The sequence below is a fragment of the Podarcis muralis genome, chromosome 8 (assembly GCF_964188315.1).
Source record: "Podarcis muralis chromosome 8, rPodMur119.hap1.1, whole genome shotgun sequence".
NCBI classification, from domain to species: domain Eukaryota; kingdom Metazoa; phylum Chordata; class Lepidosauria; order Squamata; family Lacertidae; genus Podarcis; species Podarcis muralis.
Window position 1 is genome coordinate 88,674,983 of NC_135662.1, and position 261,905 is coordinate 88,936,887.

Here is a 261,905-nt window from a genome sequence, read left to right on the forward strand (position 1 = left end):
TGTATTCAGCCGCATTGCCTGGAACTTTGCCTTTCCTGGCTGGTGAAAGCTAACTGAAGAGAAGTTGGACCGAGAGTGGTGAACCCATCATCACATGGACAGGTGCCAGCCGTCTTTAAAGAGGGACACCCCCCCTCCAGCCTTCTGGATGGCCTGCTCATAGAAACCAGGGCAAACTGAATGTGACTGGGCACCAGCTAGGGTGGCCAGGTATCCTGTATTGCAGAGGACAGAGCTCTGTTTTGAGGGAATTCTCCCCCCCCACAAAGATTTTTATTAGTTTTCACAATACAATAAAATATTATCTAGAACAAATAGAATCAAAGAGATGAGAGGGAAGAACAAGAAAAGACACATAATAAAGCACAGAATTATGTGTATATAGTCCTCCATCATAATTATAGCTGAATCTTCAATCCACAGACAAAGAAGTGAGTTTTCCCAGCTCTCAGCAGGGAGCGCTTCCCCCTTCCTTAGCCTCACACCCTGAGGAAAATTCATTCTGGTCTGTCTCTCACACAGGTCCCTCTATTCGACCTCTCTGTATGTATATCTTCATTTATCCCAAAAATAAATCTTCAGAAATCAAAACATATAAGAACCAAGTTAATAGAGTGCTATCAAATATTAACAATCGTAAAACAAAGTAAAGGAGAGGGAGGGAGGAAATTAAAAGAAAAAAATAGGCTTCCACTTTTCCATCTGCCAATTATTTGTATATCAATTATTCAAAATATTTAACGTATGCACTCTAGAAATATCCAGCTTTTTTCCATTCTGCTAATCCAAAATTTTCAAAAGAGTATGAGGAAATAAAAGATCATTTTCAGAGTTGGTTACATTATAGGCAATTACATGAGATGTATAAAGAAGATAACAAGAAAGGATTTAGTTACACCACTTCTAGATTTCAAAAGGAAGTAATAGAAGGGAAAGTGAAGTTGCTGAAGGGTGCATATAGTATTCTGCTAGAATGGGAAACAAATGATGAGGAGGTGAGATGGTCATGATCAAATGGGCACAAGATATAGGACATAACATACAATTTGAAGATTGGGAAAAACGGTGGCAAACAGATTTAAAATTTACAGATTGTTCTCTTCTGAAAGAAAATTATATGAAAATGATGTATAGATGGTATATAACACCAGTACAGATAGCAAAAATGTATAAAACTGGGTCAAACATGTTGGAAATGTAAAGAAAAGGAAGGGACCTTCTACCATATGAGGAGGGACTGCAGAGAAATTTTTAAAAATTGGGAAATGATATACAATGAGTTGAAGAAAATGTTTAAAATGACATTTATAAAAAAAACCAGAAGCATTTCTGTTAGGGATTGTAGGACAAGAACTGCCAAGGAAAATAAAAAAATATATTTATGTATGCTACAACAGCGGCAAGAGTCTTGATTGCACAAGGATGGAACAATGAGGAAACCCCGACAAAAGAACAGTCGCAAGAGAAATTGATGAACTATGCAGAAATGGCAAAATTGACATGCAAATTGCAAGACAATGACAACTGTGACTTTAAAGAAGAATGGGAGCCTTTTATAAATTATTTAAGAAGACAACAAAATGAACTGGACTCCTTGGCAGGTTTTGAATAAACACAGAAATTTATTGAGGATTAACATAGTAGACAGATATAAGGATGTATACAATTTTACAATATGCAGAGGTTAACGTGTTTAGAAATCAGAGAGGAGCTGAGGGAAGTCTTAGGGGGGAGGGAGGGTTTGCTGGGGAGGTGGGAGGGGGGAAATAATGAAGATTATTTGTTTTGATAATTTGTTATGTTGAAGTTGTTAATATTTTTTTAAAAAAGATGGTAATCCCAAATTTTCATCTCAGGCATCCAAAATTCTTCTTTTCTCAATGTAGCTCTTCATTAACTACTGTTACCTTCAAATGTCCAAAATAATATTTTTCCAGTTCCTTGTGGCAAGTTTCTCTTCATTGGTTCCAACGAAGCTCAGAAACATAGTAATCCATATTTGTTTGGCTGTAAAATTATTAAAGCATTGTCATTTTTCTTTTTTTCAATCTTTTGATCATTTTAGTCTCTACCAGATGGGAGACTTTTTCTGTTTGTATGTTCATTATTCCACAAATCTCATCAGACACAGCTTTGAAAGCACATTCAATGTAAAAAACAACTATGGGTTGATCTGTCTTGTGCTCTTCTTGCTGCAGATTCCATCATCAGCTCCCACCTTTCCAGAAGCCATAAATCTGTTTCCTCAGCTACTTCCTGTTCACCGTCTGCAGGTTCTGCATCTCCCATTCTTATCTGTAGCCCAGTCTCCTTAACCATCTCCTTTTAAGTCCATTAACTGCATTTTAAACAGGTCTTGCATGAGTTCAAAGATCAGGGGTGTTTTTTGTGTAGCCATGATTTAAGGCTGTCTTCGCTTCCCTGCATCATGTGAGACTGTAAGAAATTCCCACTTTCGTTTTTCATCAGCTCAGCACAAGGAAACAAAGATTTACAAAAGACGTAAAAAATAAGTTATATGCAATTCCAGTCCATTTTAATCTTTCCCAGTAATAAATTATTTAAGCTTGAAAGGGCTCTGCCTGTTATCTGATACTTCTTTTGACCACCTGCAGCCTTTTCACCTCTGTGTGTTATTTACCGTATTTTTCGCTCTATAACATGCACCCGACCATAACACGCACATAGTTTTTAGAGGAGGAAAACAAGAAAAAATATATTCTACACGAAACAGTGGATGTATGATTGTTGTGGTTCATGCTATGGCCACAGACATGTGATCTGACAGTGCGTTTGGAGTAGCCCAATGCAAAAATCCTGAGGATCCATGTGGATCCATGCTTTGTAACCACGTTTTTGCACCACTGCGGCCCCAGGCAACAGTGGGTGCGTGATTTTTTTGGTGCAAGATGTAGCCATGGACATGCTATGTGATCTGATGGTGAATTTGGGGTGACCCAGTGCAAAAATCCTGAGGATCCATGTGGATCCGTGCTTTGTAACCACGTTTTAAGTGGGGAGGGAAGGAAAAGCACTCAAGGGACAAGGAGCACGCGTGGGGTGTGTGGAGAAGGATGCTGCTAATAATGCAGGTGAGGGGTTTAAGGGGAGAAGAAGCACGCGTGGGGTGGGTGGAGAAGGATGCTGCTAATAATGAAGAAGAGGGGTATAAGGGGAGAAGGCTCCTCTCCTCTCCCGCTTTGCTCCTTTAAAGCAAGCAGGCTCTGCTTTTCTCCCTCCTCCCCACTCATCCCCGGCTTAGCGAGCTGAAAAACTTTGCTGCTATGTAGCGAGCTGAGTGGGGAGGAGAGAGGGACAGAGAGCCTGCTTGCTTTAAAGGAACCAACTGGACAGGAGCCGCTTACACTCATGTAAGTGGCTCCTCTCCTCTCCCGCTTTGCTCCTTTAAAGAAGCAGGCTCTCTGTCCCACTCAGCGGCTCTTCTCCCGCTTTGCTGTTTCAAAGCGAGCCACGAAGGAGGGAAGGAAGGGGAACCATGGATCCTCTGCTCATGACTGCAGCAGATCCCCCCGCCACCCGTAGGCATTCCCTCCATAACACGCACAGACATTTCCCCTTACTTTCTGGGAGAAAAAAGTGAGTGTTATGGTGCAAAAAATACGGTAATTGGCAACTAGAAAATCCAGTTTCTTTCCAGTTGGTGCTCGAGCCAGTATATTTGCCTCGCTGTAGACGTTCTTTCCTCCCCAGAGATTTTTCTCCCTCCCCATGATGATTGTCTTCTTCAGAACATCTAAGGCTGTGCCCTTCAACACCCCATTTAGTTCAAAGGGGACTTGTCTCCTGACCACCTCTCATTACTACTTAATTATCTCTGCTAGCGGGAGCGCTAGCAGACGATATCTCAATTTGGCATATTTCCAATTGGAATTTTGTTTTTGTTTTGAGGGAATTCTTGGTTCAAAAGAAGGAACTGTAAGAAAGGGAGAGCAGGGGCCTTGTTGCTGGTTTGGAGTTTATCTGCTAAATCTCATGCATCACCAAAATGAGCAAGGTTTATATGTGCTAATTTTTATATATTTAGAAATAATTTACTGTTAATAAAACTGGAAATTCATCTCAAACCAGTTGCTGGCATAAGACTGTCCTGAGAGACAATGGAGTGTGCCTCCAGGGGTGAGGTGAGCTGGAGAATCACAGTGCCAGCTGTGGCTGCAGAGACCGATAACTTTGCTGTGTCAGCAGTAGCAAAAAGTACCAATTATGAACCTCATGTAAATTAGATTAGAGGCTGGACTGAAGCAGGTGTCCACCCACCCTGTCCCCATACAAAAAAAAATTCTCAGTAGCAGAGCTCAATCTGCGGAAACTGCCCCCTGCATACAGAAGCCTTCTACACCATTCACATGCCGGCAGACCTGCCACACTTTTTTAGTGTTTCAGTTTTGAAATGATGTATCCCCCCCCCCCCCCATGAAATAAGATATAAGTTAGAAAAAGCAGGAAAACATGCTGCTCACTTTTTCCCCTTTTCCTTTGGGGTCGGGTTAGAGACTGCTAGGATTATTTATTTGTTATTTTTTCCCTGATGGGGACTCAGTGCAGTTTACAAATAAAAATAAGGAAAACGAGAGAACAAATGCAAGTAAATATTGAAAGAATATTTCATATATGTATATTTCATATATGTATATATGAAAGAATATTTCATATATGAAAGAATATTTCATATATGAAAGAATATTTCATATATTGAAGGTACATTCTTTCACCTTTGGTGGACATGCCCAAAGATTAAGGCTTTCTGGGAGATGATCTATAACGAAATGAAAAAGGTATTTAAATATATCTTCCTGAAGAAAGTGGGCATGGTCGGCCAATTGGTGCCAAAGAAGGACAGAACTTCCTTTATGTATGCTACTACAGCAGCAAGAATACTTATTGCAAAGTATTGGAAGACACAAGATCTACCCACCCTGGAAGAATGGCAGATGAAGGTGATGGACTATATGGAATTGGTGGAAATGACCGGCAGAATCCGAGACCAGGGAAAAGAGTCGGTGGAAGAAGATTGGAAGAAATTTAAAGACTATTTACAGAAACACTGCAAAATTAATGAATGTTAGAATGATGTTGGATTGAAGTTAAGCGGTTTTTAGTAGCAATGTTATAAAGGAATATGTAAAATGCTTTGTTAACAGGTGATAATATACAGCTATAATATATTAAGATAAAAGATTAAGACAAAATCAAAGAGGGAAAGGATTTGCAGAATTAACTAATTGAACTGGAATACAAAAAAAGGAGGTGTGAGGAGGTCAGGGAAACAAGCAAATGAAAGATAAGATTTGGAAAAGCTGATCTGTTTTTAACTGTTTTTACTTTGTATTTTCTTTTTTCTTCTTATTTTTGTGAAACGTTGAAACTGTAATAAATATCTTATTAAAAAAAAGAAAGAATATTTCATATATGTATATATATTTCATACATACACATAAACATATCATACAATCACAGAGTTGTAAGGGGACCCAAGGATCATCTAGTCCAACCCACACAATGCAGGAATCTCCACCTGCAGTCCCTGATCCAAAGGCTCTTCTTGAGCCGGCGGAAGGACGGCTCGGAGGGGCGAATCCTGGCGACGCCTCCCGGGTCTCCTTTGGTCCGCTCCTTCCGTCCGAGGCGACCCGGAAGTTGGCGAGGCTGCCTCCCTCTGCACTTTGCCGTCGCTCGCAGCACCAAGTCCGCCGCGGCTCTGCGAAGGGCGCTTCCTGCCTCTCCCGGAAGTGGCCTGACGCCACTTCCTGCTCCGCCGGCCGACTCTCCTGAGGGCCCGGAGCCATGAAGGCCATCATCCAGCGCGTCGCCCGGGCCAGCGTGACAGGTGCCCCGCGTCCCCCGCTCCCCTCCGGGTCTCCGCGCGGGCAGAGCCGCCCTCGGGCTTGCCGGCTGAATCAGGCTGGCCAAGAGGATTCGCCTGGCCGGGGGGGGGGGGAGTGGGGAAGCGGGGCAGAGTCCCTGCCTGGAACCCTCCAGGGCTGCTGGCACTCAGGGTAGAGAAGCCCTTCTCAACTGGATCCCCCCCACCCGATGCTGCTGAACTACAACTCCCATCATCCCTAGCTAGCAGGGCCGGTGGTCAGGGATGATGGGAGTTGTAGTCCCACAACATCTGGGCACCCCTCCCCCAGCCAAGGTTGAGAAAGGCTGAGGAACGCAAGACTAAGCTAAAGGATCAGACTCAGTATCACGTAGCTTTCCATGTTAATAAGAAGTTTAATTTTCTTCATTTGGGCCTTAGTAGAGACAACAATTTCCTATTCTGCCACAGATGTTAAAATGTTTAGTTTAGCTGTTGCAAGGATCACTTACCACTCTAGTCTTAAAGGGCTGCTGTGCTCTCTACATTTCATTTCCCATCTGTGTTCCTAATAGTGTAGGAAGTTCCTTGAGGACATGCCGTGCCTTTTAATCCCTGTGGTTGTGTCTGCATTGCTTTGGCAACAGGGAGCTGGCATGGAAGAGTTAATTAATTAATTAATTAATTAATTAATTAATTGCATTTGTATATCGCCCTTCATCCATAGATCTCAGAGTGGTTCACAACATAAAATTACAATATATAAAAAAAGACAAAATCAGACCAATAACAACCCACCCGCTCCCAATTTCCCCCCTGTTTTTCTCCTTGTGTGAATAGGGCAAGCTGCTGGATAGCAGTTAGAGACTTGATAAGCACAGGGTTGCATCCATATCATCTAAGCAGACAGTGTCCTAGAAGTCGTCATGTAAGGAGCATCCCAAGGTGCCATAACGCTTAAGGGAGCAATCTTTAAATCCCAGCTTGGGCTTGGTGGGCCTGAACTGAATGGTGGAGCTGTAGCCATGGTTGAAGCTGGGAGAAAGGCAATAAAGCTGCCTTTTTTTTTTGCTGTGTGAGCTACAGGCTTTTGCAGCAGAATGGCCAGAATTTGCCCAGTAGCTGGACTGGCTTAGGATCCCTTGGGTTCTTGGCCCAGCTCCCACCCTGGGGGCACTGGTGTACCCCACCTTTTAGGACAAGCCCTCACAACACATTTGAGCATATTGACAACTAAATGCATCAAACTAAAAAAAAACCCTTCCAACTCTTATGATCCTGTTATCTTTTTGCCCATGCCTGTACTGACCTCATAAGTTGTAGTTTTGTTTATATTATGTTTTTATGCTATGTTTTACTGCATACTACATATATATTAATGTTAGGCCTATAGACAATTTAAAAATAAATAAAACATAGCAGGCCAACAACAAAAAAGCTATAAAGTCTCTAAGGCCTCTTATGAATTCAAGAGTTATAATCATGAAATTGATTAATTGGTTGTACAGTGGGGTTCACCCACAGCATTGGCTTTGAGCCTGTTAGGTTAGGCAGGGTATAAATGTAAGAGAATAAACAAATATGCACTATGTATTGTTGCCAGATTGATAAAGTATGAATCCTGTGCATAAAATACCTCATGCAGAAGGAGAATTTTGATAGATGTATTTTTTCTTGCCATTCTAAGCACTGTGAGAACTTTATTAATAAAATGTCTCCCTTTGTTTAGCTGTAAGAGTACTCTGCTTCTGTATTGAATGAAGCAAAAAACCCCACAAGAATGTGCACGAAAAAGCTGATTCATAAATTGAATTATATATGTGAATTATATATTCAGCATAAAATGCTGATAAGCAAATAACAGACAGAGTAGCTAGCATAAAGCACCCATTTCCAAATACATCCTTCATCAGTGTATATACATATTGTTGTAAAGCCAAACACATAAAACAAGAATTAATATCTGTTCAGTATACCATCTATAAACATTTTAAAACCATAGGACTATGCTGATATAAATAAAGCAACTATTACATACCAATCTTGGGCCAGATCACATAGCCATTTGGCAAAGTAAAAAAATAAGTGTTTCCAATAGTGTATGTATGCTTGTTCTTTGGGTCTTGGGGAGGAACACAATGACTGTTTTCTACTTACACTGTCGGACGCAGTATGGCTCTGAATAGCAGTTCTGGGAATCAAAACTGGGAAGAATGCTGATGTGCTCAGGTTTGGCTGGCACGACTCCTATAAGCATTTCGTTAGTCACTGTGAGAGCAGGATCCTGGACTAGATGGGTCTTTCACTAGTACTTAAGGGACAACAAACCACTGGCAGTAAGTTGGTTTCTTAGAATCAGAAACTTTTAAAACTGCCTATAGTTTGCTAGGATATATAATTGCATGTGGCAAGTTTAACCTATTTTTTAAAATTCCCCTACAGTTGGTGGGGAGCAAATAAGCTCCATTGGACAAGGCATTTGTGTCCTGCTGGGTATCTCAGTGGAAGACACTCAGAAAGAGCTTGAGCACATGTAAGTCAATCTAAAGTATAAAACTTTTCCTTTGTATTGTGCTTATATAAATTTTACTTAATTTTTAACAATTTTGCATACAAATGCTAATTTTGTTTGTTTGTTCACTCATATGAAATAGCCAGTCAGGCTTCTGAATTAACTAGCAGTACGCTTCCTGATGATGTTAGTTACTGAGCTAGGATATAAGGGCTCAGGCAGTCCTTAGAACAGCCTTTCTCAACTTTGTATCCCTAGCTATTGTTGGACTACAACTCCCACCATCCCTTGTCACTAATCCTGCTAGCTAGGGACGATGGGAGTTGTAGTCTGACAGCACCTGGGGACCCAAGGTTCAGAAAGACTTCCTTAGGGTATCCTGGACCCAAGTTGTTCAGAGCTTTGTATATTAATACAATGACTTTGAATTTGGCCTGGTAACGTGTGTGCAGCCAGTGCAGATGTTTTAGTAGAGGTGCATGCTATCAGCTATTTGTGTCTCATCAATCTAGCTGCTGCATTCTGCATAACCTGGAGCTTCTGGACCAGGCCCAAAGGCAAACCCACATAGAGCACATTGCCGTAATCTAGTCTTCAGTTTACTAATGCATGGACTACAATGGCCAGGCTATCCCAATATGACTAGCTGGCAAACCGGATGAAGCTGGGAAAAAGGAGCTTGTGGTGGACTTCAGGAGACAGAAGAGCAATGTCCAGCCACTTTTGATTGATTGGGTCTGTGTGGAGAGGGTAACAACGTTCAGATTTTTGGGCATTGAATTACAAGAGGATCTGTCCTGGAGTGTCAACACAAGGGGGCTTGTGAAGAAGGCGCAGCAGAGACTGTACTTTTTGAGAATTCTAAGGAAAAACCATCTTCCGCAGAAACTGCTGCTTGCCTTCTATCACTGTGCCATTGAGAGCGTGCTCACTTATGGCTTATGTGTGTGGTACGGAAGCTGTACTACTCAGGACAGGTTGGGGTTGTGCAGAGTTGTTAAGGCAGCAGAGAGCATTGTTGGCTGCCCACTCTCCACCTTAGAGCAGATTTATGCCACAAGGTGCCATAGGAAGGCACTGGACATAGTAAAAGATCCATCGCATCCTGGTCACTGTCTCTTCGAGCTCCTGCCGTCGGGACGGAGATACAGGACGATGAAGACAAGAACGAGCCGTCTTAAGAACAGCTTCTTCTCCAGAGCGATCTCGGCCCTGAATGGGAAGCCTGGACTTTGAAAGCCATCTAATCTTCCTTGCTGTATTATACTGTATTGTTTTAATTAGTGTTTTTATAGTTGTTTTGATTTTGTGTGGAGTGCCCTACCCGGGTGGATGGAGCAGCCAAGTAATTTCGTTGTCCCCGAGAGGGGGCAATGACAATAAAGATATTATTATTATTATTATTATTATTATTATTATTATTATTATTATTATTTATTATTATTATTATTATTATTATTTATTATTATTATTATTATTATTAAAAGATACTACTGGTCACACAGATCACTTGGGTTTCTAATTACACAGGAATACCCTCTTGCTATATATCTGCTCCTTCAGCAGGAATGCAACTCCATGCGGAACAGGCAGTTGTGGCTAGTCCCTGCATTAAAGCACCTAGTCCATGATTTTCACAGCCATTCCCAGTTCAGCTGGTAAGGAGAAATAGAACTGCGTGCCATTGGCATATTTATTACATCATGCTCCAGCCTAATAACCACTCACAGTGGCTCATGTAGGGGTTAAATATTACTGGGAATGAAAGAATGTCTGTGAAACTCCATAGTAGAAGTGCTGGGGGATGAAGAGCAGTCCTTGACTGCTACTCTCTGGACCCAACCATGCAGGTAGGAACAAAGCCACTGTAATGCAGTGATTCCAAAACCCATTCTGCACAGTTGGTCTAGGACGATGCCATGGTCAATGGTACCAAATGCTGTTAGGCAGTAAGAGTAGCCGGGCCACACTCCCCCCACATCACTCTCTTGATAAAAGTCATCCATCAGGCGACCAAGGCCAATTTCATTTCTGAAACCAGGCCTGAACTCAGGTTGAAATGGATCCAGATAAACCTTTAATTTTCTAGATATGATGACAAAATAGGGAATCTTCAAGGTCTATGAATCTTTTCTTTATTCCATATTTTAAGGCTCTGGTTCCCCAACCCTGCTTCATATTTATGTGGAATTGTAAGAATGATCTTATTTTGAGACAGAGACCTTTCTTGTCTTTTGGTTTTCAACTTAGGGTTAGAAAGATTTTAAACCTGCGTGTGTTTGAAGATGAAAGTGGCAAACACTGGTCTAAAAGTGTAATGGACAAGCAGTACGAAGTGCTCTGTGTCAGCCAGTTTACTCTTCAGTGTATCCTGAAAGGAAACAAGCCAGACTATCATATGGCAATGCCTACAGATCAAGCAGAGACTTTCTACAACAGTTTCCTAGAACACCTTCGCAAATCATACAAGCCAGAGCTCATTAAAGGTAAGGCCAAATTAAAGAGTTGGATAAATGGGAAAAGCTTCCTACAGCACAATCCTATACATTTCTATTCAGAAGTGAGTCCCACGGAGTTCAATGAGTCTTACTCCGAGGTGAATATGTGAAGAATCTAAATATACAATAAAACATGTTTGCCTTTTGGTAGCTGCTACTTTTATTTTGCCTTTTCCTATCAGTTAATGGGATAATTATTTCCTTAAATATGTGGATAAGGACCAGGAAACGTACAATGGCTCCAGAACAAAAACAAAAACAAGTAGCCTTTTTGGTCTGTTAAAACAAAATTCACAGGAACACTTGAATAACATTGCTTTGTTAATAAAGTAGAGTATCTGCATATGCCGTATTTTTCACTCCATTAAGACGCACCAGACCATAAGACGCACCTAGTTTTTGGAGGAGGAAAACAAGGAAAAACATATTCTGAATCTCAGAAGCCAGAACAACAAGAGGGATCACTGCGCAGTGAAAACAGTGATCCCTCTTGCTGACCTGGCTTCTGGGATAGCTGCGCAGCCTGCATTTGCTCCATAAGACGCACACACATTTCCCCTTACATTTTAGGAGGCAAAAAGTGAGTCTTATAGAGCAAAAAATATGGTAGATGTGCTGGATGGGAAAATGAGTGGAGAGACAAGACAGAAGCAAGTCACTGCAGATTGCAAGAGGGGGAGGTCAGAAAAGTGTTGCAGGAAAAACTGAACTTGTGAAATGACAAGCCTGCTTGAATTGAGAGCTCAGTGTGTGCTCTGCCATAATATTGCCTTGGAACCCTGGCATCTGAGAGCAACACATAGGCATGAACCCTTAGCTGACTAGGGCTAGCAGTAAGGCTGAAGGAAAGTAACTAGACTGTTGCTTGATTTCCATCAGCTTCACATATGTCATCTGCACCCAATTCCTCTCCCTCACAGAGTAAAGGACTGGTGTGTGTGTATGAGCTTGGCTCCAGAGAATGCGTTTCCTGAGGCAATTCCCTGCTTTAGCTATGACCTCCCCCCACCTCGATCTTCTTCTTGTCTTCATGAGAACTACCAATGTTTGCAATCACTTTTAAGTTACTCAAAACTTTCAGGCTTCATGTTCTCTCTCTCTCTCTCTCTCTCTCTCTCTCTCTCTCTCTGAAATTAAAATATGAGAAAAAGATTTTTCCAGGTCCAAGCTTTTGGTCTTAAAACGGTAATGGAGGGAAGCTTTTGTGTTGTTTAGAATGGTGCCCCCAGATTATACAGAGGCCCACTGGAACACAGGACAAGATTCAGTCTTGCACCAGTGGCTGTGATGGACCTTCCTCTCCCTCTCCAGCAGTCCTGTGTTGCCCAGTCTGCATCAGAAGTTCCCCCAACCTCTGGGGGCACATGGGAGACTGCTGTGATGGAGAAGAGCAAAGGACATTCCTGTTTGTGTGTGCAGTAGTCTGTTGCATAAGTGGGACATAACAGTTGGATATCACTCAGCAAAGCGAAGATATTGCCTTAGATATACTAAAAACAAGTGACCCATGCAGTTAATAAATTAATTTATTAAAAGAATTTACATATACAGTATTGTCTTTCATTTCATAATGAAAGTAGTTATCTGGAAATTTATGTAGGTATCTTTGTACTAGAGTCTTTGCAATTTTGGAAGTGTTTTCTCCAACCCTTCGTTCCTGAAAAACTAACTTCCAAATTAATTTGCTTATAGATATTGGGGGGAAAGCAAATGTTGAAAGAATCCCTGTATCTCTTCCCCATCTCATTAGAAAAGAAGCAGTTGGAGATTTGGAATGGCAGTTGGTTGGCTGGGAAAGCTTCAAGTCACAAGAAAACCTTGCTCAATAGTTAGGAAAAGGGGACAGCTCAGTCGGTAAAGCACGAGACTCTTCATCTCAGGGTTTAGGTTTCAAGCCTCACGTTGGGCAAACGATTCCTGCATTGCAGGGGGTTGGACTAGATGGCCCTCATGGTGATTTCCAACTCTGCAGTTCTATGAAACATGTAGCTTGGCCCTGAGATCTCTTGTGCCTTTTGGAGACTTCTGCCTTATAAAAAAGGCATCACTTAATCTCTTGACAATGCTCTATACCTTTCTTTAGAAGTAGCATATTACCACCATGCCATTCTGTTTAATATTGTCCTGTTTTATAGGAAGCATTTGTGCTTGAATGGGAGGAAATAAATCAGTAGATAGAGAAAAATGTTATGATTCAAAATCCTGATTGGCAGTGCAAAGATATAATCACTTACCATTTTTCCTTTAGAAAGGAGCAGTGCCTGGTAGGGTTTAAATCAATTTCTAAAATGTCAGCTTCTTGTGACCTACTTTGTATTCAATGCAGTGTAGTTACAATTGAGATAATGATCTGCTGAATACGTGGATTGAAGCTTTTAGACATAAACATGTTAAAATAAAAGTTTTTGTACACTGTCAAGTCTGAAAACTAAAGCATCAAATGGAACTCTTCTGATTCACTTCAGATTCTGTTATGATTAAGAACTAATCTTTAAAAAGTTGTGGAGGAATTATATTCTTAGTTTACTTACTAAAATCTTTGCCAAGACACCAGCATCTTCAGCTTTTTTTATTACTGTTAAAAGATTTGTAGCTCTTAAAGTCAAAAAGAAAGGGGGAGTAGTAGTATATGAGAAATATAAATACAATGCATAAACTTTTAATTGAAGGAGCAATATTGTAAGTTTGGCAGAAGGAAAACTGTACTGCCACCTAGTGGTCACTTGGCTAACAGCATAGCATCTTAAGCTACCGGTAAGTGAAAAAATATTTCCTTGGAAAGAAACCTCAGCCTGCAACTTTACTGTTTTATCAATGGTTACATTAGACAAGGTTTCAAGGGCTATGGATGTATTCAGGCAAAAATTGGCAAGAAGATGGATATCCCTGTAATTCTTTGCCACCCCTACGGATGGGGAAAATGCTCTTTCAAACAGCGTCCCATACCTACAAAAAATGTAAAGAAAAAGAAGGTACCTTTTATCATATGTGGTGGTCATGTAAGGCAATAAAGGCTTTCTGGGAAATTATATATAATGAACTGAAAAAAATGTTTCAAATAACTTTTGTTAAAAAAAAACACAGAAGCCTTTTTATTAGGAATTGTAGGTACTGACATCCCAAAGGAACAGAAAAGACTTTTTATGTATGCAGCAACAGCAGCATGGATGTTGCTAGCCCAGATAAGGAAAGAAGAGTCCCTATCAGAGAGGAATGGCAAACCAAGCTGTTAGACTATGCCGAAATGTCAAAACTGACTGGAAAGCTCAGGGACCAAGAAGACAAAAACTTCAAGAAAGAATGGGGGGGGGATTATAATTTATTTAGGAGACCACTGTAAGCAGGTGAAAACATTAGCAGGATTTAATCTCACTTGTAATGTAACAAATACTATGAACAATATGGATAGATGTAAAATATAGATTATGAAATAATATGCACTTGAAAATGACGGTGGAAGTCTCAAGGTTCAGAGAAATCTCTTTATATGGCTATGTATTTGGCATTGTTATAAATTTATATTTGTAAAATCAAATAAACACAATTTTTTAAAAAAGGGACGGAGGGGAAACTGAAAGGGAAGGAGGCAGGTATTTGAAGCTGTTATTGCGAAGGCAGACACCACTGTTACAGAGAAGCTAGCGGAGGGAGTGTTCTGCTATTGGAGGGGAAACTGAAGGGGAAGGCAGGCAGGCAGGCAGCAATGATATTGTCCCTCACAGTTTGAAGGCTGTGACTTGCCTGCTCAATTTATTTGAAACTGTTATCACGATGTGGATTTAATATTGATTTTGGATTATAGATAGCCGCCCAGAGTGGCTGGGGAAACCCAGCCAGATCGGTGGGGTATAAATAATAAATTATTATATATATCAATATTTCACCCAGCCCAACTGCTATAATCTTAGGCTAAAAGGATATAGAAAAGATAGTTACAAAACAGGTCCTTTGGCACACTCTTCCAACCGCGGGAGATTCTTTAGGCTGGTAGGTGGCTGCCTGGGCTCCCATGCCCACAACACATCCAGGTGGTAAACGACCCTTTCCTTTGAAGTCTGTTTTTTTATACAGTCCCAGGCAGCGAAATGCCAGTCTCTAGCCATCAGTGTGCCTCCCTTCTATGTTCTCAGCAGTGAGCCAAAGTCTACGTCCAGGTGCCGGCTCCATGCCTGGGTCAAGGCAGACCTGTCCTCCCGTTGACTCCATTATCAAGGCCACCTGGAAGAACCCCTGTCTTATAATGGGCTAAATATATAGCTTATAATGGGGCTAAATATATAGCTAAGAAGCATTGGAAGCAGGTGCACCATGCAGTGACTGCCACTATAAAAACCAAAGGTGGTTCTTAGGTAAATGTCCTCTTCTTCCCACTCAACTCTAATTTAATTTTTCAGATGGCAAATTTGGTGAATATATGCAGGTACATATTCAGAACGATGGACCTGTGACTATAGAACTTGAGTCTCCTGCCCCTCCCATTGACCCTAAGCAGGTAAGTTACATTGATGCTTTCCTTCATCTGACGTGTATCTTCTTCTAAAAACAAGACTGTGATCTTGTGTATATATTACTGGTGTCATTTTCCAGTTTTTGCTTTATATGCTAATATAGAAAATCATAGATTCCCACCCACTCATACTTATGTATCAATACAGTTTATGATATGTTTGTAAGTGGGTCCATATGTGAAATGCCCTTGATAGAACCTGAGTTGCATGTGAAGATAATTGGAAAGAAAATGCCATGAGAAATTGAGAAGATCAAACTATTAAATTGTTGTTTAATGGTAATAGTTGTTGTAGTAAAGGACCTGGTATTTAATGGATGCCCATAACATCTACAATGTGGATTGGGATTGTTTCTAAAAATTAGTACCACTTTTGTTTTTATTAGTACTACTTTTGGGGCATCTGAGAACAGAAATATTTGACATGTAGCCATATATTTCAAAAGAGATGCAATTCATCAGCTTCAGATTTTATAAAACTTTCCCAAAGCTGTTAATCATATTTTGTGAAATTAAAATATTTATCCAGTAGATCCAAAGACAGCAGGTGTCATTATGTTTCATTTCATTAGTTCACCCACTTTTACCTCATTTTTTTTTTACATGCAGTAAAAAGAAATGCTTGTGTGGTCTCTGTACCTAAGTCTCTCTGTCACCATATGCTTCTTTTTGTTCTATTTTTATTTCTCATTGCTGCTTTATGTTCCTCTTATACTGTTTGCATATCTGTAACACATTGCACACAAATCAGTACTCTTTTCCCGTAGGAAAAGAGAACAAATAAGGGAATAATGTACAGGTCTCACAAGCAAGCTGAGCGTTTTTACTCAGATTTTCTTGAAATGGCATATTGTCCCCTATCTTTTTGAAAGCGACTACATTCCTTGTAAAAGAGAACTGACTTAGTGTGGCAAGATGAGCCAGGAAGTTCAATTGAAATCTCAGGTCAGCTGTGGTTTCACTGAGTAGTTTGCCCAAGGTTACTTGGCAAAATGAAAATGAAAACAATGGCCTGCCTTACAGGGGTTGGGGCTTTGGGTATAGGTTACTGACATAATGTGTGCAAAGCAATTAAGAACACTATATGCATACAAAGGCTGTAAATCTACAGTTAGTTCTGTTGAATTTGTTGGCACTTACTTCCAAGTAAACATGCTTAGTATCAGTAAGTATTAAGGCCAGAAGTGGACCCTTTCAGAATTGTAGATGATGATAGTATATAGGGACACCAATTGGCTTTCTTAGGACTAAAGATTCCTGACCCAAGCCTTCCATTATGCAATCTTTATTAAAACAGATACAGGAGCAGTATAACACCAAACAGTGGTTTGAAGTTGCATGAATAAGCAATTCAGAACATTCAGGCTCTCCTACTCCCCCTCCTTCTTCCATTGCATGCAATAATTCTCTTCCTTCTATCCTGGTGTGGGGGAAACCATGCCTTGCTGTTTGATGTGAACTGGTAATTTGTGATCTGCTTCAAAGGCAGTGGACATCTGTTTGTGAGGTTGAAGAGGGAGTTTGTGAATCTAAAGTTCCCAGCTGGCCTGATCTGCCCTATACAAAGACAGAGCAACAAGGAGCCTCTTAGCATAGGTGTGTGATCCATATAGGCACAGGTAATTGCCACCCTCAGTAGGACCTACTGAATTACAATTAAAAGGTAAGGTCCAAGCTATCCATATTGATACTCTGCTGCTAGGGGCCCATGGATACATTTGCAACCTGGAAAAACTAGTGGGCACCACAGTCTTGTATGCACTCACACCACTGCTCTTTCACCAGCAATAAGGCTTGGAGAAATATCATTTTTCAAGCCTAATGCGGGGAGAAATTCTCCTGGAGAATGTAGCACTGATCTTCCTCCCCAGTGGCAATATCCAGGAAAAGCACCTCCCTCTACAATCACAGAATTAGGCTAGAAAAAAGCTTTAATTGGATCCAATTATTGGAACCAATAAAAAGGCTTTTTTTCAACTCTTAATTGCAGCAATAAGGGCAATTCTAGATGGGAGTAGTAGCTGGGGAAAGAAAGAGTAATCCTTTACGTCCTAGCTCTGTCTCCACCTGTAAGTATCCTCCTCAGATGTAAGTTGGCTTCAAACAAGCCTTGTGTTGGCTAATTGCAGCATGTAGCTGTTTTCAGTGAGGTTGGGGGTCACAGAATTGTAGAGTTGGAAGCAACCCCAAGGGTCATCTAGTCCAACCCCCTGCAATCCAGGAATCTCAACTAGATCATACTTGACAGATGGCCATCCCATCTCTGCTGTAAAACCTCCAAGGAAGGAGAGTCAGCACCTCCTGAGGGTGTCTGTTCCACCGTCGAACAACTCTTGCCGTCAGAAAGCTCTTCCTGATGTTGAGTCAGAATCCCATTTCTTGTGACTTGAAGCCTTTGGTTCAGGTCCTAGCCTCCAGAGCAGGAAAAAACATGCTGGCTTCATCTTCCATGTGACAGCCCTTTAGATATTTGAAATTGGCTCTCATACCTCCTCTTTACCAGGCTGAACATAACCAGTTCCCTCAATTGTTCCTTATAAGGATCATCTTGGTTGCCCTCCTCTGCACGCGTCCCAGCTTGTCAACACCCTTCTTAAATTGTGGTGCCCAGAACTAGACACGGACATTCCAGGTGTGGTCTGACCAAGGCAGAATAGAGTGGGAGTTGTATTTTTATTTAAATTGTAGTAATTGGGCGGAATTCAACATTGTTCTGTGGTGAACGTCACATTAGTGTGAAAATTGCAGCTTGCCAGACAGAATGACCCCCCCTCCCTCCCCCCATGCACTCTTCTGGAGGTTCTTCTCACTCCCCACAAGCCAATTTTGGGGAGCTCCTGGGATGAAAGGGGGGAAAAACCTCGTTGTGCAAGTAGAAGTCCTCATGCAGTTGGATTTGTTCTAAAGTCACTTCAATGGCTCTATGTTCTTTTTGTAAAGTGTTTTGACTTTGAGGTGTTTTACAATCAAGTGGGATATAAATTGTTTGAAATAAAATAAATAACTATAATTCAGTTTTAGTTCATGCTTTCTGATTCTGCTTTTTTGGCTAATTGAAAACTATGGTTTAACAATTCAAATATACCACAGTTAAGTTTCCTTAACCATGGTTCATTGCAATGCGAGAATGAGCCCAAGTGTTTCTTCTTTACTACTTAATATGATGGCACTGAGCACACGATTGATTTTACAGCATATTGCGAAGGTGTGATGTTGTGGCAAAGCCTCGGAATTGCAGGCTGCTAGAGTGAGTGAAATTGTGGACACAGTGGCAGTCATTGTTCATATCCAGTGAATGCATCTGACTTGATTTAAGAGCATTAAGCAGCACCACAGCCTTATTCATACTTGGGAGGAAGCCTCCTTGAACAATACATCTGAGCGCAAGGGTGTGGTTTAGAGGGTGGAGTGTTGGACTAGGATCTGGGAGGCCAGGGTTTGAATCCCTACTACTCAGCCACCAAGTTCACTGGGCGCCCTTGGGCAGTCACTTCTTCTCAGCCTAACCTACCTCACAGGGTTCTTGTGGGGATTAAATGGGGGGGGCATGTACATCACCCAGAGTTCCTTGGAGGAAAAGGTGGGATATAAATGCAACAAACAAACAAATATGCCTAGGCTTGAATCGTCCCACACATTCTCGCCCCTTCAATGGCGGGGAAATTCTCTTCAAGTCCACCCAAAGAAATTAGATTGGGGGGGGGGGGGAGGCTGGTCTGCTGCTTTAAAGAGATCCATCTTGAATGAACATTTTGAACTCATTGAAGCTTATGTGATTTACGTTCTCTGTGATTGGGCCTTACCTTGGTAACTGTTGCCAAGGGAGCCATGTACACAAAGAACAGTCATTCTCCATGTTTTAGGAGGCTCTTTTAATTTTTCTCTTTCAAAGCAACCCAAACTCTCTCATTCTGATGAGATTCTTTTAATCTATTCTACTGTGTTACTGTGTTTCAAAGACATAATTTGCTTCCCTGTGAAGTTCACACCAATTGAAATAGATTTGAAAGAAAAAACTCATCATGGTCCTTCTGAAGGACTTTATATCTAACTGGAAATGCTTCATTGTGACAAAGAGACTTAAATGATGATACCTGGGGGCAGAGGAACCTCAAGGAGGACTGCATGTACTGAAAATGTACCACACTCACTTAATGCTCCTAGAAGAGGAATATTAGTTTGAATTTTTAATGCCCATTCTGCAATAGAAGTCTTAAACTGATCCCGTTTGTTCTTATTGTCGGTACTGAAATCAATCCTCTACTATTTCTGACCCATATTTTGGAGGTGCAGCCTGAGATAAGGAAGCAGGGAGGTGCTGAACTGTCAATGAGTCTGTTGTGCTTTTAAACATCACACATCGTTATGCAGCTAAATAGGTGATAATAACATCATTTTAATTATGTGTGATCATTGCCAGTTAAATTGTGCTTTGAGTAGGGGTTTATGTTATCAGTTCACAGGAACATCTTGACTGGAGTAAATTTTGAAGTTAGTTTAAATCATTTTTAGTTTCTTGACAGGGCACCTGGGGGTGGATTTGTCCACTGAGAACATAGATAGGCAAATAATGTCTTGGTGTAATGACTCCACAGTAATGTCAGCTGCCTGTTACACTAATTGAAATCATTTTGCATGGTGATGTCTTAATGTATTCAAGGACAAGGTGAACTCAAAAGAGAAGGGAATTCATACTTTCCTTATGTCTCTGTATTGGTATCCTGACACCCTTCACAGTCATCTCAAGCTTCCAGTCTCTGCTATTAAACTTCTTTGCTTCTTACCTGACTGTAGCTCCTTGCTTGTCTATTGTTGCACACCTTTTTGCATTTATTTTTTACAAAAACAGAAAACCTTTTACTCTGGTACCCTGATGTAGGCAAAATGTGAAGTTCCTTTCTCTGTCCTATTTTGAATAGTCTCTGGGGATAAAATGGACCTCAGCACAGATGTTTGGCAGATTCAGCGTTCATTTCAGCAAAAGTAAATTGCACCCTTGTAGCTAAGTAAGTAAAGCATAACTTTTTAGAAAATTGAAAAGGTGGGGCAGAGGAAGGAAACATCACAGGACAACTGGCCCCTTAATTGTTGAGGAATATAAAGAGTATGATGTGACTCAAGTTTGCTTTTAAAAAAATGCTAATAAAGTTTTACAAATATTTCAAACAGATGCCGGAAGGGTTAACACCTGTTACTTAAGATGAATGTCCATGTTACATGGTAATTTCATTATATCATGCCGTAATTAGTGTTTGTAATTCATTTTTTAAAAGACAAAATATGTCTCGTTTGCACAAATCCCAAGTTTCCGTAGCAGTAGGTGATTCTCGGCAGAAAATTAGATTTGATGCATAATCTTCCTAAGAAATGCCAAAGTTTTTTGTTCTCTGTTTTTTTAATGCAATGGTCTGTTCAAAATATTTTCAGTGCTGCTGAGCTGCTTCAGTCTCTAGTGTGCATTCATGAAACTTCTTGTTTTGCTTTTCTTTGCAAACAGCTGGCAAAACTTGAGAAACAGCAGCAGAGGAAAGAGAAGACCCGGATGAAGGCACCCTCTGAATCAAGCAGAGAGAGAAATGTTCCCAGAAGTAAAAATGATCCTAGTGCAAGCAGTGGGGCGGAGGGGGATGTGTCTTCAGAAAGGGAACCATAACCTATGAAAAGCAGGTTCAGGTATGGACTCTTGTTTCCCAGCTAATATCTTGAACTCACTCTTTGCATGCTTCCGTTCAGGGTGAAGGGGAATTCATAGGAATGCATAGTTCCTAATATTTTCAATTATTTCCTTGGTGCTTAAAAACACTGAGCTACATCATGATCAACTCTCATATAATCCAGGGATGAGAAGAGGGTAAGTTGGTCTTCTGCAGAGATGTGGGATCTGTGGCTCTCCAGGTGTTGCTGGTCTACAACTTCCATCCTCCCCGACCACTGGCCACTTTCACTGTAGTTGATGGGAGTCTGGCAATATCTAGAGGGCAACAGGTTCCCAATCCCTGGTCTATTAGTTTGCCAACTGGCAGCTGCTAGTTGCTGAGATTCTTACAAACAGTGCTTGACTAGGTTGACTTCTCCAGCAAACTTCTTGCATTTTTAAGCAAAACTGTATATGACTTAGCACTAATTACTTATGCCATAACAGTTAAGAGAACTTGAGTGTATATTGTTGTTTTGTGAATTTAAAGCAAGTTAACAGATCATGGCAGATAATGAAGACTAGACCATGCAAGACCGAAGGCAGCCTGTTCCTGGCCTACTCAGCTCTATTCATGCTGGCCTCCCATTCTTCCATTATCTTCTCTCAGTCAAAACAAAAAAAATTCCTTCCAGTAGCACCTTAAAGACCAACTAAGTTAGTTCTTGGTATGAGCTTTCGTGTGCATGCACACTTCTTCAGATACACATATTGGAAGGATTTTTTTTTGTTTTGACTATGGCAGACCAACACGGCTACCTATCTGTAACTTCTCTCAGTCAGTTTGATATGTCTCTGCTAAATTTTGTCGACTGCTGTTGAGATAATTTCTCTCCTGCCACTCTTTGCATGCACTTCAAGCTTTGGGTCCTTTTAATATTCTCTTTCCAAATGACTTAAAATTTCTTCCTCCTCTTTCCTTATGCTTAGCTTTTGCTCTTTTGGCACATAATACCTGTTACAAGGTCTAAAGGCTGGTAGGCAACCAAAAATCAGCCCTAGCACACGACCAGTTCTGTTTGCATTACAGATAGTCACGTGGCAAATCTGTTGTTTAACTTTTCCGTTGGGTTTCTTGACCCACTGCTGCACAGCTTTTTCTGGAAAAGTAAAAATCAGAGTCTCTGGATCATCTGGATGTAGCTCAGACTGTGGCTTCTGCACATTGATAGCGTCACCCCTCTTGCAAATGGAGACAACAGTGGCTTGTACCACTTCCATGTGACCTATGGCTTCCTTGGGGAGTTGTGATGCCAATAGTAGTATAAAAATAAGACTGTTGCTACTCCTTTGGGCATTCCTAATTTGAGATTAACATAGCATGTCATCCAGAAATGAAACAGGCTATTTTGAATGGGATGCATCATGATGCACAAAAGATTTATTGGGGCAGAAGGTGAAAACAATGAACCCTTATGATAAGCAGGGTGTGATCCCACTGGCCAGTCATACCACAAGCAGCTCATGCTCAATAGTGACAAAGGATGCATCATTTAGGTTGCAATTATCCGAGTCCATCTCTAGGTGGAGTTGGTCAGCCAAGGCCACAGGAACATTGTTTTTGCCATGCAGAGGCTGGAAGCCAGACTGGCAGGAATCCAGAAAGCTGATGGAATCCAGGTGTGCCTGAAGTGATCAGGCTACTCCTCACTCAGAAACCTTCCCCAAAAAGGGAAGGTTCAAAACAAGGTAGTAGCTGTTTGGAGAATCTGCATCCTGGTTTGTGTTTGTTTTTCTTCAGAGCAGAAACTAAGCAACCACAGATTTGATGCCATAAAATAGTATCTAACAAATCCTTCTCGCTTTTTGTGGCTGGATTTTATTAACTTTGAGTGGACATTGGTCCCATTTTAAAGTGATTACTTGGGAGGAATGAATCATAGAATCATAGAGTTGGAATAGACCACAAGGGCCATCGAGTCCAACCCCCTGCCAAGCAGGAAACACCATCAGAGCACTCCTGACATATGGTTGTCAAGCCTCTGCTTAAAGACCTCCAAAGACGGAGACTCCACCACACTCCTTGGCAGCAAATTCCACTGTCAAACAGCTCTTACTGTCAGGAAGTAAGTATATTTGAACATGGCTATCATATCACCCCTTAACCTCCTCTTCTCCAGGCTAAACATGCCCAGCTCCCTTAGCCGTTCCTCATAAGGCATCGTTTCCAGGCCTTTGACCATTTTGGTTGCCCTCCTTTGGACACGTTCCAGTTTGTCAGTGTCCTTCTTGAACTGTGGTGCCCAGAACTGGACACAGTACTCCAGGTGAGGTCTGACCAGAGCAGAATACAGTGGCACTATTACTTCCCTTGATCTAGATGCTATACTCCTATTGATGCAGCCCAGAATTGCATTGGCTTTTTTAGCTGCCGCGTCACACTGTTGGCTCATGTCAAGTTTGTGGTCAACCAAGACTCCTAGATCCTTTTCACATGTACTGCTCTCAAGCCAGGTGTCCCCCATCTTGTATTTGTGCCTCTCATTCTTTTTTGCCCAAGTGCAATACTTTACATTTCTCCCTGTTAAAGTTCATCTTGTTCATTTTGAAGTTGAAGGAGATTTAAAAGTTGTAACAGTTACTTGGAAAATGGGGGGGGGGTGGAATAAGATAATAAAATGAAGGGCCCCCACTGTTATGTTGAACAGGTTTCTGTTTAACTAACATTAAAGTTATCTGACACAATCTCTTTCACCCACTTTCACATGCCACCTCCCTTAATCCTTTCCCCCTTAGGCTGATGAGATGGCTACTCTACTCTGACCACTCCACATGTCCCTTGACCTCCTGACTCCCAGTTGCCTTCTCCCCCATTTTTATTGCCTTTCAACCACTATGTCATCAGCCAGTTTTTCTCTGTCCCTTTCCTTATTGAATGCAAACATGCCATCACCTTTCCTATTCTAAAAGACAACAACCCACAACTGAGAACGGGTTTTACTTTGCTAACCAGCAGCCAATTCACCATCTGTGAAAGAACTTCATTTGCAAATCCAAAGGTTGGTACTCTGGCATTCATCCATGTGCCAGAAGTGGTTTAGTCCTGCTGGCCACATGACCTGGAAAAGCTGTCTGTGGGACAAACGCCGGCTCCCTTGGCCTGAAGCAAGATGAGTGCCACACCCCATAGTCAAATTTGACTGGACTTAACCATTCAGGGGTCCTTTACCTGGGCTACCTTTGATAGAGTTGGTCATCCTCCTCAGCTTGACTTCATCTGTGTTGTAGATATCCATGACTATTCTTAACTGTTTCTTCCCCTTCCTGTCTGATCACTGATTTGTTCCCACTGGGCGAAGCTCCTCTTTAGCCTTTCCCTTCTCTGATTGATTCCTCAAGGTTCTTTTCTTGGTTTTCTTCTATTCCTATTCCACTCTTTTCTTTGTGGGGGGGACTCCATAAAGGCAAATTATTTTCAGTATCCTATGACAACATCTAGCTATAGATCACCATTTCCTCCCCTCTGTCTAGTGCCCCTCTCTCTGCCTCCTCGTTGTGTGTTTCCTCTCACTTGTTATGGCTAAATCTCTTGTTCATGCCTTGGTCTTTCTTACCCCTCCAGATATCATTCTTATTTCTATCCCAGACTCTTCTGTGAGAATCTGTCACTTCTGTCTCCCATACTTTTCTGTTTAATTTTGTATAGGAAAATTAACCTTTTGTAAAAGGTAAGAGTGGAGGGGATAAATGGGCCAATTTCAGATTGGAAAGAAGTAGAAGCCGGTGATAGTTTGGCTGTGTGCTGTTCATGCCTTGGATTAAGGATGAGGTGTGGCTTGGCAGGGTTGCACACTTTACGCAAAATGTGGACCATTAGACATTGGTGTGCTTTGAGAGGGACTGAAATCATGAAAAATCAAGCTACTGTGTTGGGTGCATCCTCAGTTCCCTCTCTTTCTACCAGTACATGGGTTGTGATATCCTGGTAGAACGAGTAAGAAAGCACCAGGTATTTCTTGCTGCTGCCCATGTGACAGCTGCCAGTCATGCAGGAATCCTGGAAGCATCACAGTTGCTAGAAAGTACAGTTTTAATCAAGGAAAACTTTGCCCCAGGTATCAGAAGTGTGGGAAATCCTGCTAATGAGTAATATATAAATAATATTTCAAAAGATTAACAGTTTTCAAACTGATGTTTAAAATGAAGCTGTCTCCTTGTTTATTAAGGTGAGGAAAAGCAATGGCAATATAAAATAATACTGTGTGTTTGGTGAATATCAGCTCTCCCTCCATGTCTTGTGATACTCCACTTCTTGCTTTGACAGAAGAAAAACTCCATCAGAAGCTCCTGGCAACCTTTTCTATTCATTAGCTGACAGCACTCAATTCCTACACGAACAAATTGGGACAGAAAGAGCATTTGGAACAGAGAAGTAAGATGTTACGGACCTGCACCATGTTGCATTCAGGAACAACCAAAGGGATGTTACCTGTCTCCATTGCTAAAGTGCTTCAAAGTGGGGGTAGTAAAGGACATTTTTCTGGTTTTCTGGTTCTTATGTTGTTGTTACTGAAGTGTGCCTGCCATATCTGTCTGGTTGGTTCCCATGTAAATGGGAAGTGATCAGATATTCCACATGGTTCTTGGCACACACCTACAAATGCTTTTGTCATGGCAAGTGTCTCTACCTACTTCTTGCAGTGAAAATGGCAAGCCCACTTGTAGTGGGGGAGGGGGGTTGGAGGATTGGGGGCAGAGGACGACCCTGCAGCTGTCCTGTGTTCTGGATAGGCTCCTAGCACATTGGAAAAATAGCTTCCCTCCCCCAATCTCAATTATTGGAGGGAGCCTGGGGCTCTTGAGTGTTGCGCTGCTCTTTTGGAGCCACACTTAGTGCAGCATTCTCCAGGCCACTTCTTGAACTTGGAACTGGGGAAGGGAACAGGGGCTTGTCTGTAACCTCATGTTGAGCTCCAGAGGCACTTGGAACCCCTTCCAAACTCAGAATGATGTTAGAGCCATCTGACATTCTTCTGGTGGTGTGGGTAGTGGACTCCTTTCCATGCCACCAGGAAGTGTGAGAAGATGCAGGCCATGCAGAAGGGGCCTTCCAGAAACCGGAACAATGTTGTTCTGAGAGGGCCTGCAGCACAGGCTCCTCCCATGTGGCACAAGGCTTTTCCTGCTGCCTTGGTGATAGAGGAAGGAACTCTCTGCAGCAGCTCTTTCATCAGCATCATGTAAGAAGAGGGTCATTGTTACTGAATGAGGAATGGTGGTTTTTTTCTGTGCAGGTTGTAGCAGTCCTGCTTGTGTGAGCTATTGAACGTATGCTTTGGTTTTATAAAATCAGGTTTTTCCCCCTTACATTTTCACTTGGAATCTCAAGAGTAAGCTTATATTTTGATTCTGTTGGTGTGATGTCACTAGTGTCTCTTTTCATAGCCCTGTATATGCCTATTGTATTGTCTATGTGTGTCTGGCTGTACAATTTGTGGGAAATAATTGAATTTAAATGAGACTGATTTGCCTGTTATTTATTTATTGTGAACAGTGTGTGTCTCTGTGTGTGTGTCTTTTAAACTTTTTGACAGAGAGAAAAACTTTAATAAAGTGTGCCTCCTGAGTACTTCTTCTGTAGGAGTCTGTTCTTTTAGGAAATTCAGTGAGGCTTATCCATGCGAACGGCATGGCGTATCAAAATTATGTCTTAAATCGGTATTTATACATAAGTGTGTCACAATCAGCCTTCTCAAAAAAGCTTTGCCACATTTCTTTCATGAGGTACATTCAGTATGTCACATTGTTCTGGCCACTGACTGCCAAATTACACACTGAATGCAAACGTACGTAACTGTAGCTCTTAGACCTCCTCCGCCCCACAGTATTTCTGCACTTGAAACCCAGTGGGGAGGAAAGCTGCAGTGGGGGTGGATTTGGAACAGGAGAAAGGTTGACCACTCTCTCACCACCTGCTACTTCTGTGCTCCCAGAAGCCTTTTTCTCCTCAAAAAGGGCGGATGAACTATGATTATTTGTGTTTGTGTTCTGTGTCTGATGGCATTTCTACCTGAGCCAGCAAAGGTCTTACCAAGCAGCGTTGTGCAAAGAGAGCAGAGACAGCAGATTGCAAATTGCTGTTGTTTGTGCTGGTAAGTCAGGGAATTTCAGCCCCCTCTAATCCACAGCTTGGCGGATGCCATCTGCTTGGCCAAATATGCCATTCTGTATCTTTGTTTTTATACCAGAGTCTGTGGCACAGGACTTCTAGGAAAGAACAGCAATTTCTATTGTAGTCAGATAGCTTGTCAGGTCAAGCAGCTCTGCTATATATGTGCTTTTAGGGGTTCTATGTGTTTGGATTCATTACCGCATTTTTCGCCCTATAGGACGCACCGGCCCATAGGACGCACCTAGTTTTTTTGGGGGGAAATCAAGGAAATTTTTTTTTATTCCCCCCCCCCCAGGTTTATGCAGCCATCCCCAAGCTAGAAGAGGGAGACGGAGCGATCCGTCTCCCTCTTCTGCCTTCAGGGACAGCCTCTCTAGCCTCTAGCTTACCCCGCTGCCCCCGAGCTTGTGGGGCTGGCAATGGGGAGAAGCAAGCTTGCTTCTCCCCACCCCCGCCAGCCTCCAGACCAGGTCGGGGAATAGCGGGGTGGCGGCGATGCGCCTCCCCGCTGTCCCCTGAGCTTTTGGGCTGCAGGCTGCTGCCCACAAGCCTTGCGAGCCCGCGGGACCTCCCGCCGGGCTTGCAAGGCTTGCGGATAGCTTCCTGAAGCCTGGAGAGCGAGAGGCGTCGGTGCGCACCGACGCCTCTCGCTCTCCAGGCTTCAGCGAAAGCCTGCATTCGCCCCATAGGACGCACACACATTTCCCCTTCATTTTTGGATGGGAAAAAGTGCATCCTATAGGGCGAAAAATATGGTATATATAACTATAGATTAGATCTTCATTCCAATTGTTACTTGCCTTGACCTTTCAGGCTATGTTAGGCTGCAGATCTGAATAGTCAGCATACTGAAGCATTGAAGACCCTGAAACTTGGTTTTTAGGCTTATTGCTAAGGAATGTGGAATTGGTAAGGAATCTGGAAAACTACATTTCAGATACACATGTCAGTGAACATATCTGAAGCTACCTGGTGAGTGTATACTTGGTGGCCCATAGAGATTTCCTGGCCAGTATGGAATGGCCTAAAGGTCAAAAAGAATTCAAGCTTCCCAAAGTTCTTTTCGCTTTCTGAGTGACTCAAAGAATCCATATCCCAACACTGATGTAGACTCTCTCTTTCAATATCATGGGATCAGCCACTTGTATTTTTTCCAGTGTTGTTATGGAAGTTATTATTATCATTCAAATCTATTTACTCTGTATTATTTCTGGAGAAGATTTAGGGGAAGGGTCCACCCACCTGAAATTGTATTGGACAGAGGTAACAGTTGTTCCATTGCAGGCTAACAAAGCTATTGTTATAAGTTGTGGTGGCTCACCGCTTGTCTTGAGGACCAGATTCAAATATGGTCAACCAGAGTTGACCCGGGCAAAAGACAATGGAAATTTCCCTCCAGTGTAATAAACCAAAACACAAATTAAAAACATCCATCTGAACGACACAAACAACGCTGACATCAAACTCTACACACATTAAACATAATAGAAACACCGCCACCTGACCCCACCCCCATCCATCTTCCCTCTCTCCACCCCCCCTTTTCTTCTCTCTTTCTTTTTTCTTCTCCCCCTAATGCCTCAACAAATGAAATGGATTTGTAAAAATGTTAAAGGAAAAAAACAAACAAAAAACGAGGCACTACACTTCTGTAAAACAAGAAAATCCTTAATAAAATATTTATTTAAAAAAAAAAAAAAACATCCACCCAAGCGGCCTCTCTCTCCATTAATTGTTATCAGAACACCTTTCTTCCAAAACAAAGTATCATCTGTCTCCCCAAAAGAGTGGTTTTCACACACATCTCCTTTGCAGTTTGATGCATGAAGTAAGACTGTTTGAGAAGTAAATAACAACAGAGTGGCAGCAATGTTATCCAGGCACTAAAGCAAAGGGTCCTCAAACGCAGCCATGAAAACTCATGGTAGGAGCAGTTGAGAACCCGGTTTGCAAAGCGCTTTTTGCTCCCAGCAGTCCAAGTAGCTTCCTCTGAAAGGGAGTGGGCAACATTCCGCTGTAAGCCAGGAGCTGTCTCTAGAGCAACCGCTGAGCTGCTAATAAAATGTACCACATTCAGGCTCTGCATTTCAGGAGGAGAAAGGAGGGACAGGGTTGCACTACAGTGTACCAGCAAAAGTAGGAAGGCACAAAAGGTGCAAAGTTCACGCAGTGCACCAGCAGCTGACCTGTGGAAGCAAGTGGCAGTTTGCAGTAGTGCTGCAGAGCACCAGTAGCAACCACTGGCCCATTCCCCCTGAATACGGTGGGCGGGGGCTCGGACTGACTCCAGCTACGAAAACTGAGGCTGCCAAACAAACACTTGGGCTGGGGTATTGTTTGAGGAGTTTTGTTGCTGTCATTAATACTTATTTTTTGCATCTTTATTTTTAGATCTTATGGAAACTGTTTTTGTGTACTTTTTGGTGTATTTTTCATGTTTATGACTACTTTTGTAATTACGTAAATCTTTTCATGTGAGCCGCCTTGAGCCTGGTTTTAACTACAGCATACAAATAAAATGGCTGTGGTGATGTTTAAAGATGCCCCTCTAGATTAATGGAAGCTGCAGCAAAGAATTCGCAGCTGAGGCCCCCAAGGAAAACATGGAAATAAAGCTATGGAGTGTGCAGTAATTGACATATTGACAAGTGAGCAGGAAATGGCCTAATGGGCAACTTTAGACCTATGGACTGGAAGCTCTGCACTGCTGGTATAAACCATGATGTATCGTGTTCAAAAGTAAGCGCTGTGGAGTATATTCACCAATGAGATAACAGCATGCAAATTAACCAAAATTTGATGCTGACTGGCATCACCCAACAGGCAAATGATGCCTGTGAAACCCAAACCCTACTCAGCCAGACATACAAGTAACACAGGTAACACAGCTGTTGTGTCATAGAATCATAGAGTTGGAAGAGACCACAAGGGCCATCGAGTCCAACCTCCTGCCAAGCAGGAAACACCATCAGAGCACTCCTGACATATGGTTGTCAAGCCTCTGCTGCTTAAAGACCTCCAAAGAAGGAGACTCCACCACACTCCTTGGCAGCAAATTCCACTGTCAAACAGCTCTTACTGTCAGGAAGTTCTTCCTAATGTTTAGATGGAATCTTCTTTCTTGTAGTTTGGATCCATTGCTCCGTGTCCGCTTCTCTGGAGCAGCAGAAAACAACCTTTCTCCCTCCTCTATATGACATCCTTTTATATATTTGAACATGGCTATCATATCACCCCTTAACCTCCTCTTCTCCAGGCTAAACATGCCCAGCTCCCTTAGCCGTTCCTCATAAGGCATCGTTTCCAGACCTTTGACCATTTTGGTTACCCTCCTCTGGACACGTTCCAGTTTGTCAGTGTCCTTCTTGAACTGTGGTGCCCAGAACTGGACACAGTACTCCAGGTGAGGTCTGACCAGAGCAGAATACAGTGGCACTATTACTTCCCTGGATCTAGATGCTATACTCCTATTGATGCAGCCCAGAATTGCATTGGCTTTTTTAGCTGCCGCATCACACTGTTGGCTCATGTCAAGTTTGTGGTCAACCAAGACTCCTAGATCCTTTTCACATGTACTGCTCTCAAGCCAGGTGTCCCCCATCTTGTATTTGTGCCTCTCATTTTTTTAGCCCAAGTGCAATACTTTACATTTCTCCCTGTTAAAGTTCATCTTGTTTGTTTTGGCCCAGTTCTCTAATCTGTCAAGGTCGTTTTGAAGTGTGATCACTGCACTGTGTCCGCACTGAGGTAAGTCTGAAAGGTACCCTACTATCTGGAATCCTACTGTTACCCTACTATCTGGGTAATAATTGGTAATTCTATTCTTATTCTGTTTTGTGAAGTCTGTTTTATTGCTTGAAATTTTAATAAATATCTTTAAAAAATAATAATAATTGGTAATTCTAACACACACACACAGTTGTGGAAGGGGAAAGAAAGAAAAAATTATTCAGATGAAGATCAACACATCTGAGGAAGCTGCTGTCTCAGAGGTGTACATGTCTGGTATCAGCCTCCAAAAATTATTTGGCAAACGCCACCAGGCTTCAAAGTGGCCTAGTCTTTGAAGAATTTGACTGCCACATCAAAGAGATTGACAGTACCTTGTGATAAAGGTGAATGCCATCTTTCAGTGGGACGTCATGAATGGAGGGAAGATAGTGGACTCAAGTCTTGAAGACTGGCTCTGGCGAGGTCTACCGTGGTGCTTCCTGCAAGCCTGCAAACACTCTTCATTCTCTCTGACCAAGACTTCATGGAGCTTGCACTGGGCAAGATAAAGCCACAGAGAGCTTTCCTGGTTGGGAAGGTGAAGGTGAGGGGCAATATCCTGCTCAGTCATAAACTGGAGGCTATTCTTGGCTCCATCAGCAAGAAAACTGATCAAATCCCTTATTCTCTTTAGTCAACATCTTGGTCATAAGAGAAAGAAATTAAAATGCAGAGTATTTTAATGGAAAGGGGTACTGTTCAAATTTGGTTTTTTATTCATGGTTGCTATTATAATGTTTTATTGTGTCAGATTCATTAATATCTATTAGCTACCATGCCTTTGTTATCTATTCACTATGTCATGGATTTGTGCCATCACTTCAGCAGTGTGAGTAATCATGATGTGTTGCAGCTGAAGCTCCAAATAGGTTCTCTATTCTATTGTTCCCATACCTGTGTGCACTCTGTGTGCGCTCATAGTAGTCGGTGGTGAATGTAGGAAGAAATAACAGCCGAAAAAGATCTAAAACAAAGACCTCTCCTCCGAAGGCCCAAACAAGACATTTTGAATATATATCAGGATTTGGAGCATCGTTCCTCAATAAAGGGAAAAATTCCCCATTGGGCATCTTCAAAAAAACACAAGTAATTACCGGTACTCTTTAAATTAGGGAATAATGGGGATTGTGCTTTTTAAAAGCAAGGTATAGGGAATCTCATCTGACAGAGTGTATTCATCAGTGTATTCATTTCTATATCCTGCTTCTTTATGATCAGTAGATACATATATTGGTTATATAAAACTCTCTGAGGGCGGCTTCCTTCTCTTGCATTATTTTGCATTGAGTGCAGATACCCAGTTACTGAACATACGTGCATTACATTTATTGTGAAGACATACATGTATATTATTTGACAGTTATTCGTTTGAAACACGTGGAAGCCCTAGTGCTTTCCTGTACACAGTTTCTGGGACAAGCAGAAAATAATGCAAATACATTCCCTTCACAACAGGCATGCCTCGTACATATCAGCTATATTTGTATCCAAAAACAAAATGTATGCAAAGCCATCCTGAATTTCCAAGGTCCTTTGGGAACTTGGCTGTTATTTTTATCATGGAGCGATGGTGGGGTGGGGTGCAGGGAGCAAAGCACTCTTCTGGCCTTGTTAGAAAAAGTCCTGTCTTTTAACAGCAGCCTGATGTGCAGAAGTCAACCAGTGAACCTTTTCAAAGCATGGCGAGAAGCACTATCACCTGCTAATATCTGTACATAAAGCTCTGCTCTTAGCGGCAAAGCTATGGTGGCTAGTTAAAAAGTTTTTAACCTTCTAAATGCTCTACCCAGTCAGTAACTGCCAAATTAAATGGAAGTATAACATCCTGAACATGGAAACTGCAGCCCAACACAGAATTGGATTTCAGTGGATTTAAACACCTCTAGCTCTGCAGCTTGGCAATTCTGCTCTTCAATTACCTGTTTTAAGTTTTGCCTTTACTTTTTAAGGAATAAACTAAATAAATAGTGAATTCAGTTTAAATCATATATCATTGCCTTGATGTCTGCCTCCAATCTTAGTTCTTTTCAATGGTTCCAGGATCAGTATGGGTTAGAATCACAGGACACTGGCAAAAATGTCATAGGAACCTATGACACTAGCATGTACAGATCCCTGTCTGCACTGACTAGCCACAGCTTTCCAAAGTCATGTGCAGAGACCTTTCCAATCCTCTCGTATAGCAGTGAGAGATTGCAGAGACCGGACCTGGGACAGAGGTGGTTTTAGGGTGGCACAACCAGTGCAGTGGCACTGGGCACCATGCTGCAGGGGGTGCCACAACAATGCTGTAGAATGCTGCGGGGGGGTGTCACCAAATTTTAGTGTCGCAAAGGTCACCACTGAAATTTGAGAGCCCAAAGTCCTGCCACTGCCTGAGAGCTTCTGGACTTAAAGGCAAGTGAGGAAAGAGAGGTTCCCTGTTGTTCACCTGTTCATATATATATGATTTTCTTAGTTTGCAAAAGTACGTGCATTGTCTCATTTTTCAGGTTGTGTTTTCTACAGATCAGTTACATTTGCTGTGAGACATTAGCATTAGATACAGTATAAAGTTGGGAAGAAAAGAGGTGGGAGAAGGTGGTCATTGTCACTTGTGTGGGTTCTCTTTCTATTCACTCGTTATATTTCCTTGGTGGTGAGAGAGGGTGGAGGTGGCCTAGGGCATCGTTGGTTGTATTTGGTGAGATTTGGGGTTTTTTTGGGGGGGGGGGTTGGATCAGGTTAGCCATATTGATTTCTATGCTGTCGATGGATTCTTGTTGGGCTGTGTATGTGATAAAGGGAAGCCACGCCAGAGTGAAGGCGTTATCTTCAATTTCTCCCATGTTTCAGTCTATTGGTTAGCTTTTCTAGTAAGGCTGTTTCCCATACAATTTGATACAGTGGTCCATGTTTACTCCTGACAGGTCTCCAATGTCTGGCTATGATGCTTCTAGCTGCTGAGAGTAGGTGGGTTATGAGCTCTTTATATAGTGTGAGAGGGCATTATTATCTTGGAAGATGTTCAGTAGGGCCAGTTCTAGGCTGAATTCTAATACAGTGGTACCTCGGGTTACATACGCTTCAGGTTACATACACTTTAGGTTACAGACTCCGCTAACCTAGAAATAGTACCTCGGGTTAAGAACTTTGCTTCAGGATGAGAACAGAAATCGTGCAGCGGCGGCACAGCAGCAGCAGGAGGCCCCATTAGCTAAAGTGGTGCTTCAGGTTAAGAACAGTTTCAGGTTAAGAACAGACCTCTAGAACGAATTAAGTTCTTAACCCAAGGTACCACTCTACTTGTTTAGTTATTTTGAATATTTCTGGTATGACTGTTGTCCAGAAGGGTTCGACTTTGGGGCATTCCCACCAAATGTGGAGGTATGTGCCTGTGGTGAGGTTCCTGGGCGTATCAGCTCTAGTTTCTGTGGGTACCATGTGTAGGTGAGTTTCAGAGTGAGTGCTTTTCTTTTGGCAGAGATGGATTTAAAGGGAGTTTTAGACCACATTCTAGTCCATTGGGTGGGGTTAATTTTGTAGCACATGTCACCCTCCCATTTTTTTTATTGAGTCAAGGGGGTTTGTGGGGTTCACATGTTGTTTCTAAGCTCCAGACACTTTTCTTAAAAAGTGGAAAAACTGGAACACTGTTTTGCTAAAGTCAAACAGTTTGGAAAGAAGTCTTTAAAGAGATGTTTTGTATTACAGCTCAGGCAATCCCAATTACCCCAGCATTAGTCTTACTTAATTTATATATTTTAGATATAGACCAATTAAGAAGTAGGGAATTAACACATTAATTAACAGCAGCTAGAACGGTAATAGCCAGAAATTCTAAAACCTTCCAATTAATGAATATTGACCATTTGTATAATATAGTCTGGCCAACAGTTTTCACAAAAAATGATGGTGGCAAGGGGGGGAGAGGAAAAAATTACACTATATACTATGATTTTATTAAATATTTAAATGAAAACACATGGATGAGAAGTACCTACAACATATAATGCAATATTACAATAAATACAGCATTGCAATAAATAGCTCACTCCTGTTCTGTTTTCCAAGTTGATTTACTGAATAATCTATTGAACTGCTGTCCTGTAATCATCTCATTATTATGTCTTGTAAAATAATGTTTAGTATTTTACCCCGTGACCTATATTTTGCCAGTCATGTCATGTTTTATGATTTTATGTTTTATGTTTTATGATTTTATGTTTTATGTTATGTTTGTACAATTTTGTAACAAAAGAGAGAGAAGGGAGGGAGAGAAGGAGAAGGAAAAGATAAGAAAAACAAACCAGGTGGTTCTTCCCCCTCAATTCTATCATCACAACAACCCTGTGAGGAAGTTAGACTGGGAGATAGCGACTAGCTTGAGGTGACCAAATGGGGAATTGATCTTGACTCTAGTCCTGATGTAACCATGGGCCCTAACTCTTGGGGGACAAAAAAATTCAAACCCAGTGTAAAATAACATTTTGTACGCTGTCTGTATTATTTTCCTACTATGTCACGTTTTCAAAAGCACCAGATGGTGTCTTGGCTTTTTGTGCAATTCAAAGCTACTAATATTTCATAAAAAGGCAAACACCAGTGGTTTAAGTGTTCCTGGTTTCACACAGTATTAGAGATTTTCAGGAAAACGCTTGATGGGTTTGTTTCTCTAAATACAGAACTTGAGCATATGGTACATCAAAACCAGAAGGCTTAGTAATATGAGGCAAGCAGATGAACAGTTTGGCGGGCAGGATGTGTGCGACTGCAATCACAAAGAAAGGGAAATGGTGAATGAAGGGAAATAAGCCTGATGTTGCCATGGAACTCATTTGCCCCAACAGCTTCAGTATGGGTGGTTTCTTATTGGTGCTATTAAAAATTGAATTAATTCCTCAAAACCCTACCTTCCTGATTCCTATAGCTCTCTCACACGAGGTTAGACATTCCCCAAGTGTGGGTCTGGACACAATAATGCACCACATATATTAACTGGAGGAAATAGTACCCTGAGACCAAAGTATGTATCTATGGAGGAAGCTGCCCAATGCATCTCTAGATGAGTCACTAGGCTTACCCTTTGGTGCCTTTCAATTGGTTTTTGCTGGAAGATGGGTGTCTTGCAACTTTGCTTGTGGCTGCATCATTCAATCAGTTCTGATACTGAAAAGTTGTAGAATTACAACCCTCCTTTAGAGGAGGGTGCCTGTTGCATATTGTTACACAACACCCCAATCTACGAACCGTGTGAGATTCCAGAGGTTCCAGGCGCTTATCCAGGGTTCATGTTTCCTTTGGGAAATGAGGCCCAGCAGAGACTGGTTTCAATATGATAAATGGTGACTTGAGCTGGAGGGGCCCACAGCATTACCCACCAAGAGGTTATTGCTCCCCCATGACTTGGCAGGGGGTTGGACTTGATGGCCCTTGTGGTCTATTCCAACTCTATGATTCTATGACTTCAGTTTCATGACTCACTGATCCAGACCTACCCCTCTGCTATTTGACCACTGTGTCCAGAACAATGATGCACACAAGCACAGAAGGATTAGGGTTGGGTTAGGGTTAGGGTTAGGGTTAGGGTTGGATTAGGGATAGGGTTAGGGTTAGGGTTAGCGTTAGCGTTTGGAATAGGATTAGGGTTAGGGTTAGCGTTTGGAATAGGGTTAGGGTTGGGGATGGGATTAGAGTTGGGGTTGGATTAGGATTAGGGTTAGGTAAGGTTTGGTTTAGGGTTAGGGTTAGGGTTAGGGTTAGGGTTGGTTAGGGTTAGGGTTAGCGTTTGGAATAGGGTTAGGGTTAGGGTTGGGGATGGGATTAGAGTTGGGGTTGGGTTAGGATTAGGGTTAGGTAAGGTTTGGTTTAGGGTTAGGGTTAAGGTTAGGGTTAGGGTTGGGGTTGGGGTTGGGGTTGGGGTTGGGGTTGGGGTTGGGGTTGGGGTTAGGGTTGGTTAGGGTTAGGGTTAGGGTTGGGGATGGGATTAGAGTTCGGGTTGGGGTTTGTCAGGGGCTCAGGGGCAGAGCCACGGGGGAAAGAGGCGTTGGAGAGCGAAGGGGAGGAATCTGAGGGGAGCTTAGGAGGATATGACAGTGACTCGAGAGATTCCATGAGTCTCTCCAGCGAATCAGAAGATTCTCAGAAAGAGGCGCCCAGGGTCAGGGCAAGGGGGGCCAGCGGTGAGTCCCCAAGCGGCAGCTGGAGATCAGGGCCAGCTTCCCTGCCAGAGCGTAGCGGGGGGGAAGAAGCCCACAGATCAGGACCGGCGTCCACTCCAGCAGGGAGAGAGAGAGAGTCAGAACTGACCACGCCTCCGTCGGAGAGTGGAGGGGCGGAGTGGAGGTCAGTTCCAGCCAGCCCCTCCGAAGGAGGAAGCAGTGACAGGAGCAGTGTAGCCGTTAGGAGGAAAGTGGCCGGCTGGGCGCGCGCGCCAAGTTCAAATGTGCAGGCGCGCGGGTCAGCAGAAAATCCGGATTGGGAGCCAGGTCCCAAAGCCCGCCGGAGAAAGGGGGAGGAGTCAGAGGAATCCGCCTCCGAAGAGTCCAGGAGGAGTGGAACCCCAGGGGGCAGGAGGACCCAGAGGAGAAAAGAGCATAGGAAGAGGTGGAGCAAAGCTTGGGTGTTAAACTGGTGTAGGGGAGGGGAAGAATCAGACGGAGCTTCAACGGTCTAAGGTTACAGACGTAGGGATGCGCGCCACGGATGTAAAACCAACAATGAACTTTAATAAAGACTTTTGTATATAAAGAGACACTGGCGTTGGTCCTTTGTGAGCTGGGACCTGAGGCACCCCTGACAGGGTTGATTTAGGGTTGGGATTAGGTTGATTTAGGGTTAGGGTTAGGGATGGGGTTAGGATTAGGGTTGAGTTAGGGTTGGTTAAGGATAGGTTTGGATTAGGGTTAAAGTTGGTTTAGGATTAAGGTTAGGTTTGGGGTTGGGTAAGGGTTGGTTTAGGGTTAGGGATACGGTTTGGGTTTGAGTTAAGGATGAATTAGGGTTTGGATTAGGGTTAGGGTTATGGGTTTCGATTAGGGTTAGGGTTAGGGTTTAGGATAGGTTTGGATTAGGGTTAGATTTGGGAAAGGGTTGGGTTAGTGTTAGGGTTAAGGTTAGGGTTAGGGTGAACAAAGGTCCACCCCTTGTTGGCTGTAGGAAGGTTTGTTTCAGATTTTGCACCCCTTGGATGGGTTGTGTATTTCTTGTAATTGGGTAATGTGGCTTTTCATGGTACTCACATATGAGGTGATGCACTTTCTTTTCAAAAGGTTCCCTAGCCATTCCGCCTTGTTTTTCTTATAGAGTGTTTCTTTGTCAACCTGACTGGGTTGCTCTGACCTGTATGGGAAACCGCCCTATTAGAGGAGTTACAGTTAGGGAAGGGTTGGAGGGTGAAAAATGCATAGTGGAAGATAGCAGTGTTTAGGGTAGTCTGGCCCACATGGCTTTCAGCCGATTAGTCCTGTGTCTTGGCTGCTCAAGAGCAGGCCACCCCACCCCCGTCACTTAAGGTCAGTGGGACAATGTCAGGCACCTTAAACAATGTTTTCAATAGTAATGGCAACATTGTGGGTTCTTTTGAGCATAGGTTGGTTGTGTATTTGTATTTGCTTTTAGCCTGTTAGTGACTTGTCTTGATGGGATGAAGGGTATGATGGTGTATAAGTGTAGCTGCCTTGTGTTGCTGAAGGTGAGTGCAGAAAATGGGACAATGACCTGAGTCAATGGTGGATCATGGGCATTCCTTAGTCTCTGTTGTCACATGGTCTGCGGGTGCTGGGGGTGCCCATTGGAGTGAACATTGGCCAACGGGGCCACGGTGTGTCTGTTGGGCTCTTATACCCAAGGTCCAGGCAGTGGGGAGGGAGGAATCATCGGAAATATTGCTGCGGTTGAATCTGACTGCTTAACTCATTTTTCATATCCTCAAGTTGTTATATTTAATAAATATAACAACTTTATATTTAATATATTTAATGTTATATTTAATAAATATAACCTTGTTATCTACATTGGGTTGTCTTGTCTTCCTGCTGTGCTGACAACTACTTCATTTGTGGGGAACGGCAAGACATGTGGTTTTCGCTACAAAACTTTGGGCAGACTTTGGCACCAATTTGGAGTGAATCGGACATTGGGTTTTGGATGTTAATTACGAACCCTGCTTTGATATATCCATTACTCTATTTGTGGGGTGCTGCAAAATGTGGGGGTTTTGCTGCAAAATGCTGCAAATGTTTGTCAAACTTTGACACCAGTTTCAGTGGGATCCCAGATTTGGGGATTCGTAGTTAATGCAGCTCAGGCTAGATTCAACTAAGCAATTGCACGTGTGGGAGCCAGCGCAATGGGGCTTTGTCCCCCACTCCTCTCCTGTGCCCTGGAGGAATCAGAAGAACCCCCAAAATAGTGTGCAGGGGAGGATAGGGGGAGGGTCCCAGCAGAAGTGCTTGTGCCAATGGAGCCAGATCCTTAGCACTACAGTGGATGCTCAGGTTGTGAACGTAATCCGTGCGGGAAGCATGTTTGCAACCCGCAGCGCTGCATGTGCGGGTTGCGATTTAGCGCTTCTGTACATGTGCAAGCGCCAAAACCTGGAAGTAACCAGTTCTGGTACTTCCGGGTTCGGCGTGGTGCGCAACCTGAAATCGCGCGGCCTGAAGTGTCTGTAACCCAAGGTATGACTGTACTTTGAATTCCACCTTCTGGCTTCTGGCAATGCTAGCAGCACAGGGACAGCCCCTCCTCCCTCCCCTTCTTGGTGCTACTTTGACCTGGGATGATAACAACAAAAACAAAAATGTTGCTTGCCCAGGGGAAGGTATCAACAAAAGAAGAATAGATAACTAAGATGGTGGACTATGCCGAAATGGCAAAGATGACCGCAAAGATCAGAGATCAAGATGAGAAAAAGTTTGAGCAGGAATGGAAGAAATTTATAGACTGTAAATATATTAAAATGTTAGCAGGTTCGATATAACATCCATGTGACTATATAATCAGAAATCAAGATAAATAAGAGGGAAAACAATGAGTCTGGAGATGAAGTGCAATGCAATAAATTATGGGGGGGCGGGAGATTGGAATCTAGGGGAGGGGGAAGTCTATATTGTATCTTATGGAAAAATATTGAATTTATGAATTATTGTGACTATAAAATTTTGAAAATAAAATATATATATTTTTAAACACACACTTGCCTGGCACCTATAGTGAGCAAGAGGCAACCAGCTGAAGAAGCTGGCCAAGACCTCCTCCCCTCCCCCCACTCCAGGCCCTTCCTGACGGGCCACAGGGGAGTGAGGCAGGCAGTCATGAGCAGGTTGGCTAGTCAAAATGTTTGTGGCCTTACTTGCCAGGCTGCTTTAAACTGTAAAAGCACTGTGTGTGCATCTGTGTGTGCATGCATGTACCTGAGAGAGTTGCATATGAGCCTATGGGACTGTGGTATGATTGCTAATGCTCATGCATATGTCTCTGTGCCCATCTCTGAAATAAAAAAAATGAAAACCAAGAGGAAGAACAAAGAGAATAGTATATCAGGCAGTTTTACACATGTTTGTAACTCTGTGCAACAAGACTTTGACTAGTTAAAGCAGGTGGAGGCTTGGTGCAGCGGCAGCGTGTAGGGGCCAGACGCAGCAGCTCAGCAAAAGAGCCCCCTCACTCCACCCTTTTTGTCAGATGCTTGAAGAGGCAGTTTGGAAATGCAAATGTTGGCCCCTGCAGCCTTCCTCTAGTGCTTGTCCTTAGCTTCTCTGCCACTGGGCTCTCCAAGGGTCAGCATCCTAAGCATTAAAGAGTAAAGAAGCTGCCAACTGGGGCTGGATCTACACTGAGCTAAAAAAATATGCAATATTCCATTGACTGCTGTACAGCGCCCCCTGGTGTCACATTTTAATAACACCTTTATAATGTTATAACTCACCAGTCCCTCTGCCTGCTTTTGACTAGGCAGCTTGCCTCTGACTCTCACCTGGGACTAATTTAGAGGCAAGCTGCCTAGTCAAAGGCAGGCAGAGGGACACAATTCAGGGAGGAGTGAGTAAGGAGGATTTTCCTACACATGGGGTGCAGGTGTGTGAGCAAATGTGCGGTCCATGTGGTAAAATAATATGCTTCCAATATGTAAGAGGAATTGATTGATAGATTTCTAATCCATTCTTCAAGGAAATTCTTCACAAAAGCAGCTTACAAAATGAACCCAAAATGCAACAGATAAAATCTGTTTTGGCACAATTTAACACATCTACTCCACCTCACCTTTCACTGTTTCACTTCTCCATAATTTTCACACGTTTATAATAAACATATAATGTCCCCTCTTAAAATGTATTTCTTCTGTTCAAAATGTGCATTTTGATGCAACTAACAAAACCACCCAAAACATAATCAAAATCAACTATGATATAATACAAGATTCATATTACTCAGTAGCTTAATTGTGAGAGCAAATAATTGTGATATTCAGTAACTAAGGCTGGTTGGTAGGTCCAGAGGGAGGAATCGAGTATTTTTATTTGTAGAGGAAACATGCAATCTTCATATTCAAAAATGCAAAAACATTTTAACAGCTTTAACACATGGAAGCTCATTAAGTTTAAAATTAAGTTTATTTCATTACAGGAGTTAGACATATGCTTAAATCTTGCCCATTGAAATCAATGGGACTTAAAATGCTTACATTTAGTTGGACACTGCTCTGTGCAGTTTGCTTTTTGGGGAAGCTGAATCCCATGTACAGTATGTTTATTTGGAGGCCAGTCGTATGGAATGCAGTGGTGACTTACTCCTAAGTAAATGTGTGTTGTAACCCAACCTTAATCTCTTGAGTTGGAGGAATGCGGCTTGTTACATTTACACTCTCCTTCCAAACCGTATCACTTTAATCTCCTCCATAGACCTTTCCAGTAATGCCTACTGGCAATGGAAAAACAAATTAGCTGAAGTTCATTTATTTCCTCCATAACACTTTAACTCTTGGGGAACTTAACACCAAAAGCAAATCAATGGGGGTCAGTCACTGCAGCATATTCAGAAAGGCTGCAGAGTCTTCTGGGAATGGAGGTGTTAACAGCAAGGTTTAGTTGCAGTCACTGCTAAAATACAGAAACAAAAGTTGTCACTGGCCCAGGCATTAATCTTGCTAGTACTGGGCCATTGGAAGGTTGTAGCTAGGAGGGCATGTTTTAGGATAGGAGAATAAAAACATTTCTCCAAGCATGTAGACAGTTTGTGTTATTTTCATGTTACTTTTTTAATGCTTTCAAACTTCAGGGTTAGTTCTGCTGCAGGAATGAGAACTTTTAGAGCTCCTGAACTGCTCAATGTGTTCCTCCCAATCTTGTTGCAGCCCCCCCACCCCGCCCGAGTAATGCAAGAATCCAGGGGCTTCAAGGGCTTGCCCAGGGTTTATGCTTCCTTTGGAACAAGGGACAGCGGTGCTTTTATGATATATGGTTTATTTACACATATATACAACCTGAGCGTACGATGCAGGGGTTCACAGCATTAGCACCCCATGAGGGTCTTGCTTCTCCCATAGTCACAGCCTTGGATTCAAACAGAAACCAGGCCCCTCTCCCCCCCCCCCCCAGCTTCCCAGTCTGCTGCTTTTTCAGCTTCTAGCCTGTAGCTGGCATTACTCAACCCTCTGTTCTCAGCTCTGCCATTGTCCTTCTAACTACCCACGAGTTGAGGAAGGGGCCACACACATATTTGTCCTCCTGCACAGATCCACTTCCTTTGTTCCCTTTAATGACCCACCACTTCACCAGGAAGCTAGCTTGGCTAGTCCAAGAATTAGAAGGGGATTCAGGCATTGAGTCTACCCTCCTACCTCCCCGCTCAAAACCCCCCACAAGTAATAATATTTTGGAGTCACTGGAAAGTGAATATCAGGTCATTTCAGAGATAATATTTCAATTGTGGCTCAATAGATTTGAATAGCTGAGCAATTCCAAAATATATGTAAAAAATCTACAGCGTACCTACTGCATCTCCTACCCTGAGCTACTGAATATAGGCAACTCTCAACTTATGTGGGGGATACATTCCGGGAATAGAACATAAAGCCAAAATCATGTATAGTCAAAACACACAGGGTTCAATGGTGGGAGGGATAGCCAAAAAAATTGCCATGTGCATAAAGCTACATGCATGCAAGTTAATGTATGTAAGTTGCACCTTACCCATGTATCTTAGTGAATGGGGTCAAATACTACTGATATCCGATCATTTTTTTAAAAAAAACACCTTTAAATCTATTGACATAATTTGTGGTGCAATTTCAGGCCAAATCTATTTTCACTCTACTTTATTCACATCCTGTTGTAACTCTGTATCTCATTTCATCATAAGCCTTTCAGTTTTATTATCCAGATTTGTGATTGTAGAATAATTTTTGCCAATTAAACTCTTTTTGTTTTCTAATACCAATAAGATTTCAAATTCAGATTCATCCCCAAGAACTCTGGTTTCTTTATTAAATGTAATAGTGCACCTCTTAGTGGTGTACATAATAAAACTGTAGATAAAGCACAACTAAAACCTACACAACCATTACAAAACAAATATACATGAAACGATTATCATTAAAATACATACCAAATCAGAAAACAGTTTAAAACGAATATATGTAACTATTATATGCCGAAGTGGGCATATAATTTTTATCAGCTGAGTTTTCATCACTTGCCTAAAATCTGAGAGACCTTGGCAGCTGTGTGTGAAAGAAAAACTATTTGTGGAATTCTGAAGTAAAATCTACTTTAGAAAGGCACCTGGTTTCATAGCCTTATGCATAGGTTGTTCTATATATATTAATGGAAGAGAGAGAGAGAGAGAGAGAGAGAGAGAGAGAGAGGTTTGCACTGCTGCTGCAACCAACTTCAAAGCTCTCTCACTGCATTTCAGTGCCTCTCCTGTGGTCACCCAGGCTATGAACCTTCTTCACCATCAAAGCTGAAGAGAGGCTCAAGAGATCATTCAAACATCACAAAACAAATGGTCCCCATCCCAACACAAAGAGTGATGTTTCTGCTGCAAAATTTAATAAGTGAAATGGCCTGAAGCTGACCTGATTTCTTTGGGTATCTGTACCTGCATATTTAGCTAGAACTGGATTCTCCCAGATCTTTAGAGAACTGCAGAATTGAATAGCCAAGCCACTTCAGTGACAGCTTCATAGTTCCCTTAGATGGGCCACAGGTGGCGCTATGGTCTAAACCAGGGGTAGGCAACCTAAGGCCCGGGGGCCAGATGCGGTCCAACCGCCTTCTGACTCCGGCCCACAGATGGTCTGGGAATCAGCGTGTTTTTACATGAGTAGAATGTGTCCTTTTATTTAAGATGCATCTCTAGGTTATTTGTGGGGCATAGGAATTCATTCATCCCCACCCAAATATAGTTTGGCCCCCCACATGGTCTGAGGGATGGTGGACTGGCCCCCCGCTGAAAAAGGTTGCTGACCCCTGGTCTAAACCACTGAGCCTCTTGGGCAGGGGTTGACAACCTAAGGCCCCTGGGCCACAAGCGGCCCACAGAGGTCGTTTAACCAGCCCACGAGCCGCCCCCCAACCGAGCCACCCGCTCGGCGAGTCCCCACACACTGCGCTAAACCGGTGCAGCGCAGCACAGGGACTTGCTTCCGCAGCACTGGAAATCACGTCTGCGCAGACGCAGGCGCCAGAAATCAGGTGCGCGATCCAACCAATGGAGGGATGTCCGCTGGAGTGAACTGGAACAGGCGAGGTAAACCTGCTCTTGGGCTTGCTGATCAGAAGGTTGGCAGTTCAAATCCGCACGATGGAGCGAGTTCCTGTTGCTCTGTCCCAGCTTCTGCCAACCTAGCGGTTTAAAAGCACACCAGCGCAAGTAGATAAATACTTGCTGCAGCGGGAAGGTAAACGGTGTTTCCGTGCGATCTGGCACTCGTCATGGCCCTCTGTGCACCAAGTAGCAATTTAGTCCTGCTGGCCACATGACCCCAGAAAGCTGTCTATGGACAAATGCCGGCTCCCTCGACCTTAAAAGCGAGATGAGCGTCGCACCCTGTAGTCGTCTTTGACTGGACTTAACCATCCAGGGGTCCTTTACTGTATTACCTAGTTCCCTTAAATATTTTCTTTGAGGTGGGTTGTCTTCCCTTGCTAACACTGACCAGAAATCTAAGTGTCAAGATGGAGTTGTGGTGCTGTACAGAAAATACAGTTTACATTCTGAAAATCAGAAAAGGAATTCACCAGTGACCAATTCACCAATGACCATGAGCTTCTTAGCTACTCACGAGTAACCTGAAGGGTGATGGATCTTTATGACATTTCTGGTTAACCTGACCCAGAGAGTGCTTCTGCTAATGTCACTAGCTGTTCTGTCAAAGCCATGGTGACCTTCTGGCTTGTATGCATTTTCCTTCACTTACCAGAGCTCAGGCATCTCTCTGGTTTACAGGGAGTCTGTTTGGGCAACAGCTAGAGAACAAGTAGAAGAACATACTCATTTTGGCCAAATATCATCATTTGGTGATATTGCAGAGCCATTGTACCTTTCTGTAATCTCTGTTTTATCTCTAATCCTACATTAGGCAGGGACTTGGACCTGCATTCCCCTCTTCCTCTAAGATTGATATCCCTTGATTGTAAAAAAACAAAACAATTGGATAAAACAATAAATTTAGCAAAAAATCACCACCATACTTAAAAACATAGAAAGATTTAAATTGCCTAAATGACCTCCAAAGTCCTTTCCAAGTTCGGTAGTTCCACGAGAAGAGGGAGATACCTTAGGGCTAGAGCACCTCACATGTGTGTGCATATTGCTCACTGATTGTAATTAATGTCAATAAGCAATGTTTTTGTGTGTGTGAATGAGCTGATACAGATGAATGACCACAGGCAGAGTTTTCATATTTTCCACTGTCTCTTCAAACCATGTTTTTTCTGCCCCAAGGGAGTCTGTTAACGCGTTCCTTTTTTCAGACATTCTAAGACTGTGTTGAATCAATGTGTTAGCTGATACTAATTGTGTTTTTTGTAAAAAAACAACAACACAAAAAACCTGCATGTAAGATTCAAAGACCCAGCTTACCTTTATGACTAGTTTGGCCCCAAATTACCTCAAAGTAGGAAATTCTATACTGTAAATGTTGCCTGTAAGAGTTAGCTGACAGCAGTCTAGTTACTTGAGTACAGGACACAGAACAGTATTCTTTCCACTTGCTCAATGTGATCTGCTTTCAGATTAATTTCTTGCTAAAAAAGAGGACCCTTTGCAGGTAAGCAGAGGGCATTAAAATGGTGCTTCAAAAGAATAGGCCTTGTTCTCTTCCCAACTCAAGTACCCATAACTGATTATATTTGATGAATGAATGAAAATTGTACACATGAGTCTGCAATCCCTGTGACAAGCCTAATTTTTCTGGTTGTAAAAATAGCCACCTTGGCTTTATGAGGCTCTACAAATCTGCGCTCTCTTCTCCCCATCAACATTACCCTGAGAGATCTGGGTTGTTCAACTATTTGGTTTATGTCCACACTTAACACTCAAAAGTTCTGCACATCCACAATCTTACAAGGCAAAGGAGCTGCCTGAGGCATCAGATTTTGGATTTGTGTAGATTTGATCCTGAAAAAATAATCTAGTAAAATATTATTTAGGGCTTAGGCAGGACAATGTCTTACTGTGTCCTGTGTTAAAATATGGGAGGGGAAGACACCATTTTCATTTCATTTTTTACTTCAAGCACAACTGTGTTCTAGGCCAGCTGGCCTTGGCTTCACGTTGGCACCTATATAATTATAAACTTTTCAGTGAAATCTTCATGTTCCCATTTTTCTTGAAACAGTTTTGTGCTTTTAAAGAAATTCTTGATAATGTGGAGTTTTTAATAGCTTTTAATTCATTGGTTCATAATGTGCAAATTGTCTTTGATTACAAAACCCAATGTGATGAAAACCAACTTGGTTTTATGTCATTTATTTTAAACTGCATCTGGGTAAAATGTGAGAACAACAAGAGTTATATTTGAAAGAACTAAAGAAATGGAAAACAACCAGGGCTGTTTATTAGTAAGAAGGACTGCATTCTGAGCCTAAACAGTTTCCCCATCATGCTTCCTACTATTCATAATGTATTTAGGCCATTAAATTGTTAAAGATGCACCACACTTATTCTACTCAGCTGTTGGTTTAAACTGAAGCAAGCAAATGCAAACATGCAAGAAATCAAAGAAAGTACTGTACAACTTGGGGCAGCGGCGGGCGGGCGATAGTAGTAAGCACATTAGACCGGTTCATGCAATGCATGTTAATGACTCAACATCAAGTGTTTTGTTTTACATTTTAGTCTCACCCTTTCTCCAAGGCCAGAGTAGCATGCAAGGTTCTTCTCGTACCCATTTTATCCCCACAACAATCCTGTGAGGTAAGTTAGGCTAGGAGATAGTGGCCAAGATTACCCAGTAAAATTGACATCTGTGTGGGGATTTGAACCTGAGTCTCCCCAGTGCTTGGAATGGAAACCTACAGGAGGGATGGATGGACCTGCTTACTTGCCCAAACACCTGGGCTGCACTGATTGGCCGTTAAGTCAAACCCTACAAAAACACACACCCAAACACATCAGTGTTCCTCAGCCTAAGTGCTTAGCTTGAAAACTTTAGCAGTCCCACCACCTTTCTCAAACCCACACTATTTCCTCCTCTGTCCACCTTGTCAGTTTCCCTGTTCCTCAAGACAAAAGCAACAGTACCTGCAGGAGGGGGCAAGAGAGGAAAGCAGGCGAGGAAAGGCCGGGGGGGGGGGGCTTTTTCCAGGGGCAAATGATGTTGTCTGCTGCCAAAAATCAGGGGGCCTGCAGTCAAATTCTATGGTTGGTAGGAAGTAATACCTGGAGTATGCCACTTGCTGCCAGTGAGAGGCCCTTTGCAGATCCTCTGGACTAATTTTACGCCACGCACAGCCTACTCCCCCCCCCCCCCCGCTCCCATATAAGGAATACTTTTCCCTTGGATATGCCGAGGTTTGTGGAGCAGATGAGGTGGGGTGTGAGCCTATTTTCAGTGTGGCTCAGCTCAAAGGTAAAAGACTGGGCTAAACTCAAAAAGGGTTTGTGCCTTTGAGCAGAGGGGAATTGCAGTTTTGAGGCCCCGCCTTTTCAAATATGTTAAAAGTCACCCAATATAAGTATTAAATCCATTACAAACGGATTCATACAAAGGGAAGACTGTTGCTGCTTTGAAAGTGGTTTCAAAAATGCATAATTAGAGAAGTCAGCCTGAAAGCAAAGTAGTGCAGATTATAATACAGCAGCAATTTTCATTTTAATAAATATGTATAATGTAAATAAGATATCTGCTCCATAAAGTCAATGGAAGTGCAGTCCATCATTTTGGAAGAGCATTGTTAGCAGCAATAATTCACAAGGCTTAATGGCATAGTAATGAGTTGTGTGGACAATCGCTCATAATGATACACTCCTAAGAGTACAAAGAACAGTTAATCAGTCACAATACATTTATCCATTCATTTGCCTTGAAATGAGTACAAATCTATAAACCTGAGCAGTGCATGTCCAGATGCTGCCCCAATGTCAGAGCAGCTGAAAACCCAGTAAATTATGGAGACATTTTGCATGCTTTCATGTACACTAATAATTGCAAATCTTTTCACTCTAAAGGATAAATTTAAGAAGGGCTTAACTCTGTTTCTCTTTTGGCAGATGCCACAATCCAGTGGAAAAATCTCTCATGGAAGCTCCACCAAAACGAATGGGAGAAATGCAAGAGGGTGGTAGTAACTCACATATAGACAGCATATTGGTCACTATTGCTGTCATCACTTGTCAAACCACGTCACTTGCACTTCATTGCAGACAAGTTCATTGTCCAGAAAGTGGGAGAAGCAACAAGAGGAACAGCCATTTTAGATCTGGTCCTAACCAATGTTGATGACCTGGTTAGTGGAGTAGAAGTGGAAGGATCATTAGGCGCGAGTGATCATGCTCTTCTGAAGTTTACTATACAGCGGAAAGGAGCAGCCAAGCATACTAGGACTCAATTTCTTGACTTTAAGAAAGCCGACTTCATAAAACTTAGGGAAGTGCTGGGTGAGATCCCATGGACAGTAATACTGAAAGGAAAGGGAGTTCATGATGGCTGGGAGTTTGTTAAGAGGGAGATAGTAAAAGCACAACTTCAGGCAATACCAATGAGACGGAAACATGGAAGGTGCCTAAAGAAGCCAGGGTGGCTATCTAAAGAACTTTTAACTGAGTTAAGATTAAAAAAGGATGTGTACAAAAAATGGAAAAGGGGGGAAACCACCAAAGAGGAATTCAAACAAATAGCCAGCACGTGTAGACACAAAGTCAGAAAAGCTAAAGCACAGAATGAACTCAGGCTTGCTAGAGAGGTTAAAAGCAACAAAAAAGGCTTTTATGGGTATGTTCGTAGCAAAAGGAAGAACAAAGAAACAGTGGGGTCACTCAGAGGAGAAGATGGTGAAATGCAAACAGGGGACACAGAAAGGGCTGAACTCCTCAATGCCTTCTTTGCCTCAGTCTTCTCCGATAAAGAAAACAATGCCCGACCTGAAGAATTTGGAGCAAATGATTCAGCAGAGGAAACACAGCCCAGAATAACTAAGGAGATAGTACAAGAATACTTGGCTAGTCTAGATGTATTCAAGTCTCCAGGGCCAGATGAACTGCATCCAAGAGTATTAAAAGAACTGGCAGATGTGATTTCAGAACCACTGGCAGTCATCTTTGAGAATTCCTGGAGAACAGGCGAAGTCCCCGCAGACTGGAGGAGGGCAAATGTTGTCCCTATTTTCAAAAAGGGGAAAAGAGAGGACCCAAATAATTACCGCCCAGTCAGTCTGACATCAATACCAGGGAAGATTCTGGAGCAGATAATTAAGCAAACAGTCTGTGAGCACCTAGAAAGGAATGCTGTGATCACCAATAGTCAGCATGGATTTCTGAAAAATAAGTCATGTCAGACTAACCTGATCTCGTTTTTTGACAGAATTACAAGCCTGGTAGATGAAGGGAACGCAGTGGATGTAGCCTACCTTGATTTCAGCAAGGCATTTGACAAGGTGCCCCATGATATTCTTGTAAAGAAGCTGGTAAAATGCGGTCTTGACTATGCTACCACTCAGTGGATTTGTAACTGGCTGACTGACCGAACCCAAAGGGTGCTCATCAATGGTTCCTCTTCATCCTGGAGAAGAGTGACTAGTGGGGTGCCACAGGGTTTATCAACGACTTGGATGATGGACTCAAGGGCATCCTGATCAAATTTGCAGATGACACCAAACTGGGAGGGGTGGCTAACACCCCAGAGGACAGGATCACACTTCAAAACGACCTTGACAGATTAGAGAACTGGGCCAAAACAAACAAGATGAACTTTAACAGGGAGAAATGTAAAGTATTGCACTTGGGCAAAAAAAATGAGAGGCACTAATACAAGATGGGTGACACCTGGCTTGAGAGCAGTACATGTGAAAAGGATCTAGGAGTCTTGGTTGACCACAAACTTGACATGAGCCAACAGTGTGACGCGGCAGCTAAAAAAGCCAATGCAACTCAAGATTTGCCCACGCTGGAAGAATGGCAGACGCAACTGATAGACTATATGGAACTGGCAGAAATGACCGACAGAATCCGCGACCTGGGAGAAGAAGCAACCGAAGAGGATTGGAAGAAATTTAAGGACTATTTACAAAAACATTGTAAATTGTATGAGTGTTAAGAAGGATGCAAGATTGAGAACAACAGGGCATCAGCAAACTAGTTCAAGGGAATATGAGAATAAGTGAAATTTAAGAAGAAGATAAACATCGGATTAATATTATGTCTAAATTAAGCATCTAAGCGTATGATAAAGAAATTTAAAGTCAGAGACATAAGATTGGAAAAACACAAAATAAGATTTGAAACAAGGTGATAATTTGCTGTTTAAAACTTTAGAAATTGGGAACGCAAGAATGAGAGATGTGAGGAAGTCCAAAAACAAAGAAAATATGGTGACATACTATTTGATTTTGCTATTGTATCTTTTCTGTATTATGTGTTATCTTTTTTTTATTATGTGTTATTTTTATGTGCTCATTTTTGTTTATTGTATTATGGTGATGGTTTTATATGTGTTTGGTGATTATAAATGTCAAAAATCTTTAATAAATATTTATAAATAAATAAATAAATAAAAAAGCCAATGCAATTCTGGGCTGCATCAATAGGAGTATAGCATCTAGATCAAGGGAAGTAATAGTGCCACTGTATTCTGCTCTGGTCAGACCTCACCTGGAGTACTGTGTCCAGTTCTGGGCACCACAGTTCAAGAAGGACACTGACAAACTGGAACGTGTCCAGAGAAGGGCAACCAAAATGTTCAAAGGTCTGGAAACGATACCTTATGAGGAATGGCTAAGGGAGCTGGGCATGTTTAGCCTGGAGAACAGGAGGTTAAGGGGTGATATGATAGCCATGTTCAAATATATAAAAGGATGTCATATAGAGGAGGGAGAAAGGTTGTTTTCTGCTGTTCCAGAGAAGCAGACACGGAGCAATGGATTCAAACTACAAGAAAGAAGATTCCACCTAAACATTAGGAAGAACTTCCTGACAGTAAGAGCTGTTCGACAGTGGAATTTGCTGCCAAGGAGTGTGGTGGAGTCTCCTTCTTTGGAGGTCTTTAAGCAGAGGCTTGACAGCCATATGTCAGGAGTGCTCTGATGGTGTTTCCTGCTTGGCAGGGGGTTGGACTCGATGGCCTTTGTGGTCTCTTCCAACTCTATGATTCTATGATTCTATGACCACAGGCGGTCAGTTTCATTTGGTGTACATACATGCTGTTGATAATTAGCTGTGGCTAATGGATTTTGATGATGCTCATTATGTACCAGGAAACACCTTCTGATTTGATATAAAGAGAATGGGGCCTAATGTTTCCTATTACTGTCCGTAGTCACAAAAAGAACAGCTCAGCGTAGCCTTTCAGGCACTGTTGTCTACAGAGTTTTGGCCTTTTAAATTAAAAGTTGAGTGTACCTGCGGGTGGTTGTTGGTGAATGATAGCAATCTTTGTGTCTGTTTGGAGGTAGTTAAAAGTGGTATCTGTTGTTCACCTGATTACACCCCCCTCTTGCTCTAGGGTGTATATGTACATGCTAGCTTGGATCTGGATGTTACTATCTACGCATTTTTCTGCACACAAAACATGCTTATCAGGTAGGAAATTGCTAATTATGAAGGAGTGCTTAGTTTAATATGGCAGCCCTTTTTAGGGAAGCTTTTAATGTTTGATGCATTACGGTATTTTAATATTTTGTTGAAAGCCACCCAGAGTGGCTGGGGAAGCCCATCCAGATGGGCGGGGTATAAATAATAAATTATTTAATAATAATAATAATAATAATAATAATAATAATAATAATAATAATTACCCTTCTGGTGTAGTTCCATCTGTGATGGGACTGCAGTAAGAATATGTGATGGAAATGGATGTGTGGCATCATTTGGGGGGGGGGGGGGGAGATAGGAAGCTGCATTCTACTGAGTCGGTTCATGTTGCACTGAGCTTAGTCTGGGCTGTCCTGAGAGACAGGCTTCCCCCAGGCTTTCAGACTCCTCCCAGCCATGTCTGCAGATGTCAGAGACTGGACATGCATGCTGAATATGTGTTCATATTCAATTTTTTTCTTACGTGCACAGATGATAGTCATTGTTTGTATGGTGTGTGTTTTTTTAAATTCATTTCTGCAGTCACACCATTAATCAGCTGCTGAACTGGGCTCCACACAGTCACAAAAACAAAGTCACAAGTCACAGTCACAAAAATGAAAAAGCCACACAAACAAAAACACAAAAAATAGCAAAAACAAAAGCTCCAAATATCACATCTGTGTTGCCTGGGTGCTCCGGACTCAGGACTCAGCCTCTGATTAGCAGTGGGGGACTCAATTTACAAATGAATATATTCGACAGGAAGCTGAACAAGGCAAAGCTCACAAAAAGGGACACCTACTTCCGGGTTTGCAGCGTTCTATTTCCAAGTTGTTCATAAACTAAGCTGTTCAAAAAACCAAGGTACCACTGTGCTCTCCTTCCTGTTAAAACCCACCACACACAGTGACATGATCCTGAAACTTTGGGAAGTTCTCTTTAAAATGATCAACAACATGTTAAGGAACGATGAGCCTGTAGGTTGACATTTTAATGGAATGACCCTGTGATTTCAAGGTGTGATGTTTACGCAGCCTTAGAATTAAGAGAATAGAGGCATGGAAAGGTCATATGGCTCAACCTTGTAACCAGCCAGATATTCACAACAGAAAATATAATCTGGGGACCACAGCTGAGGACCTGCCAAGCTGTCAACATCTGTGGACAAGTCAAGCAAGGGAACCACACATGCACCAGTGACAGGCGACGCTAGTTGTTGTTATTATTATTATTATTATTATTATTATTATTATTATTATTTCCATGCCCCCTCGTCTCCTCTGGGCCTTGCAGCTCCTCCTACCTTCAGAGTTCCTTTTCATCATAACTGTTGGGCACATTTGTCTCAGCAAGTCTCTCACCATCATCTGACAGGCATCCCTCTTGCAAGCCACTATAAGGCTTGCTTGCAAAGCAGCACTTTGTGACATCAGCTGGCAAACAGGGGCCAGGCTGCTGGGTTGCCAGGCAGCTGAATTCAGAAAAAAAAATAATCGGGGTGTGTGAGTCAAAGTGTGCTGGGATGAGGCCACCACTGTGAGTCAGGCCAGAGGGTGCTGTTAGGGTATGTGGTTGTGCCTCCCCTTGTTCTGCATCTTGCTCCCCCACCCATTCCTTTAGCTGCTTGGTAGAATCATAGCATGGTAGAGTTGGAAGGGATGCCAAGGATCATCTAGTCCAACAACCCTCAGCAATGCCAGGATCCTGCCCACAGTCAGCCCTGGCTGGGCTCCAAACTCTGGCCATTTTCTTACCAGCCAGATGCACTGACCCCCTTGCAATTCTGCATGGGGTGGAGAAAGGGGAGAGGAATTTTTTTTGCTTTCTCTCTCAGGACATTGATATGAGAGCTACACCATCCAGCCCTGTCAATATCTCAAGGGCCATCACAGGGAGGAGGGAGCAAGCTTGGCTTCAAGTTACAAGAAAGGACATTCCGACTAAACTTCAGGAAGACCTTTCTGACAGTAAACGCTGTTTGACAGTGGGAAGGAATCCCTCGGAAAGTGGTAGACTCTCCTTCCTTGGAGGTTTTTCAGCAGAGCAGGGCCATCTTACCCATAGGCTGAAGGGGTGCGGGGCACCCAGGTGCCAGGCTCTCAGGGAGAGTTGAATCCAGGCAAAGCCTGCCCATCAGTTGGAGCGCGGTGGCAGGCTCTTCTGCTGTGGGCGGCTCTGTGGCGTGAGTTTGGGGGCAAGCGAGACAGTGAGACGCTGAGGCAGCCTGCCAGCTCTGTGAGAGCCCATACAATATCCTGCTTCCTCCACAGATTCATGCCTCCAGGGATCAGGCTCCAGCTCCAGCTCCCGGGATGAAGAACCAGAGGACATCCTGGTGATTCCTGGCTGCCATTCCATGCGCCTCTTTCCCACTGCCCCTTCTCCGTGTGAGTATGGCTTCTTTCTCTGGCCTTGTTGGCACAGAAGCAGCAGCCAAAGTTTCCTCTGATTAAGACCACATCTCAGCTAATTTCTGAGAAAGTGGCAAAGTGGGGAAAGGTTCAGGTAGGTGGAAATGCCACTTGAGTGCCCTATATGATAGGGATGCTTCCTTCCTGTGTCCTGTTAGCATGGCTGGGAGCCAGGCGCCTGCTGATGTTTCCATTTTCTTTGCAAGGACCGAGCCTTTCCCCAGTGTTTAACTTGTTCTGGCCAAATCCCTGGAGAGACGTGACAAGCCTCAAGTACCGGGGCAGAGGGAAGGAAGGGGTCTTTGGGAAACACATTTGGAAGTCATAGGAACACACTTCCCACCTGTGGTTGTGAAAGCTGAATGGGCGTCTGAGGTGACTTTCTGTCCCTGGCGTTCAGTCTGTGATAGCCCTTTCACATGTTCAGGGATTCTTCTTTCAAAGCAGCCCATAGCGCAGAGTTGTCTCATGCTTCAAAGATACCTTCTTTCTTGCAGGAACAGCTTTGTGCACCACTGTGGCTCCTGCAGAAGCGCTTTGTGTAAAAAGTTGAGCATAAACAGAGAATGGAATAATAATAATAATAATAATAATAATAATAATAATAATAATGTCACCTGTCACTGATGCATGTGGCTTGGCTCCCTGGCTAGACTTGTCTACAGATGTTGATAGCTTGGCAGGTCCTCAGCTGTGGTCCCAATATTATATCTTCTGTTGTTAATATCTGGTTGGTTACAAGGTTGAGCCATATGGTCTTTCCATGCCTCCATTCTCTGAACTCTAAGGCTGCTTACACATCACACCTTGAAGTCACAGGGTAATTCCATTAAATGTCAGCCCAGAGACTCATCATTCCTAAACATGTTGTAGATCATTTCCCAAAGTTTCAGGATCATGCCACTGTGTGGGATGAGTTTAACAGGAAGGAGAGTATACGTTAATTGAAATTTATCCCTCCAGATACCCACGAATGTGAGATGAACAGAGTTTTAAAATCCCCTCCTTGACAGCAGAACTAAAAACTTGGGAATTAGGCTGCGAAACCTTGTTTTGAGCAATTCCCGCTATGAAGTCAGCTGTCCACTTCAGAAAGAATCAGGCAGCAAGCTGAGAAGTTTAAAAATAAGCCTTCCTTGTTTTATTATCATTCATTTTTTCATAGCAACAGTAGCAGTAAAACCTATGCAGGCAAGAGAGTGTTGTGGATTTGCAGGGGACACCCCTAAGCCCTAGAGATTAATAAATGGTAGGATTTTGATAGTTTGGAGTATTGAAGGAAAGCCTGGAAGTCAGTGGGAAAGTACAGGCTCAGATTTGTTTTTAAGCCAGGACCTCACCTGGGACAGAGACAGGAACATGCCCAAAGGGGTTGATGGCCCATCGGAGAGCCAGGGAGAGATGCCTGGGACCCCAGGGCTGCCCTGCTGTGGGGGACAAGCCCCTCTGGACAGGACCAGGCAGTCAGATCCGGGCTCCCTCCACACAGATGGAAAGAGCCAATGGGGAACAAAGCGTATTTTTAAGTGGTACGGCAGTCTCTGCCGTGTCTCCGTTCTCCCAAGGAACACGTACCCTGGGTGAGTGCCAGGACCCCCCTGGCACCTTGCAGAGTGTGGGGGTGGCAACCAGCTTTTGCAACAAACCTGACATTTACGTAACCAACGCCAGGCACATGCGGAAGAGGCATGTCTGCATCCAACACGGGCCCAAGGAAGAGAGAGAGGGAAACGAAGCACAATATGCTCCTTTCTCTCCATGAGATCAGGGGAAAGGACATCACACAGAGCCCTCTCTGCCAGAGTCCCTGCTTATCAGCAATGCAGCTCTGCAGACTTAGCTCCTTTTCATGCTGCAGGTTTTAAGGGAAAGGCGTCTAGCGGGGTTCATCTTGCACAGGGCAGGAGCGTAGTGTGATTTCTTTTGTATTATTTCTTTGCACCATAGCTGCGTGTGACCCTTGAGAAAGAGGTTCCTGCCCCAAGGGGCTTACAGTCTTTAATAAGACACAGGGAGGGGACAGAGAAAGGCTGAGGTCCAGAGTGGATCCTAAGTCCTCCTGTGAGACATAAGCCAGGGTCTCTGAGTTTAGACTTTGGGATTCCTGGACATTTCCCATCTGTAACCTGTCCCTCTATTTGTATTTTCCTTTCTGTCTCATACTGAGAGGCTGCTGTGGCGCCATGAAGTGAGGCAAGAAGGGGAAGCCGCCATGGAAGTAGTGGTATGTTAATTCCATGGGGAATCCATCCCCCCCCCCCGTGCCAGGAGGTCATGGTGCCAACCTGAGTGAAACACGGCTGGGGTGGGAGCAGGCCTGACTCCCCCCAGCTGCTCACCCCCCTCCTTCTGAGCCAGGGGTTGGGCCGTCATGTGCCCAGGCAGGAGCAGTGAGGTCGACAGCCAGTGGTGACGTGGGCATGGGCAGCATGGCAGGGAAGCTTGTTCTGTCCCCCTCCTTCCCTGGGTCAGCTGGCCAGGCATGCTTGCCAGTGCTCAAGCTGTCCCTGCCATAGTTTGGGGGCTGCCCTCCCATGGGGCCCTATGTCCCCACCGCAGGAAGGCCCTGCCTCCGCTGGCTCGCCTTCCCCTGCGCTGCTGCTGAACTGCTCTGTGCCAGCAGGAGGAGGAGGGAAGTGGCTGGAGGGAGGCAGCAGACTGAGGACAGGAGGGAGCTGGGAAGGCGGGGGGGGGGGAAGAGAAAATATTGAGGGCGATGTGCCCCAGAAGAACATTATTGGGGAGGGACCACGGGATCCCTGTCCCCTAGAGTGGATTCCTGTGCCAGGAGAATACGATGTCCTTCTTCCTTCACAGGGCCGTGGTTTGGGAAAGGCTCTGGCCAGCAGCAGCAGCAGCAGCAGCCCAGCGGTGCCGTGGGGAAACCCAGAATTTGTAGGTGTGCTGAACTAGGCTGGCCGGGATGGAGCCGAGACGCCCGTACGGAGGCCAAGTGGGAGAAGTTAGTAAGATCAGGTGGGGAGAAATGCCCCCTTCCCAGACCCCCCACCCTCCTGCCCCAGACTGGGAGCCAGGCGCCTGCTGACCTCTTCTTTTGCTTTGCAGCGAGGGAAAGATGTAGCCTGGGAGGGACAAAGGACACCTGCCTCAGAGGTAGGGGGCGGGGGAAGGAGGGGGCCTTAGGAAACACACCAGAAGGGTCTGCAGGATCAGGCCAAGGGCCCACTTGGTCCAGCCTCCTCTTCTCCCAGGGGCCACCCAGATGCCTGTGGGAAAGCCCCAAGCAGGATTTGAGCCCCAGAGCCCTCTGCCCACCTGGCACTTCCTGCAAGTGCTTTTCCGAAGCATTGTTTCCTGCATCAGGACTAGTAGCCTTTCACTGCCCTCTCCGCTGTTCAGTTGCCTATGCAGTCAGAGATGCTCTTCTGCTGCATCTCATGGTCATCTGTTGGCTCCTTCAAAAAGGCGGCTCTTGTGAGCTCAGCAGTGGGCTCTGCTTTAAGTCCCTGGGGTGGGTGTGACAGGTGAATGGGCATCTGAGGGGACGTACTATCATTGTGTCCTGAGACCTTCCAGAGCAATTGCTGGTCTCTCTCTCTCTCTCTCTCTCTCTCTCTCTCACACACACACACACACACACACACACACACAGAGTAATGTGTAAGGTAGATTTCATGCTGCTGTCTTGTAAAACACAAGCATTCATCAGAGTTTAATGTCAGTGTTTTGCTTAAAATAGCATTCAGTGTGGTCTGAGGAGTAATTTTGATGTTGCAGTTATCTAATATTAATATTTAACATTAAAACATTGAGATATTTTCTAATGAGCTGGTTGTATACCCTCTCCAGAGTCTTTAGCCCATGTCTAAGACAGAAGCCTGGAAAGATTTCCCTGCCAAACTTGGCCTGCAAAGGCTGGGGGAGATAACAATCTGAGCCACAGAGCCAAGAAGGCTTCCCACCCTTGTGATAGGAAAACAAGCCACCAAAATACTTGGGTCATGTCAGGCATCCATTGTGGAAAAGAAGATTTCCGTTTGGGGAGTTAATTTTCGCTGACACAGAAGGTGAAAGGGCCTGCGGCTCAAAGATAGCTGTTGCTGAATCACTTGTTTCTTGCAATATAAGGCATTAATATATATATCTCATCATGTACACAAAAAGAGAGAAACCCCAAGAATGAAGGAAACAAGATGAAGGAAATCTTGAGGATACAGCTGAAGAACCTCTAGGATTCCCTGGCAGGACAATTAGTTCCAGTTGCTTTATTATTGCTGCCATTTGCTGGAGCCTCTAGAGCAGGATGGCTCAACTTTTCATACCAAGTGGGCCTTGCGACTACTTTGACACAGAAGCTATGGGCCACACACTGCCTTCCTGCATGGGATGTGAGGAGCAAGCCCAAAATTTGACACCCCACCCTCCAGCTTTGGTGCTGCCTTCCCAAGCCTGGCTAAGTAACATGCTGGGCTTTGGGAAGGTGTGAGGGCTCTGACAGGGTCCTAGAGTCCTCCCTTCTTCCCAAAGCCTAGTTAGCACTTTCACCTCTTCTCATACTCTTGGCCACCAAAACTGCCGTGTCACCTGGTATAAGGTCTTGTGCTGTCTGATGTGATCCACTGTAGGGTTATCATGACCTTGGCTCTAAGGTCACCCGCTAGAGCGTAAAGAGCTTCTCCTTTGTACAGTAGTCCCTCTTTCTCAGAGAAGCCCTCTGCCCCGTTGTTGTCTCCTTGCAACATTGTTAACTTGCCTCTGGCGAAGGCATCCTCTCGAGTTTGCCATTGGAAGTCTGCGTCATCCCCCACTGATCCTGCAGCCAACTGTAGTTGTGTCAGCTTCAAGATATGCCTATATACTGAGACTGGTTCATCCTCCTAGAAAGGGCATCCGTCCCCTGATTCTGACTGCCTGTCGCATCCTGGACTCTGAAATCAAACCTGGCAAAGGACTGTGCCCAGCGAATCTGTCTCCAATTCAAATGCCTTGTCGTCTGCCAATACTCTAGATTACAATGGTCAGTGCACACCTCTACCTGGTGGTGGGCCCCTTCCAGGAAGTGTCTCTGCACTTCAAAGGCTTCCTTGTTCTTCCAAATGGTGTAGTTAGTTCTGCTTGAAGTCAGCAGAACTAGAGTAGGAGTCAGCTTCCTAGAGTGGAAGGCGCACGGACAGAGGTTGCCATCTGGGTCTGCCTGCAACAACATCACACCTGTCAGAAGCATCCGTTTCCATGATCAGCGGCCGCTAAGGGTCTGCGTGTGCTAGGTACACCTCCGAAGAGAACATGGTTTTGACCTGCTCAAGTGCCTGTTGCGCCTCTGCCGTCCACTGGAAGGACTTCTTGCCCCTCAAACAATCTGTGAGAGGTGTAGCAAGCCTCGAATAGGCTGGCACGATCTTGCGGTAGTAGTTTGTGAACCCCAATAATATCTGAAGGTCGTTCTTTCTTTTGGGTTCCTGCCATGAAACCACACTCTGCACCTTAGTGGGGTCTATGTACACCCCCTCAGGCATGAGTCTGTAACCCAGGAAATCTACAGTTGAGATGTGGAATTGGCACTTTTCCAACTTAGCATAAAGCTGGTGTTCTCTCTATCACTGCAGCACCTCTGTCACATGCTGGATGTGTTGCTCTGGGTCCTCTGAATAAATCAGCACACCATCGAGGTGCACCACCATGAACCTATCCATTAGACTAGTGTTTCCCAACCTTGGGCCTCCAGCTGTTTTTGAACTACAATCCCCATCATCCCTGACCACTGGTCTTGCTAGCTAGGGATGATGGGAGTTGTAGTCCAAAAACAGCTGGAGGCCCAAGGTTGGGAAACACGGCATTAGACCACTGAGGACATAGTTGATGAAGGCTTGGAACGTTGCTGTCCCTGACTGAAGTCCAAAGGGCATGACCAGATATTTGAAGCTGCCGTTTCTGGGGCAGAACATCATTTTCCACTCATCTTCCTCATTCCTGACAGTGGGTGACATACTACAGGACTGGCAAGTTGCAATCCAGAAAAAAGCTTGGAACTTGATACTAATCCCTCAAAAATTTGTGTTTGTCAACTACCCAAAACCGAAGGGCTTCTTCTCACAGATAGATTGCATAATGCATTTCCTGAACATCCTGAATGATACGTTGCCAGGAGTAGTAAAGCCAAATGATATTGTTTCTATAGAGTACTTACATTATGATGGTTATTTGGTATGAGCAATGATCACCTTTCAAGATCAAAATTTGGCCAAACTTATCCACATATCAAGACATCTGTTCTTAAAGGAAAGGATAGCAATACTAAGATTCTTTGAAAATAGGGTACCATTGATGCCCAATGTGATAAGCCAATGGTAGAAGAGGATCAGGAAAAGCCCAAAAAGGAAAACCAACCCCAAAAGGTCTGGTCTGATAATCACAAACAAGAGACCCCAAAATTAGAAAGGAAAAGCACACCCTTACATGATTTGCAATGCCCTGTGAGCGAGCAAAAGGACAATTTCTTTACAGAAGAAAACACTGTCAATTCTGGTCATTTCCTTCCTCAATCCAAGCTGAAATTTTAGAAAGACTAGAAACACCAAGTGGGTGAACCTGTGACACACTGACAGATGCCAGCCATGCCAGCAGAAAACTCCTTCCATGAAATCTGAACACCATTTAGATCCATGAGTCTTCAGTACAAGCTTAACTGGTTCCTCTACTTTAAGGTAAGGTTGCTACAACTCTAAATCTCAGCACCCACAGGTCTTCATGCAATTGTCCAGCAGAAAATGCCAGGTCCAAAGTGTGACATGCAATTTATTTTAGGCTGATCATATGCTGGCATAGTCCTGTGGTTGCCATGGTGCCCATGATGTTCTAAGTGGCTTCTGCTGAGCTTCCCTCAACATGGGTGTTGGTCTTTCAGAACCAACAGCCCATGGGGACTCCTTAACATCTCCACCAGCTCAGGCAGGGTGATAGTTGGGCAGGCAGCAGCATAGTTGGTACATCTGCAGAGTCCACATCTTGTCCCCTGGACTCAAAGCTAGGTGCAAGAACACAAGACCAGGGCTGTGGAGAAGGAAACTGAACTAGCCATTAAGCCATTAAGTCTGTATTGGTGCTGCACCAATAATCTAGGATTACAGAACTGGGACAGACTGAGTCCCCATCCCCAGCTCATCCACCAAATTATTGATGATGCAAGCCGGGTTGGCTCCTCCCCACTTCAGCTGTCACCTGGCAGCAGCCATTCCATTGGCTTACAGCAAAGCGAGAGGTGGGAGGCAAAGCTACTCCACCAGTTCTGTTGAGACAACAGCAATTCTTTGATCCTCCTTTCCTCAAACTGTTTCCATTCCAGCTGATCATATTTAGCTAAAAACCAGTGCATGTTTGTTTTTTCCTCCTCCCTCCCAATCCCTTCTTCCTTTGTGTCATGCACTCTAGATATAAGCCTGAGGCAGGAACTCTCATCCCAGATGGGGTTTGCAAAGTCAAACAAACAATAATCCCGTATTAGAGTTGTTTTACCCTTGTATCAGCCTGGCATTTAGCAGCAGCGCCTCAAGATTTGGCAGCTTGTTGATAAAACAGCGAGGGTAATTGTGGATCAAAAGGGACCAGAAGCTGCAAGCAGGCTTTATTTACCCGACCTTTCTTCTTCACAACTGGCTTGCCCATTAATGAGATGAGTGGAACATTCCCCTCCCTAAGAAACGGGCATCATATGCTCTGAGCAGTTACTAAGCAGTAGTATGACATGTGCCATATGAAGATAATAAAGGCAAAAACACACCTCTCCCTCCCCAAGGTTCACAATAAGCCAATTTTTGCAATCCTCTCTCTTACCAGTGGTGGAATGGTCCCTCTTCCTTCCTCATCTGTCAGGCTGGGGCAGACTTCTACTATCTATTTCCTGCACCGTTAGATCCATTCTCATACTAGACCATACGTTTGTTAATGCCATAGGAATGGCCACTCCCATATTCCTTTTGCTCTGAAGGCACACACTGCGAAGCTGAAGGTTGTCAAAACACACATTCGGAGGTCATGAAAAACCACAGATTTAATTCTTGATGAGGAAGAAATGAAAGTATGAAAGAAACGAAGTATGAAAGTGTAGTGTGGAAATAATTGTCCCTTAGCCAATAAAACTTTCCTCTCTCCTGTGGACAGTAGTCTCTCACATGCCATGGTGGTTTCTTGCTGCTGTCACTGTCTGCCATTTCCCATCACTGTTTCCTCTCAGCAGCCCACGCAGAAGCAAAGGGGCACAAGAGAAATTGACACAAGGATGCCTGGTGCTCCCTGTTGGGCAGCTGGGCTCTTGAGATGTGGTTCAGCGCACAGGGGTCCCCCTCCTGTGGTGGCACTCTGACGGGCTTGCCATGTTGTGGACTGGTACATTTCTCTGGGAATCTAACTTAAGGGGAAAGGGAACTGTCACATCTTGCTCTGTGGAGAAACCTAATTAGACAGCTCTGTGGGGGCCTGAGAAGCAGAAGACAGTGTGTGGGAAAGGCAGACTTGTATCAAGAGGCCAGGGAGCCTCGTGGCGGACTATTCAGCGTAGGGTGAATGAAACAGTCTAAACTCTTCCCAAACAAAGTGGTAATAGAACTTCCATCAATGCAGGTTTGGAATTAAGTGGACAGTCATCAAACAATTATTTGTTGGTGGGCTGTTTTGATCCCAACTCTGGCACACTCTACTGCATGCTTCCCTCAATGTCTCTGCTGCTCACCAGCCTTCTCAGTTCATATGCTCAATATGTAAAAGGCTGGTTTGTAAATGGAAATACACACACACACACACACACACACACACACACACACACACACGTTCCTAGTTCCCTCTGCTGCCAATTTGCTTCCACTGCCTTCACTCTCCAAAGACAACTCTTTCCTCTTTGTGCCTAAAACCCATTAAGGGAAACAATTGACAGACTTGCCCCAGGGGCCCATGGGCAGGGGGGCCTGAACTCTTCTCCCATCTGGGACTTAATCCCCCACAGCCCCTCTTCTGAAGTGCTTTTCTGTCAACCAGGGTCACTTCCAGTATTGCGACCTTGTCTGGAAGAAAAGATACGGTTGTCAAGAGGCTTGACAACCATATGTCAGGAGTGCTCTGATGGTGTTTCCTGCTTGGCAGGGGGTTGGACTCGATGGCCCTTGTGGTCTCTTCCAACTCTATGATTCTATGATTCTATGATTCTATGATTCTATACCTGGAGAGAAGGTCTGTGTGGAGGCGACAGGGGGAGGGTTCTACCCTCCTCACCTAAACATGCCCTTTTTACTTTTAAAATTTCCAGGACTGGAGCTCTTCTGTGTCTATACACACTCTGTTCCTAGCACATTCTAGGTTAGAACCCCGTTCCACTATCATTTCTTGCCAGTCTTCCGCAAGGTCTTCCTGACTTAGTGGGCTGATTCACTCTATGCAAGTGACCCCTAGATGATTCAGTGCTGGTAGTTTGAACAGACCCAACGGAAAAGCATGGCCTTGACCTCTTGTGGGCTGCTCTCATTAATGCTCTTCTTTGATCAGTGAGGGCCCATTCACAGTTGGGAAGTGCCCTCCAAACCTTCAGTCCTGAAGTGATGTCCCTCCTCAGTTATCTCCAGTGAAATGCAAGGCCTAGAGAGGGAGCCATCTGGCAATGACAATAGTTGTGCATTGTGAACCAGTTCAAGGTCCCAGGAGGCGTAAAGTAGGTGAGTGACAAACCTAACTAATTGGCAGGACAGTTGCTATTGCCCTTTTTTGTTTCTTCTCTCAGAAGAGATATCCCCCACATTTCTTTCCTCCTCTTCTGCCCTTTAGCGTTTTGTGTGAAATTTGCAACCCCTTGGGATCCATTTCCATATTTGCTGTGCCAATTACTCCTATAGCAGGAAATGCCCCTTTAAGAGAAAGCCTGGCTAGGTTGACTCTCCAGTGCTTTGTCAACAAACTCATGCATGTAAGCTAATTAAATTACATGCCGTGCCAAATACTAAATCATGTGTCTGTCTGTTGGGGTGGGGGGAGTGTCTGCCACAGAACTAGCAGTTGTAGATGATTTTCAGAAGAAAAATAGAGAACTGAAAACCTGACATATCACTAGGGCAAACAAGGCAGTCTGTGGGAAATACTCACAGATGTTGTTTGTGTGGGTCTGTGCCCGTTGTGTATTTTTAATATGGAAGGGAGCTGAAGGGAGCTGCCAATTAGATCAAAGCTGTGTGTGTGTGTGTGATTACCCTGTAAACAATTTGCCCACTCAAAATTGCCCTGCATAAGCTGCTTTTCTTCCCATAATGACAGGGACTGGCAGGACACTGAGCAGTGTGCACTGGGGGAAGGGGGACTCGTGAGAGTGGGCCAGTGATTTGTGGGACCTGTACTGGCCAGAAGGCAAGTGTTGGAGGCAGGGGAGGCTTCAGAGCTGGAGGATGGAGGGCAGGATGGGTTGGAAGAAGGGCTGGAAGAGGCAGGTCAGGCAAATGAAGGGCTGGGTGCTCCCCCACCCTCTCCTGCACCACTATGTTATGGACTGGTTGGACGCAGAGGAATGGTGGGAGAAACCAGCTGGGGAATCACCAAGGGAAGAAGGTTCAGAGCCCAGGGACTGGTGGTGGCACAATGATGGGTGGTCAGAGGGAGAAAACTTGGAAGAGGAGGTGTCAGAAGCTGAAGAGGTAACAGGGAGCCGGGGAGTCTATGGCAGAGAGATGTCCGGAATCAGAGGCAGAAGCTGATGCAGGGGAGGAGGAAGACCAAGAGGCAGAGATGAGTCACAGGTGTCTCCCTCTCCTGCTGTGACAAGCTCCACTCTGCACTTATCTCCCAGAACCAGAAGAAGCATAAAAAGGGTGGCGGAGAGGTTGGCTTCATAGAGGCGCAGTCTCTGATTGCTTGGAAAAGGCCCTGGAGAGGAGGGGACTTAGACGGCTGTGAGTAGGAGGGGATCCCTGGGACAAGACCTAGCGGGAATTAGTTGCTGTGCTCATTGGGCCTGACACTTTGCCAAGTCTGTGCCGATTGTGTTCTTGCTAATAAAGAGTTAACGCCAATGTGCATGGTGTGATTTGCTGTTGGCTCGCTCCTGCGGAGGGTATTGAAGAGATAGCTTCCACACAGGCACAGTCTCTGGCTGTGTGTGTGCAGCCCATCAGGGGAAGGTACATAAACTGGGGGAGGGGGAGTGTCCTCCTGTTACTGCAACTGCTTCCTAGAGAGCAGACCTGGGAACAGCTACACAGATTCTAGACTCCTGTGTGTGGGTATTTGGAGCCATAGAAACTACTGTAAGTGTCTGCTTTTGACAATTATGAGTTAACCATGTGCCATGTGCATTTCTTTGGCTGGGAAGCCCCCGTGACACATAAGGACAGGATGAGAAACTCTCTCCATCTCTGACTTGGTCTGATGAGAATTGGAAGTCCAACAGCATCTGGAGAGGCATAGGCCCCCAGCCCTTCCGTATGGGGGTGGGAAAGGTGTAGCATAACCTTCTCCCTGCCATGCTACTTAACTGCATGTAAGAGCTAGTTTTTTTCCATGCGGCAGCATTCAAAATTATGATCCCCCTCAATCTGTATTCTGATGTAGTGAAGGGAGCAAAACTCTGCCTAGGTGCTCAACTTTCCCTCCTCCACTCTGCTGCCTCAGGCTGTTTTCTCCCAGCCCAACTCCAACAGCGATGTGAGGAAACCTGGGGAGATGAGGGGATGGGTTATAGCAGGGGTGGGTACAGTATGCGTCCCAATTTGGCTGGTGAGGTCATTTGCCTGATACCATGCCCACCTGCCCCACACATGATCAGGTGCAGGGCAGGTAGAGTAATGCTGCATTGACTGTGTGACTGCACTCCTCATGGTCTAATGGGCAACGAGTTAAAGCCTGCTGTATAATCCTCATAGTGAGGTGAGGGTTCCTCTCACCCACACCTCCCTTTTCATGTGAAAGTTAGACCTTCTCATCTCCACTTGAGACATGAATGATGCTGATAGATAAATAAGCAACAAACTGCCTCTGCCATCTCTAGGTTGGCTTTGAATGCTTACATAATTGTCATAGACATTAACCCCTCACATTATCTAACCCTGTCCTGGCAGCTGACTCTGAAGCATCTTATGTGCTTTCCTGTAAGTGTGGGCCCTGTGTCATGAATTCTGATGTGAATGGCAGAGCAGTTAGTGATGTCCCAGCCTCAAGATCCATGCACACTTTCTGCATTCCATTAGGAAAGCAGGACTTTTCATGAGTTAGAATCCATTCCATCCAAAACACACTTTCCTAAGAACCTATTAGATGAAACGATGTCAATTCTATGCAATCTAATTATAAATGTAGAGCAGCACACTGCAAATTTCCTATCCCATTCCAGCAAGTTGCCAAACACAGGCATAATCTCACATTTCCATTTGGTTGTGGTTTCTAATGTTTGTTTGTTTTGTTTAGTGTGCATTTTTTCAAATATTGGAGCAATTGAGTTGGCTAAATGTACAGAGCTTTGCAAATGTAACTTGGTTTCATTTCCACAAGAAATGAGAAGTCAGGAACATTTATTTTGGAATACCGAGAACTCTGTTGACTTTATGCACTTTTTTGGAGGGAGGGGGAAATGTCATAGAATTGTAGAGTTTGAAGGTACTCCCAACGATCATCTAGTCCAATGCCCTGCAATGAAGGAATCTCAAATAGATCATACATGACAGAGGACCATCCAACTTCTGCTTAAAAACCTCCAAGGAAGGAGAGTCCACAACCTTCCAAGGGAGTCAGTTCCTCTGGAACAGCTGTTACCACCAGAAAGTTCTTTCTGGTGGAGTCTGAATCTCCTTTCTTGTAACGTGAAAACATTGGTTTTGGTCCTGGCCTCCAAAGCAGGAGAAAACAAGTTTGCTCCATCCTCCAGCCCTTTAGATATTTGAAGATGGCTATCATCTCCTCTCAGGTTCCTCTACGAGGCTAAACATACCCAACTCCCTCAACCATCCCTCATAAGACTTGGTTTCCAGACCCTTGATCATCTTGGTTGCCCTCCTTTGCACACATTCCAGTTTGTCAATATATCTCCTCGTATCGTTTACAGGATGATACCGATGGCTCACCCTGGCATAGTTCAGTCATGTAGATGGGTTGGTATCATCCTGCCAAGCAGAGGCTTCTACACCTGATCAGAATTCTGGGGACACAGAGGAGAAGTCAAATTCTTTTTGGCTGGACAATACAGATGACTGAAATATACTGTCCACTTTCAGTATACTGTAATGGTTTACTTAGTGGAGAATTGCCTTTAATCACCTTTAGTCATTTGCATCTTTACTTTGTGGCTAAGATGGAAGTTGAACCCAGATCTCCACAGCAGAAGTTCATGACCACGCACAAATTAGGAGAGGATGCCCTGAACAACTCATTTCATATGGATGATTTGAGGAGTGGCAGGACCTCAAACTCTGTAACAATTGCCTCTACAAAAAAGCACTGCATAGCCACCTCCACAATCCTAGGCAGCCACACCTGAAATGGTACAAGCACTACAGGCTCTAAAAGCTATATAATGATGCTTTACGTGACTCAAAGGATTATAGACCAGGAGGTCACAAAGTCTTTTCAACGCCAAAAAGCAGGTTCCTCTACACCAGTAACCTAGAAATTAGTCTGCACAGCCCAAGCCCTTAGCGTGGAACAGGCAGAGGCACTGCCCCAAGGAGCCTACACAGTACTTAGCTCCTCATGACTAAAACAAATATTTGCATGTGAATGTGCTTAGTTTACCTTTTGGTTTCTGTTTTGTTGACGCTGTTAATATTGTTTTATATATTATAAATGGTGTATCGATTTGTTAATCATATAATATGACTTTTGCTTTAATTGTGATTCTTAGCTTATTTTTTAGTTGTTGCTTTGTTAACAGTGTTTTATAGATTGAAGATACATTTTATGCTATATTTGTGATGTATGTTCATCATGTTATTGTTATTTATTGTTTGTAAGCCACTTTGGGATTCATTTAAATGAAAAGTGCTTGCATTCATCCCCAGTATCTCCTGGCCCCATTCTTGTTTAATTCCTCTTCCCCCTCCTCCTCCCTAAATTGAAATGTGGATTAAAAGCTTATTGAGTCAGTTCTGTCTTTTGTTGCATTGCATTACTCTGTAAAGCAGCCTGTACTGATGGTGTATAACAGGATTGGGCCAAAGATACACAGGTGTCCACCAGTATGCCACTGCCCAATTTGCAGGAGACTCCCAGATGCTTGCTGGTTGCTGGATTTTATTTTATTTTTTTTAAAAAAAGAACATGTCCAAGGTGGGTTTTGTTCCTTGTAAGGCATTTATTATACGCTTAAGCAAGAGAGCATGTTCAGGATCACTGAACATGGATTAGTTTATGCCTAAATTGTTAAGAGATCCTGGAAAACAACAATATCCACCTATTTCCTTTTACTGCAATCTACTGTATGCCTTCTTGAGAATTATTCAATCAAACAGTGGGATACATAACATTTCAAAATGAATTAATTAAAATATTACTATAATTGTTACTATTCATGTGCTTAAAAAGAAGAGATTATTTTCTTTTTTAAAATTGTTTTTATTGAAATATTTTCAGTACATATAGAGTCTCTCTTTTCACTTCATAGAGTCCTGTCTACAGGTCTGTTAAATTTGGTGTGAGACACTGTTATCATGAGCACTGTGAGAGGAGAAGGATGTGGTGAGAGAGAGGTTGGAGAAAGAAGGGGGGGTAGAAGATGACCGTATTTTCAACACATAAAATGACAAGTTCTGCACAATCTAACTGAGATAGAATTGTAAAAACCAAAAATAAAATAGACTAAAAACTGGAAAAGACCAAGAACAATATGTTTTATGATGCAATTGTATGCACCTCAACTCAGAAATATAAATGAATCATGGTTGTTTTAAATTGACAGGTTATTGTACTGTGCTCTGCCCTTAGATTTGCTCATTTCATGAAATTGTCAAGGTACAAAGAGCCTGAAAAACACAGAAACCAAGGAGGAGAAATGTAGAGAGGTCAGAGCTCAAATACTAGTAAAAGCTAAAGAGAATGAATACATTTGAAGGTAAGTCACTGATTCTTACATAGGAAAAGTAACCAGTGGAGTGAATTTGTTTTGAAACATGCAGAAACATCGCCACATCTGCGTGCAGAAGACAATCAGGTGAGTGGTACAGTTCAAAGCAAAAACAAGAAACTTAAGCTGGAAATAGGGGAGACTGACTAAGACTGTAATCCAAGGCACATTTACCTGGGAGCAAGTCCCACTGAATTTACGTCTATGTTAACATGTATAGGATTATACTCTACAGAGATTACAGTAATCCTTTCAGGACAAAATTAGGGAGGAACTAAAATATAAGCAGAATCAATAGCAAGGGGATTTTTTTATTTTTATTTTTTAGCAATATTTGATCACTGAAAAAGTAAGTAAAGGTGACATCTGATATGATCAAAAATAACACCAAGCTCTCTAGCCCCAAGAAAAATAAACAAAAGGAAAAGGAAAGGAAGAGTCTGAATGATAAAAGAATAAAATCCTCTCTTTGAAAGAAGTGCAGAGCAATTATTCATAAGTTTTAACTAGAAGTGGAAGTCCTGGAGCACCTCCAGACTGTCACTATTTTTCATAGAATCAAAGAATTGCAGAGTTGGAAGGAACCCCTAGGGTCATCTAGTCCAACCCCCTGCAATGCAGGAATCTCAACTAGTCCATACATAACAGATGGCCATCCAACTTCTGCTTAAAAACCTCCAAGGAAGGAGAGCCCACCACCTCCCAAGGGAGTCCATTCCACTGTTGAACAGCTCTAACTGCCAGAAAGTTCTTCCTGGTGTTTAGTTGGAATCTGCTTTCTTTTAACGTGAAGCCATTGATTTGGGTCCTGCCCTCTGGAGCAGGAGAAAGCAAGCTTGCTCCATCCTCCATGGGACGGTCTTTTGGATATTTGAAGGTGGCCATATATCTCCTCTCAGTCTCCTATTTCCCAGACTAAACATGCACAGCTCTTTCAGCTGTTCCTTGCAAGGCTTGGTTTCCAGGTCCTTGACCATCTTGGTTGCCCTCCTCTATATGCGTTCCAGGTTGTCAATATCGTTCTTAAATGGTGGCACCCAGAACTGGACACTGCACTCTGGGTGTGGTCTGAACAAAGGGGCTATGGCTGTCTCTTTTTTCAATTACGGTTTCCATAGCTCAGTTTCATTTGTTGAGACATTAGGGTTACATTAGGAAGAAAAGGGGAGAAGAGGTGGAAGGGGCCCTGGTGGGTGGGGGTGGGGTCAGGAGGCGATGTTTCTATTTTGCTTAATGTATGTGTGGGGTTTTGTCTCAGCATCGTTTGTGCAGGTTCTCTTTGCTATTAGCTTGTGTTCCTTTGGTGGTGAGAGAAATTGTGGTTGGTCTAGGGTGCGGTTGCTTGTTTGTGATTGGCTGTGGTGAACTTTGTTTTTGTGTGCGAGTGGGGTGTGTGTGTGTGTGTGTGTTTGAATCAGGTTAGCCATATTGATTTGTATGCTGTTGGTGGATTCTGGTCGTTGTCTTGTTGGGCTGTGTATGGTTGTTGCAGCCTTGAATAGCGTTAGGGCAGGTTGTACCCCTCAACCTGTACCCCTCAATCCCTTTTGCAGGCGGTTGACAAGTTAAAGTGTATTAAAGGGCTCTGATGCTCTAGCACAATAAATGTGACTTAAAAAACAACCAGACTTTTTGCAGTTTAGAAAGTGATGGAGAAGTGCACGGAAAAGTGTGGGAAGAATAAATGATTACTGTAATGGGAAAGACATGGGAACAATAAAAAGGAATGAATGCAGGATGAATGCTCATTGTCATATATGGGGGGGGGGAATTGGATGAATGAATGCTCAATAAATACTTTGAGAAAGCAAATCAGGTGAATGCTTTATAAACAGGTTGTCTGGAGGGAGCTGAACTGAGTGCAATGAGGTTTACTCCCAGGTGGTTAGTATAGGATTGCAGCCTGCTCAAAAAAAGTAGAAAAGAACTGAATATTGCTTGCAGAGAGAAGATAATTAATGCCAAAAAATGCACAAGAGGTTTGAAAGGACAAAGATAAAGGATAAAAAGCACAAAATATGAAACTGAGCCTTGTGGAACCCTGACAAACTGATTAAAGAACTATTAACAGAAACATGATGTATACTTAGAAAGATAAGAGGAAAAAGCCAAGACAGAACCGAACTGTGAAAACCAAGTTCATACTATGAAAATGATCAGAAACAATGAAAGTGAGGATATATCAAGAAGATTAGTTAATGAAACAAACAGCAATATCCTATACTCAGGATCTGCCCGGTGAAGGGTTTGGCAGAAGCTGCACAATACCAGTGGCAGCTATGCTGGAAGAGCACTCCAGCACAATGGCCAAAAGCAGGTAGGGTCAAGGGCAGGATGGGGTTGGAACAAAGCAGGAGTGCACTGATGCCCTAACCTACATTCCTCCAAATTGCAGACATGGCTCCATCAGTGGCGCAACTTTACATCAGCCCTAGATCTGGTGCAAGAAAATCCCTCCCTGTAGACTTAAGTGGGAGGGGGAGATATAAATGGCCAGCCCTGCATCGATAGCCGCCCTGCCCACACCACCATAACAGAATGTAAAATATGGTGTAACTCAGCACCCAGTGCCCTCCCACACCCTCCACACCACAGAGTATTTATACTGGACCACGCACCATTACACTTCTTAATGGTTGCATTTTTGCCACATTATTGCCATCTGGAGCTGCACAGTTGCCGTTTCACACAACAAAGGTGGAGCCCTCACCCCGAAGAACACTTGCAGAATGAAAAGCTGCAGGATTTCAGCAGGAAGCTATAGGACACGCTGGCGCTTGGGACGGCGCAAGTGTTGCACCCTCCTGGTGGACTGGGCAGTGGTCAGTCCCTTCGCTGGCCAGCATCTATGCAAGGGAGTCTCTCTTTGCAAACCAGCCCCAACTTGGGAGCAGAGATAAGGCAGAGGAACGAGAAGCAGGAGCACCACTGCGCCCCTTCACCCTCCTGTCCTTGCAGCGAGACTGTCTGGCCAACTCCTGTGGCTCCAGCAGTGCTTTCCCACCTTCCTCATCCTCCCTCCCTCCCTCCTTGGTGGGTGGTGGCAGCAGCACCCTCCCCCTCTTGGCCTGCCTCCCTTCACTGGCCACGAGAAGAAGGCACCACCAGCTCAGCCCCAAAGGCCCAGGCTGGGCAAGTCTTGCCTCCCTGCGGCTCTGGCCTTGATGTGGGAGCCTGTCATGAAGGTGCCTGGTTGCGCCCCCTCATAAATTTGTATCCAGGGCCATGGCCCCCCACGCTACACTACTTCTAAGGGCCCAGATCCTTGAGGGATTGCTGGCTCCCTAGAATGCCTGTCCAAACATTAAGGTCCAGTAGGGACACCCTCTTAATGGAGGGTTTGATATGGGAAATGTGACATTCTCAGAAGATTCAACTAGCACAAACCCTGATAGGTTTCAAACGTCAGTTAAAAACATTTGTCTAAGCTTTTGATTAAGGTGGCTGTGGAGGTGGGTAGCTGCTCTCACAGGATCTGTTGATTTAAACTGCTTCTTTTATGTGACTGATAGAGGTATTATGCATTATTTTTGCATATTGCACCCCTCTCAGGGGTAGTTTTAATGAAGAGCAGACCATATATTGCCTAGATAAGGAACAATAAAACAAATAACTGCCTCCCCTACACAGGTTTCTGCACGCTTGCATGCTCCATGGAAGATGATTATTGGGTAGATGAGACACCTGGGATGCTGCTGTCAAGCAGCTCCACACAAAGGGGCAGAAGCCCTGCTGGGCTGACCAGCTGGCACCCCCACATATGTTTCAGAATCTCCTCCATCCTGGATGCTACCATTGCCTCGAGTTGTTCCTTTGTTGCTGGAGATTGGGAGATGGGATCCTTTGCCCCCATCATAATACAGTCTGGCTTCAGTTGGCTTCATGATGCAATGCTGCATGGGAAGCTGTCAGGGACTGGACTGAGGAGGAATGATGGAGACTGCCCTCTCTCCTCCTGAAACTTCCAGAGAAGAGGGAGACAATATAGATCTACAACAGTGGTTTGCAGAAGGTCACGACTCTGAGACAGAAGAGACAAAAAAGTTGGGAGATAATGGGAGAAGAGGAGGGGAAGGAGCAGAGCTGGAGCAGCTGGCTGACACTGGATCACTGGAAAGCATTCCAGACCCTCCTTCTCCCAGAACCTGGCGAGCAGTGAAAGTGGGAGAGCAGAGAGCTAAGAGGCAAATGGCCTTAAGCAGCCACCATAAAGGGGGTAGTGCTGTTGATGACTGCAAAGGGAAGCAGGGAGGAGATTACTCTGAGCAACACCATTAACATGGGAGGCAACGTTTCTAAGCTGCTTTCTGTGAACATGGAATAAAATACATTGGTAAGAACTTCTTGTCTATCTATTACTGGCAGCCTGCCGTGAGGGAGAGGGATCAGATTCCCTGTAGCCTGACAGAAACCCAGCCAGATGGACAGGGCATTATTATTATTATTATTATTGCTGAGGGTGTGTGTGTGTGGGTGTGTGTGGGTGTGTGTGAGGTGCTTGATGGGTGCAAGAGCAGCAGTCCTTCTGTGGCTGGCTTGCTCAGATTCTCTGAACTGTGGGGGGACAGGCCTCTCAGAGCACACAACCAGGATGGTTGCTGCTGCAAGGGTGTATGAGACAGTCTGAGGAAAGGGATGGGCTGTCAGGTGTGCTGGAACACTCACGGGCAAGGCTGGGCGGAGATGGGAGGGAGGGCTGGTCACATGGGTTGCCAGTGGAAGGAGTATGTCATGCAGGGTGGATTTCCCCTGCAGCAGCCAAGCCATTGATCCTGATGGACTCAGCAGTATGGGGGGGGGCATTTCCTGGTGTGGGGCTGCATTCTGCATCTGCACATGCTGCATGCACAATGGGAGACATTCCACTTTGCTATAGATCTACATAGGTAAAGGTAAAGGTACCCCTGCCCGTACGGGCCAGTCTTGACAGACTCTAGGGTTGTGCGCCCATCTCACTCTAGAGGCCGGGGGCCAGCGCTGTCCAGAGACACTTCCGGGTCACGTGGCCAGCGTGACAAAGCTTCATCTGGTGAGCCAGAGCCGCACATGGAAACGCCGTTCACCTTCCGCCAGTAAGCGGTCCCTATTTATCTACTTGCACCCGGGAGTGCTTTCGAACTGCTAGGTTGGCAGGCGCTGGGACCGAGCAGCGGGAGCGCACCCCGCCGCGGGGATTCGAACCGCCGACCTTTCGATCGGCAAGCCCTAGGCGCTGAGGCTTTTACCCACAGCGCCACCCGCATCCCTGATCTACATACAGCCCCTCTAACTGTTGTATCAATGACTGTGTTGGAGTTGAGTGGAATGGGAACGTCCTTTTTTTGGAATAAATGTTATTAGATTTTATAAAGAGATACAGGCTGTTCAGTGGAGTTTGCCATGTGGGGTTGAGTCCACAGGGGCACCATCTAATTTGCATTAGCTAATATGGTATCTCAGGTTAAGCACAGTTTCAGGTTAAGAACGGACCTCCGGAACGAATTAAGTACTTAACCTGAAGTACCACTGTAAATTGTTATTAGAATGGGAAACAAAAGATGAACTGGTGAAGTCAGTGATGACATATTGGAATAAAGATTTAGGATATAATATTATGACTGCATGGGAGAAACTATGGAGAGTGGATTTGAAATTCACTATGTGCTACACTGTGAAAGAAAATTATATGGAAATGATGTATAGGTAGTATTTAATGTATAAAACAGCATCAAGTACTTGTTGGAAGTGTAAGTGGTCTGAGGGGTCATTTTATCATATATGGTGGACTTGTGGCAAGGTTAAAGGTTTTGGGGACATGATATACAATGAATTGAAAAAGATGTTTAATTTGACCATTCTAAAAAAACTGAAGCCTTTTTGTTTGGAATAATAGGGACGGTAAATCCCCCAAAGCTGAAAACTGTTTTATGTATGCAGCAACTGCAGCTAGAACTTTATATGCACAAAAATGGAAAGATGAAGTCAAAGAGACTCCCAACTACGGATGAATGGTTTATAAAACTGATGGACTATGCAGAAATGGTGAAACTGACTGCTGAAATAAGAGGACAAAATGATATTTTCAAAGAAGAATGGAGGCCATTGATGGACAACCTATTGAATTATCATTCTTATATGAAATCATGTGAGCAATGGAAGAATGTAGAGAATGGATTTTGGGGGCTTAGAAAATAAACATAGATGTGTTTTAATGCAGCTATTAAGGAGGAATTAAAAAACAATCCAGGAAGGAGGGACGGGAAGTCAAGAAGATGTGTAACAAAAAAACAATATATATGATTGGAGTTGTGAAATAATTTAGAAAATTTAATAAAAACGATTATTAAAAAAATGAGAGACCACAGATTCTGCTGCATGTGTGTTTCCCCCCTCCCAGGCCTTCTCCCCTAATGTCATATGAGGACATGATTGCTCTCTTCCGTCTTGAATGGCAGTGTTTGTGTGTATCAGATCTTTTCTAATATGTGGCTACTTACAACAACTCCTTAGATCAGGGGTAGGCAAACTAAGGCCCCTGGGCTGGATGTGGCTCAATCACCTTCCCAATCCGGCCCGCAGATGGTCCGGGAATCAGCGTGTTTTTACATGAGGAGAATGTGTCCTTTTATTTAAAATGCATCTCTGGGTTATTTGTGGGGCATAGGAATTCATTCATATTTTTTTCCAAAAAAATATAGTCCGGCCCCTCACATGGTCTGAGGGACGGTGGACCAGCCCACAGCTGAAAAAGGTTGCTGACCCCTGCCTTAGATGATGACTTTGTACCACTGACAGTGGGTTCTGAATATAATCTCTTGGATGGTTAATATTTAAATAGCAAGAGGGCTATAAAAAGCTTCTATGAATATAGATGTTATGCTGAATATTTTAAAGACAGGCTTTAACCATCTGTTGGCAAGCACTGCTTACTATGGTGTCTTTTTAAATTGTGGTGGATCCCTGAGGAAGAAATGCTGCTTGAAGCACGTTGGGGGAATGTGTTTAGAAAAACTTTGAAGAAAAAGGAACAACAACTTTGATTTGCTGCCTTCTCAGTGTGTTTCTGAGCACAATTCAAAGTGTTGGTGCTGATCTTTAAAGCCCCAAACAGTCTCAGCCCAGTATACCTGCAGGAGGGCCTAGGGAACCAGGCAGGGGGCCCTGTGGAATGCCCTCCCATCAGATGTCAAGGAAATAAACAACTATCTGACTTTTAGAAGACATCTGGAAGCAGCCCTGTTTAGGGAAGCTTTAATGTTTAATGCTTTATTATGTTTTATATATTCTGTAAGCTGCCCAGAGTGACTAGGGAAACCCAGCCAGATGGGTGGGGAATCAGAATAATCATCACCATCAACTCAAGTTGCTGATGTCAATAAATCCATATTGATAATTTCTGATGTTTTATTCATATCAGAATCCAGTTTCAAGGTGTCAGTATTCCATCTTTGTGTCTGAGGCTTCCTTATCCACCCTATTTTTCCAAGAGGAAAACCCATGCCCTCCCTGTGGAGACAGGCTGGTCCGAGCCATGAGATTGCTCCATGAACCTGCTGCACCGTGTGACTGTGGCTGCAGGACCCCCTGGGGCAGCATGGAGGATGCTAAGGAGCAACTGTCAGCTCTGTGAGAGTTGACACCCCACGTCCTCTTTGCCACTGCAAGGCAATCCAGCCATACCACTCAGACCCCCTGCCTGTTTCACCGGTAATGTTAGGGGCTGCCCAGGTCCTGGGTCTTTTGTTCTTGACCCTTCCTGCTCTGTTTTAATAGAGCGCTAAAAATATTTTTATATCTTGATTTTATTCTGTGAATCGCCCGGAGACCTAGGGTGGTATATAAATTCTAATAATAATAATAATAATAATAATAATAATAATAATAATAATAATACATATTTATAAATACTGCCTGGGTGCAGTGCTAGTGAGACTTCCACCCTCCAGCCATGTTGGTGCAAATTGTATGCAAATCTTTGCCCTGAGCCTGTGCTCCCCGCCATTTACATCCCCACCAACATCCCCTGCTGTTTCATGTAATATTCCTCAAAGAACAGACACTCTCTTGGATCTGCTTGTGCCAGTTGTACCAGCTCTGATCTGGGGTGAAGGAAATCTTACCTTGTAAAAAATCGCTCGCTCTCGGGGTTTTCCCCCCAATGGCCAATGCAGAATTCATAAAATGAAATGTTTTAAGGGCTCAGCTTTGCCACCTTTACCACACCTGTCTAGCGGGGAGGGGGTCACCAGGGCTCTCTCCGGACTGGTTCACACGTGCAGCTGATGACAGCAGCATCAGACGGTGCGTGAACGAGCCAACCCTGACCTAACACCACGGACAGAATTCTTGGATCTCCCCTGCCCGCTTCCCCTTTCCCGAAGGGAACACTGGTCGGCCGAGCGTTCACACGTTCAGCCGCCCGCCGCCCCCCAATGGCGAGCAAGCAAGGCGTGTAGCGGGTTGCGAGGGGAAAGGGGCGCCCCGGGACGCCTCCACCCGGGGCCGGGGCCAAGCCAGGGCGCGCGGGGGACGCAATCCGGCCTGCCGGCACTTGGGGTCCCCCAAGCTCTGCCCGGCGCTGCTGCTCCATCTTCCAGGGAGGGAAGGAGACCCGCGCCCAGCTCTCCGCCCGAGGCTGCGGCGGAGGCCGCGCTTGCCAGACGCCGAGGAGGCGGAGCGACGGGCGAGGCCCCCCCCCCGACCCCCGTCTCTCGGTTGGGGCTGCCGGGCCGCCGAGCGCTCGCCCCCGCCGCCGAGGAGGAGCCCTGCCCAGGGCGCAGCGCCTCGCCCCCGCCGCCTGGCGCTCTCCTCCCGGCAGCGGCGCGGGGAGGCGGCGCCCAGGCGAGGCGGCACTGCCGGTCTCTCCCGGCAGGCAGGCAGGCAGGCAGGCAGGCGCTCCGGGCCGGCGCTGCGGGTCGGGCCGAGATGCTGCTGCCGAGCAAGAGCCCCGCTCGCCGGCGGAGAAGGGAGCGGCTGGCCGGCCAGCTGGGGCTCCTGGCCTCGCTGCTGCTGCTGGTGGTGGCGGGCGCCCTGGCGGGCCAGCGGGCGGCGCGCCCGGACGTCGCGGCCGGTGAGTGGGGGGCGCGGGGGGCCGGCCGGGCGGGGAGCGCGGGGTCCGGGCGGCGAGAGGCGCCCCATCTCGCCTTGGCTTGCCCTCCCTCGCGGGGCTCGGGGCTTCGTCCTTCCGCCGGAGAGAGCGGCGGTCCCCTTCCGGCTGCGCCTTAAGTTTCCCGGCGCCTCCATTCCCCGCGTGCTGGGAGCCGAGTCCTCTGCCCCACGGCTTCTGCCTCTGCCAGCCACGAAGGGGGCTGCGGAGGGACAGCCTTCTCTGTGGGGCTGGACAGAGGGAAACGCGACCCCGCCGTCCAAGAGGCGAGGGGGACAGATTTGGGGCAGATCGGACCCATGTAGGGCAAAAGCCTCCCCTCCCCAGAGGTTTTTCCTGCGGGAGCCCCATTGCAGTGGGTGGCAGGAGCGCAAGAGCCCCCATTCCTTGCCCCCTGGCCTGCGCCCCATGTGGATGACGCTCAGTGGGAGGCGAGTCTCCATTGGGGTTTCCACCTGAACTGAAATCTCTTGAGCTGGTCCTGCCAAGTCTACCTTTCTTCTCACCGGCTAATTGTGAAAAGCAGTGTACAGAAAAGGCAGGATTTGGCTGGGATCACAGTAGTTCCAGTGGCCTTATTAAGCACACCTAAGGCTGGGTTGGACAGCGGCCAGCCTGCATATACCCCCATTCAAACAAGGGTCCAGGTATGTGATTCGATACATGTTTTTAAGGCGCCTACAAATATACCTGGGGAAGCAAAGCTGCCTTGTACAGAGCCAGCCAAGCAATCTGTCTAGCTGAGCACTGTTGGCACTGACGGAGGTGGCTCTCCAGGCAGGGATCTTTCCCATTCCTACCTGGGGGCCCCCAGTGCTTGCCAGTCTAACAGAGTCCAAAGGTGGGCAAATTAAAAGGGCCTCTTAAAGCGCAAACAATTTCATGTGGGCGCTGGTGGATCCTTTGGGGTACCTGGCCCCAAACTATTCAAGGCCTTAAAACTCGCACTTTGAACTGGGGCCAGAAATGCGCTGGTGAGAAGTGCAGCTGGCATAGAATAGGCATACTATGTTCTAATCACCTGGTCCCAACAAGCACACGAAGGGATGAATTTGCACCACGTGAGATTTCTGGATCGTCTTTAAAGCTGGCCCGTTGTAAAGTGCATTACACCCACAGCTAGCCTGGGTGCATGGCTGCAGCTGTGTCCACACGCCAGCCTAAGATGGCAAAAGTCACTCCTGCATGCTGCCTGCACAGGTCTTGAATCCAGAAGTAACCCCCTCCCCCCGCAAACTGCAGATGTGGTCCTTCAGATGGAGTGGATTTCCCTCCAGAGCTGGTGACACCTCTTCATCCAGATCAGCCAGTTTCCCTGCCCATAGCACCTCTGCCTAGATTAGGCTTCAGCATATTCACCCTCATCCATCCCAAACCCGCCTCCAGACACCTGTCTGCTCAAGAGTGTCACTGCCTCCCTGCAAAAGGTGAAAGAGAGTCCACCCCACAGCCTGCAGTTAATGGAAGCAAACTTTTCTCCTCCATAACTGACAACCTGTCAGTTTCAGGGGGGCACTTTTCAGAGCCAGCCTCCATTGGTGAATGTGGGTTACAGTTCTGTGTTGTGGCAGCAGCTGGACATTTTCTGGAGTTGCAAATGTTACTGTTTAGCTACAGTTGCATAACTCTAGTGGAAAGGCTGTTCGTTAGATTTCTTTTGTAATCTCCTCTGTTGGATTTTGTGAAGGGAAAGGCTTTTTGCAATGTACCACCTATCTTCGTACAAAGGAAAATCCCTCTGGCTTCAGCTATTGTCTATTTCTTCAATACAATGAGAGTCACTGACTCAGTGCACAGTTCTGGATTTTTGTAGGAAGATAATGAAATGTTTGGCTTTGGGAAAGTGAACTGACTGACAGTTTAATATCTTCATGTTGCAGTAGGATACTATCAAGCAATGCTGGGAATATGTTAAGAGGATTTTTAAAAAAAGACGATATACAATCACTTTGATGGCTGAGGGACCCATGCTTAATTTCAGACACCTTTTGATTCTTCTTTCCAGTCACAACCACAAAATGTATTGAACATGAACATGCTATCTGCCAAATCCTGGCATGCAATCCATACTTGCATTGAAAATTAGGATGTGTAAGGCTAATCTACAACTGCACAAATAATAGCTGCAGTGATACAACAGAGTACTGTATACACTCCATACTGATTTATAAAATGGTTATTTGTACAAGGAAAGTTCATATATCCCTCTGCATGCAGGAAACATGCAAGGGGGGCATGTGAGTTAGTCCTTCCTTCTGATGCTGACGTGCCTGGTGGCCACATACCCATAGAGCCCCTTCTCACATTCATCAGATTGGCATGTGTGGTGGAGGGAGGGCTAGCCCACAGAGCCCCAACCCCTTTTGTTTGTTCCTTGAACGTTCCTTGAACGTAGCAGGCACATGTACTCTATGTGCCATCTGAAAACCCTTGAAATTACCAGGAAATGAAGCTTGCATTCAGCAAGCACAGATGATGTTTCTATCTACGTCTTGTTGTCCCCTTCTCCTTGTGCCCTTCATCTTTCCCAACACCAGGGTCTTTTCCAGGGAGTCTTCTCTTCTCATGAGGTGGCCAAAGTCTTGGAGCCTAAGCTTCAGGATCTGTCCTTCCAGTGAGCACTCAGGGCTGATTTCCTTCAGAATGGGTGCATTTGATCTTCTTGCAGTCCATGGGACTCTCAAGAGTCTCCTTCAGCACCATAATTCAAAAGCATCAATTCTTCGGGGATCAGCCTTCTTTATGGTCCAGCTCTCACTTCCATACATCACTACTGGGAAAACCATAGCTTTAACTATACGGACCTTTGTTGGCAAGGTGATGTCTCTGCTTTTTAAGATGCTGTCTAGGTTTGCCATCGCCTTTCTCCCAAGGAGCAGGCGTCTTTTAATTTTGTGACTGCTGTCACCATCTGCAGTGATCATGGAGCCCAAGAAAGTAAAATCTCTCACTGCCTCCATTTCTTCCCCTTCTATTTGCCAGGAGGTGATGGGACCAGTGGCCATCATCTTAGTTTTTTTGATGTTGAGCTTCAGACCATATTTTGTGCTCTCCTCTTTCACCCTCATTAAAAGGTTCTTTAATTCCTCCCCACTTTCTGCCATCAAGGTTGTGTCATCTGCATATCTGAGGTTGTTGATATTTCTTCCGGCAATCTTAATTCCGGTTTGGGATTCATCCAGCCCAGCCTTTCACATGATGAATTCTGCATATAAGTTAAATAAGCAGGGATACAATATACAGCCTTGTCGTACTCCTTTCCCAATTTGGAACCAATCCGTTGTTCCATATCCAGTTCTAACTGTAGCTTCTTGTCCCACATAGAGATTTCTCAGGAGACAGATGAGGTGATCAGGCACTCCCATTTCTTTAAGAACTTGCCATAGTTTGCTGTGGTCGACACAGTCAAATGCTTTTGCATAGTCAATGAAACAGAAGTAGATGTTTTTCTGAAACTCTCTAGCTTTCTCCATAAACCAGCGCATGTTTGCAATTTGGTCTCTGGTTCCTCTGCCCTTTCGAAATCCAGCTTGCACTTCTGGGAGTTCTCTATCCACCTACTGCTTAAGCCTGCCTTGTAGAATTTTAAGCATAACCTTGCTAGCATGTGAAATGAGCGCAATTGTGCGGTAGTTGGAGCATTCTTTGGCACTGCCCTTCTTTGGGATTGGGATGTAGACTGATCTTCTCCAGTCCTCTGGCCACTGCTGAGTTTTCCAGTATATGGTTTGGAATAATTCTTAGAATAAAGTTTATGTAATCTTTTAAGACACTAACTATAATGCCACTGAGACTTGATGAGGTATCAACTTACACCAAAGAACATGCACAGTTGCAGATTTTATTTGGCCCATTCTATCCCAAATCAAACTCAACTAAAGAAAGTAAACATGTGCTTCAGTCTTTGAAACCTCCATAGCTATTGATTATAACAGCTCCAGCTTTATTTCATTGAAATGAGTCTTCCCTAATGGGTGTCTCAGTCACTATGCGGTGTGTGTTAGATTCAGACAAACCCCAGATCTCAAGACGAAGCAGGAGGCCTTAGAGATATTTTGAGTTTGTCAGAGGTGATGCAACATCTCTACAATGTTGGTGTGAGACAAAGAAGGGACCCCAAAGAGATCCAGGCATCAAAATAATGCGACAGAGAAGCATCTGCTGAACCTTTAAGCTTTACCCTAATGCCATAACACCAGGGTGCAATGATAGTGGAAAGGAGAGCAAACACCAAAGCAGAGATAGGATATGAAGGAAAAGCTCTGTTGTAGCTCACAGGTGTGTCCTGTAATCGAAGGGAATGACTGGGCCATTGCTCTCCAATCCGAGTGTTTCACGGGGAATGGAGCAGATTTGTGAGAATGAAACTTATATTTCTAAGCTTCTGGAAGATATCAGGTTGAGGAGATGGCGAGAGAGCTCCTCTGTGATTATGATCAGTGGGATATTTTTTTTTACCTAGAAAATGAACCCCTTCTAGTTTTTCTCAGCTCAAAATCAAATTTAAAGGTGCCTAACACAAAAGCCCCTTGATTTATTTATTTTTGCAGCGTGGCAGGTTTCTTACCCACAGATACAACTGTGATGTTTTCCGACCAATTGCCCACAAATCCCATGTGGAGATCAAGCAATTTCTTTTGCTTTTTTAAAGGAATATTTTTATTAACTTTTACATTTCGAATTAGACATCTTTTATTATACCATGTGTTCATTGACTTCACTCTCTCCCCTTCCAAGATTCATTTGACTTATCTACCATTCCTACATATTTTAATATATCCATCTAATTTGGTTTCCCTATCTTGCATCAGTTCAAAATATACTGTTGAATTACTTTAATACTGCCAGTATTTTTAACTGTGCACAATTTTTTTCAATAACTCGACAAAAAAATCCCATTCTTCTTTAAATATCTGTTCTTCTTGTTCTGTTATTCTACTTGTTAGACCTGCTAATTCTGCATATTCTATCATCTTAAATTGCCAGTCTTCCTTACTAGTGACCTCTCTCACTTTCCATTTTTGGGCTAACAAAATCTGAGCAACTGTTGTTGCATATGTGAATAAGTTCTTCTGACTCCTGGGAACCTTAATCAGAACAATTCCTAACAGAAATGCTTCTTTTTTTGGGGGGGGGGGAGTTGTTTTAAATATTTTTGTTCATCTCATTATATATCATTTCCTAATATACTTTCACTTTTTTGCATGTCCACCATATATGGAAAAAAGCTCCTTCTATTTCTTTGCAGTTCCAACATAAGTCCAATTCCACATTATACATCTTAACCAATCTAATCTAAGTTAAATACTATCTATGGATCATTTTCATAAAATTCTCTTTCAGTGTGTAGCATGCAGTAAATTTCAAATCATTCTTCCAAAGTTTCTCCCAGAGGTTTAAGTTTATATTATATCCTATATCCATTACCCAGTGGGTCATTGATGCTTTAACCAACTCATCTTTTGTTTCCTGTTCCAATAATAGTTTATAGATTATGGACAATAATTTTTCCTTGTTCATCAATAACTCTTTTTCAAATTGTGAGCTTTGGTCGAAAAAGCCATTTTTCTTATCTAATTTAAACATATAATGTAATTGGTGATACTGTATCCAATCAGTAACTTGGCTTCTTACTTCATCCAGTGGTTTCAATCTGGGTTCACTCCTTGAAAAGTTAAACAAATCTTTATAGACCGCTCACCGTCTATCCGTGTTTATTCTTTTGATTGTAATTGTTTCAACTGGTGACAACCATGGGGTGCTTTTCTTTTCAACAAATGTTTGTGTTTCTCCCAGACTCTGTACAAATTTCTCCTGATACCATGGTTCATAAAACTCTTATGTACAGTGGTACCTTGGGTTACATACACTTCAGGTTACATACTCTTCAGGTTACAGACTCCGCTAACCCAGAAATAGTACCTCAGGTTAAGAACTTTGCTTCAGGATGAGAACAGAAATTGTGCAGCAGCGGCGTGGCGGCAGCGGGAGGCCCTATGAGCTAAAGTGGTGCTTCAGGTTAAGAACAGTTTCAGGTTAAGAACAGACCTCCAGACCGAAATAAGTTCTTAACCCGAGGTACCACTGTATTTTGAGGGACGCGGGTGGCGCTGTGGGTAAAACCTCAGCACCTAGGACTTGCCGATCGCATGGTCGGCGGTTCGAATCCCCGCGGTGGGGTGCGCTCCCGTCGTTCGGTCCCAGCGCCTGCCAACCTAGCAGTTCGAAAGCACCCCCGGGTGCAAGTAGATAAATAGGGACCGCTTACTAGCGGGAAGGTAAACGGCGTTTCCTTGTGCGGCTCTGGCTCGCCAGAGCACCGATGTCACGCTGGCCACATGACCCGGAAGTGTCCCCGGACAGCGCTGGCCCCCGGCCTCTTGAGTGAGATGGGCGCACAACCCTAGAGTCTGGCAAGACTGGCCCGTACGGGCAGGGGTACCTTTACCTTTACCTTTACCACTGTATTTTAAAGCAATTTCTTTTGCACCCACCTCCAACGGGGTGCTTGCAAGAAACTGCAGCTGGAAATTGGTAACCTTGCTAGCAAATTTAATCCAATTATGAAAAAAAAGTATAGATAATTCCTTCTTAGAAGAAAACCCATATTTTACAGATATCCAGCACAAATGCCCTTGAATCTGTTTGCCTGTAATCTGGCAGGCTTTATCTCTGAAGGATTCTACTATGCCTTCAAATTTCGCCCTCTTTGGGTGTGGGGAACAAAATAGACTTGGGCTTCTGAGCTGAATCTGGCAACCTCCAAACTGGTCGGCTCAGTTGGGTTGCTTTACAAAGTGCTGACTTGGGGTCAGTGCCCATGCCCATCAGATCATAAGGCATTGTGGAATGTTTATGTACATTCCAGTTGCTCAAAAGATTTTAAAACTCAACAGTAGTTCCCAAGGCCAAGGGATAAGGCAGTGTGCTGTTGGTAGAAAAGAATGCAGCAGAGAAAGGAGTAGGGGACACAATCTCATTGTTGGTCGGCTGTGTGTGTATATTTCAGTAGTGTGAGCATATTAGTATTGCATGTAAGTTGTGTATGTGAACGTAGATATGAAAAACACATCTACAAATTTCATGTCTCTTCACTTTGGGATTTTTGTGTAAAAAATGTGTTAAAGACTAGTCTTCCTGTATGCATCCTATCTTTCTTTGAAAACTGAGGCAATGATCCAGTCAAAGTTAAATGCATCCACATTTCATTGAATTTAGTTGGAGAAATGTAAGTACTTGTTTAATTTTTCCCATTTAAACAAATAAAATAAAAATGCTTATCTTTGGCTGGGCTTCTTTGATGTTCTTTGCTACATTGTTTTTCCCCTCTCTCAAAGTTATTGTACAAGCCTTCCAGTCTAAGAGAAGAATCTAGGGTTAGAAAAGTCAGGGATAAAAGCATGGTTATAAATACACATAGATCACTTGTATCTGTGCAAAGGACTTCCCTTATGAAAGATGTACAGAGTACTTTCTCTTTTTGTTAGTTACTTTACTACTACTGAATTGCAGCTATCCCTGGGGAAAGCCATGGAACAGAGTGCATCAACACTACAAAGCCATTTCTAGATAAGGAAGAAATTCACTGATCTTTCGCCAGCTATGTAGGGCAATGCTCTCTCTGATCTCTAGGTGGATTTTCCATGTACCGGCTCCCTGTAGTTTCCCCCATTTTGATGTCAAAAGATGTTTTAGGAATGAAGCAGAGGCAGGTGAGAATTCTGACCTGAGCGTGTGTAGCTTTTGTATTTTGATTCTCTGTGCTGTAAAGGTTTTGATGGTTTTGGGTGAAGCCTTGTGTCTGTACTTTGCCAAATCTTAGCTTCTAAGGAGCAGGTCTTACAAGAGGATTTTAAGATAGGTGAGTTCGCCTACCAGCCTCCTGCATCTAAAACCAAGATAATGTAAGGAAAATTCATATGGTGCCCACTTGAGCAGTTCTCAAACGAGCAAACGGGTGGTGCTGGTGGGGTTTGGGCAGCGGAGGCAGAAGAAGTTCAGCAGTAAGGCAAGAAATGCAAAATATTTGAGAAACACTGACCTACTCAAAATAGCAGTTGTATTGGGAGTGACTTCAGGATCACCCTGTAACTAGAGCTCTTGACACACTCCATGTGAACAACAGGCAGTAATGAGGGAGGGAGACTAACAACTTTCTAGTGAGTAGAATTGTCTAAACTAAGGATGTCTTATTAAAATGTGTTCGGCTTATTTTTAAATTCTTCAAATATTTCATCCTCATATCCCCTGATTGTTACCAAGTTTTTACCCAAAGCCAAACCTTACGTTTGTAACAAGGGAATTGGCCCCAATGGTGGGAATTTCCCTTTTATGTTATGTGGTCCAAGTTCTGACACCTATCCGCCTGTTGGTATACAGTGGTGCCCCGCAAGACGAATGCCTCGCAAGACGGAAAACCCGCTAGACGAAAGGGTTTTCCGTTTCGGAGGCGCTTCGCAAGACGAATTTCCCTATGGGCTTGCTTCGCAAGACGAAAATGTCTTGCGAGTCTTGCCATTTTTCCCCCGCTTCCCCCCCCTTTTTCTAAGCCGCTAAGCCGTTAATAGCCTTTTAGCAGCTTAGCCTCTAATCCTTTAATAGCCGCTAATCCGCTTAGCCACTAATGGGGTTGCTTCGCAAGACGAAAAAACCGCTAGATGAAGAGAATCGCTGAACGGATTCTTTTCGTCTTGCAAGGCACCACTGTACTTTTTTCTAGGGTAAACTTGACCTGGTCCCATCAGTTGGCTTTGTAAAGTGTCCTATGACCCTTTATAGTTCTGAAGGGACTGCTCCTCTTACTTCCTGAGTCTTACAAAGATGCTGCTGCTGAGTCTCCCCAAGTTAACCATCTTGTCGTGGCAGGATGATCTTCAGCACAAGAGTGGCCTTTTAAAAACTCCTATTGATGTCAGCCGCTGTTGCATGCAGGTGAGAGCGGAGTGCAGGGTGGAGACCGAAGGTGGGCAAGCTACCCCAGAAGGAGCACAATGTGTCCTCTCACCAGAGATACTACCCCTCCCCTAACACTCCATACATGGCTTCGACTGGCTGGCCAAACCAAACTAGGAGAAGGAAAACTCTGATCCTTAACCTCTGCTGCATTGTATCCTCAGCAGAAGGCTCAGGAGTTAACCCTGCACAAATCCGGGGTGGAGTCCCTGAGATCAGGCATGTCCAAAGTCCGTTTCTAGGGCCTAATCCGGCCCCCCAGTTGGAAACCTCGACAACTTCAATCCTAAAAAAAGCTGAAGCCTTCCATATTAAATATCTTTTGGATTATAGGTCAAAATTTCTTTCGGAAGTCAAAAGAAACAAAGATCATCAAGCTTGAGACAAAACAAAATGACTGTCTCGGTTTCTTTATCTTTCGTGGTTGGCTGTCTTAAAAAGGTCAACAACCTTGGTTGGTCCTTCACTTCATCAAATCTGGCTCTCTTTGAAAAAAGTTTGGACACCACTGCCTGAGATGGTTGGGTGCCTTCTGGCAACTCCTGCAGCCCAGCTGGTGCCAGATGTCTTGCTCTGCTTTCCTTTGGACCACATCAGCCAGGCCGAGAGAGGGGAGTTTTGTCATATGGGCTGCCCAAGACCTCCATACACACTGCCTCGGCTTGTGTCCTGGAGAGGTCACTTCAGTGCTGCTAACACAGTAATTTGATTTCACCCTGGGAGGTGCACTCCTTAGTGTTCTGTGACAGATGGATGCCATCAATAAATTGAAGTCGGTGGGAAGAAAATTTATTGCACCATGTCTGGGTCTGGAGTCAAGGTCTGCTGTTGGCTGGAATGTGGCATGAGCTGAAGGAGTATAGCTGGTTCAGGGACCTGTGGCCCTCCAGATGTTTTTGCACAACAGCTCCTATCATCCCTGATGCTAGCTGCAGCTGATGGGAGTTCAAATCCTCCATCTGGCAGGCCACAGGCTCCCCACACCTGGAGTATAGAATATGGCATAAGTGTACTTTCCCCCCAATCTGACCACAACTCCACTCCCATCTTGGCCATTCCGTCAACATTTCTTCCCCAGTGGTCCAGCTGTGTTGGCATATCTGGCTGCGCTATCAGCATATCTATCATGGGGGTGGCATACCTAGTGTTCTGCTGGCACGGAGGGGCTCTCACCAATCCTAAAGCCCCTAAACCAGCATAACTCCAGAATAGGGATTGTGTGCTTCTAGTCAGCATATCGAATAACACTCCTTTTATGCAGTAAGGTTGTGAATTTTAATTACCAGGGATGCAACGGAGAGATATTGCACAGATTTCCATTTTAGGGCACAGAGCAAGCAAATTGGGTTTAGTTGGGAGGAATTTTCACTCACAGCTGTTGGTATCTGTTCTGTGACATGTGTTCGCTAAAAAAGCAGACACACATCAAGATTTTAAAGGAATTTGCAGTGAAAAATGATGTCTTCATAAAGCATATATTACTTCCTAGCATCACTAAAGGTTATCTGTATGCTACAATAAAGTATTAACAATATTTCTGCACCAAGACGACACAAATCCTGCATAAAGAAAAGCTGATTTCTTCATACATTAGAATTTAAAAGCTGGACTCTCTGACTGGTAGTGATCCTCCCAGTCTCTCAAGCAGAAATCTTGCCTTGTCCTGCAACTGTTGATTCTTAACAGGAGGTGGGACTGTCTACATTCAAAGGAGGGGCTCTATCACTCATTCCTGCATACCTGAAGGAAATCAAGCAAATATGCCTGTATATTTTGCACCATTGCTTCTAATTTTGCTAGTCATGGAGAGAGGCATGAACTGCCCTGAGGGTGGTATATAAATTGAATAATGATGATAACTGTTCACTTACTCCCTGCTCCTGTCCAGTTGAAATCTTACCTCTGACAATTCAGATGACAAAATCATCCCACGAAAACTGGAGGAAAGAATTGAAGGCTGCTCATGCTAGGATATAAACATTGCCTACCAGAATCCTCCTGATCATGGAAGTTAGATGAGCCAGTCCAATGCCATTGCCTGCTATAAAGGCTTCACGCCTTCTGTGACCCTTTGAAGCAAGTCATTACTCTGTCTCTGGCACTTCTAAATAGTTTCTTTGCTTGCTTCCCTGTTTGTCTTCCTGCTTGGTGGTTCCTACATCAACCTCTTGGCCCTTCAGCCATGGAAACTACAGCATTGGCTTGGCCTTGTGTTGGGCTAAAAGCTGCCTCTCGGATGGCTGCCTCTGTTTCCCGGCACCTGCAACTTATGTAGCTTGACAAATTGAGATGCTCCAAGACCAACTATTGAATCCCAACCTTTTACTTTTGTTAAGCTGACACAACCATAACATTTACAGTCATTTTCTAAAGAGTAAAGATGGTGAAGACAGCAAACCAAGTGGACGGGGACAAACAAAAGTCAATAGCAACTCTTTAAATGTCTTGTAAACTTTTTTGAAACCTAGGAAGTGGATCATAAATAGATATGACCTGACAATGTATTTTGCAGAGTGGGAGCAAAGGCTGCAAAAACAATACCCTATCACAACCTCACCATTCTTCATCTTTTGTTTATGGAACTTTGAACAAAAATGCTCCAGCCGAATTTGAAAGGGGTGTGTTGCATGCGTGAGTGCGCATATGTTTTGTGCCAGGAACTTCAGCCATGGGGGACTTAAATTGCAGACCTTCTAAGAACTGAGGTGGAGATGGGCTACTAACAATACTCCTCAATTGTAACTTTCTTCCTTCTGAAATTTGATAAAGACCCAGTTAAGTAGTTCCTGCAGAACCATCTTACTCAGCAAGCAGTTAGTGGCTGCAGATCAGCAGGATTTTTCAAATTAAAGATCTATTTAAATATAGTTTACGTGGGTTTTATTATATAGTAAATGTTTTTACTTCAGCCAGCAGGAGTGATTTTCTCTGCAAGTAGACAGTGTGTGTCTCACCCTCAGAGGGAGAAAAATAATTTGTGTTATATTGGAATCTGCCCAAAAAAATCTGCCCCCAAAATGCAATGGATATCCTTGAAAGGAAACGCACACTTGCAGAGCAGCTGAAAGAGACACAATAAAGATTATGCCAATCAAGCAAGCAGGCTGGAAAGGACATGATGGTCACTGCGAATCCCACATCCCAAGGAGCAGATGGACAGATTCTTGCAATCTAAGCGTGACACTGCAAAGCTGCATCAAAGAGACTGCAAGGGGGCCTGTAGTGTAGGTGAATCCGCAGAGGTGATGATGGGAAAGAGAGTGGCTGGAGTGGCTTTCCAGGGGGAAAGAGGAACAAGAAAGGACAAGCTTGTGTTCTATCCAAAGAAAGACACTGGTAATGTCAGGCCAGCGAGTTACAACATCCCAACCCCTTCTCATTCATAGTTGCACAGTGGACCGGTTTATGCTCATAGAATGGCATCCACTCTAATACAGTCAGCAACATTCATAATGTGGGAAGGTGGATCTGTACTTGTTGTTGGTCAAGGTGCCACGAATTCAGAGATTTAGAAGGAGGCTGAAGTTGGAAAGACTCTAATGCATCTAATCCCAGCATCTCCCCAGAAGGCAAAATAGGGACATGGACCAGGAAACAGGGACTGTCCCTGGTTAATAGGCCATATGGAGCACAAGGAAATGCAGCGTGTGGGTGAGTTATTCACATCGGCTGCTTCCATATCAAGCAATGTACTTTTGAATTGTAGTGTTTATGTCTGGGAAGCATTTTCATAATGCAATCACACATTATGTACTCATGGATTTTTTAGTCATGATGATGCACACAGGAATGAGCCTTGTGAGTGGCAGATGTAAACCTTGATTGACACAAGGGTGGGATGAGCTCTGGCTTGCTTGACCTAAAATGAAGAACCGGCGGACAAATTTGTGGAAGTTCTTTTTCCTTCTTGATCTCAACAGGACTGCAATTTGGCACACACTCTGAATGTGCACGAACTCTTCCGTGCAATTGGGACCCGTGTTAAACGGGCCGTGTACAATTGGGGCGCCTGATCATGTGTGTGCTTATGCATGTCCAGATGCCAGGTGTCAAACACGACTTTCCCAGTGCATGCACAGAGTGTCTCTGAAGCTCTTAGAGCTGAATTGTCTCTTTGCAGCAGCCTCGAGGCATCAGCTGTATTGCACCAGCTGTGTTGCACAGCTTGCAAAGACTAAGCAGCCACACCTTTGTCTTTTGAGGCTAGCTTGAAGTGGTCCCCAGTTAGGTGTCTGTCCTTAGGTGTGACTTCCACCTTTGTCTGCCAGTCACAGCTTCCTATTACAATGCTTTCAGGTTGTGAAGTGCAAAATGTTCCCATGTGACAGAAAAAACTTTTCTGCTGCACTAGGTGGAGTAACTGCTCCTTCCCCTGCCACCAAAACATGGACTTCCTGCCAGGAATGTGCACAGCCAGGATGCTAAAAGCTGTAGGGTGATCACTGATTCTCAGGTCACCACTGACAAGTATTTGATTCAAAATGGATGTAGCATTATCTGACTAAAAACAGTTCTGCAATTCACAAACATAAAACCACAGCCATAATAATGGCAGTAATAGTGTTTCTTCCAACTATGTGGTAGGTAACTGAGAGTCCTCTAAAACAACTGGAGGAATTATAGTAACATAGAAGTGGCAATGTGTTGTTCTGAATTCCTTTTCAAAAGTAGCATCATAGAAGAGTTGTGTTTTCTGTTGACGAGGAGGATTGTAGGGCCAGAGATGGACATGGCGAGCAAGGAATCTGCATGCTTTCACTGGGAACTGTGGTTCACAGCTTGCTAGTGATTCCCTAACATTTAAATGTGTTATTTGAGTAGGAGTGCAATGCTAGAAGACCACAAAATTACGGTGGCAAAAATGTAAAAACATATGTTTGGGATTTGTGGGCTATAGAAATAGGTTTTAAAAATCTGTAACATGCCATACCACCAGGTATCAAGGGAGAAGTTAAAGAGCTTGTAGCTGTAATATGGGTCCTTTGTTAATTTAATCCATGCCCTTATATTCAGGTCACAAGAGTTGCTGGAGGGCATAAGCTTGAGGCAATGTAGGATTCAAATTTGTGTTGTCTGTTAGATATATCCACTTGGACATCTCATTGTCATCTCAACATGTTGAAGGTAAAACTATTTATCTTGCCTCCTAAAATGGCTTTCCAACTCCTCTCAGTATTGTCAGTAGTACCATCCTTCACATCTGTTTGTCAGGCATGCTGGCTTAGCTGCTATCCCTTGACTCTTCTCTCTTGTTTGCTTCCCACATTCAATCTGCTGCCAAGTCATGCTGCTTCTGCCTCTACAACCTTGCAAAACTCCCACCCATTCCTTCTTGTGCCTTGGCTAAAATTGGTTCATCCTCTGGTGGTCATCTGCACCTTGACTGCTGGAACCTTAATCTGCCTGACTCTTTTCTTTCATGCCTCGGTTTTCCCAAAGCACCCCTCTCTCCCCTCCCTCTGGCCATGTGACCTCTTTTAGGTTCCTTCACTGGCTCCCCATCCCCTGCCAGAACCAAGCCAATCTTCTCCTTCTTGCTAAAACTATCCACATCTTTCATGTCTCCCCACCCCAACTCACTCCTATCTTTTGGCTCCTGTTTTATGTTGTGTAGTAGAAACGTTAGTTGTTTTGTCCACCAAGTCCAGGATCATCTGCTGTGAGTGGCTTCAGCTCTCCAAGATCTCAGGCGCAGAGCAGTCTTGGCCATCATCTACTGCCTGATTTCCCCCCATTTTCACCTGAAGAAACCAGGAACTGAACCCTGGGCCTTCTCCATCCACAGAGTGTGCTCTGCCACTAAGCTCAGCCCCCTCTCTTCCACAGCTGCTTGTGACCTCTGCCACCCCAACTCTGCCATTCTCAGCTGAATGAAAGTCTCCAACTCCTTTATGCAACTTCACCCATTTTCCCCATATGCCGAATGCCTCTCGGAACATGTTTGTGATGCCACCTCTGTCTCCCCCTTCAAATTCTTCTTTAAAACTTACCTTTTTCTGTATGGCCTTTCACTTATCCTCTTAGTACTCATTACCACATGTAACCAAGCTTTTGACACATGACATTTCCCAAATTTCATCCTCCTCCCTCCCTTTATTTCTCCATCGTCTGTTTCAGCTTGTAGGCTTTTTGCAGTGCCGGAGACTCTGTTACCAATAATAGCCAGGCAGGCAGATGTTCTGCACAATGAATAGTTTTTCCTGGCCAGTTCCGTCTACCTTTCCCCCTCCCTTGGTTTATACATTGCTATAAATATGCATGCATCGCCAAAGGGGGAGGGGACAAAAGAGAATACAGATTTGCATGAAATTTGTATATGCTAAAGTAGATGTATAGATGCAAATTTAGAAATAGTGATCACTTAAGGAGAAATGCAATGTATCTCAGCATAGTGAGGAAGAGTGTGACCAGATTACAGTATGTGTGAACCTGCTCAGTGTGCTGTCTAGGTGTCCCATGTTGATGGGCAAGTTTGAGGGACTCTCTGCTTCCCTTTCTTTTGGTTCTTTATCTTTAGACTGAATTTAAGCCCTTCAGTCAGAGGGCACCTTCAAACACAAGGCAAAGCATCCCTCTTGTAATTGCTGCAGTGAATTGTGAGAGGCAAAGGCAAAACTCAGCTTGACTCTTGGAAGCTGCCAAAACCCAGGAATATCAACAACAGTTTAGATTTTGCATTTGTAAGAGGTAATTGTTAAGGAAGTGAATGTTCTGATGAAGAGTTATGATTCCCCCAAGCAGTGATGAAATGGTGAAACAGTAAAAGCTAAAAATACTCAAGACACTGATATTTAAATCAGTAATCTCCCCTTGCCTCGAGGAGGAGGAGGAGTTGAGTCCCCTTGTTCCAGATGACAGCAGAAAGCTGCTATGAAAATGAGTAACTTGAGTGAAAGAGAATTAAATGGCGCAGTGCATGGACAGTGGTGACTGTTATAGCAGAGGTGAAGATGCCAGGTTTGTTCCTAGTGGGACAGCTCATTAAGCTGAAAGAAAGCTAATATACATAGTTGTGATACAGTATAGACTTGCAAGGTTGTTTAGGTCATCTGGGGAGGTTCTACTCATGTCAACTCACCCTACAGGATACTAAAGGGTGTTGACCCAAAAACAGGCATTTTTTCCTTGTGCTGTGGAATGCCCTTCCCCCTGATATACATGATGCAGCAACCATCAGTTGCTTCAAGATGTCTTGGGAAGAATTCTCTTTTTGGCCAGGCTTTCCATGACACATAAGATAGGTCCCCACTTTACATGTTTGGAGTTCTCTGAAGTTCTGTTCTGTTAGCTTTTATACACTTTTATGACCTTTTTATACTGCTGTTTTATTGGTTTTGGGTTGTGTTTTTGTTTTAAAGTTTTAAAGATTTATTTTTTGTTTTTTTAGACTGTACATTGCCTTGGCATTTAAAAAATATTAAATGCTCTCTCTCTCTCTCTCTCTCTCTCTGTGTGTGTGTGTGTGTGTGCAAGAAACATCCTGGCACACAGCTTTCTTGGCCAATCTAGGTTAATCTAGGTTATATGTACTCAGAAGTATTTTGCCCTCCATGCTACAATTTTTGAAAGCAGAAAGTTGGAAACTCCAGGACCACTTCATACATCACATTCTTTAGACATTCAGTTAATACATTTAGAAAGAAATTTAGATGGCCATGTGGTTATAAATATGTATGTACATAAGCAGCTGTATGTATGTGTATTGGGAACGGTGAATAATTTTGTTCACTTAACATTTTAATGCAGACGTACCTAATTCACTCTAACTGAACTAATATGCAGACCAAAACACAGCTGTCCTTTGAAATCAATGATGGAGTTCTCTAGCCAAAAGTATACACAAAAATGTGTATATTAGGTGCACACAAAAGTGTACATATACCGAATATTAGAGAAATGTTAAATGAGGCAAGATTGTATACAAAAATACAAACAGTAGGAGAAATATATATATTTTCATGCAGACTCTTAAAAAAAAAAAAGCAAGGCCATCTGAATTTAAGACTGGAAAAATGAGAAACTGACAGAAACCAAAACTGTCAAAACTCTTCCATGGACCTCAGAGTGGTGCACATGGTTCTCCTCCTCCCCATTTTGTGTTCACAACAACCCTGTGAATTAGGTTAGGCTAAGAGATGGTCACCCAGTGAGCTTCATGGCGGAGTGGGGATTTGAACATGGTCAACACACTCTAACTATTATTATTATTATTATTATTATTATTATTATTATTATTATTATTATTATTTAGGGTTACCATATTTGGAAGATCGAAAAAAGAGGGCAGACAGTGAGTGGTGGTGGTCGGGTGATTGGTGGCAGCGGCAGCAGGGTGTTCGGGTGATTGGCAGTGGTAGCGATTGGTGGCAATTGGGGTGATCAGGTGATCGGTGGGGGCTGAGTGATTGGACAATCGGTGGCAGTGGGCGATCAGGCGATCTATGGCAGTGTTGGCAGGGCGAGTGGGTGATCAGCGGCGGGTGAGTGATTGGGTGATCAGTGGCGGCGGCGGCCAAGTGTGCAGGTGAGCGGGTGAGCGGTGGCGGCAGGGCCACTGGGCAATCAGCGGTAGTGGGGTTGGCAAGTGGGCAGCGGGGCAGTGGTAATCTTGGGGAGGGGGTTGGGTTAAGATTCTCCCCTGGAGGCCACCATCTTCCGCCCAGACTGCTTGCCCGCTCACTCAGGCCTCAGCTTTGTCTGCCTGCCTGGGCGCCGCCTCCTCCACGGTGGCTCCACGGTGGTGGCATGGCCTGTGGGGGCTCCCGCCAGGCCTGGGTCTGGAGGTGCCTGAAGGGAGGAGGAAGAGGGAGGCCTCATGCGGCTCTTAACTTGGGAGAGGGAGAAGCGGGACCTGCTCAGCTGGCCAGCCAGACTGATGGACGGATTGATCACCCAGTCCCTCAGTGTATGCAAAAGAAAAACCACAGACATTTTCCAAAATATAAAAAATCTGCCTGGATGATGCTTTCACCTTTGGAATCCTGGGCGTGTCTGGGGAAATCTGAGCATATGGCACCCTATTATTATTATTATTACTACTACTACTACACCACACTGGCTCTTCTTCCCTTCCCTTTTGCCATTTCTCCAGTCTTCAGAGACACTGTGTGGGGCCCCTGGTTGCTAAAGAAAAGAAAAAGGAGGAAAAGTGCATAATACCCAAAGTGTGTGACTATTTTCTCCAAGAGTTGAACTTGGGAAACACCATTTGGAAGTTCTCATAATAAGACATTGGAAGGGTATAGTGCTAATAGACAGGCCCTTGTGACTTCATGAATCCGCTCCCAGCATCCTTACTGTAGTTTTGCAACTCCAATTGTATTGTGCCTTTAAAATGGAGTGAATGAATGCAAAAATGTATATGTGGTGCTTTAAAACAGTCTTTGAAAGGCAGACTGCCTTCCTGAGGCACGAGGAAGATGGATGTCTGAACCAGTGTTTGATTTGCTGGAGTGAGCATCTGTCGTTTATATTGCAAATGTGGGAAGAAACATCAGAGGAGAAAAATCTGCCACAACTCTGTTTTGTTGTTGTAAACACTCTAAAGTTGTGCAGCCTGTTCTATTCCTGATTTTCTCTCCTCCCACTAACGTCAATTAATCTAATTGAAGGAGCTGCACATTTCACATTTCTGTTTCTGTGAAGTATTTGCATACATTTAAGGCTGTAGATTCTTATTTTTATTTTTGGGAGCATTGATTAGACTCCAGCAATTCATTCAACACAGGGTAGCTTTTGAAGAGTATTTGGGAACGCATTGACATTGCAGAATGCTTACCCTCCAACTCTCCCAACTGAGAGCAGTAGCACCCCCATCTTCCAGTCCCCACACATTTAAAGAAGCACCTATATGCCTCTGATAGTTAAAGCCAATACCTAGACACTACAAAAAAGCCATCTCAGTGTCTGAAAGGAAAATTCAGAGGGAAGAATAAAATTCATGCTTGCGTTTGCCTATTGAGCTAGACATTCACCTTGCTTTAAACTTTGACCTAGATGCTTTCTGAGGTTTCTTCTGATTTCCTTCCATTCCTTCCATTCCTAATCTCCATGATGCATGCATATGAAACAACCCGTTTTTGAAATCTTGCATTCATTGTGAGACAGTTTTTAAAGAAACAAACTTTGTCAAAGCTCTGTGGAATATTCGGAGATGATTCTCTGATTGTATGTGGTTTTATCTTTGTTTTTTTAAAAAAAATAATTTTTAATAATGATGATGATGATGATAAAAGATAAAGTGAAATTGTTGTGCAATTCTGATCTTGGATGACCCTCTGAAACTATGTACCATGGAACACAACAGGAAGCTCCTGTCTTTCGCAATGTCTTACCTTTCCCAGAAGAATGTTCCAAATTCCATAGATGTGAGGGAGTGAAAATGAGGGAGTGTAAATGATGGCACAGAATCCTCCTTTCTGCATATATAATAGTGGTATGACAAGGGGGAAACTAGGCTAAACCCTTATCCTTGGCATGCTAGTTTTGTTCATTCAAACCTACAGCACCCCTATATTTTGCCCAAAGTAGTAAATACCCTCTCCTTGGTTGTTAAGGAGACATTAGATTCAGTCTGCACTTAAAAGTTAATCTGTCAATTTCTCACTTTCCCAAACAATATGAGAAGTGAAACATAGAACCAGCCTTCAAAATTCACACATCTGAAATTTGTAATGCAGTTCTCCAACTTGAATAAAAATGCATAGATTGGGAGAAAGTGTGCATAAAAATTAATATTTTGGTGAAAATAACATACAAAAATGGATTATATTAGGGAGAATTACCTGAAAAGTGTGTATGCTAGCCAAAACTGCACACAGATGTATTCCTTAGGTAAAATTTACACTAAAATGTTGAAGAATTTTCATTGTTGCAGCACTGTGGCGAACTGAATTTCGGATAGGAATTGAGAGAACCAAAATGGAGAGATTTTTCCATTACTATTGGTTGTACATCTAGTTATTGTTGCCCTAAGTTTTGTGAAAGTGCTTCCCTTTGCTGCTACCCTCAAAGGAAGAAAAGTGCAGGCGAGAATAGATGTTAAACTGTGCATGACTCCTGAAAAGGTATGTCTGTGTCTTGTCCGCCTAGTTTCACAGTTCATAGAACCTCCGTGGCGGCAAAGGAGAGCCAGGGATCCTGCCAACACTTGACAATCCTTCGTTGAAACTTGCAGTGATTCTGCAATGCTGCAGTAACACATCATTCTTTTGTACCATTTGACTGGCCAGTGTTCAGTGTGCCCTGTGCTAGCATGGGCTTCTTCTTTCCTGCATGTTCTTTTCAATGTGTGCAGTAAGTTTGTTTGGGCAGATTCTGGAATAGCACAAGTTAATGTCACTGCACAATATTGTTTGGGCTAGATGGTTTTTCCACCAGATGAAGACAGTTGTTTCATGCTTCCTACTCTCATGTGCGCCCTTGGGTAGCCTTTTAAGGAAACAGTTTCCTCATGACGGGAGAGTGCTGGAGCCTCAACTTGTGCACTTCCAAGTTGAACAGAGTTGCAGCCAAATATAGATAAGAAGTTAGTATGGGAGCACCTTATTACTCTCAGTGAATTCAGGTTTTAAGGGCCAGATAAGTTGTGCGTTAGGGTACTAAAAGAAGTTGCAGATGTAATCTCAGAGACCGTTTATGATTTTTGAAAATTCTTGGAGAACAGGTGAAGTGCTGTTAGATTGGACAGAGGCAAATGTTGGATCCATCTTTAAGAAGAGGGGGAAACAGGATCTAGGCAACTACTAACTGGTCAGGGTGATGCCAGCGCTTTCCAGTGCACTTTCCCATATCTTGCCTTACTGCAAAAATTCTGGACATTTTTTAAAAATAGGGGTTTTTTGCACAAGAGCCCCAGATCCACTTTAGCTGCATAATCCACAGTATTCCTGTTGTTGGGTGAGATGAAGCTACTGTTGGATTTGCAGCCATGAAACAGGACATTCTGGGGGCACGGAGGGGCTGAGCTGGCCTGGGATCAGTTGGATCCCGAATTGGTTCCACTGCTCTTGTGTGATGGTATGGGGGCAGGGCCAGTCCAGGCCCTCTTTCTGCGTAGCTTGCGGCTGGCACAGCATTCTCTCTGCCCATCCTCCTACCATTCGTGTGGTGGGGCTGCAGGTGTGGTGGCCCCTCCACCCTGCTCCGTCCCAGGGGGATATTTGCATGGCATTATGATCTCATTTTTATAACAAATATTACACAGAAACAGAATAAATTTGTTTGCTGTTGCTCCAAAGGGCAGGACTCAAGCCAGTTGGTTCAAATTACATGAAAAGGAATTTGGAGCAGACATGAGGAAGAACATCTTGATGGCAGGGATGAGGGAGTGGGGTGGAAATTTTTCCAATGCTTTATTTTTCCACCAAACGTTTTCCATTTCCTAAGTTCATTAGTAGCAATGAATGGATGCCAAGTGCCAAAGGCAATATTGGGCAAGCTTGGCAGTTTCAAAGTTGTAATGAATGTTTTTCAGGTGATTATCCCTGACAGACCTGTGAGTCAGCCTACCACGCAGAGTTCTCCAGGATGCTAAAATTTATTAAGTGTGCCAACAGCCTTCAGTACTTTTGGGGTTTCCCTCCACTTAAATTTAAACATTGCAAGAGAAGTTCATGCTATTGCCTTCAAATGTTTACAAGTATTTTAATAAAATGTTTCTACATAATATAACATTTAAACCATATTAAGTGGGCCTCAAATATTTCAGGTCAAATACTTGAGGTCTATTGGGACCAAAAAATTAACATGGGGTGGGGTACTTTTTAAAAAACTATGTTTACTAAATACAAGTAAAATAAACATACTAAACTAGAAAATTAGGGTTGCCATGTGTTTTCTTTTCCCAGGACATGTCCTTTTTCTCATGGGTAGAGTCATCATAGGGATCCATAGTTAAAAGTAGAAGTCGGCAAATATGTCCTCTTTTTTGCTCTTCAAAATATGGCAACCCTAATACTAGATTATTTGCAACAACATCAGAAATGTTGATGCAACTGATAATTTCGCAGTGCAAATGGCTTCAGATCCCTCCCTATAGTGAGTTTTCCCTCCTATACCAAATAGCAGTTTGGATGAGGGGATTTTCATTAGGATCATAGGGAAAGGGTTCAGGATTCCAGCCAAGCAGCTATGTCTTTTTATCCATTTTCCCTCCCCGTTTTTCCATTTTTCTCCCTGCTCCCACCATCAGTCAGCATCTCATGCACATTCACAACACAACTGAATGAGGACGAAGTGTGCTCAATGTGTGTGAGATGCTGACTGATGCGTGAGTCCTGTCCTCCCCTTTTAAGCCCCCCCCCATTATTTTGTATACTTCTTCAAACCTTGGGGTTCCTCTAAATGTGCTGAGACCTCCCTGAGCCAGTGTGGTGTAGTGGTTAAGAGCGGTAGTCTCGTAATCTGGGGAACCGGGTTTGCGTCTCCTCTCCTCCACCTGCAGCTGCTGGGTGACCTTGGGCCAGTCACACTTCTCTGAAGTCTCTCAGCCCCATTCACCTCACAGAGTGTTTGTTGTGGGGGAGGAAGGGAAAGGAAATTGTCAGCCGCTTTGAGACTCCTTCGGGTAGTGATAAAGCGGGATATCAAATCCAAACTCTTCTTCTTGTGTGTGGATGGTGGTATTTTGGCTACATAAGGATCCATAGTTGCACAATTAATTCACCATTAGTGTATACATAACACCAGTGCTTTTTTCTCCTTAAAAAAATGTTTAGGGGTCCTCTCATTTTGACTCAAGAAAATCACCATTTTATAGTTCAAATCAGGAAAAATAAATACAGTAAATGGAAAAAAGCACTGCCTTTAGCTCAGCATCCCACCCAAAAAAAGAGGGTGGGAGACTGTGGTCCCTCAGCGGCTCGGTGTTAAGAAGTAGCAGCAGCACTAGCGTCAAGGTGTGCTGGGGACTCCATGTCCGTGAGGGGCGGTGGGGGGAGAGAGGAGAGTCGCCTGCACAGGCACCCCCATGCATCCCTTGTGCCCTCTGACAGAGCCTCTGCTCAACATCTCCCGCCTCGGGGACACCCGTCCTGAGCCGCTGAGAGGCCGCCCAGCCTCCAGGCTGCTGCCATGCAGCCTTAGGTGCCCGCCCGCCTAGGGAAAAGTTGTGGGGGGGGCACGGAGAGAGAGGACGCCCCTGGCAGCGTCCCCTCAGCAGCGGTGGAGCAAGCCGATCAGGCGCCTGGGGCGGTGCGTGTGCCCTGCACCCAGGGGCAAGCCGGGGCAGGACGCTCCATAGGGCCTCTGAAAAGTCTGCCTGCCTCCTCCCACTCAGCCACCCTACAGCCATTTGGGCAGCGCGGAGCCGGTGCGTGTGCTGCAGGCCCTGCGGTGAGTGCCCCCCAGCATTCTGTCACCCCCCTCAGTGGTGACACACGGGGTGGACCGCCCCCCCGCCCCCTTCCTCCAAAGCCCAGCCAGAAACCCCAACTAAATACGATGTGCTAAGGGGGGGGGGGAAGGAACCCACCCACAAAGAGGGCGTCTCATGCTCTTTCTGCAGGGCTCCTAAGCTACCAAATCCCCGCTGCTACGCCTCCAAATGTGTAGGGGTACGCATACCCCTGCGTCCCCCCCCCCCAGAAAAAGCACTGCATAACACCTTCCGCTATGTGACATGCCATTGTGCTGTGTCAAGGCAAAAGAGGAGTTCTGTTGGAATTAGGACTGTGCCTCTGGGAAGGGTTTTGAAACTTTTTAATTCTCAAAGGCACCCTTGTCCCTGGCATTCAGAATCGTTCTCTGGCAAGTCCCGACCGTATGCCTTTTGTTATGACCTGCCACTTCAGAATTCCTTTGCTTCACGTGTGACTTCCCTGAGGTCACTTTCAAAAAGGAATCTCCTGAGTAATCACTGACACTCATCTGAATGGCAGGTGCAAACCTGCAGAAAAGAGGCACAGGTTGATCTGAGTTCTGCTGCTTAAGGTGGCCTTCCGTAAGAGGTAACCGCTCTGCCCTGTTGCCTTCCAGCTGGGTTCCAGGCGACTGTACTGCCCAGTAGGAACACAAACTGAAGTGCTGTGCTTATTTCTTGCAGTATGCTCAGGCCGTTAAACAACAACAACAACAACAACAACAACAACAACAACAACAACAACAACAACAACTCTGAGGGCTTCTTGTTTTTCTTGTTTGGTATGAAAACTTCTGACCATGATTCTTGTTCTTATTTAAATTTCTGTACTGCCCTTCATCTGAATATCACAGGGTGGTTTACAATATAAAAACACAAAAATACATACCATAATAACAAAAAATATACCCCTCTCCCAGTTAAAAGGCCATATATTGTGCAATTATCCAAAGGCCTAGGAGCAGAGCAATGTTTTTGCCTGGCCCCTAAAGAGATCTAATGAAGACACCGGGTGACCCTCCCTAGGGAGAGCATTCCACAAGCAGGGAGTCCCCACACAAAAGGCCTGCTCTCATGTTGCCCCCCCTCTAGTCCTCTCACGGAGGGCCTCAGACGATGATTGCAGGGTCTGGGTCAGTTCATATGGGGAAAGGTGGTCTTTGAGATATTGCACTCCTGATAGCTATTATGATTATTATTCACTCTGACAGCTAGTTGTTTATATGCCTGGCAGTATTTGTGGTCCCCAAGGATTGGACAGCCAAAGCCATAGGCTTAGGGCCCCAGGCATACATTTAAAAAAATATTCTGGGAGATTACATGATAGATAGCAAAGTTAAAAAGTGTAACATTAGTGTTCTTGGTGGACTGATCACTGTTGGTGAAATCTGGAATGAGTTTAGAACGGCTGTGGCCTTGGCCAGGTTGCAGACACTCCTGTTGTGTGATGGTGCCATGGCTCAGAAGCTGTAGTGCAGGCAGGTCCAACCGGTCGATCGCGATCTACCGGTCCATCACGGGGCGTCCCTGGTCGATCCTGCTCAATCGTGTGATCCTGATCTATGCCCCCCTAAAAGCTGAACAACTTTGGTCAATCCAGTGGGTAGTTCACTTCCAGTTTTTTTTTAGTGGGAGTAGATCACAGTCTCTTGGGGGTTGGACATGACTGCTGTAGCGCAAGAAAAGCTCCAACTGCTGCTGCCCAATGAGGAATGGCTGACCAGAGACCCGTGCCTCTCATTTTCTCCTCCCTGTCAGCAGCGCACAGTGACATTTATGTATTACAGTGGTACCTCGGGTTACATACGCTTCAGGTTACATACGCTTCAGGTTACAGACTCCGCTACCCCAGAAATAGTGCTTCAGGTTAAGAACTTTGCTTCAGGATGAGAACAGAAATCGTGCTCCGGCGGTGCGGCAGCAGTGGGAGGCCCCATTAGCTAAAGTGGTGCTTCAGGTTAAGAACAGTTTCATGTTAAGAACAGACCTCCAGAACGAATTAAGTGCTTAACCCGAGGTACCACTGTAAATGCAAAACCATCTGCAGAGGCGCTGCTTTGTCAGGCCTGCTCCGCTCACTAAGCTTCTGAGTCAGCTGATCTCTGATTTGTGCAGTGTGTTCCTGTACATGCCTTCTCAGCAGTAACTTAATGTGCCTCTGTGTGATTGTGGTGGGGTGTGCGTGTGTGTGTGTGTGTGTGTGTGTGTGTGTGTGAAAATGTGGCAACTGTACTGAATTGTCACACACATTGTTTCCGCCTACTTATATTGTCTGGAGTGGAGTTAGAACTTGAACCCACACACTATTCCACTCGTCCACATTTAGAGAAAAGGTGGGCACGAGCAGGAGTGGTTGCATCCCTTTTTGTTTATTGATTCCACTTCTGGAGAGCCAGTGTGGTGTAGTGGTTAAGAGCGGGAGTCTCGTAATCTGGGGAACCGGGTTCGCGTCTCCGCTCCTCCACCTGCAGCTGCTGGGTGACCTTGGGCCAGTCACACTTCTCTGAAGTCTCTCAGCCCCACTCACCTCACAGAGAGTTTATTATGGGGGAGGAAGGGAAAGGAGAATGTTAGCCGCTTTGAGACTCCTTCGGGTAGTGATAAAGCAGGATATCAAATCCAAACTCTTCTTCTCTTTTTCTGTGCCTTTAAGTGCAACCTGACACACAGATTTAGTAGTGGATGTTGTTCTTGGTGTGGAGTTATTATTATTTTTTTATAATAATATTTATTGAAAGTTTTAAGCAATAAACAGACAAAGATAAACATACAAAACATACAAGCAAAACATAGGGTAAAGAAAAAAAAGAAAGAAAAAGAGAAAAGAAATAACACAATATCAACTATTTAAATATCAAATTTTCATAGCTTTTTGGACCTCCTCACATCTCCCTTTCCTGTGTTCCCGATTATAAATTTATAAGCAGCAATTTATCACCTTGTTTCCATACTTATGTTATAATTTTCAAATACTATGTATCCATCTTTACATATTTTTATCATATACTTAAAAACCTAATTTAGACATGGTATTACTCCAGATTACTTCTTTTTTTCTTAAATATCACTTATTCTCATATTTCTTACAGTTCAGTTATTAGTGCCATGTTATTTTCTATCCTGCATTTTCTTAACATTCATACAGCTTATAGTATTTTTGCAAATAGTCCTTAAACTTTTTCCAATCCTCTTCCATTGTCTCTTCTCCCAAATCTCGAATTCTGCCAGTCATTTCTGCCAATTCCATGTAGTCTATCAGTTGCGTCTGCCATTCTTCCAGCGTGGGCAAATCCTGGGTCTTCCAATGTTTAGCAATAAGAATTCTTGCTGTTGTTGTTGCATATAGAAAGAAAGTTCTATCTTTCTTTGGCACTCTCTGGCCTACAATGCCCAGGAGAAAGGCCTCTGGTTTCTTAGGAAAGGTATACTTAAATACCTTTTTCAACTCGTTATAAATCATTTCCCAGAAAGCCTTGACCCTTGGGCACGTCCACCAGAGGTGAAAAAAAGTCCCTTCAGCTTCCTTACATTTCCAACATTTATTATCAGGCAAATGGTATATTTTTGCGAGCTTGACTGGAGTCATGTACCACCGGTATATCATTTTCATAATATTTTCTTTCAGGGCATTACATGCCGTAAATTTAACACCGGTGGTCCACAAACGTTCCCAGTCAGCAAACATGATGTTATACCCAATGTCCTGTGCCCATTTAATCATAGCTGATTTGACCGTTTCATGTTCTTGGTGTGGAGTTAGGTGTTGGGAAGAAAACAATTCTGCATTTCTGAGCACAGGCTGCTGCTCAGCGTACAGGGGCAGGGTGTGTTAAAAGTAGATGCAAACAGTTGCTTTATGTGTCTGCTCCGATCTTGTGTGGCCAGACCTGTCCAACTGCTCTGCTGCTGAGTCATGTGTTTTCCCCAGAGGCTGAGAGGGGAAAAAGCCCCATGGGAAGCAGATGTGTGGGGAAGGAAGAGCTGCTGTGTTTTAACTGAAGGGAGAAAGAGCAAAACTCTATTTTTTGAAACGGAAACTTGGCACAAAGCTCCTCTAACACTTTGCCAAAAGGGGTTGAACTATGGGCTGTGCTGCGCACGGTGGACACCCTACTGTTCCCCCCCCCCAGCATGTTCAGCTCTGCCAGATGTTACTGGCACATGAGCATGCACTTTCTGCTTAATCAGAGCAGCATGCAAGTTTCCAGGATGAGCAGCTCAAGCAAAAATAAAAACCCTTGGAGAGGTGCCATGTGTTTGCATTGATGCTGCCAAGGCAGAGTTTTGCTCACCAGCCTCTCTTTCTTCTAAAGCAAGGCAGAGAATGAAGGCAGTGCAGAAGTGGAATGGTCCACTACAGATGATCACTACACATGTCTACTTACTTGTGCCTCATAGCCTCAAAAACCTGAGAAACAGTCTTCCTGCAATCCTGAAAACATTATATAGGCAAATTTGTTAGATGAGCATAACAGGGTTTTTCCAAGTTCCATTTTGTCCATCATTTTGCTTCCAACAAACAGCGAGTTGCCACTATAATGCTCTTTGCTTTACGAAGTCTCTAACTATTTTGTTTCAGTTTTATTGGCTCAGTCAATACCTAGGAGAAAGTCAAACCCTCATGGTCCTTTTGCTTGTGTAAGGAAGGACCATATACCTGAATAACAGAACACCTGCCTCAGGTACATAAGCACCCCCTGCAGTTCAATCCCTGATATCCAGATCTAGCTGAATGAACAGTGGACGGACTCCCTTGGGAGGTTGTGGGCTCTCCTTCACTGGAAATTTTTAAGTAGAGGTTGGATGGCCATCTGTCATGGATGCTATGGCTGAGATTCCTGCATTGCAGGGGGTTGGACTAGATTGCCCTTGAGGTCCCTTCCAATGCTATAATTCAATGATGGGTTTCCGGGGGGGGGGGGGGGGCGTTCAAAAGGTCTTTGGTTGAGCAAAGGCCAGATGAGTGGTATTGACTTGTTTCAAATTAGGTATGATTCCCTGTCAATTTTTGTTAGTTTCCCCAACTAGATGCCCTTGTACGTTTCAGCCATCGCAATTTGCGCAATTATTTTGTCTCTTTTAGGGGCTGGCTCAGTTGTTTTGCTTAGTCCTCATCCCACCCTGTGCTGTTTCTGTGACTCACATCTCTTTTTGAGCCCACCTCCGAGTCTGCCAGCCTACTTGGGCAATATGGAAACTCGCCACATCATGCTAACCTTATCACAGATATCAACATATGGACCTCCCTCACCACCAATTTTTTACACCTCTGCTTGTCCTATCCCCAATATTCTTAACTAGGAACCATATTGGCATTATTGCACCAGCAGCTTTCCTGGGAGAGAATGTACATGTTTAAAGAGGAACTGAATGTTGCCAGAGTTCAACCTCTGTCCAAATACCAAAAGGGCAATCCCACCAGTAATGCAGCATGCCTGTACTGGGGCAGGCTCATGTTTTGGATATAGAAAGCTCCATGACACCTTCTCAGTTCTAACACCTGTCTCCAGTCCTTACTGCCAGCACAATGTACAGTTACTATGCATAGGAGATCCCACATTGCTGAAAAAACTAACTTTTGTAACAGAAGGATATAAAATCTAGATTAATAAGTGTGGTAACGTGTGAGGTCACTGTAGGAAAGGTGCCATAGGTCTACACTGATCACCCCTTCATGCCACCTTCATGCCACCCTCTACCTACTTTTATCCTTGCACTATGTAAGTAAAAGCAGAGCACAGTGGTGCAACTTATTGCCCGCTTCGTTGAATTAATGTGATACTCTGTTCAGTTGTGTTCCTCACTCTTACATTTACCGTGGTACTTTTCCCTCTGTAGGTTATGATGTTCTGAACACTGCTTTGGAAACTAGTGACAAGTGGATTGGGCGACGGCTACTGCTGGAAGTGGAGGAGAATGTTACAGATAACCCTGAAGAGACAGAGCATCCAAATCACAAAAACTGCACTGAACCAGGTAGGATCAGCTTTCTCCTGCCCCTCACATGCTTACAGCTGGTTTGCCAAGCAGTAGAGCTCTAGAATTGCAGACACACGACTCTCATGCATTTTTGTTCCTTTTTAGCTTTATAATCACATAGGTCTTGGATTTATTTGGAGCATGAATAAATCCCTCTCAATTTGAACTCAAGAGGATAAGACTAGTAGAATTTCAGGTGTTGCAGCTGTATCATAGTTGATATATATGAATGTGGAGTGCAATGGTTTTTAAACTGGAAATATGTTGATATTATTGCACGGGTGCTGTTCTCTTATTATGATCTGAAAATGTGATATGGGCACTGCAGTTTGAAGATGCAATTTAAATAGAGTTTGAGGAGAGGGCATGATTAATAGTAATTCCTATTCTTGTTTTTCAAAGCTACTTCTGATTCTTCTTTTTTAATGGATTTATTTCTCTTTCACCTTAATGAAAACTGAGACCCATTTACAGTATCTTTGCTGCAGAGAATTGTTGAAGTCCTTCTTATGCATAAAACCTAAGGTTCTGTTGCTGTTTTTCCTACAATGATCATGAGTCATGTTTGTTTTGCCTGAACTTTATATTCTGCCTTTCTTTGATGAGGAGTTCTCCAACTCAGACTCCCAGAAAAATGAATGGGACTTGAGAAGAGCACTTGATTGTCGCCCTAAAGATTGCCTTGTCTGGGATTTCAAGGGTGAAATCGCCATCTTGGGGGCGGGGGGAATCACCGAAATATCCTGGGGTTTCTGTTTGCGAAGCCCACGTGGTTCACCATTTTGCTGGTGGTGGCCTGAGGGCTGGTCAGGGCAGCAGTGGTGCTCCCAGGTGGCGGAGCAGGAGCAGGAGGTGGCAACGGGGGGCACTCATCTCCTGGCGGAGGTGGCAGTGCTTCAGTTTGTGGCGCCCCAGCCGTGCTGCCCATGTGGTCCTGCCTTTGCCCCCTCAGCAACGGAGGGTGTGCAAGAACAAAAGTGAGGGCCAAGGCAGAGGCTAGTGCAGCCAGCAGCCTGCGAGCATGCTCTGCTCCTCTCCTCTCTGCCTGCCTGCTCACTTCCTCCTTGGCCTTGGCAGAGCGGCTGTGTGTGCCCAGGGCAGCAAAGGCCAAGCGATCGACAGGAGCACAGAGTGGAAGCAGAGCCCCCTGTTGCTGCCCAGCCCTCACCTTGGTTGATGGGGTCAGCACACCAGCTGTTTCTGGTGGCGCTTAACTTGCTGCTCTTGCAGAAGGTGGGAAGCTGGCGGAGGCAGTGAGAGCACATGTGTGCTCTGTTCCTCCTCAGGGAAGATTGTGAGGCAGTCTGCTCCATGCATCCAGTCTGATTTGTGGCATGTAGCCAACACCTATGTTTGCTGGGAAGCAGGTCTCGTTGGAGTCAGCGTAGGGCACATTCCCAAGGAAACCTGTCTAAGACTGCAGCCTCCCCTCCCCACCCCCGCCTCAAAGGTTCTTTAAGGGCTACATGCCAGGCAGAAGTTCAGCAGATCAGTTGCACTGCATTTGTGAATGGATGTGGTTGGCGTGTGTGTTTGAGAGAGGGGGTGGCTTGTTCTGTCTCTTACCACTGGTATGCTGCAGCTAACACTTTACCCCTAAGAATAAGATTTTCACCCCATGCTAGAAGGTGCAGCTGCCCATGATGTTTCTTGAATCCAAGGTTGCCGTCTTCCGTTGTCTGTGTCTTTTTCAGTGGTTATAAGAGCGATGGGAAGGTGCATAATGCAGTCCTGTCAGAGGGAGGGTTAACTATCTTGGAATATAGGTTTGGGTGGGAAACACTTTTGGGGAAATGTCCTCATGGCAAAATCTCTCTGTGTATGGAAGGAGGCGGCAGACACCAGGATCCTGACCAAGCCTGATGTCTCATTCCCCAAGCTGGGCAAGCGTGTCCTGGGCATGGGGAACGAGGCACTGCCAGCATCCCGGAGCCTGAAACAGGAGGGCTCTTGAACCCTGGCAGAGGCCGACTGGGGAATGAGGCACGAGGCTCTGCCAGGACCTGGAGCCCTGCTGCCTCTTTCCCTGAGCATGTGCAGAGCGCCTCCCCTTTCCCCACTCGGCTGTCCCTCTTCCAACCATTTATAGACAGTGAGCACCAGCACCTTATTTTTTTTTTTTTGAGGGGGAGAGCACTAGCTAAGAGGAATGTGATCAAGGGGTGGGAGCTTTAGAGTTAAGTTATGTAACACAGCATCAGTGCAGAGTCACAAAGGATAAATGGGATAATCATAAGTGTATGTTTATGACATTACTAGGAGGAATATGGTTAAAGGATGATAGTGGATATTGTTTTTATAAATGCTGTGTCCACTTGAAAAGGCTGCAGAACTAAGACCTTGAAATCTAAGGGAGCTGAGATATTGGAAGAAATTTCTGGAGGTTGAGTTAACGCTGAGTTGGCCCAGATGATGATGATGATGATGATGATGATGATGATTTTATGTTGAAAGTTAAGAACATTGTAGAAGTTAGCAAATATGTCCTCTTTTTTGCTTTTCAAAATACGACAACCCTAAATTAAGAGAAGCTATTCAAGGAGCAATTAACAAGCTAATAGTCAGTAAATCCCCAGCCGAGCTCAACAGGAAACAATAAAACAGGATGAACCTGCAGCCCGCCAGCATTTGATGAATGTTGAAGGGACCTGGAATGGATGGGACTAATGAGTAAAGAGAACCGAAGGATCTTGGTCAAGGGCAAGGGCATTGCTAGATTAAGTGCTGTGTGGAACCTCTTTTTTAGTTCTGCCTCTCACTAATTGTGGAAAGGGAGTGAGGAAGGGTACTGGTCTGGAAACAAAACATGATGGGAAAGAAGAAACCTTTACTATTCAGTTATTAAAGGCATCCAAGTGTCAGCCTTCTTGCCATCATATTGTGTGAGGTCTTCTACAACACTCATCAAGGCTCCTCCTCTGTATTTTAAGATAATGAATGATTACAAAACTAGTGTAGAAAACCATGAGATTGATTGAAAGCTGAAATAGCCGTAGTCTTCTGACTCTGTGAATCAGGAACAAATCTTGTTCCTTTTCTTTAACCCCAAAATAATGTGTGTAAATATTTGCTGAATTAAATAATTGTGAAAGCATAGTTTTGCCAACAATAATCTCCCATAAGGCAGTGGGAGTTTTGTTTGTAAACTCATCCCTATAATTAACATTTACAGTCTCTCTTGCTGTTTTCTTTGTAGAGGCAGGATTATCTTTTTCAAAGGAGTGACTGTTCTGATGATGTATTCTTTCTTTAAAAAGCTCAACTTTAAATTAATGTTTCATTTTATGCAGTGGTGTAGCGTGGGGGGCCTGGGGGGCCGTGGTCCCAGGCACATTTTTTTTTAGGGGGTGCGACCAGTCGCCTCCACGCCGGGCTCCCTCATCAGAGCCTGGCTCCAGCGCATGAGGGAGCTGCAAAGACAGCTTCCTCGCATGGCCAGACGCCACCAGCTGCAGCGCCATCCATGGATCAAGCCTGACCCGGGGCAGAGAGAGGAGAGTGGGCGGCAGCGTTGCTGCCCGCTCTCCTGGGCTGAGGCGTGTGAGGAAGCTGCCCTTGCGCCTAGCCACAACACCTCCACCCCTGGTCCAGCAATGCAATTTCTTTTTCAGCTAGAATCTGTGGCACATTGACTGTGTAAAGTGGAGCCCTAATGTCTTTCTGAGGGAGTTGATTGATGAAAATTGCTTGACCTACAACATGTAACTGATTTTCCATACTTGCGATTAAGAAGGTCAGGGAGTAGCAACCCTGTTTAGATTGTGTTGTCTGTTAGTTTGGTGGAATCTGTGCTGCTCTGGGGGTTCCATGGAATGACTGACCCAGCTGGGCACTGACATATTCAGGGCAGAATATGCCATCACATAGATACCCCACCACACATCCTTTAGGAACTATCAATGCTTCCTGAGACTGAAAAGAGAGGAACCGCAACAGTGGAGGCTCACTGACAAAATGGTAGCAGAAATGTCAGATCAATCCCTTCTGTCTGTCAAAACAGACCCCAGTGTAGCCCAGGCCTGGGATCCGGAAACCTGACCAGGGTGAAGTATACATCAAAATGCACGTATTAATGAAAATAGCATACAAAAATGCATTATATTATGGAAAATTGCATACAAGAAAGTATATTGCTGGCATCCGTTTGTCTCAAGAGACAATAGTGTGTGCCTCTGGGGGTGATGTCAAATCTCTGGAGAATCATAGCACCTGCTGTGCTGCAGAGACCAGTAACTTATAACTGGAGCCTTCCATGTTGTTTTTTGCCACGTTAGCCGCACTGAAGTGACCTCTCCGGGGCAAAAGCCAGGGCAGTGTGTATGGAGGTCCTGGACTGCCCAGACCACAGGACCCCCTTCAGCCTCACTGATGTGGTCCAAAGGAAAGTAGAGCAATATATTTGGCACCAGCTGGGCTGCAGGTGTTGCTGGAAGGAGGCATAGAAGGCACCTTCCCTCTTCCCAAAACAAAAACTGGGCAAAACTTTTGTAACTGGTGAAAATGGGTGAGTAGTTTCAGCACCGTCCCAGGTTTCCAATTCAAAGGGCTGTGAAATCTCTTTAGTCTAGAAGAGGAAAATGGAGACTTTTTGGTGGAATAATTAAGCCCATGCCACATCTGTCCTCCAGTTTTATTGAAGACATTGGATTTTGACACTGTTTGATTTATAAATGGCAAAAAGCTAGAGTGGGACTTCTGTGTGATCCTTCCCTATGTGATTTGTTGCAGATTGCTGGAAATGATTTTGCTTTTTGCCAGTTCTTCTTCTCCGCAGCAGCTGCAGCCTTGCTTAAGTGGAGCTGCAGCACTGATCTGAAAGCAGCGAGTTCATCCAGCTTCCTCACCTGTAATTATGTTCAGCTTAAATCACTTGCCAGTTTTCATGTATGTTTGGAGCCACGGTCAGCTTCACCTGAAAGTAGGCCAGCTGTGAATAGAGCATATTGGGGTTCATCTGGGATCCCACATCCTGAATTGCTCTCAGACAGTTATGAGAGTCCTGTGTAAGGAGCAGCGGGAGGGTCACTCTTTGTGCCACAAGCACAGCAAGACCAGAGATGATGATGAACATATAATGTAGTAGGAATATTAGACAGAGAATTCCCACACAGTTCTAAGGGTGAAGATAGATGCAGCAGCCACAATAGGGTTCAGTGGCTTGAATTCAGCCTTGCAATTTGGGTTACAGACATACCAAAATATGACTGCTGCCTTTGCCCCAATTCAGCCACAAGTATGCTGCCAACCTACAGATTCCACACACATCCTCTCAAAATCTCACTCTAGGACAGAGAACTTGCCATTGTTTGGGGAGGTTTTGAGGGTGTTACAGAAATGCCTCTACCACATTTGGTATTTGTTACATCTGTCTTAACCCCTATAATTCTTAACAAAGGCAAATTATTCTTACGGCACTTAGGGTCAAACTAGATGTGACACTAGGCATGATGCGAGATCTCTGCATCCTGTGTTTAGGATTATCCTTTATTTACTTTTTCTTTTGTGGGAGATTAGCAGCCAAACCTAACAAATGTATATTCTTGCTAGTTAGCATGCTGAAAGGCATATTGTCAAACCCAGCGCTGTTTTCTGGGGTTACTCAAGGGCACACAGTACCGGCACCTTTCCCCCCAAGTGTGACACTTATTGTAGCAACTTCATGGTGAGTACCAGCACCTTTGTTTCTAAAAATGAAAACCCCACTCAGACCATAGAAATACAATTGGTAGAGAGGACTCTGTGTGATGTCATTTCCCCTCCTCTCCTGGAGTGGGAGGAGTATATAGTGCTTCCTTTTCCTTTGACCAGTGTTGAATGCAGACATGCCTTTGCTTGCTGCAGCTTCAGGCACATGCCTGAAAGTGGTTATACTATGATGTAAGCCTGCGTAGTTTTTACTTCTACTGTTGCTGTCAACCAAAGCATGATTGTCAAGTAAGTAAATTTCATTTTTAAACTTACTTTACAAGTTGTTGCCTGATTCTTTGTTAAGCAAGGGGAAAGCCAGCTTGCTCAAAAGGAGGCTCTGCAGCCTAATTCCTATGCTTTAAATTTTTGCTGCCAAGGATGGGATTTTAAAACTCTGTTTAGCACATGTACATGGGCACCTGGAAGGATAAATTACAATTAATATATCCTCTGCCACCCATTAAAACCTATCCCACACTTCATCAAATGGCCCCAGAGTGGATTGCAAAAACACAACAAATTTATCTCCCTGTATATATGAATGATAAGAAACCCACAAAACAAACCAATAACAAAACTACAGAGCAAGCGCAGAACAACACAGCCCAACAACATTTGTGTCTGGATTTTCACTTTTTGAAATATGGCAACCCTAGCTAACAGTAGCCACAGATGAGAGTTCAAATCAGATTTAGGACTGTGGCGTGGAGTGGGAAGTCGGATTAAACCCTTCCCCTCATGCCATTTCCTCACTGGATATCAATTCCCTGGGTTGCTATTTGCCCCTGAAGCTGCAACCATTTGGTATCAAGGCAGCGAGCGTGTGTGTCACAGACAAGGGGAAGGTCTACGGCAGAAGGCTGGAAGGTGGAGCTGCAGTGCTTGCTGGAAGACCAAAGGAGAAAGTCAGACCCTTGTTGTTGTGCTACCTAATGTCAACAGTAGCCTCTTTCTCATCATCTGTCCCGAAATCTGCCATCAACCCCCAGGATCTGCTGTCCTCGGCTGACTTTGTAAACAAGTTGCAGGACCACTGGCAAAGATAGAGGAATTGGTTGCACAACATCGCTAAAAATTCTGGATGTCCTTCTGCTCAGGGAATCTTTGGTGTGTTAGAACCACAAAAAAGCACTTTTTAGCTGTGGCGAGGAAGTGTGCAGATCCTTCAGCAAGTAACTGAGTGAGGAAATTACAGCAGCAGGATTGGTGTGACGATGGCTGTCAGCCTTAAGTAGTCTGATAATGGTGTCTGAAATACGGATGCTAGCTTGTCGGGAATGGTGAAGCTGGGCTTCCTGCGCCGAGGCTCCCTCTTCTCCCTGAGTCAGGCATGTGCACAGCACACACATTATGCTCATTCGCTGTAATGTCACGAAGATTATACTCGGGCAGGCAGGAACTTGGCAACACAAAGCTTTCAGTGTGAGTTATTCTCCGTTAGATATTCTTAAGCTGAGGCATGACAAAGGAGGGATGGCATTGCTAACGGTTGCTGGTTCTGTTCCTGTTCCTCTGCTTCTGAAATAAATCTACATACAAATATTTATTTTAAATTGTTACAGAATCATAGAATTGTGGAGTTGGAAGGGACACTGAGGGTCATCTGGTCCAACCCCCTGCAATGCAGGAATCTCAGCTAAAGTATTCATGACAGGTGCCCATCACCTTTCCATAAAATTGTGCTCGAGCCATCTAGTACACAACAATTTAAATTAAATTAAATGAACAAACATTTTTAAACTACCAACAGCTAAACAATGTACCTCAATATTTCTGTTTCAAGTGATGGGAAAAAATGAGGCTTGTGCTTCATTCTTGACTTCTTGTGCTCGTTTTGTCTGAATTGTAAAAACCAGTCGTCATCATCATCATCATTATTATTATTAAGCACTGGAATAAGCAAATCAGTTATCTTCCATAGCTTTAAATAGTGACCAACAAGACAAATTCCTCCTTTTAAAACCTCATTTTGAATGTGCCTTCTTGGTAATCAAAAACATGTATAAAAAGGAAAGAAAAAACAAACAAGTTTCTCTGAGCAATGGATAGGGTTGCATCATGTGAAATCACTCAGTTTTTCTATAAATGCATTTTGTTCCTATCTTCCTCTCTTGTCAGCTTTGCCATGTTCCCCCCTCCATTTCCCACGTCCTCCCAAGCCATTCATCAATAAATGGAGGGTTATTGTTCCGTCCTCCCCACATCTGAAATTTATAACCATTCATGTAGCAGTGAGTAGATGAACTATCATTTCCATGTCTTCTGGGAGAACTAAAGATTTAACATAGCAAAACAACATCACTATTGCAGCTGAAGGTAACCAGTAATCTTGTTGATTTTGCTTGTATTATCTACTCAGAAGTTTTTAATATTAGGGACAGGACTAGAGTCTATTTTGTTTGTGGGTCTTGAGATGCTACTTCCCCAACACTGATCATTTACTGATGCATAAATATACCTGTTTACATGGCACCCAGATGCCATTAACTTGCCTTAACTTTCATTTTTTTTGGGTACTTTTTCCTGTATGAATGAATTCTAATATGTTTTTGTTAGGGTTATTTTTAAGCTGTGCATACATGTACCCAGATGGGATAGAACTATTTTTGGATAACAAAGGAAAGCATTTGGAAATAAAAGCTGGACAAATTCAAACTGCAAGCAAGAAACACGCTTTTAGCAGCGAGTGAGGTTAATTGATGGCAAGATGTGCCAAAGAAAGCAGAGGAGTCTTTGTCCCTGGAGTCTTAAAATCATGGCTATGTGCTTGTCTTGTGAAAAAGACACATTGTGCAACCGTGCACAATTGTTGCAGTTGCCTCAGTAATGACTGAATAAAAGTCACTGACCGTGTGCTAAGCAAGATGTCAGAATATATAAAGTCAGTGGGACTATTGGTTACAATCAACCTGGATTTCTGTTCCCTTGAAAACAAATTGTGATTCTACTTGAAGAAACATGGGCACTTCTGTAGCCTCTTTGATATTTTGAGATCATCATCATCATCATCATCATCATCATCTTACCCTGCCCATCTGGCTAGGTTTCCCCAGTCACTCTGAGTCACTTCCAACACGTATAAAACATAATAAAATGTCAAACATTAAAAACTTCCCTATACAGGGCTGCCTTCAGATGTCATCAAAAAGTTGTGTAGTTCTTTATCCCTTGACATTGGATGGGAGGGTGTTTCACAAGGAGGGCACCACTTCCGAGAAGGCTAGCCTTTTCCAACTGGGAGCCCCCCAGATGTTTTCTATTATAAATCCCATTAGCCCCAGAAAACATGGCTGGGCTGTCTTGGCCTTGTGGGAGCTACAGTCCAAAGCAGCATAATGACACCAGGTTCGGGTCGGCTGGTTTAAGCTGTGATGCTGTTGAAATTCCACTTCCCTGGTTCAGGATCAGAGATAGCAGTTAGCCACTTTTTATTAATAAGCTCAGGTGGGAGCAAAGCTTTCTGATCAGGATGCTGCACCACAATCCGCATCGTAACAGGTTTGCATAAACCTAATTGTCTCTTAAATTCCCTTGTAGTTAAGTTGAATATTCTGCATTAATAAGAGGTTAACTTTGGACACTCCCTCCATTTTTCTGTTTATTTTCTGCTTTATTGTTCGTCAACACATCTGTACAACATAAACAGTCATTCATTATTATCCATAAATCAAAATTGTCAAACATCACAACACTAACACCAACAAAAAAGCTACAAACTCTCTGACATTAAATTTTCTTCATCAACCTATGACTTCCCGTCCTTTCCATATTTCTTCCATTTTAATAAACTTGTTGCATGAACTTAACTACTTAATTACTAAAAAGATATTAAAGCTCGTGTACATTTCCCTTTACAGAAGTTACTCAAATGCTACAACCGTGTTCAGATCATGGCAACTGTTTTTAAATATATTTTAAAGGGTTCCTAGCTTGAAATAAACTCTTGTTTAGACTTTTCTTTGATATTTTCATCGACTTGGAACTTAAAAAAATGTTAAATATAAACCTTTTTTAAAAACCCAGAGTCATTCCTACTCGGTATACCAGGCTTAGATATTCCAAGAAAGGCAAGGACAATTTTTCTATACGCTACTGTTGCGGCGAGAAGACTTATAGCGAAACATTGGAAGAGTGACATAATTCCAACTAGAACTGAATGGATTCTGGTTGTTAGTTAGTAGAATACGCTGAACTAGATAAACTTTCTGGCGCTTCCCTTTTTGTCTCCCGGCTTACTGGCATTTTTTCTTTTTCTTTATGACTGCCATTTCCCCTTTTCCTTTCCATTTGTTTAACAGTATTCCGTTGTGAGTGTGTGCAGCAGCTCATCTTGTACATAATTTTATTTGTTGTCAAACATAATGATGGTGATTTCAGGATTCTTCTAAATTCTCAGTGTTGCTTCTTTGTTTTCACTTTATCATTCAAAATCCTTTACTCTCCAGATCTTAAACGAGTTCCCTTTTATCTTTTACATTTACGACTCCTTTGCGGTTCCAGAGCATGCTGTGTGTCATGGGAACCAGAGATCAGGAGCAAATGACCTTGCTGTGGAACTGGATCTAGACCAGCATTGTAACTAACCATAACTGCTCCTAGTGTAAACCACACATTGTGCATCACCCCTTGCTTTTTGCATAAACAAGCAAAAAATGAAATTTCCAGGACAGTCTTATTTTTCGCAAACTCTTACAAACATTTATTACACAATGAAAATAATAACTTTTGTTATAATGTCAACGCCAGTCACTGATCAGTCTTGTGCACCCCAGATCTTATTTTTGTTTGTTTGTGAATTATTACATTTATATCCCACCTTTATTTGAAGGAGCTGAGGGACACTTCTTCCCTTGTCCATTTTATCCTCACAACCTATGGCAGGTTAGGTGGGGATTTGAACCCTGGTCTCCCAGATCCTTATCCTGCACTCTAGCCACTACACCACACTGGCTCTCAATCACTACAGCCCCTTGTGCCTGGTGTTGGTGTGCTGCATCACTCTGGTTATGTTACTGAGCCAGACCTTCATGCTTCTCTGGATTGAGGATGTTATGTAAAAGTGAGTCACATCCCTTTGCCTTCAAGAGAGTCTTGTTCATGCTGACACTCAAATGCACACATGGAGCTCACTATACAGCAGTGCTGCCACTTCACAGAGGCCCAAACCCAGTGTTAATGCAGTTAATGCATGTATTTTGTTATTTAAATAGCAGCTGCCGAGAAACCTGAGCAGCTTCAGGACTATGGTGGCGAGGACAACAAGTATAACTGTTTCTCTCTGCCGCAAATCTGACAAAAATTGCCTCTTTGAAGTGCACCTTATATCAACTGAAGTCTTCCCACACCGATGCGAATGGGGAAGCCAACATATATATTGTACAGCTTGCACTGCATACCAAACTGAAGTACAGCATGTAAAATAGTTCTATATGTTGCTGGATTCCCTGTCAGATTTTAAACATTGGATTTGTAAAAGGCTAAGGCTGTGTGAGAGCAAGCCACAATGTCATCTAAATTTAGTTATCCTGAGATGCAATGACCTCATCCAATTCAGCTTTTTTAAAAAATGGGATTAGAGATGCTGTAGAGCATGCAAATAATGGACCACTCTGTCCTCTTATACCCTGCTATACTCAAAAGGTTATAGGTAGCATATTGGAAATTGCAGTTACAAAAATTTGTCTGGCTTTTATCTGTCCACATGGCTTTACTCTGTACTAGGGCTGGCCCAAGACATTTTGGCACCTGAGCGACAAAATGGCACCCCTCCCCACCACCAGAGAAAAGAAGGGACGAGTGAAGATCTTCATCAGGAACAAGGGTGTGAGGAGACCAACAGTACCTGCTATTTGCCAAGAGGCAGCAGATCCAGTCTCCACAGAGCACGCCACAGCTGCAAGTGATGCATTCCTTGGAGGCCAGATCTGCTGCCTATGTGGATCCTGCCGCCCGGTCACCTTATCTTGCCTCATGAGTGGACTGGCCCCACTGTGCACTCATAGGATATCCCACTGATCCAGTGAAGTTTTCAGACCTGACTTATCTAGTTGCGTGTCGAGCCCCCAGGACACCCCCAAATAAAGACACAGTTCACACAACATTTTTTGTTTTGGTTTTTGGCATAATTTTGGCCACAACTTTATTGAATTACAGCATGTTAGTGGTTGCTTAGGCATTGGTTAGCAACGATCTGTTCCCACATAGAGGTAGGAACAGAACTGACAACTGCAAACCTGTGGAAGTCAGTAAGGAAGGGTAAACATTTTTGGGGAGAGAATAGAGCTGGACGCCAGGCTCTCCCCTCTCCCCAAATGCTCCCAGGGGCTCTTGCTCTCGGCCCTAGCTCCTTGCCAGGGGTTCGGACAAGAGCATGGGGAGCCCCTGGATTCCTTTAACGGAATTCCCTTGCAGCAGCAGCATTGGAGGGGCAGGCACAGCCAACCTCATCCCCTCCACCAACCAAAAAATTAACCAATGCCTAACCACAACTTACAAGTTGTGACGATTTGCTACGCAGCAGGCAAAAAACCAAATGGCATCAGCCAAATGGTAAAAATTACTACCAGGCCGCTGCTCCAAAGCAGATGACCCCATGACAGGCATAGCAAGGGCAGCGCAAACAAACACTAAATAAAGGGAGGGTGGGCAGGTAATCTGATGTGCGCAGCAAAAAGAAGAAGCTCAGCGCTTCGCACAGGGAATAAATAGCACCCCCATCAATCAAACAATTTTGCAACATTAAATTCTCCCCAGCAACAATTGGAGGTGCCCTATCAAATTTGTGGCCATTCATACTAACCCGCCCAGCAACAGGGGATGTCATGGTTGCCCCCACCACCATGAAGGAGAACCCGCTTTGTTGAATAAGTGAATGTGGTTCTTCGTAAGCTTCTTAATAAATATTTTTTACTTGATTTGAGGATGCTCATGTTGCCACCTGCTTTTAGTCAAATATTTAAAGCCAGGTGGACAATTTCATGAACTGCATGCAGTGTTTAGAAGAGATAAAGAAAAAGCTTTTGTCAAAGAACTGTCCTACCTAGAAAAAACACTATGACAAAACTAAACAGAAATAATCTCTAAAACATATGACTTACTAGTGGAATGGGAGGTCAAAGATGAGTAGATTAAGGAGGTAAGTGGGACATAGATATAGGGAAACCCATAGATTTATCAGCATGGGAAAACTTATGGAAAAACAACTGGAGGTTTACAGCTTCTGAGGCATTAAGGGAAAATCAAATCAAGATGTTTTACAGGTGGTATCTAACACCTTCAAAAATAGCTAGAATGTATGAAACAAAAAATAATCTGCCTTGGAGGTGTAGAAAAACAGAAGGGACATTTATGCATATATGGTGAACCTGTGATGAGATCAAAGCCTTCTGGAACATAGTATATAATGAATTAAAGAAAATGTTTAAACATAACTTTGCTAAAAAAATAGATGCCTTTCTTCTAGGAATAACAGATACAGACATACAAAAGGAAAATTACAAAATTTTCCTCTATGCCACAGGTGCTCTAAGGGATTTAATTGCTAAGAACTGGAAAAAGGATTACATGCCAACAAAAAAAGAATGGCAAAATAAATTGCTGGATTACATTGAATTGGCTAAACTAACAGAGGTAATTAGGTAAAGGTAAAGGTACCCCTGCCCGTACGGGCCAGTCACGTCCGACTCTAGGGTTGCGTGCTCATCTCGCTCTAGAGGCCGTGAGCCGGCGCCGTCCAAAGACACTTCCGGGTCACGTGGCCAGCGTGACAAAGCTGCTCTGGCGAGCCAGCACCAATGCAGCACACGGAAACGCCGTTTACCTTCCCGCTATAAAGCGGTACCTATTTATCTACTTGCACTTAAGAGTGCTTTCGAACTGCTAGGTGGGCAAGAGCTGGGACCGAAAGATGGGAGCTCACCCCGCCGCGGGGATTCGAACCGCCGACCATACGATCAGCAAGTCCTAGGTGCTGAGGTTTTACCCACAGCGCCACCCGCGCCCCAACAGAGGTAATTAGAGACCAACATAAACAAAAGTTCAGAATGGAGTGGGAAAAGTGTAAAGATTACTTTATAAAATGGTGTCCCCAAGTGAAAACCTCGACTTGTTTTGATTAATTTCTGCAAGAAAATTTATGATTCTTAGGTTATGTATGTGAGACAATCATAATAATAATTCACAAAGGAAACAGTTGAAAATAATTTTAAAAGCCGATATCAGAGTGAAGTCAAAATTTTATGCTATTTATATTCATGTGGTGTAAATGTTTAGGTTTCGTTGGTTGTAACTTTTATTGTTATTATTTAATTTCTAATATCTTTTTATTGCTGTATTTTGGTTTTTTCCCTTCTTCTGTTTTGTTGTTGTTGTCCTGATGTATCAAAAAAATCATTTAAAAAATAAAAAAATATTTAAAGCCAGGTGGGTATCCTAGAGCAGAGGAAAACTTGGAAGAGCTGAAGACACTGCAGATTAAAGTTGTGTGTTTGCGCCAGTTTTCATTCTCTCGTTGTTATTTGTTGTTTAGTCGTTTAGTCGTGTCCGACTCTTCGTGACCCCATGAACTAGAGCACGCCAGGCACTCCTGTCTTCCACTGCCTCCCGCAGTTTGGTCAAACTCATGTTGGTAGCTTCGAGAACACTGTCCGACCATCTCACCCTCTGTCGTCCCCTTCTCCTTGTGCCCTCCATCTTCCCCAACATCAGGGTCTTTTCCAGGAAGTCTTCTCTTCTCATGAGGTGGCCAAAGTATTGGAGCCTCAGCTTCACGATCTGTCCTTCCAGTGAGCACTCAGGGCTGATTTCTCTCATTATGGACTCACAAACATTGTAACTTTTATCAGGGCAAGACTTGAAAGCGTATCTTCCTGGTTCACATGCCGTTAGTCTTTTAGCTGTACTAGGAATGATTCATGATAGCAAAACACAGGTTTATAACTCATTGTATACTGATGATGCAACCAAGCAGTCTACCTGTGCAAAGGCACACCTTGTTTTATTGTGCTTTGCAGATGTTGTGCTTTTTACAAATTGAAGGTTTGTGGCAACCCTGTGCCGAGCAAGTCTCTCAACACCATTTTTCCAACAGCATGTGTTCACTTTGGGTTTCTGTCTCACATTAATTAAGGCATGTACATTGGGGATATTTTAATTTTTTTACATAATACTATTTCACATTTAATAGACATTGTGTAAACATAACTTTTATATCCACCAGGAAACCAAAAAATAATAATGTGTGACTTGTTTTATTGCAATATTCATTTTATTGCAGTCGTCTGGAACCGAACTGACAGTATCTCTGAGATATGCTTGTTCTTACTCCAGAACTTAATATTCCATTCCATTATTCTTATTATTGCTCTTTTTTCTGAATTGGGCATACAGTATATAAAGGGAAAACCTCTGTCTGAAAAGGGGTCTGGACCACTGATAAGTTCTAATTCTGGCTGCTTGGGTTAATTTAAGCTTTCTAGGAAGGAGCCATAAATGGGCTCAATTTTTGTGACACTTTTCTGAATAGTGAGCAAGGGTATCCTTAAGGCAAATAGGTCTAAGTATGACATAATGTCAGAGTTATGCTAAATTACCACGTGTGCTGTTATAGTGCAGGAAACCTTGGTTTTGTTCATCATTTTGTAAGACTTTAAAGAACTTTTACGTAATGGATTTTTTTTTTTTTAGGACTGTGCATAGTAGATGCTTAAAGCATTTGGTAAAAAATTAAAGCAGCGCAGATGAAAGCGTCAAATAAGGCATCTGACAATAAAATGGGAGTTTTTAATGCGAAAGGAGCTCATAGCCAGGCGGCATTCTCCACAAGAGACCATTGCGAGCTCATGTGCCCAGTGTACACCACTTCCATCTATTACACCTGCCCTTGCTGTATAAAATATAATTTTTTAAAATGGGAATGCATTTTGCATAACAGTGCATTGCCTCCTGAGCAATCAACTGTTGCAGGGATTTCAAAGTTTGAAAACAGCAGGTATGTTGAAAGGGCATGCAGAATATAAATGTGACTTTTAAAAAGAAATTCATGAGTCCGACTGTTCAGAAGAAAACAAACGTCTCATGAATAAACAAATCAATTTTGAAGTTCCAAAAAGTCATGTTGACATTGCTATGCCAACCAAGGCATGCAAGTACGTATGACCCAAGACAAATGATATCGTAGAAAACATGCAGAAAATTGAGTTGTTTTGGCACTCTAGTGTTTTAATAATCCTGTCCTTGTGTCCTTTGTTCATTTCACTAAGGATCACCATTCTGGAGCGCAGTGTGTGCCTTTTGCCATCCAAGGAGCTCTCGTTAGCCTCCTTCCATGATCTATGTAGAAGGACAGGAAGCATCACACAGTTGCCTGAGCGACACATCGCCGTCTCCTGTCACCCAGAGCTGTCCTGTATGTGCATCCTGAGTGCAAAGGAAGGGCATCTTTACATGAAGTTACAGGCTGATAGAAAAGTAGCTGTTTTAAACTTTGCCACATTCTCTGATCTAATTAGTTAGTATAACTAAAAAGCTAATTAAATAATATACTGCTTATATACCAAAAAGCCTTCTAAGTAGTTTACAGCTATAAAATCAATATATAATTAAAATACACAATAGCAAATCTCTTGGAGCCGTAAAGCATCCTTAATGAGACCAAAAATTAAAAAGCTTAGCAACTAAAACAATTTAGAAAACAATTAAAACGTAAATCAGAAGTTCAGTTCAGGTGAGTGCTTGCCTAAAACAGGTGTATCTTCAGCAGCTGGCAAAAGGGCAACACTGATAGGGCCCCTCGTATTTCATTAGGGAGTTTGTCACTGCAGAGCATTCCAGATTGCCACCGGACTGTGATGCAATGTTGCCAGTTAGATAAGGCTTCCTCTGCATTTAATAATAAGAATAACTGAAGGCAAGTGACCTGATAACGATTGGTCTGTTGCGGACATAGTAGGGCAGTTCTCAGTTAGTAAACGGCTGGAGAAGCTAAAATTCACTAGATTAAAAGATGGTGTGACAGACACCAGAGTCTGGTGACGCACTGCCTCAGAATTCCCCCCGAGGGCTGGAGCCGCTCTCTGATTGGCCACCAAGACAGCAGCCAGAGGAGGCGGAGCCAGCACTTGGGGAAGAGAATAAAAGGAGCAGTTTCTGCGCGAGTGTTCAGATCCATCGGGAGATGGTTTGAGACAGAGCAGGAGGGAGGGAGAGAACTGGTCCTGGTTTTTTCCACTACAAGAAAGGAGTCTCTGAGCTTAGATAGGAAGACAGTGTTTGGGAGAGTATTCAGACAGGAGTTAACTGGAGGACTGAGTTTGAGTCAGGAGAACCATGATCTGCTCCCCTAGATCAAGTAAAACAATAGAAATACATAACCATCTGACCAATCACATATGTTCTGCCCCCCAAAAAAGTCTGCCCCCTCTAATAAAAATCCTGGCTACGCCCATGTCCTGGTGAGAGTTTATTGGGTAAACAGTTAAACCATGGGCAGGCAAACTAAGGCCCGGGGCCTGGATCTGGCCCAATCACCTTCTAAATCCGATGTGTGGACAGTATGTTTTTACATGAGTAGAATGTGTGCTTTCATTTAAAATGCATCTCTGGGTTATTTGTGGGGCATAGGAATTTGTTCATCTCCCCCCCCCAAAAAAAAAATAGTCCGGCCCCCCATGAGGTCTGAGGGACAGTGGACCGGCCCCCTGCTGAAAATGTTTGCTGACCCCTAAACTGTTAAACATTCTGAAAATTTTTATTTCCTATTCTGGGTTTGTTTGTTTTTTAAGAGAATTCTGTTGTTTACTTTAGATGCAGGAAATGTCAGTTACACATAGATTATTTGCTACTGTTAAAGCATTTCATGAGTCTTTTTGTATGTATGCATAATGCACATTTCATAAAAAATTCACCTTACTGCACCTCTGTCCTGAATTATGTGGATATACTGCATGCCAAACCTGCTGAACAACACAGAGCTGAACATCTGTATTTCCTCCACCCCCAATTTAATCTTAAAACTATCCCACACTGAACAGGGGAGATCCAGTAATCCTATCTACATTTATAGTGCGCTTTAATGTATTTGGTGAGAAATCTCATGATGACCCCATTACTTTCTCATTTTACTTCTTTTCCTACTTAGGGTAGCCTTGAGTTTAATGAACATGGCTAACTTAATTTCAGTGGGTCTGCTCTGAGTGAAACTTAGCTGATTACAGACGTCATTTTTTATAAGTGCAGTGACTTGAAGTCTTAAAAGAAATATGAGAAACCACCAATTTCTTCAGACTTAACTCTCCAAATGTGGTTATGAAATTTATCAGTACAACCCTTCTTTTCAAAAGGATCTGTTAATATATAAGAAAACTGCAGCCAGTGCTTTATTCCTAGAAAAATAGGTGCCAGCACTCGCCATGAAGTTGTTATAGTCAGTGCCACACCTTTTAACAAACAGCAACATAAAGAGTTGTCAGTACTGCGTACCCCTGAATACCCCCAGAAAGAAAGAAAAAAGCACCGACTGCAGCCTGGATGATTATTAGAAAATTTGCAAATTTAGTAACATTTAAGTTAACTGCAGCCTGGATCATTACCTGGATGGTGATTATTAGAAAATTGGCTAATAATCATCCAGGTTGCAGTTAATTTATGTTACCATATCCTTTTGGGAAGAAAGCAAGGGAATCCTTCAACGAAAAATCAGTAGCACACCCAGTGATGTGATGTTGCAGAAAATAAGACTTTAAAAGTTAATGTCACAAGGGGGGGGGCAGGCCATGGTTGGTTACCTTCAGTTGACTGCAGTGAGTTTTGTTTGGGGGGGGGATAAGGGGTTGTTGGATCAAGTTAGCATATTGATTCATATGCTGTTGGTGGGCTCTTGTTGGTGTCTTGTGGGACTGTGTGTGTAATAAAGGGGAGCCACACTGGAGGGAAGGTGTTCTCTTATTTGTCTCGGTGTTAGTTTTAGTTTGTTGGTTAGCTTTTCTAGTAAGGCTCTTTCCCATACAGTTTGGTACCAGTGGTCCATGTTCTCTCCTGACAAGTCTCTCCAGTGTCTAGCTATGATGCTCCAGGCTGAAAACTAATAAATGAATAAAAAGAGAATAGAATAGAATAGAATAGAATAGATTCTTTATTGTCATTACACAAGTGCAACATTGCACAAGTGCAACGAAATTGGATGCCATCCCTTAAAAACAACAAAAGCAAAACAACAACAACAACCAAACAAACCACATTCCAGCCACACCCACACCAACACCCATCAAACTCCCAGGTCACACTATCACAGAACATACCCAACATGATGCTGACACAAAAAGCTCACACATACACTATGTAAAAGAATGAAAGTTTACTACCCCGCGTCTCTCTCCTCTCTCCTCCCCTTCTCCCCAACCTTATACTGTAAAAAGGTAAAGGTAAAGGACCCCTGACAGTTAAATCCAGTTGCGAATGGCTCTGGGGCTGTGGCGCTCATCTCGCTTTACTGGCTGAGGGAGCCGACATTTGTCCGCAGACAGTTTTTCCAGGTCATGTGGCCAGCATGACTAAGCCGCTTCTGGCGAACCAGAGCAGCGCACGGAAGCGCCGTTTACCTGCCCGCCGGAGCGGTACCTAATTATCTACTTGTACTTTGATGTGCTTTTGTTTTTTTGTTTTTTAAAAGATATTTATTAGAATTTTACAAAATAAAAAAAGAAAAAAGAAAAATACAAAGTAAAAATAGATAAAGAACAATTCCATCTTTCCATCACTTTCTTTCATTTGCTTATTTCCCGGACCTCCTCACACCTCCCTTTTTGTATTCCAGTTCAATTTGTTAGTTCAGCAAATCCTTCCCCTCTTTGTTTAGCCTAATCTTTAATCTTAAAATAATGTAACATTAATTTTTTGTCTATTAATAGTCCATTTTTTTTCATATTCCTTATAGCATTATAGCTGAAAACCACATAACTTTTCATCCAACATCATTCTAACATTCATTAATTTTACAATATTTCTGTAGATAGTCTTTAAATTTCTTCCAATCTTCTTCCACCGACTCTTCTCCCTGGTCCACCGACTCTTCTCCCTGGTTGATGTACTTTTGAACTGCTAGGTTGGCTGTATACAACATTAAAGTCTCACATCAAATATAACCGATCTATAGAAAAGACTTTATGATCTGAAAATACAGGCAATGTATGTACTTCTGTAACCCAAAAAAATCTTAATAAAAACAATTTTAAAAAGTTAATGGCACAACATAATATAGTTTGACATTCTTTCCTAAATTGCTTCAGTTTCCCAACATGTACTGTTTTCACACAGGATCGTTTACATGGATGTGTGCTCTCTATCTCCTGCCACAACGTACTGGTGTAGGATAATTGTTGTAGATGAAGTGTACCTAAGAGACAGTTGTAGGCCCTTTAAGGTGGCTTATTCAAACGAGTCATGTTATGTTATGACCTGGGAAATCATACATTTTCCACAGTGGCAACTTCCCTGGAAAACTCCATAATTTACCTTTGGAAGTGTGGAAGTTGCTGTGAATTTCTGGTTGATGTATCACACTACGCAGTGATAGAATGTACCTATGAGTCTTTTTAAAAAACCATTAGTAGTTCTAGAGCTTACAGTTCAGTCCTGTGCAATCTCACTTGATTTAGTAGGGCTTACTCAGATGTAAGTGTGCATAGGTAAATGTGCCCTAATTGGACAACATCTGTCTTGCAGCATCCCAAACATTCATTTGGCGGGCTCCACCATAACCAGCAATCTCTCCATTGATTCTGATCTGGAAAAGCATATTGGCATATTGCACAGATGTAAGTGTGCATAGGTAAATGTGCCCTAATTGGACAACATCTGTCTTGCAGCATCCCAAACATTCATTTGGCGGGCTCCACCATAACCAGCAATCTCTCCATTGATTCTGATCTGGAAAAGCATATTGGCAAGGCTGTTACAAGAGTGGCTTGCTTCTCCAAGAATGTGATGCTAACAGTGCTGGATTACCAAATAGGCAGAGTAGGCACTGGACTTTAGGGGCCCCGCAACAACGGATCAAAATAATATTGATTTGGTTTGTTAAAATTTTGGTTGGTAAAATAAAAAATGTATTAGAAGATAATTTGTGAGGAGGGGGGTGAGATTTCGACTGCCCAGGGGCCTCCACAGGGATGCTAACAACCAATGCCAAGCTAAAGGTCTATGAGGCTTGTGTATGGAGCACACGTCTTTATGAATGTGAGCCATGGGCAACTTACACCCACCAGAAGCGACGCCTCAATGCCTTCCATGTGCACTGCATCAGGAATATTTTGGGCATCATGTGGCAGGACAAAGATGTGCTCTCCCAAGCGAACATTCCCAGCAAGTTTGCACTTCTGTCTCAGCAACACTGGAACAGATCTGTAAGAACTTAGGTACTTCTTCACACACAGCATTGTTAAGCATAACATTGTTATGTTATGTTAAACATAAGACGTAGTGGCCAGCAGCTGGATATCCAGAAGGGGATTAGATGCATTCATGGAAGATGAAGTTATGAGTGGCCACTAGTGGTGGTGTGTTCTGAATACTGGTTGCTGGGGAGTACATGTAGGGAGAGTGCTGTTCTGCTCAGCTCACACTTGCAGGTTTTCCACAGGAATCTGTAGAACAGGGAGAACAGAATGCTGGACTAGATGGGCACAGCTCTTCTTATGGTCTTATGTCATGGATCTCTATCACCTTGTTTTGTTTGGCCTTAGTGTTTGAGATATTAAGATCTAAATGTATTGTATACAGAATTATTGCTTTTCCCCTTTTTGCCATCCGGTGAAAGCAACTCCGGATTGCTGCATGATTTATTTGTGGAATCCATTTCTTGGTCTGAGATTCAATTGCAAATTGGTCACCAGCAGGGGGTGGTATTGTTGACCTGGTAGTTTTGCACTCTTCTTGCCCTCCTCTGCCAAAGCAAATATTCAGATGCTGCTAGGGATTACTCTTCTTCCAATCCCCAAAACGGCCTTCTCAGAAAATAGCATGTGAAACTGAAAATAGAGATAAAAGGCTGAGATCTGAAAGAAGACATTTCTGTTTGTTGATTGATGTTAGTCCCAATGAATTAATTCCATGATGTAACAGGCTCCCTACAAAGAGGAGAGTAAGGGACTACAGATTAAATTGATTAAGAAAGGATTCAGCTGAGCTTGGGGGCGGGGTGGTGGCGGAAGGGAGACTGAGAGACAATGCTGGCAGGGTAATGGGAACATCATCTAGCTATTCGAGACTGAAATAAAGAATAATATTTATTAAGAACTACCGAAATTCCTGACATGACGAGCCAGGCAGGGGACAGAAGGAGGGTGTGTATACTGCAAGGACCTTGGGTGTGTGTGCATCTGCAGTTAATATGCATGCTTTGTCAAAAATATCATTTTCAGTGAAGGCAGGAACACTGACAGCCATTTATTCATATGGGAAAAGGTGAAGGCGTAAGAGTGTGGATGAATATCACAGTTGCAGTAGCTGGAACAATACTCCCAGTGTCTAGGGAAGAGGACAGATTTTTCTCATCTTCAAAGACATGCTGATTCTTTGAATAAAGTAAGAGAGATGCCACTGGGACAATAATTTTAGTGAATTACACCTTGCTTTCTCCCCAGCTACTCTGGGCGGCTCCCAACAGAATACTAAAAACACGATAAAAGATCAAACATCAAAAACTTCCCTAAACAGGACTGCTTTCTTCTAAAAGTCAGATAGTTGTTTATTTCCTTGACATCTGGTGGGAGGGTGTTCCACAGGCCGGGTGCCACTACCGAGAAGGCCCTCTGCCTGGTTCCTTGTAACCTCACTTCTCTTAGTGAGGGAACTGCCAGAAGGCCCTTGGAGCTGGACCTCAGTGTCTGGGCTGAATGATGTGGATGGAGATGCTCCTTCAGGTATACTGGTCCCCCCCACCCACTCACCCCCTGTCCCTCAAAAACAGTACTTCTGTCTTGTCAGGATTCAACCTCAATCTGTTAGCTGCCATCCATCCTCCAACTGCCTCACACAGGACCTTCACCGCCTTCACTGGTTCTGATTTAAAAGAGAGGTAGAGCTGGGTATCATCCGCATACTGATGAACACCCAGCCCAAACCCATAGAATCATAGAATCATAGAATCATAGAGTTGGAAGAGACCACAAGGGCCATCGAGTCCAACCCCCTGCCAAGCAGGAAACACCATCAGAGCACTCCTGACATATGGTTGTCAAGCCTCTGCTTAAAGACCTCCAAAGAAGGAGACTCCACCACACTCCTTGGCAGCAAATTCCACTGTCGAACAGCTCTTACTGTCAGGAAGTTCTTCCTAATGTTTAGGTGGAATCTTCTTTCTTGTAGTTTGGATCCATTGCTCCGTGTCCGCTTCTCTGGAGCAGCAGAAAACAGCCTTTCTCCCTCCTCTATGTGACATCCTTTTATATATTTGAACATGGCTATCATATCACCCCTTAACCTCCTCTTCTCCAGGCTAAACATGCCCAGCTCCCTTAGCTGTTCCTCATAAGGCATCATTTCCAGGCCTTTGACCATTTTGGTTGCCCTCCTCTGGACACGTTCCAGTTTGTCAGTGTCCTTCTTGAACTGTGGTGCCCAGAACTGCACACAGTACTCCAGGTGAGGTCTGACCAGAGCAGAATACAGTGGCACTATTACTTCCCTTGATCTAGATGCTATACTCCTATTGATGCAGCCCAGAATTGCATTGGCTTTTTTAGCTGCCGCGTCACACTGTTGGCTCATGTCAAGTTTGTGGTCAACCAAGACTCCTAGATCCTTTTCACATGTACTGATCTCAAGCCATGTGTCACCCATCTTGTATTTGTGCCTCTCATTTTTTTTGCCCAAGTGCAATACTTTACATTTCTCCCTGTTAAAATTCATCTTGTTTGTTTTGGCCCAGTTCTCTAATCTGTCAAGGTCGTTTTGAAGTGTGATCCTGTCCTCTGGGGTGTTAGCCACCCCTCCCAGTTTGGTGTCATCTGCAAATTTGATCAGGATGCCCTTGAGTCCATCATCCAAGTCGTTGATAAAGATGTTGAATAAGACCGGGCCCAAGACAGAACCCTGTGGCACCCCACTAGTCACTCTTCTCCAGGATGAAGAGGAACCATTGATGAGCACCCTTTGGGTTCGGTCAGTCAGCCAGTTACAAATCCACTGAGTGGTAGCATAGTCAAGACCGCATTTTACCAGCTTCTTTACAAGAATATCATGGGGCACCTTGTCAAATGCCTTGCTGAAATCAAGGTAGACTACATCCACTGCGTTCCCTTCATCTACCAGGCTTGTAATTCTGTCAAAAAACGAGATCAGGTTAGTCTGACATGACTTATTTTTCAGAAATCCATGCTGACTATTGGTGATCACAGCATTCCTTTCTAGGTGCTCACAGACTGTTTGCTTAATGATCTGCTCCAGAATCTTCCCTGGTATTGATGTCAGACTGACTGGGCGGTAATTATTTGGGTCCTCTCTTTTCCCCTTTTTGAAAATAGGGACAACATTTGCCCTCCTCCAGTCTGCCGGGACTTCGCCTGTTCTCCAGGAATTCTCAAAGATGACTGCCAGTGGTTCTGAAATCACATCTGCCAGTTCTTTTAATACTCTTGGATGCAGTTCATCTGGCCCTGGAGACTTGAATACATCTAGACTAGCCAAGTATTCTTGTACTATCTCCTTAGTTATTCTGGGCTGTGTTTCCTCTGCTGAATCATTTGCTCCAAATTCTTCAGGTCGGGCATTGTTTTCTTTATCGGAGAAGACTGAGGCAAAGAAGGCATTGAGGAGTTCAGCCCTTTCTGTGTCCCCTGTTTGCATTTCACCATCTTCTCCTCTGAGTGACCCCACGGTTTCTTTGTTCTTCCTTTTGCTACGAACATACCCATAAAAGCCTTTTTTGTTGCTTTTAACCTCTCTAGCAAGCCTGAGTTCATTTTGTGCTTTAGCTTTTCTGACTTTGTGTCTACACGTGCTGGCTATTTGTTTGAATTCCTCTTTGGTGGTTTCCCCCCTTTTCCATTTTTTGTACACATCCTTTTTTAATCTTAACTCAGTTAAAAGTTCTTTAGATAGCCACCCTGGCTTCTTTAGGCACCTTCCATGTTTCCGTCTCATTGGTATTGCCTGAAGTTGTGCTTTTACTATCTCCCTCTTAACAAACTCCCAGCCATCTTGAACTCCCTTTCCTTTTAGTATTACTGTCCATGGGATCTCACCCAGCACTTCCCTAAGCTTTATGAAGTCGGCTTTCTTAAAGTCGAGAAATTGAGTCCTAGTATGCTTGGCTGCTCCTTTCCGCTGTATAGTAAACTTCAGAAGAGCATGATCACTTGCGCCTAATGATCCTTCCACTTCTACCCCACTAACCAGGTCATCAACATTGGTTAGGACCAGATCTAAAATGGCTGTTCCTCTTGTTGCTTCTCCCACTTTCTGGACAATGAAGTTGTCTGCAAGGGCAGTGAGGAATCTGTTTGACCTTATGCTCTTGGCTGAGTTTGACATCCAACAAATATCCGGGTAATTGAAGTCCCCCATTACTACTATCTCCCTTCCTTTTGCATGCTTGGCCATCTGTTCCAGGAAGGCATCATCTATGTCCTCCGTTTGGCTTGGGGATCTATAGTAAACTCCCACAATGAGGTCACTGTTATTCTTCTCTCCCTTAATTTTGACCCAAATGCTCTCACTTTCGCTTTGAAGTTCTAAATCTTGGATCTCTTCACAGGTATACACATCCCTGACATATAACGCCACTCCTCCTCCTTTCTTGTCTGGTCTGTTTCTTTGAAATAGATTGTATCCCTCCATTATTACATTCCAATCGTGGGATTTATCCCACCAGGTTTCAGTGATTCCTATTATGTCATATTTAGTTTGCTGTACCAGGAGCTCAAGCTCATCTTGTTTATTTCCCATGCTTTGCGCATTAGTGTACAGACATTGAAGTCCATTAATCATTCCCCCGTGTCTCTTATTTAAGGATTTTCTCCTCCCACCACTAGGTCTGCATGCTCTTTGCTCCATTCGGTCTATGACATTTGGATGATCATCTTCATCAATTGATAGACTCCTACCTTCAGGAGCACTGTCTCCCTCCCCCACATTAGTCAGTTTAAAGCCCTCCTGATGAGGTTTCTGAGATTTTTTGCAAAAACATTCCTCCCAACCGTTGTGAGGTGCAGCCCATCGCTTGCCAGAAGTCCATCTTCAAGAAACTGCATTCCGTGATCTAAGAATCCAAACCGTTCCTGTTTGCACCATTTGCGAAGCCAGTTGTTCACTTCCACTATTTTTCCCTCTCTCCCTGGGCCACGTCGTTCAACTGGGAGGACAGATGAGATAACAATTTGTGCATTTAATTGCTTCAATTTCCTGCCCAGAGCCTCGTAATCTCTTTTGATCTTCTGGAGGCTATTGCTTGCAGTGTCATTGGTTCCCACATGAACCAAGAGGAAGGGGTATTTGTCAGTGGGTTTTATGATTCCTTGCAGTCGTTCAGTTACATCTTGGATCTTAGCCCCGGGGAGACAGCACACTTCCCGAGACATCTTGTCAGGCCCACAGATCACTGCTTCTGTTCCCCTCAGTAGGGAATCCCCTATCACCACTACACGCCTCCTCTTAGGTCTGGTCGGGGTTCTTCTGTGAGCTGTCGGTTCCAAGGTCGCCTGGACATTCCCAGAGGACTGCCTTTGCTCCTCGTCTTCATATACCTGATCGACTGTAATGAGGGAGAGATCCTCAAATGGAGTCTGCTCTTCGTCTTCCATGCTAGGGGAAAGGACCTCAAAGCGATTGCTTATTTCTAAACAATCAGAGCGAACCCTGGGCCTCCTACTTCTTTGAGTCACGTTTCTCCATATATCTGACTCCTGTGTTGGTGAACTAGCCACCTTCTCAGGGGAGTCCCCTGTCTCTTCCTTGGTGGAGACGGTGTGCTCTGTTGCTTCCAAGAAGAGTTCCAGCTCTCTAATTCTTTGGAGCGTAGCTACACGTTCCTCCAGTTGCTGGACTTTGTCTTTTAAGAGGGCAATCAACATGCAATTGCTGCAGGTAAAGCTGCCTGCAACCTTTGGCAAGATGGCAAACATTGCGCAGGAACCACAGGCGACTGCAGCTGTTCCCTCACCCTCCATCTTGGGAACGTGTCGTTGGGGGTGACTACAGTGGTCCTCTATCATAAAAAGTGTGGAGACAGGACAAATAAATCCCTCCCAAAAAACCTAGGTCTCCCCCAACAAATGTTTGAGACTAGCTCCCCTAAATCTAAAATATGGATCAAACTGCGCGCGCCGCCAGGCGCGCGCCGCTGCCCTGAAGCTCTGATAAGCTCCTCCCACAGCTAATCACCTACCTCAACAGAAGCCCTGCCCCCTCTGACCTTTGCCCAGAGAGAGCAGCTAATCAGCCACAAGAAACTCACACAAGAAAACCCCCTGATGATCTCTCCCAGGAGCTTCATATAGATGTTGAAGAGCATGGGGGAGATGACGGAGCCCTGAGGCACCCCACAAGTGAGAGCCAAGGGGTCTGAACACTCATCCCCCAACACCACTTTCTGGACACGGCCCGGGAGGAAGGAGCAGAACCACTGCATAACAGTGCCCCCAGCTCCCAGCCCCTCTAGATGGTCCAGAAGGATGTCATGGTCAATGATATCAAAGGCCACAGAGGGATCCAGCAGAACTAGGAAACAGCTTTCACCTTTGTCCCTAGCCCACCGGAGATCATTGACCAGCACGACCAAGGCTAGTGACCCTGGTGTCTAGGGCACTGGACATACGTTCTGTCTCAAAGTTCAGCCAGTTTCTCTTGTTCCATAGAATTCAATGGAAGCTACTAAGAAATAATCCACCCGTACCTGTACAGCCGTTTCAAGTGCACACTAGATTAGACCACTATGGCTGAATCTGCATTGATATAAAAAACGTTGTGAAAATGCTTTTTAAGAAAACGTTGTAAAGTATATATGGAATTTGTCATTAGCTCATCAGCGCAATCTGGTGTCACATTTGCATAATGCACTTAAAATGCACTTAAAACTTTATATTTGCAGTTGTATAGCTGAGTCCTTGAAGGTTTAGGCTGCACAAATGACTTATGCCTGGACTTACAAAGGGTCATACAAATTGATACCATAACTACTTTCTTCTTTATTTTAGGATTTAAAATAAAATTAGTGAACATTTGGGGGGTGGGCGGGAGATTTATACTACTGTGAAATAAAATAATTCCTTTATAGTTGGTTAAAGACTGGTCCCAAGACTGAAAAGGTAGTACTAGATGTCCTCGCTATCTGTGTCGTCTAACCTCGTTATGTGTGCTCATTCATTTTCACATCTCATTTCTGGATTTGTTGTGGTTTCCTGTATTGTTAATTGGCAACGTGGGAAATGCTCTTTCTGAATAAAAGTGAGCCCAGCCTAGTATTTACAGATGGGAGGGTCTACTGCAGCCTGCAATGGAATCTAAGACCAGTGCAGTCTTGTCTCTTTTCTCCATGTGGCTCTTTGATCATTTGTAATGAATCTCATGTGACTGAGAAATTCTCCCACCAGACTTTTAGTATGATCTTGACCACACGTATCTGTGGAACTTGAATTGTAAGCAAGTCTTCTCAGGACTTTTATCAGAGAGGGAGGAAATCTTTGTGTTCTAGCTTTCCTGCACGGTTACTGATTTGTATATTAACACAATGCAATCTCTTCTAATGATCTCGCATGTTTTCTGTCTCAGCCACAGACCATCAGTTAAAGGCCCCATTGGTGAAAGTGCACCGTGGGTTGCAACCTGTTTTGGTTTACAACCGGACCTCCGGAACGGATTATGGTTGTAAGCCAAGGTACCACTGTATTACACAATGCTACCCCCAGGCTCTGCTCAGAGACCCAGCAGTGCAGGGTCTGAGCCTCAGCCTAGCCAGCCAGCATCACGACACTCTGCCTCCTCATCGCATCGCCTTTCCTTCAGGGGGCAGCAGCAGCTCTTTCTTCTGGGCAGATGTCAGAGGGGAGCAGGCAGCTTCCTGCCAACCTGCCTCGGCCGCCATGGGGAGGGAGGAGGGCCACCATGTGCACTGCCGGACCCTGTGGACAGGTACCTGGGTGCTTCCTGGGCGCAACAGCCATTTGGAGGAGGGGTGGAGCGCTCTGTGCAGTGTAAAAATCTGGCTCCCCCCACCTCTTGCCCAGCTCCAATACCAGCTGGGCAAAAAGCACGTGGGAAGAGGTACCATGAGAGGGAAATCATGAAAGGGAGAAGGTTCCTGCATTGCTCAGGACCCCTCTAGACTGATCTTTTATTACAGGTGGCCATCACCCTTCGCACATTGTTGAGGGGGTGCAATCAGGTGTCCCCACAACAGGCTCCCACTGGAATGCCTGCGACCTCTCTGGGCACAAGGAAGCTGCCTTGGCAGCTCCCTTGCATGCCGGAGCCAGACTCCGATGGGAGCCTGTTGTGGGGGCGCCTGATTGCACCCCCTCCCGACATTGTTCCCAGGGCGATGGGCCCCCCCAGCACTTCACACTATGCCACTGCACACAATCAAGCTTGATTTTCACCTTCATCCTCCTAAAAACACGGCCTGATGCATTCCAAAATTACCTACTCCTCATGATTTTACTTTTGAGATGCACTTTAAGTAGACGGCAGGTGCTAGAAGAATTCTTGTGGCAGTGATGAAATCACATATGCATCTCACAAATGTTTTACTTACCCATGTCTGGTTTTGAACAAACATATATTAAGTGCTGTAAAATGATAGCCATGTTCAAATATATAAAAGGATGTCACATAGAGGAGGGAGAAAGGCTGTTTTCTGCTGCTCCAGAGAAGCGGACACGGAGCAATGGATCCAAACTACAAGAAAGAAGATTCCACCTAAAGATTAGGAAGAACTTCCTGACAGTAAGAGCTGTTCGACAGTGGAATTTGCTGCCAAGGAGTGTGGTGGAGTCTCCTTCTTTGGAGGTCTTTAAGCAGAGGCTTGACAACCATATGTCAGGAGTGCTCTGATGGTGTTTCCTGCTTGGCAGGGGGTTGGACTCGATGGCCCTTGTGGTCTCTTCCAACTCTATGATTCTATGATTCTATGATTCTATGAAAATGTTGGATAATTGGGTCTGAAGTGAATTTTGATGAGTTTTGAAAGTTGGTAACATTTCCCTTAGAGAATGTTTTGAGGGAAGAACATGAGATATAAGCTAAATGTGATTTTGGTAGATCTGTAACCTTAAATATGGAACAGCCTTGGTGATGCAGAAAGTGTGGTGAGGGATCTGATTTCAAACAAAAATGGGGTGCATTAGGGCTCCTCCAGGCATCCGTTTTGTTGCACATTCATGATGATTTGTGCTCATGATGCTACTGGAGCAGTCACACACAATCCAGCATTTAGTACTGGTTGTTTGCCTGCAAACCTTTCCAGTGGTCCACTGTTTCATTTCCAGCCAGTGTATATCCCATAAAGTCATGATGAAATCCTATAACTTTTGATACCACAAATGTTCTGGTTTATTTTTGTCCAACTTTGCTGCACAGCAGCCTCCCTGACAGCAATAATGTGGCTTCGTCAGGAAAGTCTCACAGAACAAACTAAAGCAGAATAATTTCACCACTAATGTGCTATCATCAAGAATGTGTCACATAATGTTGTTGTTGTTGTTTAGTCGTTTAGTCGTGTCCGACTCTTCGTGACCCCATGGACCAGAGCACGCCAGGCACCTCTGTCCTCCACTACCTCCCGCAGTTTGGTCAAACTCATGCTGGTAACCTCAAAAATGCTATCCAACCATCTCGTCCTCTGTCGCCCCCTTCTCCTTGTGCCCTCCATCTTTCCCAGCATCAGTGTCTTCTCCAGGGAGTCTTCTCTTCTCATGAGGTGGCCAAAGTACTGGAGCCTCAGCTTCACGATCTGTCCTTCCAGTGAGCACTCAGGTCTGATTTCCTTAAGAATGGATGCATTTGATCTTCTTGCCGTCCATGGGACTCTCAAGAGTCTTCTCCAGCACCATAATTCAAAAGCATCAATTCTTCGGCGATCAGCCTTCTTTATGGTCCACCTCTCACTTCCATACATCACTACTGGGAAGACCATGGCTTTAACTATACGGACCTTTGTTGGCAAGGTGATGTCTCTGCTTTTTAAGATGTTGTCTAGATTTGCCATCGCCTTTCTCCCAAGGAGCAGGCGTCTTTTAATTTCGTGGCTGCTGTCACCATCTGCAGTGATCATGGCGCCCAAGTAAGTAAAATCTCTCACTGCCTCCATTTCTTCCCCTTCTATTTGCCAGGAGCTGATGGGACCAGTGGCCATGATCTTCGTTTTTTTGATGTTGAGCTTCAGACCATATTTTGCGCTCTCCTCTTTCACCCTCATTAAAAGGTTCTTTAATTCCTCCTCACTTTCTGCCATCAAGGTTGTGTCATCTGCATATCTGAGGTTGTTGATATTTCTTCCGGCAATCTTAATTCCAGCTTGGGATTCATCCAGCCCAGCCTTTCGCATGATGTATTCTGCATATAAATTAAATAAGCAGGGAGACAAAATACAGCCTTGTCGTACTCCTTTCCCAATTTTGAACCAATCAGTTGTTCCATATCCAGTTCTAACTGTAGCTTCTTGTCCCACATAGAGATTTCTCAGGAGACAGATGAGGTGATCAGGCACTCCCATTTCTTTAAGAACTTGCCATAGTTTGCTGTGGTCGACACAGTCAAAGGCTTTTGCATAGTCAATGAAGCAGAAGTATATGTCTTTCTGGAACTCTCTAGCTTTCTCCATAATCCAGCGCATGTTTGCAATTTGGTCTCTGGTTCCTCTGCCTCTTCTAAATCCAGCTTGCACTTCTGGGAGTTCTCGATCCACATACTGCTTGAGCCTTCCTTGTAGAATTTTAAGCATAACCTTGCTAGCGTGTGAAATGAGTGCAATTGTGCGGTAGTTGGAACATTCTTTGGCACTGCCCTTCTTTGGGATTGGGATGTAGACTGATCTTCTCCAATCTTCTGGCCACTGCTGAGTTTTCCAAATTTGCTGGCATATTGAGTGTAGCACCTTAACAGCATCATCTTTTAAAATTTTAAATAGTTCAGCTGGAATACCATCACTTCCACTGGCCTTGTTATTTGCAGTGCTTTCTAAGGCCCATTTGACTTCACTTTCCAGGATGTCTGGCTCAAGGTCAGCAACCACACTACCTAGGGTGTACGAGGCATCCATTTCTTTCTGGTATAGTTCCTCTGTGTATTCTTGCCACCTCTTCTTGATGTCTTCTGCTTCTGTTAGGTCCTTTCCACTTTTGTCTTTTATTATGGTAATCTTTGTACGAAATGTTCCTTTCATATCTCCAATTTTCTTGAACAGATCTCTGGTTCTTCCCATTCTGTTGTTTTCCTCTATTTGTTTGCATTGCTCGTTTAAGAAGGCCTTCTTGTCTCTCCTTGCTGTTCTTTGGAAATCTGCATTCAATTTCCTGTATCTTTCACAATCTCCCTCGCATTTTGCTTGCCTTCTCTCCTCTGGTATTTGTAAGGCCTTGTTGGACAGCCACTTTGCTTTCTTGCATTTCCTTTTCATTGGGATGGTTTTCGTTGCTGCCTCCTGTACAATGTTACGAGCCTCCATCCATAGTTCTTCAGGCACTCTGTCCACCAAATCTAAATCCTTAAACCTGTTTGTCACTTCCACTGTGTATTCATAAGGGATTTGACTTAGATTGTATCTTACCGGCCCAGTGGTTTTTCCTACTTTCTTCAGTTTAAGCTTGAATTTTGCTATAAGAAGCTGATGATCTGAGCCACAGTCAGCTCCAGGTCTTGTTTTTGCTGACTGTATAGAGCTTCTCCATCTTTGGCTGCAGAGAATATAATCAATCTGATTTCGATGCTGCCCATCTGGTGATGTCCATGTGTAGAGTCGTCTCTTGTGTTGTTGGAAAAGAGTGTTTGTGATGACCAGCTTGTTCTCTTGACAGCACTCTATTAGCCGTTGCCCTGCTTCGCTTTGATCTCCAAGGCCAAACTTGCCAGTTGTTCCTTTTATCTCTTGATTCCCTACTTTAGCATTCCAATCCCCTATTATGAGCAGAACATCCTTCTTTGGTGTCACTTCTATAAGGTGTTGTAAGTCTTCATAGAATTGGTCAATTTCTTCACTTGGAAGCGAAAGGAAAGTCCAATGCTGTAAAGAAAAATATTGCATAGGAACCTGGAATGTAAGAACCATGAACCTGGGTAAGTTGGATGTGGTCAAAAATGAGATGGCAAGAATAAATATTGACATCTTGGGCATCAGTGAACTAAAATGGACGGGAATGGGAAGAACATCCTTCTTTGGTGTCACTTCTATAAGGTGTTGTAAGTCTTCATAGAATTGGTCAATTTCAGATTCTTCAGCACCAGTAGTTGGTGCATAAACTTGGATTACTGTGATGTTAAAAGGTCTGCCTTGGATTCGTATCGAGATCATTCTATCATTTTTGAGATTGCATCCCAGTACAGCTTCCGCCACTCTTTTGTTGACTATCAGGGCCACTCCATTTCTTTTACGGGTTTCTTGCCCACAGTAGTAGATGTGATGGTCATCCGAACTGAATTCGCCCATTCCCGTCCATTTTAGTTCACTGATGCCCAGGATGTCAATATTTATTCTTGCCATCTCATTTTTGACCACCTCCAACTTACCCAGGTTCATGGTTCTTACATTCCAGGTTCCTATGCAATATTTTTCTTTACAGCATTGGACTTTCCTTTCGCTTCCAGGCATATCCGCAACTGAGCGTCCTTTCGGCTTTGGCCCAGCCGCTTCATCAGCTCTGGATCTACTTGTACTTGTCCTCCGCTCTTCCCCAGTAGCATGTTGGACGCCTTCCGACCTGAGGGGCTCATCTTCCAGCGTCATAACTTTTATATGCCTGTTGTCTTTGTCCATGGAGTTTTCTTGGCAAGGATACTGGAGTGGCTTGCCGGTTCCTCCTCCAGGTGGATCACGTTTGGTCAAAACTCTCCACTATGACCTGTTCATCTTGTGTGCCCTGCTCGGCGTAGTTCATAGCTTTTCTGAGTTCTTCAAGCCCCTTCGCCACGGCAAGGCAGTGATCCATGAAGGGGTGTCACATAATACACCTGCAATAAAAGATCAGTCTGGAGGGGCCCTGAGCAATGCAGGAACCTTCTCCCTTTTGTGGCTTCCCTCTCATAGTACCTCTTCCCAAGTGCTTTTTGCCCAGCCGGTACTGGAGCTGGATTATGGAGAATAGCACTTGGGAGAAGTTGTCAGGAGCTAAACTGGAGCAGGGGAAGGGTGTACTCCACACTCAGCTTTTTTTGCTTTTAAAATCAGAGCCCACTCCTTTTCCCCATGTAATTGGGGCAGTGTTTAAACAAGTGTACTTGTTGCTATCATATCCAGCATGGCCTTGAAGCTGATGATGCTGTGTCCTTTGCTTTAACTTTGCTCAAATAGCCTCACTCCTAGCACAGTCATATTTGTTTACGGGACTGCAGTTTGTGGGAATCTGAAAACCTCCATTAGACAACAGAAATTAGTGATTGTCCTCAATATTGTTCTACAACCTAAGTGATTGATTTTATGCCAGTGACCGTTGCAACCTGCTTTCCGTTATAGGAAAAATACTACAGGATCTGTGTGCATGTAGCTGTGTTAGAAACTGGGTAGAAAAGCTTGGAGCCAAATGGCTTCTGAGACCTGGGTTGTGGGCAGCAAAACAGAACATCTAGTTGCCACTGGTGGGGGGGGGGGGTTGGCAACACTTTTTATGTATTATTTTGATAAGCATGAATTAATATGCAAGTGACACATTCTTAATTTAAGCAGAAATTGTTAATACATGTATAATTTTGTGTTTACAATAAAAAATATTGGTACCATGCTTCAGTTTTCATGGGGTTGCCATATGTCAGGAATTTCCCATGCATATATGAAATTCTGCAGTCGGCAGCAGTGTCCAGTTGGAAATCTGCCGAATATCCAGGGAAATCCAATCCCCCCCATAAAAATAGCTCAAAAACAACCTTTTTGCAATTTTGCCAAAACTCTTTGGCCAAAGAAAGCTCAACAACCTTTCTGTCTGGATTTTTACTGTTTGAAATATGGCAACCCTAGTTTTCAAAACACTACTCTTTATTGTTAAACTCTTTAACATATTGTCTATCCTTAACATACTTCAAGGCTTCAAAGCACATAAAGGTAAAGGTACCCCTGACCGTTAGGTCCCGTCGCAAACGACTCTGGGGTTGCAGCGCTCATCTCGCTTTATTGCCCGAGGGAGCCGGCGTACAGCTTCCAGGTCACGTGACCAGCATGACTAAGCTGCTTCTGGCGAACCAGAGCAGTGCACAGAAACGCTGTTTACCTTCCCACCAGAGCGGTACCTATTTATCTACTTGCACTTTGATGTGCTTTTGAACTGCTAGGTTGGCAGGAGCAGGGACCGAGCAATGGGAGCTCACCCTGTCGTGGGGATTTGAACCACCAACCTTCTGATCGGCAAGTCCTAGGCTCTGTGGTTTAGACCACAGCACTACCATTTCAGTAATCCTTGAGTGTCAGCCAGGCATAAAAATGGCGCCCAGACTTTTTTAGGTGCTTGCAAATGGATAATCTTTAGGCACAAAATGTGCCTGGTGACCTGCTAATTTTGAACCCTGCTATGTAAAACTCCCGAAGGCTTAGTTACGGTAAATGATTGGGAGCTGATTTGTGGATTTTATATTTCTTACTGCCCCTCCCTTTTGACTGCAAATGCCTCCTGCCCTTCCCTTGTTAGGCTGAAATACTTAACTGCAGTTAAGGCTAACCAGGATCCCTTCATAACCATGATTTGAAATTAGTGATCAACATTAAGCAATAAAAAGCACGGTCTGTATGTGCAGGAGTCCAAGATCTCAGGGCTAGAACAGTATATACAGTTCTCTCCCCTGCAGCCACCTACAGTGTGGAATCCAGTGTGGTGCAGTGGTTAGAGTGTTGGACTAGGACCTAGGAGACAAGGACTGAAGCTCACTGGGTGACCTTGGGCCAGTCATTGCCTCTCAGCCTAATCTGCTTCACAGACTTCTTGTGGGGATTAAATGAGATGGGGAAGAACCAGGCACACCAAATCAAGCTTCTTCCAGGTCTATGATTTCCCACATGTCAAGGAGGGGGTCGCTTTCCCAAGTCCTCCCTCCAAGCTACTCATCAATCACATGCAGGCACCAAATGGGTTACCAGGCTTTATTGGCTTCTTCTCTGGCACCAGCTACAGAACATCAAACAGCAAGTCTAAAACACAGCGTGTTCTCTCCCTCCCCCAGCAGGTTAACTCAAAGACTTATAGAGGATGGGGAATACTGGCAACCAGCCAAAGCCATCACATGCTTCCACTTTGGGGACTAATTGTTACCACCTGCCACCCAGCAACACTTGCTCACAGGATCACTACTTCATGACACCACACATCCACCTTGTACCATCCAGAGGTTCAGGCATAAACCCATATGAATTGTATACAACCTGGTGCTTTGGTGCATCAAGAAAACAGCATTTATCTCCTCATACAATCTTGTTTTTCTCTCTCAGACACTGTCAAGCAGTGACATATTCTGCAGACAGATTGGAAAGGATCAACAGGGCTGGTGCTATAATTTGTGTAATTTACATAATTTATGTTGCTTCCACTGAATTGGCAGAATTCAGTATTGCAGCTTCTGAGTTGCAAAGGGTGTCCCTGGCTGAAGACATCTGAAGAGCACATTTGGTCATTAGATAATCCAGCTCCTTCTGAGGAAGAAAGTAGAAGGGGGAAGCAGAGCCCTAAGCACTTCCCTCTTCTACTTTCTTAGGGAAGTGCATCGGGCTCTGCTTCCCCCAACACCATTGGCGTTTCTGGAACTTCCCGTGGGACGTTACAGCTCCAGCCCAGCTTTCTGCAACTACTTCTAATAGTGTGTTCTAGCTTCAGTCCAAGAGTAAATGGGAACATTAGCACCTGAACCTTTGAAATGGGACCTAGTACTACTGTACAGAATTGAGTGCATAAATTGAATGCAGTCAATGAACTTCCTGTTACCAACTAAAGGAAGTTGACTCACCCTTTTGTGGTACTGCCTACCTGTGGATCATCAGCTGCCTCTGTGCACAGCAGTAAAAATCAGACAGTAAAAGAAAGTAGAAGAGGCAAGGAAGAGAGGCATGTGGAGAGGCAAAGGCACAGCAGTGACTGGGAATAGGTGAAGCAAATACCCCTCTCCCACCCATCTGACCTAGGAGGCGGTACCATTACCACTAAAGATGACAGGCTAACCCCATGTTCTTTCTGGAGATTGATATTAATTTCCCCAAATCTCATTGATTATAACTAGCACTTTTAAAAAGGATAAGTAAAAAGGGCCATGAAGTTGTTACAGTAAGTGCCACACTTTTAACTGTTACGGGAAATTCTGGGTGCAGGTTTACTCTGCTGCCCTGCTCATCGGGGTGCCACTCCCCGTGGGTCTTTCCTGGTCAGCAAAAGCAGGAATCTCCAGCAAAGTTAAAGAAGCAAACAGCGGTCAGTAGACCTGATCTTTATTGTTGCAACAAGGTTCAAACACCACAAAAGAGTAGGAACCCCAAGCATGGGGTTGCATGGACTTCTAAGACCTTCCCTCCCTTCCCATAATACAGTTCAAGAAGCATCATTGATACATCATCAATACATCACCAACATGTCATAAAGAGGGAGGGGATCTCTTGAGGTTGTTGTTGTTGTTGTTTAGTCGTTTAGTCGTGTCCGACTCTTCGTGACTCCATAGACCAGAGCACACCAGGCACCTCTGTCCTCCACTACTTCCCGCAGTTTGGTCAAACTCATGCTGGTAACCTCGAAAACACTATCCAACCATCTCGTCCTCTGTCGCCCCCTTCTCCTTGTGCCCTCCATCTTTCCCAGCATCAGTGTCTTCTCCAGGGAGTCTTCTCTTCTCATGAGGTGGCCAAAGTACTGGAGCCTCTTGAGGTTACATGAGCTCAACCCCCAGTCCTGTTATCAGATACAATTCCCAATACATTTTAAGTACCCACCACCTAAAGAACAATAAAACTATTCATACCCAACCTTGCCCTCTGGGCTTCCTGAAGGTGGGCTTTGTGAATACGTGACTTCAGCAAACTCCATCAATGGATATCTGTCTGGTCCATTGTTACCTACTGACTCTATGCCTCAGGGATTATGGAGACAAGGGAAGCCCTGGATTCCCCTCTTCCAGAGGAGTTATTTGCCATTGGAACCAAAGAAATGATTCTATATTGGATAATTGGAGGAAACAGTACTGGTACATGGCATCCACTTATTGCTACAGGTTTTTATAGACAACTTTTCTGAGCTTCTTTGTTGTTGTGTATGTATGTATGGTGCCTGTGTCAATGGTCATTGTCCTGGCCTTAGTCAGAGGCTGTGGTGGGGACTTGGGATTTTGGGGAAGTTGTTTAACTGCCCCCCCCCCGTTCCTGGTTTTAACATAACATTTGGGGGGTGGGATGGGTGCCAGTTCTGCATACCCCAGAAAAAAGCACTGATTATTACATGGGCACTAGTCACAAGGAATGCCTCCCAGAACTCTCAGGGCAAAGAAAGAGACATATACAATTGTTTTATGACCAGAGAACTGGAGGTTAAATCCAAGAGAAAAGATGATGGCCCAGCATGAGACTGAAAGCTATTTACAGTTCTGGCTGCCTCACCTCAAAATGGATATTGTAGAGTTAGAAAAGTTTCAGTAATGGGCAATCAAGAAGCAACTCCATTATGAAGAAAGGTTGCAACGTTTTTAGTTTAGAGAACAGGCAAGTAAGGGGTGACATTATAGAAGTTTATAAAATTACCATATTTTTCGCTCTATAAGACGCAACAGACCATAAGACGCACCTAGTTTTTGGAGGAGGAAAACAAGAAAAAAAGAATTCTGAATCTCAGAAGCCAGAACAGCAAGAGGGATCGCTGCGCAGTGAAAGCAGCGATCCCTCTTGCTGTTCTAGCTTCTGGGATAGCTGTGCAGCCTGCATTCGCTCCATAAGACATACACACATTTCCCCTTACTTTTTAGGAGGGAAAAAGTGAGTCTTATAGAGCAAAAAATACGGTATGCATGGCACAGAGAAGGTGGATGCAGAAAAGTTTTTCTCTCTTTCTCATTGCCCTAGAACTTATGGAAATCCAGTAAACCTAAACGCTGGAAGATTCAGGACAGGTAAAAGAAGGTACCTGCTGCCAAGAATCATTTCCTTCAACTCAGCTTTTAGGAAAAAGGAGAAGAAAAAAAAGAGACAAGCTTTGGATTAGGAAAACCAAGCTGAAATGTACACATTACATTTGAACAATGTTTAAGGAAGTCCAGTGACTCCTGTTTGCCTGTAACCCCTCTCTAACATTTATGTAAAAAAAAATATTTAACAAAATTTGTAGACCTCTTGACAGTGGTAAAACCTCTAACCTCTAACATTATCTGCCTATACAAAGGGAGTATTCAGAAGTTTGGGCAGGCAATACACCTGGCTACTGTTCACCTAGTGAGTGTGATGCCCCATTGCATCTTGGGGGGGCAGGGTGCATGTGTGGCAGCAGATTGTTCAAGAATCTCAAGTTCAAATGTTTTTGCTTATTGGTCGCCACCAAAATAATCCAGGGCAAATTGTAATTTGTAATGGAGGCTTAGCTCGCTGAAGGCCAACTCGGAGCTTGTGGCATTGAAGCAACTTTATCTAGCCTCTGGAGAGCTTTTCTCATTGCATTGCAATTTCATGCACATCTTGGAAAGGTAAAGGACCTCTGCCAAAGGTCCGCCTCTTGACAGGATCTTTCAGGAACACATTATTTCATCTGATGTGTGCCAACCCTCTGAAGGTGATGCCAACTGTATTTATAGGACCTAACGTGGTTCTCTTTGCTCTATTTCCATAATGGTTTAAGTTAACTTATTTAAACTTGCAGCCCTAGTGTTACTGCACAAAACTTCATATTTCCAAAGTCCCATGGGTTAATAATAGTGGCTTATTCTCTCAGAGCAGAGGTGCACAGCCTTTGGCTTCCTGGATGTTGTTGAACTCCACTTCCCATTATTCCTGAACACTGGCCATGCTGACTCTGGCTGAGGGAGTCCACCAACATCTGGAGGGCCACAGGTTCCCCACCCCTGTTCTGAAACCTGCTGGTACTGCGAAGTAGATATTGTGGCTTAAGCTGTTGAGAAAAAGGCATGATGGACATGCAGGATACAGCTGACCCCTGGCACTAACAACTCTTTCAAGGGCTAAACCCTTAGCATCCACGACATTTTCATACCCTCCTACATATCCAGGCCAGAAACCAGGATGCACGTTTTCTGGGTCATCTTCCTGGGTGAGTCAGGTGACCTACATGAGAGGGTGGCCCTGAAAAAAGCACTTTTTCAGGGGGAGTTTGTGTGAGATCACAGCACCCAAAATGGCTGCTGTGCTCTCATGTGAAAAAATGGGGTGTCCTGGTTTTCCCAGGACAGTTGCAAGGTGTGGTATATGGGTATGCTGTGATGGCCATGAGAACAAAGCTTCAGGGAAATTAAAGGGTGTGTTCACATTACTGCCTTAGAGCACAGTGAAGTTGTTGTTTCTTCAGTGTATTTCACAGCTCTTCCCCCCCCCCCCAGCTGTTATATTTGTTTCTGTTTGTGTTCACACCAGGGGGGCATTGAGGGGTGGGGATGTCCTTGACCCTATGCAAAGGTTTCATGTCTTGGATAGACATTAATAAGGGATTAAGGACTCCAGTTGGTGTGAAGCTGGTTTAAGAAACAACACATCAAACGGTAGTAATTTTTAACAAAGTACAGAATATATAAACATTTGGATAACATTGTGTGAACACGGATTAAAAACCCAGCACTGGAAACTCACAGCAAATGGGAGAGTGAATACAGTCTTAATTGGACTCTTCTTCTTAAGTGCAGCCAAGTGTTTTTCCCCCCTAATGGCAACACCCTGCCTCAGTTGCTTTGTGTTTGTGTATGAAGAAAGTTCTGCTTCTTTTTTTGACATGTGTCACGTCTGCAAAAATACAGAAAAGCTGGGTATGCAGATTGTGCGTGAAGCATTGGCCATGCAACAAAAAGACAAATGGCTCATGAAACAAGCAGGCTGTCAGGAGATCTCAGTGAAAATGCCTTGAATCCTGGCACTAAGCTCATGAGGACACAGGGCATATCGAGACTGTGAAACTCGAAGCTCTGGTGATGTGTTTGTTTTTTGTCTACCTTGACAGCCTTATATCTTCCTTGCTCTCTGCCTACTTGTGCCTTTCATGACTGTGTTTATTTCAGTTAATGGTTGTTGAATCTCACAGCATGGACCAGACTCTTCTTAAATGGTGCCAGCTAGTCTAGTTCCATTGATTTATTTGGAGCTATCCTAATGAAAGTACTTTAGTGCATCTTGATCCAGCTTCATTAATGGCAGCGCTGCAGTGTTTAGACAATTAATTGGTTAATCAATTAAAAACTTTTGGTTAACCAGGTGCCCTGATTAATCAGACAACAATATTGGAGGAAATTCACTATTTTTACTCCCAAGTATTTAAAACACGGATGGTAGCAGCCATCATAGAGGAGCCATCCTGCCCTCTCTCATACATATGAGTGGGTGCCTCTATTAAGATGATACCTTCTGCATACCCTCCAACATTCCTCAGATGAAAATAGGGACATCTATTCTACATCATGATCACTGCTTGCACATTTCCTCCTAGTCAAGAACAAAAGTTATTAGAGGAAACACACAATACCACAATATTTTAAGCACAAAAATCTTTTAATTCATATATTGCTTTCAGGGAAGCCGGAGGGGGGAAGAAAACCCCAAATCAATGAACACAACTCTCTCTCTCTCTCTCTCTCTCTCTCTCTCTCTCTCTCTCTCTCTCTGTGTGTGTGTGTGTGTGTGTGTGTGTGTAGACTGTGTGATGTCATCATGCATTTATGAGTAATTTGGAAGCACGACAACTTTGAGTAACCATTATTGTTGCAATTGTGCAGGTGTATGATATGAGGTATCCCAATGTTTATTTTGGGGACCAAGGACATGCAAACCTTTGAGTCTGAGGATACATAAAGTTTCCTTTTTTTAGTATTTTAAACTTCTGAGAAAATTAGAAATGTGTTAGCGACTGCAACAACCTGGTGCTGTGGTGAATCCTGGATAGATCAGCTACTCCTACAGCCTCCCCCACCTGTCAGGTATGCCCTCCGCCAGCTGTCCTGGGACTCCCCTTCACCCAAATGTACAAAATGGGGAGACTCATCAGATATCAGAAGGTCCCACCAATGCAGCTCATGGGACAGATCAATGCCTTTGCCCCTTCTGCATGAGAAGCCAGACAAGAAGGGGCTTTGGAGGGAGGTGTCTTTGCTTTGGATGACATCTCCCCACCTCCACACTCCCCCTTCTCTCTAGGAATCTAGTCTGATTTGTTTTAAGCCATAGAGAGAGCCAAGCTGCAGGATCAGAGCTCTCTCAAAGAGGAAATGCCCGCTACACAGAGAGGTGGCCGTGGCTCAGAGATACTTCAGGTTTCCAAACGAAACTGGCAATGAAAGATGAGGCAGCAATGCAAAGAAGCTGGGCAGGGACCTAAGAGGCTTGAATGCAGAGCAGACCCTTCCTGTTGTGTGCAATGTTACTGAGCAGCTCATAAGAGCCTCCAAATGAGAATGGCTGCTTCTCTCTTTCCCTGGCCAGGAGGTGGAAGGAGCAATGAATCAAAAGGTGGAGAAAGATCTGAGATTTTTTGAGGGGAGGGGAGAACAGGCTTGCATTTGGGAATTTGGGACTCTGCATGACAAAGTGAGAAGCCAGGATGTCTTAAGGGTTTTCATGAAGGTCTTGGCATTTTTGTGACAATTGGAGACTACGTATATATCATAGTGGGGGCCCTTCAAGACCCCACTGCTGTTTGAGTAGATCTGAAAACTAGGCTTCTGCTGGTTCATCACTCCTAGGAATTAGCTCCTGAACTCTTTTTTGTTTACAGGATTTTGTCCCCGGCACCCAGTGCCCTTACTATGCCCTTATTACAGTCTAAACTGACAATTTAATTAAACAAACAAATACGGTAAATAGTTGGTGCATACCCAATTGTTACTCAGCTGTTACCTTGATCTTTTGTCATTGGACTGAGGTGCTTAATCTACTGAAGCTCCACTTTTGCTCATGGAGCAGGTGAATTCCCAACTGAGCTGAGATTTACGTTCCAGGATTCTAGAATCAAGACTGTCCAGTTGACAGCACTGACAGGTCTCCTTGGCAACCATTAAAGCACCTAAGAAGAGGAAGGAGGAAACATGGGTAATAAGGCCTGATGTGTCAGCCACTGACTCCTGGCTAATGTTGGTTGTGGTCCAGCACGCAGCTTGTGGACGAGGAGGGTGGCAATTACACAGAGAGAATAATGACAACAACAAAGCTGTCCACTAACACAGCCTCCCATCAAGAGCATCTAAACCAAGCAAGCCACAAAAGAGACAAGAACATCCCCAGAGGAGGAGTTCATGGCAGAATCTTTTCATCACTGTTCCTTTGTTCCCAGAGTTCCCAGAGCATGAGACAGGCCCAGGCCTCCTTCCTTTTCAGAGATGGGAGCATTTACAAAACGCTCCTTCTCTAACCCTTCTCTAGGTTTCCTTATTCACAAATGTAGTCCAATATGCTTGCCAGGGTGGGGTAAGGGACAAGTCAGAGTATGATCCTGTTTCCTCCTTTCCCATCAGGCAGCTGAATATTTGAGCTTCCCAAATGGTGTGAAAGATTGTTTGAATTAAATTTCAAATATGTCTTCATATAGAAATAAGAAGCCACTGTTTTTATATTTCTAGATACAGGTAGGTAGCCATGTTGGTCTGCCGTAATTGAAACAAAATTTAAAAATTCATTCCAGTAGCACCTTAGAGACCAACTATCTGAAGAAGTGTGCATGCACATGAAAGCCCATACCAATAACAAACTTAGTTGGTGTCTAAGGTGCTACTGAAAGGAATTTTTTTAATTCTGTTTTTATATGTTATGGCAATAGGTTAAAAGCTGTTACCAGCAACGTGCCTGTTTGCAAACATTCTAGGGACTAAATGGGTGGCTAGGATGCCATGCGACATTCAGAAATATTCTGACTTCCTAGTTTAAAAGCAGTAACCAAACATAATTTCTCTGGGCCCAGCACAAGCATATAGAGCAGAGAAGCAAAGATAAAGAGAAACTTGGGATAAGCTTTTCTCCAGGGCCTCAGAGAAGAAGGAAGCTGTGTTCAACAATGCAATGGTATAACGAAGGAGCTTTGGAAGAAATAAATTGGGGGCTGGAGAATGAGGGAGCAACAAAGTCAGAAAGGTGGTGAAACTGAGGGCTCTCAGTCTCTGTAATTTCCTTGAGGTCACATTTACTGTGACTTGCCCTGGCCCTCCCCTCTGCTCCGACTGTCCTTCGCTTCTTTTTTCCCTTCTTCCCAAGGGATGAACTCCGTTCCTGTCACCTCAGACTCCACCTCTTCTTTGCTTTACTTGCATTGCCTCACCATGTTCTTTGTTTCTCTTGCTTCAACCACAGAGCTCAAGCACCTATTCCTGCCCAGCAAAAGCACCCAAGAAGAGTGCAAAGCAGGAGCAATAAGGGAAAATGTAATCTCTCATAGCTGCATGCTGCTTCTGTGGACAGCAATAATACTGTTCAAGTACGGTGGATTTAGGTGGTGTCATAGGCGCCGCCGCCCCCTTGCGCCTGCATCAAGCCCCGTTGGGTGTTCTCATGGCCTGCCACAGGTACAGCAAGGCCTGGCTCCTCAAGGGGGGGGGGGCTCAGCCCATTCCAATTTGTAGGGGGCTGGTCCCCTCAGCCCTAGGGAATTGGCTCCTATGGGTGGTGTGGTCAGATGAGTGCTGCCATCCTAAACCTTCCCAAGTCTAGGTAAGTGCTTCATGAAGCCCATGAGAAGGGATTTTTCTTTTTGTTCTTCTAAGTCCCACTCGTCCCTTTCAGCTTGAAAGTCTCTACACTTAGTCAGGAATAACCAGCTGCACCAATATAAGATGGAGGACACTTGGCTTATCAGCAGTACATGTAAAAAGGATCCAGGAGTCTTAGTAGATGTTATGTATTGGGTTTAACACATTTTATGTTACAAGGCGCGTTCTAACCAATCGTATAAGCGTTGGTGGACAAACGTTCTAATGGCTAGTAAGCGCATGGACTTTCAACTGTCAACGGTCAGTTCATGCTCAGCATTATTATTGTGTTGTCCAGTCAGATCGGTTCTTGTTTTCCTATGAGTGAGCTGTTGTCACTGACAAATGTTGAATAAACATAGTTGAGGATCTTATACTGCCTTGGGCTTCTGACTTTTTCTGAACATTTAACAGTAGACCACAACATGAGTCAACAATGTGATTCTGCAACAAAAAAAGCTAATGCTATTCTAGGCTGCATCAACAAAAGTCCCATCTCTTGATCAAGAACCACTCTATTCTGCCTTGGTCAGACCACACATGGAGTACTGTGTCCAGTTCTGGGAACCACAATTTAAGAAGGACATTGACAAGCTGGAACGTGTGCAGAGGAGGGCAACCAAGATGACCAAGGGTCTGGAAAGCAAGCCCTATGAGGAACACTTGAGGGAACTGGGTATGTTTAGCCTGGAATAAAGGAGAATGAGAGGAGATATGATAGCCATCTTCAAATACTTGAAGGGCTGTCACATGGAAGATGGAGCAAGCTTGTTTTTTCCTGCTCTGGAGGGTAGGACATGAACCAATGGCTTCAAATTACAAGAAAGGAAATTCCAACTCCAGCTCGTTCTTCCTCCCAGGGCACCCTGATTTTGCGCTGCCTGTGGATGGGGTTTGAAACCTGCACAACCACCATGGTGAAAACCATTTTCATTACAAGGGAGGGAAGGAATAACTTTTCTCCTGCATGTGATAACCCTCGAAGACTGTATGCTTTCTTGTAAAATGAGCCAACCCTGCAGTCCTTTCTTCCAGTCGTGTCCCTTGCAATGCTGTGGTGTTGCCTGGGGGTTTCTGTCAGGAGTGCTCCTTAGCACTGCAGACTGTTGGATCTCCCAGCACCTTGCAACCACTCTGCCCCCTCTCACTGTTTTGTTCTGCCTCTTTCACCTCACCAGATGTACTTCGCAAATGTTAAATACTTTCTTCTTTATCACTAACCCTCCATTCCTTCTCCCACACTGCCTAATGTCCCTGAACAGTCCTTTTCCCAATATTATAATTCCCTTCACAATGTTTGCCAAGGCTGCCCAGATCTATTTCACCCTTAACTGTGTGCACATTTACTTATCCCCTGTTTTTCCCAGGCAACTAGCCTTATGGAATATGTTAAATCCAAACAGAAACATCTCATCAGAAGCCCGCATGGATTAATAATACAGTGGTACCCCACAAGACGAACGCCTCGCGAGACGAAAAACTCGCAAAACGAAAGGTTTTTTCGTTTTCGAGTTGCCTCGCAAGGCGAATTTCCCTATGGGCTTGCTTCGCAAAACGAAGCTTGCCCCGGGGACAGCGGGTCTTCTCTTTTGAAGCAAGGGGCGGCGGGGAGATCGCTTCTCCCCACCGCCCCTTGCTTCAAAAGAGGTCTGCCCCCGGACCTCTTTTGAAGCAAGGGGCTGCAGGGAGATCGCTTCTCCCGGTGCTCCGAAGCGGGGTGGGGGGGCGGGAACACCTGCCCCAGCCGCCGGGCTTCGTAGCGCTGCTGCGAAGCCGGGCGGGGGGCGGGAACACCTGCCCCAGCCACCCCGCTTCGGAACGCTGCTCCGAAGCGGGGTGGGGGGGCGGGAACACCTGCCCCAGCTGCCGGGCTTCGTAGCGCTGCTGCGAAGCCGGGCGGGGGGCGGGAACACCTGCCCCAGCCACCCCGCTTCGGAACGCTGCTCCGAAGCGGGGTGGGGGGGGGCGGGAACACCTGCCCCAGCCGCCGGGCTTCGTAGCGCTGCTGCGAAGCCGGGCGGGGGGCGGGAACACCTGCCCCAGCCACCCCGCTTCGGAACACTGCTCCGAAGCGGGGTGGGGGGGCGGGAACACCTGCCCCAGCCGCTGGGCTTCGTAGCGCTGCTGCGAAGCCGGGCGGGGGGCGGGAACACCTGCCCCAGCCACCCCGCTTCGGAACGCTGCTCCGAAGCGGGGTGGGGGGGCCGGGAACACCTGCCCCAGCCGCCGGGCTTCGTAGCGCTGCTGCGAAGCCGGGCGGGGGGCGGGAAGACCTGCCCCAGCCACCCCGCTTCGGAACGCTGCTCCGAAGCGGGGTGGGGGGGGCGGGAACACCTGCCCCAGCCGCCGGGCTTCGTAGCGCTGCTGCGAAGCCGGGCGGGGGGCGGGAACACCTGCCCCAGCCACCCCGCTTCGGAACGCTGCTCCGAAACGGGGTGGGGGGGCGGGAACACCTGCCCCAGCCGCCGGGCTTCGTAGCGCTGCTGCGAAGCCGGGCGGGGGGCGGGAACACCTGCCCCAGCCACCCCGCTTCGGAACGCTGCTCCGAAGCGGGGTGGGGGTGGCGGGAACACCTGCCCCAGCCGCCGGGCTTCGTAGCGCTGCTGCGAAGCCGGGCGGGGGGCGGGAAGACCTGCCCCAGCCACCCCGCTTCGGAACGCTGCTCCGAAGCGGGGTGGGGGGGGCGGGAACACCTGCCCCAGCCGCCGGGCTTCGTAGCGCTGCTGCGAAGCCGGGCGGGGGGCGGGAAGACCTGCCCCAGCCACCCCGCTTCGGAACGCTGCTCCAAAGCGGGGGGGGGGGCGGGAACACCTGCCGCAGCCGCCGGGCTTCGTAGCGCTGCTGCAAAGCCGGGTGGGGGGCGGGAACACCTTCTGAAGGCAGGCGGGGGGGCGAAAGTCTTTGTCCCCCCTGCCTGCCTTCCCAGGGGCTTTTAAATCGCCCCGGACAGCGGAGAAGTCCTCCGCTGTCCCGGGGCGATTTTAAAATGCCGCCCGCCAGCATTTTAAGATCGCCCGGACAGCGGAGAAGTCCTCCGCTGTCCCAGGGTTTTTTAAAATGCTGGGGGTGGGAAGAAAAGCCCTTGTCCCCCCCCCCCAGCCTTCAGAAGAGGTCCGGGGACAGTCTGTCCCCGGACCTGGTCTGAAGGCGGTTTCCCTAGGAACGCATTAATTGATTTTCAATGCATTCCTATGGGAAACCGTGCATCGCAAGACGAAAAAACCGCAAGACGAAGAGACTTGCGGAACGAATTAATTTCGTCTTGCGAGGCACCACTGTAATAATAATAATAATAATAATAATAATAATAATAATAATTTTTATTTATACCCTGCCCTCCCCAGCCAAGGCCAAGCAATAATAAAAACAAGTTAAATGATTACAACTTAAAAACAAAATTAAAAATACAACATTAAAATATTGAAACATTAAAATATTAAAATGTAGCCTCATCGCAGGAGGAGAAGGAAAAGAAAAAAGAAAGAGAGGGAGGGAGGGAATCAAATTGGCTCCAAGCCAAAGGCCAGGCGGAACAACTCTTTCGTACAGGCCCTGCGGAAAGAAATCAGATCCTGCGGGGCCCTGGTCTCATGAGGCAGAGCGTTCCACCAGACCGGAGCCAGAGTTGAAAAGGCCCTGGCTCTGGCTGAAGCCAATCTAACTTCCTTAGGGCCTGGGACCACTAGGGTGTTGCTATTTATGGATCTTGAGGCTCTCCGTGGGGCAGACCGGGAGAGGCGGTCCCGTAGGTACAAGGGTCCCAGGCCGTGAAGGGCTTTAAAGGTCAAAAGCAGCACCTTAAATCTGACCCTGTACTCCACCGGGAGCCAGTGCAGCTTGAAAAGCACTGGGTGAATATGCTCCCATGGCAGAGACCCTGTGAGGAGCCTCGCTGCAGCATTCTGCACCCGCTGGAGTTACTGGGACAGCTTCAAGGGCAGCCCCGCGTAGAGCGAATTACAGTAGTCAAGCCTGGAGGTGACCGTTGCATGGATCACTGTGGCCAGGTCGGGGTGGGAAAGGTAAGGGACCAACTGCTTGATGCGACGAAGGTGGAAAAATGTCGCCTTGGCTGTTGCTGTAACTTGCGCCTCCATGGAAAGGGAGGCGTCAAGGATTACACCCAAACTCTTAACGGAAGGCAACGGCACTAATTGGGCCCCCGCAAGAGAAGGGAGTTGGTCCCTCATCCCCATGCCATCCCGACCTAGCCATAGGACCTCTGTCTTCGAAGGATTTAGTTTCAATCGGCTCCAACGAAACCATCCAGCCACAGCTTCATCATAAATGTACATCATCCATTTATAAGACTGCATAGTTAATGTTTAGTAGCATACAAATTATGCTTTTTAGAAATGTGTTGACCAAGAGTGCTGAATGTATTTGTTCTTAGTTTTATAGTGGCTGAAACCATGACAGGTTAATCTAAGACCTACATTAAGGAACCTTTTGGAATATGAGGGAAGTACAAAACTAAATTGGAGAAAAGACTTTGAAGAGTCGTTTGTTCTTGCACTGCTGTGCTGCTCCCTGTTTAAACCAATGCATACCTTAAACATGACTCTTGCAGAGACTTATGATTGATTTTTATGCTCCCAATTAAGCTGCAATTGCTATATATGGGGATTATACTCTTCAGACTCTGTCTCCAGTGTGCAAGGTATCCTGTCGGTAAAAAAGGGAATAAAAAAGGGAATAAAATGGGGCAAAAACTAATTAGTATATCAAACTAGGAAAATTGTCACAAATTGGGTTCTATATTAACATTAATAGCTTTGCAGGTATGTTAATAAGTAATGGATGCCCCATCCTCCAGTGTGCTGCAATGCCATCATTTGGCTCTGCCTCATTTTCTGCTCTACCTCCTTCTGTTTTCTAATATTAATTGTGTACTTGAATTTTGCCACAATTTGCAGTTTATGTGTTGTTTTTCTTGTACCCCGTGCACCCCATCATATACACCTTGATTTAAAACATTGTACAACTGATCTTGCTCAATAAAGCAAATAGGTTTGAAGGAGGGGTCTTGATGGATGAAGAGTCCACTTTTGTAATTCAGATTTTTTGCCCTCTGCTATGCTGTTGCATTTGCCTGGAATACTTTCCACCATCCCTTTGTGGCTCCCCAGCACACCAGCCTCACTTCCACTGTCCCAGGCTATCAGGGCTGGCCCAAATCATTTTGGCACCTGAGGTGGACCCCAAAATAACTTCTTATCAGGGAAAGGGGGATGAGAGAAGATCTACATCAGAAACAAGGGAGGGAAGAAAGATTGACATTGGGATCTGCTGCCCTGGTGAATCCTGCTACCTGAGATGGTCAACTCACCTTACCTCATGGGTGGGCCAGCCCTGCTGGCTATCTACAGATGGACAGTACATCTTAATGTGACATGTGTGTATAAACCAAAATTGTGTGGTTGGTTGTCTTGTATTTTTTCCAGGGGGCTAACCACGTTTTTTTGGCACAAGGATTTTATGCATGTACACAGCCAAGGATGGCAGCAGCAAGGCTGGAGCAACGGACGAGGGGAGAGGGCTGGTACACTCACATTTCCTATACACAAAGGGCTAGAACAAGAGTGGGAGAATATCCATTCTGGCCTTTTGTGTATTTCGTTTGGACCGTCCAGTCAGAAAACGCCTCTGTACTCTGATTCAGTGTGTTGTTTCTCTTTGATACCTGTAATGATAACATAATATTTGATGCCCTCAAAATGGCATTTCCACCAAGACATAAAATGTGATTAAGAATACCATGAGGAAGCTGTTTTAAACTATGCAAGATAATTCTGGCTGCAGAGGATAAATCAGTAGATTAAATATATAATGGAAGCCAAAAGCATGGAAATGAAAAAAAAAAAAAATAGCTCTGAAGCTTGAAGGAATGCAACTAACCAAGGAAGGGCAGCATGGTTGGGTTGTAGTCTGCCTTATTATTCACTCTTTCCAGAGTTGCCCAGGCAGAAATGTATTTCTTAGTAACTTTCGACAAGCAGAGAATCTTCCAAATCATGTTGTAACAGGTAAGAAGGCCACATGTTACATTCATCACATGGAACTTATCTTATTTGTTTAATATATTCATATCCTGCCTTGTCATATGTAATTTCAGGAAAGAGGGGAGCTAAAGAGGGGGGTAGAAAATGAGAAAGGCAGCCAAGAACTCTCTTTGCCTGCCTCCAAATAAACCCTGAAAGCTCTCTGCAGCCAGAGCCTGACTGATACGTAACTATTTACATGATGTTTGGAATGTGTACCTAGAGAGAGGCAAATCTGTTGGTTTCAGTTTCTCTCATTTTCTCATTATTCCAACCTTAATTTCATTTCTCCACATTTCTACATCATTTATTATTTTTTTAAAAACTTCATGAAAATTCATCAGTGAATTTGTAATACACCCATTTTTGTATGCTATTTTGTAATACACACATTTTTGCAAAGGAAATTTCCCAAATTTAATGCATTTTTGCAATGCAATGTACACTAATATATGAATGCTATGCACACTTTACCCTAATATATGCATTTTTGTACCCAGTTATTGGCTAGAGAACTGCATTGCAAAATTCAGAGAAGTGGGACTATTGAAAGATGTTCTGCTTCAGTTCATCTATTGTTTCAGAAAGTACAATTTTTTTATGGTTAGCTTTAAATGTGAATTGAATCAAATTTCTCCCCCATCCCTACATGCAGCCTTGCTCTCAGTAGACAGTGGTACCTTGGTAATCAAATGGCTTGGCTCCTGAACACCACAAACATTCACAAAGTGCGTGTTCCGGTTTGCGAACGTTTTTCGGAAGCTGAACATCCGACGCGGCTTCTGACTGAGTGCAGGAAGTGTCTGCAGCCAATCAGAAGCTGCGCCTTGGTTTTCAAACCGTTTCAGGAGTCAAATGGACCCCCGGAACAGGCTAAGCAAAAAGCGCTGCCTCTTTGAGAAACGGCTCTTTCAGAAACAGTTAGCTTTCCCTGCCATAGCTGCACAGTCTCCCCAGATGTTTGGCTGGAAGTTTGTGATGCTGCTTCGTCTCTCCCCTCCCCTTTGCCTTGCTCTGCAAATTGCTTCCTTCCTTGCTCCACCTTCTCTCCCCCCCCTCGTGTGATTCTCCCCCCCCCATTTGTTGGTGTGCTCAGATGTGTAAAGCCAGCTGATGCTTGGCACCCTTTTGTTAGTTGTCTGTGGAACTCCCCCCCCCCCCCAGATGCTTGGCTTGGGACTTGCTTCAGAATAAAAGTGGGGGACCCCCTGTGTTTGTTATGTGTGCCTTTCTTTTGAGGAAGAAGCAGCCCAGAGGTTTCGTATTAACCCAGCCTACGCAGCCAGCCCCATACTCCCCCCCCCAGTTCAGGCAGGAGGGAAATGCACTCCTCTCAAAATTCGCTCTCCAGACGCTTGCTGACTTGCAAGTTGCTTCAGAGTTAAAGAAAAAAGGGCTCTGCTCTGCCTTTTGAGCCTCTTCCCTTTCCCTCTGTCTGCATCTGTGTCTCCCCCCTCGTTATGCCCCCCATTTTCTCCTCCAGTCCCACTCCCTACCCTAGAACTCTTCTCAATTCTCCCCCCACCCCTTTGATTTCTCACACATTTGTGATTATTAATAACAAATCAATATATTAATATTAAATGTGAAATTTTGGGTGCACTGTCAATCAATCAAATAACTGGTGTGGGATGTATAAGACTCAGTGGTGAATTATATTTGAATAGCTAAAAGTGTGACAATGAATTGGTTTTTTTTCTTGTTTAGTAATGTAATTAAATTTTTAGGGAACATGCTCTCACCTTACCTTTAATATATATGCTACTGATTGTTATGTACTGAAGTTCTCACCCTGGGCCACCAGGAGTATTGTATATGTAGTTTTCACTCAGGTCCACGTCAGTTATTTTAGGCGGGAAACCCTGGGTTGTTGTTGCTACAATGTTGACAGCCAGCTGCCTATAAAAGCAGGCCGGCTGAGCTGTTTGCTGTTCAGTTCTATCCAGCTTACAAATAAAGAGCTGCTCTGGAGCTGCTGTGCCATCTGCCATGTCTACCCACTATTTAACACTGATTACTTTAATTTTAGAGAAAATGTGCTAATTTAAACATTATTGCTACAGTAGTACTATAACATAGCAGTTGTAACAATATGTTAAAGGTAAGTAAAATTTTAGCAGTTTTTGAACTGGACCCATAAGTAGCAGCAGTTGCCAAGGATATTACCACGTTCACCTCCACATAGCTCCAGCCTTATTTCAGATATCGTGATATATCGAAATATCGCAATGTTTAGCTGGTGATATATTGTGATGTTGAAAACCAGATATCAACCAACCCAGTCCAAATATATTTGCGCTTCATTCTGACAAAAGTGGCTTAGTGCCTATCATAAATCTAATTGGGAAAAGGGGAGACAACCTCAACCCTGAAAATTCCCAAGTGATCAAACAGGAAAGGGTTATAGAAAGTTGCTGTTGCTTCTTTTGGGTCCTGGGTCAGTGCATCTGGCTGTTAACCAGAAGGCTGGTGGTTTGAGCCCAGGCAGGGATGGCTGTGGGCAGGATTCCTGCAATGCAGGGGGTTGGACTAGATGACCCTCGAGATCCCTTCCAACTACACTTGGGTCATAGAGGTAAATATGTTTGTGGGCTGAAGAAAACCATGAATAATCTCTAATAATCAATTTGGAGTGTAGATATGGAAGTACAGTCATACCTCAGTTTGAAGTAGCTTCAACTTGAGTGTTTTCGGGTTGCTCTCCACGGCGACCCGGAAGTAATGGAACACTGCTCGCGCATGCGCAGACGCTCAAAATGACGTTACGCGCATGCGCGGAAGCGGCGAATCACGACCCACAGACGCGCAGGTGCGAGTTGCGTTCGCTTCAGGATGCGAACGGGGCTCTGGAACGGATCCTGTTCGCATCCAGAGGTGCCACTGTATAAGATCTGGACTTGCCTTTCTTTCAGAACAAACAAATGGCAGTAAACCACTAACAATCTAATGTGCTTTATTCAGTCACATTTTCTCTTTTATTCATAGCAGCATATAGGCTTTGTTACAAAGTGCAGAGAAGTGAGCTAGCAGTTTTGAAATGCTGCCTCCATGTCTTTCTTTCAATTAAGTGCGCCCTCCCTGCGAGTCTGTGGGACCTTGACGTCAGTAATAGCTTCTTAAAAGAGAGAAGGAAAGTTCAATTAGAGCCTCATGAAAAATAGGCTTCTCCAGGATAAGATTGATTACACAAGAGCTTTTTTTATTCCTTCAAGAACATATGGTCAAAGAGGCAGGTTTATGGTATCTAACCCAGTTTTCCAATCCTGGATTTTTTAAAAGCATCCTCAAGCTTCCCCCAACCCCCATTAGGGTAAATATTCACCCTGCAACATAACTGGCTTGCCCCTAAATTTCTTCTCATGTCAAAAGAGTAGCAATAAAACTGCTAGCACATTTGCAAAGCTAAGCAGGGTCCAGGATGATTTCAAATTGGATTTGGGATCTCATGTTGAGATTCCTGCATCCCAGGGGGTTGGAGTTGGACTAGATGATTCTTGGGGTCCCTTCCAATTTATTTCTTGAGAGATTCTTTGAACCACATGGTTTTGGATTCATGGAGGATAAGACAAGATAAATCTTCCATCTGATTCACCAGGACCTTTCTCACGATTTCCGCAGAAACCCCTTTCCTTTCCTCTATCCAGTCATTCCTTGAAACTCTATGAACAACTTAAAAAGAAGTTTATTGAAAATGTTGGTGTGCCAAGGGCGTAGTGTCCTCAGATGAAAATAGGGACAGTTCTCACTTTCCCTCCAACTGACCCTCCTTGACCCCCCATTTTCTATCATCTCCTTCCCACTACAGAGCATTTCCTATCAGAAGAAAGGCAAGTGTCAACATCTGTACACCAACGGGACAAGCACACAGAAAACCCTTCATCCCTATTCTATTCTATTCTATTCTTTGGTAGATTTACACAAAGAATCACCCCAATAAATACTTTTTAGAAAGGGGCAAGATTTGACGTGGACACACAAAGTCATCATCATCAATCTTTATTACGGTCCAGAGATCCAACAAAACACACAAAGTGTTTTTTTTAAAAATCCAGACTTCTTGTGCTCCTCTCCTCATCCACATTCTTCTTGCCCACCTCAGAGCTGGTGTGTCACCCAAGGCTGGGCCTTGGTGGTGGCAGCTTCTCCCCCTCCTCGCCCGCTCTTCATCAGGCACCATGAGCTGCTCAAAGGAGGAGGCTGGCAGCTGTGGCTGTGGAGAGGCAACAGGATGCTTCCTCACAGCCGCCTCTGTCCCTGCTGTTCAGGATCCTCACCCTCCTTGAGAGTGGCAGCTAGCAGGGCAAATAGGGACAAAGTGGTACCTCTGGTTATGTACTTAATTCGTTCCGGAGGTCCGTTCTGAACCTGAAACTGTTCTTAACCTGAAGCACCACTTTAGCTAATGGGACCTCCTGCTGCCGCCGCGCCGCCAGAGCAAGATTTCTGTTCTCATCCTGAAGCAAGGTTCTTAACCTGAGGTAATATTTCTGGGTTAGCAGAGTCTGTAACCTGAAGTGTATGTAACCCAAGGTACCACTGTAATATACAGAAGCTTATACAAAACAAATAAACTATACACACAAACACCCACACACCATATTTCAGTTCTTCTTTTCTTCCAATTGACTTCCTTCATCTTCAGCACAGTTCTATTTTCATTTTTGGTAAACTGTTTCCTTCTTATTTCGTTTTTAAACCCCCCCCCCCCTTTTTCTTTCTATTTTTAGCTTTTACACCATAATTTGTTTTGTAGAGGTTAATCGAAACAAGTCCAAGTATTAATTTGAAGGCATTGCTTTTTAAGGTGTTCTCTATACTTTCCCCATTCTTTTTGATATTTTTGCTTGGGCCTCTGTCAGTCTAGCCAATTCAATAGAGTCAAATAATTTGTCCTGCCATTCTTTTTTTGTCGGTATTATTTCTTTTTCCCCAATTTTTGGCAATTAGTGTTCTTGCAGCCCCTGAAGCATGAAGGAATATTTTCTTATTTTTTCTGGCTATATCTGTATCTAGTATCCCCAATAAAAAAGGTTCTGTTTTCTTAACAAAATTTTGTTTGAACATTTTCTTTAGCTCTTCATATACTGTGTCCCAGAAGCCTTTGATTTTATCACAGGTCCACCACATATGTAGAAATGTCCCCTCTACTTGGTTATACCTCCAACACAGATTTGATTTTGTTTTATACATTTTACATATTTTGGTTGGTGTTAGATACCATCTGTAAAACATATTTATCAAATTTCTCTTTATTGCTTCGCAAGCCGTAAATTTCCAACTCTCCATCTATAATTTTTCCCATGATGATAAATGAATAAGCTTACCTATGTCCATAGCCCATCTAATCATTACCTCTTTTACTTGTTCATCCTTAACCTCCCATTCCAGTAGTATTTCATACATTTTAGAAATTACCTTTGTCTGATTTTGTAATAACTCTTTATCAAGTAATGAGATTTCATTTGTAAAGCCTTTTTTTCTTGTCTGCCTTGAACACTTTGTTTAGTTGGTGATACTGAATCCACCCTGTTAAGTGTTGTCTTATTTCCTCATAGTCTTTTAATATCAACTTATTGTCTTTTTCTTTTAATAAATCTTTTTATGTAGCCCAATTTAGTTCCATGTTTTTCTTTTTTACCGTTATTGCTTCTAAGAGTGAAATCCACCAGGGTGTCTTAGTTTCCAGTAATTCTTTATATTTTACCCATACTCTATATATCGATTTTCTTATGATTTGATTAAGAAATCCCCTGTGGATTTTCACCTTTTCATATCCTAAATAAGCATGCCACCCGTAACAGTTATTAAACCCTTCCAGGTCCAGTAAGTCTCCATCTTGTAATATTATCCACTCTTTTAACCAATTTAGGCAAACTGAATCATAATACAAATTTAAATCAGGCAATGCCAATCCACCTCTATTTTTTTTTATCTATTAAAAGTTTATGTTTAATTCTTGATTATTTATACTGCCAAATTTTTTTGATAGATCTTTTTGCCATAATTTGAAACATCCCACCCCTCCAATAATTGGTTTCATTTGAAATAAAAACATCATTTTAAGCAACACATTCATTTTTACTACTGATATCCTGCCACAAAGTAATAATCTTAACTTTTTCCAAATCTCCAAATCTCTTTTGATTTCTTTCCAAATTTTAATGTAATTATTCTTGAATAAGTTACTATTTTTGTTCGTCAGCCAGATTCCCAGATACTTAGTTTTGTTTTCTCCTGCCAATCCTGATATCTTCTGTAATTATTCTTTTTTCTGCATTGTCATTTTTTTGCTAACGTATTGGTCTTATTTTTGTTTAATTTAAATCCTGCCACTTTTCCAAATTCAAGAATTCTTTCTAATATTTTTGGAACACTCTCTTCTGGATTTTCGGTGGTTAAAATCAAGTCATATGTGAAGGCCTTTGTCTTACGTGATTTCTTTCCCACTGTTATACCTTTTATATCTGGATCTTTCCTTATTGCAATCGCTAAGAGTTCTAGTACCATAATAAATAATAAGGGTGAGAGAGGACAACCTTGCCTGCTCCCCTTGCCTATCTTAAATTCTTCAGTTATCTCGTCGTTAAGGATCAGTTTGGCTCTCTGATTTCGATATATTGCCTCAATACCCCTACTAAAATTTTCTCCAAGTCTTGTTCTTTCTATAGATTTTTTTCAAGAAGTTCCACGAAATGTTATCAGAGGCCTTCTCCACATCTATTAGCACCAGAATGGCCTTTTTTATCAGATCTTTCTTCCAAATACTCTAAAATATCTATTATATTTCTCATGTTGTTGTGCATGTATCTGCCTGGTAGGAAACCCGCCTGATCTTTGTGTATAATTTCATTCATTTTTAGATTAAAAAATATTATAATACTTGCATGCTGGTCTCATAGTCAAAACTAAAAACTAAAATAAAAAAATGACAACCCACTCTATTGACTTCAACAGTCCTCCCCAAAATCACTGTGATTGGATTCAATGGATTGGATTTTATGTATTGTGAATAAAAGCTAGACCTGTCTGTCAAAACAAAAGATCACCTCCTCCCCTCTCAAGCTCTGAGCATTTCTCCCCTCAGATTGCTTTCATTTCTCAAAAATTAAAATGTGGGCAGGGTAGGGAGAGAGGTCACACATTATTATTTATTTTATTTTTTCCTTAGTAAAAACTAAGTTTACATAGTGACTCAGAAATATAGAGGGGGTCCTCCTCCACCCCAATATGCCTTGTTAGCAATTCATTCCACCTTGGGAATGTGAGAGCATGACCAGAATCACCCCAAGTTGCTTTATTATTTGGTGTATGCACAGAGCTGATGCACAACCCTACAAGGCATGAATTACTCCGCTGAAATAAACAGGATTAACTCATAATAATAAATAGTCCATAAGCTCCTAGATTCGTCCTGATACAAACAACGATTCTACTGTAGGCTGAGGGACAATTTCAATGATGCCATATACTGTATGAGATCATTACAGTTCGTAGCATGGACGGAGCCAGGGTTTTTTTTTGGGGGGGGGGCAGGACTTTTGTTCAGGGGAGCAGAACCAAAGTGATTGGTCAGTTAGTTACAGTAAATATTTCTAATGTTTTACTTGATCTAGGAGAGGCAGATGCCTCCCCATCCCCCCTACGCCCATGGTTTGTAATGTGATAATGATAACCAAGACTATGAAATTATGTCAGAACTGCTAATGAACTCAAGTTTAGCTATCTACCAACTCTACCTAGCCCTTAATTTCCCATCCCACTTTAGTGTGGTGACTTTGAGGAAATAAATGGAATATTTAAAAATAATGCTCAAAGCTTTGCATTGTATAAATATTACCTAGAGGTGTACTGACCACAAAGCAGCCTGTGCTCTGATGTATTGAATTTGCGCTTGCTGTGACTTTGTTTGGAGAGAGAGAGAGAGAGAGAGAGAGAGAGAGAGAGAGAGAGAGAGACTGTATATGGAGCAGATGGTAGAAACCCTGTGTAGACCTTTAAACTATTAAAGGGTTTCCTTTACTTCTTAACTATTCAAACGGGAAACATGAACAGTTGTAATACATGGCAGCCATTCATTTGTAAATGGGGGGTGGGAGTTACGTTGCAGGGACATAACAGGGTTGGGGCTTCTCTTGTGATCTTAGTGGCTGGAGTCGGGGTCAGGTTTGGCCCTCTGCCTGCTGCTCAATAGATTCCAGCCAGTGTGCTTAGTGCCATATAACTAAGTGGGAGAAACCAAAAACTGAGTCAGCCCCTTTTTATGACCTGCATTCTGTTTCCTAGAGTGCATTTTCAAAGAGCCATAATTTGCTTCACTAGTAACTTCAGCAGTAAAGGGCACCACTTCTGTACAATTTGCACTATGGCGATTAAGCTACTGCTGCTCTTCCCTAATTTATCTCCAGGCTAAGAAGAAAAAACAATAGTTATCTTGAAATAAATATAGTTCCTTGAAATATGTAAGAGAGTATGGAGAATTCTGATTTTTAAAATGACATGCTTTCACAGGGACGACAGAAGTTTCACTCTATTCCAGAACCCTTCTTACTGGCTCAGTTCAAACATTATGCTGTACCATAGTTAGGAAACCATGGTTAGCAAACAGCTGGCAGATTTAACACTGAACTGCAGTTAACAATACCAGTCGTACAGTGGTTGGTAGAAAGGGAGCCAACACTAAACCATGTGTAAACTGCCAGTGTAAATGCACAGTTTGCTATACCCTTTTGACTTCTTCCTCTCTGTGCTTCAGTGAACACAGGGAGAGGAGGAGCAGGACCACACCCACAGGCCCGACAGGGCAGCAGGCCCACAGAGTGCCCCTTGTGGCGTAGTGTGCGCTGCCAGCGCCTGGGGCAAGGCAAGGATTGTGCCCCCTAACCTCATTCTGAGTGTTGCGTGGGAGGCAACGGGTGGACTTCACTTGCTGCACACCTGTAGCAGCTGCTCCTCATAGAGGTCGCCTACTAGTTCCTGCGTTTCCCCTCTCAGCTTGTTGAGCTACCAGTGGGGGGCTGGGGGCTGCTGCTCCTTCGCAGGCTTGGCTGCGCCAGCAGCGCCAGAGCCATGGCTGCAGCAGGTCAAGGAGGATGGCGGCAGAGAGCAGGCCAATGCGCCAAGTGCAGCCCTTCCTTGGCTTCCTCTCTTTGGCTGCACAGCATGAGGGTGGGCACTGACCAGTCCTGGGCGAGCAAGCAGCTCTCCTCTCTGTGCTCCTGCCGTTGGTCATGTGCCTTGCCCAAGGACACATGCCAGGAGGGAGGCCCCAAGGAAGGGTCAGCATGGGCAGGGAAAAGTCCAGGCTCAGGCCAGTGGGAGTTTCGCCCAGGGGCAGGAGAAGGAGGCACTGCTGCAGCCCTGAAGGCCCGGCTCAGGCGTGACTCGCCTCCCCAAGGTTTCAGAAGGTGGCAGCCGCGCAGCCTCGGCAAGGGAGCCTGTGGTGGGGGTACCGGGTTGTGTCCCCTCAAAATTCTGTGCCCTCCACTACACCACTGTACCCCCCAGCCTATGAGTGTTCAACTACATGCATAAAAAGGGCCCCTATGCAGGTACAGCTGCATGCTCTAGGGAAATCCACATGACTGAGAACCCTGTACAGTCAAGCACCCAAGTTCCTCTGCCCATATGTTCCTCTGTATGTCTGTAGAGGTCTTTCTCATATGTTCAGCTGAACATGTATAGTCAGGGGCATGGCCTGTAGGCGTAGTCCTGCCCTCTGCTGCAAGAGAGGAGTGAATGAAAAAGATTTTGAAGAATGAGAGTTAAGTGCTGACTTTTAATAGACACAAGTGGGACTTGGAACAAGACATGGCAGTGTGGCGCACCCCTCTTCTGGGTGCTGGTCAGGTCTGCCTTTTCCTTTTCTCAGATACTACATTGCACCCCCCCCTTTCCAGTTTTCGTCTTCTCTTCCCATCAATCTGTTCCGACTGTACATGTTCGGTCCCCAAAGAGGTGTTCCTACTTAGAGTTTTTCTTTCCCTCCTAAAGTTTTGTTTTTTGGTAATTCTTCGAAATTTAGGATTTCCCCAAGCTTGCTGAGTCCTCTGTCTTTTATGTGGATGGTGCCATTTTGGCTGCATAGTATAAAGTGGCCATATATCATGCCTATTGTGCAGATGATATCTAAATGAACTTCAGTCAATCTTCATCATTTACATGCATCAGAACACAACACAGTTAGCGAAACATAGTAGGAGATACTTTAGGATAAAATTGTCCAGACATTGTGAGGTACGAAAATGACTCTTGGGACCTATGCTGACATAATTTCATGGCATCACTCAAAAATCTTGCCACATTCTCCACAACATTGTTACTACAATTGTTTAGCAGATAAAACACCCTAGAAGAGACAGTGTGATAAATCCCCTCTTTCAATAAGGAGGCCAAATACTTATCATATACTTTTGCATAAAATGGGCAATAAAATAAGACATGTGTGATGGATTTGACCTGCTTTGTGCCACAAGGACAGTATCTTTCAGAATATGGGGTTTTCGAGAATCTACTTGCAAAACTGCAGACAGCAAGACATTAAGTTTTGTGTTGGAAAGAGCTCTGTGTAGTTGGGGATCATAAAAGTGATGTAAATATGGAGTGTCCTGGCCAAACAAGGCTGGAATTCCCAACCCCAAGAGGGAACAGGTTTTATTGGCTGTGCTGCTAAGGGGTTGGAATTCAGTCTCTGGGATTCTGCACTTGATTGCCGGGAATGCTTCCAGTTGTGGGAGCATAAGCAGCGACTCGAGTGAGAGACCACAGGTTCTGATTTTGCTCTCATTGTGAGCCAACTATTTGGAGTGGTGGGATTCTGCCAGCATATGGAAAGTTAAAGAGGATGGATTGGTTAACTGTGCCTGTTAAGTTGTGGGTGGACATAGCTGTCGACAGAGAGATTTCTCCAACTGGTTCTTTATATGTAGTAAACTGGAACTGAACTGAACAGCCTGCTTTTATAGGCAGCCGGCTGTCAACATTGTAACAACAACAGCCCAGGGTTTCCTGCCTAAATTAACGTACGTGGACCTGAGTGAAAACTATATACAGTGGTACCTCGGGTTACATACGCTTCAGGTTACATACGCTTCAGGTTACAGCCTCCGCCAACCCAGAAATATTACCTCGGGTTAAGAACTTTGCTTCAGGATGAGAACAGAAATCGTGCTCTGGCGGTGCGGTGGCAGCAGGAGGCCCCATTAGCTAAAGTGGTGCTTCAGGTTAAGAACAGTTTCAGGTTAAGAACGGACCTCCGGAACAAATTAAGTCCTTAACCCGAGGTACCACTGTACACAATTCCCCCTGGTGGCCTGGGTGAGAACTTCAATACACAACAGCACCAATCCATAATGGGATGCCATACAGGAGTTTTCGGCCTACTTTGACATTAAAGACCTTTAGTGCAGCAGGGACAAACTAATTTCCTCTGTTAAAGCAGAAATGGGTGATAGCCAGAGCCAGAGTATCCACCCCATTAAGTGTGAGTTTACAATGGTGTTGCCAGAAGACGTTATATTGGAAGTGGATGCCTAGATATTTTTTTTAAAAAAAAAAACCTGTTCCAACAGGTTTCCACTGGTCTCTCACCTTTGAGGCTTCCAAGATCTTGAGAAAACAAGCACTTTAGAGTTTGCAAAGTTCAGTTGCAGCCTGTTGGCTATACAATATTCCTGGCAGCAGCACAAAAGCCGCTTCAAGCCAACCTTTGTGCGACACAAGATGACTGTGTCGTCGGCATATAGTAAGATGGGAACATGGATGGAGCTGAGCTTTGGGCAATGGCCAACCCACCCATGTAAGCAGTGCAAGGTCGTTTAAGAAAAGGTTGAATAAATATGGGACTAAGACGCAAGCCTGTTTTACCCCTTTGTTGGCAATGATTTGAGGGGTTAACATGCCTGATTGGGAGCATCTCACCTGGCAGCACGTGGAGGTGTGTAGTTTTCTGATAAGAAAGAGTAACCTTTCATTGATGTGTCTAATTGAACTTTATAGGCACTGTGATGATCCATACAATGTTTTTAAATGTACTTGTTTTTACTTGTTGTATAACTTGTGTGAAAGGGCGCCTTTTATTTTCAGAATCCTATCAGTTCCAATTGTAGTTGTGAACTATAACAGATGTTTCTTTATTATGAAGTAATCCGTTTTAAAGGCATAAAGTGATTCCAGATTTATGCTATACATTGTGTCCTGTATGACCTCCTTAGCAGCAAAGAAGAATGTCACACTTTGATCAGTTGCAATGGTGGAGAGGTAATATTTATTCAGCTCTTTCTGTTCAGACATGTCTGTTTCATACCCTAAATTCTGATTGGTTGGCAGGGCACATGGAAACCTTGGATCATGTTTCTGGATTCTCTTCCTTGTCCCAGAGCCAGCGTAGTCATTCCAATTCTAGGCTTGTATCTAGCCAACATAAATGCAAGTGGATATATAGGCATGTTGGAACGAATTGCAATATTTACTCTGACAATTCATTTTTTTAGTTGAAATGTCTTGGGTTTAAGTTACATGTGGTACAATCCTATGCATGTTTACTCAGATGTAAGTCCTATAAAGTTCAGTGAGGCTTGTTCCCAAGTAAATGTGCACAGTATTCCAGCCTTGAAAGGAAATTGTAACCTGATAGACAAACAATAACATTATCTATGAAGCTTGACCTGTAATTCTTGCAAACCACTTTTCCTTTGCTAAACTCTTTTCATTACTGTAGTGGTTCTCTCTTAATTGCCAAGGCTGCATTCCTGTTCACAGTTACTTGGGAGTAAGTCCCACGAGAGCTACTTTTGAGCAGACGTGAACAGGACTACACTGTTCCCTTGCTTTGTGTATTTTCTGTTATGGCTGAAAAACTGAGAAAGTCCACAGTTTCAAGCTCACCTCTACCAATAGCAGGCAGCCTTAGACATGCCACCCTTTCAGCCTCACATGGAGATAGTAACTCACTTCCGAGTTGGGCAAACTTTTTGCTCCCAGGAACTGCATGGAACAGTGGGCAGTGGGTCAGTTGCCAGAGCTGCTGGTGGGTGTTGGTGGGGCTCTCTTTGCTTTTTTACCCCCATATGCTCATCCCGCAGTCTCTCTCTCTCTCTCTCCCTCTCACACACATGAGCCTTCTCCCCTCACTGAGTCTCTTTCCCTCTCTCTTTATCTCTTGAACCCACACTTTCTTTCCTTTGATCTCAACATAGAGGGATGGGAAGATCTAAACCAGGCACGTCCAACAGGTAGATTGTGATCTACTGGTAGATCACTGGACGTCTGCGGTAGATCACTGGTAGATCATTGGCTCCCCCAAAGAAGCTGAACAACTGTGGCTCCCCTAAAAAAAGCTCAACATTTTTTCTCCTCCCTGAAAAAACTCAACAACTTTGACCTGAACCCCCCAAAAGGGTAGTAGTTTTTAACTCTGTGAGTAGATCGCAATCTCTTGGGAGTTGGCCACCCCTGATCTAAACCTTTCCCCCCCACACACACACATTGCACTGAGATGACCTTACCCCTCCCCTCTCCCTAATGTGTGGTGCTGGGATGTCATGGGGATTCAAACCGCAGAACCACGCTACCCAAATCTGCCAGCACCACCACCGTGCTGCCTCCACCACTGGCGGAGAAGTGGTTCCTGCGCCCATTTCCAATGAGATCTGGCAAGATCTTGCTGGAATCTCAAGAGATCTCTCGTGCTCCATGAGATCTCATGAGATTTCAGCAAGATCTTGACAGAAATCGTCATCAATGCTGGTGCTGTGTGGCTGCTGCCTCAGGGGCTTCCGCTGCCTGAGGTGCTTCATCCCATCTCATGGGTGGGCCAGCCCTGAGTGAGAGTCACCCACAAAAACACTTCAGTGGAAATGCTTAATGGTCACAAGATACTGACTGACTGGCCCTCTGAAGAGGAGCATTCCACAGTGAAACCTTTTGCTACAAGTCCCACTTGTTGAGCAAGAGCAGTAATGTGTGATGAAAACAAGGCGAGGCCTCGGCTTAAAATGTCATTTATTGCAGTCTATAAATTGTATGTTGAAGTATTCATGGCTATCTATGCATTCCCAAGGTATCAAAATAGGTTCTGTTCAGTATAAGTCTCTCCAGAATGGTAACATAGCAGGGTTATAAAAAAAAAAGAATTTTGTGATCCTATTTCACAATTATCTGGTGTAGAATTCCTAACCAAGTCATGCTCCCTGTGTGCACATGCACTCTGTGTCTAAGATACACTGTGTTTGTATATACAATCTATTTATACTTAAAAGGAGAGGGGAGTCTGAGCTTGACACAAGGGCCAGCAGCATGCAACCACTGATGTTCCCCTCAAGAATCCATTTCTGGGTGCTTCCCATTTGGTTTCAGAATGTTTTCTACCAGCCAGTGGACCAGAAACATAATAAGTGGGATGCTAATCCTGTTTCATTGGAGCCTTCTTAATGAATGTGTTACTTTGAACAATGCAATATGGAACAAAATATTCAAATGCCACTAACCCCTGTAGCACAGACCATCTTTGTTGTCCATGAACTCCCAAAGTAACAGTCCTCAGTACTCTTTTAAGATCCTTTTAAAAAATATTAGTGTTTGCTGTGGGGGATGTTCATCTGTGGGATAAAGGTGCTGGCCGAGGCTCTGATGCACTGGCACCAACTCCAGGGTGCCTTGGGAATTTTTGCTGCGGGTGCTCGTGGGTGGCTGGACACTGCCCTCCACTGCTGCCTCTGTGCACTATCTGCTGTGGCCACTGCCTCCGCACACCTCCACCTTCGCGCGCTGCCACCCACCGCCTCTTTGTGCCGCCTACTGTGCCAGCCAAGCATTGCCCGCGGCTGCTGAACCAGGACCTGAGCACCAGAGGTAAGGCAGCGAGCAGCACTGTTGCGACGCCAGAGCCAATCTGTTATGACAGTGTGATGTGACATAACATCATCACGTCATGTTGCAACGTCATTATGGCCCACTGCGGGGGGGCTGTCGGCGCGCCTGATCTGATGTGTTGTTCTGTGGCCAGTCTTGTGTGTAGATGCAGTTCACCTGTCTGTTACTTTTAGAGGCAGTTTTAGCAAATATCCATTTGTTCTGGTGATACTTCTGTCTGAGGTACAGGATACAAATATGCCACAAGGCATATTTGTCAAAATTTAAAGTACTGTTTCAAATGACTAAGCAGTGCGATGACTTTAGTAAATTCCTTGTGATTGTTTTTGCACATGCTGCTCTATTTATGTTCAGTGTCCAGTAAGTGCACAATGTCTAAAATCAACAGTAACCTTCATTATAAAAGAAGCCAGACTTAAATTGAGATTGCAGGGGGGTGTATTAGATGACCCCTGGAGTCTCTTGCAGCTCTATGATTACATGATTCTGTGAAATATGTTATTATGGGATATTCTTAATATATGAAACAAGTTATTACTTGAAAATATTCTAAACCATAATAATTCAAGTGTGAAATCATACATGAAAAATATAGGACAATATATTGATCTGTTATTTGACAACATTTCCACAACTTTGTTGAAACATATGATAAGTTAACTAATCTGTGTCACTATTGGTCTCTGTTGGACTAGCTGATGGTATATTGCTTTGCTCAAAATCTGAACACCCATACAGTTCAGTTCAGTGCATGGGCTGTTATTTTATTTGCAGCTGCAGCTCATGGTTTTGCAACCTTTCTGGCAGTTGCACTTTATTAACATCAGGATTGCTTCTGCTACAAGTGAGTTTATGCATGTTACCAAGACAAGCACAGCATTTGATTCCACAAATAGCTCATGATGAGCAGGCAAATGAAGTTGTGGGTAGACTGAATTAGCTGGATCATAATATTCTGAGTTCTTTGAACTATGGATAATAATGAGCCTAATGTAGCCGGAATAAGTTGTTCAACCTGAGCTTGTCAGTTTTGCATATAGTGTAAAATCTAACTATGGAAATAATATAATTAAAAATGCAGTTAGGAACCAGTACCATCCTGTACCCTTGAGTGGATCTTTGGTTTTTATATCAAGCATACACTTATTTCTGTCTTTGTGACTTAGGCAAATATGTAGTCTTTGCTTTTCTGTTCCTTTTTCCTATTACCATAAATTGATTAAGGCATAGCTGGAAATAGTTGGATCAAATCGAATCAAATACCTTTATTGGCATCACAGTATAAAACATTTAAAATCACTGGGATAATTAAAAGGACAAGGATGAAGCTGTCAAAGGTCATAAGATTGTGTGCTTGTGTGCTGTGATTGTGTGCACTTAGATATTCTGCTTTGCCCTGTCTGTTTCCCGAAGGGATGGTTTGTTAGGAACCCTTTTGGGTAAAATTGTGGCTAAAAAGGAAGCTACTGGAGCAGTGATATCTTTGTCCTGATCTGCCAGGAGAAACCTCGTTTGACTTCTTCTTGGAGTTACAGGCTGGAGGTCCAACATTTTGCTCAGCATTAGTTGGCAAGGTCTGCTGTGTAAAGAGCAATATAAGAGAATGCGGTCCAATGAATCAGGTACTCCTTGGTTGCAGACACACAGGTGGGCTTGATATGGAGGATGTGAGAATCTGTCTTTGGTCACTGCGGAGGGGAAGGCATTTAATCTCGTGAGCATAAAGGCTCTTCGATGAGAAGGGAGTAGTAGGTTCTTTAGATATTTGGCACAGGTTCCGTGGGGTGTTGTGATACCTAAGGCCTCTGGAGGACAGTATGAGGTAACAAGCGCTGTCTTTCGTGGTCGTAGAGCCACTGCTTGATTGTTTGGAATATGTAACTTTTGTCACATGCTTCAAGGCTCTTGAGAGCAATGCCCAAACTATGGATTTGGATCATCAACAGGGCTAGTATATTGGTATCTGGGGAAGAATTGAGCTTATGTGAAATAACATGATGGTCCCGTCCCAGCTTTTCTTGACTATGTGTTTGCAGAGAACATGGATTAACAGTGCTCCTTCTAGTAACAACAGAAACAATTGCCATTGGTTTCTTCAGTTGATTACCTGACGGAGCTTCTTGTAATCCTTGAATAGAAATGCAGTAAATTATCCTTCACTGTTTATTATGAGAGTGAGCAGTGGTTCAAAAGAAGTATGAAGAAACTGAAAGTTTTATCTGAGCCCTGGTAGAACGTTCCTTTCCTTTAATTTTGTCTCACCTGTCTCTCTTCCTTCACGGAATGTTTGGTGCCATGGTTGGTCACCACCACACTTCATGATAACATTCTGCTGTTTGAATGTGTTTACGGCCAAGCACAATAGGAGCAGGTGAGCCATAATTTTGATAATCATGCTCAGAGAAATACTTTGAGAGGGTTTCTGTGCTTGTCAGGTGTAATATGCATCATTTGGCCATTACTCTGATCTAATAGTAAAATGAACCTTTTCATGCCTCCGAACCACACATATAAGCTCTTGCCTGCTGTTTTCATCAGGCATTCATTATCAGTGCATTATCAAGGCCCCACCACTGACCTCTGTGTGTTTGGCCAAAGGTCTGAAGGGGACTTCTATGCATGTAGGAACATAGGTGCTTTACAACTCTGTGGCAGAAGGTGGGAGTGAGCTAGCAGACACGACCCCCCGTCCCAATGTGTTCAGTATGTGCAAGATCAAATTTGTGAGAAGAGGATAGGTAGGGCCTGTTAGTGCTTAAGTAACTATCATGAACCTCCATATCTCATTGTCATCACCTTTTAGCAATGAAAACGTAAGTCTACAATGGGTGTTTGAATGGTTTTAGGAAAGTGCTTTCTGCTTTTGAAAAGTTGGCTGTCCTTCAGTATTAGGAAATGCCCTTTGCCTTGGGGTTTTCTATTAGTGTAGCTATTGGTTGATATCAGTGGTCAGGGATGAGCTGTGGGCAGCATTCTGAGGTGAGATGTGGGATGAACCCGGTCGCAAGATGGAAGAGCAAGTCACAGCTGAAGGAAAGTAAACTGCAGGTCCCAGGATTCTTTGTGGCAAAGCCATGGGTTTTAAATGTGCTTTAAATGTATGGTGTGGATGCAACCAAAGCAACACATCATTTAAACCACAAAGTCATAACAGCAACCATTCAGCTATGAGTAATATCAGAAAACTGCACCTAAAAATAGTTTGTCTCATTATACAAATACCTGGCCAGTAACCTTGTAAAAACAGCATCCCAGATCCCCTCCCCTCCCTTTTCCACTTTCCAGACACATATTGTCTCAAGTGAAGGTGAGACTTCAAAGTGCAATAATTAATAAATGCTACGGCAATTTAATGACTCAGTAATGGCAGAGCAATAAGAATAAAACAAGTACAGCAAAACTATCAGCTAATAGTAGAGCAGTACAAATAAAACAAATACAACAAAATAATAGCTAATAATAGAAAGCAAAAATAAACAACGTTGTACCTTACCCTCTTCTCTCCACTCCATAGCAGCTGCAGTAGCTTCAATATACAGTATATATACACCAACACAAACATAAAGCGACATGCATAGGATATAGTAACTGAATCACTGCCATTTCCACAGTTTCTTGCGTTCGTGGTTACAGTGATCTTCCCCGCAGTGCCTCAGATGGTGGTCTTCCACTGACACCAGGCCTCTCCCCCAAGCTCTCACCTGGAAGCAGCCCCTGTGCCAGTCTCTTCTCCTGATACACCTTTCTTTCCTTACACCCACTTCAGATTCATCCCACCAGCCACTGTTAGATGAGTGATGCCCGCGTGTTGCTCTAGAAGCTGCTCACACTGCCCACATCACACCAGTGCTTTAGCAGAAAAATAGAGCTAAAACAGGGCCTGAGAAACAAGAGGGAAGTTTCAGATAAACCTAGAGGTTTGCAGAAATTTTTGTTTTTAATCTCAAAAAGCACAAACCTAAGGGCACAATCCCACCCCCTGAAAAACAGCCCAGTGAGAACTGAGCATGTTCAGAGGAATATTGAATATTGGTTGGGGGAAGGTGGATTAAAAATGAAAACAGGTGGAAAGACATGCTGGAGGAGGGCACCGTTGATGGGCTGCCACTTTCCCATAAGGAGGTAAAAGTACGTTGCCACATTTTGTCACGGGTCTCGCTTGCCTTTATTAATGGCCAAAAAGTCTCTGGAAAGTAGAGTGAAGTCATTCACTATTTCTGAACAATAAAATAAGAAAGTGCCCTTTAAACATTACACTTACACCATAGGAGGTAGCTTTCTGTGAGGTGGTTCCCCTGGCATTTGTGTTACTTTTAAATGCCTGCAACCACATGGGCAGGATTTCACCTCAGAATCACAGCCTTGTTTTAGCCACTTCTCCTTGTGCTCTTTGAATTGGGGATATGTCACTACATGGAAATCTCAGCAATGGCGAGTACTGTGCTGCGGTGTTCTGCTGTTGAAGATGCGAATACATCAGTACTTCTTTTCTGGAAATCTGTCAGGTCCTCAGGCTGGATCTACAGCGATCTAAAAAAATGCTAAGGGGAAAAAAGGTAGAATGGTGCGCACCCACCCACGCGTCACTGCCGCTGCTTGAACCCAAACCAGAGGTGTGTTTCTGGTCAAAGGCAATGCGCACACAACTGGGCTATCAGACGGTCTCCCTGAGGAGGCAGATGCAGAGCTGCGGTTGGACTCAGGGGTTGGTGTACTGGAGGCTTGGACTTGCACTGACCTCTCCTCACCCTCAGCCTCCCATCCCATCCCCATCTGCTTTCCTGCCCTGGCAACTGGTGGCGGCGGCGGCAGAAGGATTGGGGCAGTGTCAGGAAGCCAGGCCACAAGGGCACCTACCTCCTGAGGGGTGCCAGAGCTGCACTTTGGGGTGCTCTGGCTGGGGGGGGGAGCCCTGGAATACAGTATGTGTCGCCAGCCAAGGGAATAGAAACAGTCAACTTGAATTTTATTTACGTACTTAATGAGAGCTACATACAGCTAGACTGCGTCATGTCTATGACTTTGTCAATTTTGACCGCATATCAGATGTATTAAAATAGCCGAATGAGCTTGCAGTTGCTTTTATTGACTGAAAAACAAGACCAAATGCACCCTGTGAGGTAAGAACCTCAAGGGTGATATATATGAATACATTGTTCCTTAAATCCCCTCCTGTTTCCTTGTAATTAAAGGACTGCATTTTGAAGGGTTGCATGTGGAGTAATAGCAAATCTGACCAAAATAACTATTCAGTAGAACAATCTACAGCAATAAGTGCCATTGCAGTTTGTGGTTATTTTTGAGAGTGGTGAATAGACTGGGAAATGAGTCAGATTCACGGCCCTCTGTAGCAATCCAGGGCTCAAATGCGTACGTGTCTAGCCCTCAGTTTTATGATGCAAGTGTATATAGGTATACTCGGAAGTAAGCTCCGCTTTGTTTAGTGGGACTTAATCTCAGGTAATAATGTATCGAATTGTATTCTTAATTTAATTAAAAACAGAGCTAAGGTGACTATCAAAATAGATCAGGAGGGCGTCTTCCTTCTGGTACAGTGGTACCTCTGGTTACTTACTTAATTCGTTCCGGAGGTCTGTTCTTAACCTGAAACTGTTCTTAACCTGAAGCACCACTTTAGCTAATGGGGCCTCCTGCTGCTGCCACGCCGCCAGAGCACGATTTCTGTTCTCATCCTGAAGCAAAGTTCTTAACCCGAGTTAATATTTATGGGTTAGCGGAGTCTGTAACCTGAAGCGTCTGTAACCCGAGGTACCACTGTACTTTCTAATTCATGTACTGCAGCCATCTCCTCTGGTGTACAAATGGCAGAGCCATCCAAACTATCGGAAACCAATGCAGTTTTTGCCAGTTTAAATGTTGTTGTTGGCATGTGTCTATCTCGGGAGACAGTGGAGGAGTGCACCTTTGAGGTTGAAGGTAAAACTGTTGGAAGGTTACAGCGCCTGCTATGGCTGAGACTGATATGGGAGAGACGTGTTTTGTTGCAGCTGAGGCAGATGAAGGGGTCTGGTTGTGCTGCTGCAGATACACTATGGTATTTCTTCTCTCTGCACTCCTCCCAGTGATCATTCCTCTTCTGGTCCCTGCTATGGATACACAGCATGACTGCCAGCGGCGTAGCTAGCTGCTTGGCTGCCTGGTGTGGGGGCGTGTCCTGCAGCCGGGGGCGGGGCAAGTTACCCCTGGGGGCGGGGTGAGCGTCTCTGATGCTTGGAGCCTCCCCATGCCTCCCCCTCAGCTGTAGGGCGGCTGAGGGAGAGGCAGACGCAAGTCCCACACTGTCATTTCTGGCAGCGCGGAACCTGCAGGCGCCTAAGCCACCACGTCACTCCTAAAAAGTTTCATGAGCCCATTTTTTTTTAAAAAAAAACAACCTCATTTTGTCACTCAGTGATGACACCATACTTGACACTAGATGGCCTGAACTCCACAGAGAAAACATCCTTCGAACAGAGGTCCCATAAATATATTGCTCTCCCTTCATATTTCCTCCTGCCACTGTGACATACATATTAGTATAATGGCACAATAACATTTCATCAGTTCACATAGAGAGTTAAGATGTATACAGCCCTGTTGTAGAATTATTATTTTTTTCAGAATTGTTATTTAAATTGTAATCATTTATGAAGACATTAATGAAGTTAATATGCCAGGAGAAGAATAAAATAATATTGCAGCTGAGATCAATAGTCAGGGCTGGTGCCTGCTAATAAAAAATGACATGTTTCTAAGCTTGGTAGGATCAGACTTGGTGTTATTTGGGGAGAATCAACCTCCCAAGTGCCATATTTGTAGTCAATTTGCAGGGGATGCCTGCAAGCTATGTTCACAACATAAACAGCTGTCAACCTTGATGTGCTTTCTACCCCACTTAACACATCAGAGTAACAGTGCTTGATTAAATATGTCATTAGATTTTTTATAATAAATATAATATGGATTTTTTATTATTTTTATAATAAAAAACTATTTCATGCCAGTCCTCACATTATCCGTTTATGTTATGTATTTATCAGCTGGAATTCTGACCAAGAAAACACACAAGGCATTATATTTCACTACATTGAAAGCCAACAAGGTAGCTATAGGCGAGTGGCCAATGCGAATGCTGCTGATTCACAAGAATGCAAACTGGAAAACCATGCTTCCTAACAAGTTGTATGTCATGTTATTTTAAATGCTCACATCCTTTGAGATAGTGTTGCCATACATCTGGATTTTCCCAGACCCACCCTCTTTTTCATATGAAAATTTCTGTCTGGGGTGATTTTTAAAATATGACAAAATGTCAGATAATATTAGGGAGGTTGGTAGCAGTGCGAGCCCCATGCTGAAGCAGGGAGGTCTGGAGTTGTCCCCCAGTTGCACTTGGGAGAGGGCGGCGGGTGTGCTTTCTCACAAGGAAGTTCATGGAAGGACTTGCAGCCATGCAGCCTGCTCTGTGGCATATGGGTTGGCGTGTTTACGTGGCACTTAACTTCCAAGCAAACACGCCGAGGACCACAGGACTTGGGTATTCCGTCTTGGCAGGAGACGGCAAGTGAGTGGCCTGCTGACACGCAAAGCCCTGCCACCAATCTGTGTTAGTGTTAAACTTTTCCCCTCCAAGTGTCCTGGCTTGTGCATAGGGCTTGCTTTGTGTCCCTGCCCCTCCCCCCAGCCTAGATCCAAGTAGTTGGCTTTCCCTCTTGCCTGCGTTGGGGGCCACTCACTCTCTGCTTCCCCACCTCCCTTTCACAACCTCCTGTCATTCTGCACACCTACACTGCAAGCTGCTTAGAAACCGCAGACTTAGGAGGCGGACAGGGTGTAGCTCTGACCCTGACGTACAACTCGGAACTTCTCTCAGGAGTAAGGCCCACCGCAAGCAGCGGCATTTTGGATGCTTTAGTTGAGATTCCTGCATTGAAGGGGATTGGACTAGATGACCCTCGGAGTCCCTTCCAGCTTTACAACTCTGTGTGTCCTCTTTTTTGCTTTTCAAAATATGGCAACCCTATTTTTTGTTGTTGTTTAGTCGTCTTAGTCGTGTTCGACTCTCTGTGATCCCATGAACCAGAGCATGCCTTGGAAGCTCTCACTTTCTTCTCAAACCTTTTCCTTTTTTATGTCCATGGAGTTTTCTTGGCAAAATACTGGAGTGGTTTGCCAGTTCCTTCTCCAGGTGGATCACATTTAGTCTAAACTCTCGGCTATGACCTGTCCGTCTTGGGTGGCCCTGCACAGCATAACTCATAGCTTCTCTGAGTTATTCAAGCCTCTTCACCATGACAAGGCAGTGATCCATGAAGTGGAATCCTATTTTAGAGCATGTCAATAATTTTATTATTTGTGTCAGGTTTTCTCCCTCATCCTGTTATAGTACCTGATACATCTGTCTAGAACTGCCCAGCCTTCAGCATCATAGATCCTGGAATGTAGGGAGAAGAGCCATGGAGTTAAAGGATGATGCCTCGTATATGAGCCTGAGTATGCCTGGTATCTACAGATGTGGCCCAGAGCAACTCCCTGATCCTGGCCCCTTACCCTGAAATTGTACTCTTTCCCCTGGAAGTGGAAACCCTGAGATGAAAGTTAAAGCCCTAAGCCTGAGACCTGGCAACCCTATACCTGTCCCCCAGGTACTGGGAAAGGAAACTGCTGCCATATTTGGGGGGCTTCAGTCGTGTGCTGCAGGTGCTTAGCGGGTGCAAGCCAGGATGTTGCACTGGAATCTGCTTCATCGCAGCAGCTTGCTGCTTCCATCCACCTAAAGTTAACGTGCAGAAGTGCTACTTGTGACTGTCCACTCCCTCTGTCCTGCAGCAGCCTTCTTGGCACTGCACCCAGCTGGTCCTCAAAAGCCCCAAGTTTGGTGCAAATCATAATGGATGCTGCTGACTGGATATGAGTAGGTCACCCAGAGTTCCCAGATACATATACCAGGGATGTAGAGTTCAGTCTGTTTCTAGTCCACGTCATTCATTCTTAAGTCCATCCTGTCCTGTGTCTACATCAATCTGTAATCAATAAACCACATGTTAATCCACCTTATTTTTCTACCATATATGATTTACTGAACATGATTTCTGTACCCTAAATTAAAGGGTGTTTTTTTTTTACATATGTTAACTTAAAAAATGCATTTTTGTACACACACAACCTAAAAGACACATCTTATAAGCATCTTGGTGTGTTTTTAAAGTTGAGAATTGTGTCACAAGATTCAGAGAAGTGCAAAAATCAAAGAATGACTGTTTTCTGACCTGCACATTAGTTCAAGAAGAGCAAAACAGATTAATTCAAGTAAAGCTGCAGACCAATCCTTAACCATCACTATGTTTACACTTTATATGTGTGCTGTGGGAAATATCCCTATGACAATTGGTGCAAATCATAATGGATGCTGCTGCTCTTATTGCTGAAGAAATAGAGGCGTACCAGGAGCCCCTACTTAATAAGTGGATTACATCCCTTCGTTTCAATTCTCTTAAGCCTCTGATTTATCCTTTAATCATGTAAGCAAATCAGTAGCTGAAGCAAGGCTAAAGCTTTTTTTGGCTTTTATAAGTTTGGTGTGGGGCGGGGGAGGGAAAATGGTGTGATAGTGGTTTATAAAATTATGAATGATGCAGAGTGAGTAGATAAACACTGTCTCTTCCCCAACACCACTAGATTGACAGAAGCTCCTGGTTTCTGTTTTGATCCTGGAATGTCACGTTTTTCCTTAGGACATCTCTATTTTCATCAGAGAAATGTTGGAGGGTGTGTAGTTATGCGACCCCCCCAAGCCAAGGAGATAAGTAAGCATACAACTTTTAGAAGATATCTGAAGGTAGTTCTGTATAGGGAAGCTGTTTAATGTTTAATGCTTTATTATGCTTTTCTGTATGTTTGAAGCCACCCAGAGTGGCTGGGGCAACCCAGTCAGATGGGCGGGGTACTACTACTACTTTACTAATGGAATAGGATGTTCCTATTTCCATCAAATGTTGGAGGGTATGGTGTGCACATATGCAAGTGAGGGGGCTCCGCGTCCTCTTTTTTGCACTTCAAAATATGGCAACCCTAATCAATGGTCTGTTGATGTTCCTGGAGCTGGGAAAGCAAGACACACTTGCCAGATATAAGAAATAGTTTTGCAGTTTGCAATGAAGAAGCAAACTCTACAGCCACAAGACCTCTAGCCATGTGAAAAACTTGCAATAGTGACAGAAGATTGAGGCCCAGGTATAACATCTGCAATCTATAAAATTTACTCAGTGCATTGGTGAGTTAACTTGACCCTACTAAACATCAGTGAAAATGTGATTCCAGCTATGAACTTGAACTAGGTCAGTGGGGAAAAAACCCTTTAAGACTATTTCAGCGAGTAATAGAGAATTAACCCTAAAACTCATATATTGGTAGAATAAGATAATTGTGGTACCAACTCCCAGGAAGCTGGCAAGGATCTATCCTGGTGCCTCACCATATTGCTGGAGGGACTGCCCCACACCTAGTACCTATCTCCACATGTGACAGGAATGTAAAAAAATCCAGCCTTTCTGGGTAGCATGCCTATTTATGTTATGATAAAGTTAAGGTACAGAAAGGATTTTTAAATCATTTTATAAGAAGGAGTGTTTGGATGAGATATAATGACCTTCTTGAAAGAAAAACTCCACACTGGTTATTGCCCATCAAAGCTGTATCAATTGAAAAGATAAATATGGGAAAGAATTGGGGCACGTATAAAGAAATTATTGAATTTGAAGAAGGGAAAGCAAGATGAAAAAGAAGACAAGAGATACAAGAATGGATCACCAATTTGTTTAAATATTATCAACTACCGTATTTTTTGCTCTATAAGACTCACTTTTTCCCTCCTAAAAAGTAAGGGGAAATGTGTGTGCGTCTTATGGAGCGAATGCAGGCTGCGCAGCTATCCCAGAAGCCAGAACAGCAAGAGGGATTGCTGCTTTCACTGCGCAGCGATCCCTCTTGCTGTTCTGGAGTCTGAGATTCAGAATATTTTTGTTGTTGTTTTCCTCCTCCAAAAACAAGGTGCGTCTTGTGGTCTGGTGCGTCTTATAGAGCGAAAAATACGGTAAATGAGATATTCCAAAAAGACAAGGAAAAAGGATTTATGTAAGGAGGTTCAGAATACAAAAGAGTGATATTATGAAAAAATGAAAAATTAATCTCCAAAATTTATAAATTTCTGCTGGAATGGCAGACAAAAGATGAAATGATAAAGGCACCAGTGATTCAATGGGCAATTGATACAGGCTACATCATAGAAATGACGGTGTGGGAGAAACTATGGTAGACAAAAATGAATGTCTCGACCTTTTTTGCTATAAAGGAAAATATGCAAAAAACAATGTATAGGTGGTACCTAACCCCAAGCAAGATTCTAAAGATGTACAAAAAAGGATCCAAAATGTGTTGGAAATACTGTGAGATGAGAGGGGACTTTTATGCATATGTGGTGGTCATGTAAGCGGGCCAAATAATTTTGGGAAATGATTTATGTAGAACTAAAAAATATGTTTTTATTTACATCCCCCCCCAAAAAACCAACAACAACAACAGCAGAGGCTTTCTTACTAGGTATAATAAATGGTGGCATCTTGAAGAAGATGCTCTGTCTCTTCCTCTACGTCAGCCAGAATAGTCTATGTGCAGAGATGGAAGGAAAAAGAAATCCCAGCAAAAGAGCAATGGCAAAATAAGTTGATGTGAAGTTAGCTACCATGACAGCAAAGATAAATCAAGATGAGTCATGGATAAGGGAGGAGTGGGAATACTTTGGAAAGTGTATAAAGAGGTAGAAAAGTCAAACTTGCAAGAAGGGATTGACTTACGTGCAGCAGGAAACAACAACTAGGAATCCAAGTAGAATGTAATTGGGTGGAACAAAAGGATATGCAGCTTAATAAAGATCAACTAGGATGGCAAGGAGGGATAGGCTGGGAAGTATTGAGATATTACATGAGATGATTGAAAAGGAATAAAAAAAACCCTAAAAAATGCTTAAAAAGAATTTGATATTCCAAAAAATTAATAAAATAACAAAACAACAATTGGAAGTCAAACCAGAATTAGCTTTACAGTGGAACCTCATGTTACATACCGTCCCCCTTACAAACGCTTTGGGTAACGAGCTCCACTAACCTGGAAGTAGTTGCTCCAGGCTGCGAACTTTGCCCCGGGATGCGAGCGGAAGTCGCACACTGGTGGCGCGGCAGCAGTGGGAGGCGCCATTAGCGCAAGCACGCTTCATGTGAAGAACGGTTTCCGGTTACGAACGGACCTCCAGAGTGAATTAAGTTCGTAACCGGAGGTACCACTGTATTAAATATTTTTCAAGACAACAATCTGGATTTACATAATAAATAATTAATAAGTTATTTATTACAAGCAGCAAGATGCAACATAACCATATATGGGAAAGACCTTTCTGGCACAATGATGGACAATTGGTACAAAACAGTTTGGAAAACAGTCCACCTTGAGAGATTAACAAATTAACTATAGCTGATACACAGACCGATCAAGAAATATGGATGTACCCTGGTGTGGTTTGATTTATTAACATATGCCAATATTCCACAAAAAGGAACACATCAGCAGTTGACTCAGTCTGGTTGATAAAAATTTAAATGTAAACATAGATTACTATCTTCACACCCCACATTCAAATATACAGTGGTGCCTCGCAAGACGAAAAGAATCCGTTCCGCGATTCTCTTCGTCTAGCGGTTTTTTCGTCTTGCGAAGCAACCCTATTAGCGGCTAAGCGGATTAGCGCTATTAGCGGCTTAGCGGCTATTAAAGGTTTAGCGGCTAAGCTGCTAAAAGGCTATTAGCAGCTTAGAAAAAGGGGGGGGAGCGGGGGAAAAATTGCAAGACTAGCAAGACGTTTCGTCTTGTGAAGCAAGCCCATAGGGAAAATCGTCTTGCAAAGCAACTCAGAAACAGAAAACCCTTTCGTCTAGCGGGTTTTCCGTCTTGCGAGACATTCGTCTTACGGGGCACCACTGTACCAACACTTTATGTTGTTTCATGCATAACTGACTAATACTCAGACTTAATCTAAGCACAACCCCAGGGGCTCCTTTTCCTTTCTTTTTGTTTAAACCAATTCACAAACCAATAACTTATACATTGAGCACTAATAATGAACTATATGTTGTAGTTATTACTGCAAATTTATTGTGCTATTTTTGTGATTGACAAATGACACGAGGATACTTGGTCTGTTTATTTGTATCATTTATTATGCCTATCATCCTTGTTTATAAAACCCAATAAAAAGTTATTTTAAAAAGTAGGTAGGCATCACCTTGATTGTGAGCACTGGGCATCATGTGGCAAAACAAGCGAGGAGGCAGGGCTACGCATTGCAGGTCCTGCTCCTGGGCAGTGGCTAGCAGTGCCAAGGCTCATAACACCAGTGGCTTACAGTATGCTGTGTTACAGTATGTCCAAGCATGATTGCCAAACTAGCCAAACACAGGCACCGAGTGACGGCCTTTGGTAAAAGCAGGAGGCACATCCTCAGTTGCCACTTCAGCAGTGTTGACCAAGCAGTGCTGTCAACGCTTCTCTCCTTATGCTCAGCCCCACTATTTCGGAGTTCCTAGAAACAAGTTCTCATATCGGTGCTCATTGGGGCAGACTTAAAGCAACAACACAGTGTAGTCTAGCCATTCTTCAAATCATGTGAGGAATCATAAGCATAAAAACGGTAAGGTTCCTAAGAATGTATTGTCTTGGCTACAGCTACAGTTTTAATATCATAATCTAATTATGTGTTTAGAAAGTGCTCTTATAATTATGTCCAGTAGTACAACTCTGAAGATTGCAGAACAGAACACCGTGTTTAGAATTTGTTGGCTGTGCCCAAGGCAACTTGATGACACATACTGTTACAATTAATGTAGCATCAAATTTCCCAATAAATGTTTACCCAAAAAAGGCTTAAAATGTCCAGGGGACAATGAAGTAATTTGAAAGTAACATGAACAGTATGATAGTTTCCATGGCAGGAAAATGCAAGGATTGTCAGCCTACAGAAGCACTTGGCTTGTTTAATTAAAGTATCTTGACTGTGAACTAAATGAATGTTTCCATTTGCTTGATTCTTTGCTTTTTCCTTCCTAGCTCTCAATGAATTCCCTAATGACATCTTCACAAATGAGAACCGGCGGCATGGAGCAGTCGTTTTGCACGCCTTCTGTGTGAGTCACTATTTGCCTATATGCATATTATGTTTAATTTTAAAATATATATATATCTTACAGCATTAAAAAAACACATTACAACATACAATTGAAAGATAACGTCAGCAGGAACAATTATTAATAATGCCAATCTGCAGACACCACCAGCCTCAAAAATGCCTTATAAATATTTAAAATACTTTAAATGTTCAGCAGCAAGTGAAGATCTATGGCTACCACACAGTGGCGCTGGGTATATGGGGCATGAGGGGCTTCAGCTCCCTCAATATTTTGAGCAGGGGGCATTGCCCCCCTCAATATTGTAGTGGCTGCCATCCCCCGCTGCCCTGGGCAAGCTCTGGCGCCCTCTGCAATTGCCTGAGCGCTGGGATGGGCGGGAGGCTTGGAGGGTGATTTTTGCCCTCCCCGCCACCCACTGGGATTGCCAGAGTGACCCTGCAAGCGTGGCCTGATGGGGGCGGGGTGTCACACATGTGATGTCGTCATGCGCACGTGACAGCCCCCCTCCATGTGGGGTCCAACCTGGCGTGCCTGCTACCACAACAGGGTTTTTAAAATATATATTTAGCCATTTAGTCATTTCTCACCAGAAATTCCTTGTAGGAAGGTGTTCTTGTCTTCCATTGCACTGATTCACTTGTCATTTAAGCCAGCGTATTCAGGGTTTGTAGTTTACAGAATCATTGACTCTCTTTGAATCCTTTTTGAATGGACCCCAAGAGAACTTGATTGAATCAGTGACTCAGTTTTCATGTCATGCTAAGCTAAGCCAAACCTTGGCTGAGCACAAATGCACTAGCATTACAGGCTCCCAGAGAGGAGCTCATAGCCACTTTGCAGCTGTGGTCTTTTTCATGACTATGTTGGCACCAGCCTAAGGAAATAAAAAATAAGGAGAGTGCTATTGCATCCAGGCACTATTTATTTACTTTTATTTCTTATATTTATCTGTCACTGACTGCAACCCCCTCTCCACCTCTTTAAAAAAGCATAAAATACCACTGAAAGGTTAAAAACTATTATTAAGTAAAGGTTCTCCACTTACAATAACATTAAAAATGGCACACCCTACCTTGATTATGTTGTGAACCATCCTGAGATCTACAGATGAAGGGCACTAAATAAATAAATAAATAATCAATCAATCAATCAATCAGTAAAGTGAAATGCCTAAGTAAAAAGTCTCTACTTGCATACCCTCCAATATTTCTCTAATAAAAATAGGGACGTCGCAAGGAAAAGCATGACATTCCAGGATCAAATCAGAAACCGGGGGCTTCTGTCAATTTGGAACTGTCCCTGGAAAATAGGGACGCTTGGAGAGTCTACACTTGTCATCTGAAAGTTGATAGTGATGGCACCAGATACATCTCTCTGGGGAGAGTATTCCAGCCAGGGAGTCACCACGGAGAAGGCCTGATCTTGTGTCACCATCTTCTACACCTCCCTCACAAAGAAGGGCCCCAGATGATGAATTTGGGTAGATTCACATGGGGAGACACTATCGCTTAAGCTTTTGTGGTCATGAGTCATAAGACTTTATAGGTCAAAACCTGCACTTTTAATTGAGCCCAGAAACTACCTGGCGGCCAATGCAGTTGGGCCAGGATCAAACCTCCTACTCCCCATTAACAGCCTGGCCACTGAAATGGCAGGCCACTGTTTCCTGAGTGTAGGTGCAACTCATATCACGGGTCTTTTTCTCTTCTGCCTATTTCTCTTCTGTTCACGAGGAGCAGCTTCCTTTCTGTAACTAGCTAGCTCCTTGAGAGTACAGCTGCTTTTCTTCAGACCAGGCAAACAAAGCCCCCAAATAATCAGCCAAATAATTTACATAGAGGTGGCTACCAGTGCTTAAGATGTTATACACAACTTCTAAAACTTATGTTGTTACAGAAAATAATTATCATACCAATAAGCAACACAACTCTGACCATATGGATGTACGCTTCAGTTGCCATACGTCTTTTCCTTTAAAGAGACATCTCAGATAACACTATAAACTGATAACGCTATTAATTCATTTATGTTCTCGTTGTCAGAAATAGGACATACATTATTTGAATTGAATAACTCTCTTTAATTAAATTAATCATTTTTGAGTTTATATAATTGGGTACAAAACATGTTGTCTGCAACTAAATAAACTGTGATCCCTTCCCTTTAACATAACTGATGTGGTCACAATGTATGAAGAACCATATGAATGCCTCCTTCACCTTGGGTGAAACATTGGGGAAATTATACATGGGGCAGAGAGCTTAATAGACTTGTGTGCAAGATGTGCTCTGACCTTCCATCTAAATTAAAATCAGTTTTAAAATGCCGAAAGAAGTAATGAGCTTTCTTGCCATTAGTCTTTCTTTTGTGTCACTGAAGAGAAACTGATAGGAGTTTTTATGGGATGAGTTATTCAGCTAATTTGAATGTTTTCTCTACTGTTAGGCTGTTGAAATTAGGATAATTCAGTTCTAACCAATAGACCATTAATTAATTCCTTGCTTATCTCTAGTGTCTTTATAGGGTTGTGTTGTGTTGAGATGTTTTATTTTCTGGAATAAAAGGTTGTGTTTGCAGAGTATCCTTGCTTGCCATTTTCAAGCTTGGATGCTTACATTAGTATTTCTGTGACAGTGAAGAGCTGTATTAAAACACCTACTCTTAATGTTATTTGTGTCTCCATATGAACGTGGGTGGCGCTGTGGTCTAAACCACTGAGCCTAGGGCTTGCAGATCGGAAGGTCAGCGGTTCGAATCCCCGCAACGGGGTGAGCTCCAGTTGTTCAGTCCCTGCTCCTGCCAACCTAGCAGTTTGAAAGCACATCAAAGTGCAAATAGATAAATAGGTACCGCTCTGGCAGGAAGGTAAACGGCGTTTCCGTGCGCTGCTCTGGTTCGCCAGAAGCGGCTTAGTCATGCTAGCCACATGACCCGGAAGCTGTACGCCGGCTCCCTCGGCCAATAAAGTGAGATAAGCGCCGCAACCCCAGAGTCGTTCACGGCTGGACTTAACTGTCAGGGGTCCTTTACCTTTTTATAAAAGCTATGTGCCAATCCCCTGTCAGGGCTAGCACTGCTTCACATTGGCTTGGCCCTTTAATAGCACACTGTTTTTACCTACTTTGAGGACATCAGATGTTGAGTTTGTTATCAGGCACTCCATAGCTTAAACTGGAAACTTGATGGCTTTAAGTTGGGAGAGTCTGGTGAGTTAGTATGATCTGCAAGCAGCTCAGGCTTCTCAGACGCAGAGGAGGGGTGGGAACCTGTGGTTCCCTAGGTGTTGAGGACTTCAGCTCCTATCAGATCCAGCCAGCATGGCCAATGGTCAGGCATGGGGTCCAACAACATGTGGAGGACCACCAGTTTCCCACCCCTGCTCTAGACCCGGCTTTTCTTCCTTTGTTCAATCGGCAGATCAACATTTTCTCATTGCTGCATTCCAGCTTTCTGCCTCGCACTCAGATCTCCCAAGCCGAGGTTGTGATACACTTGGATTTCTAACAAGATCTTGTGTGCAGTACTTTTTTAGCTAGATATACTTGTTCAGTACTCAAAACAAGACTAGAAACCTATCATAGTACAAGATTACATAGTTTTGTCCTGTAATCCACAACTCCTTTGGGTTTTTATGTGTGGAGATGTCTGCCTTGAAAAGTGAGGAGGGGCCTAAGGCCCCCATCCCCATTGCCCAGCACATGATATTTCTGTCATCTGCCATCCCCTCCACACTCCCCTTTCAACCTCTGAGTTGGGAACCAGGCATGGCCTCTCAAGAGTCATTTGACTAAGAATACCTCAGCCAGTAATTCCTTGTTTAACTGGAAGTGATTAACCTTTTCGTGGAAATTTTAATCCTTGCTGCTTATTTTTAGCAGTGGCTCCCCACATGCGCTTCTGATCCAGTTGTGATATTCAGCTTGCACGAGGCAATCTACCAAACGCAGACAAAACTCTGCAATGGCACTTGCTAGAACCATTTGTCACATGGCAAAGTTGCAGTTTAGCTTCCCATATGCTGGGTTTCGTTTTTGAAATATTCTCCCATCTGAAGTGTTCCAGCCCAGAAAGGACTCTACTGTATGATGTTTCTGTATATTTGATTTGGCTCTGTAATTGTATGTATTTAGTGACCAGCATCTCCTTGTAGTAACAAACCTGTTCAATGATCATAGACTAGGTAGGGACCTATGCCAATCACAGGACTTTTAGTGGTTTGAGAAAACTGGAAAGTCATCACAATGTGGCTGCGAACATGATCAAATTCACTGGTTATTAGGTGCTAGATTTTGTAATGGAACATTTTAACCTGGCACTATTGTTGGCTTGTAAAAGAGGAAATAACTGACTGAAAAGTTTGTTTTGCTTAGACATCACATCTTCTGGATTCTTGACTGAACATAACAAAAAATGGGGAGAGGTTGCCGGGTCCCCCATGCTTAACCTGGAGCCTCAGGTTTCTAGGACAAATAAGTGAAATCCCAGGGTGAGGGCAGTATCAAGATGGTGCACTTATTTTCTGCCTGACCTGATGAAAGCTTTTTCTATTCCATGCTTGCCTGGCTCCATCCTGCAGACGCAACCAGGCTCTTCCCCTAACTGGCAGGTGATATCATAGAACACATCTGTATCCCACCAGGCCACCTTCTGATCTGCCTGGCACTACCCTTAAGCTACCATGCCAGGAGACATGGAAACTCTAGATCATTCACCTTCATAGAAACCTCCCTTGAAAATCAAAATCAAGCTCCAAATTTTGCAAACCTCCCACATGAAAACTACATTTGTTTAGGAATAACTGGAACATTTGACTGGCTTAAGTTTTCTAGAGCCGACATATATTCAGTGAAAAAGGGCCATGGAAATGTAGCGTTTGAAGAGACCAGGAGAGCCATCTAGTCCAACCGCCTGCAATGTACGAATCTTTCGCCCAACATGGGGCTCAAACCCACAACCCTGAGATTAAGAGTCATATGCTTCACTGACTGAGCTATCCCAGCAATCCAGAGGCAGCCCTCTCAGGAGGCAAGATGATGAGGCTCCACAGAGAGTGGATTTTAGGTGCTGATAAGGGCAGCAGGCAAAGAAACAGACATCTGTGACCCAGAATCCACCAGGAAGTTCTGTACAAGCACCACTGAAATGAAAGGGAGTTGTGGCTTGTTTCCCATGGATTGATGCCGTTTTTTCCTTTTGTTATAAGAAAAAACTGCTCCTTTTCTTTTATGGGGTATCCAGGAGCCTGTATCGAGTCCTTAAGTAGATTCCCTATCGGTAGGAGAAAATAACAGAGGCCAACCAGAGAATATTGAGAAGCAAAGCAGCTAACAAGCCTGATCTTTATTAAACTGTTGCAACAGGGTCCCCCACGCAGGGAGGGAGGAGAGGAACTCAGAACATTGGTGTGCAAGCTCTTATATAGACTTTTGAAATTTTCCACCCTGTAGCTCGAGACCACCCCCAAAACATCATACATACATCACAGAAAGAGGCGGTCTCCAGCAGAAATTCTGTTTGCCAGGATACTTGCTGTTGGTCACTGGTTGCTTTACTGGGCAGCCTGGCCATTATTTTGTGATGGTAAATACTTTAATTCCTGTTACAGGTTCACCCTATTTTCTGGGTAGGGATGTGTCTTAGGGATGAGTAGGGGCTAGGATGAGTACTAAGATTTATCTGCTAAAGACACCCCCCACACACACACACTGCAGTTTCTAGGGTTCCCTAGACAGCAGGGTTGACTATTACACCAATTTAATTCTGTGGTATATCTTTGATGTCTTTTCAAAACAGTATACATAATGTATTCCTAATTCTTTTAAAATAATTAAATTATGACAGTATCCTGTTTTAACTGGTGCCTTGTAAACACAATGCTTTCTGTTCCTGCAGGCTGTCTACATGTTCTATGCTTTGGCTATTGTCTGTGATGATTTCTTTGTCCCTTCGTTGGAAAAGATTTGTGAAGTAAGTCTATGTTGATGCTACTTACGCATATTTATTAATGAAATTACCAAACCAGAATTGTAACCTTTGTTTACATCCCATCAGTTTTACGCACTTCATTTCTATGGGCATTGCCAGGTCTTTTTTCAGCTGGAAGGTGCTGGAGCTCATTTACGGCACCTCTCAGGTGGGCTCCATTGCCATGCGAAGAGAACAAGGGAAACGTTCGTGGAGATCTCTGGCACCTCTTTTTCTAGGAAAATATCGCTGTGATTGGTATAGCTTTCATGAACAACTGTAGCAACTTGATTTAAGGCCACTGCCAACCCTGTAGCATATGAATCAAGTACTAAGTCATGCGCTTTCAAAGTGTGTTGAATGAGCTTTAAGTGAATGGTGTGGATCAGCAGGAGGACTACTTGATCTTACCTCTTAGAGGTAAAAATAAAAATCTACTCTTATTGGATGTTTTTATGGAGCTTGAGCTATCACAAATTTTAGGTAAAAATCATACAAAATAAAACCCAGAGGACAGGATCACACTTCAAAACGACCTTGACAGATTAGAGAACTGGGCCAAAACAAACAAGATGAATTTTAACAGGGAGAAATGTAAAGTATTGCACTTGGGCAAAAAAAATGTGAGGCACAAATACAAGATGGGTGACACCTGGCTTGAGAGCAGTACATGTGAAAAGGATCTAGGAGTCTTGGTTGACCACAAACTTGACATGAGCCAACAGTGTGACGCGGCAGCTTAAAAAGCCAATGCAATTCTGGGCTGCATCAATAGGAGTATAGCATCTAGATCAAGGGAAGTAATAGTGCCACTGTATTCTGCTCTGGTCAGACCTCACCTGGAGTACTGTGTCCAGTTCTGGGCACCACAGTTCAAGAAGGACACTGACAAACTGGAACGTGTCCAGAGGAGGGCAACCAAAATGGTCAAAGGCCTGGAAACGATGCCTTATGAGGAACGGCTAAGGGAGCTGGGCATGTTTAGCCTGGAGAAGAGGAGGTTACGGGGTGATATGATAGCCATGTTCAAATATATAAAAGGATGTCACATAGAGGAGGGAGAAAGGCTGTTTTCTGCTGCTCCAGAGAAGCGGACATGGAGCAATGGATCCAAACTACAAGAAAGAAGATTCCACCTAAACATTAGGAAGAACTTCCTGACAGTAAGAGCTGTTCGACAGTGGAATTTGCTGCCAAGGAGTGTGGTGGAGTCTCCTTCTTTGGAGGTCTTTAAGCAGAGGCTTGACAACCATATGTCAGGAGTGCTCTGATGGTGTTTCCTGCTTGGCAGGGGGTTGGACTCGATGGCCCTTGTGGTCTCTTCCAACTCTATGATTCTATGATTCTATGATTCTATGATTCTAAAACTGAAACATGAAAAGCTTGTTATTAAAATTCCAAGCCTGAGAAACATTAACTTAATTGTGTAAAGTTTTGATATCTGAAATCATTTATAACATTGTAAGTATAAAATAATGTGACATTTATACATGGAAAATCAAATGGGACAGGCTGATAATTCCTCTTACCAGCAGTCAAGTAATTGATAATGATAATTTAAAAATAATATAAATAATTTCTCAAGTTCAGGCAGCAGCTGACAGCTAATTATTTTGAACATCAGTAGAAAGCTGCTAGAGAAACAGTGTGCTAATGTCCCATTTAAAAGACACAGACAAGAGTAAAGTTGTAAAAAACTGTGTGTCCCTGGAGGAGCATAGGATGAAACCATGCAGAGTAGCCGTGACAGTGCTCCGAAACTATCAGAAAGATAAATGGCATCCCTAAAGAGTTCTGCTGCAGGCCCCTTGCGCACCTCCAACATCCTCCTGTGTTAGAGTGACATTGGAGGTAATACTTTGGGGAAAGGATTCTGCTGCAGCTCCTACTGCATTGCATATCCTTTGATACTATTCTGCCTGGGGAGGATGTTGGGATGACCATGAATCCTGAGTCCTGAAACACTAATAGCCTGGGGATGTGTTATATTTTGCTTCTGATAAGAGACTTTTCTCTTCTTCCACAGCGCCTGCACCTGAGTGAAGATGTGGCAGGGGCAACCTTCATGGCAGCCGGCAGCTCGGCTCCAGAACTGTTTACATCTGTCATAGGTAACTAAATCATCCGCTTCTTTCTTGCTGTAACTGCGAAAGTAAATGCAGCTTTTTAATAGTTTTGTGCCTTATCTTTCCCACAAAGAAGATGGGGGATAGATATGCACACCCAGGTTTTGGGTAGAAGACCAAATCCATAAGGTTAACATTAGTCCAATAAACACTGGCAGAAGGATGGAATGGATGTTGTTGGAAGATTGCCCCAGTGCCAACAACAACATCCCAGGATGATCTTCCTGGGATGACTACCCAGCAAAATATTATGTTTGTTGGGAATTTTCCCACCTGTGTGTTCTTAGTAAGTACAAAACAATATGCTTTTGAATGGCATCCCTGTTGTCATGTGCCATTCAGAAAGAGATGTGAAGAATGGCTCAATCTACAACTAGATGTGACTATGATACATTTAATGTGAAGCTGCACAGATAATGAAAATGGATTCGACCATAACTCAAGAGGTGCACATGCCTTGTACGCATAAAGATCCTAGCACTTCCATAAAGGATCTCAGGTAGCAAGGTAGGAAGGACCCCAACCTGAGATGTGGAGAACCACTACCAGTTTAAGTAGTTAATATTGGGATGAACAGAAGCTGATAACGGAAGCTGTAAGGCAGTCTCAAACGTTCGTGTTTTCTTTTGTTGCATCTGAGGTAGTAAAGGTTAGGTGGAGAGAGTGGGGAGCAGCACAGTCATTTTCAGTAGTTCTCCTCAGAGTATATAACACACTGCAAGGTCAGGCTGGTTGATTGCTAGTGAGTCAAAATTCCTTGGAGGAAGCGGAAAGCTACTTTTAAAAAATGCCCTTGTGTTAAGAAAAAACATGTTCACTAGCATAGGGCTGCCATCCATCCGGATTTTCCTGGGTTTTCAAAGGCAGAAATGACATCCGGTGGGGTGGGGTGGGGAAGCTCAACAACTTTCAGGTTGTCCTAGTTTTTACTTTTTGAAATATGGCAACCCTGCACTAGCAGCCATGGTCAGACAAGGAGGCAGCTCAGGCCCCTGCAGGACAGAGAGATTCTGGGAAGAAAGGATCAGAGCCACAGGATGCGGCAAGCTCAGCTGTTTCATCTCTCTAAGTTTAGGTTGATCAATGTGCTTATGTGTGGTCCTTAGAGGGAAGGATTCATCACATTCACACCAGGTAATTTGGCCTCCAAACACTGTTATTCATTCTTAGATCAAGGCCAAATTTGAAAAAATGACTGGGGATAATCCTAATGTTGTTCAAATTATTTAAATTCCTGCCAAACGTGGAGGCTGGCTCTGTGAGCTGGGATCTTGATCAAGCAGGGCTCCAGCTAGTGATGGAGGAGAAATTCCATTCAGCTCATATTTAAATCTAAATCTATATCTATCAAATGTTCACTTTCCAAAACCTTTATGAGAACTGAAACACAGGAATTTAGATAATAGCTATCCTTTGAAAGCCACACATCCAAATTTTGCAATGCAGTTTCTCAAACTAAATAATGTTTTAAAGAATGCATATAATAGGTAAAGGTGTGCATAAAAATGAATAACATACAAAAATGCATTACATTAGCAGAAATGGCTTTTGGAAATTTGTCTGCATGCAAAAATGTGTTTCTTAAGAGACATGCTGAAGAATTTTAATGATCACAAACTGCTGCAGAAATGTAGAAAATGTAGAGAACTTAAGATTGGGGAAATGGGAAACAGGGAGGACCAAAGTTAACAGGTCTGATTACCCCAATTTCCAGCTCACAGAGGCAGCCCAATGCAGGCCCTACAGCCTTCCCCTCTACCAACTTCCCCCCAAAGGCTCTTCATGCAGTGCTAACCATGCAGAAAGAACTCCTGAACACGGGCCATTTGACTTTAAACAAGTATTTTCCCACCCCAAATTTCTACCGCAATGTGTATTGGAATCCTATGCACATTGCCCCCCAAATACCAGACAGCAGCAAAATCTCAGAAAGCTTTTTCTAACAGCTCAGGGCATTCAAGTAAGACTTGGTCTTCACATCTTCACATGAAGTAGAATGGGTCTTGTATGAGGTGCTACATGGTGGGCAAGTCCTAAAGTGGTAGAATGCCTGTGCCATTTAAGACTGCGGTGGTGGAGAGAGAGAGATCCCTGCAAGTAGAAAACCAGCACAGCTGCAAACAGGCAGTATTTCTCTCTCTCTCTCTCTCTCTCTCTCTCTCTCTCTCTCTCTCTCTCTCTGCCTCTTGCTTGCTTAGTGAAGCATTCAAAAATGGTGTCTCCTCCACCTGAAGTGGAACAGCTCATTCTACCATCTCATTCTAACATGCGCTGATCAGACCTGCATGTACTGCTAACCAGATGATGAGAAACCTTTGCACTTGTTTCCTTTTCCATACTATAATGAATTTGACTGTTCAGCTAGTTGATCGTGCTGAAAACACCTTAAGCAATCTTTTTATTACACACATTTTCTCTGCTTTTCTTAGTTTTAGAAAATATGCTCTGGTATTTTCTCCTTAATCCCAGCAGTCTTCTTGAATAGTTCCACTTGTTCTGGTTTGCGGAGGGAAATCCTGCCTGTTCATTCTGAGCGACACAGGAATTATTTTCTTCCTTCAGGTGTGTTTATCACGAAAGGAGACGTGGGTGTTGGGACCATCGTTGGCTCTGCTGTCTTCAACATACTCTGTATAATTGGGGTTTGTGGCCTCTTTGCAGGGCAGGTAAGAGAATATGACTAAATCTCCTCCTCCCCCTTGAGTAGAGGCCACCATTTTACAAACTGCTGCACAATCAGTATGGAAATCTCCTGCTTGCCTCTATTTATATAACATTTCACAAGAGTTCAATGCATTTCTTATACCGTTGGTTGTAACAAACATGTAAGATAGCTCAGTTTTATTTATCTCTGTAGCACAATGAACTCATTAATGTTGCTTCTACCCTAGAGGCCTTAAACACTGTTTGTGGAATTGTATTTTCATAATCAGTTCAAAGTAGGATTCAACTGTAGGTCCCACAAAGTAGTTAATATACCGTTATGTTTTATCTTGGGACCCTTTCTGTGTTTCCGTAGAAGTCACTCCCCTTCCCCGGTATTAATAAAAGCTTCCTGCTTACAAATTCATTTTTATGCATTTCAACAAATACTTTTCATTCAATCATTCATTCAGCCTTTATTTGCATAATTCTGACCATTAAAAATAGTCCAATAAAAAATTAATAGTCCAGACATATTAAGCACACAAAACATATAAAAGACTCAGTAGCCATCATTAGGTAAGATTAAGAAGTTTCAAAATTGACTTTTAAGAATCTCAATTTTGTATCCTGAAACAACCTCAGTAGTTTCGGGAATATCATCCTTCATCAGATATTGGATTACAGATTCTTTGCAAGTAGATATTTGGAGCTTCAAAGGAATCACCAGTTAAGTCTCTCTGAAGAGTGTTGAATGAAGAGAGAGCAGTCCAAAATTATATGATATATTGCATCTGGTGTGTTCACACCACAGGGGCAAAGTCTATGCTGGAAGGGTATTTTTTTGAACCTTCTAGACAGTACATTTAAACCAGCTAACATAAAAGCTCTAAGATGCAAAGGGGTATCTAAATTATAAAAACAGTTGGCCATCATTCCATGACAAGGCTGCAAACCCAAGTAAGCAGATAGGCATACGGAGGGCTGAGTGGGGTAAATTTTTTGAATTTACATACTGGATTTTACATACTGAATTTACATACATACTGGATGACTATGTGACTCATCCAGTAAGAGGAAAGAGTCTATTGCAATCCCTGTTTGTTTGAGTTTAAAAGTAATTGCAGAAAACCATGAAAAATATGTGAATCTCTCAATAAATAAGTTAATATGCTTTCTGAGTATGTACTAAAATGAATTTTTAACCAGTATTTAAAGTCATGATCCAACCCCTAGATTCTAAGAGATGTTGATCTAGCTCAGCACATATAGCCACACTTTGGAACTCCTAGGATCTGTCGAAAAAAGAATGCCAGAACTTTGCTGTTAAAATCTGTTTTCTGTAGAGGGGTCCCATAAAGGAAGTGTGAAACTGTTTTCTTCCTATAGGCCCTAACCACTACATGTACATTCTGATTACCATTAAGAAAATAGAATCGTTTAATTTTACAAGTTTACAGATCAGAGGCAGGTAGAAATCTCACTTGGGTCTGGCATGAGATGGGAGCCTGGGATCTCACCTAATGTCTTATGGAACTGTGCCAAATGTTTTTTTGCAAAAGGGATCTATCTGCTTCTGAGATCAACTTGGACTGCTTAGACATTTCATGTGCTTTGATGAGTGCTTGGAATTTACTAGCATTTGAACATTGTTGTGTGCTCTTCCACCTCCCATAGCAGTTTCAGAGGCAGTGCTACAGGATTTAGGCTATAATCCTAAACCCATTTACCTGGGAGTAAGCCTCATTGATCTTAAAGAGTTTTACTTTTGGGTAGACAGGTATACAATAGCACTTTCCTCTTGGCTGAGAGATCACTGGCAGGAAAGGGGCAATACTTAATAGAACAAACATCTGGGAGGCAAAGGGCAAAGTTAGAAGAAAGCTCAGATCACACTGTAGGTGATGTACCATTGTAACTTCTCTGCAAATATTATGTTTCTCTCCACCCTTATTTACTGTTTTTCCTTCCAGTAAAGTTCTCTCTGGTTAGAGCTCTATCTGAATGATGTTTTGGTTTTGATGTGGGGGGCGGGGTGGTAAAAAATCAGAGAACCAGCTAATAGAGCAGTTTTAACTAGCAGTGGAATCCTTACAATGTAAGGCTTACATAAAACTCATAGCAATGTTAATCAGGACAAAGGGTAAGAAAAGCTCAAGGAAGGTGGCTTTTGATCTAATATGCTATCTGTCTTCTGGGCTGCTACGGCCAAACAGGCTTAATCATAGCAATTACACAATAACAATTTTACAATTGTGGTGGTGTAATCTCATGGAGGAGTAATCTACAGTAGGCATAGAAATAGGATGTTAATTACATTACCTTAACTTTCTTTATCAGAAAGAGCTATGAGGTTTAAGAGAGAGAAATACTCCCACTCTAAAAATAAATATTAATAGACAAAAAATGAAGTAACAGTATCTGTGGTGGTGCCTGTTATAAGAAGGCACCCTCCAGTCTTGTTGCAAAAGTACCAATTGGTAAGTGTATTGTGTTAATTACACCCAAGTAACCACCAATTGTTCATAATTACTCCTAAAGTTGGCAGCGGACAAAGTCAATAAGAAGTGAAGCCTTAGACTGTCATTTTTCTTCTTCTGTGTGTAGGAAGGAAATTTCCCTTGCAGATTCTCACTTGTTTGACAAATAAGTGCTCTGTTCTAAGGTTATTCTCAATATCTGAATTCATTCATATCTCTCGTGCTCTGTTTCCTTGTGAAGCAAACGTATCATCCACACAGAAGTAGGTAGTGAAAGGTCCACAGTTGGTATCTACTAGGTTGCAAAAGGTTTTCCCCAATAAAATCTCTGTTCTAAGCTTTGGTGAGTGTGCCAGTGCTGTGCAGGTTTTATATTGCCTATGCCTAATCTAGCAGAACCAGTCCCTTTTTTCTAGAAAAAAGTTGCCGGTTCTCACCATGAAGTTGTTAAAGTAAATACTGCCAGGGGAAAAAAGCATTGGGTAGAAGTAATAAATTATAATTCTTCTTGTATACTAAGGTTGCCATATTTTGTAGAGCAAAAAAGAGGACACTATGATGGCCATTCAAAGCGCATAAATGCAATTTGTCTCAAATTTTACCCCTGAAAAAGAGGACGTGTCCTGGAAAAAGAGGGCACATGGCAACCGTATTATTCAGCCCGTAATAATAAAACAATGCATCATCATCATAAAACAATGCCTACTGGGCAAGACGGAGAAAAACATGCTTTTGGGGTGGGAGACAGCCAGGCAGAGGCGCTTTCCCCCTGGCCTCCTGCACCCAACTCTGTCTCCTTCTCAAATGCTGATCCGAAACGGGGTGGGAGGTTGCACACACACACACACACACAATTTTTTCTTGCAAAGAGAAAGTTTGTTTCTGTCCCCTCTCCCCTGCATGCTGATGTTTTCCAAAAGGCACACAGCTGGGCGCTGCTGCTGCAGCTGTTGCTCCTCCAATGCCCACCCACAGAAGGTGCACAATCTCTTCAGATGAGAATCGCGTGCCCCAGGCCCCCTAGGCAGGTTCTTCTGCAAGGACGCCCACCAAAATCCCCCCTTCTCTCCAGGAAGGGGTGGGTAGCCAAAGGCAAGCTTAAAGCACCAGGGGACTGTCTAGCTGGTGGAGGGAAGGAGCTGCAGCAACAGCAGCAGCCACCACCAAAAGAGAAAATTTGGTTGCCAAGATCCACTCTCCTCCACTGCTGTGGCTCATCCAGCCATCTGGAGCTTGGAGCTGCCCAGGGCCACCAGCTGGCCCTGCAAAAGCAGCAGCAGTAGTTGCCGCAACAGCAGCAGCAGCAGCATGGTCCACTGGCGGAAACAGGCACAAGCTGCCACTGCCCCTCTGGAGTCACCTGCACGACACACTTCCCTCCCGTCCCCTCAGAGCCCTCCTCATCAGAGCAGCTCCCTCTGCCTCTCCCTCCCTCATAACAGGACCCCAGCTCCACCTACATCGTAATGGGGTGACCCAGCAGGAAAATGGTAGCCCCACAACACAGGGGAAGGGGAAGTGTGCAGTCATTTCCTAACTTTGCCCCCTGATGTGCTTGGCTTTTCCTCTCTGCCTTGTCGCCCAGGATCACTTCCTTCTCCCTGAATATCTGGCAAACATGTCCATTTGCCATTATATTTATTACTCCATAACCAGTACTTTTGTCTGGAAAAAAGGCGCTGGTACTGCATACCGGCATCTGACACCAGAAGAAAAGCTCTGAGCACAACCAATATATAAGAATGAGCTCCTCAGCAACATAGAGAATATTATTGTTCATAGAAGAGGTTATATATTATTCATTATGGTTTTCTTGCCCAGTTGGTTTGCATGTATCTTAATGTTTTAAGCTTTAATTTTACTAACAACAAGTAATTCGGTTTGCTGACTAAAAGTAATTCACACTGGCCCAGCCTTTGATCTCTGTTAACATAATTGTTTATATGAACTTCCTCCCCTGCAAATGGTTTTGGGTGTGTTCATTTTGGTACAGGGCACTCCCTGAAAAAGCTTATAGCCTATGGTGCACTTAATGTACTGGATGTTGTAAATGGGGCAGGGTGTTGTTGTTTTTCTCCACAAAAAGGGGACATAAATGTAGTCTTGTATCATGCCACCTTTTGAGAGGTTATCTGCTACAACCTGATATTAGCCGCATTGCACTGGAGTTAGTGAGGTCACTGAATGAAGTCTTTCCCCTGGAGATTTTTGCCAAATGCAGGATTTCTGCTAAAATGAAATACTGTGAGTCTGACTGGAAATATCCTGGAACCATACAAATATAAATGGGCACGTGTGTGTGTGTGTGTGTGTGTGAGAGAGAGAGAGAGAGAGAGAGAGAGAGAGAGAGAGAGAGAGCGCATGCACTCACATACACACTGTGGCATATAATTTGTTTGGTACCAGCTACAGTTGGAGGTCTGGTCTACATGTAGCAGAAGGAGGGGGGAATTTAAGTAATGGGATGGACTATACCACTTGAGACTGCAGGCAAGGATTCATATTTTTGAATGCTCCCATATTTTCTCCCAATAAGTAGAAAATTCACATAAGACGGAGTGAGTAGCATAGACACTTTCTCTGTGATGTGTTAGGTTGTGTGTGTTTTTTGTCCCAGATGAAGGTTGAAGAGATGTTGTCAACTTACTCTACCACCTCAGGATTTTGTTACCTTATGATGCAGGTTAGACCTCAAGAGTTTTCTGCAAGAAAAAAGTGACCACCACGCCCCCATTAAATAGTTGAAGACACAGGCTTACCATAGTATAGCAATCAATTATCTAGTTAGTCAATCTTCATTCAAGTCAAAATGTGATCATCAGGTTGCCAGCAATGACCATAAATTTGTTTCTGACAGTGGTATATCTCTTTCTGGTTTTTTTAGCTGTCTTCATAAAGAGACCCAGTGTATCATAAAGAACCTGGAACGAAGAAGGAGTATCTCACTTCATGCCTGATGGGAGACAATCTCCCTTTGCGCTTCGAAGCACTGAGAGATTGTCTCCAGGGGCTGACGTAAAGTGAGACTGACCCTGTCCTGAGTTTTTGGCCATGCCAGAAGATTTGGGGAAGGACTGGCTGGTAACCAGAGATAATGGCTGGCAACCATTGCTTCTTCCCCTCAGAATGAGGAGTCTGAACCCTGTGTTATAGACTGGGCAGGGCCAAACCCTAGAAATTAAGACATTATAGAATTTTGATTATTTGGGATGTGAAGAGGAACCATAAACTGCAGAGGAATTTCTAGGCTAGCCTATGCAAAATGACCTGGCTAAGCTAGGGACATTGAGGAACAATATGGGGCCACTGAGGGCCATTGGCTTGCAAAAGAACTATCCTTACGCTTTGCCCCGAGGTGTGAAGAGACTGAGTTTGGAAGGTTACCATGGTAACTGGGTGTGAGGTGACAGGAAAATAGTGCTTTGAGCATGGTTTGCTGGGAGGAAGAAGGTGGCAGGAGATCTGAGATCTATCTTTGGACAGGCTGACTGCAGAACTGGCTGGGAGAGATGCCCTGGACTGTGGGGTACAAGCTCCTCTTGAAATGACCATGCTGTAAGATCTGGACTCTCTCCATGCAGACTGAAGATGTAAATAGAAGAATAAACCATATTTCTTAAAGCTACGACAGTCCCCCCCACGTCTCAGTTCTCCAAAGGAACACAGACCTGGGGTGAGTGCCTGGAATCCCATGGGCTCTTGCCACCGCTCAGCAGAGAGGTGGAGGCACCCAGCTGTTGTAACAGGTAACCGCAGATCATGGCGAGCAACCATTGCTTCTTCCCCTCAGAATGAGGAGTCTGAACTCCTCATGATGTCTCTTCAGTATAACAGGCTCAGCACTTCTGTTGGAGAATCTGGCCAAAACTTGGAGATAATGGACTTTCCACACAGTGTTTTTCTTCCTTCTCAATAAATGTTAATTGCATATTTGTTTTAATAATTGCATAATTGCATGAAATCTTCTTTCACAGATATCTTTCAAAGTAACACTTTTGTTGCAGGAATGTGACCTTTTGAGGTATAAATATTTTATGCCTGGAAAAAATGTGATTCTTCTGACTAGGTTAGTACACCTGTTACAATGACTGTGTAGAATTCTCTGGTCTTTGGGGGGGGGGGGGACCCATCAGCTCTTCCTTGCAGCTTGCGGTTATTGTGAATCTTGGGATCATATATGGCCAGTTCATTTTCTTCCTGTCTGTTTTCTCAGATTGTTGCACTGTCATCTTGGTGTCTCCTGAGGGATTCCATGTATTATACCTGCTCTGTTGTTGCACTTATCTTGGTAAGTGCTCAGAGATCGCTTTCCTGAATAAGTCTTTCTTTGGCAATCCAAAGTGCCATTTCTCCCATTTCATAGGGGTTCACTAAGCTGATTTATTTTTACAAGAAGTTTGCTTTTGTTGAGTGTTTTATTTAAATGAATATAGGACCTTGCCCATTGCAATTTACATCTTTACCAGTTTCATCCATAGTGATTTAAGAACTAATGTTCTGCAACTTCAGAACATAGCTTCAAATGCCAAAACCAGATTTGGGTTGGTCCAGCGAAGTCAGGGGGGGAGATTTCATTCTAGGTGGTTTCATTTAGAAAATGTGCAATAAGACTCTAGCTGAATGGTGAGACCAGAATTTTTCTCTATTATAAGCAATTGTTATTTCACACTTCTGGCGAAAATATTGTTATTACTTGCTTTCACTCCCTAATCCATTATGATTCCTACTATTTATGATCAGAAATAGCGCATTTCTGGGCATCTGTTGGAATTTATGAAGAATTTTCTGCAACAGTGCCTCTTAAATTGAGTTCTGAAGACCACCAGTGGTCTCTGGTATATTTTCTGGTGTACCTGAGACCATAATGAAGAGTCTGCTTCAGTTACTGCTGGAGTCCAATCAAGTGGTTTTCTGTGGGCATATATAGGGCTGCTGTTCAATTTGTGGATGTGTGGGAACCTACAGGTGCTGGGGATGAGGGGCAGCCAGGCAGCCACCATGATCTACAGAATCATGGCAGCTCAAAACACTGAGAAAATTGTGGCAGGCACATGTCCAGAACCATAGAAAGGCATCCGTTTATAGAACCAGCTGGGTTGTGAGACTGCTGGGACCCCCTCTAGGTTTGCCACATGTCCCTTATAATAAGGCATGGGTAGGCAAACTAAGGCCCGGGGGCCGGATCCGGCCCGATCACCTTCTAAATCCGGCCAGCAGACAGTCCGGGAATCAGCGTGTTTTTACATGAGTAGAATGTGTCCTTTCATTTAAAATGCATCTCTGGGTTATTTGTGGGGCATAGGAATTCATTCATTCCCCCCCAAATATAGTCCACCCCCCCCCAAGGTCTGAGGGACAGTGGACTGGCCCCCTGCTGAAAGAAAGGAGTGACTTTGGATAAGTGGGAGGGAGAGAGGAGAGGAGAGGAGGGAAGGTGGGGCTGGCCAGCAGGCGTGTGTGTGTGTGTGTGTGTGTGTGTGTGTGTGTGTGTGTGTTTCACATTCAAGCTGGCAGTTCTTTTCCTACTGACCAGGGAAGTGGGGGGTAGTAGGCATGGGTCCTTGTTGCTTTTACGTGCTTCGCTGACCCTGTTCCTTTATAGAGGGGTAGGGCGGATATTGCAAAGCTATTCTTTAGCTACCAAAGAAACCTCCCCCCCCAACCCATGACTTTTTAAAGTGTTTTAAATGTGTACAGCAGATGAGGACTCAAACTCCCTTGCAAGAAACTCTCACAGTCCTAAATTCACGTTCAACCTGATCCTTTGAAAACAGAAATAAGTCCCAATTAGTTCAGTTGAATTTACTTTCAATTAAGTATGCAGAGTATTGAATCCTTAAAATGGTTATTGTTTTTACTTATTTAAATAAATTGATGCAAAATATTGTATAAACGACCGGGCCAAAATGAAGCACACATGTAACCCTAGTGGCTGGATGACCTTGTCTGACTAGGAGGCATGTGCTTGAATGCGCGTAGCATTAGCAGCTACATGAAAGGGATGTTGGAGGCAAAGCTCTGTGAGGAAGAGAAACAGAACTGTTGCTGTCTTCACCCCTCCTCCTTTTTTGGGCTGGGTTTCTACATTTACCATTCCTCTGACAGGCAGAAATCCAGCAGCTGGGAAGGATGTGAGTCCATTTAAATTAATGTGCATCACTAAGATCCTTAAATTTCTTTAAACTCATTGTAATGGATTGCTTTGAAGTCTTTTCTGCAGCAGGTAAAGTAATTTTTAGCCCCCACAATTCCTCTCTCCTGACACATTCCTTATTTTGCCCAAACCAAAGGTGGCAACCCTAATCCCCTCCCATGAGCAATCATAGGAGAGGGGGGTCAATATCTGAACCCACCATGGAAGAGAAAAGATGAAGAGGCCATTTTTGTGATTCCTCATGATAGCAGATCAAATAGCAGGAGCCTTTCTCTTCCCTCTTGGTCTCATCAGCAGCTCCGTGTCCTTTACATTCATCCTTTTGCTTCTTGATTCCATACCTCTTACGAGAAATCTTAATATGTGTGAAAGTGCAAATATCTTCCAGCCTTTCATTGTATCTATGTCCTGGGGTATGGGGGGGGGGGGAGTAATGTAAAAAATAAATAAGTAGAAGATAGAGAATTGGACATTAGCTGTTCTGGGCAGAGTTCTTTTTTACAGCAAATAATAGTAGCCCCCTCTCAGGCTAAGCACAATACAGAAATGTCACCCCTCTTCCCAGTTTCATATAATTTACAGTGTCATGTTCTGGGAGCATTTAGCCAATTTGGAATGGCAGGAAACAGGACAGTAAAACCTGAGGAAGAACTGCGTCCTCTCTGCCTGACTCTGCCTTGTCACATTATGCCCAGACACCTTACTGCAGCATGAACATGTGTCCTTGGCTATAAGCTGACTCACAAGAAGGCCTGTACTTGAGGGTGACATCTATAAGCCGACAGCAAAGAAGCGATGGATTCCTTCCCCTCTCACACACACTGACTGTAAAAGCAGGAGAAGGCTGGAAGGGGGGTGGGTTGCAAATATTTCTTCCCACATTTATCAGGGCACTTCATTTGCTACCATCATTCCAGGCAAAGCCGAGGGAGAAAAGAAAAGAAAAGCTGAGACGTAGAATTTGAGTGCAACCTAGTGGTGACTGAGGAGGAGAATCTCTTTTTTATCTGAATTTCTGAAGGGTAGCCACGCTTGAACTGATCTATACATTATGTAGAATGAAGTGCTAGGAGTCTGGACTATCTCTTCAGACGGCAAGTGGGGGATTTGCATTCTTGAATTCTGCCTTGCCTAAAAAGGCATCTGACTAAATCGTAATCTGGGTGGGGCCATTGAATCAGTTGTCTTAAGTAAGTAATGGTAACTTAAGCCCATGGATTTCACTGGGTCTGATCTGAGTATCGCCTACACCACCCTCTCTGTATAGGAGTGATTCAAACATATGATACCTTTTGGCTGCTTTCTTGAGTGGCACAGAGCAGAATTCTGCAGAGAGAGAGGGAGAGAGAGAGAGAGAGAGAGAGAGAGAGGGAGAGAGAGAGGGAGAGGCTGGAAACCTATGCAGGTTTATTGTAGTGTGGATATGCTTGTCAGCTAAACATATTAAAGCCAAACTACACATTAGCTCCTGGTGGGCTCTCCTGGCATCTTGGTTTTTTGCTTAAAGGCAGCTGTGTAAGAAAGAGGATGCAAATGAGGTCTGAGCAGGAGTGAGGCATTTCCCCCCCCCATGCAATTTTTTTCTCTGAGAAGAATTTCCTCCCCCAGTGCTGCTTCTCCCATACTGTTTCTCTTCTTCTTCTTCACAGCTGCTAAAAATCAAAATGTATTGAGTTCTGATTGTAGATAGCCTTCATTTCATGTACTTTGGCCCCGCAGGCATCTACTTTCTGTAGCACCTTAGGCTCTGAAGAATATGGGCTGCTGACCCTTAGGCCTCAAACTCATGGCAGCACACAGCGTGGTTGCAGGACAGTACCATGGTCAATGCCATGAAAACCAACATGTCATTCCAGGCATGGTTGTGCAATGGAGCCCTCTGCACAAGTCTGGTATGCCTTGCATACACAATAACCCAATTTCAGTCTCTGGATCTCAGATGGCAGGGCTGGAAAATGTTCCATTAAAGCTGTGCCATATTCACGTGTTTGCTTCTTCATATACTCATTTAGTACATTGGAAGAGAGTTATATAGAAACCTTTATCTAAAAGTTAACAGATAATTAACTTTTGCATAGAGATTGGATTGAAAAGTGAAAAATCTCCTTTCCATTTTACATTTTGTGTTTCTCGATAAAATCAATTCTGCATCTATAACAAGTAGAGTTGTACATTACAGATGATAAAAATTGGATGTTGGAAGTAATGAACTGTGGGAAATTATTTGGGATACTAGAAGAGAGTTTGTGTCAAGAGATATTAAAAGTCTTTAAAAAAGTGTGGCATACCTTACAGACAGTCTCACATGGTAATACATTTTTATAACATTTTTCTCCACAGATTATTTATGATGAAAAAGTTGCTTGGTAAGTAGTGCAACTGTCATTTTTTGACTAATGGTAGCGAGGGAGGCAAAAGTTCTGCTGAGCAACCTGGGGACCAATTTCCATTTCTATAGAGGTTCTAAATAGGAAAGTGATTCATGGAAATCTTTTTAGAGTTAAAAGAGGAAACATCTCTTTCCCAGCACTTTCTGGGCCACCCACACAGATCTCCCCTGAAGATGCAGGGCCTGTATAAGCAGCCTGAATAGACTGTCCAAACAATTTCCTTTCAGCGTGACAGTCACAAAAGTAGAAAGCTGAGGAGGGCACAGGAGATGTGTAGTTGTGTTGCAAGTACTATTGCTCTAAGAGGCTGGCAACATGTGATGGCTACCATGGGGATGTCTGTAGAAATGGCCTCATTTTGGGGAGCTATTCCTTGCCTGCCAGCCATCTACTGTCACGATCACATTGTGAAGGAATCTCCATGAGCTCCCTGTGACTGCTGGGGTTCCCTTGTGTCTGGGTTTTCCAGCACTGCAACAACCTGCAAACCCATCTGAGCTGAAAATAGGGTGTGGCAAAGTGAAGGTGGGTATGCACAGGCAATGATAAGACTGTTATACTGCAAAGACAAAGAAGTGGTGCAGAGAATGGTTTCTAGGACAGAAAAGGAGAATTGGCAGCTGGGGAATGAAAGGAGGCAAAGACTCATCTGTATGCTCACCTAGATGCATTGGTGCTGCTTCTTCCAGTGAAATGCTGATTATTTGGGAAAGGCTTGTCTCTGGGTCCCACTCAGCTAGCTGTAGTGCTTATATACATGCGCATACATCTACATACCACAGACATTTGGAATAGTACCATTAAGAAGACAGTCCTATGTAACTCAGTGAGAGTGTGAAAGGAACAGAAGACATGTCAGCAAAGAGGAAGAAAGATTTGGATGGCAGCTAATGGGAAGTTGGAGCTAGGAGGCAATGACTCAAGAAGAGAACAACAGAGAACTGGAAATGAGCATGATAAGTGTTGCTAAAGTTATTTAGCAAATTATTCTGATATTTTATGATATGGCAATGTAGAAATAATGAAAGGAAAGAAGGAAGGGATTATTCCCTGTCCACCTAGTGAGATTCATTCAGCTACTGTGAGTGAAGGTTTACTTGACTTCCTCTGGGGAGAAGGAGTTGGCTCTGTGATTCCCCATCAGCTTTCAGTACAACAATAAACTAAGCAATTTGGGCAAGGCCACAAGGAAATGGCAGTTCCATAAACCCTGAGGTCACAATCAGCAAGAGCAAGTACTAAGTTAGGAGACCAGGCTGGAGCGTCCAGCAGGAATGAGGTAACAGGAGCAGGGTCTTGGGCAGGAGTCCTGTACTAGCAGGGAAGTTGTCCAGCAGAATCCAAGAAGCCAGAACTAATTTTGCCAAACTAGATGAGGTTTCCCACAGGGTTGTTGAGGAACTAGGGGCTGGTGGCGTGTATTTTTAGTGGATTGTTATCTCCTTTCTGAATCTTCTCAGTGTCATTTAAAGTCTACTCAGTATTGATCCAGAGTAGATTCCAATGTATAGTTAGCAGAGTAAAAACTTGAACACATTGCAGGATTCCCAAAATAGACCAGAGGCAATTATATTTCATCCAGCAGAGCTTTACTGCCACTGAAGGCAAATGAGCATCATGGTCACAAATCCAATACATTCAGGATTGACACATAAGAAATCCAGTTGCAGCAGACTTAACGTAAACTTACAGTAACTTATAACAAGACTAAAACTTAACACTAAGCACACAGAACACCACACCAGACAGAAAAGAGATAGAAAGACATCAGATCAACACATCCTTGCACTAAGAAATGCACTGAGCTGACACTCAGAGCTCTGAAGCAGAGCATGCATGAGACTTCTTCCTCCCAAGCTGGCCAGATGGAGGGAAGGCCTCACAGTACCAAATGAGCTGCAGAGGAACCATCAGGGCAAGGCAGCTGCCCTGCTCCTCTCCTGCCTCCCTCCACCACTTCCTTCCTTCTTGATCTCTGCTGCCGAGCCTGAAATGGAGGTATCAGTGTGAGGGAGGCATTATGAACAAGATGAGCAGTGGTGGTTGAGGCTGTGGTGGGACAAGATAGTTGCTGAGGCACCGGAGCTACAAAGGGCCTGTGCCTAAGACTCTGGCTGGCAATAGCTCTCCAGAAGAGGTTGAGCTAGATCTATAGTTTTAGACAATCGGTCCCTGGCAGTTTCATAAAGTGCCTGTGTTGACTAACTGAAGCTCATACAACTATTAAAAGAAGTAACAGATAAGAACACCTGGTTCCAATTGAAAGAAGAAAATTTGCTGGTCTACCAAGACAACACGTGCTTTAGCCACTTGATCATAGGAACTCCTGCATAGCCTCATAGTAGCTTTTGAGATTCCTTCTTCACTGATATCATGTTAGGCATATGGGATCACCATGCTAGTTTTAACTGCTATCTGAAATATATTAAAATGTTGTTTTAAATTGTTCTATGTAATTTCATTTATTATAAGCTGCCCTGGCGTTCCCTTAGAGAGGAAGAGTGGTGTATAAATGTGAAGCTGATGATGGCTGATGAAAATGCAAGGCAAAGATCCATATAGAAAGAGTAATGATATAGGAAGTTAGAGTAAGGACCAGCTTTTATGATGAGATTAGGTAGGCTCCATCTTTGAAGCACAAGACACTGCCTGCACCACTAGACTCAGCTGCTGCCCACCATGCTCCACCTCCTATCTGCCAGACACTAGCCTGTAGCACCCAGGCTCACTTTCCTGAGTCATGGGCTCTAAATTTCAGAAGACCTGGTAACTCTAGGCATCAATGGTCTAGAAACAGATCCATTTCAGCTACGTGGAACCCTATTCCTTATTTGTCTTCATTTTCTTCCTCTTTTGGTTGCAGGTGGGAGTCTTTAATTCTAGTTCTAATGTATGCTGTCTACATTCTCATCATGAAGTAAGTATCATGTATTCTTGTCTGCACATTGCTAAGGTTACCTTAAATGGATGTGGGTCTAAACCACTGAGCTTCTTGGGCTTGCCAATCGTAAGGTTGGCAGTTCGAATCCATGCGACAGGGTGAGCTCCCATTGCTTTGTCCCAGCTCCTGCCAACCTAGCAGTTTGAAAGCATACTAGCATGAGTAGATAAATAGGTATCACTGTGGCGGGAAGGTAAATGGTTTTTCCATGCTCTCTGGCCTTCATCACGGTGTTCTGTGTGCGAAAAGTTTAGTCATGACCTGGAAAAGCTGTCTGTGGACAAACGCTGGCTCCCTCAGTATGAGTGCTGCACTCCATAGTCGAATTTGACTGGACTTAACCGTCCAGGAGTCCTTTACCTTTACCTTACCTAAATGGTTGTCTTTCAAGGAGCACCACCTACAGGTAGAGATGCTGTTAAAAAAAACCAAGCCGCCAATTTTCTATTCTGTTAAATCAGAACAAGAGTGTCAGTGTAGCCTCAGGACTTGGTTAATCATGAAAACCTGACTATGCATTCTTTTAATTAAAAGTAGGTGCCCTGGTTCCAGGCATTTGGACAACACTTTTGGTCAGGCTTTTGGAAGCTACTTGTGTCCATCCTTTGTTAGCTGAGTGGATATTTTGTGCTGCTTTGGACAAGTCTTTCTTTGGATGAACACTTTTCATATGTTATATTTGTATTGCTTTATTGATTTTCTTTTTAAAAATGTATTTTGTATTTTATTCTTTTGTTATTGGAAATCTCTTTGGGACACCTGAATATGTGAAGTGATATATAAATCTTCTTTTTTGTCAATATCTTGTAGCCGAGTAAGATTGTATTCCATGAATATGGTCTTAATGGTATGTCCATAGTTGACTGTGGAGGCCAGTTCTGGGGACATCGGTTTCTGGGTGGGAGTTGATCATGGTCAGGATTTGCCAAATGTGCCTTCCTCTTAGTTCGTTTCTTCATTTTGCCCTGTGTTCTGGCTTTTTCAATGTCCGTGATGCTTTTGGTAGAGGTTATTCTCCAATTGGCGTGCTCACAACCAGTGTTTCCCAATTATCTGTGCTTATACTGAATTTTTTTAGATATGCCTTGAGAGTGTCTTTAAAGCTCTTTTGTTGTCCACCAGCATTTCGCTTTCCATTATTAAGATGGGAATAGAGTGGTTGCTTTGGAAGACGATAATCAGGCACCTGAAAAACATGACCAGTCCAACGAAGCTGATGTTGAAGAATCATTGCCTCGACACTGGTGATCTTTGCTTCTTCCAGGACACTGGCATTGGTTTGCCTGTCTTCCCAAGTGATGTGTAAAATTTTTCGGAGACACTGTTGATGGAATCTTTCGAGGAGTTGGAGATGGTGTTTATAAGTGGTCCATATTTCACAAGCATGCAATAAATTTGCTAGTACAATAACTTTGTAAACAAGCATTTTGGTTTCCCTGTGAATGTCCCAATCCTCAAACACTCTGCACTTCAGTTGGGAGAAAGCTGCACTTCCAGAGCTCAGGCAATGCTGGATTTTGGCATCAATATCGGCCCTTGTGGAAAGATAACTGTCTAAGTAGGAAAGTAATTGACACTTTCCAGCGTTGCATCATTAGGTTGGATTTGTGGTGTGGTGGTGGGCTGCCTGTTGGTGCAGCATTTTGGTTTTCTCGATATTGAGCGATAGGAGCAATAGTTAGGAGACAGTTTGTTAAGATCTTTACAATAATTTTACACAGCTAATAAAAAGATGCCTTGATAGTTTCCGCAATCTGTTCTATCGCCCTTTTTTTTTTTAAAGATAATTTTGGCATCCCTAAAGTCTGCTGTGATCTTCACTCTCTCCCAGATTTTTTTCGATGAGCTTGTGAAATTGTTGTGTAAGTTCAGTTCCACACACTTTGAAAACTTTGGCAGGTACCCCATCAGGTCCACTGGCTTTGTTGTTTTTCATTTGGTTAATAGCTGTACACAACTCTCCCAGATTTGGAGATACTGCAAGCTCATCTCTAATTTGTTTTTGCGGGATTTGTGAGAGGACCTCGGCAGCTACGGGAGAATTGCATTTAAGGAAATGCTGATAATGTTCTTTCCAGCACAGTGCAATGGCTTCTGTATCTTTTAGAAGTGTGGTACCGTCTGTTGAGCGTAGTGGTCTTATACCATAATTTAATGGCCCATAGATCTCTTGAGCTTTATATATATATATACACCAGGTGTTCTCTGGTTCTTCTTTGAACCTCAGTCTTAGTGTTGGCATAGGTATTTATCTTATTGACACAGTTTCTAACTCTTTGCCAGATCTGAAAGGCCTTTCTTTTATTGTCAGTAATGTGTTCCATCTCACTATCATTCTCATCATACAGTCCTGGTGTTTCTTGGTTTGGTATCCAATACTTTGTTCACAGGATGCAGTAATGGATAGTTTTAGCTTGCTGAAGTGTTCCTTGATGTTATCAGGAAACTCTGAAAGCAGGTGGTCCTTAAGAGTTGTTTGAAAGCAATCCCGATGAATTGGATCTTGAAGGGCTTGAGTGTTCATCTTATGCCTTGGTTTCCTTTGTTGAAGCCTGTGTTGAGGTATAATCTTAACAGCCATCATGGAACATATTAATTGTGATCTGTCCAACAGTCATCGATACTCATTATAGCTCTGGTAAGGAGTACATCACAGCAATCATTAACTTGGACAATTACATAGTCTAAGAGGTGCCAGTGGTTCGACCAAGGGTGCTTCCATGATGTTTTAATTTAGTTATTTTTCAAAAGAGTGTATTGGTAATAACAAGGTTGTGCACTGCACATACAGGCAAAAATAAAATTCTGTTCTGGTTGCTGTTGCCAATTCCATTTTCCCCAATAGTCCCGGGCCACAGATAGAAATCTTGCCCAACTCTTGGGTTAAAATCGGTGTCTCTGATAGGTTGGCATCCAGTTGAGAATATATTTTTTCTTTAATGTCTTCATCAGCATCCAGCGTTGGTGCATAAGCGCTTAAAATAGCTGCCTGCTGGTTTTTTTGTGAGTTTTATTTGAAGGGTTGAAAGTCACTCATTATGAGAATGTATAATAAAAGCTTTGGGAGAGGCAGAAGAGGAAGATCAATCCCAGCAAGAAGACTAGATAAGACTTGAAACGCTAAGAATATGAGTGACCTTAGACTTTTTTGTGGGATATAAACTGTTTGAATATTAAAGCTAAAAGAAATAAAATTATGAACTTTCTGTTAAAACAAAAACTGGATTTATATGTCTACAAAAAACACACATAAAAAGGCAACACAGGAGATTATTAGTGAATAAAAAGCTGGGCAATGAATTTATTGCTTCAGACACAGTTAAAAAAGGGGGGGGTGATCTGTGCCAACCCCAAACTAGAACCAAAACAAATAACAAAGGATGAAGAAGGCAGAATATTAGTGGTAGAAATCACTATAGAAGGAGAAAAAATACTAGTTATGGGCATCTATGTACCTAATGAAAGAAAGCTGGAATTTTATAAGTCCTTGGAGGAAAAATTAATAAAAGATATAATGGAAAGAAAATACTATTAGGTAACTTTAATGGGATAGTATCTCTAGAAAAGGACAAAAGAACTAAGGATGGTGTGGCCAAAGAAGGTAAACTTCCAATAACCTTTTTTGACATGATACTATTTTTGGACCTAACAGGTGGTTGGAGGTACAGATACCCGACAGAGTATGAGTTCACATACTATTCCTACCTGAAGGATGCCCATACCAAAATCAATATGATGATATAGCTATCAAAAGAATTAATACAAAGAATGAAAAAGATAGGTTGCCTGAGATCACTCTCAGACCACAACCCAATCAAAATGGTTTTAAATGGAGAAAATAAACAATATATAGATGGAGATTAAATGAAAACCTCCTAAAGAAAGAGGAAGTGGTAGAGAAATAATTAGAGAATACTTTAAAATAAACCTAAAGGAATGGACCATGAAGTGGTCTGGGATGCTGTTAAAGCAGTGCTGCGAGGCTTCTTTATTCAGAAGAAAATATATTACAGAAAAAAGAAAGAAGAAGAAAAGCAAAAGATTTTAAAGAAAATAATGTGTTTTGGAAAAACCTTGGTGGAAAAGCCAGGAGACAAAGCAATGTTACAAAAGTTGAAAACGCTACAAGTACAATTCTCCTTGTTAATGCAACATGAAATTGAACAGAATATAAAATCCCTAAAACAGAAACAATTTGAGTTTGCGAACAAATCAGGGAAGTTATTAGTATAATACAAAGTCACAGAAAAATATATCACCAAGGACAAGTGCTCCAAAATAAGGAGTATAGACAAGCAGACAAATATAGACATAGTCTTTTTCTTTACAATCACTCGTGTATTTGATAGATGTAACATCAATTTTTCTCATTATGAGAAAATTGGTTAGAAAGAAGGGTGGCTCCCGAAGCTTTATAGGACCAGTCAGGTGAGCTGCATTGGCTTCCTGATTAGCTGTCGAGTCGGTAATGGGGCTTCCATCGCAAAAGATAAGGTACTGAAGGCTGACACTTTCATTCACCCAACCAAAAGCCTTTGCTCTGCTGCTCCACACCCCACAGCTTTGTAGGCATCGCTCCTAGTCTTATTTTCTATGGACTCACATTCTGAAGTTTCTCTTCAAGATCTTCTGCAATGGAAGAATTGCTGGTAGAAACAGTGTGGTCACTTCACATATAGCCATATTTCAGTCCTTATTTCTTCTATTTTAAAAATGTAACATTTATTTATTAAAAGGCTTCTTAGACACTAAAATACAGTGGTACCTTGGGTTACATACGCTTCAGGTTACAGACTCCGCTAACCCAGAAATAGTACCTTGGGTTAAGAACTTTGCTTCAGGATGAGAACAGAAATCGTGCAGCAGCGGCAGCAGGAGGCCCCATTAGCTAAAGTGGTGCTTCAGGTTAAGAACAGTTTCAGGTTAAGAACAGACCTCCAGAACGAATTAAGTTCCTAACCCGAGGTACCACTGTATAGGGACTGCCAAAACCTACAAATTGATACACAGGTCTGTCAGGAAAACCCCATGAGAAAGCCATTGAGAAGACATCTCTTTGTTCTTTATATAGGTTTAATGCCAGTCTACAACATATCTTTGAAAGGAGGACAAAGAATGCAACAAATATGGTGAATGGACTAGCAAATAACACAGAGATGGATGACAACAGCAACTGTGATGCTACAGTAGTATTATTAAAGAAAGGTAACTGTTCCAGTAAGTCACACACTGCTTGTTTGCAGGATCCTTCTTGATGTTCTGGTGGGCCAGGCTAGATGCCACTTTAAATACATCTTTGAATCCCATACTTGGGAATCCCCATGTCATCTTTTAATCAAAGCGGTAGTGGAGTTCCAGTCTAGATGTTGTTTTCTCCCTAATAAAGCTGCTATTTGCTTCCTGGAGCAATATGCATCCGGGGGAGGGGGAAGAAGCACAGGGGAAAGGGTTAAACCAGGGGTGTAATCCTGATCCATTGGTCACAGCTTCCTGTAACTTCTTTTGAAAACAGTAACAGCAATTCCAAGCATGGGATTCCAAGATGTGAAGTAGCATTTAGTTTGGCCCCGATCTTTGTGAGACATGTCAACAACTGGAGAAGTTAAAGAGTGAAATGGTGAAATGCCATTTTTGCAAAAGAGACCTCAATGTAGGAGCATATTACAGCATTATAACAGATTTTCATGATCATTTTGCTTTATCGCCCATTGTTTATAAGACTTTATAATCTACGTGGCACTTTACAGAGTCACATTTAAAGAAAGGGGGGTCAAAGAAAGAGCACCTCACCCAAGGAGCTTAAAATCTAAATTTAAACAGTGGAGGAGCTAATAGAAGAGGAGAGGTAAGGTGAACTGGGCATGACCAAACACAATTATGTGTTTTAGCTGGGGAGGTGAGAGCTTTGACTCACAAGAAATTATATCATTTTTAGAGAGTTGTTGACAGCTTGAAAGAAGAATTGCTGCTTGTATGTACATTCATCCCACTTTTGCCTCCAGTAAAAAAATATATGCCAAACTTGAATGATAGAAGGAAACAGAGGGGTAAAAGATTTGTGTGTGTACACCATGGGATGCAAAACCTCTTTTGAGTCACTGTCAGGTCTCTTAAAGCTATTTTCTGTCTCAGAGATGGTTCCCATTGATTTCAATGACATTTACTCCCTGGTAAATGGAATAGGATTGTAATCTGAACCATCTATTAGGATAGCCTGGATACTGACATTCAGCAAGAAGATACTGAGTATGCAGGCAGAAAATTCCATGATTACAGGCAATCAGTGAGCTTATGCAGAAACAAAATAGCAAGAAGATGATTCCAGCTGCCTGTAAGGGTGATGTCAGGTAAACCCAACCATGCTCTTAGCTAGACTGAATTGTTTAATTAGTGTTAATTAATCTGAGTGCAGAGTCTGCCTTTTTCAGCAGTTTTAAACTTTTAAAATATATTTAGTAGTCAGGACTTCACTTTTCCTGTCTGAGAACCTGGTCTATAATTTCTTCTACAAACTGTATAAAAGTCTTATTCAAGCTGACCAAGATAAATTGCCCTTTATAATGTATTTTACATGTCTTATATTCTGGTGCAACTGGACATCTCCTGTTTGTACCCATTATCAGTTATTTAGATTACTGATTGATGTGCTTGCCGCTTTATGTGGCTGTCCCATTATGTATTAAGTCACATTGAATAAATCCCCCCAAATGTATGAACAAAACTGATAGAGCAGTCTTGCTCACATGAGAGTGGCTCCAATTATATAAGGGGAATATGATTACACCAGTGTTTCCTGCAGCAAACTCATAAAGTGTATACAACATGCATTCACTTTGGACTGCACTGGGTCCTTGTTCAATGCAAGCCTTTCATGGAGCTAGTTTCAACCTTTGAAGCCCTAAATAGCTCGAGACCTGGGTACCTAAAGGACCACCACCTTCCACACCTCAGAGGTGAGGTGTTCGTATATAATGTTTTAATCCAACAGACCAGTTTTTCTGTTGCTATGATTTTATGCTCTTTGTATGTATTTCTTGATTTAGTCATTGTTATGTTAGCTGCTTGGGTGGCTTTATCTGAAGGGTAGGACAGAAATGTCTTAATTAAAATAAAACAAATAAAACTGGGCCGGTCATGGTTCCCTGTTGAGAGTACATGAGTAGGTTGTCTTGTTTACATGTTTGCCACAGGGAATAGCAGAGCAGATGTGGCAAGGACAATGTGGAGCCACCAACAGACCTAGTGCATTGAATCAAGAGGAGAGGATGTGGTCAAAGTTCCCCCAAGTAGAAGGCAGTGATAATTAAGAACTAAGCCTGGGAGCTGTAACCCCCACCCCCAGTTTCCCTCATGAGACTGATCTGCATCGTGACATCAGTCTGGTCAGAGGAAGGATCATGGGGGAAAACAAAACCCAGATGATGACCACCAGCAGAGCACTGCTGCTGATGCCACCAGTGAATTTTGTGTGTTCTACTTTCACTCTTCCGGAAGGCAGTCAAAATGCCCTCCCCTCATTTTTGCCACTTGCAAAATGGGATAGTAAAGTGGGAGGGATACATATTGGCTCAACCACACAAATCAGAACTGTCCCCCTGATGTGGTCTGAAGGTCTTCAGTGGTAGAGCACCAGCAGGTCACCACAGGTTCTTTCCCCAGCCTCTCCCGGTAGGGCTGGGAGAGACCCTCTGCCTGAAGCCCTGGAGAACCACTGCCAGTCAATGTGAACGGAAAGAGTAACAGCAGGTGGGCTAATTACATCTGCTGCTAAAGCGTCAGGTTTTTCTGAACTAGACATTCTTTTAGAGTTTCTAAAAAAAATTAGGAGAGATTCTTAGCGCTGCTTATTAAAGAGAAGCAATGTTAGGGAACACCACTGAACAGCTGACTGTCATATCGTGGCTTCAAATAGGATAATTATCTGATGATGCAAAAGACTTTTTCTCTCCCTTAATTGTCTTTAGGAAACTTCCATCGCAAAGCCTCTGTGATCATGGTGGATGAATTGTTGTCTGCATATCCACACCAACTTTCCTTTTCAGAGGCCGGGCTGCGGATTATGATAACCAGTCACTTCCCCCCCAGAACCCGGCTCTCCATGGCCAGCCGCATGTTGATCAATGAGGTATATTTTATGTTTTGTGTAAACAGTGCTTGCTTCAGCAGTGATCTGTAGACTGGAAGCTAATCTGGACTCTTTCTTATGGGGCATCTTGGTGGGTTGCTATGAGTGATGACCACACTTCTTCCTCTCGCCTCATACTGGATGGCCAGAATCTTTATGACAGCAGGGCTGCCCTGCATGTTTCCCCAACTGGAATATAATGGTAGAATGAGCCATATTGGGGTCTGGAGCACGAGAGTAGAGGAACATGAGCTGCACTGACAGGGTCAAGGAGGACCTCTGTTGTCTGAGGAGAAAAGAGGAGGGAAGCAGGTCCCCAAGAATGGAACACAGCCCAGTCATGGCAAGAACTTGGAAACACAGTCCAAAAATAGAATGCTGCTTTGTTTTCAAGACAACGTATGAGATGGGACCCTTTCGCTCCTCATGTGTTTCTCAAACAGAAATCTCTGCCCTTAGTTCAGGCCATTTCTGCATAGGACAGAACAAAAAAGACACCACCTTAAAGGATCCTAAGTATTCAAGTAAAAAAGCATTGTATTGATTAAATTATTTATGATTTTTCAAAATAAAGTACATGAATATATTGTTATTTGTACTGCTACTTAAGAGCCTTTAAAGGTAAGGTTGCAGTCTTTAATAAGTTTACTTAGCAGGTTAATCAACTAAAGCTTTAGCTGATTAATCAGTATGTTCAGTTATAATCAGTGGGGCTTGGAACCAAGGATGAAGTTGTTCATTTCTTGATGCTGTTGTAGTTTTATAATACAACACAAGTGGCTATTTAAGATGGCTGTTCTATCTCACAAGGAGTGAGAAATTTTTGTAAATTCAATTACAAAAAAGTGTCAGTGATGTACATATATTACATAAAAGACATATATTAAAATAATGTTATTTTGATAATTTAAATATATACTGTACTTTTCTGTATATAAGATGAGGGTAGCATTCCTGCTCTGGCAGGAAGGTAAACAGTATTTCTGTGTGCTGCTCTGGTTCGCCAGAAGCGGCTCAGACATGCTGGCCACATGAAGCTGTACGCCAGTTCCCTCGGCCATTACTGGACCTAATGGTCAGGGGTCCCTTTACCTTTTTATTTAACTCTAAAGTAATGTTCTAAATGTGGGCTCGTCTTATACACAGTGCAGAGGGGGGAGCAGGAGGTTGTAAGTGGCGAAAGGGTGGGTGATTTGTGGCTGTGACAAGGGCTGCTTTTAAATGGCTGCTGCGGCAGCAGTTGTGTGTGCGCTTGCTGGCTGCTGGTGGTGATCAGGCAGATGCTTTATGGCTTTTGTTACACATGCGATTGTCAGCGTTTGTCAGTCTGTTGAGTGATTTTTGGCATTCCCCCTCCCAAAAAAGCTCAATAACTCTGGGTCATCTCCCCCCATTTTCTAAAATTGGAGTCCCCAAAAATTCATGGGGGCGTCTTATACACGGAAAAATGCAGTATATATTACTTGCCCTCTTTAAAAGCTAGCAAATTCAGCTTTTATCAATCTATATTGAGATTCTTATTAACTGAGGTATGCAGCGGTTTTGTACATCAGCACCACTTGTAAGAGCTCTGAAATAACATGAGTTGATACTACTATATTACCTGCAGGTGAAGCATTTGTCTTCAGCAGTTGCTATGGAGATTTGATCCTACAAATCCATTCTCCCTCCTCCCTATTTTAGTCTCGTTGCTTTTTAAAAACTCCTAATGCATTTGCCATTACTTCTTCCAACAGAGACAAAGACTAATCAACAGCAGAGTATACACCAATGGAGAATCAGAGGTGGCCATCAAAGTCCCTGCCAAGCGCACCGTAGAGAATGGGTCAGGACCCAGCAATTCTGCAGAGAGAGGCGCAAATGGAGCGAGGCGAGACGAAGAGGCTGCAGAGGCTGGGAATGAAACAGAGAATGAAAACGATGACAATGAAAACAATGAGAATGATGAAGAGGAGGAGGAGGAGGAGGAGGATGAGAGTGGAGACCCTTACACTCCCTTTGATGTACCATGTAAGAAATTCCTAAGTTTCACAAATCTGTTTGCTTGTTTAATATTAAACATACTTATTTAATTTTAATATTTCAAAGTCTGCTTTTTAAAACATTATTTAGACATCTAGACAATTGGGAGAGATCTCCTTCAGAGTAAGGCAAGTTACTGAGCAAAAAATCCTTCTTGCCATTAGATGCTACATGAAGGCTTTGGAGTGGGGAAGCGCAAATGATCATCCAACCTAAATGGCAGAAAATTTAGACCTCAGTTGAAACATCTGCTTTGGTTTGTAGGCAAAGTGAGGTTGTTGTGCTGGCCTCAATTGCTCAGTTCTTCATTTTGATATGCTATATTCTTTTTCGTATGCATTTATCTTAGCTCTGTACTTAAGTAGAATTTTTGTCATTTTAAAAAAGGAGGTCATAAGGCATACAAGATGGAATCACCTTCTAATGTTGGGGTTTGGGTCTTTTGCAGCTGGCGTAATAGAAATTGCCAAATGGTTATTCACCTGGCCTCTGTCCCTCCTCTTGTACTTCACGGTGCCCAACTGTAATAAACCCCGCTGGGAGAAGTGGTTCTTGGTCACTTTTGCTTCTTCCACCCTCTGGATTGCAGCTTTCTCCTACGTGATGGTATGGATGGTACGTATTGGGCCTGACGAATGCTGGAGTGCTTTGAATGCTGGAAGTGTCCCCTTCTCTTGACAATGCCTGGGCATATGGTGGGTCAGATCAAAGAATCATCTGATCTAGCATCCTGTTTCCAAAAGTGGCAAGCCTCCAAGGCCCTCCATGATTTACCCTTCTGCAGCCAGCTTGCTAAGTACAATTTTGGTATCATAGAAAGGCAGAATTGGAAGGGACCCTGGGGCCATCTAGTCCAACCCCCTGCAAGGAAGGAGAGTCCACTACCTTCCAAGAGAATCTGCTCCATTGTCAAACAGTTCTTACTGTCAGAAAGTTCTTCTGATGTTTAGTTGGAGAATTTTTTCCTGTAACTTGAAGCCATGGGTTCGGGTCCTACCCTCTAGAGCACAAGAAAACAAACTTGCTGCATCTTCCATGTGACAGCCTTTAAGATATTTGAAGATGACTATCATATCTCCTCTCAGTCTCCTCTTTCCCAGGCTAAGCATACCCAACTCCCTCAACTATTCTTCATAAGGCTTGGTTTCCAGATCCTTGATCATCTTGGTCACCCTCCTCTGCACATATTGCACTGGTCAATATCCTCCTTAAATTGTGGCATTCAGAATGGACACAGTATTCCAGGTGGGATCTGACCAAGGCACAATAGAGGGGTACTATTACTTCCCTTGATCTGGACACTATATTTCTGTTGATGCAGCCTAGAATAACATTGTCCTTTTCTGCTGTTGTGTCACACTGTTGTCTCATGTTAAGTTTGTGGTCCTCTTTTAAGGGTAGAACTTTACATTTGTCCCTACTGAAATTCATTTTGCTTGTTTGGACCCAGTTCTCCAATATTTTAAAGTCGTCTTGAATCCTGATTCAGTCTTCTACCCCTCCCATTTTGGTGTCAACTGCAAATTTGATGAGCATCTCCTCAGTTCCTTCATTCAAGATGTTTATAAAGATGTTGAACAATGACGGGCCCAGGACAGATCCCTGTGGCACCTCACTTGCCACATCCAGGATGATGAGAAACCATTAACGAGCACACTTTTGGTTTGGTCAGTCAAACAGCTACAAATCCACCTAACACTGACCTCATCCAGCCCACATTTTACCAGCCTCTTTGCAAGAATATCATGGGGCATTTTGTCAAAAGCCTTACTGAAGTCAAGATACAGTACATCCACCTCATTCCCCTGATCCACTAAGCTTGTAACTCTTATCAAAAAAATAAATTAGATTAATTTTCCGTAACTTGATTTTGAGAAACTGGGTCTTAGTAATTACAAGTCCTCAGTGACTGACCATTTAAATATCTGTTCTAGAATCATATTTTGTTTTATTAATTATCTGCCCTTCACCCTAAGGTTAGGTTAGCAGGTTACAGTATTAAAACAACTTTAAAAACGGTTTAAAACAACTTGCAATCATGAAAATAAGCAAAGACTGGCTGTGCAAAGTACTGATTGGCTAGCTCTTCTGACAATCACAAAGCCCTACCCCACCCCCTGCATTGTTTCTTTAAATAAAATACTGGCTTCATACCATTAGATAAATTTAATGGGATGAACGTGCCAAATGTCTAAATTTCTTTTCCCTTTTCTTTTCCTCTTCTTCTCTTTTCTTTAAAAAAGACTGCTTGAAGCAAGAAGGGAGGGAATCAGCACTGGATCTGGAGCTAAACTGGTGAATTTGGAAGGGGCACAGCTCAAATTAAATCCACAACATTACCAGGCAAGGCTGGGAAAGATTCCTGCCTGGGACTGCGGAGAGCTGCTGCCAGTACTGTATTAGATGGCCCAGTGGTCTGACTCAGTATAATGAGCAGGGGAAGCTGAGTTCTTCCTGGAACAGAAAAACCCTCCTATAGATTGGTACATCTGTATGTGCTCTGAATGAGCTTAAGCATCCTAACGGTCCATTTATTTTCTCTAGGTAACAATTATTGGTTATACTTTGGGTATTCCAGATGTGATCATGGGGATCACATTTCTGGCAGCTGGAACCAGTGTCCCGGATTGTATGGCAAGCTTAATTGTAGCAAGACAAGGTAGGTTTGTGTAGTTTGTTAAAACATGGCTATCAAAGAAGCTGTTGAAGGTTTTTAAAACAGAACCATTGCCTGTGCTTAAAGGTAAATGCACAACAAATACTGTAACATAGAACAGGCACTTGGAGATGGGAGGCTATTCAGATGCTACCTGGTAGAACACTAACTTAACTGAGTGAATTGACAAAAAAGTTTCAGATTAGTTTCAGTATAAGTACTGTAAATGAAAGTGATGCACCAACCTCAGCAAAAGCCTTTCATATACTTCTACTGAAATTGAGGGTGTCTAAACCTTTTATTCCACTGAGTAAATCTGAGGCAGTGTGGAATGTTTTGTGGTGGCTCATGCAAAAAAGCCTGTGTGAATGAAGAACCAAAATTCTCGTCATTATTATGTGGATAACGGTTGAACTTTCTGAGACTATTGTGTGGGTAACTTCTGGACCTGTGTGTTCCAAATTAGTGAGCATCAAGACACCTAAAAGAAAGCAGGGCAAGCAGAATAAGAGAGAACTTTGCAAAGGAAATAATACTTGCAGCTCGGACATAAACAAACTTGCATAAGATGGGTCTATAATAATTCTTGTTTTCTTAAAAAAAGTCCTAACTACTCTTGTTTCCTCAGGAATGGGTGACATGGCTGTGTCAAACTCCATTGGAAGCAATGTTTTTGACATTCTGATTGGCTTGGGGCTTCCATGGTCTCTACAGACTCTAGCAGTGAACTATGGCTCCTATGTAAGTACTATGTTTCTAGTCGCTTTTTTCTTTAAGTCGCTTTTTTACAAATTGCTACAGCTGCTTTTGTGTGATATCGTGGTTTATTTTCTGTTTAACAAATAGCCAGCAAACTGTGGGAGTGCTGGACTCGAACATGATCAGGAGAGCCAGTGTGGTGTAGTGGTTAAGAGCGGTAGTCTCGTAATCTGGGGAACCGGGTTCGCGTCTCCGCTCCTCCACCTGCAGCTGCTGGGTGACCTTGGGCCAGTCACACGTCTTTGAAGTCTCTCAGCCCCACACACCTCACAGAGTGTTTGTTGTGGGGGAGGAAGGGAAAGGAGAATGTTAGCCGCTTTGAGACTCCATCGGGTAGTGATAAAGCGGGATATCAAATCCAAACTACTACTACTACTACTACTACTACTACTACTACTACTACTACTACTCTTCTTCTTCTTCTTCTTCTTCTTCTTCTTCTTCTTCTTCTTCTTCTTCTTCTTCTTCTTCTTCTTCTTCTGTGGTGTGAGAGGTTGACTTCAACTCTTTGTCCTGGCCACAGACCCAGCTAGAATTGAGCATCCTTGCTCCTGCTGTTTGCTCTAGGGTGAAATATCCCATTGATGGGATGGAAATATCCCATTGATGGGATGGAAATATCCCATTCAATTCAGGATTAGGGCAGGTCCAAAGTCCTTTCTTTCACACATCATGGTCCCAGTCTAGGTCGTCTTCCCTGTGTCAGCTATTTGCTGTTGCTGTTGTGTATATATATATATATATATATATATATATATATTTGCTTTCGTAGATTTTCACGGGTATAGGAATGCAGGTTTTGGTGTCCTCGGGTGTCTTCCCGTGTAAAAGTTGGGGTGTCTGGGCGACGTTTCGACGAGGTCTCACTCGTCATCTTCAGGCTGGTGCTTTCGGCTTCTTGTTACTGGAACAGAGCAGGATCTCAGTGTTTGAGTTCCTATAAATACTGTTGAGGAGGTGTGGTGTATAGCCTCCAATGTTCTGGGCCGAGAGGAAGTTCACCAATCAACCACACCAGACCCAAACCCAGACCCTCTCCACAGATAAATTACAGACACCATCCAGTAGCCAAACCATGGTGGCACCTCCGGATGCTGCACCCCCCTGCAATCCCTACACAGATCTGGCTGGCACAGGCCACAAAACCACAGCTCGCCCCTATACACGAAGCCAAGCCAGAGCACAACTAATTGCAGTACAGCCATCTTCTCAGAAAAACTCTTCACAAAGTTCAAGAGGTCAAGACACAAAGGCTTTAGCAACTAATCCACACCTAATGACCCACCTAAGTGGTACTCAGGATATCACTCAAGAAATCACTCAAGATATCCCTCAAGCAATTAAGGAACAAAAGAAGAAAAGGCACACTAGCCTGGGAACTTCCTCTCGGCCCAGAACATTGGAGGCTATACACCACACCTCCTCAACAGTATTTATAGGAACTCAAACACTGAGATCCTGCTCTGTTCCAGTAACAAGAAGCCGAAAGCACCAGCCTGAAGATGACGAGTGAGACCTCGTCGAAACGTCGCCCAGACACCCCAACTTTTACACGGGAAGACACCCGAGGACACCAAAACCTGCATATATATATATATGCAGGTTTTGGTGTCCTCGGGTGTCTTCCCGTGTAAAAGTTGGGGTGTCTAGGCGACGTTTCGACGAGGTCTCACTCGTCATCTTCAGGCTGGTGCTTTCGGCTTCTTGTTACTGGAACAGAGCCGAAAGCACCAGCCTGAAGATGACGAGTGAGACCTCGTCGAAACGTCGCCTAGACACCCCAACTTTTACACGGGAAGACACCCGAGGACACCAAAACCTGCATACCTATACCCGTGAAAATCTACGAAAGCATATATATATATATATATATATATATATAACCCCACGCCAGACCAAACACTCAGAATAATGTCACATCCAGCTTGGTTCCGCATCCAACTCATTAGCTGTACACCACAATGTCTAATTCCTTAGGTGGAAGCAATGTAACATTCTAACTAAAGGCATTGAGATGTTTTAGTAGCAGCAGAAGAGATGAGATGATGACATCTCCTCTGTTGGCCCCCCTGGGACCAAATGCCAGGGAGCAACTTCCTCCTCTCTCAGAATTGTCTCCTGCAATGGCTATTCCACCTGGTTATTATGTAACTTCATTGTGTAGTAGCTGATACCTAAATTTTCTTTCCTTCACTATCTTTTTTTCTTTCTTTTCTTTTTTTTTTTTTTGCTTCTGTAACTTGTCTTAGATTGTAAGCAATATTTTAACCTATAAATTACTATGAGTACTTAGTTTCATAGAAAGCATGTGGTCAGTAAGTAAATAAGCAACTATAAGTGTTGTTCAGCCATAAAACTTGCTTTAGGAGGGGAAGAAATCTATCTTGAAAAGATTTCCAGACAGCACCAAATATAGAGATAATTAGGTGTCATTGGGCATCAATTTATACTATAGGTTAGACCAGGCTTTCTCAACCTTTGGTCCCCAGGTGTTGCTGGATTACAACTCCCATCATCCCTAGCTAGCAGGACCAGTGGTGAGGGATGATGGGAGCCGTAGTCCAACAATATCTGGGGACCCAAGGTTGAGAAAGGCTGGGTTGTACCATCACCTATCAAGGTCTGGACTTCTGGGACTTGCCTTAGGGTATTTTTGGTGGTGGCACTGAGGCTGTGGAACACTCTCACCTGACCTTAGACTGCACTGACATTGGCTAGTTATCAGGGCCAGTTGTAAACATTTCTCTTCACCAGGCTTTCTGATTAAACATCATCTATGACAGTTGAAGGGTAGTATACGTTGTTACCCACCCAGAGATCATTTTAAGATGGACAGGATATACATTTTAGAAATAAAGGGTGGGGGTGTCTCTGATGACTCCTATGACTCAGAATCTCCCTGAATTGTTAATTCATTCCACATCTAATGTAACATATTCAACAAAGAGAAAATAATTAATAGTGAAGCCTTTATATATAATTCCTATAAATTTATACAGTTTTATTAAAACCACAACATGTGAACATGCTCACAACTTAGAAGCTCAGAGTAACTGTTAGTGTTCCGTGGTAATTTCATGAAACCACATGACCACAGAAAGTTTAAAATTACAGGAAAGATTGTTAGCAGCAATGTAGTGTGTTGTCTTCTGACCTCCACCTACTGTAAGGATCCTGGCTAAGACTCTCCTTCTGACCACTTCTGGGAAAGAGAAGCAGGGTGGGTTGGCTGTTGTTGTTGCTGTTGTTGCTGCTGCTACTTACCACTATTCTCCCTCTTATTGGCAGCTCTCTAAGTTGCATTGATTTTCTGTCCCAATTGTCATCTGTGCCAGTAGGCCTTGTTTCTGAGCAGACTACAGCTTCTGCTCCTGACTGAAGGAGTGTTTCGGGTCACATTCCATTGTGCATCTCTCCTCCCAAATTGGCTGCTGAGAGGACACAGCCCCTCACCACTTCCACAGTCAGCTCCTGTTGCTCCCTCTGTGATTCTCCCCCTTGATTCAGCCCTCTTTCCCTTGCATGGACCCCATTCCTATGCAGGGCTGAACTTCAGTAATCTTTCATAATATGGCTTCTTCTTCTTTGGTGATCACTCGTAGCCGAGTAAGATTGTCTTCCATGAACACGGTCCTAACTGTGGGTCTGTAAGAGATTGTGGAGGCCAATTCTGGATCCACACATTCTTCAACAGTGGGGACATAGGTTTCCGGGCAGGAATTGATCACGGTGAGGGTTTGCCAAACATGCCTTCCTCTTAGCATTTTTCTCCCTTTCGTCCTGAGTTCGCCTTGCATTCGTGCTTCTTCAAAGTCCATGACAGCTTTGGTAAAGGCTGTTCTCCAACTGAAGCACTCGCAGGCCAGTGTTTCCCAGTTATCAGTGCTTATGCAACATTTTAAAGATTTGCCTTGAGACTGTCTTAAAACCTCTTTTGTTGTCCACCAGTATTTCATTTTCCATTATTAAGATGGGAATACAGTATTGCTTTGGAAGACCATAATCAGGCATCTGAACACCATGACCAGACCAATGAAGTTGATGTTGAGGAATCATTGCTTTGACACTGACGATCTTTGCTTCTTCCAGTACACTGGCATTGGTTTGCCTGTCTTCCCAAGTGATATGTAAAAAATTTCAGAGACACTGTTGGTGGAATCTTTCGAGGTGTTGGCGATGGCGTTTATAAGTGTTCCATGTTTCACAAGCATACAGTAAAGTTGGTAGTACAATAGCTTTGTAAACAAGCATTTTGGTTTCCCTGCAAATGTCCCAGTCCTCAAACTTTAATCGGGAGAAGGCTGCACTTGCAGAGCTCAGGCGATGCTGGATTTCAGCGTCAGTGTAAGCCCTTGTGGAAATATAACTGCCCAGGTAGGAGAAGTGAACAACACATTCCAGGATTGCACCATTAGGTTGGATTTGTGGCACTGCAGAGGGGTTCTTTTGTGCTTGTTGGTGCAGCACTTTGGTTTTTTTGGATACTGAGGAATAGGCCAAGTTTTCTGTAAACTTCTTTTAAGATATTTAGGATGGTTTGGAGCTCATCCTCTGAGTGTGCGCACGCTACATTTTCATCAGCATACTGAAGCTCTATGGTAATGGTTATGGTAACCTTACTCTTTGCTTTTGGCCTACTCAGATTAAAGAGCTTTCCATCTGTTCAATATATGATTTCTACCCCAGTGGGAAGTTTCCCTTGGACAATGTGTAGGATCATGGCAAGTAAGATAATAGAGTTGGGGTGATAACGCATCCCTGTTTAATGCCTGATCTGACTTTGAGAACCATTGTAATCCACAATTGTTGCTGTCATGTTATTGTGGAGGAGCTGAAGGATGTTCACAAAGCAGCCGACTTTCAGAAGGACAGTCCACAAGGCAGTGCAATTTATACTGCCGAAGGCCTTAGTCAGGTCAATAAATGCCATATACAGGGGTTGGTTTCTCTCTCTGCATTTTTCTTGAAGCTGTCGGGCAGTGAAAATCATATCCACTGTCCCCCTAGAAGGTTGAAAACCATTTTGGGATTCAGGAAGGGTATCCTCAAATATAGTTAGGAGACGGTTTGCTAAGATCCTTGCAAGTATTTTGCCAGTTGCAGCTAATAAAGAGATGACTCGATAATTTCTGCAATCCGTTCTATCATCTTTTTAAAAAAAAGATTGCTAATTTTGGTATCCCTGAAGTCCGCTGGGATCTCCTCTCTCTCCCAGATTTTTTCAATGAGCTTGTGAAGTTGTTGTGTAAGTTCAATTCTGCCTGCTTTGAGGACTTTGGCTGGTATCCGATCAGCTCCGCTGAATTTGTTGTTTTCCATTTGATTAATAGCTGTACACAACTCTCCCAGATTTGGAGATACTGCAGGCTCTTCTCTAAATTGTTTTTGCGGGATTTGTGAGAGGACCTTGGCTGCTACGGGGGAGTTGTGGTTAAGGAGATGTTGGTAATGTTCTTTCCAGTGCAATGCAATAGCTTCTGTATCTTTTAGAAGTGTGGTACCATCTGTTGAGGGTAGGGAGCACATGCCATGATTTATTGGCCCATAGATGATCTTTGTGGCTTTAAAGAAACTCTGTGCATCATGAGTGTCGGCTCAGTGCTGGATTTTTTTAGCTTTTTTATCCACCAGGTGTTCTTTAGTTCTCTGGTTCTTCTTTGAACCTCAGTCTTAGCATTGGCATGGGTATTTTTCTTAGTGGCACAGTTTCTGTCTCTTTGTGTGCGGCCAAAATTTGGCACCCCCAAATGGATCTTCTCAATTATGGATCTTCTCAGTTTCATGCCTGCTTGGCTTGCTGCCCTCTGTGAGGGAACCACCCGCACCACCCTTAATCCAGCGCTATTCCTGTATCTCAGAGCCTCAGTGTGGCAGGGATATGTCCCAACAACTCTATTCTCAGTAACTCCAAAATGGGACACACCATTCCACCACAAAAATTAAAGGATTCTGTCAAGGTTCTGAGGGTTTTCAGTTCTCCATCAGGTGTGATTGGATCATTAATTTGGGAAACACTGGAATAATGGCTGTGGTCTGTGAGCCCATATGGTCCTTGTCACAGACCTGCCTTCTCTTTCAACTCTGCCCCATATCAGTCAGGCCGAAGCCTGAGCCCAGAGTGACTCCTGAACTGATGACCTGAGCTGGGAGATGTCAGCGCCACCACCTGCTTCTGTCTAAAGGAGGAAGTTCCAGGAAGACTAGTTATACCAGCTAAGGAAGCCTCATTTCAGCATTAAGCCAAGGAGGTCTGGTGCCAATCCCTGACTCTTATTAAAGTTTCTGGACCTGGTTTGTTTGTCTTGCTGACCTAAGCAAGTAAGAGACCTGCTGAGCTACAAGTTACCTTTCAGCATTGCACAAGAACCGGATTCAACACTGACATATTTTGACCAACTTTGCCCTACTTCTCCTTTGGCTCATTGAATCCGACCATGCTCCACCCCACCCTGGCCCTGGGGCCTTTCTCCTTGAGTTGGCAGGAACAAGGTTTGGCACCAGCATATGTTGACTGAAGGACTGGGCGATGTGTGCAATTTGCACATGCAGTTTGCATCGAAGTGTGGATTTATATGTGCCTGGTGTTAAGTGTGACGCAGAATATCCAGGAAGCCGTTGTGCTTGAGGAAAGAGAAGATGGAGCGGCTAAAATCCTACATAATGAAAGACATTCGCTGTCTAATACTCCCTCCTCACATACAAGACTGTTTTTCCCACTGTCCACTCTAATAGGGACACTGTCATAACCATTAAATCAAGGTATTTGCCACTAGAGATGATCAGAAATAAAAATATATTAGTGGCGATAAGGAATGCTTTTACTGGTATGGAATCTGTATCCAAATTGCTTTTGGCTTTAGCAGCACTACCTCACTTTCTCCTGAACCAAATGCCAGAGTAGAAGTGAAAAATGGAGTGTGCCCTTGTTCCTACTTTCTGGTTTTTCCATTGCAGAAACTTGTTATTCCATTGATATTCTCTGTAAGTAGGACACCAGGGGAGACTCTGAGAGCCACAGGAATACTGAAATGTGTAGGTATGTGTGCTGCTTTTTTTCTGGGGATACTCAAGGGTATGCAGTACCGTCACCTTTTTTCCTAGAAGAAATGCACTGGTTAAAAGTGTTGCACTTCATGGTGAGTACCAGCAGCCTTTTTCTAGAAGGAAAGCACTGGGAGTAATATTATTCTAATAAATGGGAGATACGTCATAGTTCTGGCTCGTATGCTCACTGGGATGGTGACACTCTTTATCTGGTAAACGATTGAAGATGCCCTTCTTCCTCCCCATCAGTATGCACATAACGTCATGTGCAAGCTGAGAGTACACATATCCTACTCAAAAAAGAGAAGAAATGTTGTCCAGTTGGGCATTCTTGTGTAGAGTGCCTGGTGGGCAGGCAGAGGGATGTTCTTTCTTCCACCATGTCCTGAGTTCTCAGTAGATAGAGCTGAGCCACAGCTCAGCATCCTGATGATAATCTTTGTAATCTGAGAAGGCTGGTGGTCTTCTGGGAAGGGAAACCTAAAAGAGCTTCCCTTCCCTACTACAAAACAGAAGAGAGCTTCCCCCTCATTCTTGGTATGAAACTTCCTGATCAAACTCTAAGAAGGCACAGGCAGGAAATGTGGCTTTTTGGAATTGGTTGCTTTTCTGCAATTCCAGCCAAGTCAAATTTTCATTGTCTCTCAGTAGTATACAGAATAAGAAGCAATTAAATGATGCCTAGTGGATAATCTAGGCACTAATGTTATATCCAGCAGGGGGAGTTACTACTGTGTTGCTTTAGTCCTATTTTGCCATTCAGAGTGTGCATATTCCTGGTCCCTAGCGGGTTTTTCAACTATAGTTTGAGCTGCTCTGTTTAATTCTTCTGCCTCTACCTGCAATGTGGCATGTCAAGTTCACCTTACTGACACCCAAGGGGAATTTACGCTTTATGTGCCAACAACAAAAAAAGCACAGTGAAATCTAGCCTTTGTTCCAGGAAATGCAGCTGTGATGTCTAGTGTGGGCAGCCGAACTTCCTGACAAAGTGCATTCCAGAGCCATAAAGCCATCTTGCCAACTGTCCCTGGGAATTTCCACACACACTCCAATCAGTCTTCCCTAGGGAAATTAGCCTCTTTTGTTTACTTGAAATACTTTTAGATCTGACATCAAATGGAGAGTGCAGAGAAACAGAGTGATTCAGATTTTACTACAAATTAAAATGCTGCCCCCAACCCAATTTCATCTCTTATAAGCACCATAACACCAGCACATTAAGTGACGAGGAAGAGATCAGGATATAATTTAATGCTTTGTCTCTTAGGAACTTGCCTCCTACCAGGTCAGATTATTTATCCATCTGTCTCGGTAATAGCAGGCCTACTCAGTCTGGCAGTGGCTCTCCAAGGGATCAGACAGAGGCCTTTCCCCCGTTCCCTTCCGTGATATTCTTTTAACTAGAGATGCCAGAGGCTGAAGCTGGGATCTTCTGCATGCAATAGACGTGCTGCAAGAAAGGACTGAGCTACAAGTCTTTCTTTTATTCCCTCTATTTTACAACGGGTGTCTATAGAAATCTTTATCATGTTTCCTGGACTGTGAGTGAGGAGCTGCTAAGTTGTCTCTGAGCACCTCCTGGAAAATCGCAAGCAACACTTTATCTCCCTGAGTCATTTGCATAGCCATGGCCTTCTCTTAAAAATAAAACTTTTTTTAAAAAAAATAGTGATTCTGGTGGGAAGCCTGCTAGCTGAAGATCCATGTCCTGTGTCTTGATAATTTTAGAATCTTTTGTGTGCTTATTATAGATGGTGGTAATGATCTAACTTTGGCATCCACACATTTGCTAACTAAGAAATGGGTGAAAAACTGCTGCTGATGCAGTGTGGAAAATTATTTATTCAACTGGCAACACAGTAAATTACTTTAATGCAGAAAAAAATTGATTTGAATTGCTCATTAGATTGAAAACAACTTTACGAAGCAGGGGGAAAGCCCAGCTGGTGAACAAACAAGAGACACATTGTTAGTAGTACATGAACTTTTATCCTCCAAGTTATTTTGTGGTGACAGACAAATGCTTTTCCTCCCCTCTTTCTGTCCATGTGTCAGCCCAGCTGAGTAACCGAGATCTGGAACCCGTCCCGTCACCTTTGGAGAAAGAGCGCTAGTTCTGCCCTGAGCCCTCAAATGGCAGTTTGCCATTAAAAATATTCTTGTACTCTAACCGAAACAAAAACAAGCCAACCAATATTAGATCATGTCTTTTATCAAAATGACTCTGGGGGAGAAACCCCCCACTCATGTTTAATATAAACTGAATTACTTAATTAAATATACAACAGAATAATTCAGTGTAAGGTCTCGAGACAGGCAATAATTTCTCAGAGGATTGAAACCAGTTTAAGGAAGTCTTTGCTTGCTATTTAGCATACCACACACAGATTTATTTGGTCGCCCTGTCACCTCTGATCAAACAGTTTGGCAAGTTTTATTTTTAAAAAAAAACAACTTTACAAACCTGAGGCAAAAGTAGGCCAAATTTGTATCCCTTTCAAGCTACCTTCAGTTGTTCAAGAAACTTATATCTCTCTAGCCTAAATGTGCCTTTGCAATTGCATTTATTCTAACTGCACATTTTGAACTCACCTCATCCCCAGTTACTAATATCTTTAGACAATATGTCTATGCAGATACCCAGTGCAAAAATATGGTGCTTCTACGGTGACTAAATGCAAAGGTGAATGGGGCTCCTGTACCTTTAATGACTGTCCAGACTAGCAAAGCTAGCTGCCTGTCCAGATTCCATACAGGGATCCTGCACCCACGAAAGTAGACAATATTGTACCATAATCATGATGTGCCTAGCAGATACTGCTTGAAAGCCGGTGTAGCATAGTTATGAAGAGTGCACCAATGATGCTGAGGGATGGGGATGCTGCTACTGTGATGGACGCCCCAGCTGCACCTTAGGGGACAGAAAGCTGGTGGTTGTCCAAGCAGTAATAGCAGGCCCTGAAGTGAAGTGTCATTCCTTGAACCTGCTGGATCCAAAGCCCTGTGGATCCTGGAAGGGACCCAAGCTGAAGCTGGTGTGATGAGAAAGGGGAAAGGCCCACTTACCCAGCTTGTCCGGGCTGGTGTGAGGTGGCAGGACTTTTGATGGGCTGCCCTTCCTTAGGACTGCTTGGTAGGAGACTGTTCTACTATGTGTGTCCCTGCCATGTCCGTAGAGTATTCCTAAGTGTCTCTTTATTCAAGTCAAAGCCTCCCATCTGCATTACGGAGACAATAATACAGAGGTAGTACTACTATATATGTGCCCCAAGCTTCCTCCAAGGAGTGGAAGGGGGCAAGCATGGTTTTCCTAGGCCGGGCTGAAAGAGGGTGGAAGACAGGCTTTTGCCTTCATGTCCTGCTTCTGGGCATTTGGGTGCCGCTGTAAGAAACTATTAGGCAAACTAGATGAGGGCCTTTGATGGGACCCAGCAGGATAAAACTGGAGCAGCGAGTTTACAGGTTAGACTACTGCTGGGTGTTGTGATTGTTCCTGAATGTCCTCATGGAGGTGGTGACCAGGAATGAGTGACAGGTTTATTTATTGTTCCCGTTGCACCCTTTCCCACAAAAATAGGACTGACCTCAATGACTAAGGCCTGTAGTCACCAGTAGGTTAGAGAGGTTTTATACATTTTTTGTGGGTTTCACCTTCAAAATAGTCTGGAAGCTTCTTTCGATTCAGAAAATAGTTTGCAGGGTTCTAAATTGTGCCATTAGATCAAATCACATTACACCAATCTTTTGGCAACTTCGCTGGTTATGGAATGGGTAGGCAAACTAAGGCCCGGAGGCTGGATTCGGCCCAATCGCCTTCTCAATCCGGCCCACCGACGGTCTGGGAATCAGCGTGTTTTTACATGAGTAGAATGTGCCCTTTTATTTAAAATGCATCTCTGGGTTATTTGTGGGGCCTGGCTGGTGTTTTTACATGAGTAGAATGTGTGCTTTTCTTTAAAATGCAAATGGGTTATTTGTGGGGCATAGGAATTTGTTCATTCCCCCCCCCATATAGTCCGGCCCCCCACAAGGTCTTTTGGACAGTGGACCGGCCCCCTGCTGAAAAAGTTTGCTGACCCCTGGGTTATGGTTTATTTCTAGGTTCAATTCAACCTCCCCCTACCCAAGTCATTCCTTCCAGCCTCTTCAGTGTGGGCCCAGTCATTGGCTGGTGGGCATTAGAGACGGAACCTTTTTGGTTGTAGCACCCATAATCTGGAACAGCCTCCTAAGAGAGGGATACCTGGCCTCAGTGCTGCTCACTTTTATTAGAAACAAAGACTACCTTATTCCTGTGGGTTTTTGCCAAATACTGCCCTTAACAAGGTTTTGGCAACGGCTGTGGCTGCCTTTAGAATATCTGCTATAATTTGCTCTTGGTCTGATTATTATCCTATTATTTTAAGGAATGTGAGGTGCTGTGATTATTATGGAAAGGTGAGGTTGAAATGCGAAGAATAAATAAATAAATAAATATAGATTCAGAAATTGAAAACAGCCAGCCCTGCCCAATTCTGTGGATCAAAGGGCAGCATTGTTGCTTTGAATACAATATTCCCTTTGGTGTAAAAGAATGTGACATAATGGACTTATCTCATTTATATCTATGAGATTACAGTTTTTTGCTCTGTAGCGATTATAACTAGTTCATTAAAATCAAAGTGGAGACAGAATTCTTAAACAGTTGCATTAACTTTTCAGATTCATTTAAACAGCCGAGGACTTATCTATTCTGTGGGCTTGCTGCTGGCATCAGTTTTCGTTACTGTAAGTAGATCACAATTTTATTCTGAACTTTTAAGATAGTAGCAAATAGTGAAATAAAAGCTTAACCCCATTTTGGTGAGGCATGTATGAAATATGGTGCAGTTGTGGAATGTAGCAGTGTGTGTTATGATAAATGTAATGGGTGATTCATGGGCAGCCTCTTCCAAAGACTTCTAGTGCCCAGAGAGTCTGCTCAGACCAAATGGTAGCTATAGAAGTGATGAGAGATTTCTAGGAGCAGGTTGGTAGATCTAGGCCGTGGTGGACTTTGGGTCTCAAATTTCAGCAACGCCAAAATTTGAAGCCCCCTTCCTCTCTCCTTCGATTCTGCATCATGGCTGTGCTGCCCTTGAGGCTTCATGCCCAGTGCAACCAAACCGGTCACGCTCCATTAAATCTACCTCTGATCTAGGCCAGCTCTATATCTATGTGAAACTGTTTTATGTGCCTCAAGAAAAACATTTCTTATTGTCTATTTGCAGGTGTTTGGCGTTCACTTGAACAAATGGAAGCTGGACAAGAAGTTGGGGTGCGTGTGCCTTCTGCTCTACGGCATCTTCTTGTGTTTCTCCATCATGACAGAATTTAATGTCTTCACTTTTGTGAATTTGCCTATGTGCAGAGATCACTGATCATGTGGATGGACTGCTGAGAGGCAATTTTCTTCTTCTGTACCTGTGCAATATGAAACACGGTTGGCATCTCCAAGCAGTGTGGGTGCCTCATGAAGGCCGTGAAGTACACCTCCTCACTCTTCATTGGGTCCTCTTCCTGTTTGGGCTTAGCTCTTTCTAAGCCACTCCTTCACACATACAGACACACACCTGGAAACTCCTGAATCGATGTGAAGATTTACAAACTCAGATACTCTAAACAGTGACTTGCAGTCTATATGAACTATCTTCTACCTGGCACCGAGCCAGAGAAACTGAACTGCCACAGTTTCTTCTTTTTAACTTATTTGAAGACTAATCTAATTTATGAACTGAGACTATAGCTAGGATACAAAGAAGAGGTACATTGTGTTGGGTGCTTTCTGAGGAAAATAGAAGGGACCTATTTTATCCCCCCCCCCTCCAAGACAAGCTTTCTTGCAACTTCCTTACGTTTCTGAGTTTTCAGTTTCATTTGGAAGACCCAAAAGTCACAAATGGCACTCAGGGAGCTGAGTTCCAGGTACTTGTTAGTAGGAATGGACTTCATACTTTTTGAAAGAAAGCACGGAGGTAGTATAACATGGCTTCCTCACAGGAAGTCATGTATTGCTCAAAGCTATTTGAGAGGAACCCTAACTGAATGCAGACTATAGAACTGAATGTTGCTACCATTTTATTATTATCATCAGAATTTGATTGCTAAGTTGTTATATTTCCAAGCAATAGTTTTAGGCCTACTCTGGAAGGCTAACAAGGTGGAGTTCTGGTTTTTAACTGTCAGTAATCTGAAATGCAAGGTCAGAAGCAAAGCCTGGACTGACCTTTTTGTGATTTCTCAATATTTCTAGTTTCTGTAGCACTTTTAGATTGAAAAGTGCTTTGCAATCCTTACCTTCTTTGCCCTGACAACAATCCTGCAAGGTAAGTCACTCATATTCCCACAGGGAATTTTTTCTTCCAATGGTGGAGCTGAGGCTGAGCGAGAACGATGTGCCAAAAGCCAATGAGTCCCTTGAGGGCTGAGCCAAGGCTTGAACCAAAGTAGTCTGGGTTCAGCTCAGACCTCAGGCTACTGGATTGTCAGATGAGCTCTCAATGTATTGGAGACTGGGAAGTGAGGAAAGGGCATGTAAAGCTATCTTTTTAACTGAGAGGAGAACATAAGCACATGGCACACATTTTTTAAAAAGTTAGTTATAGACACTGGTTTCTGAAAGGCATATTTTGCACATTTATTATTGCTGATGTTATCATTTGCCACTCTGCAAAGGATACACTGGACCTGGGTAGGGTTTTTTTCTCTCTTACAGATGCATCTGGCACAATATACTGGGAATTTGTCCTGTGTGAGCTCCATTTCAGGAGCACTTCCAAGTGAATTGTGTCATCTTCCTAATACAAAACTGCTAATTCATCCTATGTCCTCTTGGAGGTAGGGCAGGGGAGAGGAACAGGGAGGAATGACGATGACACTTTGAAAATTGAGTATCTAGTAGCTGAGGTGATTGTGAAAGATTTGCCATTCAGCATTACATTGGCCCTGCTGTCTTTGGTGCAATACTGCATTTGTCCGTATGACAAATGCATTACACCTTGGTAGAGCCACCCATCACTGTCCCAGCTTCATAGTTGTCCTGCTAGGCAAATGTTTGAGGTATATTTTGTCTATGGTACAAACAAAGGTCATTATTAACAGAGAAGCAGCAAGCTTGAAGTGTTGGGGTTAAAAGCATGCTCCAGAGTAAAAAAACCTATCTACCCACTGGTTTGCACTTTTACACTTGATTATTTTAAAATGAATTTCCTTGGGATAAATGGTGTGAAATAAAATTTTCTAATCTGCAAACTCCCTTCATCCTAGCACCTTGCTTTATCTTACGATATCCACAGTGAGCACCTAGTAGTTGTTGGAGTTTTCCTTGTTTCTTGTAGCCACATACATGGCTGATCAATGGCCAGCCTGGGAGAGTGAACCCCATAGATCAATGGAGAATGGAGGAGGTGGTTCATTTTCCCTCCATCCCACCACTCTCACAAACACACACATACTTTTTTGATGTTTGCATTTCTGTGTCAAAACAACTTCAGTAACATTTGTTCAAGTTGTACAATAGGCCCACAACTTACATGGGGGTTACGTTCCAGGGATCCTATCTAAAGCCATAATCACATAGAGTCAAAAACCTATTTGGTTCAGTTGTGGGTGGGATTGCCAAAGTCATTTTTCCTGAAACCTGCCCACTTCCCACCCCCTTAAAAAAAATTCCACGTGCGTAAAGCTGAATGCACACAAACGAAATGCATGCAAAATGTGGGTTTACTGTACAGTTTTCTACTAGTTTATGAATAATTTTCTAATGCAGGGGTCAGCAGACTTTTTCAGCAGGGGGCCGGTCCACTGTCCCTCAGACCTTGTGGGGGGCCGGACTATATTTTGGAGGAAAAAATGATGCAAGAGCACCACGAGCCCCAGTGGCTTCTTTCCTGTGTCTCGCGAGCGGCAGGGGCTGGTGGTGGCTGCGGCAGAGCGACAATGAGTGGCACGTGAAAGGGCTCCGGAGAGGGGCTGCTTAAAATGGCGGCCGCTTGAGCTCTGGCACCAACAAAGCCCAGCCCCCTTCCTCCTCTAGGCAGGGCGGGGAGAGGCCAGGAGGAGGGAGGGAGGTGCCGCCACCGCTGCCGTGTGAGGGAGAGAATGTGTGTGCGTGCTAGCGATCCACGCGGCGATTCCTGGACCGTCCGCGGGCCAGATCCAGAAGGCAATTGTGCCTGATCCGGCCCGCGGGCCTTAGTTTGCTGACCCATGTTCTAATGTCTGTCATGAGGTAATCCCATTTCTCTAGACCAGTGGTTTTCTGATTTCTATCTTTAAGGGAAGGGTGATTCCACATCAGCTTGTCTGTGGAGAAGCCCCAAGCATCTCTCATGGGACACATGTGTGCTGCAGAGGATTCTGGGACATATTCTAAGTTGCACACACTCTTTATATAAGGAACTAGTCTCGCCTTCAAATGGCAGTGCAGTCTAGAACAGACCCAACACTTTGCTACAGCTGTTGATTGCAGGGAAAGTTAAGTAACGGGGATGGAACTTGTCCTCCTGATAAGCATCAGAGGAACTCCAGGATTCCCAGAACACAGTTTGAAAAGGTTTGCTTTTGACATTTGTGCCATTCCTTCTTAGTGGTGTTTTTTATTAAATCAGTAATAGTGACCATTCTTCCTTTAATCAAAATTTTAGCACCCAGAAATACATCAGGATTTTTAAAAGTTAGTTGCTTACTGCTTACTTGATTGTACAATAGGGCTTAGCAACACTTACTTCCCCTCCCCTCTTTCCAGGCATGGTCCACACGTTAAAGCTCTGTTTCTGAGCACCTCCCCCCCCCCCCACCCCTTGCTCCAGAGCTTTCCCTGCAAAAAGCCCTTTCTTTAAAGCGCAGTTGGAGCAAACAGCAATCTGCTTAGACTTGACACTTGCTCCAAGCACTAAAGAACAGGTTTTCAGGGGGAAAGCTCTGCAGCTAGAAAAGGAACGTGCTGGGATACAAAGCTTTTAAGTGTGACCATGCAACTGGAAAGAGCAAGGCAAAAGGTAAGTGTGGATAAGCCCATAGCTTGTATTTGGAAGACCTTTTTAAGCAGAGTATCTTTCAACTATTTGGAGGGCAGCTCCAATGGAGCCAGTTGGATTTATTTCTATGAAATAGCCTTTATATATCTTGTGATACAGCATAGTATTATCTGCATCAAAGAGACCTTTCATGTGGGAGGGAATCATATATTGTAGGAGTTCTGTAGCATTGAATGTGCTTTTCTAGCACAGCAGATGGACATTATGAAAGCGGGTCAGGAATGTGAGCCAATTTGATTCAAGTTGGGGAGTGAGGATTTGGTTTGCATGTCAGTTCCAGAGAAAGACCACTGAGTGTTCCTAAATTCAGACCTGAAGTGTGTGCCCCCCAGCCCTGCCTCTCTGAGGTCAGTTGATGAAACTGGAGTTGGTGAAGGTCGGACTCCTAGTATTTTATATACAGTCTTGGTCAGTCCGGAGGCTTCATACTAAGTGCTAATTACAGGGTCTGGTGTTGCATAGCAGTGTTCCCTGTTGCGCATGGCTTGGACTCTTAAGGCTGGAACACACACAACCCTAAGTAGCTTTCTAGACTGAATCCTTGCCCCAGCTTCTGATGACCATGTGTATCCAGCCAAAATGCAGTGCTTGGTGATGTGTGTGTATCTGAATGAGAGATTGATTCTCCTTGAATCACTCACTCTTGGCTCATTTACAGAAGTAAAGTCTATGTAACTTTGAAATGCTGGCTAGATGCATGCTGACGTATTAATGCAAGACAAATGGATCATTCTAGAGTGATCCATTCAACCCACATTTTGAACATATCAATTTAGTTGTCTGAATTGGCTCCCGTTGCTGGTACACTGGTTGCTGGTTTTAGGAAGACTTCCATACCTACTGCATCTTAACAATGTGTAATAGCTTACTGTGATGTGTAGGCAAGAATTAAAGTGGTCAGGTGTAATGCCTAGTTGTGAAGATAATTTTACCGTCCTTTCTGCTTCAAATCATATAATTAGGGCTGACTTGGGGCAAAATTCTCATTACTTAGTAGGATTGTACAGGTTACCAACTGAGGTCACACACACATTTATAGTGAGTTACCACTTGTTATATAGTGGATTGTACCATGTAGGGTATAATCTGGAGCCTGTTGCTCACCCATAAGTCCTGCTGAAATGAGTAGAATGTATTTGGTAGCCTTCCCCCCCCCCCCAACCAATAAAATAAAATAAACCCGGCATAATAGGTTCAAAATGAATTGGAGACATTTCTTTGGTGAGCAAGTTTCCTTTGTTTCCAAGATAAAATTAATAACACAAGCTTTTGTACCAAGTTGTGAACATTTTTTTGTATAATAATCTGTGTGCTTTTTAAGTAGCTACAGTAATGGAATCACTGCATATATAAAAGCAAACACAGAACAGAAATCCCCAGGAATAAAAAAAAAATGTTTTCATAGTTTTTATCTTGGCTGTTGTTTCAAAGAGTTCTGGGGAATTTTTATGTAGACTGAGCAGCAGGGTCAGCTCTGTTAGCCTTGAGTGTACTTTCAAGAACTCAGTGAGTTGGCTGCTACCAAAGAGAATGTTGTTCTTGTAGTGTTTGGGGTGGTGGGGTGGGGGGGTTGTTGGAAAATGTATGTAAGCAAGCATGGATTTTTCTAACAGAAAATGCACTAGTGTTGGAACTTGGTTTATTCAAAAAGTATCCCTTATAACTGTATAGCCAAGGATTCATATTGGTTGGGTCAGTCAACATGCTTTGCATTTTTCTTTGATGTGTGAAACAGGAAATGCTTGCCAATTTGAGATATACAGACTTCTCAGGGGGAAAATATGATTAAAGATTATCTGCAAAACCAGTTGAATGAGCTAGGCATTGAGAAAGCTTCACAAGGACAGGCTCACAAGCTGCTATGGCATGTGTATATCATGAGCTGGGCCAAACCACTGCACTGGAGAAATGATGTGGGTCAGAAGTACTGTGCCAGACACAGAGAGCATTATCAAAAGCAGAAGTGGGGAGCCTGTGGCCCTTCAGATGCATTTGGACTGCAGTTGCCATCTGTCCTAAGCAGCAAAACCAGTTGTCAAGGATAGTGGGAGTTGTAGTCAAGCAGCAGGGAGAGGACTACAGGGACCCCCACCCCAGCGTAGAATCAACAAAGACATACATCCCAATCCATAAATAATACAGACTTGATGTTTTGTTTCCTGGGCATCCTCTGGACTGAATCAGAGTTGGGAACAAGACATTTCCCTGGCCCTGGGCAATGACATCAGCTGCTGCCATGCTCTAGGGCAGCAGTAGGTTGCAGGTTGCCAAAGAGATACAGCTTTCAGCCTAAGTCCAAACCCCTGTGCAAGCAGTCTGCTCAGACCTCAGGAAAGTGCAATCTGTCCCCACTGGGCGGGGAAGAAATGAGAGAGATTGGGGAGGCATGGCAGGAAGAAAAGGGGTGACCTACTGACCTGGGTCCCACCTACAGCCAGCATGCAGCTCCTGGCAGATTCCCATGAGAAAATGTGACCCTTCAGGACCTTGCTAATGGTCTTCACTCCACAAAAAAGGCTCCCCTCTGTTTTGAGTAGAGTATTGTTTCATATCCCTTGCAGCCTGATCCTGTACATGATCAAAATAAGTACTGTGCAATTCAGTGCAATTTGTAGGTTTACAACTTAATTCGTTCTGGAGGTCAGTTCTTAACCTGAAACTGTTCTTAACCTGAGGTACCACTTTAGCTAATGGGGCCTCCCGCTGCCGCCGCGCAATTTCTGTTCTCATCCTGAAGCAAAGTTCTTAACCCGAGGTACTATTTCTGGGTTAGCCGAGTCTGTAACCTGAAGCGTCTGTAACCCAAGACACCACTGTACTAGATTAGCCAAACTGTTACAGTAGATTTAGTCAGGCTAACTGCTTTTAGATGGTTCTCCAGAACGTTCTGATTGTTCAACGTAGCTACAGAAAATAATAACTCTGGAGATGAAAAAAGAAACGTTTGACTCAGCAGATTTTCCTTACCAAAACACATGCTAATGAATGCACTGTCTTTTACATTGTTCTCAATAGACAAATGACCATAATACAGAAAATGTTTTTGGTCATTTGTATTGAATTACTTCGGCTGCAGTTGGAGGCAGAAATTAAGAAGTATCCTGGGGAGGCAGGAATGAATTGCCAGGCCTCAACACAAGTATGCTCCAAACCGTTCAGGTTTCGTGACTTGGAGAGAGAAACTGACCATCAGTCTGATTGGACAGAAGCAGGTGGATGGTCCAAAACAGGCACAGGGCTTGCCCTCTAGAGCATCAGTCAGGAGAAGGAAGCAGGGATTTAAGAGGATCCGCTTGGAATGTGATTTGGCATCAGGTTTGCACTGCCTTGCCCACACACCCCACCAGATGCACTCATGTACAGCTCCCCTACACAAAGGTTGCTTTTTCACATGGAGGACCTGTACAGAGAGCCCCTTCACATGACTGTCAAATCCATGGTTGGCAGTGCGATGAGAAGGAGCAAAGCACACTCAGCCGTGAGGGGGCTCCATGCAGCATGACCTCAGGATGCCCTCATGCACTCTTTCCCTACAGAGCAGGATTTGCTGCCCTTTGGTCAGGCAGTCTTCACCCAAGAAGCAAGTTCTTCAGTCTGAGGAACAAGCTCAAGAGTTAGGCTGTCGCACAAACATACCATGCCATGTTACAGGACTAGACCATTTCCAACTGCAGGGTGCAGGATTTTTTTTCATAGATCCATAGAGCTGGAAGGGACCCTGAGGACCTAATCCAACCCCCTGCGATGCAAGAATATTAAGGTGTCCCGTACAGGGATCAAACCTGAGTCCTTGGCATTATCAGCAGCATTCTCTAACCAGCTGAGCTATCCTGCTCCCTCTCAGTTAAAAAAGCATCTCTGCAAGTAGGAAACTAACTCAGCAGGGAGGGCTGGGTTGGGATGTTTGCCTTCCTGGTTTTCTAGCTTTCTACTTTGAAAGAGGGTCTTTTTAAATGCATGGAAATGTTAAAAACTGACAGCCTGAAATTTCAGCTGTAGCCAGAAATTATATAGTTTGTCCGTGTGTGTGGTATGTATGTGTCTTAAGATGTCATTGTGTCTTTCACTGTGGCTTCTGCCTGTACCACCAATCCTCTGTTTCCCTTGCAAGCTTGGCAGATTGGCCTGTAGTTAACTGCTGTTCAAACTGTGTTTTGATCATAGAGTTTTAGAGTTGGAAGGTGCATTAAAGGCCAACTCTCCTGCCGTGCCAATTACAGCATCCCTGAAAGGGGGTCTTCCAGCCTCTACCCACTAACAAGTGAGAGTTGGGGGCCCTCCAGATGACCTGTTTGCAGAGTATTCATCCTGATTTGCAGTATTTATTGAACATCCATCCTGAGCTGCTTGTGGGGTGTTTCTACATATTTTCATTAGTCGTCTATTCACCCCACACTTTTCAATGCATTTTCCCATCAGTTTTCAAACTGCAAAAAAGTCCAAACAGAGCCCTTGGATTCACTTCAACTGCCCAAACCTAAAGTTCCAGTATGTCCTTAATCACTCCCCAAGATACTATCAGTCAATACAGCCTCACAAAGGTGCAGGACTATTACTAACATGACCCTCCATTGTGTCACAGCTCCTCTGACATCATTCAAAGGTGGTGTTACCAGGAAGGTCTTCCCAGCTGATCTCAAAATCTAGGCAGGACAATATGGCAGGAGGTGCTCCTTCAAGTAATTGGGTCCTAGGTCCCAGGTAACTCATAAATGAGATCCCAGCTTTAAGCTATGGGGAGCGCTAGGCGGTTGGTTTTGAGAGATGCCATTTATATTTACAGCAAATTGTCCCTGATGTGGCCAGGTACATTTACACCCCACTTTTAATCCAGTGAGGTCAACATGACTGTTCCCATGTTATCCTCGTAACAACCCAATGAGTGGGAGTTAGGTGAAGATCAATGAACTTCATGGCTGAGTAGGAATTTGAACCTGGGTCTCCATGGTCTCAGTGCTATGCTTTTACCCATCAACAGCTACTGTTTAAAGGGCAGGGAGAGTTTGGGTCCTGGCAACTGCTCTAGAATGCCACAATCTGACACTAGGCCCACTAAGGACCCCAGAGTCCTTGACAAGTATTGACTTCATATCTGGTTTCCCACAGAGAAACCCCCCAGTGTCAAATATGACAAGCTACATGCCGGTCCTAGGCTAACTGCTGCATATTAGCGCCTTCTATTTGGGGCATAAGGGACGCGGGTGGCGCTGTGGGTAAAAGCCTCAGTGCCTAGGGCTTGCCGATCGAAAGGTCGGCGGTTCGAATCCCCGCGGCGGGGTGCGCTCCCGTTGCTCGGTCCCAGCGCCTGCCAACCTAGCAGTTCGAAAGCACCCCCTGGTGCAAGTAGATAAATAGGGACCGCTTACTGGCGGGAAGGTAAACGGCGTTCCGTGTGCTGCGCTGGCTTGCCAGAGCAGCGATGTCACGCTGGCCACGTGACCCGGAAGTGTCTCCGGACAGCGCTGGCTCCCGGCCTCTAGAGTGAGATGGGCGCACAACCCCAGAGTCTGTCAAGACTGGCCCGTACTGGCAGGGGTACCTTTACCTTTTATTTGGGGCATATGAAATGGTCATTTTCTTTGGGTGATAGAAGAAAAATCCTGGAGACATAGGCTCAGAATGCATCCAGCTGTCTTTCATGATCATTTATTAACTTCATCTAGAGCCTGCCTTTTCCTGCAAGGAGCAGAGAAAACAGAATTCGTCCTATTAAGACTATGAGGTTTTTCCGCCCTCCTCCTTTCAATGAATGCTGATTATGCGCACATATGTCTTTCCACCCCAACACCTAAAAACAAACAAGGAACAGACTTAGGAATGTTGGCATGGGGTTAAGATGTGCAAGTTTTGTTTTGTTGGTGGTTTTTTTTAAAGGACAATTGCACTTCCCCTTGAAGGGAGCAATAAGGTGTCTCCTGGGGAAATTGCTGAATAGGTGGGCATGTGCAAAATCAGGTTGATCTATTTCCGTTTTTAAACAGAGCGGCAAAAAACACCATAGTCCCCCGACTGGACAGTAGACAGGAAGAGGAGATTCAGAATAATCGCCAGGGCTGGTTGGTGCCCATTGAGACCAGACAGAAGGCAGAGAGGCCACAGGCACAGCCAACTCATTCCAGCGTTGTCCCCATCCTCCTCTCTGCCAAGTGCTACAAAGGCAACACGGAAACTAAGGAGCAGGAAACTGGCAGCCAGAACCACCTCATGGGCTGGATATTAGTAAGTAGGCAGGAATGTGGAGCCTAGTTCACGTTAGGGCATTCACACTAATGGACAAGCAAATCTTGCACAAGACGCAGAGAACAATCTAACAATCACTACTGAATCTGGTGTGGTGTAAGAAGCCACATCTGTTTATTCATCTGCCTGTCCCATTCACGCATAAAGCAATAATGTTTCCAATGAAGAAAGTGCATGCAGATAAAGGGAACTGAATGCTTCTCTCTGTCCTGCCTTGCTGCACTGGGCTCGGTTTCATCCAACAGCCTGATACCAGAAGGAGCCACCATGCCATCTTACAAATTGCTTATGAATATGAGTGAATGTTACAGAATGTTGCAAGGTGGTCTTTCTCTGTGAGAGATACACATGCTATAAAGAGATTTAATTGGCATTGCAAGGCTGTAGGCTGAAAATGAAGTCTTTCTTTGTTTCTTAGGGCCTCCTCAGTATGTTTTTAGGGTACCTATGGTGTTTTGAGCATACATTTAAAAGTCTAAATTATAGATTCCACTTAGGCATACCAACTTTATGGCACAATTCCCCAGATACCCCCTGTACTTTGAAGCAATGCAATATACAATCCCAGTGGCGTAGCGTGGGTTGTCAGCACCCGGGGCAAGGCAAGTAATTTGCGCCCCCTAACCCGTGGATTTGCGCCCCCTAACTTGTGGATTTGCCCTAACCCCAGATGTTGCGCCCGGTGCGGCAGGCCCCCCCTGCACCCCCCACGCTACGCCACTGTACAATCCTAAATTCTTAATATGAAAGGTTTCACCAAAGGCATTTGGTTATGCCAGTCTCAAGAACTAGAGTGCAAATGGGAATCTGTGGCCTTTTCAGATGTTGTGGGACATCAGCCCCAGCCAGTGTGGCCAGGGACCAGGAGTGACGACAGGAGCTGTAGTCCAGCAACATCTGGAGAGCCACAGGTTTCCCATCCCTGAATCAGTAGAGATAAACCAGAGACATAGCTATGGGTGGGGAGGGGCTAGCGAGGTTTTTTGCCCAAGGTGAAGCCTCCAGAGGGCCCCATTGAGGCACCCATCGTGTGTGTGTGTGTGTGTGTGTGTGTGTGCGCGCGCGCACATGCACACACAAAAGGGGGGGGTTGCCAAACTGGGTCTTTGACCCAGGTGAAATGAATCCTAGTTTTGCCCCCGAATAAACCCTCCAGTCTTTGTGTGTGTGGTTGATCCCTTTTTTCCAGGCGGTGGCAGTAGGTCCAGAAGGGCCAAAACGTGGTTGGCATGATCCCACTTCAAGCAACTTTGTCAGAGTTAAAGCAAATAAGCAGAATTCAAACTTCTCGCCAGGGGAGCCATCTCCCTCCACCAGCTGAGACATAAGAATTTTCTGATTTTTCTGTTTATCATTTGATAAATAATAGTAACCCATTTGATATAAAAGCAATAATTTTATCTTCTTGGACCAGTCAGTCTCTTGGATACAGAGAGCTCTCAAACAGGTATGGGGAATCTGAGACCACCCAGATGTTGTTGGACGTTCTCTTCCATCAGCCTCTGCCAACTTGGCCAATGCAGCCCCATCATATCTGGAGGTCCACAGGGTTCTTATCCTTGGTCTACACAGGGTTCTCTGCTCATTTCCATGCAACATCACACATGCACAGGAATGCATGCATACCTCCCCCCCCCCATCATAGAAGTGAATGGGAAAGCCCACATTTACAGGATCTCCACGCAGGCCTCAGAATATAGATTGTTGCACTGGAGTGCAATCCAGAAAAAGACAGACATAATTGGGGCCTGGTCTGAGCATGCAGCAGAATATGGCAGAAGAATCCTTCAGTGGTAGGACCACTTTATATTGCAGGTGGGGACTGCATGTGAATGTTCTTTCACGTCCTAAACACTGTGGCAGGGGAGAAACCTATCGTGCCAGGGAGAAATGCTCTATGTTTTGACTTCCTGCTGTGCTAGATTTCTACTCTTGGGGAACTTGAAAGGAAAGAAACAAACTTAGGCGAGCTTAGGAGTGGCCTTGGTAGGCAGCCATGTTGGAGGAGCCCAATGAAGTGGCCTTGTCCATTTACCACTTCAGTCTACTGTGCGTGTATGGAGATGAGGACCAAGTCCCTACTGCTCTCTAGCTTGCTTTCTGCTAGGAAATTAATGGGTTTAACATTATATGTGGCATAATTTACCTGTTGGTTTCGTGGTGGTGGTCGGCTGAGGTAGAGAATGCAAAGAAGAGGCCAGAGGAGAGGAGGGCTCCTCCTGAGCTCCCCTTCAGGAGGAATGCAGTGAAGCATTGAAGTGGGAAGGGAGAGGGGGCTTTATGTCCCCCCTCCTCCAATGCTTGTAGGTCCCAACTTGTATATAATGCAAACTATATTCGCAGTGGTGTCCTTCCACAGATGCTCCTGTGATCTTGGCCCCTTGCTTGTAGGTCGGCGTGTTGTGCTGTTGTATAAACACAAGTATTTGCTGACACAATCTGCTCCTTTTCTTTTTGAGTCTTCCTACATATCTACAAACGTCTTTCCACACACACTAAAACTGCATGCAGTGTACAGCTTTTCGTTTGCACAGAAAAATGCAGGGCAAGCGGAATTATTCCATTTGTTCCCGTTCTACTAATAGATTACATATCCACTGAGATGTCAATAATTAATTATTCACAATCTCAAGTTATTCAGTGGAGAAAGTAGCATTTTCAAAGTGGAGTTGGCACTGAGCACAGATAAAATTACTCTTATGTATAATTCTTAGCCCACCTGTTTGCTATGTGAAAAGAGGGTCTCCTGCCTTTTTTAATGATGTGATGGTAGCCTGTGCACTGACTATTGCTGTTCCAATAGGATGAATGCAATTTTCATGAGCATTTAAATGTTCTTGAAGACTGAACATCCTGCATGGATAGGTGGAAACATTTCTGTCCTTATTTTTTAAAAAATTAAGGCGCATAGATTTATATTCAGGTTTGTATCTTACATACTTTATATTATATTAAGATCCTCCAGTCTGTGGTAGCTGGCTGCCATTTGAATAGAAATTAGTTGTTGGTTGCTGCTGAGCTGATTACTGTCAGCAGTTTAAAAGGCTCATATTTCTAAGCATAAACTATGATTGCTAGTTTTGCATATTTATGAATATATGAAAATCTGAACAATAACATAGCACTTCAGTCGTGTGTATAATGCATTAAGTGTAACTGGGTATATCTTTGTAACTTTTGTAGCATTTATCATTAGTGTTATTGCTGAACTGGTTTCCTTCTTTGCATATAGGGAAAGTTTTTGATTTGCATGCAGTGGCCTGGGAAATTATCCACATATTTATTTTATTTATTTTCCATTGAGAATGTAGGTTGTGTACCAAGGAAGCAATCCTTATACTGGGAGGTTATGTAAATCTGTTATTTAAATATGATCATATTTTAGTTCTTTAAGCATAGTACTCCAAATGAGCCATCTGCTTTTGTGCTTTCCTGTACCAAAGCCTAAAATTGGAACAATTTAAATATTTTGAGCACAATCTGTCTAGAAGTTATCTGGCACGAGCACCGCTGAAAGGAATAAGCAAGAGCTTATTTCAGTGGTCATTGCACAGGATTTCTGCTGGATTGTGCCCTTTAGCATTAATTGTATCAACCTCTGAGCTGGTCATCTATTATATTGTTGCTGCAGTCATTCTTATGTACTAAACAATGAACGTATATGCACAGTTAGAGCTGGCACACTTCTTAAGGTGCGTACTGAACATACACTTTAAAAAATATAAGTAGTAATGGCTCAGGTTTTGTGGTACATTTGTGCGTGCATATGTGTTTATACAAGACACCAAAGTTATCCCAACTTCATAACTATTTCTTATGATCTCTAGTGTTTCAATAAAAGTGGAAAAATAAAAGAAACAGTAGTGTTTTCAGACCAATTATTTTCTTATGCTTGCTGAAATTAATTCTAATAAGAGTAAAGCATTTGTAGGAGGAAACATTCCTTAGGATAATTTTAACCGTGTAGGAAGACTCTAGGATTTTGGGTAGGGGAGGTGAGGGTTGTACATATCAGAAGTCAGAAGACGACATCCATCCATTTTAAGTATCCTTCAACCCATTCCACAGTTCTTCATCATCACTTGTGAATTTGTGCTAGTATGCTATTAAAAAAAAAAAGTTGAAGGCTCTTTACAATGTACAAATGCACAATGTCTGCCGTCCCCTTCTGCAGCTGTTATGCGATTTAGGAGTGGAGAGAATAGTAGGGCATTGAGGAGAGTTCTTTGCCACCCTTTAACTCTTCTATACAACAGCCTGGACAGCAACAGGGGAAAGGGTGTAAGTTTCCCATGCTCCTCCCCCTGCAGTGCCCATTGGTGCCATCCCATAACCATCTATACTTGTGTGCTGCAGTGCTGAACTATTGAGAAAATTAAGAATTTACCCCCCACCCCGTTTGTGTCCCTGGTTTGCAGATTCCTGACCCTTGTAATGACTTTCCATTCACTTCAATGGAAGGGGCAGAGCCAGGATCGTTCTGTAAGCAAGCATGATGGGGAGCTCGCTGTTTTGTGCCTCTGTGCTTCGGAATACAAATGGGCTTTTCAACGTGGGTTTTGATGTATCAAAGGGACAGAAAAATGTATGTTTTGCACAACACAAGTGGAAAGCAAGTGAGAATGGTTTAAACATATTTATTGAAAGGATGGATGCCAGCGATTTGTCTGTTCTATTGTAGTGATTTTCTCTGAAGTAATATTGGCTCTTTATAGTATTTTGTAATCCACATCAGTTGTAAATTATGTTTTTTATTCAATTGCGGGAGGTGGGGTGAGCTAATTATTAAAAATAAGATGTAAACTCCATTGGTAAGTTCTCCCGCAGAAGCTTAATGGAAATTAATGGGAGCTGTACTGGAACAATACTGTGCGTTCTTGCACAGATCTCATTCTTTTGCATGGGACTTGGACAGGAGAACCTCACCATGGATTGTGGCCAATTTTTTGTTTCACTTTTTGAGTGTGCACATATATCAGTAAAGTGAAGGGCTTCTTTGGCCCTAGCTTGCACTGACACAATAATTGTCCTAGGAAGATAACATAAATAGTTTTTAAACGGCAGCTGCATGTATTCTGAAAATCTAGTCACAGAGCAATATAAAGAGATACTGGCACATGAGCACGGCCCAACAAGGTTGAGTTTCATGAGCAAAGTATTATTATTATTATTATTATTATTATTATTATTATTAGTTGTAGTAGTAGTATACCACCCTTCATTCAAAGATCTCAGGGTGGTTCACAACAAAGTTAGAATTATGTTGCTAATAATTGTTGCTTTTAGTGCTTCCCAAAGCTATTCAAGTGAATCTTGAGCATGCTTACTAGGGGATAAGTCCCACTGAGCTCAGTGGGTCTTACATCCGACATGCTTAGGATTGTATTATGTCTGGTTTCACTTTCCATTTCCATTCCACAAAATTGAATTCCCTGTCACACTATGCATGATGGCCATTAGCATACATGGTTTTAAAAGTGGATTAGACAGATTTGTGGAGGATAAGTCCATCAACATGACCCATGAGCTGAATGCATGTACAGAGCATCTGGCTGGCTAATGCTCAGAAAAGAATTTTAGACTAGATGGACCTTGATCTTATACAGCAGATCAGTTCTTATGTTCTCAAAATAGAAAGCATGTTTTGCTGGATTACTTCCACCAGTACTGAAAAATACTGGATGCCTGAAAGCTATTTCATATTTTCCAGGGATGGGGAACCTGAAGACCTCAAGCTGTTGTTGGACAACAACTTCCATTGTCCCTGACCATTGGCAATGCTGGTTGGGACTTACGGTAGTTGGCATCCAGTAATGCTTGGAGGGCCACGCTCCTCTTCCCTGACCTATTTTGTGCTGGAGCTCCATTGAGGCAGAGGTATTTAAAGGCACATGTATGGAGAAGAATTCTCAGACATAACACTCCTCTTGCAATGCGAATGACTGCCCAAGCTCCCCTCATGTGAAATTCTTCCGCCGTGAGCTTGGCACTTTGAGGTGAGTGTTCCCTCAAGGGCGCACTGAGGTCCCTGGAGCCCCATCCCCTCAAGGAGAGTCCTCTCAAAGACTCTGGAGTGGGCTCTGGAGTTGCACCAGGTTTCTAAATATAGGGTGGAATTCCTCCCAAAATTCAGTCCTAACAGGGTGGAGAGGATAAGCACTTTGGAAATATATACTCTTGCTTTTGTGGCCAGACAAACCCACCAGGCCTGCACATCAAGCCCAACACATGTTTTTGCCGTCCCAGGCAGCCAGCCAAAACAAAGACATTTTATAAAGCCCCTGGTGGGACATGTTCGCCTTCATGGATTACAAGTTGTACAGGCCTAGTTTTATGAATGCACTTCTTAACCTCTTTGTTACATTGTAAAAATAGTTAAATGAAAATGCTACATTTAAAAGCTATTTAAATGGTGAATACTTGTGCCCTGATATGGTTTGGACCTTGCTTTGAGGCTTCCAGAAGCACAGCAATAAATACGACAGATGGAGCATCTCTGAAATCAAGCAACTCTTATGATGTTAGCTTTTTACAGATCAATGGATGACTCAGTGTTGGTTTCATGCTATCAGGAATATTGTAGATGAAATAAAGTGTAAACATGACAGTGCACTTAGAATGTAAGATAGTTAGTTAACTGTTAACTTATTAACAGCTGGGACTTCCTAGCTGAAGTAAATCAGAGGTTTGTAATAATAAACATTTTATTCATTATACCCTTTCCTTAAAAAAAAGTTTTGAAATGTTCCGCTGTTAGAGGCACACATAAATATTTAATATTTTTTTAAAATAAGTTGAAATAATTTTGTGATACTTAGACTAGTATTTATGAGTTCTGGGGCTTCTTTTGTGTGTTTCTTTTTAAAGTTTGTTGTAGAGCCTTTCTAGTCTGCGTTGCTGTTCATCCACTTGCTTGTGAAATTAAAAAGAAAAAAACCTAAGAAATGAGAGCATGCATTTTTCTGTTTGCTGACAACATGAAGTCAAAAGTTTGTACCTGTGTTTTAAAAAGTCTTATAACTTTAAACAATGACAGCATTACTGTATCTGAACATACAAAAGAAATATGAATTGCTTTCAGTGTTCTGTCATTTGCGTTTTGTGATGTATCTGAATACAATAATACAGCATTTGTGAATATAAATATTTTTCTCTGCTTTCCAATTTAACAGTGCAGGCAAACAAAATGGTTCACATTTGACCATCAACTTCATATTCCATAATGAGATGCTTAATAAGTAATATTGTATGCAATATTTTAGAAAATTATAAAGCAGGAGAATAATTTTTTTTAAGTTTCCTTCTGAGAAAATAACAGGACCCAAATTTTGAATTGAGCAAAGGCTGGAGTCCCCCAAAGCATTGTCTCTGTGCCCATTGACTTACACCTACATAAGCTCAACTAAGCACTCGGTGCTTTAACTGAGTTACCGTATGTATTTGTTTGTTTATTTGGATCCACAGCCACTAGTTATTTTATCTTGTCCCTGCCCAACAACCACCACTTTGAATAAACCACGTTTTACTGCTTTGGAAAATTCCAAATCCACTATTTGCTTTTCCTATTTCCTGCAGGGGAATCAATATCTCATGAGAGAATTATGTTAAAATGTCTGCTGCTGTTGACACTGGGGAGAAGGTGCTTTGCCTACGTCTCAGCTTGTGCAAGAGACACTAACTGAGTGATCCCATCTGGAGCCAGGGGCAACAAAATGGTGGTGCAAATCCACCCTGGCGACTTGTACCGGTCCAGGGCCAAAGGGGGTGGTGGCTCTCTTACTTTTTTCACCAGGCCAGCTCCATGCTGGTGTAGCCGAGGGCCCGTGGGGGTTCCAGGGATCCAAAGCTGCTCTGCCTCTGGTTCCTATTTGCTTCCTACTGCTAGAACTGGCAAGGGTCGCTTTCAGCACACCTGGGCAAGCCCAGGACCTCCTTTCTGTTGACAAGAGGAAAGCAGATAGGAAACTACATACCATCCTAACCCCATCCCAGACATCAACACTGGGGGTGGGTTAAACTGGATTCCTAAAAACACTTAACTTTGGGTGAGTCCCGTCTAGCTAAGTGGGACTTATATCTGAGTAAACATGCAAATAAGGGCCTCAGTTGCCTATTCCTAATTTAGATATTTGCAGACTTAACAACCTTCTGAAATTCCTGCAGAATACAAGAAGGGTAACTGTTATGTACTGAGTTGAATAGGATCCAAACTGCAGCAGTCTGATTGGTCCTAGAACAATAGGATCCAAAAGGCAGCAGTCTGATTGGTCCTAGAACAATAGGCTTCAGAATGCAGCAGTCTGATTGGTCCTAGAGCAATGCAGCAGTATGATTGGTTGGCAGGAACTACCCAATCATGCTCCAGATAGAAGTGAATCCACAACCTGATTGGCTTACAGTAGAATTCCGGAATTAGCCAATCATGTGCAGCCCATTGTGTAAATAATGTATATAAAGCAGATACTGAGGGGACATTCATACATTCCTCCTCACCACTATGAGCTGAATAAAGAGCATGAAATCACTTTGCGACTCTGAGTATATTTCACTGGCGACGAGGATGGGATCCCGCTGAGCTGACTGCCACACACAGCACCGCAGCACCGCCACCTGCCGCACCGCTGCCTCGCACCGTGTATCCAGGCTTCAGCTCCGGGACACAAGGAACTCAGAATGGCAACCGACAACAGCTTCTCGCCATTCAACCCAGCATCTGGAGACTGGGAAGCGTACGCCTCCCGTTTCACCTTCCTCCTAGAAGCCAAAGGGGTCACCGACGAAGAAGACGCCAAGAAGAGGGCGATATTCTTCAGCGTCTGCGGAGAGGAGACGTTTGAAATCGCCCGGGCTCTCCTTGCGCCTGAAGACGTTGCTACTGTTCCATACAAAACAATAATGGAACAGCTGAAGGGGCACTTTTCGCCACAGCCCTCAGTGGTGGCTCGTCGAAATGCCTTCTACGCAAAGCGGCAAGCCCCTGGGGACACCATAACTGGGTTTGTGACCTCTCTCCGCCAAGCCGCCCGGTTCTGCAACTTCTCAGAGCTGGAGAACATGCTTCGTGACCGCCTCGTCGGTGGCCTGAAGGATGAGAAGCTTCAACGACGCCTCTACGCTAAGAAGGACCTAACGTTCCAGGTCGCTCTGGAGGAGGCCCTGGCAACGGAAGCTGCCGAGAGGTCCACGCAAGAGGCACGGCCGAGCCAGCCGTCCCAACCGAGGGTCCACCACGAAGACATCACCGACGACTCAGGATCCAACAGGGAGGAGGTGCACCGAGTACAGCAGCGCACTAGAGCAGCCCACACACCACAGCGGCCTCGACGAGAAGGAGGGAACTGCGCAAGCTGTGGAGAAAGTCACGAGAGGAGGACCTGCCGTTTCCGCAACGCAGAGTGCAGGCAGTGCAGAAAATCGGGGCACATCGCCCGGGTGTGTCGGGCTCGGCCCACCCGACGCCAGGCATCAGATGACCAATCCAAGAGCCCCAGGTCCCAGGCCCCAACGCACCAAGGCAACTCGACAGAGCTCACGGACTTCCAGGTATACCAGTTGCCCCTCCCCTCCACCCCAACGTAGAGAAAATTTATGTAGAGGTACAGATAGAGGGGGCCCCATGCCGCATGGAGCTTGACACGGGTTCAACTCTATCCATAATCTCGGCAAAGACCTTAAGGAAACTGTGTCCTACTGGGGGTCCCAAACTCAGGCCGGCCCCATTCACCCTCCGGGACTTCCAGAAACGTAAGGTCCCCACAATGGGGGTGGGGACCTTCAGGGTGCAATACCAAGGGCGGACGCGGCAACTGGACTTGCTGGTGGTCAAGGGCCCCTACATTAGCTTACTGGGATTGGCATGGTTTGGACCACTGGGGCTAGCCGTCACCGGGGTGAACAACACTAGCTTACAAGTGGACGTGGACGCCATATGCAAGGAATTTCCGGGGGTTTTCGATGGGAAATTGGGACAGTATACGGGCCCCCCCATTGCTCTACAGCTTGACCCCGCAGTACGACCGGTCAGGCTCAAGGCCCGCCGGGTCCCGTTCGCCCTGAAACCCCGTATAGACGAGGAATTGGACCGGCTCGTGGAGCAAGGAGTGCTGGAGCCAGTGCCTAATGCCCCCTGGGAAACCCCAATCGTCACACCCGTCAAGCCTAATGGTTCGGTCCGCATCTGCGCAGACTACAAATGTACCATAAACAAGGCCCTCACGGCCCATGCATACCCAGTGCCAGTGGTCAGCCATGTTCTTGCCACCCTGGCTGGGTCGAAAATTTTTGGCAAGCTGGACTTGGCCCAAGCATATCAACAGCTGCCAGTAGATGAGGCCACAGCAGAGGCACAGACGATTGTGACGCACAGAGGAGCATTCAGGGTAAAGCGGCTGCAATTCGGTGTCAGCGTGGCACCAGGCATATTCCAGAATCTGATGGACTCTCTACTTAAAGGGATCCCTGGCGTCACCCCCTTCTTCGATGATGTGTTGATTGCTGGGCCCACACCAGAGGAGTTTGAGGACCGCCTCCGCACCGTTCTGCACCGTTTCCAGACGGCGGGTCTCAAGGTGAAGCGGGAAAAATGTCTACTAGGAGTGCCTCAGGTGGACTTTCTGGGATTTATGGTGGACGCAGAAGGGGTCCACCCAACTGGGGACAAGGTACGGGCCATTTGTGATGCCCCAGCGCCCAAGAACAAGACTGAACTTCAGGCCTTCTTGGGACTATTGAACTTTTACCATTCCTTCCTTCCCCACAAGGCGGCGGTAGCGGAGCCCCTACACAGACTCCTGGACAAGCGGGCCCCTTGGGTGTGGGGCCAGCGCCAGGAGGCCGCATTCCAGGCAGTCAAGGACTTGCTTGTCTCAAACTCGGTCTTGGCACACTTCGACGAGAGGCTGCCGGTGGTGCTAGCATGCGACGCCTCGCCCTATGGAATTGGCGCTGTCCTGGGACACCAACTCCCGGATGGAAGAGAGGTACCAGTGGCATACTTTTCCCAGACACTCAACGCAACCGAGCGGAACTACTCGCAAATCGACAAGGAGGGTCTGGCAATTGTGAAGGGAGTAAAAAAATTCCATGATTTCTTGTACGGGCGGCCCTTCACCGTGGTGACTGACCACAAGCCGTTGCTTGGCTTGTTTGCCCCTGAAAAGCAGACCCCCCAAGTGCTGTCTCCTCGCGTCCTCAGGTGGTCAATTTTCCTTGCCAGCTACCAGTATGCACTGATTCACCGTCCGGGGAAGGCGATGGGCCATGCGGACGCCCTCAGCAGGCTACCACTACCGGAAACAGGCCCCGACCCAGCACCTGCACAAGAGGTTATGAGCCTGGAGCTGCTTCCCGACCGCCCCATTCAGGCACAAGAAGTTGCACACCATTCCAAGAAAGATAGGGTCATCTCCCGGGTCCTGGACTGGGTGTGGAGGGGATGGCCCAGCAGCAGCCCCGGGCCAGAATTCGCCGGCTACACAACCCGCAAACATGAACTGTCGGCCCACAAGGGGTGCCTGTTATGGGGAAGCAGGGTGGTTGTTCCCCAGCCCCTCCGCAAAAGGGTCCTCACAGCCCTACACGAGACACACCCAGGGGTAGTAAGAATGAAGGCCCTTGCCAAGAGTTATGTGTGGTGGCCGGGGATCGACGGAGAGATAGAGGCCTGGGTCAAACACTGCCAGGCCTGCCAAGAATCCCGCCCAGATCCCCCAAGGGCCCCAGTCCAGTCCTGGGAGTCCGCCCGAGCACCATGGTCACGCCTGCATGTGGACTTCGCTGGCCCCTTTCAAGGGAAAACATTCTTCATAGTGGTGGACTCCTACACCAAATGGCTGGAAGTCGCACTGGTACCGTCCACTTCTACGTCCGCAGCCATCTGGGTACTACGCAGGCTGTTTGCAACCCACGGGCTCCCTGACACTCTCGTCTCAGACAACGGGACTGCATTCACGTCAGGAGAATTCCAAACCTTCACAGCGCAGAACGCCATCCGCCACATCCGTTCAGCGCCATTCCACCCTGCCACCAATGGCCAAGCAGAACGCATGGTGCGGACCACCAAGGACACCCTTCGCCGCATGACGCAAGGGGATTGGGAGTACCGCCTTGCCACATTCCTTCTAGCACAGCACAGCACCCCCAGCTCAACGACTGGCCGGAGCCCCGCTGAACTACTAATGGGTCGGCGCCTTGCAATCAGATTGGACTGCCTTCACCCCGATAGAGCTCAGGATGAGGTAGTGGTGGGGGAAGGCAAGAACCCCCGGACCTTCGAGGCTCAGGACCCAGTGTACGCAAAGAATTTTGGGGCAGGCCCAGCATGGGTACCCGCCACAGTCACCAGGGTCACTGGCCCCGTGTCGTATGAGGTGCTAACGGATGGGGGGCAATGCTGGCGCCGCCACTGCGACCAGATACGGCGACGATTCCCGGGAGAAAACCAGGAGGAGGAAAGGGCAGAGGAGTCCCAAGGGAACAGAGGGGCAGTGAGGCCCATAGAGCACGAGGGGCCAGCAGGAGAGGCAGAATCAGTCAATACAGAGAGGACCTGTGAGGCCGAAAGGACACCGGAACCAGAACCACGACTGAGCGAGCCGGTTGCGCCAGACCAAACAGCCCCATCACAGCCAGCATCCTCGGAACACGGGCCAGAACCTGAACCCCAGACCAGGGAACACCCTAGGCCGCAACGCACACGTAGGCCGCCGGCGTACCTCAAGGACTATGAATGCGACCTCCCGGGCAGGACTGGAACTTAGAGGGGAGGGGTGTTATGTACTGAGTTGAATAGGATCCAAACTGCAGCAGTCTGATTGGTCCTAGAACAATAGGATCCAAAAGGCAGCAGTCTGATTGGTCCTAGAACAATAGGCTTCAGAATGCAGCAGTCTGATTGGTCCTAGAGCAATGCAGCAGTATGATTGGTTGGCAGGAACTACCCAATCATGCTCCAGATAGAAGTGAATCCACAACCTGATTGGCTTACAGTAGAATTCCGGAATTAGCCAATCATGTGCAGCCCATTGTGTAAATAATGTATATAAAGCAGATACTGAGGGGACATTCATACATTCCTCCTCACCACTATGAGCTGAATAAAGAGCATGAAATCACTTTGCGACTCTGAGTATATTTCAGTAACACTCTCTAATAATCGAGTTTCTGGCATTCTGGGTGGCAAAAAAATAAACTACTGTTCTATCTTAAAATCAGTCTGACCTGCGTCCCATTCTGATACTGCCTAATTTACTCCCAAATCTCTTCCCAAGAGCTTGTCGGGTACCACACCCTCCAACATTTATCCAATGAAATTAGGGTTGTCCTAAGAAAAAGCGGGGCATTCTGGGATCAAATCGGAAACCAGGACTGCCCCTGGAAAATAGGGACACTTGGAGGGGCTGTGTTACTGGCCGGGAACACTTTTGAGCATTAATACTTTGCACAAGCAGAAGATACTCCAGAGAGAACTCACTAGCATCTTTCATGC

The 261,905-nt window shown here is 43.9% G+C and overlaps 3 protein-coding genes across 7 annotated transcripts in view; all 3 read left to right on the top strand.

Annotated features, from left to right (window-relative positions):
• Positions 1-2,044, top strand: part of SMIM26 (small integral membrane protein 26) — a 3,824-nt gene extending 1,780 nt beyond the window's left edge. The window contains exon 2 of the mRNA XM_077933540.1: positions 1-2,044. This exon is cut by the window's left edge and continues 978 nt beyond it. The gene's annotated coding sequence lies outside the window, so the exon portion shown is untranslated.
• A 3,679-nt stretch (positions 2,045-5,723) lies between these two features.
• Positions 5,724-26,605, top strand: DTD1 (D-aminoacyl-tRNA deacylase 1). Of its 2 annotated transcripts, none has more exons than XM_077933538.1 (6): positions 5,724-5,848; positions 8,267-8,357; positions 10,587-10,822; positions 15,229-15,326; positions 20,839-21,014; positions 25,301-26,605. In XM_077933538.1, the coding sequence occupies exons 1-5, from the start codon at positions 5,806-5,808 to the stop codon at positions 20,992-20,994; spliced, it is 624 nt and encodes a 207-aa protein (XP_077789664.1). In that variant the 5' UTR covers positions 5,724-5,805; the 3' UTR covers positions 20,995-21,014; positions 25,301-26,605. The 2 variants fall into 2 exon arrangements, with proteins under 2 accessions (XP_077789664.1, XP_077789665.1); XM_077933539.1 differs by lacking the exon at positions 5,724-5,848 and adding an exon at positions 7,903-8,160.
• A 51,650-nt stretch (positions 26,606-78,255) lies between these two features.
• Positions 78,256-243,583, top strand: SLC24A3 (solute carrier family 24 member 3). 4 transcript variants are annotated; one of them, XM_077933541.1, is made up of 17 exons: positions 78,271-78,632; positions 107,818-107,955; positions 187,737-187,813; positions 193,709-193,783; positions 195,807-195,891; positions 198,469-198,572; positions 205,243-205,317; positions 209,524-209,549; positions 212,437-212,490; positions 217,586-217,731; positions 220,479-220,639; positions 222,376-222,649; positions 223,110-223,276; positions 225,206-225,320; positions 225,946-226,058; positions 237,825-237,890; positions 238,373-243,583. In XM_077933541.1, the coding sequence occupies exons 1-17, from the start codon at positions 78,488-78,490 to the stop codon at positions 238,520-238,522; spliced, it is 1,971 nt and encodes a 656-aa protein (XP_077789667.1). In that variant the 5' UTR covers positions 78,271-78,487; the 3' UTR covers positions 238,523-243,583. The 4 variants fall into 4 exon arrangements, with proteins under 4 accessions (XP_077789668.1, XP_077789669.1, XP_077789667.1 ...); XM_028738341.2 differs by having other exon boundaries at positions 78,274-78,632; positions 217,586-217,719; XM_077933542.1 differs by lacking the exons at positions 237,825-237,890; positions 238,373-243,583 and adding an exon at positions 233,031-233,202 and having other exon boundaries at positions 78,256-78,632.
• Positions 243,584-261,905: the final 18,322 nt, after the last annotated feature.

Bases quoted from the DNA above. Each gene is read 5' to 3' on its own strand.
- SLC24A3 (XM_077933541.1), top strand. From the start codon at position 78,488: ATGCTGCTGCCGAGCAAGAGCCCCGCTCGCCGGCGGAGAAGGGAGCGG. The intron at 205,318-209,523 runs GTAAGTGCTCAG...TTTTCTCCACAG, and splicing joins CTGTTGTTGCACTTATCTTG to ATTATTTATGATGAAAAAGT. The intron at 226,059-237,824 runs GTAAGTACTATG...TTAACTTTTCAG, and splicing joins CAGTGAACTATGGCTCCTAT to ATTCATTTAAACAGCCGAGG.
- DTD1 (XM_077933538.1), top strand. From the start codon at position 5,806: ATGAAGGCCATCATCCAGCGCGTCGCCCGGGCCAGCGTGACAG. The intron at 8,358-10,586 runs GTAAGTCAATCT...TTTTCAACTTAG, and splicing joins CAGAAAGAGCTTGAGCACAT to GGTTAGAAAGATTTTAAACC. The intron at 15,327-20,838 runs GTAAGTTACATT...CTTTGCAAACAG, and splicing joins CTCCCATTGACCCTAAGCAG to CTGGCAAAACTTGAGAAACA.